The sequence below is a fragment of the Dromiciops gliroides genome, chromosome 5 (genome assembly GCF_019393635.1).
Source record: "Dromiciops gliroides isolate mDroGli1 chromosome 5, mDroGli1.pri, whole genome shotgun sequence".
In the NCBI taxonomy this organism is placed as follows: domain Eukaryota; kingdom Metazoa; phylum Chordata; class Mammalia; order Microbiotheria; family Microbiotheriidae; genus Dromiciops; species Dromiciops gliroides.
Genome location: NC_057865.1, coordinates 253617639 through 253905996, shown reverse-complemented (window position 1 = coordinate 253905996; position 288358 = coordinate 253617639). Strand labels below are relative to the sequence as shown.

The 288358-nt window shown below is 39.4% G+C and overlaps 1 protein-coding gene across 1 annotated transcript; it reads left to right on the top strand.

Annotated features, from left to right (window-relative positions):
• The first annotated feature begins 57858 nt into the window (after positions 1-57858).
• On the top strand, positions 57859-210131 carry PAWR (pro-apoptotic WT1 regulator). The gene is made up of 6 exons (XM_043968902.1): positions 57859-58552; positions 159474-159602; positions 182471-182505; positions 203864-203999; positions 205446-205550; positions 207960-210131. Exons 1-6 carry the CDS (start codon positions 57905-57907, stop codon positions 208044-208046), a joined length of 1140 nt encoding a protein of 379 aa, XP_043824837.1. The 5' UTR covers positions 57859-57904; the 3' UTR covers positions 208047-210131.
• The last annotated feature ends 78227 nt before the right edge of the window (positions 210132-288358 follow it).

Below are 288358 nucleotides of genomic sequence, written 5' to 3'. Positions count from 1 at the left end.
AATTCTCTGAAAAGTGCCATTTTGAAAAATATTCAAAATTCAAATATTCAAAAATACTTTCTTTGAAAAAATGTATTGCAAGGGCAGCTAGGTGGAGCAGTGGATAAAGCATGGGTCCTGGATTCAGAAAGACCTGAGTTCAAATCTGGCCTCAGACACTTGACACTTACTAGCTGTATGACCCTGGGCAAGTCATTTAGCTCTCATTGCCCTGCAAAAAAAAAAAAAGTATTGCTATTTTTGTTTTATTTTAGATCTCTTCTTCTTCTTCTTCTTCTTCTTCTTCTTCTTCTTCTTCTTCTTCTTTGTGTATGTGTGTGTGTGTGTGTGTGTGTGAGGCAATTGGGGTTATGTGACTTGCCCAGGGTCACACAGCTAGTAAGTGTCAAGCATCTGAGGCCAGATTTGACTCCAGGGCCGGTGCTTTATCTGCTGCTCCACCTAGCTGCCCCTTTTGTTTTACTTTAGAACACTTCCTTTCCTCACTCTCTCCCAGGGAGCCATCTCTTATAACAAAAAGACTAAAAAGAAAAAAAAAAGTTAGTTCAGTCAAACTAACCAATATAATAATATACAACAAGAAACTATGTTAGTCTCTCACCTGTGTGCAAATAGGAATAAGTACTTGAAACTAACAGCACTGCCATTATTCTGTGACTCGGTCAAGTACGAGAATATAGGAAAATGTGTAACACCTAGAATGCCTCAGTTGATTAATGTGTGTGTATATATGTGTGTGTGTGTGTATACACATGTATATACATATATACATGCACGTGTACATATGTGTATATGTATACACATATATAACATAAAAATATAAATAATAAGTTCTAAGTCCCTATTTGTCCTATGCATCCCTTTTGAAATCTTGGCCACCAGCTCCTCACTTTCCTTTTGGATGGAACATTGCAACAGAAAAAAAGGTTGTCTTAATTTCTCTCTGTTTGCTCCAGCTTTTGAAATCCAAGCATCCTCTACCTACTGAATCCTGGGCTCTCTGCTTTTAGAAACAGCCCTGCTCCACCCAGGCTTGGCTCATCTTGGCTCCCTGTGTCTCCCTCACCCCCAATGGGCTTTTGCATGGTCTCTTTCACCAGGTCAGTCCCTGCCCTGACTTCTCCTCCTCCTCTTCCCCATTCCTCAAGCTTCTTCTCACCCCAAGATTCTCTGTGGTATCTAGACCTGAATCTCTGACTCAGCAGAAATCACTGTTTTGTGTGCAATGTCTGGATCTTCAGACCTCACCTTCCATCCCACGGACCTGCTCTTCTCCGCTGCCTGACCTGTTGAGCAGCACCTTTTGCATTAATAATACTCTTTAAATGCAATAATAACATTGAGCAACAGAGAACCCAGTCATGATCTTAGTTCTTCAGAAACTAATGAGTATTTCCCCCTCTGTTATTTATTCAGCTTTTGAAAGAAACCAGCCCAAGGCAAAGTTGAAGTTTGGGAAATTGTTCAAAGTGGTTTTTCTCCTTTCGACATTATTCAATTAACAATGTATTTGATGCCCACGGGGTACCTGGCTGTGTGGGAGGTGGTACAAAGTACAAAATGCAGAAAGGTATCTCCCTGCCCATGCACGGCTTGCAATCTAGCCTGTCTGTGTTCTACTTTGGAAGCTTTGGCCATGCCTCTTCTGTTTTGTTTTCTGTTACTACCTGTAGACAGGTCTAGGGCACTCTACCAGTTTTGGGTAGATGTTGTAGATAGATAAACTCAAATGAATTTCTTGTTTGTTTGTTTTAAGTTGATGATCAGGCAGGTACAGTGAAAAAGGCCCTGACTTTGAAATCAAGGGACCTGGGTTAAGATCTACCCTCTGACACTTACTGGCTACCTATATGATCTTGTTTAACAAGGATTGGCTCACATGTGATAGCCTCCACAAGTAAGAGGATGGGAACCTGCTTCTGGTAGACTCATGATAACTGTGTAATATTTGTGCCTTGGAAAGCCATTGGCCATAGTCCGTGACTGGTTCTGTTCTGCTGACCACATGGTGAATGGCCACCCCTTTGATTGACTGCAATTTTAGAATCAGAAAGGGGATGGGGAGGAGGAGTTTTGCAAAAAACCCTTAGGCAACAAGATGGCAGGTTAAAGGTAAACACTTAGCTGAGCTCTCCTGAATTCCCCTCCAAACAACTTTGGAATAATACCTAGCCATTGATGGCAATGGGCAAATAACATATAGAAATCTCTGTTACCCTATGGGGAAGTGGAAAGGGGAAAGATAAAAGAAGAAGGGAGACTGATAGAAGGAAGGGACAATTAGGGGAGGTGGTAGTCAGAGGCAAAACTTGCTTTTTTTTCTGTTTTTTTTAAATCTTAAAAGTATTTTATTATTTTTCAGTTACATGTAAAGATAGTTTCCAACATTTCTTTTTATAAGATTTTGAGTTCCAAATTTTTCTCCCTCCCTTCCTTCCCTCCCTCCTCCCCCAGGCAGAAAACAAACTGATATAGGTTATATACGTACAATCACATTAAACATATTTCTGCATTAGTCATGTTGTGAAACATGAACAAAAGGGGAAAACCTCAAAAAGGAAAAAAAAAGTACAAACAGTATGGATCAATCTAAATTCAGATTCCACAGTTCTTTTTTCTGGATGTGGAGAGCATTTTCTGTCATGAGCTCTTTGGAATTTGGATCATTGTATTGCTGAGAATAGCTAAGTCTATCACAGCTGATCATCCCACAATGTTGCTGTTACTGTGTACAATGTTCTCCTGGTTCTGCTCACTTCACTCAGCATCAGTCCACTTAAGTCTTTCCAGGCTTTTCTGAAATCTGCCTGTTCATCATTTCTTACAGCACTATACTATTCCATTACATTCATATACCACAACTTGTTCTGCCATTCCCCTATTGATGGGCATTCCCTCAATTTCCAATGCTTTGCCACCACAAAGAGAGCTGCTAAAAATACTTTTGCACATGTGGGTCCTTTTCCCTTTTTTATGATCTCTTTGGGAAACAGATCTAGAAGTGGTACTACTGGGTCAAAGGGTATGCACAGCCCCATAGCCCTTTGGGCATAGTTCCAAATTGTTCTCCAGAATGGTTGGATCAGTTTATAACTCCACCAACAATGCATTAGTATTCCAATTTTCCCCCAGATTCTCCAACATGTATTATTTTCCTTTTTTGTCATATTACCAATCTGATAGGTGTGAGGTGGTACCTCAGAGTTTTAATTTGCATTTCTCTAGTCAATAGTGATTGAATGGGAGCAGCTAGGTGGTACAGTGCATAAAGCACTGGCCCTGGATTCAGGGAGGACCTGAATTCAAATCTAGTCTCAGACATGTGACATTTACTAGCTGTGTGACCCTGGCAAGTCACTTAACCCTAATCGCCCCACAAAAATAAATAAATAAATGAATGAATAAATGAATAAATGAATAAATAAATAAATAAATAAATAAATAAATAAATAAATAGATTGAAAAAATAGTGATTGAAAACATTTCTTTCATATGGCAATGAATAGCTTTGATTTCTTCATTTGAAAAGGAGGCAGAACTTTTGAGGAGGGAGAGGGTGAAAGGAGAGAAAAAGACTAAACAGTAGAAAAATAGAGTGGAAGGAAATATATAGTTAGTAATCATAACTGTGAAAAAAATGTATAATGCTTCTCTGATAAAGGCCTAATTTTTCAAATATATAGAGAATTGAGTCAAATTTTTAGAAATACAAGTGATTTCCCAATTGAGAAATGGTCAAAGTATATGAACAGGCAGTTTTTAGATGAAGAAATCAAAACTACCTAGAGTCATAGAAATAGATGCTACAAGAAAGTATTGATTAGAGACATGCAGATTTTAAAGATACCCTGAGGTACCACTTCACACCTCTCCTGGAGGACAGCAGCACCTGGTTGTTGTGCTGTACTTAGAAGAGCCTTACAATACAACATAACAAATACTTATTAAATACCCTCAGTGTGTAGCTTACCATGCTAGGTAGTGGCAAACATACAAAATTCAGTAAGATATAATTCCCTGTCTTCATGGAGCTCCAGTCTAGTATGGAAATGAACCACCAGAGTAGTTATCTATAATATAATTATTAGAATATTGCATTCATGGTTTATGAAGCCAAATATTATGGGAGGTCTGAAGGGGGGTGTAATTATAAAGAGAGGAGCAATCAGGGAAGTTCTTGACTTCAGCTTTCTCTGTCCAAACTCTGATAACAGATAGATACTATAAAGTCACCACTTTGTCACCAAAATTAAATGCTATTTTGTTTCACTGAAGAGGGGGAAATGCCTAGCCTAATATTCTGTCTGTGGTTCAAGAGTCATTTGTGTGAGCTCCCATTGCTGAGTAAGGATGAAACATTTCAGATTTCAGCTCTACTCTCTCCTTAGCCCAAGGATAATTCAACAGGTTGGCAAGGTATCAACTGGCAAAGATGTCAGGAAAGAGGACAATAAGTTCAAGGGATGGTTGAAAAGAAAAGAAAAAGAAAAAGATCTAGAATTACACTGTCAGAAATGTTAAGGCACTTTTCAAGCTAGTGAAATGCTTAGCTAAATCGCTAGATCTTTCAGAATTACTAAATCCCTAGTAGAAATAATGCGAAAAGGAGGAAATAATCATACTTTGGGGTTCTAGAATTTAAATTCTAGAACAGGCAATTTAAGCGATGGTTGGTCAACATCTAGTAAAAGATATACTGGTTACAAAGAACCGTCAAGAACAGGTCATGCCAGACTAACTTCATTACATTTGTATTGACAAGACCACTTAATAGGCGAGGGGACATAGCTTTGGGTACAGTTTCCTTAGATTTTCAGCAAAGATTTTTTTCTTTCTTTCTTTTTTTTTCTTTTCTTTTTCTTTCTTTCTTTTTTTTTTTTGTGGGGCATTGAGGATTAAGTGACTTGCCCAGGGTCACAGAGCTAGTTAAGTGTCAAGTGTCTGAAGCTGGATTTGAACTCAGGTCCTCCTGAATCCAGGGCTGGTGCTTTATCCACTACACTACCTAGCTGCCCCCAGCAAAGCTTTTATGACTACTCATATATAACTTATTTTTAATTGCTTGAGTTCTTGTGGGTGGGGGGTGGGACTGGAGGGAGGAAGAGAAGTTGGAACACAAAGTTTTTAAAAATTGATGTTAAAATTGGTTTTTACATATATTTTGGAAAATAAAATTCTATTCAATTTTTTTAAAAAAGGGGAGAGCTAGGTGGCATAGTGGATAAAGTACTGGGCCTTGGATTCAGGAGGACCTGAGTTCAAATCCAGCTTCAGACACTTGACACTTAACTAGCTGTGTGACCCCTGGGCAAGTCACTTAACCCTCATTGCCCTGAAAAAAAAAAAAGCAAACAAACAAAAATAAATAAATAATCTCATTCTATTCTTGGAAAGAAAATATACAGATGCAGATTAAGTTATGTTAATATTAGATTCAAAACTGGTTGGATAGCCAGTATCAATGGTTCCAATTATTTTTTAAAATTTTACTTTTATTTTATTTTCAATGATTCAATGCCAACATAGGATTATAGGGTCATAGATTTAGAGCTGAAAAGGACCTTAGAGATCATCACGTCCAATGCTGTCACTTGACAGATGAAGAAATTAAAGCATAGATAGGTTAAGTGACTTGCCTAGTACGTAACTGAGGCAGAATGTGAAGCCTTGTCTTCCTGATTCTAAGCAAAGCATTCTATCCATTACACCATGCTCCAGTGGAATGGGTCCTGGACTGTTTTGCATTTTTATTGCACTTGGATAAAGGCATGCTTATCAAATTTTGAGTATGAAACAAAGCTAGGAGGGAAAAGCTAACATGCTGGATGATCCAAAAGAGATCTTGACAGCCTAGAGCTTCCCATGGACTCCTTCCTGTTCCCAGGCAGAAACCTCTCACAACAAATAAGAGAGTTGGGTTGGTTTTTTACTTTTTTCTTTTGGTGTGTACAAAGAATTTATTTGCAAAGTACTCATATGGAACCTCAGACATGACTTAGTTGCTATTCAGCCCTGTGCCAGTCACTTCAATTCTAAATGCCTCAGATCAAGCAAACAAATCAACGTATTTGTTATTTCAGAAAGTTTGTACTTCATTCCACAGCTCTAGTCTTCTATCTCTTTGCCAGAAGGTGGGGGCACACTTCACCATCTCTTCTGAAGTCATTTGTTTACTGTATTGATCAGACTTTCTGGGGTCTTTTGAAGTTATCTTGCTTTATATTAATTGGTGATCATTTTAAATGTTATCTTGGTTAAGAGATCCAAAAGGAGAGAAAGGACAAAAATATTTATAGCAGCTCTTTTTGTAGGGACAAAGAATTGGAAATTGGGGGGGAGCCCATCAATTGGGGAATGGTTGAACAAGTTATTGAATATGATTGTGATGAAATACTATTGTGCTATAAGAAATGACAAGTAGGATGCTCTTAGAAAAAACTTGGAAAGATTTACATGAACTGATGCAAAGTGGAGCAAGCAGAACCAGGAGAACATTGTATAAATACTGTACAATGATCAACTGTGAATGACTTAACTATTCTCAGTGATACTGATCCAAGACAATTCCAAAAGGCCTCATGATGAAAAATGCTGTCCACCTCCAGAGAAAGAACTTATGGAGTCTGAATGCAGATCAAAGCATAATATTTTTCACTTTCTGTATTTTTTCATGTTTTCTCCCCCTTGGGGTATGTTCTTTTTTTTGCAACATGACTAATTTGCAAATAATCTTTGCATGATTTAACATGTATAACCCATATCAATTGGCTTATTGTCTCAGCAAGGGGAGAGGTAAGAAAGGGAGGAAGAAAATGTGGAACTCAGCATTTTTTTAAAATGAGTGTTAAAAATTTTCCTGAAATGCAACTGGGGAAAAAGAAAATTTTTTTAAAACAAATATTATCTTGATTCTGCTTACTTTCCTATGCATCAATTCATACAAGTCTTCCCCATTTTCTCTGAATTCTTCATAATTATAATTTCTTACACCCAAAAATATTCAATCATATTCCTATGCCAGAGGAAATAGGGAATAATGGATAGAAAACTATCCTTGAAGTCAGGAATTCCTATATTGGCTTTGTGACCCTGGGCATGTCACTTAAACTCCGTGCTAAAGACAACTCTCTAAGACTATCATTTGGATATACCAACTTATATCTATTTCTTCACCTTGAAGTTTCTATACCCATAAAATCACAAGGGCAGTCTTTATCCCTGTTTGTATACCACAATTTGGTTAACCACTGCCCACTTTGCAACTAGTTCTTCACTGTTACAAAATGTGCTGCTATAAATATTTTTGCAAAAATGAAAACTTTCCTTCTGTCTTTGACCTTCTTTTGGGTATATTCCTACCAGTGGTATTGCTGGGTCAAATGCTAAGGGCAGCTTAATAATTGTACTATGTTTATGATAAGGGTTTTATTTTTCATTTTTCTTGTCTAATTAGAAGGGGCAGCAGGAGGGACAGATTATTATTGCATGTAAACATAAACCAACGACTGAATAATAAAAATAGATAAATGAATGAATGGATGGGTGAATGAATAAATAAATTTAATTTAAAATTTTTAAAAGTTGCTCTAAAATGGTCAAAGGACATGAACAGGAAGTTTTCTGATGAAGAAGTCAAAGCTATCTATTGCCATATGAAAAAATGCTCTAAATCACTATTGATTAGAGAAATGCAAATTAAAACAACTTTGAGGTACCATCTCACAACTATCAGATTGGCTACTATGTCAAAAATGGAAAATAACAAATGTTGGAGAAGCTATGGAAAAGTTGGAACACTAATGCATTGTTGGTGGAGCTATGAAGTGATCCAACCATTCTGGAGAACAATTTGGAACTATGCCCAAAAGGCCATGGGACTGTTCATACCCTTTGACCCAGTGGTACCACTGCTAGGTCTGTATCCCAAAGAGACCATAGAAAAGGGAAAAGGACCCACATGTACAAAAATATTTATAGCAGCTCTCTTTGTGGTGGCAAAGAATTGGAAATTGAGGGAATGCCCATCAATAGGGGAATGGCTAAACAAATTATGGTATACGAATGTAATGGAATACTATTGTGCTGTAAGAAACAATGAGCAGGAGGAGTTCAGAGAAACCTAGAAGGACTTATATGAATTGATGCTGGCTGAGAGGAGCAGAACCAGGAGAACATTGTACACAGTAACAGCAACATTGTGTGATGAACAATGGGGATAGACTTGGCTCTTCTCAGCAGTGCAATAATCCAAAACAGTTTCAAAGAACTTGTGATAGAAAATATTCTCAACATCCAGAAAAAAGAACTGTGAATTATGAATGCAGATTAAATCATACTGTTTCTACTTTTGGACTGGATTTTTTTTTGTTTGAGGTTTTTCCTTTGTGCTCTGATTGTTCTTTCACAAGATGACTAATGTAGAAATATGTTTGATATGACTGTACATATACAACCTATATCAGATTGCTCTCCGTCTTGGGGAGGAGGGAAGGAAGGGGGGGGGGAGAAAAGAAAAAATTAGAACTAAAAACCCAGTGTAAACAAATGTTGAAAACTATCCTTATATGTAATATGTAACTGGAAATTAATAAAATAAAATTTAAAAAATGTCATCTCCCCATGGCTAACCTGGTAATGACTCTCTCTTAAGTTAACCAGGCTGGTGCTTGGATGAAAGACACGATTCACCACCAGTATTTTCTAAATTGGTAGGACCTATGAGAACCTACTTTCTACTGGTCCACCCTTTGAGGAAGCCAGGGCAATATCTAAATGAAATAATTGAATTCATGATATTTATTCATTATGAAGGAAAAAAATCTAACAAAGTACAAAAGAATAATGCCACAAGCCTACATGCCACGTGCAGGCCAATGATTGTTCTTTGAAAACTACTGCTCTCCCTGGAATTCAATAAGACCAAAATAAATTTACTTTATCTCAACTCAGTTTCCTCATCTCTTAAGTGAGGGGGCTAAACTTAATTTCAAAGATTGTGTCCAGCTCTGAATGTTTACAATAGCTTCCATAAGTTGCTGAAAACATGGCATTTCTACTGGAGCTAATCCTTACCTGGTTGCCACCAATTAGCTATATGAGATAAAATTGTGCTTTCCTTACAGGGCTTTCATTTTTAATAACATTGAGAACTATTTTAAAGCCAGTTTTATTGATTTCTTTTGGCCTTTTTACATCATCGTCATTTCCTGATATGCCCTTCCCTGACACCTAGAAACCTCATTCATAATTAAGAAAAATAGTCACGCAAAATCAACCACTGAAAAAAATGGTACCTTGGTACCTTGTCCTTCCTTTTTCTTTTGTTTTTTGGGTTTTTTTGGTGAGGCAATTGGGGTTAAGTGACTTGCCTAGGGTCACACAGCTAGTAAGTGTAAGTGACTGAATCCGGATTTGAACTCAGGTCCTCCTGACTCCACGGCCGGTGCTCTATCCACTGTGCCACCTAGCTGCCCCTGTCCTTCCTTTTTCTAATGGGGAGAGGGAAGGAAAGAAAGAAGAAAAGAAGGAAGGAAGCATTTATCAAGTACCTACTATATTCCAGGCACTGTGCTAAGCATTTTACAAATTTCTTACTTGGCTCTCATAACAATCGACTATTATCTCTACTTTACAGTTGAGGAAAGTGAGGCAGATAGAAGTTAAGTGACTTTCCTAAGGTTACATAAGAATGTTTCACCATCTGTCTTATGGAATCAATGTTGCATTATAATTCATTTGAGTTCAACTACCTTTTAATAACATAACACAGGCATACTTTTTTTTTCAGGCAGCTAGGTCATGCAGTGGATAAAGCACCAGCCCTGGATTCAGGAGGACCTGAGTTCAAATCTGTCCTCAGACACTTGACACTTACTAGCTGTGTGACCCTGGGCAAGTCACTTAACACCAATTGCCTCACCAATAATAAATAAATAACTTTAATTTTTATATCACTTTCATTTCCAAATATATTCCTGCCCTCTTTCAAAATGTAACCTATTCTCCAGTGAGACATATCTTCCAAGGAGTAATTTTTTTTTAAGAGGAGGAAAAACGAGTTGAACAAACCAAAGCAACAGATTAACCATGCCTGGCATTACATAAATATTTCACACTGTATCCCCCATCTCTATGAAGAAAAGAGGAGGTGTATTTTACCAACTTCTCTCCAGGACAAAGCTTATTAGACACAATATCATTGTAGTCATTATGTATGTGGTTTTCCTGGGTTTATTTTTTTTTCTGCATCAATTCATCTAAGTTTTCCCAGTTTCCTTTGAATTCATTATAATCATTATTTCTACTTAAGTTATGTAAGCCAGAAAGGGGACATGGGCATCTATTTTATTTCCAATTCTTTGCTAACACAAAAAGTGTTTTCCCTGACTTTTAGTCTTTTTATTTATGTTACTGTGGACACTGTACATATTGTTCTCCTGGTTCTGCTTTCTTTAATCTGTATCAGTTCATATACATCTTTCCATGTTTCTCTGAATTTTTCTTAACCAACATTCTTTATAAGGCAACAATATTTGATTATATTCACATATCACAATTTATTCAATCATTGCCCAATCAATAGGCATCTACTCTTTCTGGTTTTTTGCTGCATAAAGTGTTGTAGTTTATTTTTCTCTTTTTAATAATATTTTAGTTTTCCCAATTACATGTAATGACAACTTTTAACATTCTTTTTTTTTTTTCAGGGCAATGGGGGTTAAGTGACTTGCCCAGAGTCACACAGCTAGTAAGTGTTAAGTGTCTGAGGCTGGATTTGAACTCGGGTACTCCTGACTCCAGGGCCAGTGCTTTATCCACTGTGCCACCTAGCCGCCCCAACATTCATTTTTTTAAAATATCTGAATTCCAGATTTTCTCTTTTCCTCCCTCACATCCCCCCTCCCTAAGATAGAAAGCAATTTGATATAGGTTATATATGCACTATCACGTAAGACACTTCCATATTATTTATGTTGTGAAAGACAACAGAGCAAAAAAATGAAAAAAATAAAGTGAAAAAGAGTATGCTTTGATCTGCATTCAGACTTCCATCAGTCCTTTCTCTGGACATGGATAGCATTTTTCATCATGAATCCTTTGGAATTGTCTTGGATCATTATATTGTTGAGAATAGCTAAGTCATTGACAGTCGATCACTGTACAGTATTGCTATTAGTGTGCATGATGTTCTGTTTCTGCTTACCTCACTTTGCATCAGTTCATGTAAATCCAGGTTTTTCTGAGAGCATCCACTTATCATTTCTTATAGTACAGTAGTATTCCATCACAATCACTTACCAAAACTTGTTCAACTATTCCCCAGTTGATGAGCATCCCCTCAATTTCCAATTCTTTGCCACCAGAAAAAGAGCAGCTATAAGTATTTTGGTATATATTGGTCCTTTTCTCTTTTTTAAAAAAAAATATTTTTGGGATACAGACCTAGTAGTGGTATTGTTGGATCACAGTTTGATTGCCCTTTGGGCATACTTCCGAATTAGAGCTTATTTTTCTTAAGATAATTCAGAAGATAAATGATAGTATTTACTTGCATATTATTTGCTATATTTTTATATTGAAGAAAGAAATGGCAAACCACTCCAGTATCTTTGTTAAGAAACCCCACCTAAACACTACAGTCCATGGAGTCATGAAGAGTTGGACATGAATGAATGACCGAAAAATGACAAATTTAATTATATAGTAGGAGAAGCAGATTGGTATAATGTACAGAGAGCTCCCCTCCAAATCTGGATGACTAGTATTCAAATCCTGTTTCTGATACATATTGGCTATGGAACCCTGCCTCTCAAGAGTGCCCCCAGGCAACTCTCCAGGACTATAAGTTGTAGAGCAGTTACCACTTTTCTTTGGTAGAAGGAACTTCTTTACTAAGTGTGAGTGAAACAATCTTCTCAGTCGTTCTCAGTAACTCAGCAGTGATGTGACAAAGGCTCTTTTATTTCCTTCTCGTGAGGAGGAACCCTAGTGTGCAGCTGGTGGGTGCCAAGAAAGGGAACTAGCAGGCCCTGTTTTAAACCCTAGTCCCTATCAAGAAGGACCCTCCCCTTTTTCATCATTGGTCCGATTATTCAAGGGTTACAATCTACGCACAAAAACTAGCTAATCGGAACACAGTATTCCCATCCCTCTTCCTTATATGTGCATAATTCAGGAGTAGACATTATTCTTCCTTATATGGACACAACTCTGGAGCAAACCTTATTGAAACCAGGGCTCCTTGGACCATGTGATTTTGTTAGCCAGAGGAGGAGGAGGAGGGGATCTGAGACCTTTGTCCTAAAAACATTTTAGGAGTATGATTGACTGTTATATCCTCATTGAGAGGATACAACTACCCATTTTCTCACACTAAGGAATTACCTACAGTGGTGAAAGCACAAGTCCAAATAAATCTATCTGTCTGTCTAGCTATCTACACACATATGTATATATTATTTTAAATAAAATTTTATTATAAATGTTTCCTTACAACTAAATACAGTATACGTTCCCTGAGGGAAGAGACTATCTAGCTTTGAGGTTTTGTAATAGTAGTAGGAGGAGGGGCAGGAAGAGGAAGAGGTGGAGGAGGAAGAAGAAGAGGAAGAGTAATGATGATAATAATAATAAAAATAATCACTTATTAAGGGCCAGGCACTGTGTTAAGTACTTGACAAATATATAATACTAATAATGGCAATAATGATAATGATAATATTTAGCATTTGTAGGCGGCTAAAATTGCCCTCCAACAGAGCCGCCCCTCCCCCTCTGTTTCAGCTGCAGGGGCCTCGGCAAAAACCCTGGGCTCTGGCCTCAACCCGTGCAGAGTCCCTGGGCACACATGGGGGTGGGGGAGGCAGGGCACAGCCCCCGTGAGCCCTGGGTGTGGTATGAAGGGCTCCCTGGGCATGGTACGCATGGCTCCCTGGAGCTGCCTCTGCCCTGGGGTAGCCAGAAAATTAGCTAGGTCTTCAGGTCGGTAGTGAAAGCAGTGAAAGGAAAGGATGGAGAAAGAAGTTAGACTGTGAAGGGTACACTGCAGAGGGTCGCTACAGAGAGGGAGTGACCGAGAGTTCATGGCAGCGGGCAAGAGACACAAAGGGGGATAGGCAGCACCAGAGTTTGTTGGCCCAGGTTCAAGTTGTATATCTTACTTTCCTGTATTCTTATTTCTAAATTGGTTCTCATAAATAAACTGTTTTGCTTTAATAGAAAAGGTTTTTAATCTTTTCCTTATCTGGCTGGGAGAGGCAGTGGGGGAGAGGGGGAGCCTCCCGATTCGTTCTTCCCATATTAAATTAAAAGCAGTCAGATAGCCAGCCAGGAGTTCACAGATTAGGGCCCAGTTAAAATAATTTTTACATTGAATGGTGACCCAGAGGAGACTTATGGGCCAGTTATAATTTTTCAGCTACAATTATAATTTTTCAGATAAGCCTACGGTTATAATTTTTAGTTATAGTTATAAATTTACAGATTAGATAGCAGTTATAATTTTTTCAGATTAGATAAACAGAGTTAATATTTTTTCGCACATTTATTACATGTGTTAACTTACTTGATCCTTGCAACAACCTTGTGACTTATTATCCCTGTTTTATAGATGAGAAAACTGAGGATGAGAAACTGAGGCTGTTTTAGTAACTTGCCTGTGTTTACAGTGGGGCAAGGATTCAAAATGAGCTATGACTGAAAGTGGAGTACTCACTCCATTGTGCCACCTAGTGGTCTTAACAAACACAGCAGCAGCAGCAACTCACATTTATATTGATTTACATAGCACTTTTAAGGTATGCAATGGTGCTTTATAGGCATTTGTATCTGTGGCACCTAGCACAATGCCTGGCACATGGGAGGTGTGTCAGACAGGCCTGACGGTTTAGGTTTGGTATTAGAATGAAGTGAAACTCTCATAGACCATCTAACATTCAACAAAAGGAAGTTTGTTTAGCCATAGTATGGAAGGATATTCACCAGGGATACCACATTGATTCAGCTTGGCACAGCTGCCCATGTATTTGCTTTCCTGACTCATCATGTCCTGGCTTTTGTACTTGGGCCCCTGAAAAGTGACTTCAGTGACTGTAGCCTTAACCCCTTGCACTAATTGAGTCTCAAGGATGGTTTCAACACTTTTTCAGGAAAAACCAGCCCAGCCTGCACAGGGATAGATGTTGCTCTTGTGACCGTAGGCATTTGATAGAAATGCTTATTGTGAATTTAATTGGATTGGAATCAGATCACTGAAAAGTAGACTATTATCCCACTTCAATTCACTTCATTCTCCCTCTCCTCCTTGTTTCTGAGCCCAGCTCATTGTCTATCTTCAAGTTCTGTCCAAGATATATGAATGGATGGACCAGGTCTATGGATTGTTCATCCAACTGCATATCATTCTTCATTCACCTTGTTTTCCCTGTGTGAATAGTTAGGCCAAGATCTTTTGAGAGGGGTAGGCTTCCAGTTAATATGGCAGTGTGAAAAATCATACAGGAGCCCAACTTTCTCACTTTTACTCTACCAGTGATCTAGAAAGAGGTATTCATGATTATAGTATATAGATAGGACTCAGCATATTATATACATGGAACCAGAGTATATACATGTGTATTCATATACACATGTGTACCCATATACACACATGCACATGTGTACAATGTATGTGTGTGCTTATATAAATACATACATATGCGTATATACGTATATAAAAGTTGTGTTTTTAAAAAGAATTGCTTTTGATATATACAACTGTTTTGGCTGTGAGCATATTATTATTTTATTAATATTATAATACCAGTAAAGGATTGACTGTGTGTCTCCCTAACTTCTCATGGTCTCAGGCTGTGTGGTAGAGAAAGCAGGGAGAGAGCCTAAGCATACCAATTAGCATGAGCAGGAGAAAAGCCCTAGCAGACCCATGCTGTCTCCTGGAGACACAAGAGAGTTCAGAAGACCTACAAGCCAGAGAGCCAACAGAGCACCAAGAGTGAGAGCTGAGAGCTCATGACCTTTTCCAAGAATTTTCATCCTTTTTCAATAGAGGTGGGTCATTATACATTGATCAAAGCTAATTGGTTAACATCATTCAATTCCATTGGTTGACAGGACTTGAGGGTAGTCTATATTAAAATGAACTCTACAAATGACATTAGGGAGAAGAAGGTAAAAGATCCCCACTGAAAGTGCTCAAGGCAAAGTCCATTATCTCCATGTGGTTTGATCCCATCAGTCCTTCACTGAGCTGGACAAAAGAATCATTCTCCATTTCTTTTGTTGCCTTGGGTTTTTCCAGAAGAGACCTGAACTTTCTGGAGTGGGGGGGGGGGAGGGAGAAAGCACTGAGAAGCTGATCTCTGGGTCCCCCAAGAAATCCATCATTAATAATTATTTTCTCACAAAGTATATAATAATATATAGAGTACATATACATAAGTGTATATATATATATATATTTTTAATGTATAAGGTATTTTTTTTCCGTTACATGTAAAGATAGTTCTCAACTTTTGTTTATACAAGCTTTACAATTTCAGATTTTTCTCCCTCCCTCCCCTCCCTCCCCCCTCCCCTAGACAGCAGGTAATCTGATATAGGTTATGGTATATATATATATATTTAGAGAGTATGTATCTATAGTGTGTGTGTGTATACACACAGAATATATAGCAATGCTTCTTTTTTGGGGGAGGTGAGGTAATTAGGGTTAAGAGACTTGCCCAGGGTCACATAGCTAGTAAGTGTCAAGTGTCTGAGGCTGGATTTGAACTCAGGTACTCCTGACTCCAGAGTCAGTACTCTATCCACTGAGCCACCTAGTTGCCCCAGCAAAACTTCTTAAATTGTGGGATGCAACCCCATATGGGGTCACATAACTGAATGTGGGGGTCATGAAAAATTTGACAGTAAATGTTTGATTTGTATACCTATATACCTGGGGTTGCATAATACTTTCTTGGGAGAAAAAGGGTCACAAGTGGAAAAAGTTTAATGGACTCAGGAAGACAGGTCCAAGTCTAACTCTAATTCATACTATGTGACTTCATGTAAATCACTTTAGACCCTCAGTGAACTAGGTAACTCTCGAGAATTGCAGAGAAGGTACCAACCTGCATTGAAAAAGGGAATCTCTTTACCTTGGCGTTCCCTCAAGCAAAGAAATCATAGGTCCAGTCTCTATCCCTAATGATCCAGAAAGAGCACCATGTGAAGCCCAGTGCTTGGCACATATTAATAAACGTTTATTGATTGGTTGATTAAAATGTAACGATGATGGGGCAGCTAGGTGGCACAGTGGATAAAGCAAAGGCCCTGGATTCAGGAGGACCTGAGTTCAAAGCTGGCCTCAGACACTTGGCACTTACTAGCTGTGTGACCCTGGGCAAGTCACTTAACTCTCATTGCCCCACCAAAAAAAATAAATAAATAAAAATTAACAATGACCAAGAAATCCAAAGAGAAACAGTAGTGAACTCCTTTATCCAGCCAAGGATTGTACAAAAAGAATAAGCTGAAATCTATGGACAGCGGTAGAAAGGTCATGCTAAACAAGCCAACTGGAGTACATATAAACAGAACAAAACTGGAGTACATATAAACAGAACAAAAACAGTTGACAGCCTGCCTAAGAGGAAGCCTGAGGCAATACTCCGACCAAGGAAGCCCCAGGGATGATAGAACATCACCCAGCAAACTGATAGGGGAAGGACATGGGGCAACAGATTAGCCAGCACCTGACACAGGAAGTTCCAGGTCAGGTGGACTGGAAATCTTGACCATAGATAGTCAACTCTAGAGCTGTTTGGGGATACTAAAGTCTAACAGTATTCTGAAAGCAGATATAGCAGGAGAAGTGGAAGCCAGCATCTGGGGACCCAGGAAAGTGAGGTCACACCAAATAAAAGTGCAGGAGGGAGAGCCTGGCCCCATCATAAAGTCCTAAATCAGGAAGTGAAGCTAAAAGATGAGGAAACAGAAGAAGACGCTGGAATCTTTAGCAAATTTGATCGCCATTTAGGAGACTGTAGAGGTACTTTCCCAGCTCCTCTTGAAACAAGGACTGATATTTTTAATGATAATATTTTCCTAATAGAGGCACATGACTGCAAAGAATAGAATATCGTAGTCTTGGAAGAATTAAAGTTGCAAGCTTAAATAAGACTGACTTTTGGTGGGTATGTGTTGGAGGTGGAAGAAAGAAACAAGCATTTATTGAGTGTCTTCTATGTGCCAACCACTGTACTAAAGGCTTTATAAATCTACTAATTAATTTGATCCTCACAACAACCCTAGGTGGTAGGTGCTATTAATATCCTCATTTTACAACTGAGGAAACTGAAATAGACATATGTTAAGAGACTCATCCAGCATCAAAATAGCTAGTAAGGGTCTGAAGCTAGAACTTCCTGAATCCAGGACCAACATTCTATCCACTGAACCATGAAGCTAACTTTAAATAGGCTGCAGGATATTACCAATGAAAAACTGTAGAGAACAAATGGCATCAAAGACATTATCAAAGACATTGATAACAAACAAACAAACAAACAAAAAGGTGGACCAGTCATGTATTGAAATAAAGGGACAATCAATGGATAACTTGTCTCTTCCACTGGTATCCATACATTGTCTTTCTTTCTTTCTTTTTTTTTTTTTGGTGAGGTTAAGTGACTTGCCCAGGGTCACACAGCTAGTAATTGTTAAGTGTCTGAGGCCAGATTTGAACTCAGGTACTCCTGAATCCAGGGCCGGTGCTCTATCCGCTACGCTATCTAGCTGCCCCGGTATCCATACATTATCAGCAGAGCTAGGCTCTCAACACATCGGGTGGTCCCATTGAGGAGAATTTAAGAGATACTATGGATGAGAATTGCACAAAAGTTCTTATGAGGATAGGAAGAGATGTGAAAAACAATTCATTTCGACCCCTACTCTATTCCAATCAGTATTAATCAGTTTGATATGGTTCCCTATGAGAAGTGATTATAAATTCTGTAAATTGGGCCCCAGAGCTGTGAGTTGCAGATTGTAACTTCACTTACTTAATCATAGGAAGCTAATTAGAGGCTCTCCACCCCACCCTTGTTTTTCCTTTTCATGGTGACTAAGCCCAGTGTGGCAGAACAGAGGTGACTCAATTACATGGAAAGTCCTCCAACTTATTTTTGTACCTCTGGACCTCCATTTTTTGTCATATTAGTCAATCTGATAGGTGTGAGATGGTACCATAGAGGTATTTTATTTTGCATTTCTCTAATCAATAGTGATTTAGAGCATTTTTTCATATGGTAATAGAAAGATTTGATTTCTTCATCTGAAAACTGCTATTCATATCCTTTGACCATTTCTCAATTGGGGAATGACTTGTATTCTTATAAATTTGATTTAGTTCCCTATATATTTTAGAAATGAGGTCTTCATCAGAAACACTGGCTGTAAAAATTGTTTCCCAGTTTTCTGCTTCCCTTCTAATTTTGGCTGTATTGCTTTTGTATGTACAAAACCTTTTTAAATTTAATGTAATCAAAATCATCCATTTTGCATTTCATAATATTCTCTAACTCTTGTTTGGTCATGAATTCTTCTCCTCTCTATAGATCTGAGTGTGATAATCTTCTCTTTTTGTGTTCATTTGAAGCATTAGTTAACCAAACCAAAATTTTTCCTTTATTTAAATGACATTTCAGCATCTCCCTTCAAAGCCAGCATTCATTCATTCAGCATTTATTGAACCCCTTCTGCAAATACAAAAATAGTGTGATGTAGCAGATAGAGTGGTGGTTTTGAAACATGTGATAAAATAATGGGGTTCTATGAGACCCAGAGAGCCTTGCCTGATCTCTTTTTTTTTTTTTTAGTGAGGCAATTGGGGTTAAGTGACTTGCCCAGGGTCACACAGCTAGTAAGTGTCAAGTGTCTGAGGTGGGATTTGAACTCAGGTACTCCCCACTCCAGGGCCAGTGCTCTATCCACTGTGCCATCTAGCTGCCCTTGCCTGATCTTTCTTAAGGCCAGCCCAAAGTCAGTAGAATTTCAAAGGAAGTTAACTCACCTTTAAGACCACCCTTAACTTGAATGTTACTGACCTATTAGCTTGGATCAAGGTGGAGTGACACACCTCTACCTGAGACAGGTTAAAAACGCTAGAGAAGGATCTTTCACTCTCTTTTTGCATGCTCTTGCCTCTCCCATACTGCTCTCTGGATCTTGCTCTCTATCCTAGGTATGTTGGGTTTCTAACCATGTGCTCTCACTTTCTCTAACATTTAGTCTGCTTTAATAAATGCTTAATGCCCCAAACTGGTGCAGTAGTCTCTAATTTCTAAGTAACAATATATTAGAAACTCCAGTTAAATTCCCTAAAACTTGGGAAAGAGATAAGAACTCTCATAAATTGTTTTAATGACATAAACAGAAGACCTGGGTTTAAATAATAACTCTAACATATACTAACATGTGACCCCAGGTGAGTCACTTAATTTTTCAATGTTCTAAGCAACCCTCTAAAACTACATTTTGAAGAAAAGGAACTGACTTGCATTGGTAAAAGAATTTTCTTGACCTAGGACTCCCCTATACTAGTGGTTCTCAAACTTTTTGGTCTTGTCATCCCTTTTCATTCTTAAAAATTATTTAGAATCCCCCAAAGTGCTCTTGCTTACATGGGTTAGATCTATGGGTATTTACTATATTACAAATTAAAACATCTTAGTATTATTGTGAAAATAATTTTGACTTCATGGACTCCCTGAAAGGGTCTTAAAGGGATCCATCAAGAGCCTTAGGATTGCTTCTCTATACCAACGATGTCACAGATCTCGTCTCTACCCTTCTATTTGTAAAACTGAATATTTTGTGACTGGTGGAAGGGCGATTAGAAAGTAAATAATTGCAGCTAGGTGGATAGAGCACCGGCCCTGGAGTCAGGAGTGCCTGAGTTCAAATCCAGCCTCAGACACTTAACACTTACTAGCTGTGTGACCCTGGGCAAGTTGCTTGACCCCAATTGCCTCACTAAAAAAAAAAAAAAAAAGAAAGTAAATAAGATATTCACAATTTAGCTCCATATTGCCCTAAGATAAGTTTTATTCAAAGTTGGCTGTTCTGGAGCAAGATTCTTAGAACTAGAGTTGGAAAAAACCATAGGGGTCACCTAATCCAACACCCTCATTTTAAGGATGGAGGAAATGAAGACACAAAGGGATTAATTGAGTGACTTGCCCAAAGTCATTCAGTAGAAGAGCTGGAATTTACATTCAAGAAGAGTATACAGGGTGGGGCAGCTAGTTGGCACTGTGGATAGAGCACCAGCCCTGGAGTCAGGAGGACCTGAGTTCAAATCCAGCCTCAGACACTTGACACTTACTAGCTGTGTGACCCCGGGCAAGTCACTTAACCCCCATTGCCCTGCAAAAAAGAAAGAAAGGAAGGAAGGAAGGAAGGAAGGAAGGAAGGAAGGAAGGAAGGAAGGAAGAAAGAAAGGAAGGAAGGAAGGAAGAAAGAAAGAAAGGAAGGAAGGAAGGAAGGAAGGAAAAGAAGAGTATGCAGCATGGCCCTTAGTCTGCAGGGAGCTAAATAAAAGGAATACTCTCTGAATCACAAAGGACCTGTGGGTGTGATGGCTGTTGGGTGGTGATTTCATGGTCCCTTGGGTTGATTTCACCATCCACTGCTGCCTGCACGAAAAGTATGGATCAGCCATCCCATCTTTTGGGGGCCTTTTAAATCTGAGCATCCTCATTCGGGTCTGTTTAGACAATGAGAGAATCATAGAATCTTAAAAATTGAAAGAGCTTTAGAAGTTACCTACTCCAAACCTTTACCTAATTCACACTACAACTTTGGTTTGTGGTCTTCAGGTCTCCGATTGAACACTTACAATAACAAGGAACTCCCTACCCCAGAAGACTGCATTCAGCCCATTTCAACAGCTTCAAGTTTTAGGAATTCTTTCATCATGCAATGCCCCCTTTCCAGGCAAAACAATTCCAAAATGCACAGCAATGGATGTTTTAGAAGGAGAAAAAAAATCCAGGGCTGTGCGTGGGTGGTCATGATTAGGAATGATATTTAAAGAATATGGTGCCAACATCTTGCAACACAATGCCTTCTGTCCATTGTTCCTTCTTTTGCCTGCTGTAGTAGGTGATACAGTGGAAAGAGCATTGAGCTTGATATCAGAGGAATCAGGTGTGAATATCAACTCTGTCTACTTACTACCTGTATAACCTTGGGCTAGTCTTTTGACCTTTCTGGGCCTCAGTTTCCTTATGTGTAAAATGAAGGGATCAGACTAGATGGCTTCTAAAGTTCCTTCCAGCTCTAAACCTGTGCTTCTATGATACCTTTGAGTATTCTCAGAGAGAGCTATCCTATCTTTTTTTTTTTTTAAGAATTTCATCTGGGCTAATAAGCTCCAGTTTCTCCAATCATTCTTCCTATGTTAAAACTTCAAATCCAGGGGGCAGCTAAGTGGCACAGTGGATAAAGCACTGGCCCTGGATTCAGGAGGACCTGAGTTCAAATCCGGCCTCAGACACTTGACACTTACTAGCTGTATGACCCTGGGCAAGTCACTTAACCCCCATTGCCCTGCAAAAAAAAAAGAAAAGAAAAAAGAAAACTTCAAATCCTCTTGCTTTTCCATATTGCCCTCCTCTGAATAATAGCCTAATTGGCTGATTTCTCTTCTAAAATGTGACTTCATCAGTTGGGCTGGCTCACTATGGCTGCTTTTGAACAAAATAGTCAGTCTAATTAGAATCATTAGAATTACTGCACATTCTGATGCTGTTGTGTGAAACTTTCATTTCATTCACTTAGGAATCCCTCTTTTATTTTTTTTTTTGGGGGGGGCATGGGGCAATGAGGGTTAAGTGACTTGCCCAGGGTCACACAGCTAATAAGGCTGGATTTGAACTCAGGTTCTCCTGACTCTGGGGCCGGTGCTTTATCCACTGCATCACCTAGCTGCCCCAGAATCACTCAATACCAAGGCAGTCTTGGTGCTGCTGGTGGCTCATCTGTCACGCCGGTGCAATGGCTTCCTACATTAGCTAATTCTTTGTTCATTATGCTCAGGCAAAGGTACTACCCATCCAACCTTTTGTGGCTCAGCCCCCATTGGTGTGTCACTTCTCTTATTCCTGCATCAGCATGTGACATCCAGTGACTAGTCTGCTCCAGCCAGCAGGCTGACAGATTCAATAACTCACATTATATAATACTTTCAGTTTTACAAAGGGTTTGCCTCACAACAACTCTAGGATGTGAGTACTACAGTATTATTATCCTGACTTTACAACTGAGGAAACTGAAGCTCTGAGAAGTTAATTGATTTGATTATGGTCACATGGCTAGTTAAGGGCCTGAAGTATGACTGGTTTTGTTTTTTTAACTTTTTTGGTTAATTTTAAACTTAACCATTGTGTAATTTAAGATTCTAAATGTGGATTCTAATCTGTTCCCCCAGTTTTGGGGGAAACTGACTAAAAATCACTGATAAAACGAGTTTAGGTTTTTAAGGGTTTATTGGAAAATAAAAAGAAAAAGATTGAGAACAGAATTCCAACAGCCTGGCATTCCTATCTTTCCTCAAATTTCCTGTGAAGTCCTCTGCCGCCACCACCATCAAGTCAGGAAGCCAAAAAGCCCCAGCGTTTTCTGCGCAGGCTCCCTTTCCTCCTCCCTGTCTCCTCCCAGACCATAGGAGGCTCCTCAAGTTGATTGGCTGGTAGCCTTGATAGACAGCACCCATGAGCAAATGTCATTTCCTGACGCCAAGGAAAAGTCACAATGCCTCTGAGGCATTTTCCTCATGGTGGAGCTTTCCCACAGCAAGTCTCCAGTAGGTGGCATCATTCCAATCATTACACCATAAAAGGGGCATTTCTATATACATAGCAGGACACAAAAAGAGAGCTGTATATGAAGTCATAAGTTTCAATTTCATACCATTTATGTTTTGTTGTTGTTTTTTTTTTTTTGCAGGGCAATGGGGGTTAAGTGATTTGCCCAGGGTCACATAGCCATTTACTTTTTTTTTTTTAGTGAGGCAATTGGGGTTAAGTGACTTGCTCAGGGTCACACAGCTAGTAAGTGTTAAGTGTCTGAGGTCGGATTTGAACTCAGGTACTCCTGACTCCAGGGCTGGTGCTTTATCCACTGCGCCACCTAGCTGCCCCACCGTTTATTTTTTAAATTATTTTTTCTAAAATTATCAAGCATTCATTTTTCTCTCCTGCTTCCCTCTCCTACTAGGGAAAAAACATCCTGTTACCAAATTAAGTAAAACAAAATCCTGTATTGGACATGACAAAAAATGTGCCTCAGTTTGCATATGTAGTCTATCACCTTTCTGTCAAGAGGTGAGTGACATGTTTCCTTATCTATCCTCTGAAATCTTGGATGATCATTGCATTGATTAGAGTTTTTAAATCTTTCAAAATTGTTCATTTTTATCATGTTGTTTTTATTGTATAAACTGTTGTCCTGGTTCTGCTCGTTTCACTCTGTATCAATTCATCCAAGTCTTCCCAAGTTTCTCTGTAACCATTGCATTATATTTTATAACACAATTATTATTCTATTACATTTTGTTATTGTTTTTCAGTTGTTCAGTCATGTCTGACTTTGTGACTCTGTGGATCATACTGACCATGGGGTTTTCTTGGCAGAGATCCTGGAATAGTTTACCATTTCTTTCTCCAGTGGATTAAAGCAAACAGAGGTTGAGTGCCTTACCCAGGGTCACACATCTAGTAAGTGTCTAAGGTTGAATTTGAACTCAGGTCTTCCTGACTTCAGTCCCAATGCTCTATCCATTGAGCCACCCAGCTGCCTCCTAGGCAAACAGAGATTAAGTGACTTGCCAAAGTTCACACATCTAGTAAGTATCTGAGGAAAGATTTGAAATCAGGCCTTTCTGGCTCCAGGACTAGTGCTCTATCCACTGAGCCTTCTAACTGACTCTTTCTATTATATTAGTCATCATAATTTCTTCTGCTATTCCCCAATTCATGGGTACCCCTTAAGTTTCCTGTTATTTGTCATTCCAAAAAGAGTTGCTACCACTTGTTTTTTTAAAATAAAAAAATATATATACATATATATAATTCATTCAATATTTTTTTAAAAACTGTCATCTTTTTCCTTATGAACTTAGATCTTTTCTGTGCATTAAAAAAAAGTTTCAGTAAACCTCATTTTGTGTGTATGGCATCAATACTGGTGACCTTCCCTCTTCCCAAATTCCCTCCTCCCTTTAGAAACAGGGTGTCAGTAGGGCAGGGGAGGGGGCCACCTTATAACAAAAAAGCATAATCATGCAAAACAAATCTGGATAGTGGCCATGTTCAAAAATCAATCTCTCTCTCTCTGTGTCTCTGTGTCTCTGTCTCTGTGTCTCTGTGTCTCTCTCTCTTTCTATCTCTCTCAGTGTCTCTGTGTCTCTCTCTGTCTCTCTGTCTCTCTCTCTATATATATCAATATCATATTGAGTCCATTATCTCTCTCTCAGAAGATGAGTGACATACTCCATCTTAAGCTCATGGAAATCATGGTTAGTCATTGTTATTCATAGATCAGAATTCTTAAGTCTTCCAGGTTTTTTTTTTTAATTACAATGCTGTTGTTATATAAATTGTCTTTCTGATTTTCCTTACTTCATTATGAATCAGTTCAGAATTCCTAGGATACTCTGAAAAATGTCTTTCCCCTAATTTCTCATAGAACAATCCCCAGTTGTCCTGATACATATCTTGCTACTGGACCCAGATGGCTCTAGAAGAGAGAGCGAGGTTGGTGAACTTGCATAGCCCTGCCTCACTTAAATCCAATTCAGTGCAAGTCATGACATCACCTTCCTACATCATGGTCCTTTTCGAGAACTATGGACAAACAACAAAGAACAATAATGTTCCATTACATTCATATATCACCACTTGCTCAGCCATTCCTCTCTTAATAAGCACCCTTTTAGATGCCAGGGTTTTTTTTTCCCTTTTCTTTCTTTTCTTTTCTTTCTTTCTTTTTTTTTTTTTTTGTGGGGCAATGGGGGTTAAGTGACTTGCCCAGCATCACACAGCTAGTAAGTGTCAAGTGTCTGAGGCCGGATTTGAACTCAGGTACTCCTGAATCCAGGACCGGTGCTTTATCCACTGCGCCACCTAGCTGCCCCCTTTTATTTCTTTTCAATCTCCCTTCCAAATTCAGAAACTTTTCATTGTGATTATTCCCTCCCTGGTATTATGTTCGACATTAATATCCTCTCTCCATATCCTCACTTTTTCTGTTGAGTTTGATGTATTTCTAAACAAAACTCTGTGTGTGTGTGTGTGTGTGTGTGTGTGTGTGTGTGTGTGTGTTTTCAGTTCTTTGTCAGGTTCAGATAAGAGTGAGGTTGCTCTAATTCCTACTTCTCCCACCCATTTATCCATGTTTGTTTGTTCTTTTCACTCACTCCACTTTTTAAAAATTAAATTTTATCTTCAGTTCCAAATTCTCTTCATTTTTCCTTCCCTTCCCCACCCATTAACAAGGCAAGAAAATGAAAACCTATTACAAATATGTATAGAAGTGTAAAAAGAATTTCTGCCACCCCCCCAAAAAAAAACAAGAAGAAAAAGAAATAGAAAAAAATATGTTTCTGTCTACACTCTGAGTTCATCATAGCATGCTTTATCTTCCTTACTTCACTGATTAGTTCATAATTCCAAGGATTCTCTGAAAATGTCTTTTCCCTCATTTCTTATACCTTTGGAATTGTGGTTACTCACTGTGTTGATCAGATTTTCTAAGTCTTTCAAAGTTTGTCAATACGATATTATGGGGGCAGCTAGATGGTGTAGTGGATAAAGCACTGGCCCTGGATTCAAGAGGGCCTGAGTTCAAATCTGGCCTCAGACACTTGACACTTACTAGCTGTGTGACCTTGGGTAAGTCATTTAACACTAATTTCCCTGCCCCCCCCAATACAATATTATGATTCCTGTATTGTGGTCCTGATTCTACTCCATTTTGCATCAGTTCATATAATTCTGAAACCATCCCCTTCATCATTTCTTAAAGCACAATAGTCATAAGATTCATATACTCTGACTTGTTTAGCCTTTCCTCTATTGATTCTCTGCTACCACAAAAAGAGCTGCTATAAATATTTTTGTACCTTTATCCCTTTTCCTCTTTGATTTCTTTGTGGTGTTAGGGCCAAATTTAATATATGGAGAGTTAATTGAGTGGCTCACCGTAATACTGGGGTTCCAATAGTTCCAAAGCTCCCTCCCTTCTGAACTGCCTTTTTAGATATTTTTCCCAGGCCAATAAGATAGGAGCCTTACAGCCTCTTTTCCACAAATGGATCAGATTTTATTAATTGGGAATAAAATAAACAGCAAAGGTGAAATTAATAAAAATCAAAGATAAGGGAATAGGGAAAAAGAAATACAGATAATCCTCCTAGTTCTAACCTAAGTCTATACAATCCCCAACTTGCTTCCAGTTAAGCTAATTCAAAAGAAAGCAGGGCTTTTATGTTAACTCACCACCTGAAGCATCTACTCCTGCTGCTCACACCACCAGAAAGAAGGAAACTCCGGAAGAGTCCAAGACTCCCCTCAGCCAGTGTTTAATCTTCCTCCCCCAAAAGGAGAGGTCCTTCAAAAACTGCCTATGGAGAGAGGTTTTCTCCTTCTGACATCAGTAGGATATGTCACTTCAGGGCAGACCAGGTGTGGCCCCTCCCAATGAGAAAACAGCCAAATTCCAATAATCTTACCACAGTGGTATAGACCTAGTGTTGCTGGGTCAAAGGATATATATATATAGTTTAATAGCTTTTTAGGTACAGTTTTCTTTTTTTCTTTCATTCATTCATTCATTCTTTCTTTCTTTCTTTCTTCCTTCCTTCCTTTCTTTCTTTCTTTCACGTGGCAATGAGGATTAAGTAACTTGCCCAGGGTCACCCAGCTAGTAAGTGTCAAGTGTCTGAGGCTAGATTTGAACTCAGGTCATCCTGACTCCAGGGCCAGTGCTTTATCCACTGTGCTACTTAACTGCTCCCCTTTTTTTCTTTTTGGTGGGGCAATGAGGGTTAAGTGATGTGTCCAGGGTCACACAGCTAGTAAGTGTCAAGTGTCTGAGGTTGGATTTGAACTCAGGTCCTCCTGAATGCAGGGCCAGTGCTTTATCCACTGCGCCACCTAGCTTCCCCTTTAGGTATAGTTTTAAATTGCTTTCCAGATGGTTAGACTAGTTCATAGCTCCATCAACTGTGCACTGGTTACCTATTTTCCCTTATTCCCTCCAGTATTTGTCACTTTCTTTTTCTGTCACCTTAGCCAATCTGATGAGTAGTACCTTGGAGCTGATTTATTTATATATCTCTAATTATTAGTGATTTAAAATACTTTTTAATATGACTATTGATAGGTTTTATATCTTCCTCTGAAAACTATTCATATCCCTTGAACATTTATCAACTTTTATTCTTATAAGTTTGACTCAATTCTCTATGTATTTTAGAAATAAGCTCTTTATCAGAGAAACTTTCTGCAAAAATTCCTCCACATCCCTGGTTTCCTGCTTTTCTTCTAATTTTAACCTCATTGGTTTTGTTTATGCAAAACCTTTTTAACTTTATGTCATCAAAATTATATGTCTTATTGGTTTGTCAAGAACTCCTCCTCTGAAAGGCAATTTTGTCCATGATCCATTAATTTCCTTATATCACTCTATATGTCTAAATCATGTATCCATTTTGAGAAAATTTTGGCATTTAGTATGAGATGCTGGTCAATGCCTAGTTTCTGCCAGACTATTTTCCAGATTTGCCAACAGTTTTTGTCAAATGGCAAATTCATGGTCCAATAGCTGGGATCTTTGGGTTTATCAAGCCCTGTTACTATGCTCATTTGCTTCTCTTAATTGTTTATCTATTCTATTCCACTGAACAACCTTTCTATTTCTTATCCAGTACCATATTGTTTTGACAATTACAGCTTTGTTGTATAGTTTGATATCTGGTATTGCTAAATCACCTTCATTCCTATTGGGTTTTTTTCCTTTTTTTCATTGATTCCCTTAATATTCTTGATTTTATGTTCCTCCAGATGAATTGTCCTATCATTTTTTCTAGTTCTATAAAATAATTCTTTGGTCATTTGATTGGCATGGCAGTGAATAAGTGAATTAATTTGGACAGTATTGTTGTTTTTGTTATATTGGCTTGCCATACTCATGAACAATTAATATTTCTCCAGTTATTTTGCTCTGTATTTGTGTAAAGAGGGTTTTCCTATGTGTGTTTTGGAAGGCAGACTCCCAAGTTTTTTAAACTGTCTGTAGTAATTTTAAATGGAATTTCTCTTTCCTGCTGGGTTTTGTTGGTAATATACAGAAATGCTGATGATTTGTGTGGGTTTATTTCATGTCCTACAACTTTCCTGAATTATTATTTTGATTAGTTTATCTGGCTCAATAGGGTTCCCTAAGTAAATCATTATATCATCTGCAAAAAAAAAAAAGTGATAGCTTTGTTTTCTCATGACCTATACTTATTCATTCAATTTTTTATCTTCTTTTGTGATCTAGCTGCCATTTCTAGCACAATGTTGGAAAATAATGGTGATAATAGACATCCCTAACTTTTATGCGCCTCACTTTCTTCTTCTGTTATGAGTAAGTTAGACTAAAGTTCCTTTCAACTCTAAAGCCTATGTGTGGCAGATGTGCCCCCAAGTATTTAATAAAAGTATTAAATAAGACATTACTGAACCCCATATTTTTGTTTTTAATTCTTACTGTTTTATTTGGTGTTAAATTAAATGTGTATTTTATTAAAGGCCTTTATCTAGATTTCTACTTATCAGTATTTTTGTACCTCCTTTTTTTTTTTTTTGGTCAGGCAATAAGGGTTAAGTGACTTGCCCAGGGTCACACAGCTAGTAAGTGTCAAGTGTCTGAGGCTGGATTTGAACTCAGATACTCATGAATCCAAGGCTGGTGTTTTATCCACTGCACCACCTAGCTGCCCCAAAGTCTTCTGTTTTTGGGAGGTTTTTTTGGTGAGGCAATTGGGGTTAAGTGACTTGCCCAGGGTCACACAGCTGGTAAGTGTTAAGTCTCTGAGGTTAGATTTGAACTCAGGTCCTCCTAAATCCAGGGCCAGTGCTCTATCCACTGTGCCACCCAGCTGCCCCTGTATCTTCTTACTTTTGAACATGTTGTAGTCTCATAGTGGTATGTCAGCTACTTGAGGGAAAGAATATTTTTACTTTTTCATTTATATCCCCATTGCCTTCCATAATGAGTTGGTATATAATAGAGAGTAAATAAATACTTGTCAGTTGACTAACTTGGTTATTTACTTATGAATTCACTTAACTGTATTATTATTCTACAACACATTTTCCATCTTGTGCACAAGGCTACTATGAGAAACTTTATTAAATGCTTTGTTGAACTATATTTAGTATATTATTTCTATAGTATTTCTCTGATCTTGTTGTTTACTTGTTTCAGTCATGTCCAACTCTTAGTGACTCTATTTGAGGTTTTCTTGGCAAGAATAATGGAATGGTTTGCTATTTCCTTCTCCAGCTCATTTTATAGATGAGAAACTAAGACAAACAGGGTTAAGTGACTTGCCTAGAGTTACACAGCTAATAAGTGTCTGAGGCCATATTTTTTTTGGGGGGGGGGAGGGCCCGGGGCAAATGAGGGTTAAGTGACTTGCCCAGGGTCAGACAGCTAGTTAGTGTCAAGTGTCTGAGGCAGGATTTGAACTCAGGTCCTCCTGAATCCAAGGCTGGTGCTTTTATCCACTGCACTACCCAGCTACCACCCAGCTGCCCCCCTGAGGCCATATTTGAATTCAGGAAGATGAGTCTTCTTGACTTCAGCCTAGTACTCTCTCCACTGTGTCACCTAGCCACTCTTTGATCTCATAAGTCTAGTAATTGTCAAAAAGTTAGGATCATAATTATTGTTCCTGACTCCTTTCTAGAATGTAGTTCTTAAGGTATTTGTGCTAAATTCCAGTCATTACCACCTCCCCTTTACTTTCTCACCAACCATTTATTTATTAGTCTCTTCCAAAATTTGTTTTCTGAGAGGAAGTCAAAATTAAGCTTACTTGCTTGTAATTTCTGGAACATAGGCTCCAGAGTTAGAGAACCTCATCTCATATCCCACCAGAATTCTGATAAACTAGAGAATGTGCAGAAGAAAGTGTGAGAAATATCACTAAAAAATTTCTGGGACTGAGGTTTCCAAAAAAGCTTTATTTTTCATCTTGAGAATGGGCCATTCCCCTTAGTAGAATGCGTGCACAAGGGAGGTCTGTGAGTCTTTTTATCCCCTTAATTCGATTGGCCCCGCCCTTCTTCCCCAGTTACAATCTGCATGCCAAATACTGGAGCCAAAAAGTAGCCAATCAGAATACAGTATATCCAATGGGGGAGGTGACACAGGGACAGTCCCTCAAACTCCTCCCCCACATGACCAGCCCAAGGCCTCCCTCATCACATGATTCTGTTTGATGGGGGAGGGTGGGGAGAAATGCACACCCTTCCTAAACTGGGAGGAGCCCAACCACCATTTGTGGATATTTAGCATTTTGAGGGCCCGCCTCTATTCCCAGCTGAACCTGAGTCCATTTCCCAGACATTAAATCGCCTGTAATTGTTCCCCAGACAACTCCAATCAACTTTGGGGGGGGGAGGGGCACATTTCCCACAGAAAGGAACCAGAGTGATGAAAAGTCCTGAGCCATGAAATATGAGAATCAGTGGAGGCAACTGGTCACATTTAGCCTAGAGAAGAATATATTCAGGAAAGATATGATAGTTATCTCCAGATATTACTGATGTAGGAGGCAAAAAGGGGTTAACAGAGTAACCTAAGGTCCAAGCTCTAATTCAGATATGAGCCCTAAAAAGGATTCAGATACCAGTTAATGGATAACTTACAAGTCAGGATCCTAGGTTCTCTTTTTTTTTTCTTTTCTTTTTTTTTTTCTTTTTGGTGAGGCAATTGGGGTTAAGTGACTTGCCCAGGGTTACACAGCTAGTAAGTGTCAAGTGTCTGAAGCTGGATTTGAACTCACATCCTCCTCACTCCAGGGCTGGTGCTCTATCCACTGCACCATCTAGCTGCAGTACTCACAGTAATCAGTACCCATAATGGGAACAGAGGGAGAGAGACCATGAAGACCTGAGACTATAGCAATGAAAAAGATGACAGGCTATAAAAACTTAGACTAGAAGAAAAATGAAGATATTTTGAAACTAGTCATGGGAAACAGAAAGAGACATGCACAGGAAAGGCCAAATTTGTTCCCAGATTCACTTTTTGACCTGTAAACCCCCAAAACACACTTCCACTGAAAAACATACTGCCTCAGGGGTTGGTTTAGGACCCCAGGAACTCCAGATTAGGATAAACCCTCTCTTGTAACACCCCTAGGTGGAGATTATTATAATGAGCAGGACAGGCCCTCCCCTGTACCTCCCTAAAGTGGAGATTATTATAATGAAACTGATAATCAATTTATCCATACTATAAACTGTCTTTTCTTTCACTATTCAAGAGATACCTTTCCACTTTTCTGGTTCTCTCCCTGTGTTCACTCACAGTATTACAATAAAACTTGGGAAACTGAGTCACTGAGTCTTGTAATTCTTTTGGGATGACCCTAATTCCATCCCACATCATCTGGTGCCCCGTGTGAGGATTGAACTTACAACCTTCAGATTATGAGACTTTTTTTGCCTCCTACATCATTATCAGTCATCCAGTTGAAATGAAATAACTTTTACAAAATAGATTTGCTGAGAAGGTATAACAAGAACACTATTTCATGTTAAACTATGTTATTTAAATTCAACTTACTAAAACTCAACTTCTTAAATAAAAACTATCCCCATTACTGAGAGAAGGGGTGGGTGGGTGGGGTAACACTCTTCTCTAACTCACATATGGTAGCTGGGAAAATTAGCACAAACTAAAATGGTAGCAAGCAACATGTGTAGAGAACAAAGGCTGTGGAAGTCTTTTTGTCCCTCTGTGTAGTCCTTATCAACTTAGATGTAGCTCTTTACTGGGATCCAAGGATCAGTGCCTTGCTATGTTCTATAGCCAGCACTTTTCTCTATCTTCAGGGCATGTGATCCATGAAGCCACTGCCACCCTTAAGTGACTACCTTTATGTAGTCACTTCTTTTGTTGGCCACTACCACACTGCCAGCCACACCTATGTCCTGTGGTGGTCTCTGCTAGAGACCCCTTACTGCCAGCAAGATCTCTAATGGCTTTCCCAAATTCACATGGTCACCTGGGCACTCCCTTATCAGAATACTCGTTCATCTTGGATCAGGAAAGAATAGACAATCAGTCAAGTAGTATTTATTAAGTACAAAAGAAACAGAGGAATCGTATGTTCTTAGACCCAAATGAGAGCAGGTATATGAAACCACATCTGCCTTTCCTCCTCCTCCTCTCAGCCTCCAACTCCTCAGATCATAGCAGTTCTTGCCTCAGGAAGGAAAAAAGGATGAGAGATCAAAGGGTCATTCCTTTGTCTTCACCTCCAGTTCTTCTGCCAATCAGAAGATTCTTCATCATCTCAGTATCAGATCCTTAGTCGTTTATGGCTAGAAAGAGACTCCCCTTAGCTCTCCATCCAGTTACTTGGAATGGAACCAGGCAGGGAATATCATTTTATGCTCCAAGTAACCCACCAAGAAGGCAAAATCTAAGTATGCTCTAAGGACTAAGCCTTCACTGGCCACTCTCCCGCCCCCACCCCTATTACGCTAACAATTAGGGCTATCCAAAAATGGAATGAGTTTCCTGGAAAGATGGTGGCTTCCCTCTCCTTTGAAGTCTTCAAGTAGAGGCTAGGAGAACAATTATTAGGTATATTATGGTTGGGATTCCATTTGGTCCTTCCCAGCTCTTCTGTCTCTGACATATACTACCATGTGACCTTGGGTAAATTACATAATCTTCCTAGTCCCCACTTTTAAAAAAGAAGGTTAGATTATTTGGTGTACAAAAAAATACTACATAAAAAAAAAAGATTAGACAACCTCTCAGGTTTCTTTCAAGGTGTCTGTGGCCTTAGGATCCCATTTTCTTCAATTTGGGGGAGAGTTAGGTAATTGGGGTTAAGTGACTTGCCCAAGGTCACACAGCTAGTTAAGTGTCAAGTGTCTGAGGCCAGATTTGAACTTAAGTCCTCCTGAATCCAAGACTGGTGTTTTATCCACTGTGCCACCTAGCTGCCTCTTTCTTCAATTTCTAAAAAATTACCAACCTCACTTAAATGACCACATCTTTGAATTGCCTTGGGGGTGTAAGCATGAATATACTAGAACTAGTTAAATTGTTAAAATTTCAGCCTGAGAAAATCTTCAAAAGGCTACAAATTAGGGTTTGATTTCTTGTTTTGTTTTGTTTTTGTTTTGCAGGGCAATGAGGGTTAAGTGACTTGCCCAGGGTCACACAGCTACTGTCAAGTGTCTGAGGCCAGATTTGAACTCAGGTCCTCCTGAATCCAGGGCCAGTGTTTTATCCACTGAGCCATCTAGCTGCCCCTGATTTGTTGTTTTGTTCATGGTCTAGACTTGAGAAAATGATGGAGAAAAGGTCAATAATGAAGATTAAACTGAAAAGTGTACCTTACTTTTCAGCACACCTTGGTGTAACTGTCATTTATCCTAATCAGGAGAGGGGCTTACATAGAGAGAGGTGGCAGATAGAAAGTGAATCTTGGACTCAGGAAGATCTGAATTTGAATCCTGCCTCAGTTACTTCCTACTAGTGACTCTGGGCAAGTTGCTTAAAAAAAAATCTCTGTATTTCAGTTTTCTCATCTGTAAAATGGGGATAATAAATGGTACTTACCTCACAGGCTTGATGTGAAGATAAAATGAGTTCATGTAAATGCTAGCTATTGTTATTAGTGTAGTTATTCCAGCTTCTTGTATTGATAATCCTTATATCTTCATCTTCATCTTCTCTCTAGCTATGTGCCTCCTTTTCTAGTCTGGAGATTATTTTTTCAGAGCAAATAGAAGAAAATGAGGAATTCAGTCAATCAACAATCAACACCTTTTGTGTGCCAGGAATTGTGTTAAACATGGAGGATACAAAGAAAGGTGGTGTGGTGGTAGTGGCAGTGATGATGGTGGTGGTGATGGTGATAAGAAGGAGGAGGAAGAGGATGATGATGATAAGAGGTTCCTGTCTTCCAGGAGTTTGACTGGTTACTGGTACATTGGATGATAATGGAGAAACTGGGAAGAAGGGAGAGCCTTCGAGGAAAGTTTACAAGTTCTGTCTTGGATATGTTAATATGAGCTGCCCAATAGTGAGGCAATGATGCAGAACCTGAACTCAGGAGAGAAGCTAGACCTGGATATATTGATCTGGGTATCATCTACATAGAGATGATAATTGAAGCTGTGGGAGCTTTTGAATTCAACAAGTGAGATACTTGTTTTGTTTTTGTTTTTGATTTTTCGGGACAATGAGGGTTAAGTGACTTGCCCAAGATCACACAGCTAGTAAGTGTCAAGTGTCTGAGGCCAGATATGAACTCAGGTCCTCCTGAATCCAGGGCCAGTGCTTTATCCACTGTGTCACCTAGCCACCCCCTTCAAGTAATATACTTGGAAAAGGAAAAGGGAAGAGGGGCTCAGAGCAGAGTGTAGAGGACATTCACAATCAATATGCGTAATATGGGAAAGGATCCAACAAAGGAGACTGAGACAGGGCAGTCTGAGAAGTAGGAAAAGAATCAGGAGAGAAAAATACCATGTAAAGTTAGAGAGTAGAAAGTATACAAAAGAAGAGGGCGATTAGCAGTGTCAAAGACATTTATTATTTTTTCAGTTATTTTGCAGTCATATCTGATTGTTCATGACTCCATTTGGGGTTTTCTTGGCAAAGAAACCAGAGTGGTTTATCATTTCCTTCTCTAGGTCATATTACAGATGACAAAACTGAGGCAAACAGGGTTAAGTGACTTGCCCAGGGTCACACAACTAGTGTCTAGTCCAGATTTGAACTCAGGAAGATGAATCTTCCTGTCTTCAGGTCTAGTGCTCTGTCTACTGCATCAAAGGCAGCAGGGCAGTAAAGAAGGATGAGGATTGAGAAAAAGCCATTAGACTTGGCCACTAAGACACTATCGGCAACTTTGAAGAGAGCAATTTCAGTTGAATGGTGAGGGCATACGCCATCTTACAGAGGGTTTAGAAGAGTGGAAGGAGAGAAAGTGGAGGCACAGATTGTGATGGCTATCTCAACATTAGCCACAAAAGGAAGGAGAGATGTAGCCTAACAACCAGTGGGACAGTTGGATAAAGTAAGGATTTTTCAAAGATGAGGAAACCACGGACATGATAGCAGGGAAGCATCTATAGAAAGAAAGAGAATGAAGATTAATGAGAGAACAGGGATAACAGAAGGCACAATTTTCCAGAGAAGGTGGATGCCTTGGGATTAATGATGCATGTAGTATATTGCCTTGGCAGAGGGAAGCAGCCATCTTTTCAAGTAGGTCGAGAGTGAAGTGGTAGATGATCAATGAAAGTATTTGAATGATGTGTGACAAGGAGGGGAGAAAGAGGATTTCTCATGGAATGGTTTCAATTCTTCTCAGTGAATTATGAGGCAAGATCCTTAGGTGAGAGAGGGTAGGGAGGAAATGCCAAGAGAGATAGAGGAGGGATGAGAAGATTTCAAATAACCATTGTGCTGACAGTGCAGGCAGTGTAAAAGGAAACATTACTGCATATGTTCTTCTGTTAATATTATATTATTTGCACTAAGCATCTTGTCTACATCTTCCTCTTGGTAGGAGTGATTTCTTAAGATCCCACCCCTTTCAGGACAGGTTAGTTTTTCCTTAAAAGGTATTAAAACTGGGACAGCTAGGTGGCGCAGTGGATAGAGCACCAGTCCTGGATTCAGGAGGACCTGAGTTCAAATCCAGCTTCAGACCTTTGACACTTAACTGGCTGTGTTACTCTGGGCAAGTCACTTAACCCCAATTGCCTCACCAAAAAAATTAAACAAACAAACAGATAGATAAATAAATAAATAGTATTAAAACTGTCCTCAAGACTTAATTAGCTCAGAAATATAAAGGCTTGGGATGTTGACAATACCTTCCTAGTGGCCTAAATTCAAAACCAAATTACTGGGTTCCTCTCTCAGGCTTTTGAATACAGACTATCATGGGCAACACAGAGGCAGGGAAACTACATGTACGCTATCAATGCTATATCTTCACTGAATATCCTTTCCCTGCTTAAAGTGCCTTCCTCAGCTATGGCTAAATAAACATCCTTTGTCAAGTATCACTTGTTTCATGAGAGTCTCACTCAGTAACCAGGCTGGCCTGAAAGAGTCTAAACTATTAAACACAGACTGTGGCTTAAGAGCCCTTTATGGTTATTGTTGTCCTCATCATTTTGGGGAAATCCCAGACCACTGTGATTTTCCCCAACACAATCTGTACAGGTATAGGGTACTATTTTGTATTTATTTTTGGTTACCTGTTTCTGTTTTCATCTTTTACATGGTCTTTCAAAATCTTAACTGATTAGAGAGTTTCCATGCAGCCACATCTATCTCTTTGGCTGCCTCCTTTTTTGCCTCATTGGGATCATTCACAATTGCTGTGAGAACCTCCCATTAAATCTGAGCCCAGTTCCTTGTTAGAATCTCAGGCCTTTGGATCATACTTAACATATCTTTGAACTTTGTGAAATTTGCTTTTTTTTAGTTTAAGTCACACATCTTACTATGGTCTTCCTTGCTTTGTATATGTTTGCTTGTTGTCTCTTCCATTAGTTTGTTAGCTCTTTGAGGGCAGAGACTGACTTTTTCCTCTGTGTCAAGATAATGGAATGTGATAGATGAGATTTAGCAGATACTCAAGGGCCCACCTGGAGACTGATTTAAACTGATTGAATTGGATAAGGTGACTGACTGCTGACTGGTTTACTGGCTTACTTCCAGTTACCTAGATTGTAAGCACATCTAGCTGGTACTTAAGAGGGTACTTAAGAAGGTATTGTTCTCAGATGCTAAAAACTTTGAGCTTTACATCATCGAGACCACCTTTGGGTCCAGAGAACCAATGAATTTGAATGACGCTAGCCAATCAGCTTGAATAACCTCCCATTTCTGGGAGGGGAACAGGAAAGAGGAAGCAGACGCTGGCGAGAGAGTTATTCCTCTTTTGGTGTGAGACTTCAGCGTGGTGGGAGAGGACTTCAGAAGTGAGAGGTTTAGGAAGGCGAGGATTTCCAGGCTATAAGAAATCTGTTCTCAAATCTCCCCCTCTCAGAATTAGATAAATCTAGCCAAAAAATAAATAAGAAAGAAGTGAAAGAGGTGAATAGATTACTAGAAAAGTTAGACATGATAGATGTCTGGAGAAAACTGAATGGGGATAGAAAGGAATATACATTTTTCTCAGCAGTACATGGCACATTTTCAAAAATTGACCATGTATTAGGGCACAAAAACATCACAGTCAAATGTAGAAAGGCAGAAATAGTAAATGCATCCTTCTCAGATCATGATGCAATAAAAATTCCATGTAAGAAAGAGCCAGGGAAAAGTAGAATGAAAATCAATTGGAAACTAAATAATTTCATTCTAAAGAATGAATGGGCCAAACAAGAAATCATAGAAACAATCAATAACTTTATCCAAGAGAATGACAATAATGAGACAATATACCAAAATCTATGGGATGCAGCCAAAGCAGTGCTTAGGGGAAAATTTATAGCTCTAAATGCTTACATGAATAAGAAAGAGAAAGAGGAGATTAATGAATTGGGCATGCAACTTAAAAAGCTAGAAAAAGAACAAATTAGAAATCCCCAATTAGACACTAAATTAGAGATCCTGAAAATTAAAGGAGAAATTAATAAGATTGAAAGCAAAAAAACTATAGCATTAATCAATAAAACTAAGAGCTGGTTTTATGAAAAAACCAATAAAATAGATAAAATGTTGGTTAATTTGATTAAAAAAAAGAAAGAAGAAAATCAAATTACCAGTATCAAAAATGAAAAGGGTAATGTTACCACCAATGAAGTGGAAATTAAAGCAATAATTAGGAAATATTTTGCCTAACTGTATGCCAATAAATTTGACAATCTAAATGAAATGGATGAATATTTACAAAAATACAAACTGCCCAGGTTAACTGAAGAGGAAATAAAATCCTTAAATAAACCCATATTAGAAAAAGAAATTGAACAAGCTATTAATGAACTCCCTAAGAAAAAATCCCCAGGGCCAGATGGGTTTACGGGTGAATTTTACCAAACATTTAAAGAACAATTAATTCCAATATTATACAAATTATTTGGAAAAATAGGTGAAGAAGGAGTTCTACCAAATTCGTTTTATGACACAAATATGGTGGTGATACCAAAACCAGGCAAAGCAAAAACAGAGAAAGAAAATTATAGACCAATTTCCCTAATGAATATTGATGCTAAAATCTTAAATAAGATATTAGCAAGGAGATTACAGCAAGTGATCACCAGGATAATACACTATGACCAGGTGGGATTTATACCAGGAATGCAGGGCTGGTTCAACATTAGGAAAACTATTAACATAATCAACCACATCAATAAGAAAACCAACCAAAATCATATGATTATCTCAATAGATGCAGAGAAAGCTTTTGACAAAGTACAGCACCAATTCCTAATAAAAACACTAGAGAGTTTAGGAATAGGGGGAGCTTTCCTTAGAATAATAAACAGTATCTACCTAAAGCCATCAGCAAGTATTATATGCAATGGAGATAAATTAGAGGCCTTCCCAATAAGATCAGGGGTGAAACAGGGATGTCCATTATCACCCCTATTATTTAATATTGTCCTAGAAATGTTAGCTTTAGCAATCAGAGAAGAGAAAGGAATTAAAGGAATTAGAATAGGCAAGGAGGAAACAAAACTATCACTCTTTGCAGATGATATGATGGTATACTTAAGGAATCCTCGAGAATCAAGTCAAAAATTACTTGAAATAATTAACAACTTTAGCAAAGTAGCAGGATATAAAATAAATCCACATAAATCATCAGCATTTCTATACATGACCAACAAAGTCCAGCAGCAAGAGATAGAAAGAGAAATTCCATTTAAAGTAACGGTAGATAATATAAAATACTTGGGAGTCTACTTGCCAAGACAAACCCAGGAACTCTATGAACACAACTACCAAACACTCTTCACACAGATCAAATCAGATCTAAATAATTGGAAAGATATCAATTGCTCATGGATAGGCAGAGCTAATATAGTAAAAATGACAACACTGCCTAAATTAATTTACTTATTCAGTGCCATACCAATCAGACTACCTAAAAATTATTTTATACAGCTAGAAAAAATAATAACAAAATTCATCTGGAAAAACAAAAAATCAAGAATATCCAGGGAAATAATGAAAAAAAATTCACAGGAAGGTGGGTTAGCGGTACCAAACCTGGAGCTTTACTATAAAGCAGCAGTCATCAAAACTATCTGGTACTGGCTAAAAAATAGAGTGGTAGATCAATGGAATAGGCTAGGCTCAGGAAATGCAGTAGTAAATGACACTAGTAATGTAGTGTTTGACAAACCCAAAGACTCCAGCTTCTGGGATAGGAACTCAGTATTTGACAAAAACTGCTGGGAAAACTGGAAGATAGTATGGCAGAAATTAGGCATAGACCAACATCTTACACCTTATACTAAAATAAGGTCAAAATGGATACATGATTTAGACATAAGAGGTGATACCATAGGTAAATTAGGAGAGAAAAGAATAGTGTACCTATCAGATCTTTGGAAAGGAGAACAGTTTTTGACCAAACAAGAGATAGAGTATATTATAAAATGCAAAATGGATGATTTTGATTATATTAAATTAAAAAAATTTTGTACAAACAGAAGCAATGCATCCAAAATTGGAAGGGAGGCAGAAAACTGGGAAACAATTTTTGAGGCCAGTGCTTCTGATAAAGGCCTCATCTCTAAAATATATAGGGAATTAAATCAAATTTATAAGAATCCAAGTCATTCCCCAATTGAGAAATGGTCAAAGGATATGAACAGGCAGTTTTCTGATGAAGAAACCAAAGCTATCTATTCCCATATGAAAAAATGCTCTAAATCTCTAATGATTAGAGAGATGCAAATTAAAACAACTCTGAGGTACCACCTGACACCTATCAGATTGGCTAAAATGATGAAAAAGGAAGATAATAAATGTTGGAGAGGCTGTGGGAAAATTGGAACACTAATGCATTGTTGGTGGAGCTGTGAGCTGATCCAACCATTCTGAAGAGCAATTTGGAATTATGCCCAAAGGGCAATAAAGCTGTGCATACCCTTTGACCCAGCAATTCCACTTTTAGGTCTTTTGCCCAAAGAAATCATGGAAGGGGGAAAGGGACCCACGTGTACAAAAATATTTATAGCTGTTCTTTACGTGGTAGCAAGGAATTGGAAGTTGAGGGGGTGCCCATCAATTGGGGAATGGCTGGACAAGCTGTGGTATATGAATACAATGGAATACTATTGTGCTGTAAGAAATGATGAGCAGGAAGAGTTCAGAGAAACCTGGAGGGTCTTACGTGAGCTGATGATGAGTGAGATGAGCAGAACCAGAAGAACATTGTACACAGTATCATCAACATTGAGTGTTGACCTACTGTGATGGACTATATTCTTCTCACCAATGCAATGGTACAGAAGAGTTCCAGGGAACTCATGATAGAAGAGAATCTTCAAATCCAAGAAAAAAAAAGAAAGAAAGAACTGTGGAGTATAGATGCTGATTGAACCATATTATTTCTTTTGTTTTGGGTGCTGTTGTTTTTTTTTTTTTCTATTTTGAGGTTTTGCATCACTGCTCTGATTTTTTCTCTTGTAACAGGATTAATGCAGAAATAGGATTAATGTTATTATGTGTATATATATGTGTGTGTATATATCTATATCTATATGTATATGTATAGAGATATATAGATATAACCTATATCAGATTACCTGCTGTCTAGGGGAGGGGGGAGGGAGGGGAGGGAGGGAGAAAAATCTGAAATTGTAAAGCTTGTATAAACAAAAGTTGAGAACTATCTTTACATGTAACGGAAAAAATAAAATACCTTATACATTAAAAAAAAAAAAGAAATCTGTTCTCAATCTTTCTCTTTCTTTTACTATCTTTCAATAAACCTTTAAAAACCTAAACTCATTTTTCAGTGATTTTAGTCAATTTCCCACCAAAACTGTGGGGACAGATTAGAACCCACATTTAGAATTTTCAATTATATACCTCTGTTTGTATCCCCATTGCTTGGTACAGTCACTGGCACATAGTAGGTGTTTAATAAATATTTAGTGATTGATTCATCTTCCTTTAGGTATCACAGACACAGAGATAACATGATTGCTTTTCCCCAATATATGCAATGGAAAAAGCATTCAATTTGGAATTGTCACTACCTATGGGACCTTGAGTGATTCATTGAACTTTTCTGAGACTCAAGTCCATCTATGTAAAATAAATGGGTTGGATTTAGGGGTCTTTAAAGTCCCTTCCTCTCTCCTGGATCACTGCCTTGTAGCTGACAGGCTTGTGTAGTTCAATAAAACTATGAGCTATGCCATGAAGGGTTACCCAAGATGGATAGGTCACAGTGGAGAGTTATGACAAAAGGTGATCCACTGGATAAGGAAATGGCAAACCACTCCAGTGTCTTTGCCAAGAAAATGCCATGCTATGGTCCTTGGCCTCAAGAAGAGTCAGACACAACTAAATAACAAAAACAAAGTCCCTTCCTGCTCTAAATATATGGTCCAATGCTATTAAGGCTTGTGTCCCTCTCATTTTACAATCAAAATATTAAATCCAGAGGAGCAGCTCTGAATTTTTCTTTACCTTATCCAGAAGTGAAATCATCAGAAAATCAGGTCAAGAATCTGTCAGAAGCTATGCTTTCTGTACTGTGTCTTGTACCAAATAGTCACTTATATGTTTGTTGAATCGAAATGGAAATTAAGCATCTGGATGGTTGAAGTCCTCCATCACTACTTTCTCTTGCCTTGGTCGCCAGTTTTGTGATCTGCATAACTACATCATCCTCCCATTTCCTCCATTGACCCCAACAGCTTATAGGATCCCCCTACACTAATCTAATTTCTGTTTTTCTCTCCTTGCATCTGTTTTTGGTTTTTGGGGGGCAGTGGGGGTTAAGTGACTTGCCCAGGGTCACACAACCTGTAAGTGTCAAGTGTCTGAGGCCAGATTTGAACTCAGGCCCTTCCGAATCCAGGTCCAGTGCTCTATCCACTGGACCACCTAGCTACCCCCTCTCCTTGCATCTGTACCTAAATATTCTTTCTTATTATTTCACTACTCAGGCAAATGGATTTTCAGGAGGAAAATCTTCTTGCCATGATATATAACACTATTTTGCCACTACTTCTATTAGTTATGTCTTTTGTAATCCATTTGTGAGTCCTCTCTTACCAATCTTAGGGATAGCTGTGAGATTATCAATCTCCTTTCATTAAAATCTCAAATCTCTTTTTTTGTTCATTACCCATGTTATTGTACATTCACATAAGAAAATCTGAGGCCATGAATATTGTTCCTGACCCTATCCCAGTTACTTTTTTAATGAAGTGCTAGGCAATTCCTTGATTATTATTTTTCTTTCTATGCCATATCATCCAGATTTATCATTTTATCTGGGTCTTTTCCTCTCTTGGTCTGTATTTTCAGTTTAAAGCTCTCCATCAAATGTACAAGTGTCCTGACAAAAGCATTCAGTAATCATAAGATACATGTCATCTCTAGCCAAGAGCTCATAGTTTTGTTTTATTTTATTTTTAATTTTTTTGCTGGGCGATGAGGGTTAAGTGACTTGCCCAGGGTCACACAGCTAGTAAGTGTCAAGTGTCTGAGGCCAGATCTGAACTCAGGTCCTCCTGAATCCAGGGCTGGTGCTTTATCCACTGTGCTACCTACCTGCCCCCAAGAGCTCATAGTTTAAAAAATATATAACTTTAACTATACTACAGAAAATAAAATCCCATTCTTGGACACTATTCTTTTTTTTTGTTTGTTTTTGTTTTTTATTTTAGTGAGGCAATTGGGATTAAGTGACTTGCCCAGGGTCACATAGTTAGGAAGTATTAAGTGTCTGAGGCTGGATTTGAACTCAGGTACTCTGGACTCCAAGGTTGGTACTCTATCCACTGCGCCACCTAGCTGCCCCTTGGACAGTATTCTTACAGAAAATTGTTTATTTTGCATATCCTTCATTCTCTTCCACAGTTCTTTCCTTCATCTAGATAAAGAAACCATGGGTCAAAGTCCGTCAAGATCAGGCTTTCAGTGACTATATATTGTTTCTAAATGTCTTCTGTTAGTTCATTAGTTTCTACATGAGTCAGCAGAAGTAGGAAGCAGCCATCAGATTTGATGAGTCTTGGCAGGTTTGATGAGTCACCAGGCCCAGATGAACTACATTGTACAATGCTGTGAAAGGAAGAGCAGATGTGTTTGCTGAGCTGTCGTTAGTGAACTTTGAAAGATAATGGAGAATGGAAGAGGGATTGCAGAATTGGGAAAGGGAAGATATTGGTCAGATTGCCAAAAGAAAAAAAAAGGAAAGAGAATGGAGTCTACAAACATCAGGCCAGTGATTTTGACTGGTAATATTCTTGAATGTATTATTGAAGAACAGTCAGGAAAGGCATTAGTGACCACGGAGAGTCAGCTTAACTTCATATTAGGTCTACTCTCAATTTCTATTTTAATAAGATTACACTATTTGATTGGATCCTATTTGATAAGATTGGACTAGCTGATCATAGAATTCATGTAGATATTTAAAATTTTTATTTTATTTTTAATTTATGGAATAAAATAAATGTTTCTATAACAGTATAATTTTAAAAAGATGATTGTATATGGAACTGAAAATCTACTATGTACAACTTGCTATTCCTTTAAAATATATAATAAAATTATGATGTAAGTTGCTTTTTTTGTCTTTTTTCCCTCCCCCTAAGATAGTTACCATTAGACACAAAGGGGGGGTGTGTATTTACATATGTACATATATATGTATATATGTATCTATATAATTTATGTATATGTAAAATTATTCTATACATATTTCTACTCATCTAGATTTTGGCAAAGCCTTTGACAAAGCCTCTCAGGGTATTCTTACTGAAAAGATGGAGAGATGTAATAAAAGCAGTATAGTTCAAGTAAGTATATTTGAGACTGGTCTAATAACCCCTTTTGCCTGGAACTGATCGATGCAAAAAGGCATCATTCATGTTTCAAAAGAATGTTGGAAGGAAGTTTCCAGTGGACTGCCTCCAAAATCTTAGCTTGAACCTATAAACTTTAAGCTTTTAGTCAATTATTTGGATAAAAGCTTAGATTGCAAATTTATCAAATTGGTGGATGACACAAAGATGGGATGATAAATAACATAATTGCTGCTAAAGCCACCATCTGAAAAGACCTTAATAGGTTAAATTGTTGGATTTAGTGGTTTTTTTTTTTTTAAGTCAGCTCCATAAGATTTGAGGAAAGTGTCAGGGCATGACTACATAACAAACCATCTGGAAAAAAAGAATCTTGGGGTTTAGCGACTCACAAATGAGTCAATAATGTGATCTGGCCACCAAAAAAGCTAATGCAGCTTTAGGCTGCCTTAAGGGAGCAGGAAGGAAGGGAGAAGGGAACAATTAATCAATCAATTAATTAATCAAGCATCTATTAAGAATACCACGTGGGAGAGGCAGCTAGGTGGCACAGTGGATAAAATACCAGTCTTGGATTCAGGAGGACCTGAGTTCAAATCTGACCTCAGACACTTGACACTTACTAGCTGTGTGACCCTGGGCAAGTCACTTAACCCCAATTGCCTCACCAAAACAAAAAACAAAAACAACAACAAAAAAAGAATACCATGTGCCAGATAGTATGCTGAGTGCTTTACAAATATTATCTCAATGTCATTATCTAGGGCAAAGCTTCTTAAACTGTGGGTTACAACCCGATATGGGGTCATGTAACTGAATGTGGGGGTTTTGAAAAATTTAGCAGCAGTAACAGTTTATGTATACCTATTTATATACCTACATACCTAGGGTCATGTAAAAATTTATTGGATAAAAAGGGATTGTGAGTGGAAAAAGTTTAAGAAGTCCTCTTCTAGGGAAATGATAGCCCTGCTTTACTAACCTACTCACATTTGGAATGCTAAGTTCCTAGTGCCCTATTTAATGTAAGGGTGAATTGGTGGATCGGGTCAATTAATTAATCAATCAATCATGCTATCTCACTTAGCCCTGATACCTTTATCAGGTGAGAACAGAGCTTGATTCAGTGAAAGGTGTGAACTAGGTATGGATTCAATATTGCAACTATCATTCAAAGACATTTCTGAGTGTGCCAAGAAGTTTGTTCAGTTTGATTAAAGGACTTGGTCACCCCTTTGGTAGGGCTTGTATAAAACCAGCAAGTTTGAAATTTGGGATAGGGATTTCAGAGTCAGGAAGTTTAAGTGGTAGAATCATCCCATTTGCTTATTTGGGGAGTGGGTGTAAGAAGGGGAAGAGTATAGGTTTTGGTCTACTTTTCTCTCTCCCCTACCTCTTGGCCAGAGAAAGACTATATGAACTTCAGAGGACTAGAAGATGTGGAATTTTTCATGGGTATCCCAGCAATATCCCTGACATGGTAACAGCTGATGTAGTGTCTGTGTAGGGAGCTAAGAAAAGACTAGACTCAGTGAGAAAGGCAGATTCAAGGCTATATAAGGAGACCAATAGAAAAGCTATGCCACACCATCTCAAGGATTTGAGAAGGACTTCAAGATTTGTGAGTTACTCTTTTGCCAAACATGTTCTCTAATCTTGAGCCCACTTTCCCTGGACTCTGTATGAACTGGTGGGTGAATTTGTCAAACCCCTTTTAGAGGGGTGTTTTGTACTAACTGTTCTTACTATATTACTTTAGTAATACCCTTTTCACAGATTTCCTCTAATTGATATCAACTGATTATCATGAGTGTAAGCTCATCAGTGTGGATTCATGGGTTATATAGCATTAGAAAGACCCTTCATTGGGGCAGCTAGGTGGCGCAGTGGATAGAGCACTGGCCCTGGATTCAGGAGGACCTGAGTTCAAATCCAGCCTCAGACACTTAACATTTACTAGCTGTGTGACCCTGGGCAAGTCACTTAACCCCAATTGCCTCACCAAAAAAAAAAGAAAGAAAGAAAGAAAGGAAGAAAGAAAGACCCCTCAGGCCTTCAGGGCTACCCCCTGAAGCCCTGACAGGATTTAGTAGCTACCCTCTGTGGGCCAGACTTGTAGTGGGAGTTGAGATAAGTAGCCTCTGCTACATTAGGTTGGACAATGATAACTCTTCCAGAGAGAATCAATAGGAAGCAAATCAAGATGGCAAACGGTTACAAAGTCATCCCATCTATCCAACTTGATTGTGGCTTTTTGAGACTTAGAGGATTTTTACAAAAGAATAGCTAATGATGTGAAAAATGATAAGCTTTTATTGCAGTTGCATCTTATCTCCCTCAGGAAGATGTAAGGCTTAAATTTAGTTACCCAAGGATGTGATATAACAGGGGCAAGGGAAGAGGGGGTCAGGGTAAAGGAAAAAAACAACAACCAGAGTTCAGTTATTGGAGGGACATTATTGAATCTCAGGTACAATGATCATCAGGCTATATCAGGAAAAGGAAGGGTGGTTCTTTGAGGCTGCTCTTTGGCCAAAGAACATCTGTGTTAGGCCAAGATCCCATCACTCCTTCAGTATGGGGATGCTTGCAATCTCTCCTTTATACCAGAGCAACTTAGTGATGCAAATGAGGATTTTATAGGGAGTAGGGCAGGGTATCAGTCACACCTGATTCCCCCCACCCCCTTCCTCTAATGGTATCGACAGGGGAGGATGTCAGGGATGAACTAGTAGACCTGGCTGAGTGCAGAGTAGAGCATAGAAGTTCCCAGCATGAAGGTTTCAGAAAAGGGAGAGGATACTAGGCAGAAGGAGGTGGCCTTTCTAGAGCACAGGCAATCTGTCATATACCAGACAATTCAAGAGGTTCTGATCTAACTGGAGGAACTTGAACTGTCATGTACATGTCCCTGAGGCACTTAATACCCTGGACAAGTCATTTAAACTTCCTAGACCTCAGTTTCCTCATCTGTAAAATAAGTGGGTTAGACTAAATGCCTTCTGAGTCCTTTTAAGTTCTAACTATTTCATCCTTTGTCCCTTCTCTGCAGAGAAAGAGAGAGAGAGAGAGAGAGAGAGAGAGAGAGACACACGGAGGAAATTCTCCCCCATCTATGATACCTAACACCAAAAGGGGACACATCTGCTGATCCTCTCATTTGATGTAAATGACCTTGATGCCTCTGACCCCTCAAGGGATCGGGTCCCTCAATTGCAAGCTTGCCACTATAGAGAAGACTTTCATTATAGGCTCCACTAGACTGTAATAACAAGCTTGACACAGACAAACCTGCCACCTCTGCCTGTCAGTCAGAGGCAGCTGGGTGATCAGTTTCAGGAGGCAGCTGAGTCATCATTTCCAAGGGAACAGAGGGGAAGGTACAGAGTTAGGAAGATTCCAATCTACTGTAAATGGTAGAGAAGTTGGAGGAAGGGGGAAAGTTGGGAAATTGACCTACTGTAGCCAAAGAGGTTGCACATGTCTTTTTTCTTTCTTTCCTCCTCTCTTTCTTTCTTCTTTCCTTCCTTCCTTCCTTCCTTCTTTCTTTTTTTCTTTCTTAGGAAAATGGTGTTATCTGCTCTTGGTGTCTTCTCTGGTTTTGCTCACCATAGGGTTCTTGCTTCAGCAGAAAGAGTATACCTGTGGAATCAGAATGTGACTTTGAGTTCAAATTCAAACTTTGCCACTTCCTACCTATGTAATCTTTTTTTTTTTTTTGCAGGGCAATGGGGGTTAAGTGACTTGCCCAGAGTCACACAGCTAGTAAGTGTCAAGTATCTGAGGTTGGATTTGAACTCAGGTACTCCTGAATCCAGGGCCAGCGCTTTATCCACTGTGCCACCTAGCTGCCCCCTCCTACCTATGTAATCTTAAGCTTCAATATCTTCAACTGTAAAATGTGTTTGAACTAGATGGATTCTTGATACTTCCTCCTAGCTCTGAATCTATGACCCTACAGGATAATAATAAAAGCATTATTTTTGTGAAGAAAGAGTCTCTAGATTGTAGGTTCCTAACTTGAGACTACAGACAGATTTCATGGGGTCTGTGAACCTGGACAGAACAAAATATTTTAATAACTGTATTTCAATAAAAATTGGTTTCCTTTGTGATCCTATATATTTAATTTATGCATTTAAAAACATTTTTTCTGGAAATAGGTCATAGATTTCACCAGACCACCAAAGGGGCACAGGACTAACAAAAAAGTTAAGAATCCTGCCTTAGATTAAAGATGATAGGTATGTTTGCAGTGTGAAACATACCCCCAAATGGTACTGGAGCTGAGATACTCATAGTAGCTGCTTAATAAGTATTTACTGATTGGACAGAACCTCATCTGAGGTGATAATAAAGATTGAATTGAGAGACACCAAGAAGTAGGGAAAAATAGTTTGAGAATCTCATAATACTCTTCTTTCATAATATCTCTGAGTTGCAAAGGACCTCCAGGGACAGCTAGTCCAGCATGTACCAAGAAAAGAATCCCTTCAATGAATGTTCTTGACAAATGGTCAAGCTGGGCGCTAGGTGGCTCAATGGATAGAGCAAAGGCCCTGGAGTTAGGAGGATCTGAGTTCAAATATGACCAAAGACACTTGACTCTTATTAGCTCTGTGACCCTGGGCAAGTCACTTAACCCCAACTGCCTCCCCCTCCCAAATGGTTAAGCAGCCCTTTGTTTAAAGACCAAGAGTGACAGGAAAGCCATTAGATTTTGGGACAGGAGGTAGCCCATTAGATTTTGGGACAGCTCTGATCGTTAGCAAGTTTTTTTCCTTACAGAGCACAAATCTGTCCCCAGGAGCCAGGTTGAACAAGTATAATTCCATTTTCCAAATGCCAGCTCATTTTCCCCCTAAATACTCGGCTCTCCAGGCTAAATATCTACAGCTCCTTCAACCAATTCTTCTTCAGGATGGTCTCTGGTCCCCTTACCAAGCTGGTCATTTTTCTCTGGATGTATTCAAGCTCTGTTAAATCTGGAAGGGCCTTAGAGATCATCCACATCAGGGGCTCTTAACCTGGGAATCCCTCTCCCCAGAGGTCTGTGGAAAGATTTCAGGGGGTCCATTAACTTGGGTGAAAAAAAAATACATTTTTTCACTAACTTCAAAATGGAATTTGACATTTCCTTCAATTATTTGATTCTGAGACTGAGTCCATAGGCTTTGTCAGACTGCCAAAAGCGTCCATGACACAGAAAAGGTTAGAACTCCTAATCTAATACAACCTTTTCATTTCACAGATGAGAAAGCTGAGGCTGAAAGAGATGAATTATTTTCCCTAAGGCCATGAAGCTACTGTGTGGCATGTTGGTATTCAAACAAGTGGTACACTGGTAAATGTTTAAAAATTGGCTTCACACCCCTTCCCCCCCAACAAATGGATTCACAACAAACCTTTCTTAAGCAATCAAGGTTAAGTGACTGGCACAGGGTCATACAGCTAGTAAATATCTGAGGCCCTATTTGAACTCAGGTCCTCTTGACTCCAGGATGGGTGCTCTATCCACTGTGCTGTCTAGCTGCCCTATAATATATGTTTAATCTGCATTATTAGCAATTTCTCCATCACTTTCCTGAGTCTAAACAATCAGCAAAACAATAAATCAAACCTTGATTTGTAACATTTACCAATTTCTGAAGTATCACACAGAAATTTTTTTTGGGGGGGGGCAATGGGGGTTAAGTGACTTGCCCAGGGTCACACAGCTAGTAAGTGTCAAGTGTCTGAGGTTGGATTTGAACTCAGGTATTCCTGAATCCAGGGCTGGTACTTTATCCACTGCGCCACCTAGCTGCCCCCAACACAGAAAATGTAATAATTACTCCCCCCAGGGGGATAGCACACTCCTGATTCAAATGCACATTTTGATTCATAGTTCTGTGTTCTTTTCCCTATGTGCTACAGTTGTAGCAAGAGAACTATAGTATACATACCTCGATGTACTTACCAGGTATCATGTAGTATTCATTCTTATTTCTCAGTGCAAAAACAATTTTTAAAAAATTCTAATGTAACATAAAAACTAAACAAAAGTATATGATACAATTTTGATATTATTTAGTTAGTATTGCAGCACCCCTTTTCCAGATGTATTTTGGGAAGTGCTTAGGAACCATTTCATTCACTTACTCATTCATTTCACAAATATTTCTTTAGTATTTCCTCTGTGAAAGGTGATGTGTAAGGCACTATGGGGAATATGAAGGATGAATAAGAATTGCATCTTTGCCTCCTATGAGCTTACAAAGTGACCATTTAAAAAATCCAAAGCAGCTACTCATGAAAAGTTAATGGAATGGATGACATTTTATGATACACTCTTTTTTTTAGTATTCCTATATTTAGTTAGAAGAAACAATAATGGAGAATGTAAATGACTCAAGTCCAATTTCTTCTAAATACAGTGGAATGTTTTTCCTTTTGGTTGTTGTCAACTTAACAATTAACTTTCCCTAGGGGGAAAAAAAACCCAAGGTATCATTTTTGATTGTAAAAGTTAATCCCATTGAATTTTAAAATTGATCAACTTCTTTATCCAGTGACCACATGGTTGATAAACTCAATGATGACATCAATATAAGAATTATTTTAAGCAACATCCTCCTACAGAAAAGATAAAATGTTCATCAGTTTGCTTTAAAAAGAGATTCTAATATTCTATTAAGATTTATGTTTTGTTTTATTATAGTTAAGTAAAATGAGCATGAAATCCTTTAGGAATGATCATGCTATGATAAAAATGAATACAATTTTTAAAATGTTGTATATCTTGGAAGTTTATTTTTGATGTCAAGGTTTCCTTGAGGGATATTCTAATTTTACAGTAAGTGGACATTAAAATATTTTTGCCAGGCATTTCATTTAAATATAGAATCTTAATAGTCAGGACTAAAAATAAAATAGAAAATTATTTACTCCAGACACAATGGCATTTCCCCAAACAATTGTAATTATTTTGAATTATGCACATTATGGTTGGTTCTTTCATTAGAAAACATATATAAAAAAAGAAAACATAAAATAAAATATTTAGTATTTCCCTAAAGAAAGATATTATGTGCATTCATAAAATTCAGTGTTCCTTATGCTTCATGCACTATACGTATCAATTTCTTTTCCTTACAATTAGATAAACCATTGGAGATTAATTAGTTAAAATAATCTAGTCTCTGAATTGATGAAGTTTATTTTAACAGGAACCTGTAGTTTAAAGTAACTTCAAAAATAGATGGATCCGGGGCAGCTAGGTGGCACAGTGGATAGAGTACCGGCCCTGGAATCAGGAGGACCTGAGTTCAAATCCTGCCTTAGATACTTAACACTTACTAGCTGTGTGACCCTGGGCAAGTCACTTAACCCCAATTGCCTCACCAAAAAACCCAAAACAAAACAGATGGATCCAAGACCTTACTGATAGAGGCACTTCCTCCATCAGATATTTCCTCCATCCATATTTTTTAATCATGTGTAATTAATTGTCCATGTCTTTCCATAAATTCTCCAGAGAAGAGTTACCCCAAATGGTAGAAGCCTGTTTCCTTTAATAATTCATGCATAGTAATGCAAGGCAAAGGCTATCTATTGCTTATTCTAAAATCTTGCTCCACAACTTATCAGCCTACCTTTTGTGGTCATACATGGCTCTGCAGATGAAGATGAAGAGGATCAAAGAATTCTTCCTTAGTACAGTATAACCTTGTATCCAATATTCAGGTGTTATACATCAAGATTTTAGGCTATGTGAACATCTTACTATTTTCAGATTTACTTGGCAAAACAACCAAGTGCAAAACTGAAAGAAATCTTAGTATAGATGTAAATGTGTATATATATATATATGTATATATATATATATATATACACACACACACACACATATATTTGAGAATAATAGTAAAGTATAGGCATCATTATTATAATAAACAATAATAATATAAATAATGCTTTGTGTATCAGCAATTCCTTTCATCTAAGAAGCCTGGGGCAATTTAAGGGCTGATAATAGCTACTTTAGTATGTTTATATAGTACCTATTATCTAAGGACCTCATCAACTCTAATACTAGATAGCATTATCCCTTTTTCATACTCAAGTAAGTTGAGGCACAGTTAAGCAATGTGCCTGAGGCTACATAAATCAATTGTTTCCAACATTCCAGACTCAGAGCCTACTAACTATTAGATTAAAATGTTCATTGAAAAGTGTATGAAGGGTAAAGGTCATCTTATTTTATATTTATTTTTTTCATGTTTGTAAATTTTTAGGTACCCCCTCAATTCTTCTCCTGCCCATACTTTATCAGGCATTCTTCATGTTGAGCATTCTACTATAAAGTAGAAATAATCTGATAATTCACTGGCATCTTAAATTAATTAAGTAAATTATCTCACTTAGATTTTAAAAGAAGACTTTAAAGATGGGAAACTGGAATGATGAATCTCTAATGCTGAAATTTTAAGTGGGTGGGAGAGACATTTTTGGGAAGGAATATTACTCAAATGAAGTGTGACACTTATGGGCTGCACATGACATGTCGTGGATACCTCATGTGACACTTAGGCACTGCAGTAGTGCAAGCAACTCTTGTTAGCTATTATGTACTACCTACTTCAGGATCACAGAAAGACAGTATGTCACTATAATAATCATCCAAATAGGGAGTGCAATATTTTATGTGTCCATCAGATGGAACTATATTCAAGTTACCACCCAAGTGGACTCCTCTGCCACCTGGGTAGAATAGCCTTTCTTAGAAACTGCAGTATTTTCACTGGCCACTAGAGGGACATTAGTCAGCAAACCCAGATGACTCCCCTTAGTACACCCACTGGATGAGGAATTTCTAGTGGTGGTATTGACAAGGAGTTGAATTTAAACTAGGACATGAAAAAAGAATATTACTAAAAATATTAATAATCTTCACATTCATAGAATACAGTCACTCAATTTACCATGGTCTTATAGTTTATTGAACACAGAAGAAAATGGAAAAGGAATAGACCAGGGGCTTCTGCCTGGAGCATCCATTCATTCATCTCCTGAATTTCTTCCAGAGCTTTTAGGTCTTGGAAAGTGAAGAAAGGGAGAGAGTGGTCTTTAGAAATGTTTGTGTGTTTAGGATTTAGTTTTGGATCCACACTGTATGAAGAGAAATCAGTGGAAATTCAGTAGGAGGGGAAACTTTCTTTCTTTCCATTTTATTAACTGATAGGAATCTTAAAAACTGCTTTTTCTGATCATTGATTGGAATTAAATTCACCATACTGATCATTAATCTTCTTGCCACATGCACTGGCCCCCAATTTTGATAAGATCAATATCTACTAGAGTTCTCTCCACTACCCTTACAACTCACTAATATAGGTTAGGCTAGATTTCCCCTAGAAGGCAACAAAATCAGGACTTGATTGTCTGGGGGTGTGGCAAGGCTCAAGCTGTCCTTTCCTTGATGCAGTTTCCTGTTGGCTATATATAGGCCTTGTTGATGTGGCTTCCTGGTCACCTGGGGGCATATATGGCCACACTTAGTTGGGTTGGTGCCCCTCCAATATGGTGGATATGACTTTGGGCACTATAGTGTAAGAAACTCTTATTAGCTAATGTGCTACCTACTTTAGGTCCACTGAAAGGCAATATGTTACTATAATAACTATCCACTGAAGTGACCATCACTGATCAGACTTGTTTCCATGTGGAGGGGGGTGGTATATATAGAAGCCACTATTGTACATGCTTGCTATGTAGGGCTAAGTGAACCTCCTTTTGTTAGTTGCCTTATTTTGTCCCAGCATTAAACTGAAGCTCACAGGGTACTGACATCAGGTCCAGCCCTAACACCAATCATCTCACCCTCCTGTCTTGGCTTGCTTTTATGCATTGCTTTAGATCACTAAAGATGGAGGTATGGACTGCTGAGTCTTACTCCCAAAGTCTGTTACCATTATGTGGTAGTCGGGAACCCTCATTCTGACTTCCCTGTTCCTAGTGTGTCCAAATGGGTAGCCAGGAAGAGTTTTTTCAAGGACAATGGAATAAATAAAATCCGTGAGTCCAAGTATAGATTTTGCCATTTCCTAGTTTTCACCAATCTGTTCTTCTGATGAGGACTTCCAGGGGTCCCTTCCTCCTAGCCACTATAGTACTATTTGCTGTGGTGCTTTGTTATATCTATCAGTCAGTCACAATCATTAGCTCATTTTAAGATGGGGTCAATATAAGGTGCACTAAAATCCATTTGGTTCCCTCTTTTTTTTTAGCTTCAGGGAGTTCTATTTTAGATGAAAAATTCTAAGTTCTGTAACAACATAGCTCTGAGCCCCCAGTTAAGAAAATTCTTCTTACCTAAACAGAGGTTGAACTCTCTGCCTAACCTTACATTGATATCTATCCTTAGTTAATCCCTGGCCTCCTTTCACTTGGGGCAAAATTCAGTTTACTGTATTACAAAGAGATTATGTTTTATATATAAGGCAGCTAGGTGTGGTTAGTGTGCTTGTCCCAAGTCAGGAAGACTCCTCTTCCTGAATTCAAATATGGCCTCAGACATTTAAGAACTGTGTGACCCTGGGCAAGTCACTTAACCCTGTTTGCCTCACTTTTCTCATATATAAAATGATCTTGAGAAGGAAATGGCAAACCACTCCAGTATCTTTGCCAAGAAAACCCCAAATGCGGTCAGGAAGAGTAGGACATGACTGACTAACTTCAATTGAATTATAGTGTCTGGGGACAGAGAGATGCCAGGAGGGAATGTTGGGAGGATTTCCCTCAACTTGTGTTCTCTCCTCTGAGATGCCAATAGAGCTGATGACTCTTATCAAAATCTCCCTCCTCTGTGACAACTAAGTCTTTCCTTTGCCCCTCAAAGTTGGGCTGAAAATGCAGATTGCTCTTATCTCTCCAATCCATTACTGCAGAATCTTTCCCTAATGGTTTGGAGACAGCTTCTTCCTTTTATATAAACTGCTTAAGTCATTGAATATAAACCCTTTTTATCCTCAGATAGTTTGATTCAATTAAAAAATGTGTTTGCGTAATTAAGGTATTAACTCTACAATGCGGTAGCTTTGCCCTAAATATTGATCATTCTCTTTTTAATCTCTCTCTGTCTCTGTCTCTGTCTCTCTCCTCCTCACAGAGATATTTCAAAACATTCTTTTTAAACCTTTTTCACTATACTTTTCCTTTCTCTTCACCAGTATTGTCAGCAGACAATTTGAAATAGTGGAAAAACTGCTGAATTTGCAATCTGAGAACCTATGGCCTTGGCCAAGACACTTCCTTTCCCCACGCTTTGGTTCCCACATCTATAAAAAGTGAGGATGATTTTGGGCATGGCCAATGTGGTAATTTGTTTTGCTGGACTATGTATCATTATGATGAGGCTTTCCCCGCTATTTGTCTATTTTTGGAGGTGTCTATGATAGGGTGGCAGGATAGATTATAAATACATGTAAAATGAATTTTTTTAAAGAGGAATGTGTAAGGTTATCTTTAAGTCCCTTCTAGTCCTAAAATCTAGGATTCTAAAACCAGTTTAGGAATAGGTACACTGGTTTCTGATTCAGTCCTTTCAACCTACCATCCATTTCGAACAGTGTAAACAGCTAAGGATCTAGATAACTTTTGACACTGGTTATTCGATCCCGAATAATCAGGAATTGATTTTAGTTAATCCTCCCCAGTTTGGGAGGATAAATTCCTTTATAGGAAAAGAAGAGTTTGATGCAAAGAGTTGAAAGGTGCCGGCATGTACGTGGGGGTGGTATGAGGTGGTGGGAGTGGTGGTGAGGGATGATCCAAGAAGATTTCAGACCTGCGAGAGGGAGGAGGTGGAAGGGAGTGTCCACTCTGCGGCCAGGGATGAGTTCTGCTTTTCTTTGTAACCTTAGTGCTTGGCCCAGTAGCTAGCTGGCACAGAGTAAGCGCTTGTTGATTGAGCTAAAGAGCCCATATTCACTCTCAGAAAGGGCCAGGCGCTGACCCATCTGTACTCGGGTCAGGCAACCTTATCTCGACGACCAGGGAAGGGCAGGAGGTTAGCTTGTCACATTCCCTGCGGTATCGGGGACAAGAGAGGTGTGTCCCCTACCCGCTGCAGCACCGCCTCCGTCCCTCTCCCAAAGTTTGTAGTGCTTGGAGAAAAGGGCAGAGGAGACTGCAGGGCGGAGACACCGAGGGAAGTAAGGAGGGAAACACCTAGGTCCCGAGAGCCTCGCACCTGAGCCCCACCGGCGGGGGAGGAGCCGGGAGGGCTGGCCAGAGGGCGGGGCCCGCTCCGCAGACCAATCAGCTCAGCCGAGGCATCCTCCCTCCGACTCCGGCCCCCACCCCACCTCGGCTCTCCCTCCCCCTCTCTCCAGCGAGATCCGCCTCGGTCCTTTCCGCTGGCGCTTCGGCTTCCCTCGGCTCTCTCCCTCGAGAGAACTGGGAACTCGGAAAAAAGAGTTTGCCGCTGCTCCTTCCGGGACTGGGAGGCAGGCGGGCCGGCGGGCGGGCGGGCAGCGAGGGGCGAGGCGAGCGGAGCCGCAGCCGCACGCAGCTGTCGGGGCTGCGGCGCTCACCTGGGGCTGCGAGGTCGGGGCCAGCGCCGGTTGCGTACTCTCGAGTGGTAAGTGGGCTCCGGCGCCTGACACTTTTACCCGGGGGCTGAGAAGGAAAGTGGGAGGGGGGGTGCGCCCCGTCCTATCCCTTCGTGCTGTAGGACCCAGGCGTTCCTGTGCCTGGACAGGTTCCCGCCTCTCGCTGGGAAAGGCGTGGACAGGGCTCTGAGCCCCCATCCCCAGCTGGGGTGGGAGGTACCCTCGGTAGGGTATTATTTATTTACTTTTGGGGGGGTTTCGGCAGGGGAGGGAAGTGTGGTCGGTTGGCAGGTGGAGGTCTATTTCTTCTCCCCACTCACCTCTCTCCTCCAGCGAGTTTGCAGATTTGAGTGGAGGTGAAATAGCCCCGGGCTTGGGGGCAGACTAGGGGTTGAGCACATCGGGAGGGAAAGGCTAAGCTAATCCCCCCCCCCAACCCCCATTCCTCAGGTCCAACTCCCCGTAAAATCTTAGTAAGTTAATTATGACGCCCTCTAGAGTACGTCCCCTCCCCATTTTTCAGAACGCGCCCCATATGATCGCTGAAAGTGGTGGGAGGTAGAGAGGGGCTCGAACTTGTATTTGGAGATGGGGTGGTTATCCCCTCTGGGGTGTGTGTGTGGGGGGGAGCTAGCCCCAGTGGTCAGCCGTGGGACTGGCGTGTGCCAGGATGGGGAGGAGGAGTGTGCTTAGAGGGCGGGGAAGTGTTAGGGGCCCGGCTCTCCCTTTCTCACCTCTTGCCCCCCCTTCTCGCCCCCTCTCCTTTTGTGTTTCTTCCTGCAGGGGGAGTGTCGCGGTCGCCCCCGCCTGGGGGTCGTCCCCTCTAGTTCTCCCCGGACCTGGTTGGCGCTCTGAGCCACTACCGCGGGAAGGAGGGGAGTGCCGCTGCTGGGACTAGGAGGAGGAGGAGAAAAAAGAGGAGGAGGTGCAGTGAGGGGGACTGGGGGTGGGCTCTGGGGGGAGAGGGGCTCACCCGTCCCCTCTGGGAATATGGCGACTGGTGGCTACCGGACCAGCGGCAGCGGCAGCAGTGGCGGCGGCGGCACCAGTGCCACCACCACGGACTTCCTGGAGGAATGGAAGGCAAAGAGGGAGAAGATGCGAGCCAAGCAAAATCCCCAGGGCCTGATTATTGCCCCTGTAGTCATGGGGGGAGTAGGAGGAGTGGGTAGCGACGGGGTCGGCAAGCTCCCAGCTGGAGGGCTGGGGGCTCCCACCTCCTCCCCTTCGTCTGCCACACTGGCCAACGAGCTCAACAACAACCACCCCCCCAGCGCGCTGGCACCTGCTGCCCCCGCCCCCGGGGGCGTCAATTACACCCTCACCTCCACTTCTGGCTCGGCCGCGGCCCGAGCCCCCCCGGACTCCCGGAAACCCGAGGAAGAGCTTCCCAGCACTTCAAGTGCTGGGGTCGCTCCGGCGGCACCCTCCTCGTCCCAGGGCACCCCATCGGGGACCCGAACCACCTCAGATGCCGGGGTACAGTCCGCCTTGGGCGACAGGGAGGACCGGGACAGTGCCAAAGAGAAAGGGAAGAGCACGGGCCCCAGTGCCAGGAAAGGCAAGGGGCAGATCGAGAAGAGGAAGCTTCGGGAGAAGAGGCGATCCACTGGAGTCGTGAATATTCCGGCTGCAGAGGTGAGCCAGGGTGAAAAGGAAGCGTCCCCGGCTTCCTCAGGTTTCAGCGGGCTCCTTCACTCCCTCCCTCCCTCCCTCTATCTTCTTTCCTCCCTCCCTCTTGGGAGCTCTCGAGCCCAACGTTTTGTTCCTTTTTCCTCCCCTTTCCCTCCTCTCCACCTTCGTCGTCGGTGAGGATCGAAGGATTGGGGAGCGAGGGGGTAGGGTTCACCCGGGAGTAAATGGCCTCTCTGAATTGTTTTAAGTTTTCAGAAACTTTGAAACACGTGTTTGGGGGGCATTCACTAGATAATCTGTCCGACCCAGGATCTTTCTGCACGTTGCTAGAAACCAAAGCTCTTTCCCTGCTTTGGCTTGGCTGTTTTGCCTGCTGCTGTCGAGAGAAGTTTTTGAAGTTTTGTTTGGATTTTTCTAGTCTCTGTCTTTCCCCTCCCTCCTCCCCAATCCCTGTCTAAGGCCATCTGTAAGCATATCTGTGACTTGAGTAGAATCGAAGACAATCATTTTGCTTTGAAGTCAGAGGAAGGGGGTGGTTCAACTGCCCCATCTTTTACAAACTTATTATAGATGTGCCTTCTCTTGAGTTGGTGCACACACACATTACACATTCCTCCCTCCCCCTTTAGAATAAAATGTTTTAGATATTAATAAAACTGCAGCACTCAGGTTTTGTTAACTAAGAAGGTGCCTTTTTAAATACAGTAATTAAAAAAGTGTGACTGACTACCCTGGAAAATCTTCATGGTGGTTTCAGGGCAAATATTTGAAGGTTGTGTTTTATTTTCTTCCCAAATAATTTTCAGGGACAATTCAGACACACAGGAAACATCAGGCACCTTCCTATTGGAGAAGGGGGAGAAAAAGTTTTATATGGTATTTGTCACCATTCTCCACCCTTGGTCCTCTCCCTTTTGGGACCAGGGGTGAATTTAAACTTGTTGGGTTTTTAATTCACCCTTATGAATTTCATCTTCTATCATTATCTCTTTGATCATACTTTCCATTGTTTATTCCTGCCCCTTTATGGCATTTTGTTCATTTAACTTTGATAAATAAAAAGCTATGTTAAGGATTTAGTGTCTTTTAAAATTGCACTTTGTTCATACCATTTGTGGTAAATGAAGGTGTAGGTCTCAGTTTTGAATCTCACAGGAATTCCTGAAGTAGAAAAATGCAGCAGTTCTCTGTGTATTTAAGAGGGAGAAAGATATTTTTATCAGTCAACAAAACTGTCCTCTGTGGTTTGCTACTTGCACAAAAAGATCTGGTATTCATTAAATTACTTTAAAAGGAATTCATAAGAATGGTAATCAAATTTCTAGAGAGTTTTTTTTTTTTGAGTTAAAAATATAAAGATTGTTGGGAAACTGAAGACAAAAGGCTTGAGGAAAACTACATTCCTCAACTTTATTTTTAAAAAGGAGAGTTAGTTGATGATTCAAATGAAAATGGCCTGCTTCTTTTTCAGACTTCATCTTTCTGAAAGTTGAGCCAAACTACTGTATCTTGGCTAATATTAACATTTTTTTGTTTTGTTTTGTTTCTTCTGAAATAATTTCCTCAAGCACCATTCTTTTTAGATGAAGAGCAATGTTTAGTGGGGGAAATCAATAGGGTGTATCACGTGAGATCTTGAGAAACATCTTTTGTTAATACCCATGCCCTTAGCTGGAGAATGTAGTGCTGGGAATGTAGATGACTCCCAAGTCCAGTTGAGTCTAAATGCTGTGGAATGTTTTCCGTTTGGGTGTTGCTAACTCCCAAATTTAATCTTCCTCCAAAAACAAACAACCCAGGGTACCATTTTTGTCTGTGGAATTTGATCCTGTTTTATTGAAGAAGGAATTGAAGCCTGCCTTCTTTCAGTGGTAACCATGGGCCCTGTCTTTTACATATAGTATGGTCCAGCAACTCCAACACTAATGTTTTTTTAACAGTATCTAATTTGCAAGCTCAGGGCTTGAGCACTCCCAAGATCTGTAGTGATTGGCTTTTTAGAAATAACTTTTTTTTTCCCCCCCTCCTGTTAAATCATTGAGAGTTCAAAAATAGGAGCCTGAGTATTTGGATAGAATTGGGTTGTTGCTCTTGGAAGATGTGTTGCCTTTCTTCATTAGAGAGGTCTGCCTTGTTACCTTTTAGTAATGAGGATTCCATTGGACTTGTAAAGAGTTTCTTGAGTTTTGTTCTCTAGGCACTAAAATGTCTGTGCCCATACCTTGACTTTGAAGTTGAAACTTTATAAATCTGAAAAATCAGTTACTTATGTTAAGATTCAAAAATAGACTTTGTTATGTATCAGGCGAAGACCAACTTCTTACGTATGAGTGCTTGACTAAATCAGCAAGTAGTTTGGGCCCGTTTGGTGACACGTTATGATGAAGCCTTCTGTCTACTACTAGAAATTCCTTCTACTATCAAATATCTGAATACAACTGTAAGGTTGAAGGCAAATGAAGATAATTAATTGAGCAAACGTCTATTAAGCACCTATTATGGGGAAAACATGTCAAACTGATGAATCAGAAAGTAATATTACCTGGTGATTATTAAGACAAAGGTCTGTAGGATGGAAGACTACCCTTTTTGTTGTTAATCTGTTTTTTTAATAATGTTATAAATCACCACCTTCCAACTTGTTTATGAATGAGGTGTGCTCTTGAGTGTGTGTGTATGTATGCTTATGTATATATGTAGGGATGTACCCTGGAAAGAGGCATTGGGTTGTAGGTAATAAGAAGCTGCCTGAAGAGTCAAGAAGACTTGGGTACATGTCCTGGTTGTGTGACCAAAGTCACTTAGTCTCTTTATGCCCCCAGGCAACTCTAGACTGGAGTTTCAGAGCTGCTGTGCTTTGCTGGAAGGACTTTTCCTACTGGGAGTTTCCTATACCAATGAATCACAGATCTAGTCTCTTCCCACTCCCCGCCAAAAACCACTAGATTTCTTTATCTCATTTTCTTTCCTTCCTTTCTTCTCTCCTTCCTTCCTTCCATTCTTCCTTCCTTCCCTCTTTCCCTCCTTCCTTCTTAACATTCAATTTATTTATTTATTTATTTATTTTGGTGAGGCAGTTGGGGTTAAGTGACTTGCCCAGGGTCACATAGCTAGTAAGTGTTAAGTGTCCGAGGCTGGATTTGAACGCAGGTCTTCCTGAATCCAGGGCTGGTACTCTATCCACTGTGCCACATAGCTGCCCCCCTCCTTCCTTTTTTTTTCTGGAATTGGCCTAGAGAGATAATCTACATGTCTTTTGGGTCTCCCCCTTCTTCCCATTTACACATGAACAATATTGAACTGTTGTTAATGCTTCCTTATTAAATCATTCTTTAATCACTTCCTCCCATTCCCTATACTGTGCAGGGTTTTGGAAGCCAAGTGATTTAGGTGAGAGAACTGTAAGGAACAGTGGACTTCTCTAGGGTCCTAACTTTTGGGGTTGTAGGAGGTAGTAGACAATGAATAAACTTAGGAAAAAGCTGGATACTAATACAAAGAAGTGTCACAGCGTAGTACATATTATTTTGCCAAATGAGTGATAGAAACCCTGTATATGCTGTGAGTTATGAGGTGGGAGAGATTATATTGGGCTGCAAGGGATTTATGGAGAAAGGCTTTTTTATGTTTGAAAGAAAAAAGGACTTAAAAAAAACAAACCCCAGGCAAACTGCTTAGTAGCTATTTGAAATACAGCTGTTACCATGTTAGGCATCAGAAGAGGAGAAAGACAAGTTCAATGGAATCTTAGTTTTAAAAGGAGAAAGACACCCATCCCCCTTATTTTGCAGATAAGGAAACTGAGGGCCAATGAGTTTTTTGTTTGCCTAGTGTCACCGATATTAAGTGGAAAGCTGGTATTTGAACTGGTTCTTGACGTAATCATGTAACCTGTAACATTACTTCTTTTCACAATTATATTACAGACTCTGGAGGGTTCTAAAACTTTGGTCCTTAGAGTTTAAAGTCAGTTTTAGAGGTCATTGAATTGAATTCATTTTCTACATGAGGGTACTGAATTCCAAAGAGATGTGTGACTTATCCAGTGTCAAATTGATCATGGTAGAACAGAGAGACTAGAACCCAGTCTTCCTGACTCTGAGGCTACTTGTAGAGAAGGTAAAGCCAGCTCCCAGGTATGAAGAGAAATAGATTAGACTTCCTTGCTATCTTGGCATCTTTTTAGTTTCAAAGCTGCTTCCTTTTGACTCTTAAGATTTTGATCAGAAGTAATCTTTGGGGTATAGATCAACTTAGATAGTTTTCTATATCACTGCCCACATGGTCTATTCCAGACATTCTTTTACCTCCACCTCCCTCCTCTCTCACCTAAGAACCCTTGCTTCTTACTCTAACTGAAAAAAAAAATAACATTTGATGTGAGCTCTTTCTTTTCTTATTCTTACCGCAAGACCCCTTAAAATCAACTCCTCTTTTCTGTCAATTTTAACAAAAAGGTATGCCCTTCTTATTAATGCCTACTTGATCCCATCCTCTCCCATCTTCATTGACAGATTTCATCCTTAATCAGCCTCTACCGCCTTCCTCCCCAGATATCTGGAATCTTCAGTCTTTCCATCAACTGGTTCCTTCAGAGCATCTTCAAACATTCCTGTATCCCCCCATCTTTAAAAAACCTTCACTAGACCCTATCATCCCTTCAACCCATCATTCTCTATTTCTCCTCTCTTTTTCAACTAAACACCTTGGAAAAAGTTGTCTGAACTCATCATCTCTATTTCCTTCCATCTCAGTCTCCAACCCTTTGCAGTGTCTTTGGACCCCATCGCTTAATTGGACTTGCTTTCCCCGTAATCTCTTATTTTGTCAAATTTTCTCAGTCCTAATCCCTTTTCACCCTTCTGTTCCATTTGACATTATTGTTCACCTCTTCCTAGATCCACTCTCCTCTCTGGGTTTTGATGACATTCCCCTCTTCTCCATTTCCTTCTTTTCTGACTCTTCTTTCCCTGTCAACTTTGCTTTCCCCATCATGCTCTTCTTAATTGTTGGGAGGGTTCCCCAAAGTTCTGGCTTGGATCTTCTCTGTGTTCTCTCTGTAACCATAACAGCTCCCTTGATTTAACTATTATCTCTTTACAGATGGTCCCGAGATCTAAATCTATATATCCAGCTCCAGTTTCTTCCCAGAGCTCCCATCTCACTCTAGTCTTAATTGTCTCCTGGTTATTTCAAACTGGATGGCCAAGAAATATCTTAAACTCTAATGTTTAAAATCATATTCTCCCCTACATATCCAGTTGGTTGCTAAAGCTTGTCATTTCTACCATCACAGCATCCTCTTTTCTCACTCTCACACTGACCACCTTAGGTCAGGTCTTCATCATTTTAACCCTGATTTCTTGTAAGTTTCCTAATTGGCCTCATCTTGAGTCTCCCCACTTCTCTTCCATCTTACATTCTTCTGTCAAAATAATTTTCCTGAAAGCAGAGATATCCCCATTTGTCTCCCCTCTTCAGCCAATTCTAGTGGCTTCTTACTATTGTCTAAATGAAAAATAAACTCCCATGTTTGGCTTTTAAGGTTCTTTACAGGCTGGCCTCAACCTAGCCTTCCAGCTTTGTTGGACATTATATTCCCCACCTCGTGATCCAGCCAAGATTCCCTGGCTTTCTGTCTTTTTCTCACAGAGTACATTCTGCTTTCTGTTTCTGTGCCTTTGTATTCGCCATCCCCCTCCTCCCCACTTCTGGAATGCACTCCTACCTTCACCTTTTGCCTCCTTAGAATCCCTCTCTTTAAGATGTAGCTTGGGGATTATCTTCAGCATGAAGCCTTTCATGACTCCCCTCACCCCCTGCTGCTGTTAGTACCCTTCTTCAGAGACTCTCTAGTTTATGACCATTATGTATATATTTGTATTTATTAACTTTATGCATATAGTTTGATTTTTTCCTTAATTTTTTTAAATTAAAAAATTTCTTTTAATTTTCCTTACTTTATTGATTTTGTTAAATATTTCCCAATTACATTTTAAAAATTTAACATTCATCTTTTTCAAGAGATTGAGTTCCAAATCTTTTCCCTCTCTCCTGACCCTCCCCAACCTCCTTGAGAAGGCAAGCAATATGTAATGATTATTATTATTTTATATATGTCTTTGTTATCTCCATACCATTAGAAGGTAAGCTCTTTGGTGGGCAGGGATAGTTTGATTCTTTTTATTTAGTACTTGGTACATTCTTTGTATTCCCAGGGCCTAACACAGTCCTTCCCACCCTGCAGTTGTTTAATAAATACTTGTTTATTGATTGTAAACAGCTGTATGAGAAAAAAAGAAAAGAACAGTGAAGCTAGAGAATGGAGCAGTAATTAATAAATTAGACTACAGACCAAATCATATCTAGACAGCTTGGCTTAGTGGTTGAGTCCACACATATGCTGGCTGTGTGACACCTGAGCAAGGTGATTGATCTATCAGTGTGCCAAACAACTTTTTAAGATTATAATTGTATAGAAGGGAATTTCCTCACTTGGGAGTTCCTGAGAGCTTCGGTTTTCAAAGTATGATCCTTGAACCCCTGAAGGTCTCCAATATCCTTTCATGGGTCTTTGAGGTCAAAGTTATTTTCATAATAATTCTAAGATTTTCTTTTCCTATTCAAATTCTCCTCCCTTTTCCAGCCACATATCTATGAGAGGGCGAATTTTCTTTGGATATTTCAACCAAATCAACATATTGCAACTGATTGAATGCAGAAGCAGATGAGAGTCCAAAGCCAGACATTAGAGATTAGCAAAAACGTGTAAAACAATGCCATTCTTCTCACTTACTTTAAAAAAAGTTATTTTTTCATAAAAATGTTATTTATGGTAATATGTCATGAGTTTATTTTTAATTGAATTACTAAATACATAATGGTAAAAACTTACTACTTTTAATTTCTGATATGGTAAATTATGTCATTCAGTCATGTCCGACTCTTCATGACCCTATTTAGGGTTCTCTTGGCAAAGATGCTGGAGTGGATTGCCTTTTCCTTTTCCAGTTCATTTCACAGTTGAGGAAACTGAGGCAAGCAGGGATAAGTGACTTGCTGAGGCTCACTTTGCTGGTAAGTAGCTGAGGCCAGATTTGAACTCAGGAAGAGTTTCTTGACTTCCCAACCCAGCTACTGTGCCACCTAGTTGCCCCAAAGTACTTAGAGATGGTAATAATTCAGTTGATATTTCTCAGGCAGTTATAGCATCAGTACTACTTTAGGTAGGCCCTATAAATTCAAATAGATTAAGAAAAAAACACCCACAGCACCTTTGGGTATGGTCATTATTTTCCAGACTGTCTACCTTTCTTTGTGATGAGTCAGGAGAGAAACTATTAATGACTCAGAGCTGGAGAAAATTGGACCTGTGAACAGGACAGTTAGGATCCAGACACTAAGGTTATTGTGCTACAAGAGTGAAATCAGCCTCAAGTTCCCTCAGTTTTTTCTTTTGATGTTGTAGGTTCATTTTCAATGGGTTGCCTTAGTGCCTTTTCCCATAAAAGTATATATAGATTACATAAAGTAATGGTACAAAGTGCCAAGAGAACACAGGTTATTTTCCTGGTAATAGACAGTGAAACTTACAGCTACAACGTTACCAGAATTAAGAAGAGAAAAACTAAGGATTGGTTGGGGCATTGGGATAAATTCACCAAGGTGAGGCATAGGCACTGTTGATCAGATAGATTGTATTCCTTCATTGGATTAATCATACTATACTTTCTCTACCTTATCTTGGAGGTATTACACTGCTTATTAGCAGTGGGCCTAAGGTGGACCAGGAAATAGATTGATGCTACATGCTAAAGGATTTTTTGGGGGAAGGAAGTTTGGTATTATTGTAAAAACAAAAGTTGGAGATTTTTCACTTTGCCCCATCTCTTCTCTCTTTTATCATAAATGTGAATCACATCTGCCAATATTTAATTGGCGTTGTTTGGAATCTGCAGTTGGGCAGGCAGTTTGTAAATAGTTATTTACAGGCTGGGCTATTTTTACAAATGGTGCCTAGGAACTTCGGCAGTTCTAACTTAGTCATTCTCCTTTGATGGATGAAATGCAGCCTTCTTTGAGGGTCTTGCCCAAGGTATTCTTTATGGGAATCTCCTTTTCAGAGGAGAGAGGGGTATATAAGCAAGCTTGTCACATGCTACTTAGAGTTTTGAATGGCCAGTTGTCTAGAAAGGACCCTGGGAGTGGCCAAGCAGTTATGTAATGGTATTGTCATCTTTACCCTTTCCCTCCCTTCCCCACCCCCATTGTTGATTTCAGTGTTAGACTCGTAGGGGTCATTTTCCTGACCTTAGTGCCCCATCCTCGTAGCTACCATTCCTCTAAACAGACCATTTTGCATATTTTTACTAGAGCACTTAAATGATTTACTGGTTTGTTTTCTTGGGAAGAAAACCAAACACCAAAGACCCAAATGACCTCATTTCCAAAGGGGAGAGTTAGTAATCCTTAAAGAAACTGAAAGGGAAAAAGCCCCATTGATCAAATGTTGGTCTTCCTGTGGTCTTAAAATTGATTTGTTGGTATATATTTTAAGAATTTATTTTTAGTCAGAATAACAATTGTAATGTCAGTAAAATGATAGTTGGAAAAAGCCTTGACTTTGGCGTCAATGGACCTCATATTCTGTATGACTTTGGGCCTGTCACTTAACAGGAATTGGTTTCATCATCTGTAAAATGAGTTGGACCACATGGACTTCTAGCTTTAATCTATGATTCAGTGAACTCTTTCCCAAGGACAGAATAATGGAATTTCAGACTTGGAAGGGACATCCAAGTCCCATTTAGTATAGAAACTAAACCTTCACCCAAATCCCAAGTACAACAAGGTGGGCAAGTGGTCTTCTGATCTAGTCACAGTGAAATGGCTCAGTAGATAGAGCCCGAGGCCTGGAGTTAGGCAGACCTGAGTTCAAATCAGGCCTCAGACACTTACTAGCTATATGACTTTGGACAAGTCACTAAACCTCTTTCAGCCTTAGTTTCTTTAACTGTAAAACAAGATAATAGTAGTGCCTACCTCCCATGATTGTTATAAGGATCAAATGAGATAATGTTTGTAAAGCACTTAGCACAGTGCCAGGCCCATAGTAGATACTTATTAAATGCTTGTTTCCTTCCTTCTTGCTTTTGTTTCAGTACCTTCAATATTGGGTGAACACAAATATTTTGAGCATTTCCGTTTTACATAAATTAAGCTTTAGGAAATGCTAACTTTGGGAAAGCTGTCATTTAAATTTCAGTTCATCAAGCGTTTATTTAGCTTCTGTGTGCAAGTCATGGTATTAGAAGTTGTGTGTGTGTGTATGTATATATGTATGTGTATATAATGATATATATTAGAAGTATATATAATGATATGTATATTAGAAGTATATATAATGATATATATTAGAAGTATATATTTATATTGACATATATTTCTAATACCATGCCTTGTACACATAGGAGCTAAATACACACACACACACACACACACACACACACACACACACAACAGCCTTTACCCTCATGAAGTTTATTTTGTGCTAGTTACCTATGCTTTGTACTTAACAACAATTTGAAGTTACTTTAAATAAGGAAAAAACTTATTAGAAAGTAACTCCCCCCCCCCCCATCCCTCTACCCTCATCACCTTCTTGGAACTTCTGATATAAACTGTTCCAGTATATTGAACTGTTGAGAAATGCAGTATGGCTTCTGTTCATATTGGTGAATGTTTAAGCTCTGATTTCTGTGGCCATTAGTAGATATTGGGAAAGAAGACACCATGGCACATGACACAAGTGGGCATCAGTTCCCCTTTATGCCACTTTCAGGACAACCGAGAAAAAGAATTCACTCTTGGGCTTGATAGAATGTCTTGTGCATGCTATCAAGCCATTTCACCCTAGGTGATGGCCATTTATTTTCCTTTCCCTTTTCAGTTCTTTTCCTCAGGCCACTCAAAGTGATTTTGATCCTTTGACCTGAGTGGAAAGGATATCCCTATATTACAAATAGTATAGGAAGAGGAGAACTGAGAAGACCACACATTTTCGAGGCTTTCAATAAGTGTCTTTGAGGGACTTACTTAAAAAACCCCAACAACACTAGCTTTGTGACCCTGGGCAAGTCACTTAACCCCAATTGCCTCACCAAAACCAAAAAACAACAACAACAATAAAACCTTTTTATTGATCCCTTATGTTTTTAGATCATAACCATCTCTGGATCTATTACTAAAACTCCCTCCTTACCATTCTGCCTTGGAACCAAATAGCAGAAACAAAGATTTAGAAAGACTAGAAACTTGGTGACTCAAAAGTATTCCAAGGTAGTCCTTTGAAGTTCCCAAGTATTAAGATAAGTTTATGGGTCACATTATCTTTTGTTTGTTTATAATCCATCTTGAAGGTATAATTAGTAACAATTCAACTACCTATGTCTCATTTTCAGGTTGTTGCTTGATAGCACTTTGGCAATTTTGTTCAATTTATGTCTTGATAACAATGTAGACATTGATATTTGAGTTTGTAGTTGTGCAGTAGCTGAATCACCTACTTTATAGACTCAACATGTAGATTTTAGGGGGTAAGGATGCATTTTGAAGAACCAGACGGAGCCCGGGTCTGGTCCTCTTTGGGATTGTAGAAGGAGAGCCAGAAAGAGCTTTGGAGAACATTTGATCCCAAATCATCATTGTACAGATGAGGAAACTGAGGGCCAAGACTTTAAGTCCCCCCGAGTCTCAAGTACATCAGTAAAGTATCACAGGCAGGCTTTCTGACTGACTGTCTGAGATGTTTCAGTTTTTCAATCTGCAAAATAGCTCTCCTGGACTAGATAAAGGGACTAAAGTCCTATGAAATAACTGAAGAGCCAAGATTTGTCTAAATTGAAGGAAGGGGAAGGGCAACGGTATAGAATGTAAGTAAAGTGGGGCAGCTAGGTGGCACAGTGGATAGAGCACTGGCCCTGAAGTCGGGAGTACCTGAGTTCAAATCCGGCCTCAGACACTTAACACACTTACTAGCTGTGTGACCCTGGGCAAGTCACTTAACCCCAATTGCCTCACTTAACAAAACAAAACAAAAAAACAAAACAAACAAACAAAAAGAATGTAAGTAAAGCATATAAAGATGGATCAATGATAACTTGAGTTGACCAGGTTGAAGCTGAAAAAACCCTTTAAGGAAGTAATGAGAGAAAAGTTGGAATAGTTAGGTTAAAGGCTATACATGCTGCAGTATCAGGAATGCCAAACCAAGTAATTTTCAGTTTTATATGATGGGATCCTGGGGAGTCATGGCAAGTTGTTTTTTTTGGGGGGGGGCAATGAGAGAGGATCCTTGCAGAGTCTTTTGAATATTATTAATCAGATGCCCTGAGGAGGATGGAGTACCCAGTGAGGAGAGATCTTAGATGACTAATAGATCAGACATGAGATAATTAAGTCTAGAAGGGAAATGATAAATATGAGAAGCATATCTATGTTAGAATCACAGAAACCTACAGTTTTAATATTCTAAGGTTTTAGAAAAGTTCTTTAGAGATTTAGTTCATATTTTATAGATGAGGAAACCCAGAGAGGAAAAAAAAACGCATGATGGTCAAATAGTAAGTGGCAGAAACATGACTAGCAGCTGGGTCTTCTTACTCCCAGAATCCTCCACAATGAGCTGGTAAGCTTCTGTTTCCTCAGTGTCTTCCATGGTATCTGTTATCACTCTACATACAATGATTATTCTCTAAATGTTATATAACCAAAAAGAGGTGAAAATTCAGCTATCCCTTGCTTTAATACTTTAAGAAGTATTCTCTAGAGAAAATTTCATAATGAAATATTTTGTTCCATTTTAATACTAAAAGAAAACTAGATGCTTGTCCATGACTCATGGTGTTAGACACTTGCCTGGGGGGACTGAGAGGTTGTGATTTAGGGGGGATGCTTGAATTTAGGTCCTAACTCCAAGGCCATTCTTTTATTCTCATTACACCACACTTCCTCTTCTAAGTTCTCACAAATTGAATGCAAAATTTAGTTATCAGTTTCCCTCAATTCTTCAGATATATATATATCTAAATTTTGCAATATATATATATATATACATATATACATATATATATATATATATATATATATATATATATATTGCAAAATTTAGTTATCAGTTTTCCTCAATTCTTCAGAGATATTGGGCAAATAATTGAACCCCTTGGGGTAGATTAGATGTATTCTGAGCTTCCTTCCATCTCTAGACCTATGAATCTTTGATCTTTTCTCTGATGCTTATTACAAAGTGAAATGGTACAGTAGATAGAATATTGGACCTGGAGTCAGGAAGACCTGAGTTTGAATCCTACCTTAGACATTAGCTGTATGACCCTGGGCAAGTCACTTAACCAATATCTGTCTCAGTTTCCTCATCTGTAACATGGCTGTTATGAAGGTACAAGGAGATATTTGTAAAGCACTTTGTAAACTTTAAAATGCTAGATAAATGTTAGTTATTGTTATTACTTATGTGACTTTTACCTTTCTGGGTCTTATTTTCCTTAAATAACACAGGAGATAAGATGAGGCAGCAACTGTATAAGAGACCCCTTATAAGAGATGGTACTGGTGTTATCAGAATACATCCAGAAGCCAAAAACCAGGAATATAGTCTCCTGATAATATGTAATCTAAGTTTATTTATATACTATATTGGAAACTGTTACATGTTTGTTAAGGGAAAGTAAAATTGCAGGTGTTTTACTACTGATAAAAAATACTTTTAAAAAAGGGGGTAGGGGGGCAGCTAGGTGGGGCGGTGGACGGAGCCACCTGCCCTGGATTCAGGAGGATATGAGTTCAAGTCTGACCTCAGACACTTGGCACTTACCAGCTATGTGACCCTGGGCAAGTCACTTAACCCTCATTGCCCCAAGGCTCCCCCACCCAAAAGGAGAGGGGGGGGGTTGAAGATTTAGAATTAGCCAGTATTTCCTAGTTCTGTCCAAGAAAGAGGGAAGAGAGAGATGGTATGTTTTTTCTTTTTCTTTCTTTTTTTTTTTGGTATGATTTTTCAACAATGAAAAATCAGTTTTTTAAACAGAAACTTCTAGAGTGCAGAAATTAATTCATTAATCTACTAGAGCTTAATGGAAATAACCCTTAAGGACATCTGATTCCCTTTGTTCTAATTCTAAGCTTACTAAGAAATCTGCTTATTTTGATATTTTGGTCTCCTGAGCAGACTTTATCTACCATGAGGCAGTGTCCTGTGCTGATAATCACCCCTGTGAGACTACTTCTCAGGCCAGTTCTTTCTCCTGTTTTAAATTAATAAGCACATACAGTCTTAAAAATCAGTCTCTCATGAATTTGCTTAGCTTGAACAAACTGGGAAACTGATTTTTAAAAAAAATCCAATATCTGAAACTGAACTTGGATTCATGATTCCAACCCCCAAACCCTCCTCCACCAAGTGGTTTTGCCTTAAAACTCAGCCAGCAGGCAGGCTCTTAGACTTTGTACCATCCTTCAGGGGCAATAAACAAGTAATCACACACTGTCTTTTATTGCTTTCTAGTGGTTTATTACAAGCCGGACCTGTCTCCTCAGTTAGATTCAGGCCTTTTAGGGCAGGAGCAAGCCTTTATACTTTCATATCCATCCCCTACAGTGCTGAGAGCACAATAGATTCTCAACACTTTTCATAACATAATAACATGAGCTAACATCTATTTAACTCTGAGCTTACAAAGGCGCTTTGTACCTGTGCAGTTTTAGTGTGTTCTCATTTTATTTTCACTATAAACCTTTAAGGTAGGTGCTCTTATTGGAATTTTTTTTTTCCTGATCAGGAAACAGAGGCAGATAGGTTAAATGACTTGCCTAGGGTCACACAGTTGGTATGTGGCTGAGGCTGGGATTTGAACTCAGTCTTCCTGACTACAGATCCAGTGTTCTCTCCACTGGCATCTAACTGCCAAGATTCATAGATTTACAGAGGAAAGGAGGCTCAGGTAGCCTTACCCCCTTTGACTTGCAGACTCGTGAAACCAAAGCTCAGAAACAATCATAGTATCATAGATCTAAAGCTGGAAGGAACCTTAGAAACTATTTAAGAAGCTAACCTTCTTAATCATTTTATAGATGGGGAAACTGAGGCTCAGAAAGTTCATAAGATCATAGATCTGGAGATAGAAAGAACCTCAGAGGTCATCAGTATCCTCATTACACAGATGAGAAAAATGATAGAAATAGAGAGATGGAATAAGGCTCGCTTAGTTTATCAGAGTTCTCCAAATAATATATACATATGTGTGTTTATATATATGCATATGTGTGTATCTCTATCATCTATTTATCTCTCTATCTGTATCTAGTTATACACACACATATGTAGACAACTGTAGACCCCAATACTGGTTGATTGTCTAAGTACTTGCTTCATTACAATAATAACCTTAGTGACTGCCAGTAACCCCTTTTGATTATTTATCATCCAAAGGGGGTTGGAATTATATCCTTTCTACATAGTAGCTGATGGTGCACTCACCCGGACGGTTAATACTGCAGAGCAACAAGCAATTCTATACAGGTGCATCAGGGAGCCTTCATTTATGCTGACCATCACCTGATAATTAATTTACATGTAACTCATGGAGCCCTAACAGATCTTTATAACTAAGGCACATGTTCTTCTTTTATTATTGTTCTTTTCCCCAAGTTTCTATATTGACAAATGAGCCCAGTTTGGTTTGTCCTTCTAGTGTCTGTGTGTACTATAAAAGGACTGGCATCACAGGATTGTAGAATTTAGAGCTGTAAGACACTTTAGAGTTCATATGATCTGCCTCTATCTTCATTTTACAAATGGGGAAACTGAGACTGAGAGACTTGGGTTTTGGTCGATGTTACCCAGGGAATAATTGAACTGGCCTGGCTTCAGTTGGTTTTCAGCTGATCAGGGATTCTCAAAGTGTCATCTGGTTGCCCCATGGGATCCTTGAGACCTTTTCCGAGGTCAAAGCTATTTTTACAGTAATACTAAGACATTTTCATTTATAATACAGTAAATATCAGTAAGTTATAGCCCATATAAACAAAAGCTTTTTGGCAGGGGGTCCTCAGGTTTTTTTTGTTTTTTTGTGTCTTTTTTTTTTTTTTTTTTGGTGAGGCAACGTCAAGTGTCTGAGGTCATATTTGAACTCAGATCCTCCTGAATCCAGGGCCGGTGCTCTATCCACTGCACCACCTACCTGCCCCCTTAGTTTTTAAGAGTATAAAGTTCTGAGACCAAAAAGTTCCAGACCCATTGATGTGTAGTGTCTAGACTTGTGTTGAAATCCTACCTCTAACAAATGCCGGCTGTGTGATCATGGACAAATAACTCTTAGTGTGCCTCAGTGTCCTCATCTGTAAAATGAGGTAGTTAGACCAGGTGGCCTTTTAAGGTACTTTCCAACTCTAAAATCTGATCCTCAGATATATGATCCCACGGACTACACTGTCCCTATTAGTAGCACTCCCTGACTCTTGCATTGGAGTCAGAACTGATATCTTATCAGTTTGATTGTTTTACCCCATGTTAAAATAAATTAATTTGTCTTGAAGGTACTGAGTGTAAAATAGACACATAGACAGTAACTAAAAATTGGGCTGAGGGTGGTGGAAAGCCCCTTACCCGTTTCTAGTAAACAACAAGCATCCAGTTGGATAAAATTAGCACTTCGTTTTACAGCAGCCAGAGGATCCGAGTTATTGATGAGGGGAGCTTCAGTTCTGCCACTTGAGAGAGCTGATTCCTACAGGTGATTTGCAACTTCATGCATTCCTTAGTCTGAAATTCATGAAATTAATTTCTGTTATTTGCATGAGGAATGACAACTTTTCTTGAGAGATGGATATTGCAAATAACTGAGGCTGGATGAATCTGCCAAGGGTGGTCTCTATTTTTTTTTTTAAGAATAGATTTTTGATAATCATTTGTTTTTACATCACCAAGATTTCCCCATTTGTTGTTCCCCTTACCTACCCTAAGAGAGCCATCCTTTATAACAAAGAATTATTCTTGGCCTTTTTATGCTGTGACCCTAAATGAGACATCAGGGAGGTTTTGTAACCTCCAAATGTACATTTGGTACCTTAAGTACAATCTGCAGCTATACTGGTCTTTCTTTTTCTCCTATTAACTGCAGACGACAGGCCCTCCTTGTCTCTTCCTGGTCAGTTCTTCTCAGTGTTTTTCTATGAATCTTCCATGGAAGAGCAGACACCCACTAGAGGCCCTGCTTTTACTGGGGGTGCCAGAGTACTGTTTGTCTAAAATTACTTTCATAAAGCATTTATTAAGCACCTACTGTGTCTAAAATTAATTTCATAAAGCATTATTAAGCTATGTGTACGGAACTGTGCTAGCTCCTTGGGAGACAAAGGAAATAATCTCCCCCCCCCCCCCCCGCCCCAGTTTTTATTTTGATGAGGGGATAGGACATGTACACAAGTAAATAAATTATGAGCATTTACCAAGTAAATATAAAGTGATTGTAGTGGGAAAGGGATGAAACAGGGAGAGCACTACCAAGAACCGGGATTCCCGAGGACGGAGGGGAAGAGGCAGAAGATCCCCAATATAGGGGACAACACAACTGTACTGTCTGAAAGGTACAGCTGAATGGTAATTGCAGCATGCAGTGCCTGTTGAAACAAAAAAATCTGTTGCAATTCACCTACAACTGATGATTTCGATAACATTGAATACAGAATATTTGCAAAATAAAACTAGGTGCTGATTATCTCATCACACCTGAAAAAAGGGACTCTAGATTTCCCACCGGCAGGTCAAAGTCAACATATCCCAAATCCAAACTTATTATCTGCCCTCTTCAAAGCATCCCTCCTGACCTCTCTTGTTTCTTTTAAGAGCAGCCGATTCTTCTTAGTTACTCAAGTTTGTAAACAAGGAATCATCTGGTCTCCTGACTCTTTCCCCACCCCTGTCTCCACCCTCTACATCCAATCAATTGCAAGACTTGTAGATTCCATTTGCAAGCACGCTATCTCTTGTATCTACCCCCTTTTCTCCACCCCCACCCCAGCCACCTTGGTTCAGGTCCTTATCACCTCTGGCCCTCCCTCTTACTGTAGCCTTCCCGTTCTTCCTGTATCAGACTTTTTCCTCTGTAGTCTGTCCTCCACCAGCTGCCAAAGTGATACTTCCAAAGCCCAAGTCTGACTATTGCCTTCACCTTGTCCAGGAAGCTTTAGAGTTGCCTTGTTGTCTCTAGAACCAAATATGGTGGTTTTCTTTAGCGTTTAAAACTTTTCTTATCTTCAACTTATCTTTCCACAGTTTTCTCATTGCTCCCCCTTGCATACCCTTTTATAATCCAAATAAATAAATAAATGAATGAACAATAAATAAATAAATGAATAAATAAAAGAGAAAGTGCCACTATAAATATTTTAGCATATATGGAGACTTTCTTATGAATGATCTCCTTGGGGTATAAACCTAGTAGTGGAAGCTCTGTGGCAAAAGGTATGGACATTTTAATAATTTTATTTACATAATTCCAAATTGTTTTCAGAAATGGCTGTACTGATTAGCATTCTCTATTTGTATGGATTTTGTTTTTATTTCTTTGTGGAGAATGTAAGGTACTTGAGGCTAGAAACTTTTGTAGCTCAGGACCCTACCTAGCCCAGTACCTGGCTCATAGTAGTTCCTTAAACAACACTTGGTGATGCGAGAAAATTATTAATAATGGGGGTGTTTTGGGGACTCAGAGGAGCCGCCTTCCCCCCCCCCCCCCAAACACATACACACTGTAACTCTGGCTGTTTTTGCTGGACCAGCCCAGAGTAGGAGAATTTAAAAGGAAATGTAGGTTGACCTCCCACCCCCACCTCCCATTATGGCCTCTTCTTATAATGGAGTAAAATGACTAGAGAAAACCACCATTTCTCTTAGCTTCTGTGACATCCTGTATCCATGGTCCTCCCACCTACCTACCAAGAGGATAGATATCAATGTCATCTTTTCTCCTGAATTGCGGTTTTATATTGCTGTTAATCTGAATCTAGTTGCCTTTTGGTCTTATTGTTGTAGTTTTTGGTGTATGTTGTGGTTCTGCATCCTATTTCTTATATTGTAAGAGACCACTTATAATTTCTTCTCTGTGTAACATCATTCAGGACACCATAGTTTTTCTTTGTCCAGGAGAATGCTTTTTTTTTTTTAATGTGATCACGCATTCGAGTCTTCCCATAAGTTTACTCCTGAGGGTCCACCCAAGGTTCTTCATTTTCTCTTGACATAATTAAGGAACTGGTAGAGGATTCAGCCTAACTACCTAACATACTTTGCCAGTAGACCAGTGCATCCTTTTCTTCCAATTGTATGAGATCATTCCTGTTTTTGCTAGAAGTTCCTTGTTGGTTATTTATTGTGGCCTACTCACACTTACTATGTGCTTCCACTGATTTCTGTGTGATATTCTTTAAAATTTGGAAACTGTTGGCCCATATCTTGAAGCCCCAATACCAGTAGAATACTGTTATTTTTAAAGTTTATCCTGGGGCAACTAGGTGGCACAATGGATAAAGCACTGGCCCTGGAGTCAGGAGGACCTGAGTTCAAATTCGGCCTCGGACACTTGACACTTACTAGCTGTGTGACCCTGGGCAAGTCACTTAACCCTCATTGCCCCCCCCCCCCAAAAAAAAAAGGTTTATCCTTTATTTCTTGGAGAAACTTGGGGACATTTTACAATTTCTTGAAGTCAGTCCAGTCTAATTTCCCTTTCCTACTTAATTCTGGGCCCAATTCATGGTCCATTTACTTTGTGCTATATACCTACTAATTGATAAACCTACTGATTGGCAAACTTAATAGATTGTCCATCCAGTTTAATGTTGTAAAGTGGGCAATAGATAGTCTTCATCCATTTGGTCTTTCCAGAGTGATTTTAATAAATCTTAGATTTCATAGCATTCCATCCATTCATTCATTCACTTATTTATTTATATGTGAATGATCGGAATTATTGATAAAGGGATTTGAGGGCATTTTTACCATCTGGCTTCCATGTACCGGGTGAGCTTACTCTGTTAGTACATTCAAAGACACAATCATGGATGCAATTACCCACCCCCTTTGGGTTCTTCTGCTACAGGAAAACAGCAAACCTGAGTCTCTTGTCCCGTTATGATTCTTTCCATATAATTCTCTGACCAAATGGGAAAGGCTAAAAGGACACAATATAACTCCTAAAAAAAGGACGAATACATTTTGTTATAATGTGAGATACTTTCCAACAAATAATCAAAACAAATTGCTTCCCAAAGTTCATTCTCCTAGAAAACAGTTGGATGTTCTGTTGTTAACTGAAAGAAGGAGATGTAATAATGTATTGACCAGAGTTTTGTTGCTTTTCCCTTTCATTTATAGTCGTTTTAATGTAAATACTAGAACTCCAGACCTGTGCCCCGGTATCCCAAATGGATTTCCTCTAGGGATGAGTCCCATCTTAAATGTAGGATGCCTTTATAGATGTGAAGTCACTCCAACTAGCATATGCTTCAATATATGGAACTTTTTCTTTCACTTGTGGGAATAATACTGTCTTCTAAGAAAAGTTATCTTCTTTTTAAAAATTATTTTGGTGATACTGTCTGAAATGCCTTGCTTCATCTGGAAAGAAAATGATGTTCCAAAGAAAATTCCTCAAAGACTTACTTTTAACGTTTACAAGCAATATTTTTTTTCCCAAGGTTGTTATGGTTTAAGTGGGAAAAGTGTAGGTGGATAATTATTTCCTATGTTTTACAACATCACAGGAAATCTTTCATTAGAACTGAATCTGCTCTAAAGGCTATAACTTCTGTTGTGTCCAAAACTGTGATCCAGGGTATGGTTCGTGAAAGTACTTGGTTGTCCATCAAAGATTGTTTTGTATTGAATTTGAGAGTCACTTGTACATAAACAAGTTTTAAGATTGCTAAAAATAAGTTGAAGCAGAATATTTCTTCATTTTCTGAATCTGGACACAAAAGAAGTTTGCAAATCAAAAATTCTTAACAGAAGGGGAATATTCCATGAGAAGCAAATTAGTCCATTCATTACTGTAAGAACTTTTAGACAAAGTGCAGGAAAGTATTTCAAATCTACCCTTGAATGAAGCCCCAAAATGGTGAGTTTAGACCCTGCCTTTGTTTTTTTTTGGTGTTTTTTTGTTTTGTTTTGTTTTTGCTGGGGCAATGAGAGTTAAGTGACTTGCCCAGGGTCACACAGCTAGTAAGTGTCAAGTGGCCAAGTCGGATTTGAACTTGGGTCCTCCTGAATCCAGAGCTGGTGCTTTATCCACTGCTCCACCTAGCTGCCCCCTAGACCCTGTCTTTGTTACTTACTCTCTGTAATTCTAAGCTAGGCACTTCAATTCAGTCTACTAGGCTACTCTAAGATGTAATTATAAAGGAAATAAGATAAATAAATGCCATTGGTAGTGGGAAATTCTTCATCTGGGAGTTGCCTATACCAGTGGAATTGCAGATCGAGCCTTATCACAATTTACAGGATAATGATTCTGAAAGTCATTCATTCATTTATTCATTTATTTATTTGTTTGTTTGTTTTATTTATGCAAAGTGGATAGAGCACTGTGCTTGGAATCTGGAAGACTCTTCTTCCTGAGTTCAAATCTGGCCTTGGACACTAGCCATGTGACCCTGGGCAAGTCACTTATCTGTGCCTCAGTTTCCTCCTCTGTAAAATGATCTGGGGAAGGAAATGGCAAACCACTCCATTGCCTTTGTCAAGAAAACCCAGGATGGGGTCATAAAGAGTCAGATACCACTGAAAAAAGACTGAACAACAACATAATTTATTCATCCAAATGGGTCTTGTCTTTCCAAGTAGTCACCTTGGGTGGCTCAACACTTGTTTTAATGATGTTGCTATTGCTCAAGATATTTTTGGAACTCCTCTTTTGGAATTTATTTCAAGCATAATTGATGAGCCACGCGAGAAACATAGTCTCGTTACTTTATATGACCACATCTCTTTTTTTTTTGACCAGAAATGGTATTGCCCAGATTAATCACTTCTCTTTTCAATTCAAGTTACTTTTTTGGTAGCTTCAAAAAGTGAGGCAGTTGCAAAATAGATGTTCCAGGAATGTTTTGAGCACTGATAGGAACACTTGATAGGAGTTTCCCAAGGTGACTACTTGGAAAGGGAGTATTTGCATGTCGAAGTAATACATACTTACTAAATAACAAAATCTGTCCTATGGCATAATTGGTAAATGCCATGCTACCTCAGCAATGATAACAATTTTAAGAATACTATTACTGCTACTAATAGCTAATAATTTCTGATATTAATAACATTTTCATATATCATAAGTAAACAGTTTGACCTTATTTAGTGCTGTATAATTAATTATTCTTTTAATGATTTCTTCATATTTCTTGTGGATCTTTCATATCAAATTTTCCATTGAGTTAGGTATTTGTGTACCTAAAAGTCAGTTCATCAAACAGCCATAATATTACGGAAATGCTTGTTTTATTCCATAAATTAAAAATAAAACTTTTAAAAATGTCATGACCCCACTTGTTAGAAATAGCATGTAGTTTTCTTTCTATCTCTTTCCAAAGAAATCAAGATTCTGTTTATTATTACCGAGATACTTCCTTGATTTCCAAGAGATCCTTCTAGCCTGGATAGTTCTTTATTTTTCATCACCCAGTGAAGTAGCAGAAAAGTCAATAATAAAAAGCCTGGGTGCTTTCTCTGGGTTTGGCTTTATACCTGAATGTGGCAAGGCAGTTGATTTCAGAGAAGCAATTTCCACCTTAGGTACATAGAGATCAGTACGTTTGTGCTTGTATTGGGTGTTGCTCTAGTGTCTTGATAATTTTCTTTTCTAAATATAAAACTGAGTCACACTCTATTTAGAAAGATGATTCCTATAGGGAAGGGATTAACTCTTGTTGATGTGTTTTCAATGGCACATTTTCCAAGGAAGAAAGGGACCTTCTCTTCCTCTGTTTCCCTGCCAATGTATCTTACTTAAATTCTTGGTTTTGTCAAGTCTTTCAGAAATTGAAAGCCAAACATAGGCCTTTGAAGTAACTTCATTTATTAAGGTGGGACAGTGCCAGGCCTAGAATCAGGAAGACTGATCTTCCTGAGTTCAAATCCAGCCTCAGACACTTACTAGCTGTGTGAGCCTAAGCAAGTCACTTAACTCCGTTTGCCTCAGTTTCCTCATCTGTAAAATGAACTGGGGAAAGAAATGGCAAACCACTCCAGTATCAAGAAAACCTCAAATGGGATCACAAAGAGTTGGAATGACTGAAAAACAACAACAATAAACTATTAAGTCCTGACATAAATTGCTACCCCTAGTTTTTAATTTAGGGAAGTCTGTATTTTTCTCACAATTTGCCTGAAGTACAATCTTTTCTTGAAGAGAATGGGAAAATTGCCCCTGGATTTGTTAGATGAGAAAATGTGGATTTATTTTTTAAAAATAGTGTTTTCTCCCTAGATGCTTGCTTAAAAATAGTTAAATCTTGAAGTAAGATTGAGAGTCCAAGTATAGTACTTTAAGTGGTACTAACTGTAGTTATCTTAAGTGATAACATTAATTATTCCTTATAGTCTTCCAGTCTTTTAGACATTAAAAATTCAAAAGGAAGACTGGTGCCTAAAATTATATATGAAGGACAAGAAAGTGTTAATTGGTGTTTATCATGATACTTCAAATCACTTACATTTACACAACCTTCCATGCCTGGAAGGGTCTATCACAATCATCCAACCTTTCATTTTGTGTAGGAAACTGGAGCCTGAAAGAGGTGACTTGTCCATGGTCATTCACCTCATTAGTGGCGGGGCCACATCTTGTAAATCTCCTTCCCTTGCTCATTCCTTTACTAGGTGTGGCTTCTCTTTGTAAAGTTGGGCTGTACCCGTCTTTTGTGGTGTGTTTTTTCTTATGTAAAGTGGAGTTAATTTTATGTAATTAACTCCTGGAAATGAATTTGGGTATTCAGAATGCTTTGATTTCCTGTGTGGGGATCCCTGCTCATGTTAATACCAGAGCCAAATGGAGTCAATGTAGTCTTTCTCATCCTCCTTGTGCAAGTCTGAGTATTTCTCCTCCAATAAATTCTCTACAGAGAATCTCCTCAATATACTCAAGTATAGTCAATATACTTCTGTATTTCTTAGTGTAAAATTATTGTGAAACTCTCAAGGTGCGATCTCACACCATGTCCTCAGTGCAGAATCTATCCATTTCCTTGGTTGGTCCCATCTGTCCTTCGTGATACTCATTACTATTTGGCAATGAAGTGGAGCCCACTCAATATATACCCTGCCGAAATTTCTTGAAACCCATGAGGTATTTAATATACATGCTCATGCATACATACATACATAAATACATATCTACATACAAACAACACTCATGGCCAGTTTGTTAGACACAACATGGAGAGAGAGATCCCAAGAAAGAGAGCAACTTTTAGATTCAGTCATGAATAAGTAAATTCAAATCCAGTTTCTGGCACCTCCTGGCTATGTGGCCCTAGTCAAGTCACTTAATATATCAATGCCTCTGACAACTCTCAGACTATAAGTTGAAGAATTGGGGAGTTGTCTCTATCCATTTAATTACAGGTGGCCCATTGTTTATAGTGTTGGGCCTGTAGTCAAGAAAACCTAGGTTTCCATCTGGCCTCAGACACTGGCTATATGACCCTGGGCAAGTCACTTAACCTCTGTTTATCTCTTTCTCTCTTTTTTTTTTCTGGGGCAGTGGGAGTTAAGTGACTTGCCCAGGGTCACATAGCTAGTAAGGGTCAAGTGTCTGAGCTTAGATTTGAACTCAGGTCCTCCTGAATACAAGGCGGTGGCTTTATCCACTGCGCCACCTAGCTGTCACAACCTCTGTTCATCTTAACAGTAAAAGGGGAATCATTTTAATATTTTTCTAACATCCAAATCCCAGTTGTTGGTTTGAGGGACAAATAATATTTGTAAAGGAGATTAGCACAGTGTCTGGCACATAGTAGGTGCTTAATCAGTCCTGTTCTCCCCATCAGTGGTATAGTGCTATAAAACTCAAATAGAAATGCGGATCACTGAACTGCATAAGGATCCCTGTGGATGCATACTAACTCAGAAATCCACATGAATATTATATTTTTATTTATTTTGTTAAGTATTTCCCAATTACATTTGAATGGCATTTTCAGCCACATTCTGGAGTATTTTCACCACATGCTGTGGTGATTGACACCCTTGGTGTATGTAGTTTTATTTGGAGGTGACTGTTCTTTAGTTAAAGAAAGAAATGGGTTGGTTTGGCCTTTCTCTTAAGTAGAAAACAGTACCCAAGACAACCATAGGAAGAAATGATATTTTGATATTGTCTTACCCAAGTTTCCTTATATAGTCATCCTAGTATTTGGAGGGTGGGAGGGGAGGGGAGGAGGGAGGGAGGGAGGGAGGGAGGGAGGGAGAGAGAGAGAGAGAGAGGGAATATGAATGTGTTAGTTACAAGAATTTATTTGGTGTCCAGGAGGATCTGCCCCTAACTCTCCCTAATTCATTTTCTAATATGATAAAAGCTACAAAAAATGATTTAGGTGCATATGAAATGGTAATATTGATACTTGAGATATATAACATGGGAGTATCTGACAATAAAATGAGTCATGGTTTGGCAAATGAACTCTGGGAAGCTGAGGAAGGGGTTGGTGTGGGGAGAGAGAGAGAGAGGGAGAGAGAGAGAGAGAGAGAGAGAGAGAGAGAGAGAGAGAGAGAGAGAGAGAGAGAGTGTGTGTGTGTGTGTGTGTGTGTGTGTGTGTGTGTGTGTGTGTGTGTGTGTGTGTGTGTTCTAATCAGGAATCCCTTCCTCCAGCCCTGAGGATGCTTTTAAAACTATGCCTACAATTTGTGGAACTGGGCTTGATGGGTGGGAGTGATTGCTTGTAGGAACCAGGAATGTTTCACTTGGAAGAGAGAAGGCTTGGGTGGGTGGGGGAGGGGAGAGCACATTTGGTAGTAGTCCTGAAACATTTGCAGGGCCGTTTTGCAGAAGAGGGCCCATACTTGTTTTTCTTGACCTCAAAGGACAGAACTAGGGGCAGTGAGTGGAAAAGAGGCTTTTCTTCCAAATAAAAGTGAGGGGAAAAATACTCAAACTTAATTAGAATGGTTGAGAAATAAAATAGGCTGTCTCTGTAGAGGGTAGTGAGTTTCTCATCGCTGGAATGACCACTTTGCCGGGTTAATAATAATAACTGACATTTCTATATTTATCTAAGGTTGGCAAAGCAATTTATATGCATTCATCTCATTCGATCCTCTATAACAGCCATGTAAGGTGAGTAGTACATTTGTTGTACAGAGTAGGAAAGGGTTAAGTGGCTTGCTTGTGGCCATAGAGCTAAGGGAGTGTGTGTGAGCTGAGATTTGAAGCTAGGTTTCCACTGACTTTGAAGTCTAGCACTTGACAGATACATCATACTACTTCTATTTATTGTAAAGGAGATTTTCTGTCCAGGAAGGGATCCCATGACCAGAAGACTTTCCAACTCTGAGATTCTATAAGTAGCTTTTATATGCCAGCAGATATATGCCTTGAGGAAAAAATGCTTTCCGAATGTTTCAGCCAAACTTAATGAGGCATCACCTCTGCTTTGTGGGAATCATTCTATCTGAACAGAAATGTCAACCATACTCAAGCTTGAACCAAGGCCCAGCGGACCCCAGTAGAACTTTGGGCTCTGCTGGCAAGGACGGTCTATACTGAAGCCATCTGCTAAATATAAAGACATAGAAATGTTTAGTTTAATTCCTGTTGCTAGAATGTAAACGATTTCCTGTAGAAAACTGTCAAGGTACAATCTTAATGTAGCATTTCAAAGATTTGAAGATCAGTGAATGCAACAGTCTTTTTGTTGTTGCTTAATCATTTCAGTTGTGTCTGACTCTCTGTGACCCCACTTGGAGTTTTCTTGGCAAAGATATTAGAGCAGTTTGCAATATTCTTCTCCAGCTCATCTTAGAGATGAGGAAACTGAGGCCAACAAGATTAAATGACTTGCCCATGGTCACACAGCTGGTAAGTATCCACTTAGTCAGCCACTAGGCTGACTCAAATAAGAGTGTTGCCTCTGATCTTTTATCAGCGTCTGTGGTCACTTACAGGAGCAGTGTTTAGATTATGATTGAATAAGACCTATGTCAAAATCAATATGAGAAATACTGAAATATCGAATAATTATTTTAAATACAGTAATGAAGTGCAATGATCAGTGATGATTGTAACTAATATTCATTTCATATGAGCAATCAAATCTCTCCTCTTCCCACCCTTACCCCCCTTTTCTCTTGTTGGTAAATTATTTCCCTCTCTGTTCATTTTCATCGTCACTACACACACTGAAGCTCAGAGTTATTAAAAGACAAAGGTCTTGGATCAGGCTTCCAAAAAGCTAGAGTTTTTTATTATCTCTTCCATTTCTTGTTCTCATTCCCTCTTTTTAGTCTCACTCTTCCTCCCCAGCAGGGCCCCACCTTGAATACTGACAGGCTCTAGAGGCAGGAACCTTGGGAGGGAAAATCTTCTTTGCCTTGTCTGAAAGGCAGAGGCAGAGAGAGGCAGTGTGTGAATGGACTGTGGATTTGGCCTGGGGCTATGGCTCAAAACTGGGAGTTGGGGACTAGCAGACTCAAGGTCCTTTGTCCCTAGAAGTTCTTGGGAATAGGGTTTGTAGCAGTCCGGGATCTGAAATGAATTCACACTCCAGTGTCAAATAACCAGCCTGTCTTTGATCTCCTAGATGCAGATACTGGGCTGAGAGCATCAAAGGAAACAGACTTCTAGGAAGGCTAGGAGACAAAGCCTCTTACATTCCCCCCCTCCCCTTCAAAATAATAGTTATTGCTAAGTCTCCCTCCCCTATCCTCCTATTCTGTCCCAACTTAGGGCTGCCTATATGTTATTGCTGAATATTGTCAGAAAGTGTTGGGGGAGGGAGGTATATGGGGATGTTTGTCCAGGGTTCTTCAAACCTACCCCAGTAGAATAACAGCAGCACCAATAGGCAGATCTGCTTGGTTTTGATGAGTGAAGATACAGCTGGGAGTAGTTGGCAGCTGCTTAACTACACTAATATAATTACCCGAACTTGTACTATTGATCATCAGAGAATCTTAGATTTAGCCCTATAAAGAACTCTGTTGTTGTTCAGTCACTTCAGACTCTTTGTGACCCTGCAGACCCTATTGTCCATGGGGTTTTCTTGATAAAATTCTACGGTGGTTTGCCATTTACTTCTCCAGCTCGTTTTGTAGATGAGAAAACTGAGGCAAACAGGGTGAAGTGAATTGCCCAGGGTCACACAGCTGGTAAGTGTCTGAGGATGCATTTGAACTCAGGTTTTCCTGACCACTGAACCACCTAGCTGCCTCCTATAAAGTACCTAGGAAATAATCTAATCTATGTTCCCCCCACCCCATATTACATCTGAGGAAACTGAGGCTCAGAAGGGTGAAATAATTTTCACAGTTTTACACAGTTGAGTTAGTTGCTGAACCCAAATTTAACCCCTCTAGGTTCTCTGACCCCAAATGCAGTGCCCTTTCTTTTGATCATCACACTGTACACAAAGATGTTTCCGCCCGCCCCCCCCCCAACCCCCCTCTCCAAGAGCTGGCCAGAGGAACCTCCCATTCCCTTAGATCTGTCTTTATTCAGCTCTTAGGCCCTCATTATTTGCAAGGAAGAGAATCTGACAGGAATTGGGGTGCCTGTGAATGACCCTTCCCATCCATGGAGGTGTCCCAGCATATCCCTGAATGTTAACCCCTAAGGAAAGGCTGCTTCCTTTTTCGTTCTTTCACATGTCCTCTCCTAGTTCTATGCAAGAGCATCAGTGTGGACCCACTTTCCAGTCTCATCCTTTGTATCTGGAATCCTCTTCCTTTCTTCTCTCCCAATAAACAGTGCTGAAGGTTGGGATCACCTTTTAACTTATTTATCTCTATGGTATGGAGCATACTGGGTGCTCTTCATCTCTTGGGAGGTGAGGTTCATGAGAGAGAGGCAGAGAGACAGAACTGGGAAAACCAGCTGGTATGGTACAATGAAATCAGGACTCCTACAGCATCAGAGGGCCTGTGCCACTTCTCTACCTGTGCCTGTGTGGCCTTGGGGAAGTCACTTAACCTTTCTGGATCTTACTTTACTCATTTGTGTAGTTTGTGTTGGCATAAATGATCTTCTAGGTCCAAGTCTGTGGTCCTATAAAACTCCCATTTTTAAGGTCATTTCTATCTACTTTCTTTTTGTTTTGTTTTGGGTGGGGCAATGAGGGTTAAGTGACCTGCCCAAGGTCACACAGCTAGGAAGTGTCAAGTGTCGGAGGCCAGATTTGAACTCAGGTCCTCCTGAATCCAGGGCCGGTGCTTTATCCACTGCATCACATCATTTCCCCCACTGCTATCTACTTTCAACTCTGTGTGGATAAAAGAAAACTATGCATAGGGTTGGTTGGCTTGTTTTTTGGCTATACCCTGGCTACTCTTGCCTTCCTACTGCTCAACAGGAATTTGCTTTTTAAGTACCTACTATGTTTCAGACAATATGCTAGGCGCTGGGATTGTAAATACTAGTCTTTGCTCTAAATTCTACTAAACAAACACATTTTTAGATGATGCGGTAATATGGAAAGAACACTGGAAAGCAGAGATGGGTTCAATTCTTAGCCTTAAAACTTAAGAAGTGTTTGCACAAGTCAATTCTATCATGAGCCTTAGCTTCCTGACCTGTAAAGTGTACATGATACTTGCACTTCTTACCTCAAGAGAAAGTTGTTCGGTAAGCCGCTTAATAATCTCTATTAAAGATTTCCTTCTAACCCTCACATTTCCCCCCCTTCCACCTCTCAAGAATAATCTTTCCATTGTTATTTATGTAGCAGCTGTTAAATAATTTTGAAAAATTTATGAAATAACACCAGGTAAAATAATTATAATTTCTTAATGCCCATTTGGGCATTAAGAAATGAATGTTTTAGCAGTTGAGATTTCCAAATTGGCGAGAGTGAGTTATGCTAGAGCATCAGCTTTCCAGGTGTGTTCACTAATCCGAATCACCTCTCCAAAGAGCAGGGAGGCTTTTGGCAATAGAGTTGTGCCAACTCTATCACAGGCATGTTGATTATTTTAATAATGGGAAGTGTGTATCAAGTGGCATAATATCACCCATACCCAAATGGCTTGGGTAGATGCAGAAGAGTTTGGAGGCCTTCCCATTGCTATAATGCTATCACCTACCTGTCTCCTCCTTCTTAGGAATGCTGTGAACTTTAACGAGATAATGCCTGTAAATACTTTGGGCTTCTTTGATCAAACTTGTGAGATAAATGACTCTTAACTCTATATAAGGAAAACATTGGGATCTTCTGTCACAGACAGTGAGGTGTGCCAAGGTTAGGTTTAGATGACTCACTTGTCTCCTCTCATTTCAGCGTTGCTTCCAGAATTCTAGTGCCCTTGAAACAGAACAGGGAGTTGTAAGCTGTCATTAGTGATAAAACCCAGAAGTTGAGACTTGGAATGGAGTGTGAAGAAGTCACTCCGTGATGGGTACTTTATGCAGTGGATTAATTGGACATAATAAAATTTCAATTCCTGTTCTCAAAGACAAATGAAAGGGGGAGGCCCTTTTAATTCTTTAGACTTGTATATACTTGAGATAAAATGCAAAATTAATTTTCCTATACTTTCCAATTTTAAGAAAGTGCTTCCTGGCATTTATACAGTATAATGGAAATATGTTGAGACAAGTTTGAGTCAACTATCTATAGATCTTAAAATATTTGGCAGTTTTAATAGTTAGTTAATGTGAGCTAGAAGTGGGAAGGATATGAACTGAGAGATAGAAGGAAGCTGTCCAATTAGAGTAAATACTCAGCAGAATAAATCTTTACCCATTATATATAATCTCTTGTTGTTTTTGGACTTGATGAAAATGGTTTTGTAGATTAAAAATATCGTACTGTAATAGTTTTTTGACCTCCATCTTAGCCTTATATTTGTTAACTATATGAATATTAGTTTATATCTATAGTGTCTTTAATCTCAGCTAGGAAGCAATCTATTCTTAATTCCTTGTTTTATAATGGCTCTTAAAGGTTGCTTGTAAATGATCAGTTTCTTTTTTTGAGTAGTTCTCTACCTTCTTATTCTCATTCACACCTCAGTAAAATCTTTATGTTGTTAGAAAATAAAAATCCTAAAACCTCCAGATATTGTTAAATATGTGATAAAATTTCAAGGAACCTCCCTCAAACTTCTCTAACATATAAGGTGGACTTAACACACAGTGAAATCCTATAACTGGAATACACACTTTTCTCTGGGTCCAGTGCATTTTATCCTCAGTTTACTTAGAGAAGCTATCTTGAAATATAAATGCATGATTTATAGTTTAACAAGTTTTCAACATTTTAGAAGGGCAAATATTTAGTTTTAAAACTAACTCATCCCACTTGGGGGGCATAAGAAATATATATGTATATATATGTACATATTTATTTATTTATTCATAGATTCATTTATTCATCTATCTATCTATTTATTTTGTGGGGCAATGAGGGTTAAATGACTTGCGTAGGACCACACTGCTTAGTAATTTTTTTTTTTAGAAAGCTTCTAGAGAAATATGGAAAAGTTCTAGTTAATTTAGGCTTTCACAGTTGAGGTTTTGCTAGATATGTCTATTTTCCCAAAGTGCGGATGATGTAGGGAACCAGAGAGTTCAGTCCTTCCTTCACTCCCCACTTTTGTAACTATTTACCAAGAGACTCTTGGAGAAAGAATTTAAGCTGAGTTGCTTTTAAACATTATTAGCAGAAGACCCTTTTCTCTAAGGTAGTATGGTATAATGGAAAAAAACACTGGATTTGTGTCATTTAGAAGGGCAGCTATATGGCACAGTGGATAGAGTGGCAGGCCTAGAATCAGGAAAACATCTTCCTGAGTTAAAATCTGGTCTCAGACACTTAACTAGGTGTGTGATGCTGGGCAAGTCATGTAACCCAGTTTGCCTCAGTCTCCTTATCTGTCAAATGAGCTGGAGAAGGAAATGGCAAACCACTCCAGTATCTCTGCCAGAAAACCCCAAATTGTCAAAACTGAAACAACCGAACAAAAAAAAAAATGTGTCATTAGACTTGTCTTCAGAATGCAATGCTGTCTCCTGCTATGTCACCCTGAAAAAATCATTTTCATTTGCCCCTCTAGTCAGTCCTCAGCTTCCACTCACCCAGGTTAGCAGCCTCAGTGTCCACTCTCACCTCTGACTGATGCTACCTAGCCAGTCCTTTGTTCCTAGTTCCATGTCATCTCTTCAGTCTGTCCCTTTATCTTTCCTGACACAGACAATACTCTAGTTCAGGCCCCCATAACATTTTGCCTAAAAGATTTCCGTAATCTACTAATTGGTTTCCCTATCTGAAGTCTCTCCGTGCTCCAATCCATCCTCCACACAGCTGCCAAAGTCATTTTCCTAAATAACAGATCCGACCATGTTATTCCTCTTCTCATTAAACACCAGGGCTTTTCATTTTATTTGGCATGGAAAACCCTTCCCAGCCTCATTTTTTATATTACTCCTCTTCATGATATTGCTAATGTTCCCCATACATAGCACTATACATCTCATAGTATGCTCATTTCTGGGCCTCAAATGAATTATTTCTTTTCCTCTTCTTGGAGAATCCCTAGGTTTCTTCATTGCTCAGCTCAAGTATCACATTCTATGTGGAGTCTGTTTTGATCTCCACTCCTAATGCCTTTTCACTGCGTCCCTACTCCCTCGAAATTATCTAAAAGCTGTTTGCTATCTATGTGTCTCCATTGAAAGATAGTAAACTCCTTGAGGGCAGGAACTGTTTCACTTTTGCCTGGCTTACTAAATGCTTGTTGATTTGGGTTGTAAAAAGGGAATAATAATATGACCACTATCTTCCCCCAGCTCCCAGTTTGTTGGGAAGAAGTTGCTTTATAAAGAACTTTATAAATGTGAGCTATTGTGAAAGGAAGTTTGATTACTGTTTCACACTCTGTAATTATATTTGTTGTGCAGTCATTTCCAGTCGTGTCTAACACTTCAAGACCCCATTTGGAATTTTCTTGGCAAAGATACTGGAGTGGTTTGCCATTTCCTTCTCCAACTCATTTTACAGATGAGGAAATTGAGGCAGACAGAGTTATATGACTTGCCCAGGATCACACATGTAGTAAGTGTCTGATGCCAGATTTGAACTCAGGAAGATGAGTCTTCCCTGATTCCAGGCCTGACACTCTATTCACTGTGCCACCCAGCTGGGCCTCTAATTGTATAATTCCTTAAGAAAAAGGAAAAAAAATTCTCAAGGACTATATACTTTTCCTTTCCCCTGAAGACAAGGACATTAATTTAATTCACTACAATACTTATTAATTAGTACTTGGCCTCTAAGTATAAAAGCTGATGGCCACTCAGAGAGCAATGGAGGGGAGTGTAGGGTGTCAGCTGGCTACAACTACTACCATTCAGAAATTGGACAAGAGGAGTGAAATTAAGAATTTTTCATCGGAGATGTTTAATGGGAAGAAATGGACTGATCTTGTAGTGAGGGTAAGAAATAATGGAGAGTGGAGAGCTTTTACGCTCTCATTGGTTTTCAAATAATGTTGGGATCTAAAGGAACGCCCCAGGCACATTGGGTGGGCTCTCTGCTGGGTTTACAGGAAGACAGATTAAGGTGGTGCAGAAAGAGACCGTGGGTGAACTGTGATCTTTGGAGGAAGCACACACATTGGTGAAGGTCACATATCCTTCAAAGTATCAGAAATGTCCAGGAAGGTGTGTTTATTGGGTATATAGAGGCCGTCCTTTTTTTTTTTTTTTTGAGGCAGTGTTTAGAGTCAGAGTATATTAGCCACGTGTTTTCTTTTTTTCTTTGTTTTGTTTTTGTTTGTTTGTTTGTTTGGTGGGGCAATTGGGGTTAAGTGACTTGTCCAAGGTCACACAGCTAGTAGGTGTCAAGTGCCTGAGGCTGGATTTGAACTCAGGTCCTCCTGGCTCCAGGGCCAGTGCTCAATCCACTGTGCTACCTAGCTGCCCCAACACGTGTTTTCTAGTTAGGTTTCTGGGATGCATTTGCCGTACCTCTAATATAACAGGCTTGCTCTGTGTTCAAATTATATCATTTACCAGTTTACCAGTGGCTATATCCTAACTGGCCCAAGCTTATTAAACTTGTCTCTGGTTTGTTTTGGTTGAGACCGCCTTTAAAAATACCCCACTTTTGTTCAGATTTCTTGGAATTATTATTGTAAACTTCTTAGGTATGTTGAATGTGAAGATAGATTATTTTAAAAATAAGCTGTTGTGAAAATGTTTTTAGAAATGGAGGACATTAATCATAGTTAAGAAAATAAAGCCGGGAACAGTGGAATTTATACTATCAGATTTTTATGTGTGTTGTGATTTATCTGCCTCTATACACATTTTCCAGTATATATTACATTATAAAACTACAACTTTCAAAGACAGCGAGTTAGTTACAAAACACACAGAGGTCTAGTCCATAAAGCTTAGCATCTGGCTACTTTTTAAGAACTGATTGTACACTGACTTGGCGTTTTGTGGTTTATCCTGTTTAACAAATACCCATAGCCTGGTTTTCTGCCCTGTGGATTACAGGCCAGGGCTCTCTAATCCTCTGACTGGAAGCCCTCCATACGTTTACAAGAGGATAGGAGATTTGGGATTATGCCCAAGGTGCTGAGTGAACTGTTTCATATTCTCTACTGTTCTAATTGGAGTTTTCCAGTGTTATCTATTGTGATATTTAATGAGCTCTTGGACTTCAACTTAGACATAAGAAAATTGAAGAGCTTTCATTTTTAGCCTAATTTTACTAAATAGTGTAAAGAGTTTAGAGTATTAATGACATTTTGGTCATTGACTGCTATAGTTATTTCTAAAGGGGGGGAGTGTTTCAGAAGGCTGACGTTGACCAGGGAAAACCTAGAGGTATGCTTGTGATCTAGATTTCTGCATTATGAACAACGTAAATATTTTACACAGAATATAAAACTATCCAAGAAATTCTGATTGTGCTATTAGACATTCATTGTGCCTCATCTGAAAATACACAGCACTGTACCTAGACTGTTCAATATTAGTAGTGTTGAGAAAAACTTGGTAATTGGTGACTCTTTAGGTCTTTGGCCCTTAAATTTCAGATGACATGTGAATCCTTGGTATTAGGTTGTTTTCCTACCTTCTTTTCCTTTCACAAGTTTATTTCATCATGAATAGATACCATCCTAATAAAGTAGAGAAATTTCTTCAGAGTGTTAATTCTGCCTTAGAATAAATGATGGCAAAGATAGAGAAATGGGATGCCTTAGTAGCTAGAGAGATGGTGACTTTGGATCCAGGAAGACTCATGACTCTGACATATGTGGATTGTGTCACCTGAGGCAAATCACTTAATCTTTCAGTGTTTTAGGCAATTCTTTTTTTTTTTTTTTTTTTTTGTGGGGCAATGAGGGTTAAGTGACTTGCCCAGGGCCACACAGCTAGTAAGTGTCAAGTGTCTGAGGCTGGATTTGAACTCAGGTCCTCCTGAATCCAGGGCCACTGCTTTATCCACTGCACCACCTAGCTGCCCCTCTAGGCAATTCTTTATGTCTCTAAGGCTTCTCAAATTGCCAAGAGGTGCTGCCTTGCATTGGTAAAGTAAGTTCCTTACCAAGATCTCGGCATCAGTGAAATCACCTGTCTAGTCTCTCTTTATGTATCTTCCAGGTTAAAGAGAATCAAATGGGAATTGATTTTCAGATGACTTGTCAATTTTATAATCATCATTCAATCGTTCTAGTATGTCTGTACTTTGTGAGTTATGTTTAATTCCATATTTTATTTTAATCTATATTTTAAAATTAAATTATATTTAAAATCCATATTTTGTTTTAATTTATTTTAATTTCACATTCACCTAGCATCTGGTCCACCTGCCTCATTTGTTTAGACTATTTGTGTATAAGCAATGCACATTCAATTAAATGCTAGCCACAGTTGGACTGAATTAGGAGTATGAATCTACTGATGCTGCTAGTAAGATGGAAGCTCTTGCTAGCCATTATAAAACCAAGTAGAATATTATTTTGAGGGGAGAAATAGGTCCATAATTTTTATTTTATTAACTATGTTGCTATCACTAAATGACCTTATTTTAGGTCTTCGATAGCTTTTGAAATAGATTACTGTATAAATAGCAAATACTTTGTAAAAGAATAGATGATTGGGGCCTCTAGGTGGCGCAATGGATAAAACACCAGCCCTGGATTCAGGAGGATCTGAGTTCAAATGTGGCTTCAGACACTTGACACTAGCTGTGTGACCCTGGGCAAGTCACTTAGCCCTCATTGCCCCCCCCCCCATATATATATAATGCTTTCTTTTCATTATGCATTTGACAAATGTAAATGTTTCTATAGAAGAAGACCTAAAGAGAGGTTTGTTTATAGAACCAGGTATTTCTTTTTATGTATACATTTTTAAAAGCATATATTAAATTTAATATGGTGTTCTGACATCCCTTCTGAATTCCTTATCTTTTATGTATTTTTATAAATTAAAATATTTTTCCAATTAAAAAGCATTTCTTTCACTCTTGCCTTCCCCTATGTATTTTTTTTTGTGGGGCAATGGGGGTTAAGTGACTTGCCCAGGGTCACACAGCTAGTAAGTGTCAAGTGTTGGATTTGAACTCAGGTACTCCTGAATTCAGGGCTGGTACTTTATCCACTGCGCCACCTAGCTGCCCCCTCCCCTATCTATTTTAAATGTTTCATTGCTACACTTCTTTTCTTTTCTTTTTTGAATTACTATCACTACCCTCTCACACCATCCAACTCTAACTTCCTCCCTCCCGCAAATAAAGGCTCTGTCTCATGACAAATATAATCAAGCAAAACATTCACATGTTCTTATTCCTTATTCTATACCTTTAGTTTGATACTTATCTACTTAAGGTGAAAGAATCTGTTGGAGTCGTGATTAGTTGTATTAATTAGCATTCTTAAGTCTTTCAAAGTTTCTCTCTGTAACAATATTATAGTCATTATACAAATTTTTTTTTTACTGGTTCTGCTCATTTCACTATGTTCATACAAGTTATCTCAGTTTTCCCTGAATCTGTGTTGATTTCAAAACTTTCCATTTTATCTCATGATACTTTTCTCCTTGTTTAGTCAAACTTTCTCTTCCACCCATGTTTGTAAAGGGTCTCCTTCCCTTCTCTTCTTTGCTAATGAGAGGACTTTTTTCTTGTCTGTGCTATATATTCATTTGGATCTTATTGTGATACATGGTATGAGATATTGGGCTAAGCCTATTCTCTCCCAGACTGTTTTCCAATGTTCTCATCAGGTTCTTTTTTTTTTTTAATCAAATAGAAAGTATTCATCAAAGTAATTGGTGTCCTTGAGTTTACCGAACAGTTTCACTGTTTCTGGATCTTATGTACCTAATCTATTATGCTGATCAACTTTTTTCCCCCCTACTACATTTTATTGATTTAGATTTAAAAAACACACATTACAAACATTTACAGATTACTCCTACTTCATGAGACGTCTCTTCTAACAAACATTTAAGTAAAACTAATAATACAGTGACCTCTTCTGAAAGTCCATCATTTCTCTGTAAGGATAGCATCTTTCGTTACCTGATCCTCTGGAATCATGAATGGTCATTGCATTGATCATAGTTCTTACAAAGTTGGTTTTTACAATGTTACTTTTATTGCAAAAATTCTTTTCCTTGTTCTACTCATTTCCTTCACTTTATTAGCTTCTTTAAAATGTCATAATATTGATGTTATAATATAAAATTTCTCCTCATTCTGCTTACTTCATTCTGCATCATTTCATATAATTCCGTCTTTTAAAATCACCTACTTCCTCATTTCTTACACCACAGTAGTTGTCTTTTACATTCGTATACCATAACTTTTTTTAATTATGAAAGTATTTTTTTATTTTCCAGTTACATGTAGAGATCTTTTTCAACATTTGTTTTTATAAGATACCTAGTTTCAAATTTTTTTCCCTCCCTCACCTCCCTCCTTCCCTCCTCCCCAAGACAGCAAGTAATCTGATATAGGTTATTTTTGTACAATAACATTAAACCTATTTCTGCAATAGTCATGTTATAAGAGAAGAATCAGAACAAAAAGGAAAAACCTCAAAAAAGAAAAACAGCAGCACCAAAAACAAAATAAATAGTATGGTTCAGTCTGCATGCTGATCAACTTTCTATCTTTTAACCAGGACTAAATTATTTTGATGATTATTGCTTTGTAATAATATGATTTGAGTGCTAGTACTGTTAGGTCTCCTTCCTTTCCACTTTTTTTTTTTTTACATAACTTTCTTGGTATTCTTGACCTTTTGTTCCTCCAGATAATTTTGTTATTACTTTGTCAAGCTCTATAAAGTAATCCTTTGCTGATTTTTTTTTATGGTGCTGAATTTGTAAATCAATTTAGGTATTATTGTCATTTTTATTACATTAGCACTGCCCAATGGACAAAATATCTCTCCAATTATGTCCTTGTCATTTTGTGGGTATAATTCCGATTCATGTCTTGGTGAGTGGATTTCTTGATCCCAATATGGAGATAATCCTCTCTTGGAACTCAGCTAGGCTGGTCCTTGGACAATGAACAATAGACACGATGTCCTTTTTTTTTTTTTTTTGAGCTTGGAGGGACTTGGGAGAGCTTGCAGTCCACTACCATAAATAGCCTTTGGATCACCATGCCACAATGAAGGTTCCGAGAAAACATTTATTTTAGTTATTGTTTTTTTTTATTAATGCCATGTGTTGTTACATCACCTTAGTTTCTGAATATGCCCCCTTCCCTCCCTGAGATGTCCTGCCTCATAACAAAGATTTTAAAAGAGGGGGAAAAATCAGTTCAACAAAATCAATCAACACATGAAGTGCATCCAACAGTATATGTGGTATTTAAAACCAAGGGTTTTTTTTTTTTTTAACCTTTTTGTGAACTCCCTAGGCAGGCTGGTATAAGTGACGGACCTTCTCAGAGTAATGTTTTTAAATGCATCAAATGAAATACATGTGATTGCAAAAGAAACCAATTATATTGAAATAGTTGTCAGCACATTAAAAAAACACAAATTTATAATGCAGTAACTTTGTTAACACATTAAATCACAATTCAATTTATTTTAAAATGAGGCAAGTTAAATTTCATTTTTTTAAAGACACCAGTCTGAAGGCTGGTTCTCACTTTGACTAAGAACATTCCAGCTGTGGGGGTGTTCCTTAACAAAACAGTAGCCTTGATATGTTGGACAGCTAATCAGTTTTCAGCTGTAATTTGATATGAACATATCTGTAATGTGTCTTGTTGACCAAGTCACAGATAATGCTGGTACTACTGTAGTTTGTGGTCTACATTCATAAAAGAAGGATAAGGGGGCAGCTAGGTGGTGCAGTGGATAAAGCACGGACCTTGGATTCAGGAGTACCTGAGTTCAAATCCAACACTTGACACTTACTAGCTGTGTGACCCTGGGCAAGTCACTTAACCCTCATTGCTCTGCAAAAAAAGAAACAAACAAACAAAAAAAAGAAGAAGGATAGGGGGCAGCTAGGTGGCACAGTGGATAAAGTGCTGGCCCTGGAGTCAGGAGGACCCGAGTTCAAATGTGGCCTCAGACACTTAACACGTACTAGCTGTGTCACCCTGGGCAAGTCACTTAACCCCAATTGCTTCACCCCCCAAAAAATAAATAAATAAAAATCAGTATATATAAATTCTTCATAGTTGTTTCTTACAATGAAAAAAATTCCAAAATATCATGTCACAATATTTTATTCAGCTATTCTCAATAATTGGGTACTTAATTTATAGTTCTTTGCTACTGCAAAAAGGGTACTGGTGAATATTTTGGTATATGTGGGATCTTGTTTTCTCTTGACCTTTTTTAAGTGTGTGTATAAGAGTAGAATCTCAGGCTGGAAGGCCATGAAGTTCTTATTCTCAAAAGTGTAATTAAAAATCGCTTTCCATAGTGAGCAGACCGATTCAAGTCAAGTCACAAACAGTGATCAGGCAGCCTTTATGTCCCAGCCACTCTTCTAGAGTCGCAGTGTCTGCTGTTAAAGAGCTCCCAGTCTAATGGGGGGAGACAACATGCAGACAATTATGTACAAACAAGATATATACAGGATAAATTGGAGCTAATCTCAGAGGGAAGACACTGGCATTAAGGGGAATTAGGAAAGGCTTCTTGCTGAAGGTATAGCTGAGTCTTAAAGGAAGCCAGATGATGGAGATGAAGAGGGAGAGAATTTCAGGTATGAGGGGCAACCAGTGTTACTGTATTATAGAGTGCACTGCCGGGAAGTACGTAGCCCTTGCCGGTTTATGAAGGTTTGAAAAGCCAAACAGGATTTTACATTTGATCCTGGAAGTAATAGAAAAGCCCCTGGAGTTTATTGAGGCTAGAGGCAGGGATATGGTCAGACACGTGCTTTAGGAAGATCTTTTTGACCTCTGAGCATACGATAGTGTGGAAGGAGTGGGGGGTGAGAAATGAGGCAGGGGAACCAAACTGAAGGCTGTTCTAATAGTCTAAGTGTTTGGTGATGAGAGGCTGTACCCACAAGGTGGCATTGCCAGAGGAGAGAAGGGAGTGTATATGAGAAATATTGGGAGGACAAAAGCAACAGTGCTTGGCCTATGGGGAGGGTTAAATAAAGAGAATGAGGAGTGGAGGATGATGGTACCTTTGACAGTAATAGGGAAGTTAGGAAAAAGGGAGAATTTGAGGGGGAGAGATTATGAGCTAAATTTGGGACACATTGGGTTTAAGCTGTGTATAGGACAGCCAGTTTGAGATGTCCGATAGATAGAAATGGGAAACTCAGCAGAGGTCAGGGTTGGATAAATAGAACATAGGATCATCTACAAAGAGCTGAGAATTGAATCCATGGAAGCTGATGCAATCACCAAGCACAGTAGTAGTTTAGAGGAAGAAATAAGAGAGCTTAGGACAGACCTTGGGAGACTGGCATGATTCACAAATTGATGAACTTCAGTTGACAGTTTCTTCTCTTTTGCCTGTGCAGAGACCGCTCCCTTCTGTATTGTGTCCTGATAGTTGAGTTTATAGTAAAAAAAGAACTTTAGGGGCAGCTAGGTGGTACAGTGAATAGAGCACCGGTCCTGGAGTCAGGAGTACCTGAGTTCAAATCCGACCTCAGACACTTAACACTTACTAGCTGTGTGACCCTGAGCAAGTCACTTAACCCCAATTGCCTCACTAAAAAATAAATAAATAAAAAATAAAAAGTAGACTAGAAGGAAATATCTTTTAAAATAAAAAAGAACTTTAGGTAAGTGGCTAAGTGATTGGTGACTTTTTTTTGTTCAATGATCTGTCTATAACTTATTTGACACACCATATCAAAGAGTCGTGCTTGTGTTTCTTTTCTTCTTCTTCTTTTTTTTTTTTTGCAGGCCATGGGGGTTGTGACTTGCCCAGGTTCACTCAGCTAGTAAGTGTCAAGTGTCTGAGGTCGGATTTGAACTCAGGTACTCCTGAATCCAGGGCCGGTGCTTTATCCACTGCGCCACCTAGCTGGCCCCTCGTGCTTGTGTTTCAAAAAGAATATGGTGAGCAGACAGTATTTAGAATACTAAGACTTAAGTTTAAATTTCTAGTAGCAGTTGTGGGGTGTGGAGGGTGTGGACATCAATTAAAAATTATTGTTAGAATTTGTTTTTACATGTAATTTGGGGAAATAGAATTCTAAGTAAAGAAAAAGAAAAATTCTAGTAGCAGTAATAGAGGACTGCAGGAGTAGTTGCCCTGGAGAGTAATTGGAATCTTATTTTTAAAGAAATAAACTTTGTACTTTTCATTAAAACAAATAACCCTGGCAAATTAAATGGCATGCCAGATGCGTCATTGCACAAAGAAAAATATTAGAATTACACATAGTTCATCCCGAGTCTTTGAAGAATAAAGGCTTAGGGGCAGCTAGGTGGCACAGTGGATAAAGCACCAGCCCTGGATTCAGGACAACCTGAGTTCAAATCCAGCCTCAGACACTTGCCACATACTAGCTGTGTGACCCTGGGCAAGTCACTTAACCCCCCATAGCCCAGAAAAAAAAAAGGCTCCATGTTGGTGGAACCGTTAGTATGCTATTACCGAAAATGGTGGGTATCCCTCGTCATTTTCCTTCTCTACTCATTTACCAAATAATATAAAGCTTTTCCTGGAAGAAGGCATAAAAACCTGCTGACTTGGTCCTCTTGCTAAAAATTTCTTTTCTCTGAGCTGGGGGTGGGGAAGTGGTGTTTCCCATATGCATGGCAATGTCTGACTCCCAATAGCTTTCCATGACCTTTTTTTTTTTATCAACCACTCAACTTTTTTTTTTTTTCTTAATCACCCCTTCTTTATTTGCAGGCAAACATGTTTTACTGAAGAGTAGTAAATTTCTTCACACCCAAACCTCTGTGGTTTCATCCATTTTTCTCTCATCCCTCCTATGCCTATTTTGATGACCTTGGGGGCAAGCTATTGATCCCCTTTGTTCCTCGGTTTCCTTATCTGTAAAATGAAAGGGTTAGGCTAGATCAGGGCTTCTTAAACTTTTCCCACTTGTGACCCCTTTTCACCCAAGACAATTTTCCTCAACCCTGGGTATACAGGTATATAAAATAGGTATACATTACCTTTTACTATTCCCCAAATTTTCACCACCCCCACATTCAGACCTGCAGTTTAAGAAGTTTTGGACTAGATGACTCCTAAGATTCCCTCCAGCTCTCAGTTCATGATCATGGGATCCTTTCTGTATTGTTTTATACTCCAAACCACTCCTTCTTTTTTGATATTTTCTCCAGCCTTGACTTCTGTAATACAGCTCTCTCTTTACCTCTCTGACTTATCCATACCATCCTCTTTTATTGGTTCCTCTTTCTCCTGCTCCCTAAATGTGAGTGTTCCCCAAGGCCTTAGTTTTCTCTTTAATCTTTCCCATAACTTATCCAGGGTCAATTGCCACTTCCAATCAAAACCTTCCCTGTTACATGCCCTTCCATTAGTGATTTCCTCCTAGAACCTCCATTTGGGGAATGGGCTTTAATGGCCCTGCTTCATTCCCTTACTTCAGACTCCCTGGACTTTCCTGTTCAGCTTTTTTTCCTCTACCCCTCCCCCCTTTCCACATCCCTTTTGCGTATTGTTCCCTCCCCCAAGTGAGAATGAGCTTCTTGAGGGTGAGGCCCATCTTTCTTTTTGCTTATATTTGTATTCCCAGCACTTAGCACAGTGCCTGGGACATGTCCTCCACTTACTTGCTAACTCCAGCTTATCCCCTGAACTCCTTTTCCACATTTTTACCTGTATATTGGACTTCTTCAGCTGTAAATCTGCCTTTCATTGTAGCTGCTTTATTTCTACTAGAGTACTGCTGTCTTCTCAGTTACCTAGGCTTGGGAACTCTCTTGAACTCTTTCCTTTTCCTCAGTACTGTTCATATCCAGTCAGTTGCCAAGTTCTATTGTTTCTCTTCTTCGTGATCCCCCTCGTATATGGCCTTTTCTTGCCAATCCTACTGTAGTTGTATTTGCTCTGGTCTTTGTAATATCTCACCAAGGTGCCTATAATGGTTTTCCTAATGGATCTTCCTGCCTCAGCCTATACCCAGTAAATCAATTTATCATTCTGTAGGCCAAATAATCTTTTTCACCACATGTCTCTATGATCTTGTTATTCCAGTGCTTAAGAGTTCTGTGGTTCCTTATTAATATATCTTCTGGCATTCAAAATACTTTATACCCTGGATCTGATCTACTTGTCCAGTCTTGTGTCATACCATTTTCTTGGAGCTATTCTATTTTCTAACCAAACTGGGCTACTTGCTTAATTCCCCAACTGTATGTGAAGTACTTGATGTATACAAAGTACTGTGCCAGGAGTTAGGGATACAAAGGGGGAAAAAAAATGATCCCTGGTCTTTACAAGCTTACATTGGTTTCTTCTCATCTTGTCCTCCCCTATCTCAGCACCTTTGCTTATTTACCACCTCCCTAACCAAAGCCTGGAATGGTCTGCCTTTTACCTCCATATCTGTCACTGAAGTCCCTCCCTTTGGCCAAGGTCCAACTCAGAAATTACCTTCTCAATGAAGACTTCGGTAGACCTCCAAGCTTCATCCACTTAAAAAAAAAAAGAGGAAAAAAAGAGATTTCGCCATTCTCAAATTTCTCTTTCAATAGCACTTTCCTGGGATATCCCTCCTTTGAATTTCAGAGTTGTATCATAGTTCTTTGTGTACATTTCCTCCTCTCTCCCCAATCAGACTATAAGTTCCACAAAAGTAGGACTTGTCACATTCATCTTGGTATCCCTAATGCTTCACACACAGCAGATGCTTTATATTTGTTTAATTGAATTAGTTGACATGAACTAGAATTGACTGACCTCATCAGTGTTGAGAACAGCTGGGTACCATAAAATTGGGAACAAATAACACTCAGGAGGTGATACATTCCAACATTATATTCTAGACTCGAATTTGAAATGTAGGAAGTACCTACAAATGGGTTCTTTCAGAAGTTCATTTGTAAATTGGTTGTTTGAAACCTTAAAGATAATTTCCCCATAGAAAGAAACACTATTGTAATGTAATGTAATGACCAGCCAACAAAAGTTATAAGTATTTGATAAAATAACAGGATCATTGATTTAGGGCTAGAAGGGACCTTAGAAGCCATTAAGTCCAACTCTTCTTCTCCCCCCCACCTCACCCCAATCATAAAATGCAGGCACAAAGAGGTTGATTGACTAGGCATGGGCTATCCAGCTAGTGAGTATTTGAGGTGAGATGTGAGCCAAGGTCTTTCTACTTCCTAGTCAAGCATCCCAGTCACTACACAGTATGGCATGTTTACCCATAATTTTTTCATATATAGAATTCACAATTCTCTGATCTGTTTAGAAATATATACGAAAGGCAGAAAGAAGAACATATGTTCAAAGATGAATACCCGAGAGTGACACTAACTTTTGAGAGCAGTGTCAGGAATGCTAAAGTCCTGAATGAATTGCAAGTTATCAGGAAAAATAGAACATGAAAAAAAATATTATGACAAAAAAACCCCTTTTTTTTTTAAAAAGTTACTTTCAGAGCTAGAATAAGAAGGAAGATATTAGCTTATTATTTGAAACAGATGGTGTCATGTTAACAGATGAAAGAAAAATTGCAATATTGTTTCCCTGACTAAAATATAAGCTTCTTGAGGAAAGAACTGCTTAATATTGGTATCCTCACCACCTAGTATATAGTGCAATACCTAGTTCTTATTAGGTATTTAATAAAATCTTCCTTGGTTTCAAATACTATTTTGCTTCCTATTCTTTATCAAGGAAAAGGATCTTAATTGTTTATCACAAACATGATTAAGAGGAAAGGTAAGTACTATGGGAAGAATTTCATTCTTAGGCTACTGAAAAGACTTGCAGATATGATATCAAAACCATTGTTAATAATCTTTGAATAGGAGAGATGCCAGAAGAATGAGCTAGTCAAATATTGCACTTTCCAAAAGAGGAAGGTAATTTCTGGAAACTAACAAACATATAAGCTTGATGTTGATTTTGGCAAAATTGTAGAATACATTATTTAATAATTGGCCTGTGAACATTTAGAAAGAAAAATAGTAATGAAGCAACATAGGTAGAGTCAGTTGGCATGCCAAATTTACTCACTTCCATTTGTGTGAGGGTTATTAGTGTAAAAATACCCCTGCTTTTAAGGGGGCAGCTAGGTGGCGCAGTGGATAAGAGCACTGGCCCTGGAGTCAGGAGTACCTGGGTTCAAATCTGGCCTCAGACACTCAACACTTACTAGCTGTGTGACCCTGGGCAAGTCACTTAACCCCAATTGCCTCACTAAAATAAAAAAAAAAGCTTAAAAAAATACCCCTGCTTTTTAAAATGGTGTTTCTTATTTCTCTACAACATTATAATCTCGAGAAAAAGATGAAGTCTCTCATGAACCTCTTGTGAAAAAGATGGAGAAAATCATACAGGGTAGATAGTTATCAAGTTAGGAGATTTGTTGGTAGCTAAAATTTATTTGCACAGAAAGAATGCTGATTAATGTATGGGTATGAGTCTGGAGGAATGTCTCTTATTTTTTCCTCTCTTGGGTTTTTCATTTTATTTCTTCTTATCCATTTGTACTACCATTTCTAATTGGGAGATTTATTTTCCTACATAGAAAGCATGGAAAAAAAACCAAGAATGAAATAATTTTGCTTTCTGTCTGGCTTCTGAGCATTCTACTCTCTGACCCCTTGGTATGCCTCAGGATTCTGTATTTGCCATTAAAAAAATTTTTTTATCAACTAGTTGGATGGGTTATAAGAGGCAGATTTATCAGTTTGTCTGTGACATGAAGTTGGAGGATAGAATCAAGATTCAAAAAAATCTCAAGAAAGTGGTATTTGGGCCAAAACTAACATAATGAACAATGGAATTTAGTGTAACTATCATGAGATTGAAAAGCTTTTGCATCAACAGAATTAATACAAGTAAGCTAAGAATAGAAGCTGTCAACTGGGAAAAACTTTTTTATAGATATTTTTGATATTTGATAGCCAAGATATAAAAGCAAATAACAGAAACACATTAGACCAAAATCTATTCCCCAATGCCTAAATAGTAAGAAAAAAAGGAGGAAATATTTTCCAAAAGAATTATGAATTCTTGATGAGCATTCACCAAGTCACAAGTGATAAAAAAAATGCTAAACAAAAGAACTATTGTTTTTTAAAAAAAACATCATAGTCAGCAAATTGGCAGATATGATTAAAGATAAGTGGTAAAAATTGGAGAGTTTGTGGCATGAATGGCACTAATGCATTGTTGGCGGAGCTGTGAATTAGTCCCAGCTATTCTGGGAGATGTAAGCCAAGGAACTGGAAACAAAGTAAATGCCCAATGGTTGGGGAATTGCCATATTAGTTGTGGTGCATGAATTAAATGTGTAGTTATTAAATCCTTTTTATTAATTAGTAGAAATACATGTTTAGGACAAGAGAGGTAAATGTGTTCATTATTGACTGCATTCAAAGGAATTCCAGACCATTGACAATCTGTACTGTCTCCAGGGAGTGGAAATCTTGTCATGAAGAACTGGTGAAGGAACTCTTTCACCAAGAAAAGAGAAGTCTTAGTGAGGACATGAGCTATTGGATGGGTTGAGGGATTAGTCCTTTCCTAGGGATCTTCAGGTCAGAAGTAGGGTCATTGCATGGAAATAAAAAGGAAGCCAAATATACCACATTTGACTGGCTATAATGAAGACCTTTCCAGCACAGCTATTTCAAAATGCAATAGGATCCCACTGTTAAAGAAGAACGCTCCCCATCACTAAAAGTATTGAAGCAGAGCTTAAATAAGTAGCATGTATATTTTGTAGGAGAGTTATGGAGTGAACTTGGGGTGTTTACTCTTTACAAGGAGATTGTATTCTGACATTGCGGTTGTATAGTTGAGTCTATATATTGAGTTTGTGTCTGCTCAGGTGTTTATAAATCAGGGGCTACAGGTTTATGCTAATATTCTTATGAAGATTTTACAAAGTCACTGAATAAGCCCCTGACTTAATCTCCTTTGTATCTCTTACGATGCCCATCAGAGTTCTGCTCCAAGTGTAGGCATTTCCTATATGTTGTAAATGCTCATTGAGTGAGTATGAAATAATCTGACTTTGTTGTGCTTTTGCTGCTTCCTTTTTGGGGAATAATAAGAACAGCCATGTGTATGGTCATTTAAAATTTGCAAATGGTCATATGAGTAAGGTTTTTGGTACTTATTTATGGCCCAGCTTAATTTGTGTTTCAGAGATGGTTTATTATATTATCTTATGTGGAAAAATGGTTTTTGCTGCATAATCATATAAGAAATTTATTTGGAATCGTCAGGTGGTCATTACTGAAACACAAATGTCCCCCCCCAAAAAAAAAACTCACCACAGACTAACAAATATGAAAAACTTTTAATTTGGGTTTATTTCCTAGATTCCTTAAAATAATTTTTTTAAAAAATACATTTTGTTCCTTTGTCAACAGTCATTTCTGTCCCACTCCCAGATCATTCTATCAGAATTTTAAGGATGGAAAGTGACTCAAAGGTCATCTAGACCAACCTTTTGATTATGACAATGTAATCAATGCCCTGGTGGTCCTCTACTCCTCCACAGTGTGTCATTATCTGGTCTTCATTGCTGGTACGTACAGTGGCTAGAGTGCTAGATCTGCAGTCAGGAAGATCTGATCAATTAATTAATTAATTAATAAGGTCAGCAACAGAGCAGAATCCAAAATTAATCTCCCCAAATCAATAGCATTTCTATTTATTACCAACAAAACCTAGTAAGAAGACAGAGAAAGAATTTCCATTCAAAATAAATATAAAAAGACAAGAACAAAGAAGATCTGAGGTCAAATCATGGCTCAGACATTTATTAGGTGAGTCAGTTAACCTATGCCTGCCTCAGTTTCCTCATCTGTAAAATGAGGATAATAATAACATGGATTTTTTTTCCAGGGTCGTTGTGAAGATCAGATGAGATAATATTTATAAAGCATGTTGAAATCTTATATAAATCTTATATAAATGCCAGCTTTTAATTTTGTTACTCACTGAGTTTTTACTTACTGGAGGATTGGACTTTATTTCAACATTTTTACTTACTCTGTTAAAGTCATTGGTCATTCTCCTTTTGTTCTGCTTGTTTCTTTCTACCTTTGTTCCTACAAATCTTCTTGCTTTGAATTCCTCATTTAATCGTGGGGGTGGAGGGTTGTTGGTACCCATGATTTCACTTGTGTCAGCTACTTTTTTAAAAATAGAATTTTATTTTCCAAAACATATGTAAAAACAAAATTTTAACATCAATTTTTAAAAAGTTTGTGTTCCACCTTCTCTTCCCCCCTCCATTGCCATCCCCCCCCCCCCCACAAGAACTCAAGCAATTCAAAATAAGGAGCTACTTTTGAGGAAAAAATGGTTTGTGCCAATGCAACTCAACAACTGTTCTCCAGCATCTTCTTAGTATTGCTGGGGTACCTGGTCAGAGCATGGATTTGATCCCCAAGTATTTCTAACCCAGAATTTAATTCTCTTTCTGCAATGTGTGATGTTTAAAATTTAATGTGTGGGGCAGCTAGGTGGCTCAGTGGATAGAGCACCGGCCCTGGATTCAGGAGGACCTGAGTTCAAATCCGGCCTCAGACACTTTACACACTTACTAGCTGTGTGACCCTGGGCAAGTCACTTAACCCCAATTGCCTCACCAAAAAAAAAAATAAAATTTAATGTGTGGTCGCTTTATTCCTTTCCCAAGTCATATTGCCTCTCTTGTCATTTTCTTACTGCAAAATAATATTTCATTGAGTTTATGCTACCATACTTTTCCCAACCATTCATTCTTTCTTGCTCGGTCCTGAATCAGTAGATAAAAATTCTAAAAGATGATATGTTATATTGATTTTATGATATGAAGTGATTTTGCCAGTTTGGCCTCGCCAAGCAAGCATATTTTAAAGCGGTTGATTTCTAGGCCATATTTAATTGGTGGCTCTTTTCATCTCTCTTAAACAAGTGAGCTCCAATTTATTGTGTAATATTCCTTTCTTTGGGCTGATAAACATTCTCTGTTGACTTTTTGTTCAAGCAGGGAAAAAATATGATGAAAGAAGGTAACTGGTTAATGTTCTTAGAGCCTCCACTTGGAGTCTGTCTACCCAACCTGGCATTATGTTATTATTCACCCCAGTGGATAATGATTAAGAGGCTGTTAGTGTGATAGGATGTTAATTCTCCCACCGGAAACAGTGCTGGGATCATTACTATGTTCAAGGGAGACAGTCTGGTGTTGTAGAAGGCGCTTCAGAATATCCGCTCTTGGACTGTTATAATCCTGGATTAGTTACTTTGGGCCTCGGTTACCCTGATCTGTTAAATAAGAAGGCTCGGGGCAGCTAGGTGGCGCAGTGGATAGAGCACTGGCCCTGGATTCAAGAGGACCTGAGTTCAAATTTGGCCTCAGACACTTAACACTTACTAGCTCTGTGACCCTGGGCAAGTCACTTAACCCCAATTGCCTCATCAAAAAAAAAAAAGAAGAAGGAGGCTCAACTAGATGAACCCTTCCAAGGTCTGAACTCTGTTCCCATTATTTCTTTTTTTTTTTTTTCCCTTTTTTTGGGCACGGCAATGAGGGTTAAATGACTTGCTCAGGGTCACACAGCTAGTAAGTGGCAAGTGTCTGAGGCTGATTTGAACTCAGGTCCTCCTGAATCCAGGGCCGGTGCTCTATCCACTGTGCCACCAGCTGTCTCCTGTTCCCATTATTTCTATAGGACTTGGGGTTTACAAATAATTTCCCCCTCACATCGACTGTCATATATGTAGAATAGAAGTACTGTAATGGCCATTTTACAGATGAGGATATTAAGGTTCACTTGAACTTTTGATTTGAAGTCCCTCTGCTCCAAGTGAAACCCTCTCTCCACTGAGTTTAGTATGTTTCTTGTAGCATGAGGATCATTCTTCTGGGAGTGAAGAAAGTTGAATTCCTATCACTGCTGTGTGAGTCAGTCAACAAACATTTACTCAGTACATTATGTGTCAAACACTGGTAAGTTCTGGCAAAAGGCAAACTCATTGTTCCTGCCCTCAAGGAGTTCACTAATGGGAAACAACACATGAATACCTTTTACACAATTTATAGACTTAGATAGAAGGTGACCTCAGAGGGAATGGCCCCCAAAGAGACAGGAATTGGGAGCAAGCTGTGGAAGATGGGATTTGAGTTGAGTCTTGAAGGAAAGCCAGGAAACTAAAAGATGGAGGTGAAAAGAGGGTCAGTTCTCCATGTGTAATAAGCAGTACAAAAGCTTAGAAATGGGTGATGGAGGGAGGGTCTTGTGAGAGGAATGACAAGGAAGCCAGTGGAGCCGGAGCCTAGAGCATGTGCAAGGGAGATCAAGTATAAAAAGAATGGAAAGTTTGTCCTGGTTGTGAAGGGCTTTAAATGCCTAAGAGTAGACTTTGTCAGTGCTCTTAGAGGTCAGAAGGGGACACTGGAGTTTGTGTAGGAAGGTAACCCAGTCCAGTCTGTTTTGTCTTTCCGCTATTATGTGAATTCTTTGAAAGCAGGGGCTTTCTTATTTTTTTTCCCTCTTTGTTGCCCTAGCACTTGACACAATGACTTGTATGTAATAAATATGTACAGGTGCTTTTTCATTCATTTATTCTATCCTCTGAGATCAGAGGTTCTTAACACCCAGATTTTTTTTTTTTAATTTTTAAAATTTTTTAAACTTTTTAGTGAGGCAGTGGGGGTTAAGTGACTTGCCCAGGGTCACACAGCTAGTAAGTGTCAAGTGTCTGAGGCTGGATTTAAACTCAGGTCGTCCTGAATCCAGGGCCAGTGCTTTATCCCACTGTGCCATCTAGCTGCCCCATCCAAATAATTTTTTTTTTTTTTTAGTGAGGCAGTTGGGGTTAAGTGACTTGCCCAGGGTCACACAGCTAGTAAGGGGCAGCTAGGTGGCACAGTGGATAGAGCACCGGCCCTGGAGTCAGGAGTACCTGAGTTCAAATCAGGCCTCAGACACTTGACACTTACTAGCTGTGTGACCCTGGGCAAGTCACTTAACCCCCACTGCCCCGCAAAAAAAACTATTTGGATAACTATATAGTTATGTATATGTTGAATATATATTTATATCATCATGAACATATAAATATATAATACAAATAGCATAATAACTGTAAATAATATATGAATAACATAAGTATATAAACAAGGTATAGGTATCACAACAAAATATAAATATGTAACAAATTATATGATGTACAATATAATAAATTTGTGTGTAAATATAGAAATAATATATGTATATATAATATAGAATATATAAATACGTTTTTATATTTCAATTATATATTTATTCAAATGTGTTTAGTTTCTTTTGTAATCCTGTGTACCTTATGCATTTAAAAGCATTATTATGAGAAGGAATGTGTAGGCTTTATCAGATTACTAAAAGATGGACAAAAGGTCAAAAGCCATTGTTCTAGACAAGCCTTCTCATTTTACAGATAAGGAAACCGAGGGCCAGAACAAGTTAAGTAATTTACCCAAGGCTACATAGTAAGAGTTCATCCTCCCACTGCATCATCCTTTTCTTGCTCTTGTTCATTCACTAATCAAAGATTCCTGCCCCCCACCCCCCAGTAATTTCTAGTTTCTCATAATAACCTGTTAAGAGTCTATTACATATTATCCACATATCTATCTAAAATGGTCTTAAAACTCTTTCTGTTTCAGCCTTCAGTCTCCTTTGGGGCTTATTTTCCAGACAGGAATCATGGGCCCTCACATGACAGTCTCTCCATTCACTTAATCATTTTCTTTCTCTGAACCTGTTTCTGCTCAGTTTAGTAAGGTTTGCCACCCAGGACTGTACACAGTATTCTAGATGTGGCTGTATCCATTTTTTGTACAAACATAAGATCATACATTTATATCTGGAAAGGATCTTAGAGGCCATCAACTCCAACTCCCTCATTCTACAGAGGAAACTGAGGTATATAGAGGTGAAGGAGATTAGTACAGGGTCACACAGCTAATAAGTGTCTGAAGTGGAATTGAGTGAATTGAGATCTTCCTGATTCCAAGTCCAGTATTCTATCCACTGCCATACCCTGTCCTTAAGAAGCAAGGATAGGGGCAGCTAGGTGACACAGTGGATAGAGCACTGGCCCTGGAGTCAGGAGGACCTGAGTTCAAATCCAGCCTCAGACACTTGACACTTACTAGCTCTGTGACCCTGGGCAAGTCACTTAACCCCAATTGCCTCACTTAAAAAAAAGAAGCAAGGATAGTAGGTACAAGATTTGAACCCTTATCTAAATCTTTCCCCAATGAGATTTTTAAGAGCCTGGAGACCAGAGACCAAGTCTTAGGTTGTCTATTGTACTTCACAGATTATTGAGAATATAGTAGATGCTGGATAAATATTTGCTTTGTTAAGGTATTTCCTCTTTCCCCAGGTTGTGCTCTAGTAAATGTATAGCTATCACTTTATTGATGGTTTTGCCCAGTAAGGCATTGGGTGGTGTCTCTAGGAAAATGGGCAGATTAAACCTAGCTTTCTTTTCTTTTTTCTTTTTTTTTGGTAGGGAGTAACTGATAGTTCAGAGACCATTATCCCAGGTGTGTAAGGTGAGTCATTTCCCCTAAGTCGGCCCACATCAAAACCTGGCTGCCATTATTTGAGTCATTGACAGGGCTTTAAGAGACCTCTTTGAAATTTTTCTCAGTCATCTGCATACCTGGCAGAGCCTAATGTTATCAGCAGCATATTAAAAGTAACATTTCACAACCATTGCATATGTGTGTGTGTACTTATGTTTGTATATATGTGTATATGATATAGATAGATCATCAGCAGACAGACAGACATCATTGTGAGGTTTCTAAAGTGCTTTGCCAATATCTCATTTTATCCTCACAACAATCCTGAGAGGTAAGTGTTATTATCCCCATTTTACAGATAAGAAAACTGAGGCAAACAGGTTAAGTGACTCACCCATGGTCACACAGCTAGTTAAGTGTCTGAAAATGAATTTGAACTCAGTTCTTCCTCACTCCAGGACCAATGCTCTATTATTTATGTTTAAAATGCCACCTCGTGGCCTTGCTTTTATTGGTAATGTGTTGGATCGCCAGGGTAAGAATTATTCCAGTTGCTCTCCTGGTGTTTGCAATACTATCATAGCTCCTGCACTTTGCCCTTCCTTATAGAGGAAGGGAAGAGTTAGTCCACTGTTTTTTCGTCCTCTGCCTCCTACCCTCCTCCTGAGGTTTCTAGATCTTCAGGTACAGGTCCCCAGATGTAGTTATGTTGCTTTATTCCACTCAGTATCACTGACTCAAATGGATGCCATTTTATGGGTTGCCACTGTGCTTCTTGACATCATGCAGGGCATCCTGGAATCGGTGTCAATAGACATGGATTCAAATGTCCTTGCACACACTTCCTAATTCTGTGATGGAGAGTAAGTCACAGTGCTTTTGAACTTCAATTTCCTCATTTCCAGAATGGGGAGATAACATCTGTATTACCTACCTCAGAATGTCACTATGCAGATAGGACTTGAAATATTTAAACATTAAAGGCTTTACATTAACACATTACATGGGAAATGAGAGTAAAGAATTTTCAGAAGCCTTAAAGCAACAGATGACACTTTTCCAATAATAGAATCTCCATCTCCTCTTCCAAAGCAAACCAAAACTCAGTTCCTTAGAAAGTAAATGTAATTTGGAACTCAAAACTTAAAAAAAAAAAAGTTAAAGAATTGTTTTGACATGTAATAGGGGAAGTATATAATATGTTAAAAAAATAAAACTATATGTTAAAAAGAGAAAATAAATGTAATTATAGATTTTAATGGGGAAGAGAATGAGCTAGGGAGTTTTATTTCAAAAGGCTTAATGATGTGATGTCAAGGGAATACATTTTATTTAAATAAACCAGATTCACATTCCAGGTTTTATTTTAATAAAGCTCTCTACTTTTGCTATTGTGATATATTTTGTTAAACGAACTATTAAGTTTATGTGGAATTATAATTGATAAATTTAACAAATAAATGTCATAGCTCAGTAAAATAAAATGAGGCGCATTAAAATTTATAGTGTCTTAGGCTTCGGAGATGGAAGAGTTCAATAAACTTTCAGTTTATTAGAGATTTGCAAGCATTTTGGAATACATTACATCATTATGTAGCTGATTAGAAATTGAGTACTTAGCTGATATGCTTCTTTGTAATTCTTGCTCAGTGCATAATTAAAAGTCCTTTTCAAGTCTGATATTGGATAAAGAACAGGCACATTTAGAGAGATCACTTGAATGGGTAAAAGGGGAGATGCTTGATTTTTATGACCCTTATTCCCCCCCCCCCCCAACACCATTGCTAATGAGTGTGATAGAAGGCATTGTGGTACAGAGGAAAGAGCTAAATATGTAGTTAGTGTGTCTCTGCTGTTTCTGCTACTTAGTATACCTATGTGATTTTGGACAATCCTTAATTTAACCATTCTGGGTTGAGTGATCATGAGCGGGGCGGTTAGGTGGTGCAGTGGATAAGGCACCAGTCCTGGATTCAGGAGTACCTGAGTTCAAATCCGTCCTCAGACACTTGACATTTACTAGCTGTGTGACCCTGGGCAAGTCACTTAACCCCCATTGCCCCACCAAAAAAAAAAAAGTGATCATGGATTAGTGGGGTAGAGTGCTGGACTCATGTGGCTTAAAATCCTATCTCACCTTCTTAGTAGTTGTGTGACCTTGGGCAAGCTACTTAAGTTCTCTGGGCCTCAGTTTCTTTATCTATAAAATGAATGGGTTGGGCTGGGTAGCCTGCTAGGTATGTCCTAATACTCTTTTTTCACCCCTGGGTAATTTTATCATTTTTATTAATAAGGCTGACAGGTTATTAATAAAAGGATGGTCAATGGATGTCTCTCTGTGACCAAAGCCATCATAGTACTCTTAGCTGTAAAATAACAAGGTTGAACCAGATGATCTTGAAAGTCTCTCATTCCTTCATATAAGATGATTTCTTAATAGGTTACCAAAATGGCTATATGCTAACATTTGTATCAATTTAGGGAGCACTCCCCCCCAAAAACCACCCAAATTAATCTAAGTGTATTTTTGAATATGACTTTATTTCTTTAGCATTAATGAATTCCTCCACTTTGAAGCCTTCTGTTCAGCCTTATGCTCCTCTATTCCCTGTTGCTCTTTTTATCGGGTCTCTCATTCTGCTATCTGGTTCTTTATAGACCTTATTTATTCATCACTGTTCCTGAGTCTTTTTCTCCCTCAGCTGTTAAGCCTACCATGAAACTTTCCCTGACAGTTCTAGTCCACACTGATCTCTCCCCTCCCTGAGCCTTTTCTTATTTTGATCTTTACTGCACGTTTTAGGCCTTGGGAGTCTCATAAGTAACAAAAAAAATTCATCTTTATAGCTCTCCCTTTTCCATGTCTTTTTCACTTCTAATTAATATCATGAGAAAGCTTCAAATAGAAGCTCTTTAAAAAAAAAAGTTATTACCTTATGAGCCACCACTAATGTGGTAGAGATGTCCCTGAGTTCTTTTTTGTTGTTGTTCCTGAGTTCTTAAAGGCTATGCATGCTATTGAAGCATAAGTTTCATTAATTTGATAAGAATTATAAGCACAGACATGGCAATGGACTGGTTCTCTTGTTTGAGGACCAGCCTTGCTTGGTCTAGGAAGATCATCATGAGTTTGGCTACAGGATAGTGAATTTTCTTGGCCATTGTGACTCATAGAGAGCTTTCCAATGGTTATGGACATTGGCTGAGAGAGTGCCCATAAATTACAAATACTTGAAATATTGGTTTCCAACTGACTAATCTATCACTCTAAGTAATCAATCATGGATCCTTGAAGTATTGGTTTCTGATAGCTTCCAACCACAGATGTCTAGTAATCAATTTTAACAATGTCTCAGGCTCTGGGAATTCTCATAGAGCCAAAGCCACTGAAAGTTGTCCCAGAAATTCTCGGAGCCCAGGGCATTGGAACCTGTAAATAGATGGATTATCTTGGACACATTAACTACTACAAGGGCTTCCTGTGTTATTCTTCTATCATTTCATGTGTCTAACTCTTGTCTCACTAACAAGATTATGAGGACATTAACGAATAGTCAGTGCAGGTCATTTCACCTGCCAAAGGATCACTTGACTCATATTCTATAAGTATTTTCCAAGAAAGCAAGACAGACTACTTTTAGACAGGCAGAGAAAGTATGAGACATATTCATTGCCTTTCACTACAAACAGAAAGCATAAGCTGACTCAAAGCCTAATCAGTAGGCATTGTAGTAGAAAGAGCAGCCGATTGGCTTTGCAGCCAGCTCCCTACTAGTGTGCCCTTGGGTGCGAATCAGTGAGCTTCTCTGGGCCTCAGTTTCCTCATCTATAATGTGAGGGGTGTAGATTAGGAAATCTCTTAGCTCTCTTGCCAGCTCTGAACTCATGATCCTATAAAGTTGTGGTTCTCGACATTAGGCAGTGCAGGGAGTCCTCAGCATAATGGTTTTAAATGCCTAAAAGGTAACAGTTATATTAAAATATACTGACTTGTTTGTTTGTTTGTTTTAAACAGGCTCAGGGGGCAGCTAGGTGGCACAGTGGATAAAGTACCGGCCCTGGATTCAGGAGGCCCTGAGTTCAAATCTGGCCTCACACATTTGACATGTACTAGCTGTGTGACCCTGGGCAAGTCATTTAACCCTCATTGCCTTGCCAAAATAAAACAAAACACAAACAAAAAAACAAACAGGCTCAGAGATCCCAAGTTAAGAACTCTTTCTCTCATCTTTTATCATGTTAATGTAGCCTTATTTATAAAATGAAGATAGTATTTTACCTGCTTCCCTCACAAGGTTGTTGTGAGGAAAGCATTTTGTAAAACTGCAATGCACTATGTCCTAGGGAACAATTTTCATGGGGTTGCTAAAAATGCACATTCATTGGGCTTGCTCCCATCTCGATTTTTCTTGTCCATTTGTCTGCTGTGATTGAATTAAAGGGGGGGGCGGGGGACTAATGTAATTGCCTCTGAATTGTTTTCTCTGTTTTAAGTGGACATGAATATTAAGAGTTTGCAGGCTTACCTACTGTGTTCTGTATGCTAGGGTGTGGACCTCTATTTAGCATAGAGGAGAAGGGAAATCAGAAAAGAAAAGAAGAGAAAAGTCACAGTTTAATTCTTTTTGATATAATACATTGTTAGTGAATGGTTGATGGAGAATGGAGAAATAGGGTCTGTAGGGGGAAAGTCTGAAATGTGATGGATAGAGTCAGTGAGCAAGCATTTATTAAGCGCCTACTGTATGCCAGTTGTTGTTCAGTCGTTTCACTTGTGTCTGACTCTCTGACCCCATTCGGAGTTTTCTTGGCAAAGGTATTGGAATGGTTTACTATTTCCTGATCCAACTGTTTTTACAGATGAAACTGAGACCAAAAGGGTGGTGAAGTGACCTGTCCAGGGTCAGACAGATAGTAAATGTCTGAGGTGAGATTTGAACTCAGGAAGATGTCTTCCTGACTTCAGGCCCAGTGCTCTATCCACTGCATTACTTATCTGCCTACTATATGCCAGGCACTGTGCTAAATTCTCAATATAAAGAAAGGCAAAACAACCCCCAAAATGAAATGGTCTCTGCTCATAGTCTAATAGGAAGAATGTAGTAATGTAAAGAAACTTGGGCTGTGCATAGCTAAAGATTCTGCCTTACCTATTACTGGATTCTGAAAGTGGCTTGGTTCAGAGGATCTTCGGTATAAAATACATGGGTGGTCTCTGCCCTGTTCTATAAACAAAAGCTAGAATAATGGGTGGAAGTCAAAAGGGGGCTGATTTCCACAGTACGTGTGGAAAACAAACAAAAAACTTACTAAAAATGATAGCTGTCTAAAAGTACAAGTGGGCTGTCTTGGGAAGGTAGTAAGCTGCCCATCATGGGAGGTCTTCCAGGGAAAGCTGAATGGCTACTTAAGGAAAATAACACCTTGCAAAATATGTTATATACATTCTTTTCATGTTGCTAAAATCATCATATTGCTAACAATTTAGTGAGCTAATGAAATGCGGGAGATCTTGGAAAATATAATCTTCATTTTCATATGAAGTAAAGCCTTTTATAATTGTTCTATTCTGTTTTTAACTTTTCATTTACAAAAAGTCTAATCTTTACCCGGTTTCTGGTCACCCCTTTAAAACTTTTTTCTTAGTGGTCATCTTCCTAATGACTGTATGGGCCTGGTGCTATGGTGATTGGGGGGAGGTAGATGAGGGGGGAGAAGGCAAGCATCCCTCTACTCAGCTTTTTCTTCTTAGATTTCACTATCACTACAGTAAAATAGTTAAGCCAAGTGAGTTTTTCTTTTACATCCTTTTTACTTCCTTTCTCACCCCTTATGTTGTTCTAATCACTCATTTGTTTCCCCCTTTAAAAAAAATCACAGAGTAACTGTATATTTTATAGGTACTCTTCTCCTCTGTCATTCATTCCAACCCTTTCATTTAACAGATAAGGAAACTGAGGCCAAGAGTGTTGAAGTGGTTTTCTAAAGGATATACAATTGGTTAGTGGTTGGATGACCTGGGACTAAAAACCTTGATTTGATTCCTCCCCATGCAGTGTTGTGTCCACCACATCGTGAAAAATGCGGGCTCTGCCCACCTCCCTGGCTAAAAAAAGATTCTTCATTAGGAAGAGCATTTTTACATAAATAACTTCAGTTCTCATAGAAAACTGGAGCATTTTCAAATATTTAATTCCTTATTACATTGAGATGAGAAGCTAGCCTTCCAAGTTGGACTTTTCCTTTTCTTCAATGACCTTTTTCTGGACTCTGTTTTTCTTTTCCTTTAAAAATATAAATAACTCCTGTTGCTTAAATAAATATGTCCAGCAGAACAGGAAGGTGCAAATGCCAGATGTGGCACTCAGTTGTCATCTAGGATTCGTTATTTCAGGCTTTCTAGCTTTTATTTGTACAAGCTCATTAACTCACCAAGATTTCCTAGACGAGCCAACCTCTGCCCACAACAAAAATTTTTACTAAGTCTTGGAACTGTGGCTACCAAATTGAAAGAAGACACTCAGGGGCAGTTAGGTGGTGCAGTGGATAAAGCACTGGCCTTTGATTCAGGAGGACCTGAGTTCAAATCCAGCCCCAGACACTTGACACTAGCTGTGTGGCCCTGGGCAAGTCACTTAACCCTCATTGCCCCTGCAAAAAAAAAAAAGAAAGAAAGAAGACACGCTCTGTGCTCTACAGAACTTTACAATCAAGGGAGGAGAGGGAAGATGGGAGGACCTAAAGACATGCACTTCCAATGGGATTCTGAGGGCACGAGTGAAGTCCAAAGAAAACTAGAAAGCTCGTGTTCTTTTGAAGCTTCCTATTTTGGGTGGTTGATTATAGGAAATCACATGGAGTAGTCCATGCAAAAAAAAAAAAAAAAGAGGACTACATTCCTGCTTGGGTATCATAGAGAGAAGTAAAAATTTGATGAGCAATTGGCTACCCCTAGGAGCCATCACACTGTCCCAGCCTGTCACTTCACTGGCTTTAAATCCCCAGAGGACCTTGGGAATATGAATTCTATTCAGTGCCTTGGAATAAAAGACAATAAGATAGAGCTGCAACAAAGCTTGGTCTGCAGGCTTTGTGTTAGAATAAAAAGACCTTGATGTGATGAGTCAAGAGGCTTGGGCCTGCCTGCTATGTTTTAAAATTTAAATTGTCTTATTTATTTTGAACTCAACCCAAAAGATGAGAGAATCTCAATCTATGTAGAACATAAAAAGAAGGTTGTTTGTGAAACCAGTTCTTTTCTCTCTGTCGTGCCATTCTGATCATTGTCTAACCACCTCTGTATCACTACAGTTACCCCTAACCCTCTTGTAGAAACCTTTCTTTTTTTTTTCTCCTTTAAAATTACCTGTGTGGGGGCAGTTAGGTGGTGCAGTAGATAAAAGCACAGGCCCTGGATTCAGGAGGACCTGAGGTCAAATCTGGCCTCAGACACTTGACACTTACTAGCTGTGTGATCCTGGGAAAGTCACTTAACCCTCATTACCCCACCCCCTTCCCCCAAAATAATAGCTAGCGTTTATGTTAAAAAACAAATTACTTGTGTGACATTAGGTAAGTCACTCAACGTCTCTGGGCCTAGTTTCTTCACCTGTAAGTGATCTTCCTAATGTCCCTACCAGCTCTAAATCCCATATTTCTTTAAAAAAACAAAAAGAAAACTACAGTCATACCTCGTTTTATTGCTCTTTGAGGATAGTTCATTTTTTACAAATTGAAGGTCTCTGGCAACCGAGCATTGAGCAAGTCCACCAGTGCCATTTTTCCAACAGCATATATTCAGTTTGTGTCTCTGTGACACATTTTGGTAATTCTTGCAGTATTTCAGACTTTTTCATTATCTCTCTTATGGTGATCTATGATCAGTGATCTTTGATGTCACTATTGCAATTGTTTTAGGGCACCATGAATAGCGTCCATGCCCACATAAGACAGGCAAATATAAATCTAAATGTTCTATGTGTTCTGCCTGCTCCACAGACAGACTGTTCCTCACTTTTCTCTCTCTCCTTGGAGCTCCCTATTACCCTAGATGCAACAGTATTGAAATCAGACCAATTAATAACCCTACAATGGCCTCTAAGTGTTCAAGCCAAAGGAAATCTGATGTGGCACACTTCATTGTTGTCTTATTTTAAGAAATTTCCTTCAGTACCACCCTGAGAGTCAGCCATCAACAAGACAAGACCCTTCACCAGCAAAACGATCACAACTCACTGAAGGCTCAGATGATGGTTAGCATTTTTAGCAATAAAGTATTTTTAATTAAGGTATGTACGGTGTTTTTATGAACATGATACTATTACACAGTTAACTGACTGTGATATAGTATGAATATAACTTATATGTACTGGGAAACCAAAAAATATATGACTTGCTTTATTGCGATATTTATTTTATTGTGGTGGTCTGGAATTGAAGCCACAGTATCTCTGAGTTATGCACCTGTATATCCTTTTTTTCTTTCCCTCTGCATCTACCTCCCATCAGATTAGTAGGACAGCTTCATCAATAGCAGATAAGTTGTCAGTTGATTTTGGAAGAGGCCACCACATATTATCATCATCATTGCTAGCATTTATATAGAACTTTAAAGCTTTTGAAATGCTTTACAAATTTTTTTTTTGGGGGGGTGAGGCAATTGGGGTCAAGTGACTTGCCCAGGGTCACACAGCTAGTAAGTGTCAAGTGTCTGAGGCCAGATTTGAACTCACGTCCTCCTCACTCCAGGGCCAGTGCTCTATCCATTGAGCCACCTAGCTGCCCCTATGCTTTAAAAATTTTAACTTATTTCATCCAACAACTCTTGGAGGTGGGTACTATTTATTAACACCTTCTTTTCACAGATGAGGAAACTGAGGCAGATAGGTTAAGTGACTTGACCAGGGTCACCCAGCTAAGTGTCTGGTATCTGATTTGAAGTAATGTCCCCTGACTCAGACACAACTGCCTCATAAAATAGGTGTAGAGGGTGAATCAATGACATAGAAGATACATATGGACCTTTTGATTGTCAATTGCTGACTTGTCCTTCCTCCTCTTCTTCACCCCCCCTTTTTTTTTTTGCCTCTTTATTTGGATGGCATTTTTAATTAAGGTAAGTCTTAGGAGGTGCCACCTTCAACAAAACATGTTATTTATGTTAATTGAATCATGGTTGCCTTTAGGCTACTCTGGGTAGGCTTTCCTCCATTATTCTAATAGTCACATGTGTATGCTCCAAAAGAATAGGGTTTCTGAGTCACTCTACAGAGAACATTCTACCAATCAAGTGTGATTATCAGGGTGGTTGAGCTTCCCCCTCACCACACCCACCGGTCCTTCCTCAACCGGCTCCTTGTTTCACTGTTTCTGTTCTTTCATCGTATTTTTCCAGTTTTTGTGGCAGCCTATCTTAACGTGTTAGACTTATATATTTTCTTTTTAAACGGAGACGATTTGTGATCATTGAAAGATTTCAGGTCATTCAGATCATAGTCTGGTTAAGCAGCTTTCCTATAATGACCACTATGCCATCTTTAAGTGAAATTGGCACTTGACTGACTACTTGATCATATTCAAGATTTAGGTGGTTATCTTCTTTTTTTTGTTTGTTTTTGATTTTTTTTTAGGTGAGGCAATTGGGGTTAAGTGACTTGCCCAGGGTCTCACAGCTAGTAAGTGTTAAGTGTCTGAGGCCGGTTTTGAACCCAGGTACTCCTGACTCCAGGGCCGGTGCTCTATCCACTGCGCCACCTAGCTGACCCATAGGTAGTTATCTTAAGTCTAATTATAGGAATTGGTCCAGTAGATAGATTACTGTATTTGGAGTCAGGAGGACCTGAGTGAGAATCCTGCCTCAGATATTTAATGTGTTGAGATGCATAACACCTACCCACTGGGGTTGCTGTTAGGGCCAAATGAAAAGTGCTTGGTGAATCTTAAGTTGCTATATAAGTGCTATAAATTAGCATTATATTTTATATGCTATATTACAACATTATTATATCATGGGCAACTATGTGGTGCAGTGGATAGAGTGCCAGGCCTGAAGGCAGGAAGATCTGGCTTCCTGAGTTCAAATCCAGCCTCAGACACTTACCTGTGTGACCCTAAGCAAATCACATAACCCTGCCTCAGTTTCCTCATCTGTAAAATGAGTTGGAAAAGGAAATGACAAGCCACTCTAGTATCTTTGATTAAGAAAACCCCAACTATGGCCGTGAAGGGTCAGATATGACTGAAATGACTGAACAACAACACGAATATTTACATATTACATGAATATTATAAATTATAATGAACAATTTGTTTCTCATAGGAGCACAGATTTAGCACTATAAGGGACTTTGGAAGTCATTATGGAATAAAGCCAAACTTTATTCCGTATTGAGCCCAACTCTCCCCCCCCCCCCCATTTTCCAGATGAAGAAGTTGAGAGTCAAAGGACTTGGCTGCATTTCTGAGTAGGTCTTGAACTCAGGTCTTAATGATTTTGGGGTTTTTTTGGTGGGGCAATGAGGGTTAAGTGACTTGCCTAGGGTCACACAGCTAGTGTATCAAGTGTCTGAGGCTGAATTTGAACTCAGGTCCCCCTGAATCCAGGGCTGGTGCTCTATCCACTGCACCACCTAGCTGCCCCCAGGTCTTTTTTTTTTTTTTTTTTTGTGGGGCAATGGGGGTTAAGTGACTTGCCCAGGGTCACACAGCTAGTAAGTGTCAAGTGTCTGAAGCCGGATTTGAACCCAGGTACTCCTGGATCCAGGGCCGGTGCTTTATCCACTGTGCCACCTAGCTGGCCCCCCTCCCCCCAGGTCTTAATGATTTTTAATCCAGCACTCTATCCATTGTGTCTTGCTATTAAGAATTCCTGTGGGGGGGAAAAATTAAGAAAGCATGTATTTTGGAACTAACATGCTAAAATTTTTAGCTCTAACTTTATGAAAAAACTTGAAATTGGAAAGTTGTGTTAAGTAGGCACTGAAAAAGTTTGAAATAAAAAATGCTTAGGGAAATTTGCATTATTAAAGTGGACCTCCTCCCTATATATAAAGAACTGTAAATGTTCAGTCCCTTATATGCTTTTTAAATGATGCCTATTAACCAAAGGTTCAGCTTCAGCCGGATTTTTAAATTCTCAGCCCTTGTGTAGAGAATGAGAATGTTTTGAACTACCTTGTTAATGGCTATTTTTTTAATGAGATGGAGTTAAAATAAGGAGAAAACCATCTGATTGTCGATATTGCTGAAACTGACATTTCATGTTCTTTGGCATCCTCAATCATGATGGGCAGGATAAGTGTGGAAAACTCATGATAGGAAATTTAAGTGTTTCTGAAAAGTAAATCTTTTTGAAAAATCTAAGTCCAATTCTTTGCACATGAACCAGGTTTCAGTCCTCCACACTTATTTAAATCCTCCCAGGAATGTGCCCAGTCTCCCCCTGCCAAAGGTTTGCACATGGTGATTGATGAAAAAATTTGCTTCAGAATATGCATTCTTTGCAAGTACATGACAGTGAAAGGTTTTTCTTTAAGCAGTAGAAGCCCAATGTTATTTTCTTCCCTGTGACTAAGATTATTTACAAATATCTTCTAAAATGAAGCATTCTGTCTTAGCCTGCAGAGTCTTTATTTAAGGCTCCAATTAGTGTGTGGCCCTGCACCAGTGGAAGTCAAACTAGTGAAAAAGATGGATGAAAAAAAAAGAAAAATCTTACCTTTCTGACATTTGTTGAATCAGTTCTAATTCTTACATATTGTTTAACAGATCATGGGATAGGATCCATCACACAGGCTTTGCTTAATGAACACCTTAAAATTTCCTATCTGGGTTCAAATTGTTTAAGGTTTTCATTCTTTGTTAATGGCAGCTTTTAAATGTAGACTTGCAATTGGCAAAGGCCTTAGACATTTACTTAGCTCTCTGAGAAGGGCAAGTCACTAAAACTCTACATTAGTGTCCTCACCTGTAAAATGGAAGTGTTAATTATAGCACCCAACTCACAGGGTTGTTTTAAGGATCAAATGGAATAATATTTGTAAAGAGCTTTGCAAATCCTAAAGTACTGTGTAGGGGGCAGATAAATCATGCAGTGGATAAAGCTCTGGCCTTGGATTCAAGAGGACCTGAATTCAAATCCAGCCGCAGACACTTGACACTTACTAGCTGTGTGACCTTGGGCAAGTCACTTTAACCCTCATTGCCCCACCAAAAAAAAAAAAAGAATAGGCCTAAAGTACTATGTAAATGCTAGCTATTTGTTATTATTATCATCCTTGTGATTATTAATTGCAGTTTTATGTCTTATTTTTTACCCTTGCCTATCTATGACTCAAACTTTGGCTACAGGATAATCTTATGGCAAGATTCAGAGAAGGAACTGACTGCACCTGGACAGGGCCTTTCCTGGGTAATATACAGGGTTGGGTCTAGTGGCTGGCTGCCTTTTTCTTTGTTTACTTAGTCTCCTTCCCTGTGTGGTCATGTAGGCAAGCCACTTCACTGCCTGCTCTCAGCATCCTCCTTTTGTCAGATCGAGGTGGTGGGTAGAAGGGAAGGGAATAAATATAATGTCCACTGTGTGCCAGGCACTTTGCAAATAGTATTTCATTTGATCCTCACAACAACCCTGTGGGGTAGGTGCTCTTGTTAACCCATTTTACAGTTGGGCAAACTGGGGCAAAAAGAGGCTAAGTGGCTTGCCCAGGGTAGTAAGTGAGACTTCCATCTAGTTTTAAATTCCTGTGATCCTATGGAGAGTAAGAACCCCATACTTCTGGGTAGTCTGAGTTGATGCTAGTGGGATGAAGGAGTAGCTATGATTCTAATGATCCTTCAGTTAAAAGCAGCCCCCTTTCTCTCATGGAATGGTAAGACTCAGGCACTCAGAGAAATTATCCATGTTACTGAACTCCCCCCTCCCCTCAATATTTTTACTGTCTTTTTTTTTCCATTGCTGTTATTTCATAATGATACCCTCCCACAAATAGAACCTTTTTTATTTGAAAAAAAAAAGTCTTTTTGTGGACTGCTATTGTTTGTTTTATTTCTTACGTTCTGATTTTAGTAAAGACTTCATGCCAAAAACATTTATATATACAGAGTAGTACAGAAAAGGAAGATTATAGGTCAAAACATATCTCTTTGTAGTTTGTTTTTCAGTATCCATATCTAGATACAGAAAATTATGTAATTTAACATTATTTTCAAAACTGTTCCAGTTGACTGCTCCCTCCCTCTCCCCACCCCCTTTCTCTCTGTCTGTCTCTGCATTTAAAAATCCTTCCATGATTCTTTTTTTGTTTGTTTGAGAATCAAAGAGCTGGATACAACTGTACCAAAAAAAAAATCACTAGCTGCCTCCCCAACCCCGATCTTCCCAATTGCAAATGAAGAAAAAAACACAAAGGAAAAAGAAAAATACAATCCTTGTAGCAAATGAGTACATTGTCAAACAAAAGAAATCCTCACATTTGCCCTGCCCATAAACATACATGAATGTTTTCAGAAAATGGGTATTTGCTGTCCTTAATCATTGTTCCTCTGGAGTCATATCTGGTCAGTACAGCGATCAGAACTCTTAACTTCAAAGTAGTTTTCCTTTATGACCTCATTGTTTTTTGTTTTTGTTTTTGTTTTTTTTTGCGGGGCAATGGGGGTTAAGTGACTTGCCCAGGGTCACACAGCTAGTAAGTGTTAAATGTCTGAGGTCGGATTTGAACTCAGGTCCTCCTGAATTCAGGGCTGGTGTTCTATCCACTGCGCCACCTAGCTGCCCCAATGACCTCATTGTTACTGTATAAAATAGTTTGGTTCTTCTCATTTTACCCTACATCAGTTCATGCAGGTCTTACAGGGTTTCTCTGAATTTATTTGTCATTTCTTGAAACACAGTAATATCCCATTACATTCATATATCCTGATTTGTTTAGTTATTCCTCATTTGATTCCCGCTTTCTTTGTTTCCATTTTTTTTTTTTGGCTACAACCAAAAGAGCTGCTATAAATATTTTTGTCCATGTATTTCCTTTTCCTTTTGCTTCGACCTCTTTGAAATCACTATTTGGTCTTGGTCACCAGGAATAGGCCTGATAGTGATATTGCTGGGTCAAAGGGAATGTGCAGTTTAATGGCATTTTGGTCATAGTTCCAAATTGATTTCTAGAATGGCTGGACCAATTTATAACTCCACTAAAGTATTCTGGTATTCATTGTCTTCTTTCCCATCCTTCCCACAATCATCATTTTTGCTAATCTGATTAATTGTGAGATAGAACCTCAGAGTTGCTTTAATATGCATTTTTTTTCTAAATATTAGGAATCAGTGCTTCGGAATCAAAGTAAAAACACTAGGCACTTTCATAGTTCTACCTTACATACATTATCTCATTTTATCTTTGCAATTAAAAAAATATTATTCTATGAAATGATGGTGTAGGGATTCAAACACAGGTCATTGTAATATGTTCCTCCTTTTTTTTTTTATTTTTGGAATCATAGAACTTTGGAATTGGAAGCAGCCTTTGAGGTTATCTTATTTAACTCTCTGAGGCCCTGAAATGAAACTGATCCAAAGTCATAGAGCCATTAAGTGATTGAGCTGGAATTGAATCTTAACATTTCTGTCTTCAGAATGAGGGATCTTTCACTACATTGTATCTCCTTCCCATCTTGAAACAAATTATAGCTAATGGTGTATTTTATATTTAGTAACCTATGATAAATATTAACCACATTGCAAGAAATACATTTAATAAATGTAATTCTGTTTAATTTTTTTTTTTTAAAGAAAATTGAGTTCTTGTCTGAGTTGAGTATTGGCTTTGAGTAATTGTCATAGATTTCCCAAGTGTCTGTTTCTCTTCCCAAAGTCCCAGGTATAATTGGCCCTAGCAATTTTAACACTTATACTACAGTAGCAACTTTGAGTTTTACCACTTTATCCCCACCTAGAGTATCACTTGAAGCATGAAAACTTTTTTCCATATTGACAGTGATTCCTGGTTGTAGATTAATAATTGTAGTATGCATTGGTGTTTACTCTTCCCACCAGGTTGGCTCTATTCACATTGCTCTGCTATGTGTGATCTATTTGGGGACCTGCTTTAATACGAATACTGATCTCACTTCTGATTGCCCAATCAGCAGTCTCTAAATGAAGGAATGTGGTTTTAAAATTTGTTGTTCAGAGAAGGTGAACTGGAGGGTAGATGTCTGAGCCTGCAGGCTGGCTCAGCTGATTCTTACATCCATTATATAGTTCAAAATAGTGATTAAAAAGGGGAAGAAGCACACCAAGACATTCTTATTCATGTTGGTAAGTGTTGAAAGTATTGTTTGCTACCCTTGCGTCTTATGTGCAGGTGTAATTGAGATCAATAGATGCCCTCTTCACCCTGTGTAACAAGGGAATTTTTTTTCTTAAATCATGATTAGTTTCCATTTAAGGAAGAATGTTCTGCTAGAGCCAGTGGTATTTACTAACTGCGCCTGTGAAAACATTCCTTTTCACCCTCAGATGCTCACTCAGCCTTCTGTTTTCCAAGTGACATTATTATAGGCTTTAGCAGTAGTCTGAGAAATTAAAAGCACATTTTAAAAGCATGAGTAGCAGAATCTTCCTTCAGTTGCACACAAGGATTACTTTTTTATGATAGATGCAGTTGTGGGAGGATTTATGAAAGTTTGGAGAATGTAATTTTAAGTACTAAGTAGTATGGCATCTTGAAGATCTAAATCATAGACATATTAAAGCAAGCATCAAACAAGGACTACATATAAAAAGCACTTTGTGAACTTTAAAAGCATGGTGGTGCAAAATTCTTAGTGCAGTTTTAAGCTATTTATTGAGGCTTAAAACGGCACTGAGACTTATGGGACAATCTGTATAAATGTTTACCATTATCATGACGATTCTTAGTGAGGGAAGCGGTTGGTCTGTTTTAGTTCCTAATAGGAGAAGGAAAATGGTAAACTGAGTTCAGTGTTTAGCATACTGTTGATATATAGTAGGATAGGGAGAGGAACTTGATCCGTGATTTCTTTAGTGTGTAGGGAACTACCAATAAAGATAGGCTCCTAGAGCAGTGGATAATACAATATGGACCACTGCCATTCATTGCCTATTGACTTAGAAAACCCACAAATTGGGGCAGCTATGTGGCACAGTAGATAAAACACCGGCCCTGGATTCAGGAGTACCTGAGTTAAATCCGGCCTCAGACACTTGACACTTACTAGCTGTGTGACCCTGGACAAGTCACTGAACCCCCATTGCCCCGCAAAAAAACCCAAACAAACAAAAAAAAAACCCCACAAAAAGAAAACCTACAAATTAACATTATTATGCTTTATTGTATTTATTTTGTAAAAAATTTCCCAATTATATTTTAATCTGGTTCCATATTAGGAATTTTGCTGGGCTCCCTTGACTTGGACATCTCTGATCTGTAACACTGAGCTGCTAAGAGACCTGCTCTTAAGGTCACCCAATTGATGTTTCAGGGGCAGGACTTAAGCCCAGGTTTTCTAGTTCTGAGCCCAGCTCTCTCTCTCTCTCTCTCTCTCTCTCTCTCTCTCTCTCTCTCTCTCTCTCTCTCTCTCTCTCTCTCTCTCTCTCTTTCTCTCTCTCTCTTTTTTTAGTGTGGCAATTGGGGTTAAGTGACTTGCCCAGGGTCACACAGCTAGTAAGTGTTAAGTGTCTGAGGCTGGATTTGAGCTCAGGTACTCCTGACTCCAGGGCCGGTGCTCTATCCACTGTGCCACCTAGCTGCCCCCCCCCCAACCCCCCAGCTCTCTTTTGACATAGAGTAAGTGGTCAGTAAATAGTGTACTCCCTGAACTGGATAATGATAAAGAGCCAAGAGTATTTTCCTATAATACAGGTCATTCCCAGGCAGGGGCAGGCACTGTCTTTTGGAATGAATGGAAGCAAGAATGTGGCCAAAACCCGGTAGCAGATAATGACCAGCAAATTAAAGGCTACCCTAAGCATAATGCTGATATAATTTAATCGGGCTGGAGCCAACCTGTATGCCATAGGCTGCTGACCCAAAGAATGCTGTTTCTTCACATCTCATCAGGAGTCTGTTGGGAAAGAAGCAATCTAAGTCTAATGGCAATAGTGTTTGCCTCAGCCAATTGAGACCTGAGAATGAAGCCCATCTTGGTGCTTGATTTGTGGTCACGGGCAAGTCACAGAAACTCTCTTAGTCCATTTCCTTATTTGTCAAATGATGAGGTTGAGCTAGACGTTCTTGAAGATTCCTTCTAAGCTCAGAGTCTGTAATCACATAATCAGCTGTCCATCTGAGCCTCCATTTACTCATCTGAAAAAGGGGAACAATAATTCTTTGTCTCTTTCACTTGGTGGTTGTGAAAATTGAATGTGAAAAGCACATTTTCAATATAAAAGTACCTGGTGACCAATGTGTGCAGTATTATCTAATCAGATTCTTTTATCTTTTTCTAAATTAATTTTTAAATTGAATGTCACATTTTTTTTGTCTAATAGCATCTCATTTTGTTAGCCCTTTTCTTCTTTAATCTCCCTTCAATTACCTCTTTCCTTTTTTTCTTCATTTTTTAGCCCATTATGGAACTCCCAAAAGGAGTGTGGTTGGGCATCAGCTCCAATACTGTGAAGACTGATTCTCTCAGGAAAGGAAACTTTACACTTATACTCAAGCTTCAGCCATGAGCCTCAGTCCCAAACCACACTAATTTTTCAGAAATATAATATCATCAATACATTAAAAAACATTTTTTCGGTTATATTTTGCCAGATATTTTCTTAGCTAACTTTGAGCAGAACCCCAGTGGACCATTCAGGTGGTTTGACTGTCATCAGATCTGGTTGCTTGTATAGTGAAAATATAATCATTTAGAAATCACAGTCACCAGCAGCTGGATCTAGAAATGAAGTGGCCTACCCCTGGTGTATTTATTTAGCTAGCAGGGGGAAATAAGTGGCTTTGTATTGCTGGGGACCTGAGAAGTCTTCGTGCTATTTTACCCCGATCCTTCCTGTCCCTCTCCCCCCTCCCCTGTTTTTTAATTCTCTTAGCAGCGTTTGCATCCTTTTGTATAGGGTTTTGGTGGGTGATTTAGGGGCTGAGTCTGAACAAAGACATCTGTGGTCCTTGGGCAGGGATTGAAAATTTTCCCTTGTGTGTTCCTGCCCAAGGGCCTCTTGGGGCCCTGAAAGACATTCCACTTGACTCATCACAAAATAAATACCCTTCAACTTTGAAGATCAGGGTTTTTTGGCTTTAAAAACACATGCATTTAAAAAAATTCATTTAAAAAAGTACTCAAGGGTTACCTATATGCTATAGTCTGTCCTCAGGTTTTTGGTTGAATTCTTTTTTTGGGGGGGGGAGGGTGGGGTATTGATGTTGCTTAGTTGTAAGGAGCAGAATTGAAATTTAATTGAGAGTCAAGTGCCTATTTAAAAAAAACAGCACACAATTCACAATTTATTTCTTCATAACAGTGTATGTTTTGGAGACTAGATAGGAGTGCTTGTTATGCTGGAGTATTCTCTGTGTAGAATTACCTGTTTCTACATCAGTAAAATACCCATCTCAGTGGGTCTTATTGATATATGGCCCCCCCAAAATTACATATACATTCCCTAGTCTATTTACTTATTTATAAATTACATGTTCAATTACTAAACATTTTATATATGTGTGTTTGTGTGTGTGTATGTGTGTGTGTGTGTGTACTTAAACAAAAATAGAAACTCAAAAAGTAAGATAGATGAAATAATGTTGGAACTAAAAATCAGTAGGGAGCCACTGAGGTTTGTTGAGTAGGAGAGTGACATAGTCAGATCTTCCTTGTAGGAAAAAAATATTTTGGCAGCTGTGTGGAGGGTATGATATGAGTGGTGAGAGGCTCTAGTTAACCTTCTTACTCTTTTATCACTTGATAGCATGCTCACTGGGGTCAAGCCATGGCATCCAGAGGGGCCACATCTCCCATTTTGGAGAATATCGACATAAAATGGGAGGTCTTAACATTTTTTGTGTCATGGACCCCTTTGACAATGTGGTAGAACCTCTGGACCCCTTCTCAGAATAAAGTTTTAGAATAATTGAAGGTAATGCTATATTTAAAGGTTAGGAAAAAATAAAGATGTGGTTTTTCTCCCATCAAGATTCATGCACCTTGGCTTAAGAACAAATGTAAAGGGAGGTGAGAATAATATAGTTTAATAAAGATTAAATATATATAAAGATTAGATAATGTAGATATTAATTAGATAATAAAATAGATAATATAGAATTATGTATAATGTATTATAGATTGTAATATGATATGATGTATAATATAACATATCCAGATAATAAAAAGAGATAGATGTTAAACATTAACATATAGTGTTTCACAATATAGAATGTGTTTTGGAGTCTCACCAAAATACTAAGATGTACCTGTGTAATATACATACTTTTATTTCCATTTTACAAATGAAGAAACTGAGGTCATGAAAAGGTGTGATGATTTATGTAGGGACACACAGTCAGGATGAGTCAGAGCTAGGATTTGAACCCAGCTGAACTAGAAGCCTCCAGCTTCCTATCCATTTTAGCAATTGAGGGTATTTCTTTTTTTAATGTTTTAAATTTTTAATTAAAAAAATTTTTGATGGTATTTCTGACAAGAAGCTATCAATTATCACAGGATTCTAAATTTAGAGCTGAACCTTAGAGGACATCCTGTCAAGCCTCCGCACCCCCTATTGTGTGGCCCTCATTGGGAATTAATGACATTTCCAAGATTTGAATCCAGGTCCTTGACTCCAATTCCACGGTTCTTTATATACTTTGCTATGCTGTCATCTTCTGATATCTTCTACAAATGCTCCATATGATCGTCTTTAGTTGCCTCTGAGATAAAGGTCTCTGTGTAAGTTTGTTTTCCTTTCAAATGCTAGATAATAGGGGGCAGCTAGGTGGCACAGTGGATAGAGCACTAGCCCTGGATTCAGGAGGACCTGAGTTCAAATCTGGCCTCAGACACTTGACACTTACTAGCTGTGTGACCCTGGGCAAGTCACTTAGCCCTTATTGCCCTGCCCCCCCCCCCAAAAAAAAAAACCCACACCAAAGGCTAGATAATAGTAATTATGTCCAGTTGAAACAGCTGACCAGTAACGAACTATTTCATTCCTCTGGTATTGATGAGGGGCAGAGAACTTCTTTCTTAGTGGGATTTCTGTATGCACTGTGGAAGTTGAGGCCTGGGTTAAAGTTCATGTGGTTGATTTGGTGGCAACTGGGTCAGTCTTGTATAGTCTTTTCTTTTTTCTCATATATAAAATGAAGGTCATTAAAAATAAAATAATTTCTCTGTCTGCCTCATAGAGACTGCTTTTAAGTTTATTTTATTCTTAAAACAGTAGTTTGGTGGTACAGTGGATGGGGCACCCAGCCTGGAGTTAGGAAGACTCATCTTCATGAGTTCAAATCTGTCCTCAGACACTTGACATTTATTAGCTGTGTGACCCTGGGCAAGTCACTTTTTTGGGGGGGGGACAATGAGGGTTAAGTGACTTGCCCAGGGTCACACAGCTAGTAAGTGTCAAGTGTCTGAGGACAGATTTGAGGACAGATTTGAACTCAGGTCCTCCTGAATCCAGGGCCAGTGCTTTATCTACTGCGACACCTAGCTGTCCTGGGCAAGTTACTTTTAACCCTGTTTGCCTCATTTCCTCATCTGTAAAATGAGCCGGAAAAGAAAATGGCAAGCCACTCTTGTATCTTTGTTAAGAAAACCTCAGGGGAGGCTAGGTGGCACAATGGATAGAGCACCGGCCCTGGAGTCAGGAGTACCTGAGTTCAAATCCGGCCTCAGACACTTAATATACACTTACTAGCTGTGTGACCCTGGGCAAGTCACTTAACCCTAATTGCCTCACGAAAAAAAAAAAGAAAACCTCAAATGGGAGTCACGAAGAGTTGGATGTGACTGAAATGCCTAAAGAGCAAAATTTTTAAAAATATTTTTTTAGAGCAAAATTTTTAAAACAAGTTTTATTGATGCCTTTTGGTTTTAGACCCAGTCATTTCTGTATGTCCTCCCTTCCCTACCACCCACTGAACATTGCTTGGTTTTAATTTTTTATAAATTTGATTATTAATTATTAAAATTAATATCCTAATTTTTCTCTAACTAAACTGCATTGGAAAGAAAAAAGAAAAATGAAATCCTTGAAAAAAAAATATGCAGAGGCAAGCAAAACATATTTTCCACTTTGGCCCTGTTGAAAAATATGATATGTCTCATTCTGCATCTTAAGTCCCTCACCCCCATATCAGGAATTGGATGGCTTGCTTCATCACCCTTCTTCTGGAATTGTGGGTTGGTTGGTCAAAATTGTTTGTCTTTAGTTGTTAATATATAAATTGTTCTGGCTCTGCTCACTTCACTCTGCATCCATTTATTCACATCTTCCCAGGTTTCCTTCAAACCATCTCTCTTGTGGTTTCTTACCACACAGTAGTATTTATTCCATTACATTCATAAAGCAGACTTTCTTCAGCAATTCTCCAAGGTATGTGATAGGCCTTCCATCGTAACAAAGAGAAAACAGTTAAACAAAGCCAATCCATAGAATGACCCTAGCCTTAGAGGTATAGTTTCCCCCTTCTGGTCCATCTCCTGTCCTACTTAAAGGGAGGCCAATGCATCTTCATCCTTTTCCAGAGCCGAGATTGATCATTCATTAGCTGCTCAGTATTTAATATATTTTAGTGTTCTTTCGTTCATATTACTGGGGACTGCTTTTATTTTGGAGTTGAGAAATGAGGTCCTCTCAGTAACATCCTAGCCTTAAACTCCTCAAAAGGAAGGAATTCTCTAATTATAAAGGGGAATAAGAAGTTATTTGCAGAGTGAAAAAGGGAAAAAAGTGTCCTACTTAAGCATCTCACATTAGTGACAGTTAACAGCATTATTGAGGGGCTATGGGTTGAACACTGAGGGGAAGGTATGTAAATGGATACTTCATGGTTGTAATTGGGAGGCATATAATTTGATCTCAATTGTGTAATGGGGAAAACATATTATTATCATTCTTTAGAAGACTCTGGTCCTAAATGGTAAAACATGTCCTATAAAAACATTTCTCAATAAATGTCAGAATTACAGCAGAAAGAACTCATCATAACCAGTAAATATCTTGTTCTCCCTCCCTCTCATTAACAAAGTCCTATCCAGCCACACTGAAATATGGAATCAAGAACTCTGCACTGTCTTTAAACTAAGGCTTTATATCTGAAATTTAAGGTAGTACAGAATTTGTCATTTACCAAGAACTCACATTTATAGCAATGGGAGTGTTTTCTTAACTAAATAGTTCTGCATCTTAATCATTCTGGCATGTTAAGTTGCTTCTGAGTAGGGGATTTTCAATCTGTGAAGAGGGGCCGAGTTTTGTAGATTTGCTTTTATGTGTGGTCAATTTTAAATTATATGCATTAATGGGACCCATTCAAACAGTAGAACATTTTTTAAAAATGGCTTCTGTTTGTCCTTGTAATCTGATGCCCTTGGAATGCCCACTGAGATGGTAATGTTTAGGTCCCCGAGCAAATACACGAGAAAGTGCTTCAAGTGTAAAATAAATACATATATAATATACTTGTTGATATTTTCTGTCTACTTTTGGAGCCAGAAAAAGGGTTTTAAGGAGTGATTGGTTCTTTTGACCTAGTTTCTTTTTCATCCACTTTCCCTATGTATACTCAAACCATCAGGGCAATTAACTCTTTTTTTTTTTGTTTGTTTTTTTTGTTGTTTTGTTTTTTGTTTTTTATTTTTGTGGGGCAATGAAGGTTAAGTGACTTGCCCAGGGTCACACAGCTAGTGTGTCAAGTGTCTGAGGTCGGATTTGAACTCAGGTACTCCTGAATCCAGGGCCGGTGCTTTATCCACTGCCACCTAGCTGCCCCCAGGGCAATTAACTCTTAACTGACTAATTGTAGTTGGGGCTTGTATAGTATATCATTATTCTTTCATCGATATACTTTCATGTTCTTTAAATATAAATATATAATATATATTTAATTCTAAACTTAATAAAGAGTATCCTAACCATACATTAATAAAAATATGTACAATTGGATAATTTTTATTATTTACACTTTTAGAATATACACATTAATTTTTGAAAGGTTGGAACAATTATCTTTATGTCTTTGTGAACTTTTCTATACCCTCCCAAACCAATTTTTTTGCTACTGTTTATGCAGTTGCATTTAGCAAGTATGTGTGTATGTATGTGTATATATATGCATTTATGTGCATATACACACATCATATATACATGTACATGATTATATTAAATATATACTTGTGGGCATGTGTGTAACATACACATGCATATACAGGGTGTGCCAAAAGTTACAATGCTTTAATAACTTTGTGAAAAGTATTTTTCTTTTTTTTCACCGTTTTCAAGATTTGAATTTTTACATGTAATGTAAATTCATTTCCTATACATACTGTATTTGATGCTGTGATTTTATAAATTAAAAACACAAAAGGAGTTATTAAATTTTGAAACCCCTTCATGACTTTTGGCCCATCCTGTATATGTATACGCATATACTATGTTCTGCTTTCTGTTCTGACCCCTCCTATAACTCCCTATTTCTTTGTATTCCTCATATTTCTTATGACAAATACTGTCATGTTATAGGCCTATACTGCAGTTTTTTCAGCCATTCCTTAATCACTGGGACATTTGGATTATTTCCAGCTATTCAAATAATGTCGCCAGGAATGTTGTTGTTGTTGTTTTAAGATTGGTCTTTTTTCCTCCCCACTGTCAAAAACATCCTTCAAGTATAGTTCTAGTAGTGAGATCAGTGACTGAAACATAGGAATAATTTTGCAGGTCTTTTGTATAATTCCATGTTGCTTCCTAAAAAAGATTTCTCTGATTCCCAGCTCCATCAGCAACATAAGAATGTGCCTGTTTACATACAGACTCTTTGAATCCAAGTCATTCCCCAATTGAGAAATGGTCAAAGGATATGAACAGGCAGTTTTCTGATGAAGAAACCAAAGCTATCTATTCCCATATGAAAAAATGCTCTAAATCTCTAATGATTAGAGAGATGCAAATTAAAACAACTCTGAGGTACCACCTGACACCTATCAGATTGGCTAAAATGACAAAAAAGGAAGATAATAAATGTTGGAGAGGCTATGGGAAAATTGGAACACTAATGCATTGTTGGTGGAGCTGTGAGGTGATCCAACCATTCTAGAGAGCAATTTGGAATTATGCCCAAAGGGCGATTGCATACCCTTTGACCCAGCAATCCCACTTTTAGGTCTTTTGCCCAAGAAATCATGGGAAGGGGGAAAGGGACCCACATGTACAAAAAATATTTATAGCTGCTCTTTACGTGGTAGCAAGGAATTGGAAGATGAGGGGGTGCCCATCAATTGGGGAATGGCTGGACAAGTTGTGGTATATGAATACAATGGAATATTATTGTGCTGTAAGAAATGATGAGCAGGAAGAGTTCAGAGAAACCTGGAGAGTCTTACGTGAGCTGATGATGAGTGAGATGAGCAGAACCAGAAGAACATTGTACACAGTATCATCAACATTGAGTGTTGACCTACTGTGATGAACTATAATTCTTCTCACCAATGCAATGGTACAGAAGAGTTCCAGGGAACTCATGATAGAAGAGGATCTCCAAATCCAAGGAAAAAAAAAAGAAAGAAAGAACTGTGGAGTATATATATATCTATATGTATATGTATAGAGATTACCTGCTGTCTAGGGGAGGGGGGAGGGAGGGGTGGGAGGGAGAAAAATCTGAAATTGTAAAGCATGTATAAACAAAAGTTGAGAACTATCTTTACATGTAATGGAAAAAATAAAATACCTCATACATAAAAAAAAACAAAAAAAAACCATACAGACTCTTTGGCACTAAATTTTATTTTTAACCATCTTTACCAATTTTAAAAATTATTGATTTAAAAAAAATATATCACCTCTTAGACCTCCTCCATATCCTTCCTTCTTCCTCACTTAAAACAATTTAAAAAAAGAAAGAAAGAAAAATATCCTTTTATACTGATTAACATAAAAAACCACTGATATTTAATGCAGTAGTTCTCACTTGTAGCCCAAGACCCCTTGTAAAGGCCAAGGGGGAATCGTCTTTTCATAGCTTTTCTTTGGGACCAAATTTGTTTTTTGTCATTTCTCAAGTCCAATTTTAATTGTCAAGTGGTTCTTTCCATTTACATTGGTGAAATCATTGTGTATGTTCTTAGCTCTTTTTCATTTTGTGTCATTGGTTCTCTATTCATTGTACTCACAATTTAACAGTTATATTCCATTATATTTCAGGTACCACAATTTGTATAGTCACTCCCCAGTTAGTGGGATCTACTGTTTTTAGTTTTTGCTACCAAAGAAGGTTCCACTATAATATTTTGGTCTATCTACAGCCTTTCTTTTTTGTCATTGATCTATTTTTTTATGTCAATTTAAGAAGTATTAAATAACATTTAATTTGTATTTCTCTGATTTTGGGGTAGTTTGAACACTTTTCTGCATTATTCATCATTTGTGTTTCAAGACCTACCTATTTGTAACCTCTTGACTGCTTACCTGCTGTAGAATGTAGAATTCCTATATTTGTGTCAATTACTTAGAGATGTTGAATGTCAGATTTTTTTTCTCCAGAAAGGCATTTTTGAATTATATAGAAATAAAAGATTTTGTACAACAAGAATATATTCGTCTGGAATAAAAAGGAAAGAAATAGACTGGGGAGAAAAATCTTTACCAAAATTATTTCTGGTAAGTCTGATATCCAAAATCTTATAAAGGCCTTACATAACTTTTATATGAGTCAAGCGCATTCTGTAGTAGATAAGTGGACAAAGGACATGAACAAGCAGTTTAATAACCTTTTTTAATTATCCTTTGTTGAATCATAGGCTGACTGCAACAGCTGGCTACTGTGATTTCCTGGACTTTTTTCTTTATGGAGCATGAGTCTTAAAAAAGAATTGTTTAGGCATCAGATAGGTCCACGCTTAAAATAATATTTGAATCAATACTCACAAGTAACTGGAAAGTTATTCTCCCTCCTCTTTCTCAGAATTTTCCCCTACCTTCTACTTTTATGAGTCTGAGAATGGGGGTTGAAAAACCAACTTAAGAATGGCTATATAGTAAGCTTCCTTAGTTTATTTGGAGATATTTTCTGGATTAGGGACATTAATTGGATTACCCATGGTTACCCAACCATGGGGAAAACTAAAAATAAATAAGAAAAAGTTAAAGTCAGTGTATGAATTTATAACCCACTGTGCTTAATTGGGCCAATAGGCTTTGAAAGTTAGTTTTGCCTTAGTAATTATAAATATGGAAATTGGTTATACTGTTTTTGGTTCTTGCTATATTCTTGGACCACAGATAACTCTGAAACCAAATGTGGACAATCTCAAAAAAGTAGTATATTGTGGTTTTTTTTTTTTAAATAAAAAGCATCGATACTCTTAAAAATTGTCTTTGTATTGAACTCCATGAGTTTGATAAATACACCGATGTTATATACTTTATATTACTGAAACAGGGATTTAAATGAGATTACATAGTATATGACAAGTATATGACTAGGCCTGAATTATGCTTACCACAATCATGATGAGAACACAGTTTATTTTTAAATTAAATTTCACTTTCCATTAACAAAAATCTGTTTTATGTCCTGCTACCTTCCCCTCTACTTGGCCCCAAATTGCAGGGGCCTAAGGGGGCCAACTTTTGTAATAAATATGCAAAGTCGAGCAAACTCTGTTCTTTTTGGAATCATGGTCCTTGCTGAGAACCTAATTTCTAAATACTTCAAATTGGTAGATTCCACGGACCCTGACAACAAGTCTCATGAAGGCAGGATTCTGATTAATGCTAATTTTTTTTCTTGAAGTATAACATATTAATCGGTATGGGGAAGTTTTTTTTTCCCCAGTAAATACTCCTTTATTTAAAATTTTGAGTTCCAAGTTTTTCTCTCTCCTTCCCTCCCTTCCTTTTCCCCTCAGATATAGGTTATACATGTGCAATTATGTAAAATATTCCCATATTAGTCATTTTGTACAAGAAAACTTGAATAAAAGGAAAAAAATGAAAGTGAAAAATAGCATGCTCTAGTCTATGCTCAATCAATATGAACTCTTTCTTTGGAGGTGGATAGTATGCTTCATCATTAGTCCTTTGGGATTGTCTTGGATCATTGTATTGCTGAGAATAGTTGTCATTGACAGTTCTTCATCAAACAATATTTCTGTCTCTGTGCACAATATTCTCTTGGTTCTGCTCACTTCACTATACTTCAGTTCATACAAGCCTTTCTGAAATCATCCTGCTTCTCATTTCTTATAGCACAGTATTATTCCATCACCATTATATACCATAGCTTATTTAGCCATTCCCCAGTTGATGGGCATTCCTTTGATTTACAATTCTTGGCCACTACAAAAAGAGCTGCTATAAATATTTTTGGATAAATAGGTCTTTTCCTCTTTTGGGCGATGTCTTTGGGATATAAACCTAGCAGTGATATTGCTGGATCAAAGGGTATGGATACTTATAGTTGAATATAGTTATTGCAATGTGACCAGTCAATGATATGTATGATATTTCTTTTTCCTTTTTAGTGAGGCCTTTGTGTCTTAATAAATGGTTAATTTTTGTGATGACTCTTTCTTTTTTTAAGATGTTCCCCCCTTGGATGGGGATTGGATCATGACCTCAGAGGTGATTGTATTATTCTATGCCAGGAGAAAGATCTTCTAGGCCTTTGTGGTCTGGTCATTTCTTTTCTCTGTATGTGTTTTTATGTGTTTTTTTTTTTTCCACAGGGCAATGAGGGTTAAGTGACTTGCCCAGGGTCACACAGCTAGTAAGTAAGTGTCAAGTGTCTGAGGCTGGATTTGAACTCAGGTTTTCCTGAATCCAGGGCCAGTGCTTTATCCACTGCACCACCTAGCTGCCCCTAAGAACCCTGGATTTGGAGTCAATTTCTGGAACTGCTACTTGTGTGACATTAGGCAAGTTAACTTCTCTGGACCTCCTTTCCTTGACTGTCAAATGAGGAGGTTGGACTAGAATCTGGATTACTCAATATTTTTTGTGTCACGACCGTTATGGTGGTCCAGGGTCTTAGATGATGTGCATAAAATAAAACGATAGGATTATGAAAGAAACCAATTATATTAAGATAATTAACAAACTATTAAAAAAAAGCCCACGGGGGGGGGGGGCAGCTAGGTGGTGCAGTGGATAGAGCACCAGCCCTGGATTCAGGAGTACCTGAGTTCAAATCTGGCCTCGGGCACTTAACACTTACTAACTGTGTGACCCTGGGCAAGTCACTTAACCCCAATTGCCTCACACAAAAAAATAATAATAATAATAATAAAAAGCCCACAGGCCTCAGCTTAAGAACCCATTGACTAGGCCGTATCTTAGTGTCCTCTCCAGCTACATACATACACACACACACACACACATATATATATATATATATAAATTTTTTTTAATGCAGTGGTTGCTAGGTTTATATCCCAAAGACATCTCCCAAAAGAGAAAAAGACCTATTTGTGCAAAAATATTTCTAGCAACTCTTTTTGTGATGGCTAAGAAGTGGAAAGCAAAGGAATGCTCCTCAGTTGAGGAATGGCTAAACAAGCTGTGGTATATGATGGTGATGGAACATTATTGCTATAAGAAATGACAAGCAGGATAATTTCAGAAAAACCTCTAAAGACTTATATGAACTGATGTATAGTGAAGTGAGCAGAACCAGGAGAAGAATGTTGTATACGGTGACAGCAATATTGTTCAATGAAGAACTAATGAATGACTTAACTAATCTCAGCAATACGATGATCCAAGACAATTCCAAAGGACTAATGATGAATCATACTATCCACCTTCAAAGAAAGAATTGATATAGATTGAAGACCGACTGAAGTATGCTATTTTCATTTGCTTTCTTTTTCTTTTTGAGTTTTCATATACAAAATGACTAATATGGAAATGTTTTATATAATTGCACATGTATAACCTGTATCTGATTGCTTACCACCTCAGAGAGGGAGGGAAGGAGGAATAGAATTTGGAACTCAAAACTTTAAATTAAAATGTTTATTAAAATTTTTAAAATGCAGTGTCACCCTCCCTTTTTTGTGTCAGGAAAAGTGGCAAATATCTAAGCACCGTATTAAGTTTTCATTACATTGAACACACTTTATGAGCAGACAACACTGATTCATAATCAACGAGCTAAGGAGACTGAACAGACACATGTAGAGAGTTTACTGGTGTAATCCAATAAAACTTGAAACAAAGTTAATCTGATACATACTTAATGGTACACATAATCATTATTGTGCTTACATGCTAATGAGGCATAAATGGGAAGCAGTTCCCATAAATGACTGTAATTAGCATAACTTCGACACAGCCAAACCAAAAAAAGAGTTTTTCTCTTTTTACTTTTACTTCTCCAGTATCTGTAGCCAGGCCAGTGCCAACAGTTTCCCCTGAGGTCATGTTTTATTTATATGATCTCCATCTTTACTCCCATTCCCTCCCTCATTCCCTCCTCCCTTCCCATATTTTCCCCAAAGCGGACATCCCTTCCTCTTCTTTCTCTTTTCACCTACCTATCCAAGTCCTTTTCTAGCATAAGGGTATCGTTGGGTTAGCAAACATTTTCAAATTTAGAAAGCTGGAAGCTGGGGAGAGGGTGGGAATGGAAAGAAAATACAGGTGAGAATGTGTTTGGGGCTCTTAATTTCTCCACACTTTCAATTTGGGTACATGGGGCAGTGAGGGATTCAATTGATAGAAGCTGGGTCTAGTCTTAGAAGAATTCTTTCAATTTTTATGGAACCTCATGATATGGACCACAGAGATGATTCTTAGTTCTATTTATCTAGCCCTGATTTTTTGTCTTGCATATCCAACTTGCTATCAACAGACATCTCAAATTGAATGTCCCTTAGGTATCTTGAATGCAACATGTCTATTGCAGAATTTTTTTTTTTTTTTTTGGGCAGGGCAATGGGGTTTAAGTGACTTGCCCAGGGCCACACAGCTAGTAAATGTCAAGTGTTTGAGGCCGGATTTGAACTCAGGTCCTCCTGACTCCAGGGGCGGTGCTTAATCCACTGTGCCACCTAGCTGCCCCAGAACTCTTTATCCTTCCTGACAAACCCTCCCCTCATCCCAAATCTCCTGTTACTCTCAAGGATACCACAATCTTTCCAGTCAGATAGGGCTGACAATCAAGGTGTCATCTTCCACTCCTCCCTCCTAGTGACCCCACATATCATATTGGCCTTTCTCCTTTCATGGTATCCATCACCCTGGTGTAGGCTCTCATTACCTCAAACCTATTTCAGTAACTCCACCAGAGTGATCCTCCTGGAACCAAGGTCTGACCATACCACAACCCCATTACTTAACAGACTATCTGACAACATAGTAAGCACTTTTTAAAAAATAAAAGTATTTTATTATTTTCCAGTAGAGATATAGTAAGCACTTAATAAATGTTTGTGGATTGACTACCTTCTCTCCTTCCCTCCATGTATGTTTTTTTAGTAGCAAGAAGTATCATCCTTTTTAAGATTCTTCTCTCCTCCAAAAAAACCCCAAAACAAACCAACCACCCTCTTCTGCTTAAGAGGACTGAAATGCTTTTAAGGGAAATAGAACCTTTCATTCCAGGGGCAGAAGTATAATTCCTAAAAATGTGAGAGACTTAAACCCCAGTGGTTCCATCTGCTAATGATACGGTTTTTCTGTGATTGGAGGAAGAGGGATAGAGATCAGGAAACTTGGCTACTTGAAGTGATCAGAAGGGATCCCACTGAGAAGTCAAAGGGAGCCAAAGTGGAACTAGGGGTCCAGGCAACATAAAAAGGCTGAATATTTGAAAAATTGAAGTTACTTTCATCCTTGGTCAAAGAAATATGTGCATAAGTACTTTCAGTAACTTAGTAGAATCTGCAGGCTGGCACTTGTAGCTGACCAAGAATCCAGTGCATATTATAGTCATCCCTCCAGCTTCAGTTTAAAGACCTCGTGATGAGGGGCAGCTCTTCACTTCTGGAGGCAATCCATTCCATTCTGGTATTGCAGTAATGTTAGGAAGGTTTTGTGTACATGGAGTTAAATTTTGCCTCTTTGCAACTTCTATGGCTCCTATTTCTGACCTATAGGGCCAACTAGCACAAATACACACACACACACACACACACACACACACGCACACACACGCACACACACGCACATACACACTTTATATGTATGTATATTATATATGTTTATATGTGTGTATGTATATATTGGGGGGGTAGGGCAATGAGGATTAAGTGACTTACCTAGGGTCACACAGCTAGTATGTGTCAATTGTCTGAGACCAGATTTGAACTCAGGTCCACCTGAATCCAGGGCCAGTATACTGCACCACCTAGCTGCCCCAACAAGTATATTCTTTTTATACCACTTTAGTATATCAGATACTTGGAGAGAGCTATCATATCTCCCTGAGTCTTGTGTTCTCCAGGCTCAATATTTTAAGTTCCCACATTTGTTCTTTGTATCATACAAACCTTGAATGCATGACTGAGCTGGTTGATTTCTTGAATACTCCATGGTTTATCAATGCCCATCCTAAAATTCCTTGATGCCCCTATTTCAGTATCATTCAGATACTTGTGATTTCACTGATGAAGGGGAACTCCCAGAGAGGAAACATTCTGAACAAAAGCAGACTTGCTCTTCAATTTCTTGTCTCTAGAGAGTTTCCTGGGAAGACTGGAGGAGTTAACTGGTTTGTGCAAGCTAACACTGACCAGTATGTGTCAGAGGCAGGACTTTTGAACCCTGGTCTTCCTGACTGAGGCCAGTTTTGTAGTGCTATGTTGCCTCTCATGATTGGGAAAAGCATGGAAAATCCCAGGCACAGATGGATACTTCAGCTCTCTTGGAAAATTTGGAAGAGTTGTGTTTTTTTGGCAGGGTGGGGGGAATAATTGCTTAACTCCACATGATTTAATACTACCATATAAACTGTTCAAATATGTATACAAATCATTCTGTCCTTTTTCCTATTAAAATATGTATGAATTTGGAGAAGCCAGTGTTCAAGGCTGCCCCACTATCTATACCTTGATAATATTGCCAGCTCTAACTCCCAGTGATCAAATGTCCGTTTATAGAAAATACTACCAAGCACTCCCCCAAGTACAAGGCCTAGAAAAACCAAGCAAGAGAGCATTAGAATTTAGTACAGTGCTTTCAGAAACCTTGTTGCCATACTTTACATCCAATTTGATTTATTTCTGCCTTCTGCATATGATAGCGACTTATTTTCTCCTTTAGGTTGTCATTCATTCATTCATTTGAGGGATAGTGAGGGTTAAGTGACTTGCCCAGGGTCACACAGCTAGTAAATGTCAAGTGTCTGAGGCCGGATTTGAACTCAGGTCCTCCTGAATCCAGGGCTGGTGCTTTATCCACTGTACCACCCAGATGCCCCCATTTTCTCCTTTATGGTGGGAGGTAAAACATTCCAAGTGAGAGAAATGCAAAAGTTCTGCTACTTAAGTGATGTAGGAGCCATTCTGGGTAGGTCTTTTGTACCAGGGGAGTGTTTCCCTACAATGGATTTTTCTTCTTATATCATAGGTAGCTCATATAGCATAGATTCATAGGATTTAGAATTTGTAAGCACCTTAGAGTCCATTGATCTAATGCAGACCTCTCATTTTATTTTATAGATAAGGAGATGAGGTTATAAGTGACTTGCCCAAAGTCATAGAGCTAGCGACTGGGGACACTTGAATCCCCAGATCTTCCTAATACCAAATCCAGCACTTTCTTTATTAGACCATGTTGCCTCTCACAGGGTCTTTGGGTACCTCAAAATAGAAGCTTCAACCCCAGAAGTCAGGCCCAAGAGAGATGATTAATGAAAAAGCCAGTATGTCCGGCACTCAGCTTAACCCCAAGGATACAATTGTAAAAAGAGAGGTAGCCCTTCCGCTTATGGATCCAGCATCCAAAGAGGGGAAGATGGCATATATAGGATAGTGGAAGCCAGGAAGAAGATGGCATATATTGGGTAGTGGAGGCCAGGGGGAAGATGGCATATATTGGGTAGTGGTGTCCAGGTATTGAGTAGTAGTGGCCAGGGAGGAGAGCTATGATATGGGGAGAAAACTGGGTTGTTTTGCAGTTGTATAGAGCAGTCATTTGACATTTGACATGCCTTTTCAAGAAACAAAGGTCCTGTTCACTTCATTACTCTAGCAGGAATAAGAGGTGGCGTGGCCAAGGGTGTAAAAGAGTCAGAGGGGCACAGCAGCAGGCACATTGCCAAGATTACATAGATGGCATGTAAAGGTGAAGAATGGTTTGTTGTCTAAGGCCAGCTAGCAGATAAAGCTAAATAGGCTGGTCACTCAGCCATAGGGAGAGTTCCAAAGATGAGTGGTTTAGCCTTTGATGGGGATGGATTCTTGACAAATCAATAAAGCAGTAGGTAGAAGTTACAAAGAGGAAAAAATAAAACTGAGATATAGAGGAAAACGTCCTCATTATTAGCACTATGCTAAAGTAAAATGGGCTGCTCTGGAAGTAGTGGTTTTCCTCTTCAATATGGATGTCTCCAGTCAGTTTAAATCATATTTTTAAAAAAATTTTTTCCAATTACATATAAGGATAGTTTTCAACATTCATTTTTGTAAGATTTTGAATTCCAAATTTTTCTCTCTCCCTCCTTCCCTTCCATCCCCACCTCTCCAAGACAGCAAGCAATCTGATCTAGGTTATATAGTACAATCGTGTTAAACATATTTCCACATTAGTCATGTTGTGAGAGAAGAATCAGAACAAAAGGGGGAAACCACAAGAAAGAAGAAACAAATAAATGAAACAACCAAAAAGGGAAAATAGTATGCTTCAATCTGACTTATTCTTTTTCCAGATGAGGAGAGCATTTTCCATCATGAGTCTTTTGGCATAGTCTTGGATCATTGTATTGCTGAGAAGAGCTAAGTCTATCACAGTTGATCATCACACAACCTTGCTGTTACCATGTACAATAAGTCAGTTTTTAAATATTTGTTGATGTTCTAGGCACATTACTATGGGTCAGGCACTATGCTAAGAGCTTTCGGGCTAATGGAAGTGACAACACATAAACAACTATGTACAAGCAAGATATATACAAGATAAATTGGAAATAATCAATAGAGGGAAGCTACGAGGAATGAGGGGGATAGGGGAAGACTTTCCATAGAAGGCGGGCTTTTAGCTGGGATTTCAAAGGAAGTCAGGACGGCCCGGAGGCAAAGATGAGGAGGGCACTGAAGAGTAAGGGAGAGTACGTGTGTGTGTGTGTGTGTGTGTGTGAGAGAGAGAGAGAGAGAGAGAGAGAGAGAGAGAGAGAGGGAAAGGGAGAGGGAGAGGGAGGGAGGGAGAGAAAGGGAAGGGGGAAGGAAGGGAGGGAGGGAGAGAAGAGGGTTTTGATTGCCAAATAGCTGGATGGCAGAGCATGTGTTGAATGTTATGGAAGAAATTCTTCAAGAAATGGTTTGGTCTGGATGGCTACTGAAGATCCTTTCTGTGATTTCCATGAATATTTGTTATGTGGTGCTCTGTGGAAGATAGAAAGATAAGTGAAGAGCTTATATACTAGCAGGAGAAAGAAGGTGAAGGCAAATAACTAAAACAAAGCAGAATGTGAAAAATGCTCAAGGAAAGTTATATAGACAGCACACCGAGAAAGTCGAGATTCCTATCTAGCTATTTCAGAAAATTGATGTTCAGAGGAGTCCTGACAGCTAAGTACTAAGCAAGACGACCTGTATCTGAAGCCCAGGCCTTATCATGCGGGTTCTAAATGTTAGTTGAACAAGTGTAGACTTTGTTTTAATAGAATGTGATTGGAAATCAAATTGGGATTTGAAAACTGTTGAATTAATTTGTAGGTACAATTATATCGAGTGTGTGAATATTAAATTCATGCTTTGGACCTGGAACTGGTAAGGAACAAGGAGGGGTACAAAAGGTAGAAGCAAAATAATCCCCTGGCCTACTTTGGTATGTGATAGCAACTACTGGAGACCACTCTGGTCTGGGTGATGGTGTAGACTGTAGAAGAATGGAGAGTGTAAGGCTATTTATTGCATTTTCCATTTATCAGAGAACGTGTTCTGGAGGAGGTGGCTTTTAAGTAGGGATTTGAAGGAGACTAATTTTTTGATGACCATTTAAGGAAAGGCGAGTGCATTCTGAATGGTGCCGCCTGTAGGGGAGGAAGAGGGGGGCTTACTGATGAAGAGAAGATTAGATGGCTAAATAAAGGGAGACCTTCTTGGAATACATCCCCCATCCCATCACAGAAAGACACTGGCTTTAGAACTTTCCAAAGAAAACAAGTATTCTACTGGGAGAAGAGGAGCACTAATATTGGTGAGACAATGATGCTTTATTCTGGATCATAACATAAAAAAGTTTGATGCAACATTTGTACTCCTGCTTGCCCATTAGATGTTTGGCTTGTCAGGACTTGCTTGTGAGTCAACAGTTTGTGGGTTTGGTTTTTAACAACCATGTGGAATGATTCCCTCTGCCATTCATTCCAAGTGTAATGGAATAGCTTGGTGAAAATGTTGGCTTATTAAGTTTTCTGAGTGGAGTTGGGTGTAGGGCAATAGTAAGCTTAAATTTTTTTTTAAGCCTTTGAAAGTAGAGAATTAATAATTGATAGGAAAGTGTGATGTTTGTTCCTTTTAAATTTGCTTAAATAAATAAAAAACAAGCATCAACAATAATGCTGTATTTGAACCATGGCCCACAGATAATGACCCAGAAGGGAAAGCCAACAAATGAGGAAAAAGAAACACAGCTACTGCTCTGACTCAGTGTGAAAATTAAAGCATGATAAAGATGAAATGGCAAAATATCCAAATGGATCTGTTCCAAAGTTATGATATTATACGTTGGCGGTGATGTCAACCAAGAAGTGAATTCTTGTTGTCTCTGTGCCATAAGGATTTGATACCACTAGCTAAAGCTGAAAATTGGCTAATCTCCGACTTAATTAAAATGAGCAGCTAAGAAATGATATTTACTTTGTTAGATTAGCTTTCAAGTATTGGTGCACTGGAAAGAAGACTGGATTTGGGTCTAGATTCCAGTAAGAACTTTGCTAATTATTTTGTGGGTGGCCTTCATCAGGTTTACCTTCCTGAGCGACAGTTTTCTCATCTCTCAAATGAAAGGATTTGACTACTTTAGGGATTGTTCATCTGGAATCTGGGAAATGTATTTTGACATGGTTGTTTTCCATTGTAATCCTTTTATTTCATATGTATAAAAGTATTACTCTGATAAGGCCTCCTCCATTGAGTTCACCAGACTGCAAAAGGGTTCGTGATCCCCAAAAGGTTAAGAATCCCTGGATAGAAGATCCTCAAAGTCCCTTCTAGTTCTTAATCCTTTTATTCCCATAATCCCATTTTCACCTGTAGGCTTAATGCTAGGGATCCAAATGTGAAAGTCTCTATCCATCGAGGAGTTTATAATGCATCTAATTTGTCGTTCAGTCTGGCTCTTGATGACCCCATTTGGAGTTTTCTTGGCAGAAATAATGGAACAGTTTGCCATTTCCTTCTCCAGTTCATTTCACAGATAAGGAAATTGAGGCAAACAGGGTGAAGTGACTTGCCCAGAGTCACACAAGGTATTGTCCAATACCAGATTTGTAACTCAGGAAGATGAGTCTTCTTAACTATAGGCCCAGAGCTCTATCCACTGTGTCATCTAGCTCCCCTAATGCATCTAGTAGGATAGATAAAATTGGACCACAAATGCCATAATTACAGGTACAGTAGAAGTAACATTAGAGATGCCAGTTTCTTCATCATTTGTCCTTTGGGGTTGTCTTGGATCATTGTATCGTTGAGAGTAGTAGTTAAGTCATTCACAATTGCTCATAGAGTGATAATGCTGTCACTGTGCACAATGTCCTCTTGGTTCTACTCACTTCACTATACATCAGTTCATATGAGTCTTTCCAGGTTTTTCTGAAATCATCTTATTTGTCATTTCTTATAGCACAATAATATTCCATTACAATCATATACCACAGCTTGTATAGTCATTCCCCAATTGATGGACATTCCTTCAACCTCCAATTCTTAGCCACTGTAAAGAGTTGCCATAAATATTTTTTGTACAATTTTTTTTCCTTTTCTCTTTTTCACAGTTACTATTGTTAACAGTTTCTCTCCATCCTATTCCCCTCCCCATGATATTTACTCTTTTCTATCTTCTTTCACCCTATCCCTCCTCAAAAGGGATTAGCTTCTGACTGCCCCCTCCCCCAATCTGCCTTCCCTTCTTTTACCCCTCCCTCCTTATCCCCTTCCCCTCCTACTTTCTATGAGGGATAACAATAAGGGATTTGTTTTATGTTGAAGTTGGTGAAGATTTAAAGAATAAATAATTGAATTATAATAATTGAATTTAACGCTTCTTTTTTTTGGGGGGGGAGGGACAATGAGGGTTAAGTGACTTGCCCAGGGTTACACAGCTAGTAAGTGTCAAATGTCTGGGGCCAGATTAAATTTAACACTTCTTATGTGATTGTTTGAGTTTTAATATCACACAGAAAACACCTGTCATTGGAATGCAGGATTTGCCCAGCCTTTCCACATTAGTATTTTACTTGCCCTAACCACCCCCCAGCCCCACCCCACCACTTTCTACATCTTAAACTAAATAGAGATGAAAATTCAGAAAGGATTTAAGTCTTTTTGCCTAAAAAGTCTGTGATCTCTTTAATGGCTTCGTAGACTGAAACTTGACTGGGCTTCTGTAGTTAAGGAGTGCTCCGGAGTGCCTTGGGAGGTTTTTGGAATATCTGCTCAATCAGTGGAAGGACCTTCCCTTCCTCCATCACACATATTGCTGTTTAGGGAATCTGATACTGCTTAGTGCAAAGATCTGATGGAATCATGGAGGAAGAAGGGGGTATGGTTGGATATAATGCATGATTAAACTCCTATCAGATAGGAATGGGGTAATGTCGATGTGGAGACTTTCTGCATTTTTAAAGGTTCAGATCCTTTAACTGTTCTTACTTACCCTCTAAGTTTGGAGATCGTTATCCAGGTGAAGGTTACATTTCAGGATCTTTAAAAATTAGATAGGACCTTTTTAAAAAAAAATCTTGAAATGCTTAGTTTTTGTGTTCTCACCAGTTCCTTAAAAATAAATTTTGTAAAATGAAGATAATGTATCATAAAAGGTAGTTTTAAGGATTAATTAATACCAGGGAAGCTAGGTGGTACAGTGGATAGAGCACCAGTCCTGGATTCAGGAGCATCTGAGTTCAAATCCATTCTCAGACTCTCAATACTTACTAGCTCTGTGACTCTGCGCAAGTCACTTAACCCCCATTGCCTCACCAAAAAAAAAAGATTAAGTAATGCCTTGGAGTAGCATATCTGTTGTTTTGCCTGATAAAAATCCTGCAGCAGGTTTCTTAATGAATCACTGATATATGGTGATGAATCCCAGTGCTATGTCTTGGGGGGGGGGGGGTCGGGCAATGAGGGTTAAGTGACTTGGCCAGGGTCACACAGCTAGTAATAGTAATTGTCAAGTGTCTGAGGCTGGATTTGAACTCAGGTCTTCCTGAATCCAGGGCCAGTGCTTTATCCACTGCACCACCTAGCTGCCCCATTCACTCAATATATATGTTTGTTTTGGTTTGGTTTTGTGGGGCAGTGAGGGTTAAGTGACTTGCCCAGAGTCACACAGCTAGTAAGTGTCAAGTGTCTGAGGCCAGATTTGAACTCAGGTCCTCCTGAATCCTGTGCTAAAGTCTACTTTTTCTATCCAAATTATAATTCCTCATATTCTTGAAGATTGCCATCATCTCTCCCTCAATTTTTTTTTTCTTCTGTAAGATAGAAACCAATCATTTTATGGAGTGTTCTGGAGTCTTGCCTCCTTCCTGGTCACCCTCTTATGCATTCACTCTAGCCTGTGTAAGTTGTTCCTAAAACTTATGATGTAATTGGTTTAAGGCAGAGTATTGGGAAACAATAGTTTCTTTGTTCTGGATACTATCTTTTTTTTTTTTAATGTAACCTAGCAAAACATTAGCGGTTGGGGTTTTTTTGTTTTTTGTTTTTTTTACTGCAGTGTCACACCATTGACTCATTGAGTTTGTAATCTATTATGCTCCGGAAATCTTTTTCTGGAGAATGTGCTGATGCGGTGGATGAAGCACCGAGCTTGGAGTCAGCAGCCTCCAAATCGAGCCTCAGATGATTTGTGTTCCTCGCTGTCATTTAACCAGTGCCTGCCTCAGTTTACTCATCTGTAAAATGGGGCTAATGATACTAACACCTACCTCCCAGAGTTATTGTAAGGATTAAAGGAGATAGTATCGAGGTGATACTTGTCAAGCATTAAACTGTGTCTAGCACATTGTAAGAGTTAATCCAATGCCAGCTATGATGAGCTGTTATTATTTGTTGATGTCTGCTATGTGCACACTGTATTTGTGAAGTGACTTGATCAAATTTCTAATATATAAATTCATAGTAACCTTTATGATGTCTAATTTTGCTCATTTCTTAAAATCTTTTTGGCCTCTCAAGATCTTTTTAGATCTCTATTTAATATACCACAAATTTGACAAATATGCCATCTATGCCTTCCAGGTCCACTGATGAATCTCATGGGGCAAGAGGCCAGAGGCAGATGGGTCCCTGGGACACTAGACAATAGATCTCTTAAATGACAGCTCATTAATGGCAACTCATTATGTCCAGTCATTCAACTAGTTTCAAATCCACTTAAGTACTATCTCATCTAGCCTCAAGCTCTCAATTTTGTCCATAAGGATATTAAGAATAACAAGAATCTTTCAAGTACTTTGCTAACATCTAAGTAATTATAGCTGCAGTATTCACATGTTCTACCACTGGGATTACCCTAACAAAGGAAATGAGGTTAGACTGACATGTTTTATTCTTGATGAAACCAGTTGACTTTTTTTTTTTTTTTGACGGGGCAATGGGGTTAAGTGATTTGCCCAGGGTCATATAGCTAGTAAGTGTCAAGTGTCTGAGGCCAGATTTGAACTCAGGTACTCCTGAATCCAGGGGCTGGTGCTTTTTCCACTGTACCACCTAGCTGCCCCCACTCCCCCCAACTTGACTTTTTTTTTTTTAAGTGAGGCAATTGAGGTTAAGTGACTTGCCCAGGGTCACACAGCTAGTAAGTGTTGTGTCTGAGGCTGGATTTGAACTCAGGTACTCCTGACTACAGGGCCGGTGCTCTATCCACTTCGCCACCTAGCTGCCGCCCCCCCCCCAGTTGACTTTTAATGATCATTTCCCTTTCTAATTGCTAATAGACCAACCCATTGTTGATGGGTTGTTTTTGTTTTTAATTTTGTAAAGGATAGAAGTGAAGTTCATTAGGTTTCAGTTTACAGTTTACCTTTTCTTTTTTCTTTAATGGAAACCAGGACAGGTTTTTCCTTCTCCATTTCTGCAGACCTTTCACCTTTTCTAAGATCTTTCAAAGATCAAGAGAACAGCTGAGCAAATCCAGTTGCCAGTTCATTCTGGTGTCCTAGGATTTGGAGTTGAGAGATTCGAGCTCATAGAGGACAGCTTGGTCTGTCTGACTTCTCTTCTTACTCACCTTGGGTTTTCAGTCCTTTCTGATTATTTTTGTCCTTCCAAGTTCAAACATTATTCTCCTTAGAAAATAAAACAGAAGCAAACTTTGTTCAGTTTTTCTCAGAGGTACCTCTTTTGAAGATTATAAGATTCTTAAGAATTATTCTTTCTTTCTTTTTTTCTTTTTGCGGGGCAATGACAGTTAAGTGACTTGCCCAGGGTCACACAGTCAAGTTTCTGAGGCTGGATTTGAATTCAGGTCCTCCTGAATGCAGGGCCAGTGCTTTATCCACTGTGCCACCTACCTGCCCCCAAGAGACTCTTAAGTTTTGTCTGTACCCCCATGTCTAGCATAGAGTTGGCACCTAATAAATAGTTCTTGAAAGATTGATCACCCCAGCCTCCCCACGAAAGATGAATGGGAATTTTTACCTAAATTTTCATTATAATACCATTTGGTTCTGTAGTCAAATAGTTTGGCTTTGTTTTTCAGAGGTTATTCATAGTCTGGCTTTCTAGAAGCCAAGATGTGTTACACTTGATTGTAATGACTTGTATATGCATCTGTAATCTGAAACTAGTTAATTTCAAAATCAATCAAAATAAACAGCAAAGAACCACAATAATATAGAGGAGAGCACTATAATTCTAACCCCCAGTCCTAAGTCAACAAGTGACCAAGTTTCTAAACACATGTGAACATTATCCAAAATATTTTTACATGAAGATTAGATGAGTGAAATTGAGGTTAGGTTGTTCTCAGAAAACACAGTATATACCTTCTGTCAACATGAAGTTTCAAAGCATATTCAGTACCTTAAAGGGCCAGTTCATGAGTTAAGGTGGATTTTCCTCAGACATCTGTGCGTAAATTATATTTTGGGTAAGTTTTTGTCCATAGATGATGAGGAAGGACCATTAGAAGTAGTTATTCTTGTTCTTTGGAGTAGTTAGGAATTTATAAAGAATATACCTCTATACTTAAAGTATCCATGGTTTAATCACTTTTTCCAAAAACACTTTATGTATTGGAATAAATTATTATGTTGGTGTAAATGAATATCAAGATGGCAGCTCTTTGCGTCCAGTCAAAGGAAATGAGCTTAGTCTGACCTGTGGGGTTTTTTTTTGTTTGTTTGTTTGTTTTAATGAAGGGTATACTTTGGTATACACCTTGGTAGATGATATTCAGGAGCTGCTGTAACTGAAAATTCATTATTCTTAAATTGACCAGGTGGTAAAACTCTCTGACTTTAATTAACTAGGCTGATCCTTGAATGATAGATGTGAAATGAATTGAATGAATCACTTCTCCATTTAAGTAGTAGGATCTTCTCTTTTGAAAATGCAAGATTACAGCCAAAGTATAATGAGGAAGAAGATGGTGGATGCTGCTGATTTTGGGGGAAAAATGTATCCTTCTAGCCAGTCTGGTGAAATATTATATGTAAAATGGGAATATGACTGATAGAATGAAGTAATTCTGATTCTGTCTCATTCCCTATTGACCCTAGGATAAACTGCAATCTCTTCTGTTTCATCATTGGCTCCCATCCCATCTTTTTAGGCTTTATTACTCATGATTCCCCTATATCTATATATCTATCCCATCTATCTATTCATCCATCCATCCATCCATCCATCCATCCATCCATCCATCCATCCATCCATCCATCCATCCATCCATCTATCCGTCTATCCATCCATCTGTCTAGTGAAACTAGATAATGTGTACTTGTCATCTCTGTGCCTGAAGTGTTGTCTTTTCTCACCCATGGGCTGCTTCTTGGAGCCCCCACTTCCCTGCTTATCCTGTGCTTGGCACTTGACTCTTCTCACCCTCCTCCCATTAAGTGCTTTCTATTTCTTTTGGGTGAGAACATGCTCCTTCCTCTCTACATAATGAAACCCTCCAAAAGAATGCAAGCCCCTTGAGAGCAGGAACGGTCTCATTTTCCTTTATATCCCCAACACAAAACACACTGACAGCGTACAGGAGGTGCTTATGATATCTGTATTGAATTAAAGCATGAGAAGGAGTAATTCTGAAATTTATATAAGAGGCTTTTCTCGCCCCTCTGTGTTTCAGTCTTTACTTTGAATGAGCCACATACATAGGCTACAAAATAGTTGTTTCTGAAATATCTTCCTTTATTGTGTTGCAGTTAAGAGTTTCTCATGTTACCTAACTAGAAGTCACTTTCCCCTCCCTCTCCTTGATTCATGCATCTCCCCCTCCTCCAATCATCTTGTCTTTGTTATCTTGTACTTGTTGTATGCCACCAGTGGAATAGAAATCCTTTGAGGACAAAAACCCCAAGCACCAAGCACAGTGTTTTGTATGTAAGAGCATTTAATAGATGTTTATTGGACTGAATTATAATCCTTGACTTGAACCTGGCAAATTGTAGGCAAGGTTTGTGCATTATTTAATTGCCATTCTCCCTATAAGGATTGTCTTAATAAGTTGGTACCTTGTTTGACCCACTAAATTTCTGAATGATATTCCTGGCTAATGAAGACAAGCAGATGGGTCATAAATGGAGCTGTTAGCTGTGAACAACCAAGAAGGTGGTGGTGAACTTCAGCTAGAGTGTTAGTAGTGGAGAGTGAAGGGGTGAAAGAGAAAGAGACCCTGATCTGGTGAATAAAGAACTGGATGGAAGATCTGTGTTTGAATCCTGCTTGTAACTGTGGAATCATGGATAAAATTACTTGAATTTCTTAGCATCCTCAGGCAACACTTTTAAAGTTGTAAGTTATAGATAAATTGTTGCTATGCTTTCATGGAACAAGTGGCAGGCATGAAATCACAGTTCCAGACACTGCATAACTCTTGCCTCCTTCCCCCCACAAAATTAAGAGTGATTTTTTTTTAAGTTGGAAAGAGAAGAGGAAATACTGATAATATTTTAGAGAGGAAACTGAAATGTATACTGCCAAGGAGGTAGGCACCTCAGAATGTCTTCAGTGCTCTCCATGGTGACTGTAATCTCCAATTGGAGAGGCATGGTGACCATTTATTTACTAACTCAGAATCACAATTGGTAATTATTTTACCACATGCCACATAATTTTTACTTACATATTCTATCCCTTTTCCTGTAAAGTTTCAGAAGTCTCTGTCAAAATAAAATGGGTCATTAATAATTCTAAGGCCTCTCCACTCAGTTTTCTCCCCTTATAGGGATTTATATCTCCTGACCTTTTTTTTTTCTGTTGCTATTATAATTAGTAGTGGTGAGGCTGATGGTGTTCCATCACTGTGATTCACATAAAAATTCCGGCCCTATTTTCCATGGTGGGGCGGAGGGCTATAGGAACATGTTCATTCTTTAGCCTCAAATGTTTGAGAAGCTAGAAAACCTAAGGAATTTCTGTGGATTCCTTATATTAAGATCAGATGTGCAAATGTCGCACAGAATGTCTTCCATATTTGGGTAAAAGTGGGTTTAGATGGAAAATACTTGAGATTTCTGAATTGCCACACATCTAGGAGCAAAATTTGAACAAGAATTGTATGGGGTTGGTATCACTTCCTTGGTTGTACGGGATTAGCAATCTAGTGTCTATTAAGAGGGGATTCAATTGTGTCTGTTATGTCTCTGTCACTATAAAATATTTTATGAAGCATACCAAACCAGGCTAATGAAGCCACTGGAATGCAGAGCATCAACATGACTGATTGAAATTATCTGAGGCTTGATATCATCAGTTAGAGGACAGTAATTAAACCATTTACCAAATCTTCATTTTAAATGGACACTGAGATGGAATGCATGCCCAAGGACCAACCTAGCCATGTTCAAAAGTGACACATCTTCCTCAAAGGGTCAGGTTATAAGTTGTCCTGTTAGACTCTAAATTGCTTGAAGATAAGGACCATAGTGATAGGTGCTTACTTTATTGTTCTTCACTCATGTCCAACTCTTCATGACCCCATTTGGGGTTTTCTTGGCAAAGATACTGGAGTGGTTTGCCATTTCCTTCTCCTGCTCATTTACAGATGAGGAGACTGAGGGTTAATTGACTTGCCCCCAGGGCAACACAGCTTAGACACGGCAGGTCTGATTTGAACTCAAGAAGCTAAGTCTTCCTAGCTCCAAACCTGGTGTTCTGTCCACTGTACCACCTAGCTGCCCCAGGTACTATACTGTGTACTTCATATATAGTTGCAGATTCATTGCTCAAACAATCCTCTTATTTGCTTTTACCATTTCTTTTCTTTTCTTTTTTTTTTTAGTGAGGCAATTGGGGTTAAGTGACTTGTCCAGGGTCACATAGCTAGTAAGTGTTAAGTGTCTGAGGCCGGATTTGAACTCAGGTACTCCTGACTCCAGGGCCACTGTACCACCTAGCTGCCCCCATTTCTAATTCATCTAACTTATCATTTGACTTTAGCAAGAGTTAGAATTCTTTGGCACCTTTGCTATGTTTAACTACTTTTTCTATGTATGTATGTATGTATGTATGTATGTATGTATGTATGATACACTTACATTTATTCCCACCCCCACCCCCTTTGACCGTATGCTTCTTCTGAGTAGAGATCATTATTTTGTTTTTTGTTTATATTTGTCTCCCAGCACCTTGCATAGTGCCTGGTGCCTGGTAGGAGCTTGATAGAGGTTGTTTGTTGTTTGATTGATGCAATCTCTTGTTCTATTTGATCTTACTTTATTTCAGCAGTTTGGATTCTTCTGAACAAATACATTCAGGGCAGAATTTTCTTTTGTCTTGATTAAATTGGCATTTGTTTGAAGTCACACATAGTTTTCATTTTCTTAGGTTACTTTTTTATAACTTGGTCACATCTGTAACAGGAGTCTCAATCACAATGTTTTCATATTTTTGAACAACATGTATTCCCTTATTTGAGAAACTTTGGAGGTCAGTAGTTCTATTAGTTGGAATCTTTATTTTGTTAGCATTGAAAACCAGTGGTTTCTTTTTTAACTTCCTTTTTGGTTCAGTTATTTTACTTTCCAAAATATTATTTATCATCCTTCCAGACTTCATCTGAGATGCGAGATGCAGGCCATGCCTCTGAGGCAGAAAAACTACGTCATGGGGATATTATTTAATTTAATGGAGGGAGGACTTCGGCACATTTTGTGATTGTATGCTATATAAAAACCTGACTTGCTTCCTAATTGGATTGAGAACAATTTGAACTTGAATTCGTTGGTACCTCTTTCCCATATTTCTGGTCCATGAAGTTGAAAGTAAGGAATGTTGGTCAGGCAGAATAACAAACATCTTTCCTTATATGAAGAAGGGCACAGCTTCTGTTGAGGACCAGCATTACCTTTCTTCCTTCTTCTCTTTCTTTCTTTCTTTCTTTGTTTCTTTCTTTCTCTCCCTTCCTTCCTTCCCTCTATCTCTCTTTTTCTTTCTTTCCTTCCATTTTTATTTAAAGCTTTGAGTTCCGAATTCTATCCCTCCTTTCCCTCCCCCTTCCCTGAGATAGTAAGCAATCAGATATAGGCTATATATGTGCAACTATGTAAAACATTTCCATATTAGTCATTTTGTATAAGAAGATTCAAAGAAAAGAAAAAAATGAAAGAAAGTGAAAAAATAGCATGCTTCAGTTTGTATTTAAACCATATCAGTTCTTTCCCTGGAGGTAGATAACATGCTTCATTATTAGTCCTTTGGGATTGTCTTGGATCACTGTATTGCTGAGAATAGCTAAGTCCTTCACAGTTCTTCATTGTACAATGTTGCTGTTACTCTGTACAACGTTCTTCTGGTTCTGTTCACTTTGCTGTGTTTGTTCATGTAAGTCTTTCCAAGTTTTTCTGAAATCATCCTGCTTGTCTCTATAGCACAATAATATTCCATTACAATCATATACCATAGCTTGTTTAGCCATTCCCCAGTTGATGGGCATTCCTTTTATTTCTGATTCTTAGCCACCACCAGAAGAGCTGCTATGAATATTTTTCTACAAATAGATCCCCTTTTCCCCTTTTTTGGATGTCTTTGACTCCCCTTCTTTTAAGTATCCTCATTTCTGGAAAGGAATCTTTATTTTATGTCATTTGCCTCTTCTGTTTGAGTCTCAGGCTTTTATCCCATTCAAAAAGAGATTTTTTTTCCCCAATTTTTCCTTGTCATGTCACCTCTTCTCTATTCCCCACAGAAATAGCATAGGACCTTTAACTCTGATTCAAAAATCTTTTAATGTTAGAGCTGAGAAGTACCTTCGAGATCATCTAGTTCAATTTCCTTTTACACCTGAAAAAACTGACGTCTGGAAAATGGATGTAGCAATAAGAAATGGCTAGATGGGTACAGGAGAGGTATTATTTTTCTCCTTTTCTTGATCTCTTGGTCATATGAGAAAGTCTACTTTTCTTCTAACAATGTATTAAAGAAAATCAAAGTTGAGTGAAGGAAAAATTTTATTTATAGATAGGCCTTGTTTAAAATGCTTCTCATTAGAAAAACAATGTTTTGCCGGTTGGATAGCAATGTACAAATCAAGAGAATGCAACTGATGCTGAGGGAGAAGGTATGCTGTTGTCCTAGTCGCCTGGGGCTAGGAGAGGGGGATCTCTGGAAAGATAGGAAGTGCACATTTCTGGAGTAAGCTATGGTCCCTCTGTTTTGATTATGACTCTGAGAGAGACCTGTGGGACAGATCTGGAGGTAAAAGGTAGTTAGTTCTTAAAGGTGTAAGGATGGGAGAATAAACTTGGTTTGGTGACTAGAGGAGCAAAGTGGCCAAGGACTCTGGAAATGCTGAGGAACAGTGACAGAAAAAAAAGGGAAATTTTCATTCTCTCTCCCATTCTATGAAGGGGCACCTTGGAGGGCATTTATTCCAAAACTTGTGTTCTGTAGATGAGGAAACTGGGACCCAGAGAGTTTAAGTGACTTGGCTATGATCAAACAATAATTGGCTGACCCTGCTCCAGTACTCTTAATTCAGTACCACACTGTGTCCTCAAAAGTTGTAAGGCTCCATGTGTCATGGCTGGTAAATGTTGACCTCAGGCCAGGGCCTGTGGAGAACAACTTCAGTGTCGCTGTCCATGATGCTCATGGCTAATGTTAGAGAACTGACATTCTTTTTTGAGGAGGCAAAGGAGGAAGAATATACAAAATGTAAGTTGTATACAAAATCATTTTAGCTTGAAGGAGAGAGGAAAACACTAGTAATGGGGGGACTTCAGGGAAGACTTCAATGGAGTTAAGCTTTGTAGAAAGTTTGAGGATTATAGGAGGTGACTTGAGGAGGGAATGCTCTTCAGGCATGGGGGAGGGGTGGATGTCTTGTGCCTAGAATGTCCTGGAGGAAGAACTTCAAGTAGGTCAATTTAGGTTATTAGCATTGCAAAAGAATCCTAAAATTTGGAGCTAGAATAGAATTTAGATCATTTAGATCAATCCCCTCATTTTACTGGTGAGGAAATCGAGGCTCAAGAAGATTTCATTTACCTGCCCAAGGATCTTTGGTTTTCCCTTTGTTTGATGGAAGGGTTCACTATTGGGAACTGGTTCACTGTCTGCAACCATGTTGGTTGCATTTTAAAAGTGGCTTAATTTATTAAAATTAACTTGAAATTCAATTCTTCAAGAACCCATCTGATAGGTTTGCATGCTAACAGTGGGCAAATGTTACTAATAACTTCATGTAAATATTGTAACCTACCACCAGAGTCTTCTATCAGTTGCAAATAGCAATAAGTCTTTTTTTTTTTTTTAAGTGTCTAGATGAATATGAAGATGATGAAGCAGGCCAAAAAGAAAGGAAAAGAGAAGATGCTATCACACAACAGAATACTTTACAGAATGAAGCTGCAACGTCAGACCCTGGTGGTTCATCCCTATTGCAGGTAAGGATTTTAAAATTATGAACATATCAACAGATCTAACTTTAGTCACTTCCCAAATTTCCAAGTCGGCAGTGAGGTGGCACATTGACCAGCACAGACAAACAAACAAAAATGACAAAAAACAAATTTCCATTAATCTCTTAGGAATTCTGCTGTCAGATTTGATCTAACATCACCTATTCATTTTATTTTATTAAAAAAAATATTTTGGGGGGGGGCGGACAATGAGGGTTAAATGACTTGCCCAGGGTCACACAGGTAGTAAGTATCAAGCATCTGAGGCCAGATTTGAACTCAGGTCCCCCTGAATCCAAGGCCAGTGCTTTATGCACTGCGCCACCTCACTGCCCTACCTATTCTATTAAGCAATTTTAGAACCACCCAAACATAGTTTTTCATCTTAGTTGATTCTTGCCCGTGGGGGAACCACTCAGTATGCTGGTGACCTTCTGCTAGAGTTCTTGACAAGGCAGGGACACGTATGGGGATTCTGTCCATTGCTTATCCTTTGTTCCCAGTACATGACTCATTAACCTCCTTTTCTACTCTCCCTCCCTATATCCTTTTTTTTTTTTTTTTAGTGAGGCAATTGGGGTTAAGTGACTTGCCCAGGGTCACACAGCTAGTAAGTGTTAAGTGTCTGAGGTCGGATTTCAACTCAGGTACTCCTGACTCCAGGGCCGGTGCTCTAGCCACTGTGCCATCTCACGGGGCCCTGCCCCCCCGCCCCGCCCCCGCCCAATATCCTTTTTACTGCTTTACATTTAATAGTTCCAAATCATGCTCACCAGGCTCCTTACTGTTGCCCATTGGTTGGGACCTACAATCTTGAATCTTTGGTGACGTGTTCCACTAGTGTTTTTCTAGAAGATTTACAAAAAAGTAAGCAGGGCCTTTGTTTCATGAAGAAGCTTGGGCTGATGGGTTTTACCCTTTCATAAATTCATTCTAGTGCACAGTTCATCAAAACTTTTAGATTTAAAAAACAAAACATTAATTGCCACCTAGCTGAATTGTTGGCTGTCTGGTGCTTTAAAACAACAACACTCCACTATGTTCAAAACTTTACATCTAAATGGTTAATAAAAGTCACATAGAACAGGGGCAGCAGTGGAGCCTTGAACATATAATTAATTTTTAAAAATTTAATGAAATTTTCATTCTATCATTGCTTTTATCCACATATATTTGAAAAATAATGAATTTGTGCAGGAGATATTATTCATTGTAAAGAAGATAAGCTTGACACTTTTATATAGTCACATGCTCACTTTGTCACTGCTAAATAAAAAATAAAGATCAAAATAACAACCATATAACCCTCAGTTTGGGAAGCACTGCTTGGGGAAAGCACTGAATCAGTTCATACAAGTCTTCCAAAGTTTCTCTGAAAATCTTCCCTTTTATATATAGTATTTATATGGTATTCAATTGTATATTCATATGACATAATTTGTTCAGCTGTTCCCCAATTGATGGGCATTTCCTTACTTTTCAGTTCTTTGCCACTACACAAAGAGGTGCTATAAATAATTTTGTACATATAGGAACTTGTTGTTGTTGTTCATAGGAACTTTTCAGTGTCTTAAGGATATAAGCTTCATAGTCTTATCACCTGGCTTGATCTTAATAAAGTTGTTCTTTTAATAACCACTTGTAGAATTATGTTGTGTATTGATGTAAAACTGTGACCTTTATCTTATGAAATCTTTAAAAAAAATAAGGACTTTGCTTACATGTAACATCTCTACAATTCTCCCCCATTCCTCACTTGCAAAAGCCAGTTCTTCCTGTAACTTTAGGATCCTCCTTCCCTTGGGCTAGATGCCTTGAATTCTTTTAAGACAATAAGGTAATCTCTGTGTTCCCCTTAACTTGGGTTTCGGTTTCTTCTTAACCTCTTAAATTCTGTGCTTTTTATCTGGATGGAGAATTCAAATCAGTTCAATGATCATTTATCAATCACTTCCTTTATTCTGAGACCTATGCTAGGTATATTGGGAGATTAAAAAAATATATCATCAAGGCTTGAGCCTGGATCTCATGGAAGTGGCTATAACCTGTTTGCAAATAACTAATACAGAACAGATCATCATTGCATGAGAGAAGTATTAATTGAATAGAAGTGGTGAGCTTCTACAAGCTCCATAAAATTTCCAAGACACATTTGAATACATCACGCAAGTTCTGTAATAATGACCTACCTCAGTGCCCGTTGAAGGCTGTGTTTTTCATCTTGATTATTAAATATACTTTATATAAATAGTTTGATTCATCAGACACAACAAACAGGCAAATTATTCCACCTGAATACTTCCCCCCCCCCCAACCTGGGACACTTCTGAACCCAGAGGGAAGAGAATGGGGGGATGGGACAAATTTAGAGAATATTTTCTTTTTCATCTTTAAAGCCAGTTTATTTTTACTGGTCATTATTTGCCCTGCTCTTTTGTGTCTGAAGCAGGATTTGAACTCAGCTTTTCCTGACTCCAGGTCCGGGGCTTTGGTGATTTATCCACTGTGCTACCTAGCTGCCACTGTTTTTTTTTGTTGTTGTTGTTTTGTTTTGTTTTTGCTTTTTTGCTCATTTGCTTTCTTGAAAAAACGTGGCATTTGGGATGGGAAGAATCACCAGAAGAATTGGTATTGGCTGTTTAGAATTTGTCCTGGATAATACTGGAGAGATGTCTCACTTACCTTTCCAGTCTTACTTCATACTCTTGTTCTTCACACAAATTCATACCTGTTGTCACTTTGTCCTCTCTGTTTTCTGTACATGACCTTTCATTGCCTAACCCTGGACCTTTGAGTAAGGGCCCCCCACCTCCATGTGTAGAACTCACTTCTGCCTTATAGAATCCTTAGAACCTATCCCAGGTGCCACCTCTTCCCTGAAGCCATGCCTGATCCCTCTGATAGAGCTCTCTCTCCTAGGAAATTGCTTAAGTACTTTGTGCTTAACAGATTTGTATCCTTTCTCATAGAAGGAGAGAGTTCCTGTCTTGTTTTTTTGTCTCCTGGTCCCCACCTACCACTGTGCATAAGGGAATTCTTAGATCTTAGCATGAACCTGTCATAAAATCACTTCTACACAAGCATACAATTTCCAAGAATAAGATAAATCTTATATTACAATTGAAACCTACATTTTCCTTAAGCTTATACTCATGGTTGCTTAGAGTCAGTCAATAAGCATTTATTAAGCACCTACTATATCCCAGGCACCTCGTTAAGCACTGGGGATATAGAAAGAAACAAAAACCAGTGCCTGCCTTCAAGGAGCTTAGAATCTAACAGTGGAAACAACAAGCAAACATATGTATAAACAAGCTATATACGGGAAAAAGAGGAAATGATTCAAAGAGGGAAGGCAGTGATCAGAAGTTTTCTGTAGAAAATGGGATTGTAGTTGGAACTTGGAAGGGAGCCAGTAGGTGATGAAGAGGCTTGGGGGACAGATGAAAAATGCCTGCAGTCTAGAGAAGAAACAGCATGGGGGGGTCAGTGTCACTGGATGGAAGATTACATGACAAGCAAGGAATTTGCTAATATCCTCATTGGAAAGATGAGAATGGAGATCTAGAGATGTCAAGTGACTTCATCAATCAAGGTCACTGTCTAAAATATCTAATGAGTGGTTGCCAATAAATTATAAGCTTTAGCCAGAGTTTATACTTTTAAGCATTTATTAAGGAGAATAAGAATTTGGTGAAGAGAGAGAAAGAGGCCAAGATGCCTACATCTATCTATCTCAGGGAGCACTCATTTTAGCTCTGCTCTCTGAGAGAGAGAGAGAAAGAGAGAGAGATAGTGTGATAGCGCGAGCCTCGCCCCTTCTTCATCCCACAAGCCTCCTGTGGAACCAGAACATCCCATCCACACGCACACAGCTCCAAGCTAATTGACTAGTAGCTTTGATAGACAGTACCCACAAGCAAACGTCACTTCCTGACACCAAGGACCTGACCTTCTAGGCCGCATGGTTTGCCCTCAGATGCCTTCTCCTCATGGTGGAGCTTTCCTACAGTAACTCTCCAGCAGGTGGCGTCATTCCAATCATTATGTCACAAGTCATAAATAGGAGAGATGGGCTTCATATCTAATTCACCGAACTGAAATCCTTTACCTGTTAGCCAGAGAACCTGGTTGAGGGGTTTGACTAAACTCTTAGTTATTTCTACAAAAGTCCTGCCTGTTTTTTGTGGGGAGATTTTATAATGAGCTGCTATTACTATACCAGTTTGGGGTAGGCATGTTTTAATTTATTGATATTATATGCCATTAAAGGATTGACTGGGTGTCTCCCTAACTTCTCATGGTTTCAGGCTGCCATCCCTACCCTGTCCTAAGAGGGAGAACCCAGAGCCAAGAGCACTTGCCAAAAGAGAGCTTTTCCAAGAGTTTTTATCCTTTTTCCATCGAGGCAGGTTATTATACATTGAGTAAAGCTAATTGGTGGGGGCAGCTAGGTGGCACAGCAGATAAAGCACTGGCCCTAGATTCAGGAGGACCTGAGTTCAAATGCAGCCTCAGACACTTGATACTTACTGGTTGTGTGAACCTGTGCAAGTCATTTAACCCTCATTGCCCTGCACCCCCCCCCCCAAAAAAAAGCTAATTGGTTAGCATCATTCAATCTTATTGTTTTACTGGACTTAAAAGTGGTCTACATTAAAATGCACTTTACAGGTGACATAAGGGAGAAGAATATAAAAGACCCTAGATGAAGGGCTAAGGCTAAGTATATTATTTAGGTGTGGTTTGATCCCATCAGTCCTGCCCTGAGCTAGACAAAAGAGTCTAGCTCCATTTCTTTTGTTCCCTTGGGTTTGTCCCAGATCAAGGAGAACTGGACTTTCTGGAGGGTAGTGGAAAAAGGACTAAGAAACTGATCCCTGGGTCCCCCAAGAAATTGATTATTAATAATTATTTTCTTAATGTTAGCATTTTTTTTAAAAAAGAAGGATCTCATGTTAATACTAAGAACTTATGTTGTATAAGATTTTCAATTTTCCAAAGCATTCATCTGTCACCACCACAACCCTGTGAGATAGGTGTGATGCAAATATCTGTATCCCCATTCTACAGATGAAAGTGACTTCTATGGTCTCCTCACTAGGAAATAGTATATACATATACATATATATATATAGTATATACATATACGTGTGTGTATGTGTGTGTGTGTGTGTATATATATATATATATATATATGAGACTTCCCTCTTGGTCAGTTTCACTAAGCACCCAGTGGATAAAGCACTGGCCCCTGATTCAGAAGGACCTGAGATCAAATCCAGCCTCAGACACTTGACACTTACTAGCTGTGTGACCTTGGGCAAATCACTTAACTCTTATTGCCCTGCAAAAAAAGAAAAGAAAAAGAAAGAAAGGAGATATACCAAGTGGAGTTCAGAACCAAGTGTGCTGCTTGCCCCATCCATTCTGCTCCCCTGCCCCTGCTTCTTTTAGGCATTGCCCAAAGGGAGTGTTGTATTTGGAAATAGTAGTGGGATTATAGAAGCTGTGCCTTCTTTTAACACACTAATTGATCTCCCTTAAACCTTGCTTAGTTTTTAATCCTTGTCACTCATGCGTCTAGATTGCCTACTGTTATGGCATAGTTCTGTTCTCATGACTTTTAAAAGGACATTTGAGTAGCAAGGATATTTTTTTAGTTTTGACATGGGGGTTGGAACTATTAAAGTTTAAAGCAGCCTACTAGCTAAAGGACTGACACACCTAAGAAGTAAGGGAGATAAGCCCATTAAACATGGCTGCTGCCAAGGGACAAGGATAACTCCAGAAGTCAGGACCACCACCCCTCACTCAAGCTTTCCCCACCCTCAAAGGGAACTTCCCATAGTCAGGTGGTCACCCCATTCATCCTCCCTCCTCCCCCCACCCCCCAACGCCTCCATCCACTATAAAGGCTTTGGCTTCCTTCCTGATCAACGAGAAAGTCTGACTTTCCTCTTGGTCACTTTCGCTAAGCACCCAAATAAGACTATTTCATTCTAATTAGATTGTATGTGAGAGGGTGTAATTCTTTAAAGAGGAATACCTAAGGACCCCCACCACCTATTTCCCTGTGACAGTTTCTTCTGAGAGGGGAATTCTTCCTATTCCTACATTCACTTTGGGATTTTACTCTTTTCAGGACAGAATAAAGTAAAAACTGGCATTTAACCCCCTCACAGGCAGCCTCTAACCTGCTTGCTTAGGTTGTTTGCCTGTTATGCCCTCTCCCTTCCCCGTTCCCAATTGCTCCATGCTTGCAGTTCCCACTATTCTGAAACTTATCTCCAGCCCCTGTACCTTTCTTTTTACAGGCTGCCTTCCATCTCAGGAATCAGATCCGTGCAATAGAACCCCCTTGTCTCCTTTCTAGGCTCAGAAGCCTTCCCTGATTCTATGATTAATGACCCACCCACCAAATCCCTTTGCATTTCTCTGTATGTGTCCTCCTGATACTTATTTGTGCACATTTTGTTTCCATCAGTAGGATTATAGGATAACAAATTTAGAGCTGGAAGGGAGATGATCAAGTCAAATACTTGGCCTGTTTCGGTGGCGAGATGGGAACCCAGGTCTCTTTAACTGCCAGTCTAGCGTTCTTCCCATCATGCCACACTGCCTGCTGATGGAAGCTCCTTGAGGTCAGGAACTTATATCTTCATGTCCCTAGCACCTAGCACTGGGCCCGGTGCAGAGCAGGTGCTTGATGTTAATAATAATAATAATAATAATAATAATAATAATAATAATAATAATAATAATAATAATAGGGGGCAGCTAGGTGGTGCAGTAGATAAAGCACCAGCCCTGGATTCAGGAGTACCTGAGTTCAAATCTGGCCTCAGACACTTGACACTTACTAGCTGTGTGACCCTGGACAAGTCACTTAACCCCCATTGCCCTGCAAAAACAAACAAACAAACACAATAATAATCATCATCATTATCATTAATGATTAATAATAATATTAATTAATGCTAATCAACTATTTTAGTGAAACATATCATCCCTGGTTGTAGGGGTTGTATTTAAAAGTGGAAGTTGCTAGGGGGAAGGTTATGATTTGATATGGAGTAGGACCCAATTTGTGGCATAAGTAGCTATTTTATTTGTTTGTTTTTTTGAGGGGCAGTGAGGGTTAAGTGACTTGCCCAGGGTCATACAGCTAGTAAGCGCCAAGTGTCTGAGGCTGGATTTGAACTCAGGTCCTCCTGAATCCAGGGCCAGTGCTTTTTCCACTGCGCCACCTAGCTACCCCAAGTAGCTATTTTATAACGTGGTCTATAATGGGAGTCAGTAGAGCATAAGATTCACTGGTATGAAAGTGTTAAGTAACACAACACAGCACAATATAATACAGTACAATACAAAACAACACAATATATTAGGTGAAGTGCCAGCTATTTGCAGAGCATTTTGCTAGAGTGAAGAAACTCAAAGCAGGCAAAGAGTAAGTAGCACAGACCCTCTTTCTTGATGAACTTTAGTAAAATGGGGAGAGAAATAGTGCAGCAACATATTGCTGTGTATAAAATATGGTCAAGGCCATTAGGATGTGACTGAGATCTTGCAGGGAAGGTTGGTGCCAGCCAGGGGAGAATCAAGGAATACTTTCCAGAGGAAGGGAGATTTGAGTTGATTAGTAAAGAATAAAGTGGAACGTAACCCTTCAGGATAGAAGAGGAGGAAGGGAATTTCTAAACAAAGGCATAGAGGTGTGACAATGTGTGCTGGAGGGTTGGCTGGAGCATTGAGCATGTTAAAGATGTAATACGAGTTAATGCTGTAGAGGTAGAGTATCACGAATACAGTTCAAAACTAAGTTGTGTTGAACACCAGGTAGAGAGGATCCATGTATTTGTTGCAAATACTTAGGGAAGATGAATATTTTTCATTGGCCTTGTTCATATATCTGCAAGAGAGAATTCATAAATTTTTAGTGATGTTACTATGATTTACATGGAGCTGTTAGCATAGAACTTATTTGGCACAATTCTGTGTTATTTCCCATTGCATTCTACTGGATTTATATTTGTCTGATCCTATTACAGGTGTGGTTTTGTATTTGTTTGCACTTTACAGACTGTGAGCTGCCAATGCACCTGTAAAGACAATATCTGAAGGATTTTCCTCCTTGACCATTTCTAAGCTGTGATGAAGTAGAATGATCTTTTTACACATATACAAAGCAGAATGGGCTTGGAGAGCATTTTCTCAGCTCGCCATACCTTGCCTCCCTTCCTGCACCCTTTGCTCTGAAACATACACCATCCCATTCATTGCAAGGGAAGGTTTCATTAAGGAAAATTATATCTTAAAAGCAATTGTGTAACACTTTGGCTTACTGCACTGGAAGGTTTTATTTCTTCTTTTTTTTTTTTTTTCTGAATCTTTGTTTAAAAAGAGTTTTACTGATGCCTTTTTGGGGGAGAGGTTTTACATTAGTCCTTTCCTACCTCCTTCCTCCACCCAAGAATGAACCTTTCCTTGTGACAATTAAAAATGATGAAGTGAATCAAGTCAATGAGTATTTTTAAAGCACCTACTGTGTGTAAAACTGCATTTATACCATATGACCCATATGACATTGGCCAAGTCAACTTTGAAGCACACCCATCATCTCTCTCATCACGCTCAGTTCACAGTGGCTGCTTACTGTAAGTCAGGTGGCAGTAATGAAGTTGGTAGCTATGGCAATACATGGAAACCATCTCCTGAAGCAAGAAGTAGTAGTAGTACTGTCTCTGTGCCTGTGGTGACCTGTGGTATGGGTGCCCTCACCAAATCTAGAGGACCAATAATTTTCAAGTGTGACTTTTTAATTTATCTTAATGGAGTCCTTTAAGAATTATGATGCTGGTGAGTGGGTTACACTTAGTTTATCATTTTTTTCTTCAATTGTTTTATATAAACAATTTTATTTATTTATTTATTCTTTATATAAAAGACCTTCCTTAAAAGATAAAGTTTATCTTTAAAAATTAAATTATGAATTTTCATTTCTTTAGTCAAGAATGTTTTTTAGTAGATGCTGTAATTGTCACTGACAGTTAAGCACTAACTGTATGCCAGACACTGCTAAGTGCTAAAGATGCAAAGAAAGGGAGAGACATGGTCCTTGCCTTCTTAGGGTTCATATTCTAATAGGGGAGACAACATGCAAACAGCTTTGTATAGGCAAGATTCTACTGGATTTATATTTGTCTGATCCTATTACAGGTGTGGTTTTGTATTTGTGTAACCAGAAGGTCATCTCAAAGGGAAGACACTGGGGGTAGGCAGTGGGGGGACCAGCAAAGACCTCTTAATAAAGCTTTTTTTTTTTTTTTTTTTTTTTTGCGGGGCAATGGGCGTTAAGTGACTTGCCCAGGGTCACACAGCTAGTAAGTGTCAAGTGTCTGAGGCCGGATACTCCTGAATCCAGGGCCGGTGCTTTATCCATTGTGCCACCTAGCCGCCCCAGCAAAGACCTCTTATCTTTAAGCCAATAAAACTGTGGCAATTAAAAAAGTTCAAGAGACATAGTTTCTTGTTAATTAAATCATTTTATTAATATGGCCAGCAGGTTATTAATAAAAGGATGGGCATCAGCCATTTCTTTCAGACCATGGCAGGCTCACAGTTTACATATCCTTCAAAGAGTAGGTGTTCCTGAGGGGTGACAATTAACTCTGATTGGATAACCCAGTAGGAGATAAGCTATATTACAATGAGGGGCTGAGAGTGACATCATGTCACCCTTGAACAGAGAAACTGTCTCTATAGTCAGACCACCCCCAGCCTTGGGCTGTCTAGACAAAAGTATCTATCTCCACCCAAGTCAAGAAGCTTTTAGTACAAAAAGTCAGAGGACCTGGGATTTAATCCTGGCTCAGCTATACCTTTGAGCATGTTATTTAAACTCTTTGTGTTTATATTGATTAAGGGAGAACAGGCAAGGCTGCCTTCAGAGGAGATGTCATTTGACCCAAACAGTTTAACAAGCATCTATTAAGTGCCTTCTCAATGCCAGGCATTCTCTTAGGCACTGAGGCTACAATGACAAAAGAAAAGGAAATTATTCTTGCCCTCAGGTAGCTAACATTATCTTGGGTAAAACTCAGATGGATATAAAGTAATATTACTTTACTAATATCAAGTAATTTGGGGGAGGAGCACTAGCAACTGGTGGCATCAGGACAGACTTCCTGTTGAAGGTGGTATTTAAATGATTCTTTGAAGGAAGACAGAGATTATGAAGTGAAGATGAAGAAGGAATATGTCCTGGCATGGTGGAGAAATCGCTGCAAGCATATGGAGATGGGAGATGGAATGTGCTATATGGAAAGCTACAAGTCAGTCAGCTTTGCTAAACTGTGAAGTGCATAGAGGAGAATAATGCAGGAAACCTGAGCTACAGCCACATATTAAAGGACTATAGAAGTCAAAATGATGAGTGTATATTTGTGCTTAGTGGATGGGGAGGAATGTAGCAGGTAGAGAGGGGAAGGGAAGACATTCACAGCATCAGATAACAGTCTCAGCAAGGGCACCAAGGCAGGTAAACACAGTACAAACTCAGAAGACAGATAATAATAATAATGTCCAGTTTGGCTGAACCCTGGAGTGTGGAGAGAGAAGGCATAGAGAGATAAGGCTAGAAAGGTGGTGTGGTACCAGCCAGCGGAGGACCTTTGAGACTCTGAGCTAGCTAAAACAAACAAATGCCTTACTTTATCAATTCTGGTGAGTTAAAATATTAATATACTGAAGCAGTATTTTAGAGGATCACTTACTCAAAAGGTACAGAATGCAATCCTGTGGTGGTTTTTGTGAGTTGTGGCCAAATACACACACACACACACACACACACACACACACACACACACACACATACATACATATCACCTGGTGGCTAGCCTTCTGGTAAAAGCCAGCTGGCCTGGTCCTTTGCCAAGACAGGAGTTGAATTCTTTCCAGCTTTGATATAGGACATGTCTTCACTTATGTTCTGCTGAATGCAAAGACATCAACACATAATGAAAGGCCATCTGAGGAGGATGCCACTGGAAAATCTAGAACTCATGCTACATAGTATAATTTTTTTTTTTTTTGGTGAGGCAATTGGGGTTAAGTGACTTGCCCAGGGTCACACAGGTAGTAAATGTTAAGTGTCTGAGGTCAGATTTGAACTCAGGTCCTCCTGACTCCAGGGCCGGTGCTCTATCCACTGTACTACCTCGTTGCCCCCTACGTAGTATAATTTTATGGACATGATTATTTTTAGCTTCTATATCCAAAATATTATAGATAGAATGCATTCTAAAAATACACCAAAAGCAATAGAGTCAGAATATTTAAACTGGCTTTTGAATTAATCCAACATTATAACATTTTAAAATGCCCCCAGAGTTTAAACACGAGCCTTATTCAGAGTGGCGCCATTGTCCCAATTTTTAGAACCCTCCACTGTTCAATATGTAATTTGATTCACTAGAATTACAGTGAAATCGTATAGCGTTTCTTCACAGAATTTTTCTTATGTAAGAAAAAGAATGTATCCTAATACATAAACAAAGAACAAGCCTTAGAGTGTTCAAATTAGCATCTAAACTATTAGGATAAGTCAGTAATTCAGAACTGGAAATAGTAGCACCATTGTTTTCATCCTAATTGCTTAAACATTATGAAGCATAAACATTGTGATTTTACACTCAATGTCAGTTTTTTCTAAGGAACAATATCACTAATAACAGAATTCTTGAATGTATCAGATATGCCAAGCAAGCTATGTAGAAATACTTAAGACTTTCTTGTATTAAAGTTTCAAATGACTAATTGTTCAAAAAATTGCTAGGAATGCAGGAAATTGATGTATTACATGGTTTCCCATTAGCAAACTTAACTGGAGACCTTCCGAATACTGACCTCAAGAATGTGATGTTAGTTCATTTTTTTTTTTAAATGAGTATGATGCCTCCCTACTTTAGTGTTGGCAAAAACCAAAGTCTATCAGTATCTGGTTTATTTGTTAAAAGGCTAGTGGTAGATCTCTGTTAGTGAAGCTTTACCAAGTTAGGAAGTTTCATTAGTGAAGATACCCCACTTCCTGCTATTACAGCCTCAGAAATTTCTCTGTGGCTTTGGTTTTCATTCTTGGCCTGTTAATTACCCAGTTATTAATCCATGGTACCACTTGGTGCCAGTGTGGGCTGTTGCTATTTCGTTTATTGTATCTTGTTTACCTTTCAATCAGTGAGATTAGTGTGAACTAGTTTCAATTCCACACATTTATTAAGCACCTGCTGTGCACAAAGCACCATAAGACCTTTAGTATGCAAAGACAAAAAAAAAATGACGATTCTTGACCTCATGGAGTTTATCATCTATTGGAGAGTGGATGGTAAATTGGAGTGGGAAATTCAACACTTTCATTGCTGTTTGTCCTTTGTCCTTGAAGAGGACTATGACATTGGGTGATGTCATGACTTGCACTGAATTGGATTTAAGTGAGGGAGGGCTTTGCAAGGTCACCAACCCCACTCTTTTCCTCCAGAGTCATTTTGGTCCAGTGGCCAGATATCAGTCAGGATGACTGGAGGTGGTCCCAGCTGTTGGGGTTAAGTGACTTGTCCAGGGTCACACAGCTAGTAAGTATCAGGTGAGATTTAAACTCAGGTCCTCCCAACTTCAGGGCCAATGCTTTATCCACTGTGCCACCTAACTGCCCGTAACATGTTCATAGAGGTGCAGACAAAATAATTGGGGATTGAGGAAGAGAGAAAATGCTAGCAAGGGATGGAAGAAAAGAGAGCCAAGGAGATGACATTTAAGGTGAACTTAGAAGGAATAAAAGTATTTTGAGAAGATGAGGGATTTGTTGTTGTGTGTCCTTCATTCTCGAAGAGGATCAATGACATCATGAGGGTGATGACTTGCAAGTGAATTGGATATTAGTGGGACAAAACTGCACAAAGTCATCAGTCTTACTTTTCTCCTCCAGAGACATCGGGGAGTCCAGTGGCAAAACAAAGCTCAAGGCGACTGGCAGTGTCCCAGGGAGAATGCATTTCAGGAATGGGGGTTGACTTAGGCAAATACATAGCAGTAAAAGATGGAATAGAAAAGATTATTGTATAAAGACTGGAAAAGATAGGTGAAACCCATATTGTGTAGAGATTTTGAAGGATGGCGTAAAGACTAGTGCTAAGTTTTAGAACATTGAAAACATTTCTGCCATTGTAGTGGGGGTGTAAAATAGCCGATTTAGAGTAATAATAATAATAATAATAGCTTGCATTTATGTAATGCTTTAAATTTTGGAAAGTGCCTTATGTATATTATTTCATGGGATCCTCACAACCCTTTAAAGTGTAGGTAATATCATTGTTCCCATTTTACACATGTGTAAACTGATGCTGAGAAGTTAAGTGACTTGCCAAGAATCACTAATATTAGATGCAGAATTTGAACTCGTGTATTTCTGACTTCATATCTAATATCCTCTCCACCTAGCTGCCCCAGAATATGAGAAAGACAAAGTGGTTTTAGACCCTTACAATAATGGAGGCTGGCATTGTACTTAAACACTTCCAGTGGCAAGCTGTTTTAAGAATACAATTTACAGGGGGGCAGCTAGGTGGCTCAGTGGATAAAGCACTGGCCCTGAATTCAGGAGTACCTGAGTTCAAATCTGGCCTCAGACACTTGACACTTACTAGCTGTGTGATCCTGGGCAAGTCACTTAACCCCCATTGCCCTGCAAAAAAAAAAAAAAGAAGAATACAATTTACAGAAGGAGTTCTTAACTTCTTTTGTGTTGTGAATTCCTTGGGCAGTCATTCTAGTTAAAGCCTCTGGACCCATTTCTCTGAATAATGTTTTTAAATGTTTAAGTTAAAATACATAGGTTGCCAAGGAAACCAATTATATAGAAATATAGTTATTTATATTTGTTTACATAGGTGTGTTGTATTATGTGATGTATATGTGCTGTGCATTACCTCTCCCTGAAGTAAACAGGATCTTCCCCCCCTCCAACTAAAGGACCAGTTCATACAGATGTATGAGTACAGATTTTATAAATTTAGAACTTTTGGGTTGGTCACTAAAGTATCTGATAAGCACACTTCAGGAGGGGGGAAAAGCTTTTATAGGAAATAGCTCATGTGAAATATCACACGATTTCATCATCTGTGTTCAATAAAATGTACTTTTAGCACATAAACATTAAACTTCAGTTTTCTTTCCAGGGTTGCATCTAAATACCACTGGCTAAACATTTTCATTTACTCATTAAGCTTTTTAAAAAAATATAATTGAAAACTAGCTTTTCTGTATATGTGGAAGGTTTTTGGTAGTGGTTTACCACAAAAATGGCATTTGGATAACACTAGATCTGTTTTAAACATTTGGTATGCAAGATGTTCAGGCTCTTTCATCTTTAGCTCTGTTACTTGTACTAGACTATTTCTACAGTCTGAACTCTGCCTGAGGCTCTTTTTGTTAAATTTCATGGCTTCTACTTCTCATTGAACCTCGATGTAACCCAAATTTGAAGTATAAGCCAGTTCCCCAGTAGCAAGGATTTGAGTGATGCATGACAGGGTAGAGAAAGGTCAATCCCTAGATTTGGATTGGATCACCCCAAGGGACATTTGCCATTTACACAGTGGCTTTGGGAAAATATGCTGAATGTTTTGTACTTTTATAATCTGTGGGGAGTAACCTCCTTCTTCTTCTTCTTTTTTTTTTTTAGCACTTTCATATTTACAAAGCACCTTACCTCACAAGAAAGCTGTGAGGTACAAATATTTTTGTCTCTATTTTATAGGTGGGAAAACTGAGGCTCAGCTAGGTTGAGTGACTTGCCTGTGGTTGCACAGATTTAAGAAAGCATCGGAGGTTTTGTGAACTTAGATCTTCTGACTTAAAGACCAAGGCTGTTAACATTATACCACACTGCCCAAATGGGTGACAAGCAGTAGCTTGCTTCCCATACAAAATGTTCAGTGACCTGGAACATAGGAATTTATAGAGGTAGGCCAACCCTTCTGTAATTGTCTTAAATCTAACAATCTACCCAGTGTGATTCTTCTTCTCCTTGAGAAAGAAAAATGAAGCTCCTTGGGCTGCAGTTGGAATATGTGAAAAGTTATTGTCTCTTCTCTTTCCAGATGACTTCTATTTCTCTCCATCCAAATGAGGATATGGAAGAGTCAAGCTAAAATGCACTATGAAAGCCCTGGTAATTCTGCCCATGAGCTAGAAATCTCTTCCTTTTTTCAGAGCCTTTCCAGTCATACCCCCAGATCCACTTTCACCTTTTTTTTTCTGGGTGACATAAATACCTTACATTTGATCTCTTTGGTCTTAGGGGAAATACCCAATGAATGCAGGTGCTCAATTTTGGTTTTGTTGCATTAGAAATACTGCTAAATAAAATGAAATATAAATACTGCTGAATTTAGAGTATAGACCTGCATTCAAATCTAGCCTCTTCCACTTTACTACCTTTGAGACCTAGAGCAAGGCAATGAACCTTTCTGGGCCTCAGTTTCCTCTACAAAATGAGCAGGTTGTACTTAAATGACTTCCAACATCCTTTTTGGCTCTGACTTTGATCCCATATGAAGTTTAGATTTAGCATTTTGGAACTGGCTAAGGAGAAAAATTAGAGATCCAACTTCCATGACCGCTCCTTTAGAATTATATGTTTAAAGCAAACTGTTCTTTAAAAACTGCACAGCGTACATTTGATTTGGAAAAGGCAATCTTGAAATATTTTTTTCTTTCCTTTTTCTTTCTGAATTTTCTATTAAGAGCATACTCACTACCAGTAGGAGCTTAGATTGAGAGAGACTGTTTATTAAATGTTATGTGCACTAGCTGTGTGACCCTGGGCAAGTCACTTAACCCCAATTGCCCCGCTCCAAAAAAAAAAAAATGTTATGTGCGAGGCACTGTGCTAAGTACCAACAATACTGAAACAATCAGGTCCTTTCATTTCTAATAAAGGAAGACAAAAACTGAAGGAAAGCTGGAGGGGGTAAAGGGAAGGAGTATAGGTATTGTGAGAGCCAGGCAGCCAGTGCAGAAGTAGAGCTGACCAGAGGGTGAGCCAGCAAATACTTAAAAAAAAACACCTTGAGTGATTTCTGGTGTGTGTGTGTGTGTGTGTGTGTGTGTGTGTGTGTAAAAAACTTTATTTTTTTTTTTCCTTTTGGGGCAATGAGGGTTAAGTGTCTTGCCCAGGGTCACACAGCTAGTAAGTGTCAAGTGTCTGAAGCTGGATTTGAATTCAGGTCCTCCTGAATCCAAGGCTGGTGCTTTATCCACTGCGCCACCTAGCTGCCCCGGTATATTTTTTCTCTTTGGATTTTTATTTTGTTCTAAACTCACAAGACTAGCAACTCTTGAAGTTTTCTTTGGCTACTTATTTCTTCCCTCAAAATTGTCTTTTGTTCATGGCATCAAGGTTTAGATGCTATGCAGATAATTATAATGTAAGTAAGAAGAGATTTTTCATAGCCCAGTTTTTAAGAGTTGAAAGAAAGAAAATAAAAGTCAGGAAGTCAAATATCATACTCTACCTTTGTTAGCAGAGAGTCTGGTAGTTGACAGTTATTGATAGCATGTTTGGAGTTCTTAGGAGCATTTTTGGGAAGTCTAAAAGCTTGTAAGCATTATGGGATTCTAAAGGGAGAAGATATTCCATCTTCCAAGATAGTAATCATTACCAAAAGCCACCCTTTCCTACATCCTAGCTGAAGTCTCAGCAACTTCCCCATTTCTAAACCAGTAAATATTGGTTTGAGAGACACTTCTGCCCCTTTCCTTCTAGGTCCTTTTGTGGGGACCTAGAATTCTAGCAGAATCCCATTTCAGCTTTGAGTGAATGCAAACATCCTTCCCTAGGTCAGGTGTTGGGTTTTTTTTTTCTCTTGCTTATTTCTTCATGGTTCACTAAAGTCCTGCTTTGGTAGCTCCCTCTGTCATGCAGGTGAGCCTAGGCTGTCCAAGTGGAATGTAAGCTACAGCGGGGAATACCAGACTGCAATGGTTAATACATATCCCCTTGAGGACAGACTTAGTTGCCTATTGTCCCAAGGATCAACTTGGTTAGCCTACCTAAAAGGTGGGCTTGTCACCAAGTTGGCCCGTGAGTTTTTGTGGACTTTTTTGGCTTAGAAAAACTTCCTTTGCAAGTTATGGGTGGAGTGAGAGCTGCAGAAGCAGTTCTTTTCTTAGGGCACCAGGAAAGCCCAAATCTTCAATCTCATTCATTACTCAATGAAGATTACCTGGAGCTTGTTTCATTAAAGAAACCTTAGTAAAATTCTGATCATCAAAATGAACAAAGGAATGAACAAATGACTGAACGAATGACTGACTGACTGACTGAATAAATGAAGGAAGGAAGGAAGCTTGTTTGTTACAACACTTGGTTTTTTGCTATACTTAGTATAATCAGTAAGCATTTGTTAAGCACATACCACGTTCAGGAACTATTGCTAGGTTTTAGGGAGTATGAAGACCAAAGGAAACAGTTTTTGCTCAGAAGAAACTTCTGTTGATGGAATGGCAGTGGGAGGAAGGGGAGGCATTAGCTGCTGGGGGTTGGTGGTGGACACCAGGCTATCTAATACATTGTTTCTCAAATTCAGGCAATTCTCACAGTTCAAAAGAACTGTGGTCTTATTGATCTAGTATTTTCTTTATATTTTTAAAGGTTGCAGGAACCCTTATTTTAGCTTTTGATTTAGAAGATGTCATTAATAAATTTCTTTTGTGTTTTAGGATAGGCTATAAGCATCACTAAGATTTTTTAAAACTTTTTTTTTCTTCCTCAGTTTGGTTTAGTGCTTCTTTAAAATAGAAATTTTAGGGATCTTGATAGTGTTGCAACTGACTGGACTGTAAATTAAAGGAAAAATTACTAGACTTCCAAAAGAAAAACAAACTATAAAAATAATAGGCTAGCCCTGCTGAAATATTTGGATACCTTTAACACTACAGAAAGCAGGCGTGTTAATTGATGCCAACATTTTATAATTTTACTTTGAGGTAAATATTTTCATCTGATCTGTTTTCTTAACTATATGGATTTTAAAAAATGCATTGTATCTAAACTCGGTCCTTTGATATAGTCTTAAATTCCAGCCCTTCTAGTATTAATTCTTTAATAGCCAGCATTCCCAATTTGAATGTTTTTCCTAGTATCTTTAGTTGTCAGTACAATGTCTTGCCATACTTATGCCTGGTGTTTTTCTGTAGATAAAATTCATTCTTTCCTTATTTACAAATGAAAAATAACTGGTCTCTTATCTTTTTTTTTCTCTCTCTCTCTAAACATTCCATAGCAGTGAGTGTACCAGACAATGTGCAGTAGTGGAAAACATTTGGGCAGGGCTTGGTTCTGCTGTTTGTTTTGTTGACCTTGGGCAAGTCACTTGAACCCCTTAGAATTCTGAAGGTTAAGTGAGATATTAACAGGCATATGTAGATGTATATGTATATGTGTGTGTATATATGTATATACACACATTACAAACGATATAGTTATTATGCTTAAGGTTGACTTTCTATCCTCCCTTCTTTTTTTTTTTTTGCAGGGCAATGGGGGTTAAGTGACTTGCCCAGAGTCACACAGCTAGTAAGTGTCTAGCGTCTGAGGCCAGATTTGATCTCAGGTACTCCTGAATCCAGGGCCGGTGCTTTATCCACTGGGCCACCTAGCTGGCCCCTCCCTTCTTTTTTTTTTGTGGTGGGCCAATGAGGGTTAAGTGACTTGCCCAGGGTCACACAGCTAGTAAGTGTCAAGTGTCTGAGACTGGATTTAAATTCAGGTCCTCCTGAATCCAGGGCTGGTGCTTTATCCACTGCCCCACCTAGCTGCCCCTCTTCCCTTCTTTCTTTCCTCCTCCTCCTCCTCCCCTCTCACCCTTGCCAAAGTAGAACATGACTAGGTTTGTTTTGGTTTTTAGTATTTTTATTCCTCTTCCCTTCCCTCCTCCCTCAAATCTCTTACAGAGAAAAGCTATAGAAAAATTTGGAAAATATTTATTTTACTTGTTGAGGCCTAGTTCTCATTAGTATTTTTAGGAACCTCAGGACTAAAAGTTATATATTAATTGTTAATTAATTGGGGAGCTTTTTTTTTGTCTTTTCCTTTATAGCTGTGTGATGCCCAAGATTAAAACCCCATGGATTCTTATTAAGAAATAAGTAGGGGGCAGCTAGGTGGCGCAGTGGTAAAGCACCGGCTCTGGACTCAGGAGTACCTGAGTTCAAATCCGACCTCAGACACTTGACACTTATTAGCTGTGTGACTCTGGGAAAGTCACTTAACCCCCATTGCCCCACCAAAAAAAAAAAAAGTCTAAACTCTTGCTAAGGCTTATAATTTATTCACACAAAAAAGGGGGGGGGGGCAGCTAAATGGCGCAGTGGATAAGGCACCAGCCCTGGATTCAGGAGTACCTGAGTTCAAATCTGGCCTCAGATGCTTAACACTGTGTGACCCTGAGGCAAGTCACTTAACCCCAGTTGCCTCACCAAAAAAAAAAAAAAGAAAAGAAAAGAAAAGAAAGAAGTATATACAGATAAGATCACTTGCTCCCTAGAAAGGCTTCTACCCTTAATGATCCTGAGCCTGGGATCTTGGATTATCTGTCCTATTGTCCCAAACTTGTCCCCCTACAAAACTGGAATGGCTTCTGCCTCCAAAAGGTTCATTGAAACATTCAGGAATCTCCTATCTGTCTTCATTTTGGTAGCCTCCCCGGTGGACACAGATAAGAATTTGTTAAATGTTGAAATACTGGGTTTTAGTAGCTTTTCTGGATACAGGAACAGCTGATCACCCATTGAGTCTTAAAATATCTCAGCTCCAACTGTCAAAGCATAACCAAAGTCATCTTTGCCTTCCCAAGCAAGGCCTCCCCTTGTGGATGGGGGTCAAGACTTAGTCACCCACTTGTGTAGTTGGTCACACTCATGCAGCTATGCAGGACATGTTTTGTTTGCAAGCTAGATGGCATATCTGTCAGTCAGCTTGAGTTTATTGGGGGCCACTTTCTTCTACCATTGTTTTTCTAGGGTTTTGCATACATCCACAGAGGCTCTAGCTTCTCCTTATAAACTCCTTATAAAGACGTTCATAAATAAGAAATGGGCATTATGAAGAAGGGGTGAATGAGAGGACTCATATCTGTGAAGTGATGCCCAAAGTACTGGGACATAGAACAGCTCTTTAGGGCTTGTGAAATGACTACCTCTTAATAACCATAGGGAGATGGTACAAGTTATAATATTCCCATATTTTAGAGAAGTTAATTGAAACTTAGAATTGATGAGATAGGAGACTATGGGGTGGGCAAGTGGCTTCAATTCTCTGGGCCTCCGTTTCCTCTCTTGTCAACTGAGGAGAGGAAATTGATGCACTCTGAAGCCTTTTCTGAATAAATTCTGCTATCTGACCAAAAAATATTTTTACAACTCAATACTACTGTGCTATAAGAAATGATGAGCTCGTTGATTGTAGAAGAACATGGATAGACTTGCCCGAAATAATGAAGAGCTAAATGAGCAAAACCAAGAGGAAGTTATATGCAGTAACAGAAGTATTGTTTTGAAAACAAATTTAATTGGGCAACTAAGTATAAATACCCAAATGAACTACAAAGGACCTATGAAGGAAGACATTATCCAAATCCAGAAAAAAGAACTGATAAATAGAAGTATGTATAGAATGATTTTAAATATATGTATATATTCGTGTCTAATGGTAGACATCTCTAAGATGAGGGGGAGGGGAGAAAAAAGGGAAAAAAAGAAAGATACATGACAACTTTATATATTTAAAAGGAATAACAAGTTGTACATAATAGATTTGCAGTTTCATGTACAATCACCTTTTTTATCGCTACTCTGTTATGGAAATGCTTGTGTTATTTCATAAATTAAAAATAAAGTGGAAAAAACCCCTTCATTATAGAGTCATGCTTTGTTGAATCTTTGGTAAAGTTAATTAGAAACCTGTTGGGTAAGGATCACTCATGTATATATTTATATTAAATGCATAATATATGTATACATACACACATACTAATATAAATATGAACTTATGTTAAAACAGTAACAACAATAATAGTAATAATAATGATTATGATAGTAATTCTGTGCTCTATAATAACCCATTGGCTTTTTTATCCTTTTTGTTTTTTAATTGGAAGAGGGGGGTTTCCTTTGTGTGTGTGTGGGGGGGGCAATTGGGGTTAAGTGACTTGCCCAGGGTCACACAGCTAGTAAGTGTTAAGTGTCTGGGGATGGATTTGAACTCAGGTCCTCCTGAATCCAGGGCCAGTGCTCTATCCATTGCACCACCTAGCTGCCCCGACTTTTTTATCCTTAAGCTGATCTACCCATCTATTTATTTTTTATTAACCCAGATGGCAATCTTACTAGGGTTGTACACTATTCCTTTTAAAGTTTTAGTGATTATCTAGAATAAGGACATTTCAGAGTCAAATTGAAAAATAAACAGCCATTCTGTTGAGCAAAAATAAAGGACTGAGTGAGTTTGAGAGTTAGGACCAAGAAACCAAGGAATGACTAAGTTGGTCAGGTGGTAAATATGCTACCAGAATGTTGACTGATTTCTATTTGTTGAAGCTGTTTGGGTGGAGTGCGTCAGATTTAGGATTAACACAGTATAGTTATGGCAACAGGAAGTTGTTTCTTACCCATTTTATGAAGTTGACAGATGTGGATATATATAGGAAAGTTGGTGTGGTGCAGTGGGTACAAAGCCAACCTTGGGGTTAGGGAGGCCTCGGTTTCAGTCTAGTCTTAGGCACATATGGGCACAAAACAAGTCATTTAACCTCAAAGTGTGCCCTGTACCATTCTAGTGCTCTTTAGTTGGAAAGTATGTGCCTCTTTGCTTTAGTAGGAATTTGCTTACACAAACCCAGTCCCACCCATTTACTGCCTCCCCCCAAAAAGACATCTGCAAAATCATCTGCCCAGGGCGGATAGGTGGCGCAGTGGATAAAGCACTGGCCTTGGATTCAGGAGTACCTGAGTTCAAATCTGGCCTCAGACACTTGACACTTACTAGCTGTGTGACCCTGGGCAAGTCACTTAACCCCCATTGCCCCGCAAAAAAAAAAAATCATCTGCCCACATTATACAGTTTTCATTTTTAATTACAAAATTGAGCTTTCATTTGTGCTAATAATTCTGCTCAACTGAAGAATTCTTAGAAGCTTATTTACAAAGGGCATTGGGTGTTTTGGGTCTGGATTTTTTGTGTGTCTTCTAATTGCTTGGAGACATATAACATGATATTCCAAAGTTTACTTGTAGTGTTTATATGTCTAAATATAATGATTGGCTAATTGTGGTGGGATTCACCTTTAATCCCTTCTCCTGGGGGAGCTGAAGTAGGGGAAATCACTTGAACTTGAGAGTTTTGAACTTCAGTTCTGCTAAGCTGATCAGTCAGCTATTCTCTCTAAGTCTGACACCTGTGTGATGGGAGTCGGGGAGCAGGTTGACCAGGTCCCTTTAGAAGGGGTCAACTGGTCCAGGGCATAATCAAAAAAGTCAAAGCTTCTGTATTGATCAGCAGTGAAATCAAGGCTCTGAGTGGTCCTGGTACTTCTAGCCTAGTAAAAAAGGGAGACACACTCTCAAAATAAGTAAGTAAATAAAACAAAAGTAATGATCGATGTTATCAGATTTTCCATTTCAATATTAGATATTCCTCCCCAATTTATCTTTTCAATCTTATTGTATTGATATTTGCCAATTGTATATTGGAACAAAATTTCCTAAAATTTCTTATTCTTTTTTGTTTACAACAGGATACATCTAGGACTGTTTCAGGTAGATATAAAAGGTAAGAAGCTTTTCATATAATGTGATTTTATAATATATATTATATATGTATATATTCCCATCAATACTGGTCCAGTACCATGTTTTAGTTATTTAATTGCTGTCTCTACTATGCTATATTGTATTGATATGTCTGCTTTTCTTTTTTAAGCCTTCTCCCCACTCCCAATCCCCATTCCTCAGCATTATATTGAAATATAACATATTTGCCTGTGTCAACTCTCACAACAACTCACATTGATAGAACACTTCCAGGTTTAGAGATGTACTGCTGTGGGCTAATAACGATGTCTCCAGCTGACCTCTTTCAATGTGAATCAGGGAATCACAGCTAAGTCATTCCTGGGATGTGTGGTCTACATCTTTCATAGGAAGTATTTATTAGCATTACAACTCTGTTTGCCACTCAAGAGCAAAGTAGCTGAAAGGTCTGGGATGTGGGAGTTCATTTCGTATGTCTTTCAGTGGAATTATCTCCTTATAGTTATTCGTATGCTTCAAAAAAAAAAAAGATAGATCGATCCTGTTAGCCTTTGTCCTATGAGGAAGAGGAGACTAAAATAGTCGTTTGTGCTAATGACCTCATAGCGTTGTATTTACTGAGAATGTATGTGAAAGCACTTTATAACTGGAAAGTGCTATATAAATGGGAATTGTTAGGATTCCTGGCAGTAAAAGAGAGCCATGATAATTAAATTCAGCAAACATTTACCAAGTACCTACCATATGGAAGTGTCACGGTGCTAAGTCAGAGCAGGGGGTGGGGGAGAGTTTACCAAGATGAATATTCCTGCTCTTTAGTAGCCCACAGTCAGGTAGGAAAGATAAGTTATATAAACAGGTAACTTTAAAACTTCCATATGTGGAGGAGGATCTTGCAGATGCAAAGGATAACCCCTTCACATCTTAGATGGTCTTTGAGAGTTCCTGTGACTGAAAATTCATCATCCTGCAACTAGAGTGGTTCTGAGCCTCTCCAAAATTATCTGAACTAGTCCTTTCAAGACCAATGCTCAGTCTGTTTATGAGGCTGGTGTCAGAGCCTTTCCAACTTGGTAGAACCTGCCACAGCTTGTACCTTCATAACACACACAGCCTTTGACACCTACCATGATCACTTCCTAGCCAATATGGGGCATGAGAGTAGGAGTTGAGTAGAAATTTAAAACTGAAGTTATCTTGTTGTTTTTCTTTTGTTCTCAAAGAGATCCTTAACATGGGGTGGGTCATGATTTGCAACGAATTGAGTTTTAAGCAAGGGAGGGCTGTGCAAGGTCACCAGTCTCACTCTCTCCTCCAGAGCCATCTAGGTCCGGTGGCAAGATATATATGGATGACTGGAGATGTCCCTGGATGTTTAAGGCAATTGGGGTTAAGTGACTCTCCCAGGGTCACATAGCTAAGAAGTGTCTGAGGTGAGATTTGAACTCAAGGGCCACTGTGCCACCTAGCTATCCCCCCCAAAAACTGAAGTTATGGGGGCAACTAGGTGGCTCAGTAGATAAAGCACCAGCCCTGGATTCAGGAGGACCTGAGTTCAAATCCGACCTCAGACTCTTGACACTTATTAGCTGTGTGACCTTGGGCAAGTCACTTAACCCTTATTGCCCCACCAAAAAAAAAAACCCCAAACCTGAAGTTATAATTTTAAAAAGGAAGAAAGCAACTGCTATGATACCAAATAATGACTCCCATTTGTACAGTGCTTTTAGGCTTATAAAGCACTTGAACATAATAAGATGACTTCATTGGAAGTTTAAAACTATAACTAAGATAAACAGTAATATCAAAATAATAATGATGCACAGCCATATAGTGCTTCTAAGATTTGCAAAAGTTTTACATACGTTATTTTATTTGACCCCTCTAATAATAATCTTATAGTTGCTTTTTATTAACGCCATTTTACAGATAAGGAAACAGAGACCCAGAAAGATTAAATGTCTTGCCCAGTGTCTTACAACCAGTAAGTGTCTGAGGCCAGATTCAGTGGGAGAGAGATACTGACAAAACGCTATTGTTACTTAGTCATTCAAGTTGACAGACATTTGCTAAAAGCACTGTGACTACACTGGGGAAAGAAAAGGTTTAGATAAGACAAAATCCCTGCCCTAATGGTACTTACCCTATAGTTGTTAGATCTGATGCACACAACTAGATTATCTCAAAATAACTGAGAATTCACCGTAATGACATTAGCGATTCTTTTACCACATTTGGATTTAAGCTACCAAATTCAAGGACTTTTTTCCTTTCCTTTCCTTTTTCCTTTTCCTTTTTTTTTTTTTTTTTGCTGGGCAATGAGGGTTAAGTGACTTGTCCAGGGGTTCACACAGCTAGTAAGTGTCAAGTGTTTGAGGCCAGATTTGAACTCAGGTCCTCCTGAATCCAGGGCTGGTGCTTTATCTACTGTGCCACCTAGCTGCCTGAGGACTTTTTTTTTTTAATCAAATAGCAAAACAAATTATCTTTACATTACTTCTTTTCATCTCAATTGTTCTTGGGTGAGTATTCTTTTTTTTTTTTTTTTTTGCACAGTAATGGGGGTTAAGTGACTTGCCCAGGGTCACACAGCTAGTGTCAAGTGTCTAAAGCCGGATTTGAACTCAGGTCCTCCTGAATCCAAGGCCATTGCTTTATCCACTGCGCCACCTAGCTGCCCCTTGGGTGGATATTAACTTCAGTTACTGAGTCTGCTAATCTTATATGTTCTATAGCTGTGGCCATCGCTCGGTTACAACCTTTTCAGAAGTGACAGATGCAATTTATGATTAATTGAATTCTCTATTTCTTCTCTCCAGAAACAATTTTTACCATAATGTTATGCTTCTTTAATTGAGAAAATGCTTTCACTCTGCCACTTTATGTTTTTTTATGTTTTCTGAGCTGTTTTTATTTGTGTTTTTTTTTTTTAATTCTTGTCATTTTGTGAGCTGGGACATAAAATTGGTCATCATTCATTTTCTGTTTTCCCCACCTTCAATTTTTCTTCTCCTTTTTTATCCTTTTGCTATTAAAAAATAATTTTTCCCCACTGAATTTGAATGGAACCTAATAATGTTAACAATGGTGGGGGGAATCTTATGATCTCATTTTAATGATTCCTTCTCTTTTAAGTATTAGGAATTGTTGATCTGTTGAAATTTCTTGCTTTGCCATGTTTTAGCAAGTTGTAAAGTTAACTTGGGAAGACATGTTTTTTGAAAAGGGTGTCAGATAAACTCAGGGAATAGGCTAAAGGGTAAAAGGTATGTGAAAGGGGATAGCTAGGTGGCACAGTGGATAAAGCAACAGCTGTGGATTCAGGAGGACCTGAGTTCAAATCTGGATTCAGACACTTGACACTTACTAGCTGTATGACCCTGGGCATGTCACTTAACCCTCATTGCCCCACTAAAAAAAAAGGTACATAAAAACTGTACAGTTGAAAATGTCTACAGAAAATCAAGGCTCTTGTGGCAGATATCTAGAAATAACTTTTGTAAAGGTATGAGTGTTTTGTTATTTGTCCAAAAGTCAGGTGGTCTTAAATGAGATTTTTAATGTGATAGTTCTAATTTAGGCAGAGAACTAACAGGCAGATGATTCAGTCTTTTTTTTTTCAGTCTTTGACCCTCTTCTTTCTTGTTGTTTAGTCATTTTAATTGTGTCCAACTATTTGTGACTCTACCTGGGGTTTTCTTGGCAGAGATAATGGAGTGGTTTGCCATTCCCTTCTCCAGTTCATTTTACAGATGAGGAAACTGAGGCAGAATCAAGGGATTTGCCTAGGGTCACATTGCTACTAAGTATCTGAGGCCAGATTTGAACTCATGAAATTGAGCCTCTCTGACTCCAACCTTGTGTGCTCTATTCACTATGCCACTTAGCCTGGCAGATCATACTAATCTACAAAGATCTAGGGCTTTACTGCCTGCCAGTCACATAAGGAATCAGGGAAGATTGTTACTAGGAGCTGGCTATCATTTTTATGGAGGTGTCAGATTCTAATCCTATGGCAGAGAAGCCCCAGTGTACTTTAGTGACAATAGGAATTGTTCCTGTGAACAGTACACCTTAACTCTGGCCAAAATGTACTAGTTCTGTGACCTTATACAAGTAACTTGACCTCTCTAAGCTTGAGTAAAATGTCGGTAATCATACTTGGCTGTTGATGTCACAGAATTCGGAGCAAAGTGCTTTGTGAATCTTAGTGCATTTCAGAAATATGGGCCGCTTTGACCATTATGAAGTATTAACAAAAGATTTTAGACAAGTCAAGATTTGGGGGGGGGCAGGACAATGGGGGTTAAGTGACTTGCCCAGGGTCACACAGCTAGTAAGTGTCAAGTGTCTGAGGTTGGATTTGAACTCAGGTCCTCCTGAATCCAGGGACAGTGCTTTATCCACTGTGCCACCTAGCTTCCCCCCATGACTTCTTTTTGAACATCATAGTAGTTAATTGAAACCAGTGATTCCCAAAGGGTGGGATGTGTCATTGCTGTGTTCTATGAGTTTTGTTAGATAAACTATACAATTTTGGACAAAGGAAAATTTGTAAATAATTTTGCTTATTTATCTTGGGGATGTGGCTGAACATTATATGTGTGTATTTTTGTGCATATATATACATATAATGTCAGATTTTATCAGCATGTTAATAAGTTTTACTGATTTATTCTCCACCCCTTTTTGTTCTTTGTCATAAAAAATTATTATCTGGTGGGGTGCAAGAAGGAAGGCTATGTAAAGCTATAACAAACAAAGATATCAGGGCAGCTAGGTGGCACAGTGAATAAAGCACTGACCCTGGATTCAGGAAGATCTGAGTTCAAATCCAGTCTCAGACACTTGACACTTACTAGCTGTGTGACCCTAGGCAAGTCACTGAACCCTCATTGCCTTGCAAAAAAAGAGAAAAACAAAAAAGAAAAACAAGGATATCAACAAAATAGGTCAAAAAAATCTATATATATTTTAGTTATCTAGAACATGTAGTAGGGTACTGTGGTACTTGAAAAATCAAACTAGCCTCAAAACAGGTGAGACTTGCAAGAACAACCGAAATATAGCAACTTTCATGGAAGGGAAACTGAACATTCATGAATCTCCCAGATATCTTAGAGTGAATATTAACAACCTAAATGGCTCGATGGGCTATGATTCCTCGTAAGCTATTGGATCAAGAGCAAAAAGTTTGAGAACCACTCATGTAAATATTCATAATCGTCATATGTGAATCAGACATATAAAGCTGGAACATCAAATAATTCCATATTCAAGATTTTACACTTTCCCCCTCAAACCTTCAATGACTTTTAAAAAGTTTAAGATGGAGTAAACATTCAACAATGTTTGATACAGTTAGTTTTTTTTTTTAATGTATGTGCAATTTTCCTAACCAAATGGTTACTTAACCATATTTATGATACTTAGGCTTAAAAGAAGACACAAAGTTTTTCTTAATATTTGAATTTGGAATTGAATGTATAATTTAACTTTGTGGTATAAGTAATTCCACATCTGTTTCAGCATAGCTGCAAGTACAAACAATCCCCCAGCCTCCAAAAAAAGCCCACAACAGGTTGTCAGAAATTTAGGTTTGTTTTATAACGTAATCAGGAGTTTCCTTAATTGTCTTCAGTTAATTTTTAAAAATTAATTAAATTTAATTTAAATATAACTTTAAAATTAAAAGATTTTTTAAAATCATGGCAAGTACATTTCAGTAAAGAACAGCAAGTATTCCATTTGTGAATTAAAAAAATTACTAGAGGCAATTTACTACAGTATGTATTTGGAAGAAGGAGATCAGTATTTGAAGAAGAAAAATTCAAAAGGGTAGGTACAAACACTTTGAAGGAAAGAATTGTACATAATAGAAGTTCATAATTTCATAATGGTCTTTTTTTCTTTGTATATAGGAATATTTGCTATAATAAGTTTGTAATAAAAAACCTGCTAGAGCATTAAATAAAAAGCCAATGTAGAGTATAATCTGGTAATCATACCTTTTTGGAAGGCTGTATTCTTTCTGTATTTGTACCAGGCTGGTCTGATACCTTAAGTTCAAGCTTAGAAAGAAAAGGACACTCTTGTAGAAGATCAAACCATTAACAAAGGAGATTTATTTAGCCACAACAGAGGATAGGTAATTCAGTGAGGATTCAGTTATGATTCAGTTGAGCACAGCTTCCCTGTCTTCCTATGTTGCCCATGAAGACTCACATCACTCAAGCCTGAGGGAGCAGATCAGTAAGTCATAGTCAGAGCCTTTAGTAGTTGAGCTACTTGCCTCAAGGATAATTTCATTACTCTTTAAAGAAAAGAACTACCCTAGCCTACTTGACTAGGACCTTGGTAGATAATCCTCCTGCCATACCCTTCATTACAGTTCTGTGTTTGGTCTGTCAGGTTGGATACCAAAGACAATAGGTCCTAATACCCAATGTTTATGTTCTGTTCAGACAACTAGAATTGTGGCATAATTCTTTTTTTTTTTTAAGTGAGGTTAAGTGACTTGCCCAGGGTCACACACACAGCTAGTAAGTGTCAAGTGTCTGAGGCCAGATTTGAACTCAGAACCTCCTGAATCCAGGGCCAATGCTTTATCCACTGTGCCATCTAGCCACCCCCAACTGTGGCATAATTCTAACTTTCCTACTACCAGAAGCTGGAGGGTCATGTTAATGCCTTCTTAGCTCTTTCCCAATAATCCCTATAAATGTTGCTATCCCTGATCTAGTTAATTAGTAGGCTGTCCAGAATAGGGAGCAAGTTAATTGCATAGTTATATGGCTCTTAGTTAAAAAGAAAGGTAATTTTCCTTCTGCTAACAATGTTTTTTTTTTAATAATAAACATTTTTATTTAAAGTTTTGAATTCCAAATTTTATCCCTCCTTCCCACCCCCCTCTTCCCCCTCCCTGAGGCAGTAAGCAATCAGATATAGGTTATACATGCACCAACAGTGTTTTAAAGAAGACATCTTGATACTCTCAAGACTGAGGAAGGACCTTTAGCTTGCTGATTGTCAGCTGGCCCTGGCTTGACATGGCATACATCTGTTTCAGGCAATGCATCTGACAGTGCTAGGAGTGTTATGTGGCTTTCCTTGAACATCACACAATGGATAGAGTATATAATGCCAGGCAACAGGTTCTGTCCCCAGTGGGAAGAGGGAGGAGAGTTGGTTCTACTCAGGTTTAGGACTTAGCAGTTCTTTATGATAGAAGAGTGGCTAGAATATTTTAGACATATAATAAATGTTGAATCCAATTGAATTTGTAATTCCCAATCAAAAAGTAATAGCTATTATTAGGGAATGTAGTTTTCTTTCTTTCTTTCTTTCTTTCTTTCTTTCTTTCTTTCTTTCTTTCTTTCTCTCTTTCTCTCTTTCTTTCTTTCTCTCTTTCTTTCTCTCTTTCTTTCTCTCTTTCTTTCTCTCTTTCTTTCTCTCTCTCTTTCTCTCTTTCTTTCTCTCTTTCTTTCTCTCTTTCTTTCTCTCTCTCTTTCTTTCTCTCTTTCTTTCTCTCTTTCTTTCTCTCTTTCTTTCTTTCTTTCTTTCTTTCTTTCTTTCTTTCTTTCTTTCTTTCTTTCTTTCTTTCTTTCTTTCTTTCTTTCTTTCTTTCTTTCGAGCTATGAGAGTTAAGTGACTTGCCCAGGGTCACACAGCTAGCAAGTGTCAAGTGTCTGAGGCTGCATTTGAACTCAGGTCCTCCTGAATCCAGGGAAGGTGCTTTATCTACTGTGCCATCCAGCTGCCCCCTGCAAGGTAGTTTTCTTAAACAGGTACAGGGCACGCATTTTTGCTGGATGTGGACAGTCTTTAAAATTAATGGAGGTTCACAAGTGTGCCAAAGCTGTGTCTGCTGATAACCCAGAAGCTTAAAAGTGTTATTTTGCTGGTCAGAAAGAGGTAATGCTGTGCAGTGGACTATGGTAGAGGTAAGCTGTGTGAATTTGGTCAAGCAAATTCACTGAAGTAATGGGCATAAGTAAAGAGACGTGGCAGGTTCCCTGACCAAGAGAGTATTACATTCTGCTCCCTCATGTGAGCCACATTCCCTCTTGTTATGAGACTTAACTCATTTGGGCTAACAGTTTCTTTATAGTTGAAGATTTTACTGTTTAGTAGTCCATTCTGTCAGAGAACCAAAAAGGCTTGAAAAATGAGTGAACTAGAAACAGATTATAATCAGTGGCTAAGGAGTAAAATTAAGTAAAGATTAACCTAAGGAATAAAACTTTGAATTTAGAAGAAAATTGGGAAATTTGGTTGGCAACAGTGCTGTCAGATTAGACTTTTGAAGATGGGATATCATTTCCAATTGGTTGTGAGCTCAGCTGGGAGAGAGAGATGGGGGGGGGGTGTGGAAACGGAGGGAGGGAGAGATGGATGGACATAAACGAGAGATCAATTGAGAACTTTGGACATTAGGCAATGTTAAATGTGAGGGAGGATCTCAAGTATTCCCAACTTAGACTGTTGTTTGTTCTTGTAGATCAATTTAGAAAATCCTTGTTAACTGGCTTATACCAAGAAACTCCTTCTGAAAGGGCTAAGAACCTGGTCTAGTTATTTAATCTGATCAAGATAAATTTGGCGTGTTTTCTAAGTTTTGGTGTCATTGGGTTTTGGAAAGAAAGGGGACAGGAAGTGGATCCCATTTGTCCAACTGCCTTAAAGACGAAAATGAGTGGGTTTTTTTTTTTTAAATGTAAAGATTAAGACATTGCTTCACCACTATGATAATTTTCCCCCCTAAGGGAAGTATCTTTACAACTATTGTTTAAAAAACCAGTCATACTTGTTGGGTTACACATTGTGTTTGGAGAATCACTCAAAAATCTTTCAGGTTTTGTCAATCAGAACCAAGCCTTGGAAATTACCAGAATTCTTCAGAGATGAGAAGTCCAAGCCAAAACAGGTCTGCCAATTGGTGAGGCAATGTAAATCTAATATTCTCAAGACCATGCTTCTTGAGCCCTTTTTTTAGCTATTTTATGGGCAAGTTAATAACTATTTTCGAATGAAGGAATGACACCATCAGATCTGTGACTAAAGGAAAATTATTTTGGTTGCTTATGGGCGACCTTCTGGAAGCCTCCTAGAGGAATCTATGTCATAGGTGAGAAGGGCCGAAGTTAGGGTGGTAGCAGTACAACTGGGGAGGATGAGATGTGGGGGAGGTATTAGGAAATTCAAATTTATGGGATTTGGGTTTTGAGGGGTGGAACAGAAGAAAAGGGGATCCCTTCTTACACGTTGCTCATTTTCACTGGAACTCAGACTGAGTGATCTGTCTTCTTGTTGCTTCTCATATCACTCTATCTTCTGCCTCTATGGCTACCACCGTGTCTGCATTCCCTAGTTTCTTTAAAACCTCAGCTCACCTACCATGTTCTCCACGAGGCTTTTTATCATCTCTCCCCCTACGGTTGCAAATATATTTCCCCTCAAATCACCTTTTGTGATTGTTTAGTCATTTTTCAGTGGTGTCTGACTTTTAATGGTTCTATTTGAGGTTTCCTTGACCAAGATAATGCCATTTCCTTCTCTAGCTCATTTTACAGGTGAGGAAACTGAGGCAAATAGGGTTAAGAGATTTGCCCAAGGTCACACAGTAAGTGTCCAAGGCTGGATTTGAACTCAGGTCTTCCTGACCCAGGCCTGGTATGCTATATAGTGTGTCACCAGCTGCTCCCCAAACGTCACTTATTTATCTTAAATATATTTTATTTTTATATACACACATGCAAATATGTATATTTCTTTCTTTCTTTTGCGAGGCAATGAGGGTCAGGTGACTTGTCCAGGGTCACACAGCTGGTAAGTGTCAAGTGTCTGAGGTCAGATTTGTACTCAGGTTTTCCTGAATCTAGGGCTGGTGCCTTATCCATTGTGCCACCTAGCTGCCTTCACACATACATTTCTTCTTGTTTTCCCCAACTAAACTGTAAGTTCCTTGAGTGTAGGGACTATTTTCACCTTGTTTTTGAATCTCCATTGCTTATTGAGGTGCCAGAGATATATAGATATGTGTGTATATGTGTATGTATACATATATACATATACAGATTCATATGGATAGACATGGATATATTGATAGAGATATGTAGATAGATAGATAGATAGATAGATAGATAGATAGATAGATAGATAGATAGATAGATAGCTATAGAGTTATATCCTGTATGTAGTAGGTACTTAATAAATAGCATAGTCCATAGATATCTTTCACACAGTAGGCACTTACATGCTTATTGATTGATTGAGAATCAGTGATAACACTCAGGTCTTTTTTCTTTGATAATAGGCAAGAAAGTAAGGTTGTATAATCAATGGAAATCACAAAGTAAGGGAGAAATAGCTGGGAATTTAGCAAGTTAAACCAATGTCTACCATATCACTTGGAAAGCTAAATATGCTATTTAATTTGGAAGCTTTAAATTATATGAAATACAGTAGATTCTTTTACCTTTTTCCAAACAACCAGAAATCTCAACCAACTTGATTTTTTTTTCCTGAGGGGGAAAAATTTATTGAGTTGGAAACATAGACAAACAAGCTAATCTATTGAAATAAAAGCAATTCTTGTGCAAGTCTTAGTATCTATACAGATTGTACTCTATTTACTGCTTCCTCCAAAAAGTATTTTTGAATTTCCCCAGTCTCCAATGACTTTTCTCCATTTGGATCTCTTAGCACTTTACCACCCTCCCCCCCCTTTTTTTTAACCTCATATCTCATAGCTCTTTACCATCTTATATCCAAGTACTAAGTTATAATTTCTATGTGTTGGGATCCTATGTTATAGAAACTTTAAATATTTTCTGGAACCTAGCACATGGTCCTTACACATAGTAGGTGCTTAGTAACCAGTTTGTTGAACATTAAATAAGTAATTTGACTCTGGTACTTGAAAATAAGCAGTAATTATAATAATGACCACAGGATATTAAGATACTTCTGACAGCTCAGAGCAAGATTAAATTATGTAATTATGTTCAGTATAAGTTTACCATTGACCCTTGGTTCTCAGAATCTGTTCCAGCAGACTGCAAGTCTTGTCAGGTTCTATCATGCTGGAAAGACTTAGAATACAATCCTTGGTTCAGCTTGTGGCTGCTTTCCAAGAACCAGCCTAGCTAAGCATGGGGAAGCTCATTATCAGGAGATGATGAATTCTTTGGCGGTGACAACCCATAAAACAAAAATATAAAATGATCTTTAGCATTGTGTCTTCTAATTCTACATTGGCAGTGATAGGTGTGTGTGTGTGTGTGTGTGTGTGCGTGTGTGCATTGCGTGTTCATACACATATGCTATTTGTTTTCCCCCAGCTAGACTATAAATTACTTGATTGAAGGGGCTGGGGATAAGGGGTGCTAGCAAGTGCACAATTTTTAGCCCATGGAAAGATGAAAATGGTACCCCAATCTGAGATCCTTGTTCAATCCCAATAAGTTATAGTCTTAGAATAATATTAAATCAGAAGACAGAAAATTGCTATTAGATGGAAGAAGGCTGGTCTACAAGTTTTCCTTGAATGGGCAGATAAAGAAGTTGGTTTTATTGTATATTCAAAGGCAACAAGAAACCTTTCATGGGATACTCAGTCATCTTGCTTTGCATTATTTAGACTGACAACAAGCAAAAAGATTACCAGGAAGATATTTTGCAGCCTGGTCACCAGCATCTGTTGGAGAGGATGAGGAACAAGAGCAGTTTCTATGAAAAATGTTAGCAAGACCCTCCAAGTGAAATCAACATAGGCTTCATTGCTTAATGGTTGTAGTGCAAGAGTGGGCAAGAGAAGATGAGCAATGGAAAAAATGCACTGCAAGAACTAGCTCAGGCATAAGAAATGAAAGAGGCTAAAGGCTTATAGGCAGTCTAGAAGTTTCACTCCTGTATCTTGAGCAGTTGCTTTAAGAGTCGTTTGGAGGAGGGGCAATTAGGTGGAGCAGTGGATAAAGCACCAGCTTTGGAATCAGAAGAACCTAAGTTCAAAACTGGCCTCAGACTCTTGACATTTACTAGCTGTATGACCCTGGAGAAGTCACTTAACCCTGATTGTGCGAGTCGACACCACCCGCCCCGCCACACACACATACACACACAGAATAGTTTGGAGGAAACAAACATGGCAGAAGCCAAATTTCCTCATGTAAAGTGAAACTGACCAGATTTTAATAGGAAACAACTGGATCGGACCATCAGTTTTCTAGAAACTAAGGTTAACATCAACACCAAAATAGGAGAAAATGAACCAGGCCTCTTCACATGAAATGTTGAATCCAAAACATGGGAAATATTTGAAGAAAATACCCCAAAGTTGCCCAGAATAATTTCCTGTTGATGCTGAATTAATGTAAATCGCTACGATGAGGATGTTAAAAAGAACTGAAAAACCAATTTATTTATTCAAAATTCAAGTTCCTTGCCAAGAAAAGAAAGAGATAGCATTCAAGGCCATTACCAATTTAGAACATCTTAACAGGATAATGTTAGAAGATTATGTGTAGCTTCTCAAATAATAGAAGCAGTGGAGGGAAAATGAATTTATTAGAATGCTTACTAAGAAAACAAACTTTTCACCATCATTGACTAACAAAGACACTATATTTGGGTTCCAACATCTTCATCTTTATTGTGCTGCATTGATGAAGTACAAGAGGGATCTAAGAAAATAACAGACAGGTGGACCTGACCAAGTATATTTAGAGAGAAGGTCTGTGCTCAAGGCAATATGATTTATTTGTTTGTTTTTTTTTTGCAGGGCAATGAGGGTTAAGTGACTTGCCCAGGGTCATACAGCTAGTAAGTGTCAAGTGTCTGAGGCCAGATTGGAACTCAGGTCCTCCCGAATCTAGCAGTGCTTTATCCACTGTGCCACTTAGCTGCCCTGGCAATATGATTTTTAAAGATATTAAGAGATTGTTTCTCAGTCTTGGGTGAAGGGCAGGGATAACAGTACTTAGAAATAATCATAGAATTGTTTCATGTTGCTCACTGATATGACTGAAAAGAGACAGTGCAAAAACCAAAACAACCCAACAATAACTACCAACCGATATATCTTATCACCCCAACTCTGTGAAATCATGGAGAATACTATTCACCTCTATCAAGGGCACGTTTGAAGGTTTGAGAAAAGACTTGACAGACTTTTGTGAACAATAATCTGTAGACGAGGAGCAGATCAATAAGATATTGCCTTACGGTCCCCCCCACCCCCAGTGGTATATGTGTGTGTCTGTCTGTGTGTCTGTCTTTGAAGAGATTAATATCAAGTAAGGCACAAAACTGAGGTGAATGATCAAAACAGGTGTTTTCCAGTCATAGAGGGTATATAGTGCAGGCTCCCAATTGAAAAGGGGTTCCTTTTGGTGATGAGATACTCTGGGTGCTTCTTTTTGTGGTTGATCTTGTGGGTAGGTAGATAGGTAGGCAGAGATGCACACAAAGTGATATACACAGAGAAACAGAGGGGAGAATTTTTCTTAGATATTTTGTATATGCCATGCATTGTGCTAAGTGCTGGATATACAAATACAGAAGAGCAAGACATTCCCCATTTATCTAGGGTAGGGATTGGGGAGGAGAACAAGTAAATAAAGACCACCTATTATACAGATTATAAAATATTTGGGGCTAAAAAATCCATAATAGGGGCGGCTAGGTGGCGCAGTGGATAAACACCAGCCCTGGAGTCAGGAGGACCGGAGTTCAAATCCGGCCTCAGACACTTGACACTTACTAGCTGTGTGACCCTGGGCAAGTCACTTAACCCCCATTGCCCTGCCAAAAAACAAACAAACAAAAAAATCCATAATGCTCCTTAGTACATATATTTTAGAAACAGCAGATGGGAAGTGAACTGAGTAGGAAGAAGAGTAGGCTGGATTACATTTGGGAAATTGGACAGATGACATTTTGCCTAAAACAGAAACTTGATTTTTTAAGCACAATCTCCATTGCTGCCACATGGGTGCAAATTATGCATGAAACCTTTCCTAATCCCCCCAAGTCTTAGTGTCTGCCCTCCCCAACTACCTTGTACTTTACTACTTTGTATACATTTGTATTTATTAGTTGTTTATTGTATATCTCTCTAAACATGTGTACTTGTTATTTCTCCTATTATAATGTAAACTCATTGGAAACAGGAATTGTTTCACTCTTTGTACTTGCATCCCTAGCATTTAGCATCCAACAGGTACTTGATGAATAATTGATAGATTGATTTGAATATCACAATTTCTTAGGATTCACAAAATGGAAATATGCATGGTGGGGGTAAGCAAGCTGGCAATGTACACAAAAAGCATAGCAATAAATATCATTGGAGAAAAGGAGGTGGACTGGTTATGTCCACCTCCAAGACAAAAGAAGAGCTGAATAGTCTGCATGCTACATTGATTTGCCAGAATCTGCATGTAAACAGGACATATTCCATTCATCATCCATCCATTCTGCACCTGTAGTTTGCATTGTTTTAAAGAAAGTATATGGTATCTTTGTTAGGTAAAAGGAAATGCTATCTTTAGTAAGGTAATAGGTAAATGATTTTCTTTTTTGTATTATAACTCTTTAGTTCTTTAAACTGGCATTTCTATTTCAACTAGATTTGCTCAGAGAAATAACAAATTTATTTATGTAGTATAATTAACCTCAGCTAGTGGGGTGGTATGAGGCAGCTAGGTGACTTAATGAATGGATAGAGGGCTGGACTTGGAATCAGGAAGATCTGAATTCAAATCCCTTCTCAGACACTTCCTAATTGTGTGACCAATGTAAGAAATTAATTGTGATTTGGGGTTTCCATCACCCCATCTTTGCTTCATTATGATCAGACTGAAAGGATATAATCTTGAAAAAGCCTAAGAGAAGATGGGTGTGTACTTGAAGGGATTATAGAAAAGAACAACTAAGTATCTAAGCCTCCTCTAGTAGTTCCCCATGCCCACATGGGCCTGGCCAAATTATAATGGGGACAGCCCAGGGGGTATGTTGAACCAATTGGAGACTCAGCATGGCTAAGAACCTCCCTTCCTGTGGGAGAGGAACAAAGCGGGGAGAGAGGAGCTGTGTGAGTGAGCTTCAGAGCATATTGGAGAGGGACTTTACAGCTGACTCTCATTGAAACTATGGACCCCAGGGGGTGGTGAGTGGAAGCAAGGCTAGCTCTTCAAGCTAGCTGAGCTGGAAGCAAGTTTGGGGTTTGAGTCAGTCTTTGCTAGAGCCGGGGACCTTATTCATTTTCTCTTCCCCTATTCCCTTTCTCATTATCCCTGGCTTTATTAACTTCACCTTTGTTGTAAATTTTGTTCCCATTAATAAAACCTGGTTTGTTTGTGGAAAAGAGGCTGTTAATCTTCTTTCTTATTAGTCTGGGAGAAATAACTAAAAAAGGCAGTTTAGAAGGGAGGAAACTTTGGACCTAGAGGTCTCTCATTATTTTCTGAACCCCAGTATTACAGTGGGCCACCCAGTTAACTCTCCCCATAATAAATTTGGCCCTTACAGATTGGTGAGCCAGCATCTGTAAAGTTGCTATCTGTAATGGGCTAAAATTCTAGCTAGGCTGTCTAAAAATCTAATGAGTGGTTGCCATAAGTTATAAGCTTTAGCAAGAGTTTAGACTTTTAAGTATTTGTTAAGGAGCATAAGAATTTGGTGAGGAGAGAGAAAGAGGCCAAGATTCCTTCATCTATCTATCTCAGGGAACCAGTATCACAGCTCCACCCAAACTGAGGTCCTGGGTGAAAAAGAGCTTGCTCACTCCTTCCTCTCCCAGAAAACCTCCTCTCCAACTGGAAATGGGGCTGTCCACCCACACATAGCTCCAAGCTAATTGGCTGGTAGCTCTGATTGACAAGTCCCACAGGTGGTTCTATAGATATTACTTCTGGACACTAAAGTCACATGGTCTCTAAATCACATACTTTCTCCTTATGGCGGAGCTTCCCTACAGTATCTCTCCAGTAGGGGGTGCCAAACCAATTCTCACACCCGGGTAAGTCACTTCTCTGTGCCTGATATTCCTTATCTGTAAAATAAGTTTGGACTCCAAGATCTAGCTCTAAATCTATAATCTTATCATCTTCCCTAAGTTAGCAGAAGTCTATGTCAGGCAAAACAAAAAGACCTTAATAGATCAAAGGGCAGGGGCTTAATCAGACAAACATTTATGAGGAATTTAATATGTATTCAAGGCAGGTCCTCCTTGGAGGGAGGGAGGTATAAAATAGCCACCTGTCCTCAAGAAGCTTATATTCTATTGAAGGCAACTGTGTGTGTGTGTGTGTGTGTGTGTGTGTGTGTGTGTGTGTGTGTGTGTGTACGTACACAAAGAATATACAAAGTAATTCCAAGATGGAGACACTACCAACTGAGGAAGTGATGCTTAAGCTGATCTTTGAAGGAAACAGGGATTTTAAGAGATGAAACAGGATGAGGAAGGCAGCCATGTGGCGACATAGTGCATAGAGTGCTGGGCTTGGAGTTAGGAAGACTCATCTTCCTGAGTTCAAATCTGCCCTCAGACACTTATTAGCTTTGTGACCCAGGGCAAATCACTTCACCCTCTTAGTCTCAGTTTCCTCATCTGTAAAATGAGCTAGAAAAGGAAATGGCAAACAATTCCAGTATCTCTGCCAAGAAAACCCCAAATGGGGTCAGGAAGAGTCAAACACAACTGAAAAATGACTGAACAACAAAAAGGATGGGGAAGAACACATTGTAGTGCCTGTCTAAAGGCATGATAACATGAGACGAAATGCCACTTGTGAGGGTTGAGGCAGGAGAACCAAGTTGTATTGATATAACGATTGGCTAGGCATTTCATATTTTATCCAATTTTCCTTAGTTTTCAATGGCCACTTTCACGAACAAGGACTTTGTCCACAAGCTGTTATTGTTGGTAATAATCACATCCTACCAAATTTACATATAAGTGCTTTACCATTTGGGGAAGACTTTCCTTACAAAAGTCCCATGAGGCATTTACAGGTGGGAACACTCAAGGCTCCAAGGGGCAAAGTGACTCCCCCATGATCATGGTTAACAGTCGCCAGAGACAGGGTTTTGAACTTAGTTCTCCCAGATCCCAGGTCTTCATCTTACCACCAGTGTGTCTCTGAAAATGCTGAGCTTTCTTGTATTCTCCTTAGTGGAAAATTCCTCTCTCCGTGTCCTCATTTGAGCATCCTAGCTTGCTTTCTTCCAAACTTGATATTTTTTAAGATAACACTATTCCTCCATCCCTACAATAATACCTCCCCATAGCTGCTTAGATCTTTGCACAAAAGATGTGAAAGGTTCTCAGAGGAATAAAATTTCCAGCCAAAAGTGTTTTTCTTTGATGCCACTTGTTCTTTTTTTTTTTTTTTCCTTTTAACATTTTCTTAGCCAATGGCTTAAGGGGGGATTCCTTTTGGAATCTTATGGACATTGGTGATAAAGTCCTCTTAATCAAAACACGGCAAACTGTTGTAGAGTGAGTGGAACATCTTTTCATTCTCTTGTTTTGTATTATGCATATCCGGGTGGACAAATAAGCTGGAAAATGCTGCTATTTGTAGAACAAACACTGCTAGCCTTTAACAAGATCAAAGTACAGAATTCCTGCAATTATGTCAATAGTATCCTCCATAATTGTAGCACGCTCTGAAGAGGGACTGTGCTCAATTATCCTGCTTTTGATAGACACCATATTTATTAACACTTTAAGATTGGTAGGACCTTCTGTAAAGTTTTTAGTTTTTAACTAATTGCTTATTTATAATCCTTCCGCAAATGACAGAGCCATTCAGGGAGATCAGGGTTGGTTGGTTTGGGTTTTTTTCCTTTTCTTTTCTTTTTTGTTTGTTTGTTTTTTATGCTATTTTAAATTTAATACAGTGCTTTTTACCCATGAGTCCTTGTTAAAGAAGAATGGACTTTTTTATATTGAAAAATATTTTCTTGATATATATTTCTTAAATCATCTTAATTTTCAAATACATCTCTTCTACCCATAGAGGAGTTACCTTTTAATGAAAAAAAAAATGGGGGGAGGGGAGTGGGGAAGGAAAAACATTTTGGCAGATCTGACCAACACACCAATTGGTTATTGATAGTATTTGTATTTGGGGTTTTTTGTTTTGTTTTGTTTTGTTTGTGGGACAGTGAGGGTTAAGTGACTTGCCCAGGGTCACACAGCTAGTAAGTATCAGGTGTCTGAGGCCGGATTTAAACTCAGGTCCTCTTGAATTCAGGGCTGGTGCTTTATCCACTGTGCCACCTAGCTGCCCCCTCTTGATAGTATTTGTGATGTTCCACCCCCTTAGGTGTCATCTTCTCCCTGTCCTGTATCTCCCCTTCCCCTACCCCCACACTTGCACCCAGTATCTCTGCCAACCATGGAGGGGAGCAATGGTGTGCTAAGAGCAGCTAGGTGGCACAATGGAAAGAGCACTGGCCCTGGAGCCAGGAGAACCTGAGTTCAAGTTTGGCTTCAGACACTTACTAGCTGTGCCGCCCTGGGCAGGTCATTTAACCCTGTTTGCCTCAGTTTCCTATCTGTAAAATGAGCTGGAGAAGGAAATGGCAGACCACTCATTGTCTCCAAAACAAATAAACAGAGGCCAGTCATTGATTGTTAAATTTTCTATGGAAGGGTTTACACCTTAGAAATTGGCAGATCCTACTAATGGGGCTTGATTTATTGTTTTGTTGATGATTGACTTAAGAGAGTGATGAAGAAAATGTTAATAATGCAGTTTAGACTTAAAAGTGTGTCATGCCTACATTTGCCAGACACTCAGTTGTTACACGTTCCCCTGTACAGTCTTGGAGGGAAATATGGAAAATGGACTTTTTAGAAGCAGGGGAATATTCTTGAAATTTCCAACTCCACTTATCTGTTATTTACTAGGTCAAGCTCTTGAAGGAATGAATGAAAAAAGCATGTCTTAAATGCTTACCATGGTCAGAACACACTACTAAGAGCTGGGGATATAAATACAAAATTGGGGACAAGTCTTTGCTCACAAAGAACTCAACATTTTAATGGGGCGCATTGGGGAAGTTTTAACTGCAAATCTGATGTAAATTGGTTCTTAGGGTACAGCAGCAAAGCAGAGAGCAATGCATCTTTTCTAATTTATATTCACTGATAACAGCTGCTCAAGTTCCTTAACCACTGTGTGCCTCAGTTTCCCCATCTATTCAGTGGGGCTAATAATAGCACTTATGTCCAAGGTCTGTTGTGAAGATGAAGTGAGATATTTGTAAAGTGCTTAAAGCACTATATAAAAGCTAGCCATTATTATTAATGGTGATTCTTACTTGGTAGCTGTGTAGAGGTTGGTGGTAATGGTTCGACATGCTTCCTGTTTCTCCCTCTCTCAGAGTACCATGCTGCTTCACCACAGAAGACAAGTGGACAAGTGGTAGAAGGAAGTGAGGGAGTGAGTGAATGAGTGAGTGAGTAAGAGAAAGATGGAGGAGGAGGAGGAGGAAGAGAGAGAGACAGAGAAGAGAAAAGATATATAAAGCATTTCCATACAGTCCAACATTTTATTTTATTTTATTTTTGAGGCAATTGGGGTTAAGTGACTTGCCCAGGGTCACACAGCTAGTAAGTGTTAAGTCTCTGAGGCCAGATTTGAACTCAGGTCCTCCTGACTCCAGGGCCTGTGCTCTATCCACTGCACCACCTAGGTGCCCCTAAGTCCAACATTTTATTAAGCACCAGCTTTGTGCTAGGCAGTGAGCCCACCTGGATCCAGTGGCAGAAATGAAACCTTCCTTGCCAACAAAGAACTTACATTCTAATCATGACCTTCTTGGCCCTTTATTTCTTTAAGGAAGAGATCACTTTTCTTATTGAATAGACAATAGGAATATTAGCTTTCTTGTTCCCTCTCTAGCAGCTCCTTTGCACTTTTGTCTGCTGTTTACTCTTGGAAAAATCTTACTTTTGTCTAGAAGAATTATGGGAAGGAGAGAAAAAATGAGGTAGGGTCAGATTAAATATCTCGTGATGTGAACAAATAATGGCAACAGCAAAAGGAATTCTTTAAGTTTTGTTTTTTTTTTAAAAGCACTTTTCTGAGTGGCATTGATAAGTTTATAACACGGTGTACCTAGGAGTTTTCATGCTAAAGCTTTAAGCTTAAGTAGCTTAAAATGGCACAAAGAAATTTTGGGACACTCTTGTTGAAGAGTCCTTCAGCCCATTGCCTTCAAAACCAGAGAGAGAGAGAGAGAGAGAAGGAGAGGGAGAGGGAGAGGGAGAGGGAGAGGGAGAGGGAGAGGGAGAGGGAGAGGGAGAGGGAGGAGAACGAATGAGAACTTTGCCCATGAAGAGTCCTTCAGTATCTTGCTATGAATGGGTAGATTTACTTGCAGTTTCTTTGGCTTAATGAGATGCTTTCCCAACTAAATTAATAATGTCTAGGAACCCATTTCTTGATAAATCAGGATGACACGGAGGTCTTTGATATTAGAATAAAAGTAAATATGTGATAGATGTGGGAGAGTCTTAATTTCCGTGCGTGTGTGTGTGTGTGTGTGTGTGTGTGTGTGTGTGTACACTCATTTCATTCTTACAACAGCTCTGAGGAGGTAGGTGCTATTATTATCCCCATTTTATTGTTGAGGAAAGTGAATTAGAGATTCAGTGACTCACCCAGGGTCACACAGCTAGTAAAAGTCTGATGCTGGATTTGACCTCAGATCTTCCATATTCCAGATGCATTGCTCATTTCACTAGGGTCACTTAGCTATCTCTAATAATTTATAATAATGAGAGGAAGAAGATGATAATGAGAATAACTGAGGTAACTCCCCTGCCTAAGCTGCCTAGTAAAGACAAGGATAATGATTCATCTGAACTTAAATCTCTGCCTGCCATAGTGCTATACACATTTAATGCTTAAGAAATGGTTGTCGAGGGGCAGCTAGGTGGTGTAGTGGATAGAGCACCGGCCCTGGAATCAGGAGGACTTGAGTTCAAATCCGACTTCAGACACTTGACACTTAACTAGCTGTGTGACTCTGGGCAAGTCAATTAAGCCCAATTGCCTCTTCTCCCCCCCCCCCCCAAAAAAAAAGAATACAGAAATGGTTGTCAAATGTATATTAATGAATGAGCTCTTTATGCTCATTTTCTAGACTCTCTTTGTTTATATCCTATCATTATTTTCCTGTATAAATCCTGTTTCCCAACAATTGTGACATCTTCAGGACATATAAATGGCAATAGTCTTTATTGATAGCTGGGTTGTTGTTTTTTGTGTCTCTTGATTATTTTACTATGGCTAGAAATCGCTCTGTCTCTTTGCATTCAAGGTCTTCCTAAAGTTTATTATTGATTCACTCCACAGCCTAAGTATTACTCCTGAAGATGACGTCTCAGGTCGACAACCTCGAACAGACAGGACAGGGTCTAGGTACAGCAGGGATTCAGCTGCTTCTGCTAATTCAATCATATTGGAAAGGAAAATTGAAGATCTTGAAAAGGTATGCCCTCAAGATTATTTTAAATGGTCTAATATTTTAGCATGACCCTATCCTCTGCTCAGAAAACTAAAAGACATACTAAAAACCCAATAAATACCATAGGGGTTTTTGTCCTTTAAAAGAAAAACAGGAACTAAACCTTAGAGAGAATTGGGGATAAGAGGATGGGGTGGGGGGAAGTAGTTAGCAAAATTAGCTTTAACATTTGAACCCTCTTAGTCACTATAGTTAAGTCTCACTGTTGTCCTGTGGTTTTGTTAATTTGATATCTAGGTTTACGTAGCGACTAGGTTTTATTTTCTTGTTTCCTTCCCTTGTCACCCTCCTGTTGCTGATGAATTTTAGAAATGAAATCCATTATTTTTAGGGTAGATTCTGATTATAGTGTCCTTGAACTTGCCTGCATGGCAGGATGTATTGTTCACTAGTTGTATCTTGGATAGAGAGATAGAGAGAGCCCAACTCTGTCCTTCCCTATTATTTATATGTGTGTGTGTGTGTGTGTGTGTGTGTGTGTGTATTTATACACACATATATACATTATATATTGCACACACATAAATCTGTTAATTATAGTATTTGCACCCAGTGCTTAAGCAGATTTTGGTCTCTGCCTTCAGAAAACTTCCTACTAGAAAATTCTGTCTGGGCTTGAAGGGTCTCCAAAAACAGTTCAGAGATTTCTTTCATCACTGACAGGATCAAGTTTCCATTCCCATTCAACTGTTCAATTTGATCCTAGTGTCAATGTTGTTACCCATGTCCTTGAAAATAACTTTTCAACCAGTGGCCAAGCATATGAAATCTGTTCTAATCAGGGGAAACCAAATTTTCCCCTGTGGTACCAGAAGATTTGCCCAAATAGAAATTTAATTTTGGACTAGGGTAAAATTATTTTCATTTCAGAAGACTGTGATTTAATATGAAAGTAAATTCTCAAGCTTCGACAACTAGCATGTACTTGGAATTGTTATTTTCCAAGTTTCTTACAGTTTCAGTTTTTCCTAAATAATGATTTCCTTCCAAATGGAAATCCCATAGTAGACTTATAAAACAACTAGAGAGTGAGTAAAATGATTCTGGGGGCAATTAATAATGGAGATATCTAGGCTAGTAGGATAAAGAGAGTAAATACACTATTGAGAAATCGATTAGCATTTGTTAGAGACTTGGCTAAGCCTTGATTTAATCTTCCTTTTTAGCTTCTGCATTCCCCTCATTCTCATTTCCTCCTGTGGGTGAAATCTCTCACACACCTAACTTAATAAAAGGCAATTTTAAGTAAGCTACCTTGGGGGACCTCTAAATAGGAATGCTGAATATTTCTAAGTGACTTGAACAGATGTGACAAGTATGTGTTTTTTAAGAAGACCACAAACATTCTTTTAGTATGTAAATCCACTTTTGTCCAAATAATACTTGTTTTTTTATAACTGTGTCTACCAGGAGGTAATGAAAGAGAGACAAGAAAACTTAAAACTCCAGAAACTGATTCAGGAAAAAGAAGAAGTAATTGGACAACTCAAAGAAGAAATTGATTTATTAAATAGGGTAAGTACTGTAGACATCTCAGTTGTATAGTGTGTCCTTCTAATTATGAGAAAATACATGAAGACATAGATATAACTTTATTATATTAATGAGTTTATGTTTTGCTTATGGGGAAATCAGACCGCTGATGATTGCCATGTGACAACATATCTAATTTAATTTGCTGCTGACTCTGATTTCTGGGGTGGCAATGTGGCACAGTGGGAAGGGCCCTGAATTTGGAGTATCTCAGATTCTGCAGCTATCTACTTGTGTGATCTTGGGCAGGTCATTTAACCACTGCTGGGATGTATGTTGTTGTTGTTGTTGTTGTTGTTGTTGTTGTTGTTGTTGTTGTTATGTGGCATAGTGGAAAGAGTGCTGGATCTGGTGTTCCGAAATTCAAATCCCACCTCAGACACTAGCTATTTTTTTGTTTTTTAAATTTTTATTTAATGTATTTGTTTAGGCTGTGTGACCCTGGGAGAGTCATTTAACCCTGTTTGCCTCAGTTTCCTCATCTATACAATGAGCTGGAGAAGGAAATGGCAAACCACCCCTGTATCTTTGCCAAGAAAACCCCAAATAGTGTCACAGAGTCTGACACAACTACCACCACCATCAACAACACAGCCAGTAGGTGTCTGAGACGGGATCCGAACCAAGGTTTTAATATTTGAAAAATAACAATGGGATATTTTCTCATTTAATGATTGATCCAAATGACAGCGCTTGGTACTGTGTTGGATATGAGTGAGGACTGTGCCCTACCTCACCCCATCCCCCATCATGGTCTTTGGGAACCAGAGCTCAAAACTGCTATTCTGTGGGGCCTTGAGCAAATCATCTCACTTCTGTGGGCCTCAGTTTGCTCAGCTAAAATGAGGGGCATGGCAGATAACCTCAGATTCTTTCTTGTGCCATCCTTCTACTAAGTATACTCCCTGTACCCCCAACCCTCCCCTTTTAGTTTTCTTTTCATGCTTTAAAATGATTTGCTCGCCACCCCTACACCAGCCCAACCTCCTCCCTAGCTTTATGCTAATTCCCCACCTTTCAGCATACCTGGATCTTTCAGTTGTCCACAAGATTAAAATTCAGTCAATATTTTGAGGGGGCCTCCTCTGTGTCAGCAGCATGCTCAGTGCTGTGGGATATCAAAAAGTAAAATGATTAACCACCTGTCTTCAAGGACTTTACAATCCAGTCATGATGATTCCTGGAATGTATAATTTCATGATATGGTTAACTTACCAGCAAGTCATTTACTTATTCAGTAATTTGAATCTTGGGAAATAACCAATAGCAGTTGGGATTTTCGTGGCATTTTTGACTGCAAATCTAGCTACCAAAGTCTTACATTTTACATAATTTTAATGAGTGAAAGTCTGTGCAAAATGCCTTTAAAGTTTTTAAAAATTCTTTTGCACTGCTATCTCAACATTGTCCAAACTTCTTAGAATGCTGCTATCTTAAAAGATATATCTAACTCAAGATTATTGTATTTCCATTCTCACTGATTTAAACTGACAGATTAATCTATGCTTTTCCTTGTACCATTATTTATTAGGCTTTTTTTTTAATGAGGCAATTGGGGTTAAGTGACTTGCCCAGGGTCACACAGCTAGTCAGTGTCAAGGGTCTGCGGCCAAGTTTGAACTCAGGTCCTCCTGAATCCAGGGCCAGTGATCTATCCACTGTGCCACCTAGTTGCCCCCTTGTATGATTATTTAAATTGTTAATTTCTGTTGATGGTCCCCAATGGATTTTCTGGTATTTATAAGTGAGGGCTCTGTCTGAAATATTCAGCTGAAGAGAGTGGTAGGTTTTCTTACAGTGCTCATAATAATTCCCATTTATAAAGTATTGTAAGGTTTACAAAACACTTTACTCACAACCGCTCTATGAGGTAGTTAGTACAAGTATTATAATCCCCATTTTATAGAAGAAGAAACTAAGTCACAAAAAGTTTCTGTGACCTGATCAAGGTCATATAGGAGTAAGTGGCAGGGCCATAATCTGAACCTTATTTGGATCATATGTTCAGAGCTGGATGATGGCACCAGAATCCTAGTCTAACCCTCTCGTTTTATAGATGAGAAGATTTCAGCCAGATTGACCAAAGTCACACAGGTAATAGCTTCAGAAGCAGGATCTGAACCCAGACCCAATGTTTCCAAAGGTAGTGAGTGCTCTTTTCACTCTTCTACATTCTTCCTTATACCAAAAAGGGGTTGGGGGAGAAGAGATGAGATGAGATGAGACGTAGTATAAATGTTGTTTTTCTAGTGATGCTGGGGAGCCTTCTCTTCTCCCACAATATTATTTTGTCGTCAAACTGTTAAAATGCTAGTATCGCTTTAATAAAGGATCATCATCTCTTTCTCAGAGTCTCTTTAATTTGATAAATGTTTTCCTTTCTTCCCTAAGGACCTAGATGACACAGAAGATGAAAATGAACAACTAAAGCAGGAAAACAAAACCCTTTTGAAAGTGGTTGGGCAGCTGACAAGGTAGAAGATCCCAGCCTCAGTGAGGAGAGTGATTTATAAACTACTGATTGAATGTTGAGGTCAATGCTAGGGCAATATTTCCCATGCTGCAATACATTAAAATAACTAAGTGTGTATTTATTTCTTGGAAACTGATGGATGTTTATTTTCATAATATTTTTCTTTTTCAATATCAATAAAAAAAATAAGGTATCCACCTCATTTCATGAATAAGCAACATTTTTCAGTTATTGAAAGAGTTGATAAGGGGCTATGAAATTCTCTAGTTTTATATATTCAGATAATATATGTGGTCCAAAATGGCTAAGAGTATATCTTCACCTCTGGTGTTGCATCTCCCTCCCTCCCTTAAAAAAAGAAGGAAGGAAGGAAAGAAAGAAAAAGAAAAGCATAAATCTTTGTTTACATGAATCCAAATATATTTTGGGAGTCACTTGCTGTTTGAACAGCTGTAAAGTGCAGATGCCTTATTAGTGATGTATAACATTTTTGTGTATTGATGGTACACTCTGACAAAAATCTTGGTATACCATTGTTCATGGGGGTTTGTTTTTACTTATTCTAAGAGATTAGAATAATAGGCTAGCTCTGTTATGTATTGCAGTCATCTTTTTAAAGGAAAACTGTTAATGAAATTACAGTCAATCTCATGTCGTAGAGTTCAGCTAGATATAATTCTTTGTCTTTAGAAAAGTACTTGAATTGTGCTCCATAGTTAGTATAAATTTACCATCTTGGGTCTGTATATTGAGAATTTAAAGAAAACGCTTTAACTTCTGCAAAAACATACAAAGGTAATGTTTATGTAAATGTTCTGATGAAGTCTGTAGGTACTATTTTTTATTGTTTGGAGAAGGTTTATTAGAACATGTTTGTAAAGAGAAAGGTAAGAGAACGTGTTTGTAAAAAGAAAAAAAAGGAAGTTCATTGTTCAAGCCTATACACAATTTCAGTTTATAATAAAATGCATATTGTTAACATCTTTTTGCCTTAAAATAAAAATGAAAATGTTTATCTGAACTTAAAGAATTATGGTATTACATGAGCATAACTGTCACTAAGACTAATGTCAGTTTCATTCCATGTTGTCTATTACTTACAATTGAGATAAGATGCTTTATGGTGTATCTCTTGTCCTTCTTTAACTTGAGATTTCCCACCCCCAAATTTGAAGCACTTGTATTCGTTATTTTGGAATTTTAGGAACAAATAAGAATTTTTTTTCTTTTAAAGATTTACAAGTTGTGAATATACTGTTAACTTGAATTCTATAGTAGTAGAATGCTCTTTTACTCCAAATACACATTTTTGAACACTTTAGGAAGGGGTGTATTCTCATACTCTTTCGAAATAGCCTAAAATTTGGATCTCTTGGAACCTTTAGCATCAATACAGAAATTCTCTACTGATTTTTCTCAACATTTCTACCTTCTATAGATATATCCCAGAATGCACATTACAGGTCTAGACTGAGGTTCTGGCTACCTCATTTAAAGCCCATCCTCAATCTCCCACCTTTCCTATCCTTTGTACTAACAATAGAAGAAGGGATGGTTTTGAGGGAGGGAATATATGCTGATTGGTGTAGCTGATTTTCTTTTTACTTGTTTAGTTTCCCCTTAATCTTATTTCTAGGCTCTGTGCCTAGAAACTCAATATACAAAGACCAAACTGAAATGGTTCCTGCCCTCCAGGAGTTTTTCTTCTATTGAGTAGTAAATTAATACTGGATAATTCATAGATTAGAGGTTGTGATTTAGACCACTTACTAGCCAAAAGATTGGCTATTTCGAGCACATGTATCATAGTGTTGTAAATCAGGCTAAGCCACTAACTTCCAAAAGTCACCACTCACTGTCTTTGGCTTCCTGAATTCTTCCTCTGGCTACCCCAATTAGAGATGGCAAGAAAGCACAAATGCATACATAACCCACTCACCCACATCGTATGAATCCTCCATGACGGAGAAATACAGTATGAAATTAGCAGCAGCTTCAGGGTTTTGTTTTGGTTTTTAGTGGTGGTACTTGTGGTGGTTCTTTAAAGTTACAACTAATAAACTCACCTAAATAAATAAAATTTAACCAAGTTCCAGAGGCACATGTGATTCTTCCAGATTTTCCACTTGGTCCGTCCCTATGTTGGGTGAAATTTCGAAGCATGCAGTTTCATACTGCCTGGCTACTGGTATTTTAAAATTAATTGTTAAATATTCTACCAAATTTGCTATCTGAAATGTTTACAGTAATGACAGTGACTTGTCTACCAACATGATACACTGCCTGCCCTTCCAAGCTATTGGAGGGGGAGACAGGATCCATCTGTTTTCACAAACTAAGCCCATTCATCATTTTTTCCCATTATTTTTTCTCCATATAGGTTCTGCTTATAAGGAATAATCATAATTATAATAGTAAATTTTAAAAATTGAGCCAGCATATTTTATTAACTCAGGAGAGCGATGTCACTGGGGAGAAAAGAGAAGAGGACCAAGCAGCTGAATGGTCCATTTTGAGTAAAGCTTTTGAATTTTAGCAGCTGAGAGATTCTTCTCAAGTAATATTTTATATTAATGTTTTCTTTAGCCTGTTTGTAGAACTTAGAAATCTGCTTCTATCAAATATAGACACTGATTCCCTAGCAGAAAATAGGTATTAGTCATAGCACCAATGTAAAAAAAAAAAAAGTATCACCACAGTCAAAAATGACTGCTTCTCAAGAACGCGGATTCATTCCTCTGAGTGTGGTGTGTTCAAACAGGATTCAAAGCACCTACGTTCACATATACTTTTTAAGACTGCTCTGATAGCTAGCTCAGTGATCTTTCGAATTACCTACAACCTGACTTTCTAAGACCTGATCCCCATTTTCTTTTGAAAGGCATCAGTGCATAATTTTATGATGCAGGAACTGGACCACGGATTTCCTCATCTGTGAAACCCCAAGATAAGGAAACTCCCTTCCCCAATGCAAGTCAGCACCTTCATTCCGATTTACAAGCTGACAGGGTTGCTGGGAAACAGAGAGGTTGAATGACTTGGACAGGGTCCGAGAGATTTGCTTAGAACACTGACAAGTTGCATGAGAGCCAGTGTGTGCCAGAAGCAGGACATGAACCCAGGTCTCCATCCACTACCCCTTGATAAGTTTTAATTTTATGAGATGTTTGATCATCTTGTTGCCCTGGAATTATCTTTATAAGGGATGGGTTATAGATATAGATATAGATTTTAAAAGACTAATTGGTTATTAAACATTGACTCTTGTTAGCATTTTTTGGGGGGCGCGGGGCAATTGTTAGCATTTTTTAAACTAATCTGAATAAATTCATCCAAGTTTACTCAATACAATAAATAGCCAGTGCTGTCAAAGAGCCATACTCAGAAGCTGTTGAAAAAATATAGTGAGTTGAAGGACAACTCAAGCAAAATATTCACCTTTTTAGGGAAAACCTAACTCACTGGGGCAAGACTTTGACATCCAAATTAATCTGTATTTTTAATTTTTTGTGTGTGTGAGAGGCAATGGGGGTTAAGTGACTTACCCAGGGTCACACAGCTAGTAAGTGTCAAGTGTCTGAGGCTGGATTTGAACTCAGGTCCTCCTGAATCCAGGGCCAGTGCTCTATCCACTGACCCACCTAGCTGCCCCTTAATCTGTATTTTTGAGACGAAGCCATTTGGATTTACACTGTTTTGTTGTAAATGATGCAGTAAAATACCATGGAATCATCCATACTCATTACTCTGGAACAAATCAGTGGGCAAAGACCTTGCAGGTATAATGGACCATGTCAGCTGGGCTATTTTAAACAAATTTTTATTTTATTTTTGATTTATGGAATAAAACAAGCACTTTCCTCACACAGTATGGAGAATAAGCTGTCAATGATCATGGTCCTCTTGTATGTACTTGACACAAAGCATTTCAAAGTCAAGGCCTAGGATATTTGTGATCTTGTTTGATAGTGCGTCGATTTCATCAAGGGATATGTTCTTAGTGTCCCATTAGCAATGTTATCCAATAATGCAGAAGAGGACTAAATTTGAAAATGCCACATGGTGATACTTAGTCTAGTCCGTCAGTTTAAAAAATAGAATTTATTAATAGTGGAATTCATATGAGGACATAAAATCCCATCAAGTCAGGATCCACAATGCAAAATGTATAGGCATCTTAAACTTTTTTGTTGTTGTTGTTGTCGTTTGTTTTTTTCAGGACAATGAGGGTAAGTGACTTGCCCAGGGTCACACAGCTAGTAAGTGTCAAGTGTCTGAGGCCGGATTTGAACTCAGATCCTCCTGAATCCAGAGCCGGTCCTCTATCCACTGCGCTACTTAGCTGCCCCCCATCTTAAACTTTTAATAACATCCTAAACCTATGATTTCATTAGTATAGTGAACCTTGGTTAAGAACCTTTAACCAATGGGAATCGACAGCTGTTAAGCAACATAGTCCTTGAAAGCTGCTTGGAGTAAGGAGAGGTTGAGTTACTTGGTTAGTAGGTATGTATCAGGCTAGACAGTATGTATTAGAAGTAGGCTCTTCTTGAGCCCAAAGCTGCCCCTCTATGCACTATCCCAGGTGCTTTTGAATATCCCAATAATGTTATTGGTCACATATTTGATGAACATAGGTTTATTAACTTTCCTGGGTTATTTTGGAAATAAATTTGGATATGCTAAAATTATTTTAATTATACTTTTCTAAATGAGAAAATTTTACAATACAATTTTTTTTTTTAGGTTAAGTGGAATATTATTTCCCCAAAATTTATTCTTATGTCCTGGAAATGGATTTTGAAGTTTTACTGTTCTAGTTTATTACTTTGCCTACTTTAACAATTTGAATTATTCCTTAGTAGGAGTAATATTTGTCCCTTTTAGGGGGGGTACCATTGGAATTCCCGCCCCTTGATTGAGGAAGCAGACTCATGAAACTCAGGGTAAGAGCTAGTCAAATATTTGACTTTCTCCTTTCCATTAAGCTGGAAGCCACATACTTCCCGAATAGCCAATGACCAAGGTGTAGCTCAGGGAGAGAAGGAGGCAAATGAACAAAGGTTCACATTTCTCTTTCCCAGTGTCCCCACTGTGTGTGTTCCACTGAATTTTCCTCAGTCATATCTGAATTTGGAGACTTGAACTAAAACACAATGATTTTTTTAAAGCCTAAAAAATCCTGTGAGTTGTGGGAAACCATGATGAGAGACTCTTTGTCTTGGAGAAAATTTTTGGCCGGATTCTTCGGCATGTAGATTACTCCCCAGAGAACAAATTAGGCAGTTTTGCAGCATATCAACTCTTTGGGACTTGCATGGTGTCCAGTAAGGATTGAATGAGTGATCAGTTGTTAATAGCAGATAAGAAAAAAACCAAGTGACAGTATTACGGCCTATGAGAGAGAAAGATTTACTTGGTCAGAGATGTCATCTCCAAACAGAAAATGGAATGTTTGCATCCACTTGGCCAATCTGGCTGTTTGCACTGCCCAATCAAAACCATTTGGAATCCTGGGTAACCTAAATAATTCAGGTCATATGATAAGGTATGCAGGTGTTATTTGCTTCTTGCCCATATGTTTCTAAGCACCTCCAAAAGTATCTCAATTAGCCATAGAGAATAAGCAAAGACTTGGGATTTTACCAATTGAAGGATTCTTACTGAATCTAAATGATGTTAAGGTGGAACTACGTTGGGAGAAGAATCTTATAATTCTGATAATATAGTATACTTACTATTTGTCAGGCACCATGCTAAGTACTTGAAAATTATCTTGTTTGTTCCTCACAACAACCCTGGAAGGTGCTTTTATTATTTCTAGCATACAGATGAGGGATCTGAGGCAAATGAAGGTTTAGTGACTTGCCCATGGTGGCACAATTAGTTGTGTCCGCGGCTAGATTCGAACTCAGGTCTTTCTGATTCCAGGGCTGGCACTATCTCCACTGTGCCACAATTCTTGAGGGGGAGGGAAAGGGAAGAAAACTGTAACACTTGTCCAGTGAATGAAGCTGCAAGTGTGCTTCAAACTTGAAATAAATATCCTTTCTATCATGGACTTGCTCTCCTGTCAGTATTAATGCTGCACTCACGCATTTATATAGACCTACTATTCACAGTATATAAGAAACATGTAGAAAATATAATCTGGTAGTATCTGTGATGTTAAAATGATTGCTTTACAGTACCACAAAAGTTACATAACTACTGTTCTGAATACTCAATGGATTTTTAAAAAAAATAATCTCCTTTGCTTTCTTGAAAAATTTGGCTGCTCTATTCAGGATTCTGGTAATTGCATTATTCTACAAAATTTGAGCCAGAGGCTTCTGCTACTGATTATGTCTACATGAAGCCAAAAGCATCTTCCATGGGAAAAAAAAAAATCAGTCCATTCAGTATGTCCAGATGGTTGCTGTTGTGTAAAAACATCTGGATAATTATGTGGATGTGCTGGTGTTCTGTAGACATCTTCTTTGTCATTCTTACTGCATAAATCCATTCATCACTAGAGACTCATTAACTGTATCAAAGTTTGCTTTAAATATTATAATTTCATGCATGTAAAAAGTTGAAGTGTCATTCAAGAGCTAAATTTTCATTTTAGTTTCGAACACTGGTTAATTTCATTTCTTCCAGAAAGATCATGAAAACCCTTGCCATCAGGGGCTACTTTGTGAAATAAAAGGATAGTGTTAATATAATAAAATTTTATATATCTTGTACTGAAATTGTGGTGTGTGGCTTAGTTTTTTTTTCTTAAATTTATATGGGGCATGTTATGCTTGAGGAATTTTTTTTTAACCAAAAACATCCAGTTGATAAAAGCTGATTATATTCACAGCAGGACTTCTTGAATAAACCGGGAAGTCTACACATATGTTTCACTATGACACCGGCATTTTAGGGATTGCCTTGTTTACTTGTTAAGACTGTCTGAATAAGTTCTTAAAATTCACAGAGACCTACTGGGAAGGAAATTCTTCAATGTCATATTTTGGGAGAAACAAGTAGGGGTCTGGGAATGTAAGAATCCATTCTTTGTTTCCGGAGTGAACAGTTTATATAACCTTTTACCTAATTGTGTCAGTTCCTTTCATACACCTGCGCGGACTAATCAGCCTCCCTCACTTGCCAGAACTCAAATTAATCTTCTTAGTAATGCCATACATGTCTAACATGGGAACAAGCACCCTTCAGTCTATCTGTTGAGATAATGCCCAAGCCCCTTACATAAGAGCACACTCCCTTAGTGTACTCCTTAAGACATTCTTGCAAGATCCTACATTCTAAATTGTAACCCAACCCCTTTATCTTGGGCTTCCATCAAATTCTTCTTCCTCTCCCCCAGCCCTCAGTTTAACTTCTACAGTGTATAGATGCATATAAGTCTATTTTATTATCAGAAGCTATAAACTATCCCTATGTTTTCTTTGTCTCTTTCCTCTGGTCTCCCTTCTCTCTACCTCAGCAGAAGGTTATATTTTCCTGGTTAATTGCTTTCAAAAATATTATGTCATGTTGACCTTCCATATTGGAAAATGGAACTGGCCATGGTATCTTTGGAACGCATTCATTTTACTCCTTTGAATGACTCGGGTAAATAGAATCATCATTTAACAAATATTGTTTAAGGACCTACTATGTTCTGGGCACTGTGCTAAGCACTGGGAATACAAAAAAAAGTTAAAAGACAGTCCCTCCTTTCAAGGAGATCATAGTCTAATTGGGGACACAACACAGAAAACAACTATATACAAACAACATAGCTAGATGGTGCAGTGGATAGTGTCATCCTGGAGCCAGAAAGACCTGAGTTCAAATCTGGCCTCATACACTAGTTGTGGGACCCTGGGCAAGTCACTTAACCCTCTTTGCCTCAGTTTCTTCATCTGTGAATTAAGCTGTAGAAGGAAATGCCAAGTATCTTTTAACAAGAAAACCCCAAATGGAGTCACAAAGAGTTAGACACAAATGAACAACAGTAACAATGTATAAATAAGCTACATACAGGATAAATTGTAAATAATAAACAGAGGGGAGGCACTAACATTGAAGGATCAGAAAAAGCTTCCTGTAGAAAGTAAGCTTTTAGCTGGGACTTGAAGGAAGTCAACAGGTAGACATTAGGAGGGGGGGGGCATTCTATGCAAAGGGGAGTTGGGAGATAGTATCTTGTTCAAGGCACAGCAAAGAGGCAAGTGTCACAGTACCACAGTACACGGTGGGGAAACGGAGATGTCATAAGATGTGTAAGATAATCTATCATACAGGGTGGGGGGAGATGTCATGAAGATGTTATGAATCCGAACAGTGTTTTATATTTGATCCTGTGTGGGTAATAGCCACTGGATTATTATTTTTTTTTCAGTAGGGGAGATGACATGGTCAGAAAAAAAGAGGAATCTATGGTACCCCTTTTGAGTAACTGAGGTGAAGAATTAGGAAATTGGCAAAAACAACCAAATACAGTGCCCATATCTGCGAAAAGGTGAGAGGTATGATTCATTATCTCTGTAGCCCATTCATTCCATAAAGGGAAGAAGCTGAGGCCTACAGTGGGTTAAGAGATGTGCCCCAAATCACACAAGTTGTAAGTGGTTCGGTTGGAAGATAAATTCAGGTCCTCTGACTCCAGAATTAACTGTCCCCTCATTTACCATAATTGTAAAATGAGGCAGGCTTGAGCTAGGTAATATCAAAGGTACTCTCCAGGACTCATCCCTTTGATCCTATGAAATCTTAGCCAAGTCAAAAAGAAAATTTTAGCTCTACCTTATGCATCAAAGAAAATGCCATTTTAAAACATTAGCTAAAAACCACACATGAGTCAAGCAAAAAACATTTATTAAGCAACTACTATGTACCAGGCACTGTGGTATGCACTGGGTATACAAAGAAAAAAGTTGAAAGACAGTCTAAAGACTAGAGGAACTCACGATCTAATTGGGGAGATAATGTGCAAATAACTATATACAAACGGGTCACTAATTTAACAGCTTGGAGTTTGCATTATCCAGCCTGAGTTTTTTCCATATTAGAGTTTTCTTATTACATCGAACTATCTAAGCCTTCTTGAACCTTGTAAATCCAAGGATGACCAGTGTTGTCCCTCTTAAACAGTCTCATGGGACTTGAAATTCACAACTTTACCAAGTGTGCTGTCAGATTTTTCTCGGGTTCAGATAAATGTTTGCATTCCTAAAAAAAATGTAAACTTGACTGACATTAAACAGTGGTGGCCTGTCAACAGTGGGCACTTTAGCCTTTAATGAAGCAAATATTTATTAGACCCCAGATCTGCAGGGACTAAAATCCTTAAAAGGAACCAGTGTCCATTATTACTCTTCTGATAGAACAATTCCTCAAAGCCATTGGCTGTGTTTCTGTACATTTTTGTAAACTGCATTAAGAAGACTCCATTCATTCATTCATCTGTAGTGTGTAAAAGCTTTGATTGCCTTTTACAAGGGCATGACAAGATAAAAATGAACTTTCTGGTTGTAGCAGGTCCACAGCAGTAGATGGAAACTTTGGAGAAAAGATATTTTTGTCGGTAAGAAGTGGGAAGTATGTTTCATTATCCATCTTGGCATACAGTAAGCACTTAACAAATACTTGTTGAATGACTGTTCTCTGCAACCCCATTTGTTTTATAGTTGCATTCCCATTTTTACAGTGGATACCTATCATCTCAACTGCCTTTGACCTTTAAGAATGTTGCCAAGAACAGGCTTCTCAGGAGGGAGCAAGGGGTAGTTGATAGAATGCCAAACTTAAGTTGGTTTGGAAATGTGGGTTTGAATCCCACTTCCACCATTGAGTGACCATGGACATATAAATTCATCTCTCAGTGCTTGTTTTGTCAGGTAGAAGGTGAGGGAGCAGGCCAAATGATCACTCGGGTCCCAGCTCTAAACCTCAGCAAGATGAATCTGTCACATACATCACTGGACAGAAAGCTGTGTACAGAGCATGGTATCAATGCCTAAATTTAACTTAATATAACATTTAATATAATATATAATGTAAAATAATATAATTTAAGATATCTAATGTTTAAGTTGCTAGCTTAAATATATGCTTCATAAATAACAGTTACTGAATAAAGGAGAAACAAAATTGACTTTCTGATTTTATCCTTTGCAATAAGTAAAGTAAATGAGAACTCACGTGTATTTAATGCTCTAAGGTTTACACAATACTGTCTTCTTTTTCTTTTTCTTTTTTCTTGGGGGGTGGGATGGGGCAATGAGGCTTAAGTGACTTGCCCAGGGTCACACAGCTCATAAGTGTCAGGTGTTACATGATACTTTCAATTTCCACTGTGCCTGACACATAGTAGATCTTTAATAAATATTGAATTTTCTCACAGCAACCCCATGAGGTAGGTGCTGCAACTATTATTCTCCTGAGGCTGCTCCCCCCCCCATTACTAGAATCCTGGAATAGTTTCCCCTCCCTCTCTTGAAATCCCCAGCTCCCTTAAAAAAATTAGCTCAGGTGCCTTGTTCTATGTAAAACCAGATTCTTCTAGTTGTTAGAGTTCTCTCTATTTCCCCAAATTACTTGGTAATTTTTTTTGGTATTTACTTATCTGTATATATGCATTCTCTCCCTCTTTTTAAACTTTTTACTTTTTTTCAGTCAATAAGCGTTTTGTTTTTTTTCTCCCTCTCACCTCCACCATCCCTTTGGGAGAAAAAAAAGAAAAAGAAAAACCCTTTTAAAAAAATGCAGTGGATAAAGCACTGGCCCTGGATTCAGGAGGACCTGAGTTCAAATCCGGCCTCAGACACTTGACACTTACTAGCTGTGTGACCCTGGGCAAGTCACTTAACCCTCATTGCCCCATTAAAAAATACACACACACACACACAATCAAGCAAATTCCCACATTGTCCTTGTCCAAAAGCATATCTTATTTTTTATCTTGAATCCATCACTTCTCTGTCAGGAAACTGGCTTGCATGTCTTATCAATGGCCTTCTGGAATTGTGCTTGATCATTGTATTGATTAGAGCTCTTAGTCGTTCAAAGTTGTTTGTTTGTCTAATATTGTTGTTACTGCATTATTATAATCTTGGTATTATCCCAGACTCTTTACTCTCCCTCATCCCACATATCTTATCAGATGCCAATCCTTGCCAATAGTGCTTTCAAGTTCATTCAGGTCCTTAGCATCTCTTTCCTAGTTTATTGCAACAGCATACTAATTGGTCTCCTACCTCAAGTCTGTCACAACTTCAATCCATTGTGTACACTGTCAGCCAAGTCATTTTACCTTAAGCGTGTATCGGAGCATACAACTCCCCTACTCCACCAAATTCAGTGGCTTCCCATTGCCTCTGAAAAAATAATTTAGCCCTATACAGCCCGGCCCAAATCTATATTTTCAACCACTTAGGACATTGCTCCCACTCCTGTATTCTGTGATGGAAACAAACTGTCTTTCTCTCCATTACTCACTTGATATTTCATTTCCCATCTCCACACCTCTGCATTGGCCATCTCTTATGCCTGGAATCCACTCCCATCTTTCATAGAATCTGTTTCTTCCTTTAACATGTAACTCAGGCACTATCTTCTGCATGAAGGCTTTCCTGAACTCTGATCCTTGCATATCTTAGAAATTAGAACTTTATCAGAGAAACTTAATGCAAAAATCCACCCCCCCCAGTTGTTTCCTTCCTAATTGTATTGGTTTTGTTTCAAAAAATTAATTCTTAAAAAAAAACACAATGAAGTTTAAAAAAAATAATTCTATGTAATCACAATTGCTCATTTTACCTGAATTGGAATGTAATGGGGAAGATCCTACAGTCCCTTGGTTTCTTTCTTTCTTTCTTTTCTTTTTTTTTTTTGGTGAGGCAATTGGGGTTAAGTGACTTGCCTAGGGTCACACAGCTAGTAAGTGATAAGTGTCTGAGGCCAAATTTGAACTCAGGTCCTCCTGAATCCAGGGCCAGTGCTCATCAACTACGCCACCTAGCTGCCCCAGTCCCTCAGTTCTTATACTTTCTGGTGATGAGACAAGAGCTGCTGTGTGTTTCTGGGTGAGAGGCAGAGCAGCTGTCCTATTTCCCACCCAGCCACTGTGTCTATGAGTATGTGACATCATTGTATTTCCTGTGTTCAATCATTCCTGATCATAAGGGAATGAATGCCCCAAGATGGAATGGTCGAGGTGGTGGGTGACTTTTTAATTTCAGCAGATTCTAAGGTCCATAAAAAAGTCCCATCAGCAACCCAAGCTGGTAGCAGAGTTCAGAGAGGCAGTAATATCCACAACTGGAGCAGTAGTGGCCAATGACAGGGGTATGCTACTGCTAAGGGGAATTTCATGAGGACTCCATGAAGGAAGAGAAGAACTTCCAAACTCAGGAGTCAGGAGGAACCCATAAACTATTCTCTGCATATGTGTCTCATTACCTTTGTATTTTAAGTTTGAACCAACTTATAAGGAACCTGTGTGTACAAGAGAAGAATTGCCTCATTTTGAGGGGAATATTTTGTACAATATAAGGTATGATAATCTCATTACATCTTACTACTAGTTAATAACAGCTAGCATTTATATAGCACCTACTGTGTACCAGGTATTGTGCTAAGTGCTTTACAAAAATGATCTCATTTGACCCCCACAACAACTTTGGGAGGTGGGTATTATTATCACCCCCATTTTACAGAAGAGGAAATGGAGGTAAAAAGGAGTTACATGATTTGCTTAATGACAAGCAACCTCTACCACTGTAATATTAAGTTTGAATCCACTTTTCCCAGGGACTTTGTATGTGCAAGAGGACATGTCCCCATTAGTTTGGTGGAGGGGGAGGGGGATTTATTACTAACTGTTTAGATATGCCTTCTCAGTAAATTTCTTTTCTAAAAGTTAATGTGGTTCAACTGGTTGATAATGGAAAGCAAACTGGTGGGGGCTCATGATTGAAAGTAGTAGAAACATCATTCCCTCAGTTACCCTTAGAACTGTGAGGAATGAATTACCTGCCCTCTGGGGACCCAGCCAGCTGCTTCAAATATAGATATGGGGGAGCATGAGTCTATATGGTGGGCTACAAAGACATTTACAGTAATTAACATTTGGGGCATATTTTTAATCCTAATGTCATGTGTCATAAAAATATTCACTAATTATAAGTGGCATCTTCCATTTTTGCCTTTAACCACAATTCTTGCTTCTCTCCCTACCTCCACCCCCCATTAAGCATTATCTAAGAAGTAAAATGAAAATTTTTTAAAATTTGGCCTTTTCATTTCTTGCTTAAGTCGCACAAGATTACATCGGAGAATGGCTCAGCATGCACACTGGCATGCTGACACGGCCCCATTAGTTTAGTATTTATTATCTCTGGAACTCAGCTGGGGTTTGTGGTCCAAGAGTTGGTGGAATGAAATCTTTGTTTTTCTGCATTAAGAAGGTTTATCTCTGCTCTTGCCTAAAGGCTCTTGGTAACAATAATGAATTCAAGTCAATGTTTCAAACTTAACTGGAACCAACCAAGTGCATGCAATACATAACTATGCACTCCTTTCAAATGGAAGCATTGTGGGGAGGGGGAAAAAAAGAACCATTAAGTTCACCATGTGTGATCTCTCTAGTTAACTGGGACCATTCTCAAGCAATTCCACAAATGAGGGGGGAAAAAAAACCACAATTGGGTGTTCCAATGGGGAACCTCTTAATTTGAGATTGATCTACTTCTTTTTTCTTTCTTTTTTTTTTTTTTTGGTGAGGCAATTGGGGTTAAGTGACTTGCCTAGGGTCACACAGCTAGTAAGTGTCAAGTGTCTGAGGCTAGATTTGAACTGAGGTCCTCCTGAATCCAGGGCCTGTGCTCTATCCACTGCCCCACCTAGCTGCCCCATGAATTCCCATTCTTAATAAGGACAGTATACCAGAAGCTTTATGAAGAGCTTCCTTAACTAGAAGGGCAGAAGGACAAAGAAATAGGATTTTTAATTTATATTTTCTTGGTGTATTAAGAAAGTGTTAGAAGACTAATTGATTTATTTCCCTTATCACATCTGTCTTTGCTTCTAGTTTGAAGCTCTAAGATCATATAGATCTAGAGTTAAAAAAGGACCTTTAGAAGTCATTTAGATTAGCCCTTTCAATTTATAAGTGAGGAAACTGAGGCCCGTAGAAGTTTGAGAAGCTTATCCAAGGTCACAAAGAGGATAATGATAGAGGCTGGTTGAGAATTCAGGTGCTCTAGGGGCAGCTAGATGGCACAGTGGATAAAGCACCAGTCCTGGATTCAGGAGTACCTGAGTTCAAATCCAGCCTCAGACACTTGACACTTATTAGCTGTGTGACTCTGGGCAAGTCACTTAACCCCCATTGCCCTGCAACACCACCACCCCCCCAAAAAGAAAGAAAAAAAGAATTCAGGTACTCTGATTGCAAAGCCAAATTTCTTTTCACTGTGCTATATTGCCTCCATCTGGAGTCATTTATCAAGTGCCTACACTGTACCAAACACTGTCCTAGAGAGTAGAGATACAAAGAAAAAAATAAGAGTAGTCCATGCCTGCAAGAAGCATACATTCTAAGAGGGAAATATAATATGTGTACATACATAGACCTATATACATACATACATGCACATACACATATGCATTTGTGATTTGTGTATGCTTATACATAGTACATAATTTATATACATATATACAGATGTGTATATGTGATTTCTGTGTATCCATATACATACACACATGTATTGTGTGTGGATATGTAGACTTTATATAAAAATATACACATGTGTGAGTGTGTGTGTGTGTGTGTGTGTGTGTGTAGGAATTGTAGCCAGGGAAGAGAATTTGTTCTAAGCAATCATGGAAATAATAAGTAAAGTCATGGAGTTCATACCCTATGAATTGGTCATTCTGATTTGATTATTATTCCTAGAGCAAGAAAGTATAAAATTGAGTATGTTTGTGTGTGTGTTTGTATGTGTATGTGTGTGTGTGGTCTAATACTATAAGAGATCTCTGATTTCATTTGTGTAAGTGCTCACTCTGCTGACTCACACTGCAACCCTTCAGCTCCCTAGTAGATCGTCTTCTGGTAGCTGTGACCAAGGAATTTCTTCACCAGATGACCAATCTTCTGGTAATAAGCTCTGAATTTAGCCAAGCTAGACTCTGGACTTCAAGCACAGCATACATCTCTGGTGCCTGCAAACAACATCTTTTCAGTTCCTTGGGACCTCGTGAGCAGGTGCTTTCTCTGCTGCCACAGCCTTTAACCACAGGGCCTTTGTCACATGACATGGTATCACAATAAGATTTCAGTGGAAGCTTTGTTGTTTCAATTTTAAGCATCAAATTGGTGCAGTTTTCAACTTTCTATTATGGTTTACACCACCACCCCCTTCCTGAGTAGAAGGGGTTAAATAACCTCATTGGGTAGACTATGAAAGCCAAGAACTGGTAGGGTATTTAAAAGTAAATAGACTCAAATACTCTTAATACCAGAAGGAAACACGATGTCTTCAGCCTACTCAGGAGTTTTGGTCACCAAGAGCAGATAAATAATTTTTTGTGTCTTAACAGATATATTCTAGGAAGTTGCCTGAAGCAAAGAGTAGTTATGTGATTTACCAAAGGTCACACAACTAATAGGTGCCAGAGGAGAGATTTGTTGTTTTTTTGTTTTGTTTTGTTTTGTTTTGCAGGGCAATGAAGGTTAAGTGACCTGCCCAGGGTCACATAGCTAGTAAGTGTCAAGTGTCTGAGGCCCCAAGAGGAGAAATTTGAACCCAAGTCTTCCTTGACTCCAAGTCCAGCACTCTATTGGTTCAGCAAGGCGGCTTCAAAATGTGTGTTAAAAAATTGGCATATGGTGGGGCAGCTAGATGACATAGTAGATAAAGCACCAGCCCTGGATTCAGGAGGACCTGGGTTCAAATCCGGCCTCAAACAGAGTTTTAAGAGAGTTGCCCAGGAAAGATTTACATGAACTGATGTAAGGTGAAATGAACAGAATGAGGGGAACATCATATGTAGCAATAGCAACATTGTATGATGATCAACTTTGAATTCCTTAGCTCTGCTCAGCAATACAACAATCCAAGACAATTCCAAAGGACTCATGATAAAAAATGCTATATACATCTCCAGAGAAAGAACTGTCAGGAGTCTGAATGCAGATCAAAGCTACTATTATTCACTTTCTGTATTTTTGTGTGTGTGTTTTTCCCCCTTTGGGTCTATGTTTTATTTTACAACATGACTGATATAGTAATATGTTTTGTATGATTGAACATGTATAACCCATATCAAATTGCTTATCATTTCAGGGAGGGGGTGGTGAGGGACGGAGAGAGAAAATTTGAAACTCAGATTTTAAAAAAGTGAATGTTAAAATTGCCTTTATATATAACTGGAGAAAAATAAGAAATTACTGAGAGAGAGAAAACAGACACACACAAAGACAAATAAAAATAGAGGAGAGACAGAGACAGAGACAGAAACAGAGACAGACAGGAGAAACAGACAGAGAGAAGGGGGAGAGAGACGGGGAGGGAGAGAGAGAGAGAGAGAGAGAGAGAGAGAGAGAGAGAGAGAGAGAGAGAGAGAGAGAGATTCAAGCCCAGGGCACACAGAGGTTAATCAACCAGAGCAGGGTCACACAGCCGTCATGTATCAGAGTTGAGACTGGAGACCTTTCAACTCCTGCTCTACATCCATAATTCCTCTTTCTCTCTCAATGAATAAAGTTTATGTAAAATTAATAGGAATGGAAACTATTCATTGTTATAGGGAACTCTGAAGTAGAGAAACTCCCTTTACTATTGTAAGGGCTTAACATAGTGCTTGGCTCATAGTAGGTGCTTAATATATTTGATTGAATTCAATTGCAGAGATATCTACCTTCTCTGCAACCTCACTGTCTTAGAGAGTTACCTTAGAGGACTGAGAGGTTAAATAACTCCCTCAGAGTTACAAAGCTTCTATGTCAGGTGTCAGACTTGAGCCTGTGCCCCCTTGCCTCCAAGGCCTGCTCTCTGTCCACTAGAATATGTTATTGTATGCTTTTATTTTTTCCTGTTTAAGTTCATAATAAAAAAATTACATATATAGGTCACCCTAGGTTTTTTAGCCTATGGATTTTGTTTATACTCCATTCACATTGACATTCCAGCTTCACCATACTCTTACTCTCTTCCTACTGCACTCTCTTCTTCACCTCCAGCCAAGGCTTAGGCTCACCATGGCCCTGAACCAGATCTTAGTGGGTGTTGCCAGCTGGCCCCTGATTGCTGGTGAGTGAAACATTTAAAAGTGGATGTGGGAGCTGGGCTTGAGTCAAGACACAGGGAGTGGGTGTATGTGGGCTCAGTATCTGCTTGCTGCTACCACTCCTGATGGCCAACCAGCTCACTGTCATATAGTTGTTTAGCAGTTTACAATAGCATTTTCTCAGAACCACTCTACAAAGTATGTAGTTTCAGTTATCATTATCCTCACTTTACACATGCCAAGAAGGTTAAGTAAGTTATCCATGGTCACAGGGCAAATGACTTCCCACTTGTCCCCCTGCTGAGTAATTCAACAACATTTCACCCACCAAGGCCGGAAATAGGGTTAAGGCTGGATGATTTTTATGTTCAAAGGGAATTCAATTTAATTATTTAAGAAATCTCCTTTCGACTAATGATGAAACATACTATCCACCTCAAAAGAAAGAATTGATATTGATTGAACACAGATGAAAGTATGCTATTTTTCACTTTCTTTCATTCTATTTTTTTTTGTACAAAATGACTGATGTGGTAATGTTTTGCATAATTCCACATGTATAACCTATATCTGATTACGTACTGCCTTGAGGAGGGGGAGGGAAGGGAGGAAAGGAGGGATAAAATTTGGAACTCAAAACTATAAAAATGTTTATTATTTTAAAATTTTTAAAATAATTTTTTACAAAAATCTGCTTTCTCATTAAAATAAATGTCAACTTAAGCATTTTCTTTAAACCTTAGTCTAGGGGGCAGCTAAGTGGCACAGTGGATAAAGCACTGGCCTCGGATTCAGGAGGATGTGCGTTTCAAACCCAGCCTCAGACACTTGATACTTTCTAGCTGTGTGACCCTGGGCAAGTCACTTAACCCTCATTGCCCTGCAAAAAAACCAAAAAACCCAAACAAAAAAGAGTAAACCATAGTCTATATATTTATTCCCTTCTTTTCTTTCCTGAGAAGTTGTGTGGCTACTAGAAGTTGGTCCACACCCTCTTCTTGTTTCTCAAACCTGTTACCTGGCTTTTATCTTCAACGTTTGTTTCTTAATGATAATGTAAGAAACTTTCATGTACATTCTGATCAACTGAGGCACAATTTCTTCACAAGTTCTGGGATGAATTGTAGCCCATCAAGTCACTCCTGGGCCTAATAAATGCTTTTTTTTCCTCAGCTCCATGAATGAAGGAGAGCGAATGAATTGCTCACCAAGATGTGTGCATTATATATGGAGCTCATAGTTATGCCTAAAATCGATTGACTTCTGTTGAAAACAATCACCCATTCTTTTTTCTGTCCCCCACAAATTTGGACCATTTCCTTTTCTGTTATGCTTCCTTCCTTCCTTCCTTCCTTCCTTCCTTCCTTCCTTCCTTCCTTCCTTCCTTCCTTCCTTCCTTCCTTCCTTCCTTCCTTCCTTCCTTCCTTCCTTTCTTCCTTCCTTCCTTCCTTCCTTCCTTCCTTTCTTCCTTCCTCCCTTCCTTCCTTTCTTTTTCTTTCTTTCTTCCTTCCTTTCTTTTTTTTTCTGTCTAATGATTAATTTACTTTCCGAGGGATGTCCTTTTTTCATTTTAGAGGAATAATAAGAAATCACTGGATAATTAAGCACCAATTAAGGAATCAAACCTAAATTCGAGAATTTAGGGACTTATAAACCTGACTTAGAGTTCTGCATTTGAAGTGAGGAAAGCTGAGACTGATTCCCATCTCTTATATTTACTACTCTGGCAATTTGCTTAATTTGTTTAAGCCTAGTTTACTCATCTGCAAAATGGAAGTAATAATGACTCCAGTACCGTCCTCAATAAATAGGCTGTTGTGAGGCTCAAGTGACCTGGAGTTTATAAAGTATCTTGAAAACCTGGGATATAAATACTAGCTATTAACAGAGCTGTAATTAGTTGTTCGGGGTTAATGCAAAAGCACAGCTGAATGTGGAAGGAAGATCTGGTTCCTCAGGACCCAAGGCTTCATTGTGGGAAGGGAACCTGGGACTCTTCCCTGTATGGGTAAGTCAGGACCACCTGGGTCCTGTGAGTAGGAAACCTTGAGGCAACAAAAGGCTCTGCCTGGGTAGGGTAGCTAAGCCAAGGAGGAGTTTGCCTAGAAGGGTAGTCACTGCAGTAGGAAGGTAGAAGCATACATTCTGATATTATTAACTAATATTAACCAATATTAGTTATATTAATAATTAACCAATTATTAACTAATTTTACCTTCTTGTTTTAAGCATTTCTTGTTAGTCTTGCTAGCCAGGGGTCATACTCAACCCTTTCTATTTAATGAAGAAGTATAAGAGCTATCAATATCCTCTAAATTTTGGCACCCTGGGAAAAAGTCCCTGTCACCCTCTCTTAGTTGTTGCTCTATCATACACCCCAAATCATTTTTTTTCTGCCATTAGCAGCTTAAAAATGATTCCGTGTTTGGCTTCCTTTATGCTGACTCTTCTTTATATACTTGAAGGGTAGGTGTAATCTCTGTCTTTGAGAAAGCATGAGTCTTGGAGTCAAGAAGACGAGACTTTGAGTTCTGCCTCAGATACTTACTAGCTGGGTTACCATGGACAAGTCATTTAAGTCTGTTTGCCTCAGTTTCATCATCTGTAAAATGGGGATAATAATAGTGCCCACTTTTGTGGCTTTTGTGAGGATTAGGTGAGTTAAGATACGTAAAGTGATTTGCAAACTTTAAAGCACTATAGAAATCCTAGCTAACAATTATAATTAACAGACAGGGAAATAAGATAGGAGGTTATTTCCCTCAAGTGTTTGGGCCAGGTCCTGTTATCTCTCCTCCCACACCAAAATCCTGAAAGCTGGTGTTTCACCATTAATAATAAGATTAGTCTTAACCAGTAGGCTGCTCTTGGGTAAAGTTTGTGGTTATGAAATACTTCAGAGGTGTTAGATACAAAGGGCCAGACAGGTAAGTACAGTGGATGGAGTCTGGAAGACTCTTCTTCCTGAGTTCAAAACTGACCTCAGACTCTTACTAAGGGTATGACCATGGGCAACCCTGTTTGATTGTTTCCTTATCTGTTAAAATGAGCTGGAGAAGGAAATGCAAACTACTCCAGTATGTTTGCAAAGAAAGTCCCAAATGGGATCACGAAGAGTCAGATTTGACTGAACAACAGGGAAAGGGAATAGACATTTGATTACATTGGTATAGAGAATTCCCAGATAAGAAGACCAATGCCATTGGAAATTTTTCTGTAATTTAACAGCCTTCAAGTGTTGCCCAGATTATTGAGAAATTTTAGGATTTTCTCACTCTCGCACTTGAACATGAGTGTTTCTGATTCCAAGGTCAACTCTCTATCCACTATTGCACATTGCCTCTCTAGATAGCAGATTGTCCTAAATAATAATCATGTGAGGGGCAGAAAATCAAATTTTTCCTGCTCCTTTTTAAAAAATTTTTTCACAGGAGACTAGGAGACATATTAAATAATCCTTTTCTCTTGTTATCTTTACTTCACTTTTCCTTGCTACTTTTTAGAGTATGGATTGTAGAGAAAAAAAAAATCCAAAATTTAAATCCAGACTATTCTATGAGAAAATGTGAACTCTCTCAAGCCTAATGAGTCATGTTTGTTATTATATCTGTTTGCTGCTTTTCGGGACCGCTGTACACATCCATCCTTGGAAAATGAGGGCTTCCTAGTTTGGTCTGTTTCCCTTGACGGGAAGCTTCAGAGAACAGTAATGGACATCTTCCCTAAAGTTAGGGAAAGCAATTATCAGGAAGGATCTGGCTTTGTAATGAATCTCTTTCAGCTACCAGGAAATGTCTGGCTCAGTTACAAAAACTCCATGTTGTCATCTCCCTTTGCTTGTCCTGGAAACTTTTCTGTTCTTAGATGTCCAATTGAAATAAATCAGAGCTTTGGCAATCTTCCACTGAATGCAGTTAGGCAATAGATTTGGGTGTCAGTTGATGGTATATTGTAGATTTTGAAGTTGGATGTAATTTATGTGGTAGGGACCATATTGAGTGTCCTGGGTGGTTGGCCAGCCCACTGTAAATATTAAAAACCCAAACCAAACATATACCAATACAGAAGGGATAGTAGGTGGGAGGGAAAAAAGTCCTGAATTTAGAGCTCCAGAGATTTATTTGGGTTCAAACCCTGCCTCTGATATGTGACAGCAGAGTGAGTACCTTAATTTCTTTGAAGTCTCTGTTTTTGCATGTGTAAAAAGGTCACCATAATACTTAAATTAGTTGACCCCTAGGGCTGCTTTGAGGAAAGTATTTTGTAAGCCTTAAGAAACTATGTGAGTGGGGGCAGCTAGGTGGTGCAGTGGATAGAGCACCGGCCCTGGATTCAGGAGGACCTGAGTTCAAATCTGGCCACAGACACTTGACACTTACTAGCTGCATGACCCTGGGCAAGTCACTGAATCCCAATTGCCTCAGCAAAAAAAAAAAAAAAAAGAAACTATGTGAGCTCTTAATAACCACCACCACCACCACCATCAAACTTAATAATTAAGTGAGCTATTCTTTTTAAAAAAGAAATAGTCTGGGGGCGGCTCGGTGGCGCAGTGGATAAAGCACCGGCCCTGGATTCAGGAGTACCTGAGTTCAAATCCAGCCTCAGACACTTGACACTTACTAGCTGTGTGACCCTGGGCAAGTCACTTAACCCCCATTGCCCCACAAAAAAAAAAAAAAAAGAAATAGTCAAAGAATAATTATGAACAACCAAGTTATTTTGACTATTATAAATACTCAAATCAGCTACAAAGGATTTATGAAGGAAGATGCTATCCACTTCCAGAAAAAACTAATAAATAGAAGTATGCATAGTAGGGTTTTAAATATATTTATAAGTCTGCATCAAATGGTGGCCTGAATGTGGGGCAAGGAAGGGAGGGAGACCATTCAGAATTTAAAATGTAACAAAAGAAATAAACAGAATTAAATTTTTTAAAAGCCAGCTTAATTCTTTGCTTGCTTATCTTGCCATCTTTTACTTGACTTTTAACTCCCTCTTACAGTGGGGCCCTACTTCCAAGCTACACTGTCCCAAGCTTCAGATGGTCCCAGGTGTTTTGGTTTGAGGGAGGGCAGGTTTTTCTCTCACCTGGCCTGTTCTCTGGTTCGAAGATAACCTCAAGCCAACTATTAGATCTTCACAACAACCTTGTGATATAGGTTCTGTTATCTCCCTGTTATAGATGAAGAAGCTGAGGATGAGAAGGTAATAAAGTCAGTAAGTATATGGGGCAGCATGCTGATTTCAAGTTGAGCATTTTATATACTATGTCACATAGCTGCCAGTTTTCTTGTGTGAAACATAAGTTCTTTGAAAAAGAAATTGTTTCAGGGCAGCTAGGTGGCGCAGTGGATAAAGCACCAGACCTGGATTCAGGAGGACCTGAGTTCAAATCCAGTCTCAGACACATGACACTTACTAGCTGTGTGACCCTGGGCAAGTCACTTAACCCTCATTGCCCTGCAAAAAAAAAAAGAGAGAGAGAGAAAAATAAATTGTTTCAAGTTCAGGGGTGGATCCTAGACCTTGGAAATGCTTTACCAACTGCCTGGTTAGCAGGTCAGTTTCTCTCATCCAAAGGTACTGAGTCATTACTTCCTCTGAGCATGGCCAAAGATAGATTGTATTAACAAAAATAAATTCAGGAGACATGAATAGGCAGCCTTTTTAAACTACTATGTTAAATTTAATATGTTGTTGTTATTTGGTTCAGTTATTGCAGTCATGTCTGATTCTTTGTGAGTCCATTTGGTGTTTTCTTGGCAAAGTGTTCTGCCATTTCCTTCTACAGCTCATTTTACAGATGAGGAAACTGAGATTAACAGGGTTAAGGAACTTGCTCAGGGTCACACAGCTAATAATTGTCTGAGGCTGGATTTGACCTCAGGAAGATGAGTCTTCCTGATTCCAAGCCCAGTGTCACCTAGCTGCCCAAAACTTAATACACTTTAAAAAATAAAACCTGTATGCAATAAGGTCACAAGTTCACATGCAATATTATTTTTGTTCTTTATATATTGAAATGTTTTTGTTTGATGATTAAGTTCCTAATAAAAATGAAAATGAAAAAAAAACAGAAAAGACTCTTGAGTTGAGGCTTGTCTTCCTTTCCCTTCCATTCCTAGGATCAATAGAACGTCTGTTCTTTTCTTGAGATGTTCTGACCAGACTCCTGAACAAACATATTCTAGGGCAGTATCATTAACCAACCAGCCTGATATGGGAACTCAACCAACAGGGTGAATCAGCTCCAATTCATGCCTCTTGGCAGCTCCTCCTTTTCTTTTCTCTAATTTCTCAGCTTGTTTTTTCAGGGTACCTGATTGTGGGTGGCGGTGTGTCCTGATATCAGAGAACAGGAAGCTTATCGGAGCAAGTGGCTGTTTGTTTGTCTCTTGGCCTGCTTCTGTGTATGGGGCCCTGCGGCTCTCTCTGATCCCTTGTTCTTGTACAGTAGAAGGCCAGGGGCCTCGGGATAGAGTCTAGAGGTCATGGTGCTCAAGAGAGATGATGATTTTTTTCTCTCACCCATAATGGCAGAAGGCCATTATGGAATCTGAAGGGACCCGGAAAAGAATGTTTTCCCTCCTGAATTACACAGGTATGAAGCTAAGATGTTGTTCTGTGACCTTTAAAAACAAAACCAAAAAACTGTCCAGAATGTGCAAAGCATGCTGGGCTTTGGAGGGTCTAGATCCTGCTTCTTCTGCTTTAGACTGATGTGACCTCTGGGCAAAACATTCACCTTCTTAGAGCTGGAAAGGACCCCTAAAGTCTATGCTTCTTCATCTGTAAAATGGGGACTGTCACTCTGTAGGTCTGAGCAAAGCTAGAAGAAGCAATTTTTTTTTTTTTGGCATTTGTCCCATGTGGCCACGGTTTGGGGGGAAGGATCACTTAGGAAGAAAAAATCCATATAGTTTCTGCACTGAAGGATTAACTCCTATTTGAGGAGTACCTGAAAGCTGGAAAAACCAGGATCAAGGTCTATCATCTTGATGGGGAGGAAAGGGGAAGGAAGGAAATTCTCACCAGGACAGAGCCATGGATGCTGCCTGGGTTCAGGTGGCCAGAGAAGGAAGCACTTCTGCTGGATCATCCTGGAACTTCCCTCAGGGCCTGGGGTCTCCTCAGTCTAGAAGAGCCTACTGTTCAGGAGGCCTGACCACCTCCAGAAGGCCCGTCCTGCTTTTCCCTTTGGTGAGTTTCTCCTGAACTCTCCATTTTGTGGAAAGACCCAAGCTGGCCCACCTTCATGCCCCTCCCAGGCCTGTTCTGACATTCTGAACTTCAAGATCATATCCCCCATCCTGGGAACTTTCATCCTCCTGGACTGTTAAAAGGTTGGACATCCTCCCTTCCTTCCCTACTCATTTTCAGCTCCATTTTGTGTGTTGTCTGCCATGTTGAATGCGAACTCCTCAAGAGCAGAGGCTCAATTTCTTTTTTTCTTTTTAAACAAGTAAATTTTGTCTGTTTGTTTGTATTTTTGGTGAGGCAATTGGGGTTAAGTGACTTGCCCAGGGTCACACAGCTAGTAAGTGTCAAGTGTCTGAGGCTGGATTTGAACTCAGGTCCTCCTGAATCCAGGGCCGGTGCTCTATCTACTGTGCCACCTAGCTGCCCCCTCAATTTCTTTTTGCTTGTGTATATATCCCCAGCATTTAGCACAGGACCTGACACATAATGAGTCCTCCCTCCCTCCCTCCTTTCCTTCCTCCCTCCCTCCCTCCCTCCCTTCCTTCCTTCCTTCCTTCCTTCCTTCCTTCCTTCCTTCCTTCCTTCCTTCCTTCCTTCCTTCCTTCCTTCCTTCCTTCCTTCTTTCCATTCCTTCCCATGCTTTCCTTCCATCCATCCCTTCCTATTTCCAGCCCTGGGGCAAAGCCCCATGTTCTCACCTTAGTTATGGCTCTAGTTATAACTCCATGGAACAAGATGTTCCTCCCAGGATAAACTCATCCATTCTAAACTTATCACCCTGTTGTTTACTCAAGCCTTAATGGAAATGACCTCCCTGAGCCTCCTCTTTCCTCTGTTTGGAGGGCTAGAGGGTGGAACATCAAGCTCCTACATGTGCCTTCCTTTATAGAGGGCAGCTCCATGATGCAGTAGGTGGAGTATGGAGGCCTAGACTCAGGAAAAACCTGAATTAGATCTGGCCTCAGCTACTCACTAGTTGTGTGACCCTGGGCAAGTCACTGGATGCTTTTTGTCTCAGTTTCCTCATCTGTAGAATGAGAAGGAAATGGCAAACCACTCCAGCGTCTTTGCCAAGAAAACCCCACAAGGGGTCATGAAGAGTTGGACACGACTGGAAATGCCAAGCCAAACATAGAAGGCAGAGACTAGCCCCTCAGCTCATTCCCCTTTGCAACTGCTGCTCTGCCTGGTTTCAACTCCATGAAATGATGCCTTACTGGCCATTTTGGAAGTACCACTCTTTATCCGGGCTACACACTATTCAACCAAATCCTCAGGCATGGGGATGATGTCCACGTGTAAGTGGAAAGCAAGGAAGACAAAATTTTGTAAGGTTTGAATGACCATTATGACTCATAGGTTTGTTCTCTCCAAGGGTTAATGACATGAACTAAGAGAGAAGTACAGGAGATAATCAACCAAGGGACTATTTTGGGAGTTTTGTTTCTAAAGGGTGGCAGTTACTTAATCTGATATGGATTTTAGCAAGTTGCTAGATTTCCTTAAGAATAAACATGTAACAGACTAAATCCATTAAAAGTTCTTCTACAGATTGCAGCAAGAAGGCCATGCCCTTTTAATGGATTATCCAACTTTTTAACATGTCCCAATATTCAAAATGGTTTTTCCAGATATAGCCAACATCCTCTTTCTTAAGTGAAGGAGATAGGGATAAGAGAGACATTCCTCATGCCCCTGTGAGCCTAAGGCGGAGAGAATCTTCCCTTTTACTTGGCCATTGGGTTTGTGTAGGGGTTTGGGGAGGATTCTCAAGTGTAGATTTATGATGGGATCCAAAGAATGCATGGGAGCAAACTTGGCGTTTTCTCTCTCTCTCTCTCTGATATTTAAATGTATTTTCCCTCTGTGGTACCTTAGGCAAGTCACTTAACATTCTTGGGGCTCAGTTTCCTCATTGTACAATGTCCTTCTTTTTTTTGGTGAGGTAATTGGGGTTAAGTGACTTGCCCAGGGTCACACAGCTAGTAAGTGTCAAGTGTCTGAGGCTGGATTTGAACTCAGGTCCTCCTGAATCCAGGGCCTGTGCTCTATTCACTGTGCCACCTAGCTGCCCCTGTACAATGTCCTTCTAATCCTCCTTTTCCAATACTATCTTGTGACTATTACCTTTCACTTTATTTACATTCCAGCCAAACTATACTAATCTCCATCTCCTGTTCAGATCCCGCCATTTCTGAATTTTTGCTTATGGTATTAGACTGATGCCTGGAATGGACTTTTTACTCTGTCCCATCTTCATCTGTTCAGGATGGAGGCCAATTCATAAGTATTTCCAGGCCTCCCCAATTAAAGTCATAAGGTTGTGGATTTAGAGCTGGCTGCCCCTCCCCCCATTTTACACATAAGGAAACTGAGGCTGGGAAAGATTAAGTGACTTGTCCTAGGTCATAAAGCTGGTCAGGGTCTGAGGCAGGATTGGAATATGTCTTCCTGATTCCAAGATCAGTACACTATTCATTTTACCACCTAGCTTCCTTGAGCCATTTTTCATGGCTTTACCCAATATCTCCTTTGTACACATATCTTTCTTTTACACATATCTTCTTTCTTGTATTCTCCTTTTTATCATGGTTATTTGTGTACGTGTTCATTGCCCATCTATTAGATTTTTAGCTCTTTGAGAACAGTGTCTATATAATTTCTATTAATGTATCTCCAGAAACTAGCCCATTGAGTCAGTGGATAAATGTTTGCTGAATTGAATTAAATTGAATTGCTATGGATCTATGGATGGAGAGCAACTAGGAGTCAGGAAGACTCATCTTTCTGAGTTCAAATCTGGCTTCAGACTCTTTTTTTTGCGGGGCAAATGAGGGTTAAATGACTTGCCCAGGCTCACACAGCTAGTAAGTGTCAAGTGTCTGAGGCTGGATTTGAACTCAGGTAGGTCCTCCTGAATCCAGGGCCAATGCTTGATCCACTGCACCACCCAGCTGCCCCCTTGACTCTTGCTAGCTGTGTGACGCTGGGCAAATCACTTCATCCTGTTTGCCTCAGTTTCCTTATCTGTAAAATGAGCTGGAGAAGGAAGTGGCAAACCACTCCAGTATCTTTGCCAAGAAAACCCCAAATGAGGTCACAAAGAGTTGGATGTGGCTGAATAAGAAAAATAGATGGAGGAAGGAAAAGAAGGGGCAGGTGAAATCAGTTTTGCTACCTATTAGAGGTAACCATTTAAAGACAATCATTGGAAAGCACATATATAACCCATATCAAATTGTCTACCATTTTTAGAAGAGGGAAGGGGAGGGCAAAAAGTTTCGAACTCAAAATCTTGTAAAAATGAATGCTAAAATTGTCTTGACGTGTAATTGGGAAAAATAATCTTTAAAAAAAATAAGGACAATTGTTGGAGGAAGAGTTTGAAGCTAATGACAAGTCAAGGCTCATATGACCTTCTTGCTTATATTTGGGCAAGAGGGGAGTAATTAGTGAATGGCCTAATGGGCCAGGCATCTTTAGGATATTGGAGGACTTGACCCTTGACCCTCTGACTGGACTTGCTGGGTCACTTGAGCAAAGTTACCTCATCTGAGTCTTGGGTAGGAAAAAAGCTTCTATCATTTGGGATCCTTGGCCTAAAGGGATAACTGAGCAGAAGGAATCCAAGGAATTCATTGAATGTGAACTCAGCATGCTAGGTGTTGAACAAGACCCTACAGAATAATGGGTCTGGTCGGCTGAGCTATTGCATAAGAAGAAACTTGAAACTCACTGTTATCTTCCTTTTCAGAATCCTGATACCATAGGGCCGAATTCTTTAGTTAGTATGTAAGGCACTTTAAAATCGTTTCATTAATTTTTTTGGCTGGTAAAAATTCCTATTTCTGTCCTCATTTGACAGGGCCAAAAATCGAGAAACTTCACCTCTTTCTGGGCACAACGCAGCAAAAGCAGGTCTCCCCACTTCCTGATCAGCCAAATGAAATATTCTATGGAGACTAAGCAAAATTTATTTTGGGTCTATTTACAGAAGCCTCATTTAGCTCCTTTTCTTATTCATGTGTTGGACTTTCCCCTTCAAAGTGCCTGGGGCAGATGGCATACATATTGCAAGCAACACAAGATGAGCTGGAAATATTCTGAAGCATATGAATTTAAAAAACAACACCCCCACTATCCAAGCCTAGTCCAGGGTATAAAACAGATGAGAGAAAGGGTGTTTTAAGTTAGTTTTACTGGAAAGAAAGGAGGTTAAAAGTTAAATTCATAGGGGGCAGCTAGGTAGCACAGTGGATAAAGCACTGACCCTGGATTCAGGAGGACCTGAGTTCAAATCCAGCCTCAGACACTTGACACTTACTAGCTGTGTGACCCTGGGCAAGTCACTTAACCCTCATTGCCCCCCCCCCACAAAAAAGTTAAATTCATGAATCGTTACCTCAGAAGTCATCTAATCCAGTGCTCTCATTGTATAGATGAGGAAATTGAGGTGCACAGAAGTCAGTTGCTATGTCCAAGGTTGCACTCCTTAACCTGACATTTGTTTGGTTGTTTCAGTCATGCCTGACTCTTCATGGTCCCATTTCGGTTGGTTTATATTGGTTTTGGTTTTTTGGTTTTGTTTTTTTTGGGTTTTTTGTGGGGCAATGGGGGTTAAGTGACTTGCCCAAGGTCACACAGCTACTAAGTGTCAAGTGTCTGAGGCCAGATTTGAACTCAGGTCCTCCTGAATCCAGGGCCGGTGCTCTATCCACTGCGCCACCTAACTGCCCCTGGGTTGTTTTCTGTTTGTTTTTTGTTGTGGGTTTTTTTTGGCAAAGATACTGGAGTGGTTTACCATTTCCTTCTCTAGCTTATTTTACAGATGAGGATACTGAGGGAAACAGGGTTATGTGATTTGCCCAGGGTCACACAGCTACTAAGTGTCTGAGGCCAGATTTGAACTCATGAAGATGAGTCTTCCTGACTCTAGGCCTGGCGCTCTGTCCCCTGTGCCACCTAACTGCCATTAATAGTACTGTGCTGGGAATGAGGATGCAAAAAATAATGAAGATCTGGGTACTTGGCCAGAAGGAATATAGTGGCTCCCTGCCCCTCCAGCAGCCTGCTCAAAATCACCACCTGGATATCTTTTTGTTTGTTTGTTTGTTTTTTGTTTGTTTTGTTTTGTTTTTGCAGGGCAATGAGGGTTAAGTGACTTGCCCAGGGTCACACAGCTAGTAAGTGTCAAGTGTCTGAGGCCAGCTTTGAACTCAGGTCCTCTTGAATCCAGGGCCAGTGCTTTATGCACTGCACTACCTAGCTGCCCCGATATCTTTTCTCATACTCCTCATGATCAAGTATAACATTCAACTCCTCATCGCCCCAGTTGTAAACCTACCCCTTTCTCCCAACTATCCTGTTTCTTTCCATAGCCCCAACACCTCCCAGAGAGGACCAAGTTCAAACTCCAGTCACATTTGACTTTTCCTTTTTCTCTTCTGCCTAATATCTGATCATGGCATGTGCAGATGGAAAGAACCTTAGAGATAAACCCTCCTCTTATAGGTGAAGAAACTGAAGCTGAGAGAAATTGGAGCTCTAACTCCACAGGTAACAGGTGACAGAGCCAAGATTCAAACCCAGAGTCTCTCATTCTAAATTTCTATTTCTGCTCCATCATACTCTCCTCTCATTTTCCTAACTATGGAGTCTACCTTTGTAATATTTCTCTTTCTTTTTTCAAATGCAGGACATTCTATTTGACATGACAAAATCCCAAAGACTCATTCCTAACCCCGTAAGAAGACAGCATAATTCTTCACTCTCTGGTAGACCATCACTTTCTAAGGACCTATAGAAATTGCCCTGGGGGGGGCAGCTAGGTGGCTCAATGGATAGAGCACTGGCCCTGGTTTCAGGAGGACCTCAGTTCAAATCCAACCTCAGACTCTTGACACTTACTAGCTGTATGACCCTGGGCAAGTCACTTAAGCCTCATTGCCCTGCAAAAAAGACAAAACAAAACAAAAAACAAAAACAAAAAAAGAAATTGTCCTTGACAATATTTCTCATCTTGAATTATTACCACCTGATTCCGTTCTTTAACATGTTAGACCCTTGCCAGACTTTCCAGTATATCCCTACCTCCCCACAAACTCTGTGATCCAGTACCACTGGGGTCTGTAACGATTGGAATGACGCCACCTGCTGGATACTTACTGTAGAAGAGTTCTGCCCATGAAGCGAAGGTCTTTGAGGGCAAGACCAGGAGTCTTTTCTTTGGCGGGAGGAAGTGACGCGGACTAGTGGGAGGAGGAAGGAAGAGACTGGCGCTGACTCTGGGGCTCTTTCCTGAGGACGCTGGCAGAGAAGGGAGCTAGAAATTCGCTCTCCCTTTAATAGATAGGAATCTAGGCCTTTCTCTCTCTCTTTACCAAATTCTTATTCTCCTTAATAAATGCTTAAAAGTCTAACTCTTGCTAAAGCTTGTAATTGATTGGTGACCACTCATTAGATATTTTAGACAGTTTAGCCCTTAACAGGTCTTTGCTGTTTCTTTCACCAGACACTTCATTCTTAGATTTTGTGTGTGTGTGTGTGTGGGGCAATAAGGGTTAAGTTACTTGCCCAGGGTCACACAGCTAGTAAGTGTCAAGTGTCTGAGGCCAGATTTGAACTCATGTCCTCCTGAATCCAGGGTGCCACTTAACTGTCCCCATCCTTAGATTCTAGACATTTTCATTGGCTGGTCCCTGTGCTTGGAATGCTATCCCCCTTCATCTCCCCATCCTGGTTTCCCTGGCTTCCTTCAAGTCCCAACTAAAATTCCTTCTTCTACAGGAAGTCTTTCACTATCTCTCTTCAATTTTGCATGTCCCCTTTGCTGATTATTTCCAATTTATCCTGTAAATAGTTGCTTTTGCATGCTTAGCACAGTGCCTGGTACACAGTTGGTGCTTAATAAATGTCTATTGATGGACAAATTGATCTTCTTGGCTTCAGTTTCCCCCTTCCCCCTTCCAGTCCATCCTTCGCATAGCTGCTAAAATAACCTTTGTATAGCTTTTCTGGGCCAAGGCTGTCAGGCCGGTCTGGTGATTCAGGCTTCACATCAGAGGGAGATGAGATACTCATGAACCATAAAATATTTAACAAAGAGAAGTTTACTCAGCCATAAAGGAGTTCTGTGGGGATACAACACTGATTCAAGTAAACGAGGCCTCAGTCTGTCTCTACATCCATCAGGGAGGCAACGCCCAATCGGAAAGATACATTCACTCTTATGGCACTAGAAATTCCAAGAGGCTTGAGTATCACTGATTCTTCATAGGCTTGGTATAAGTAACTAGGTAGCTGTGCCAATCAAGTCCTAAGGACTTTGAAGAGAAACCAGTCCAACCTATCTAAGATGGATGCCACTCTTATCACAGATGCCCACAGGAGACCATGCCTCTACTTGGGAATCTTTGATATCTCCTTCTTGATTATAGTATCATCTAGAACAATCTTTAATAGACTTCTGCAGCCTGACTCCCACTTACTTTTCTTTCTTTTTTTTTTTTTTGTGAGGCAATGGGGGTTAAGTGACTTGCCCAGGGTCACACAGCTAAGTGTCTGAGGCCAAATTTGAAACTAGGTTTTCCCTACTATAGGCCCAAGCTCTATCCACTGTGCCATCCAGCTGCTTCAAAAGAAAAAACATGACCCCAAAGAGAAGATATGCAAAGATTTCCGCTTGGAAAAAGTAGGTCTTGTCCACTCATGTGGAACATTGCATGTGTTTTCAGAATTTTTTGATGTATTGATCATCTTTTGATGAGCTTTTCCTCTTCTACCTCTTTTTCTTTTTTCTTTAAAAAATTGGGATGGCCCTCTGAGAGGCATAAGGCAGAAATCGGCAATATAAGAAACAAAGATATCAATTTTTTAAAAAAAGGAAGTAATCTCTCCCTCCTCGATTTTTCTTAGGCCACTTGGTCTGGATATCTCTGTTCCCCCTCATCACAGTGTGTCTTATAGTTTACATATTTATGTACATAATGCATTCCCTTATTAGAACGTAAATTTCTTGGAGGCAAGGATTGTGTTGCTTTTCTTCTTTGACTCTCTAGAATAGACACATAATTACTCTTGGGGGATTGAATGAAACTGGATTTAAAACAAGAAAAAAATGATTTCACGTTGAGAACTTACTTTGATACCTTATGGCTTGCAAATAACCCCCTAAGATCCTTTTGAGGGTCAGTTGTCCTGACTTTTATCTTGCTACTGGATGCCAATGACTGGAGGAGAGAGTGAGACTGATGACTGTGCAGCTCTGCCTCACTTCAATTCACTCCAATTGCAAGACATCACCCTCATGATGTTCTTGGCTCTCTTTGAGATGAACAACATCAACAACAAAATCCTTTTCATTTGTGGAGCTCAAAAAAAAATATCATTTGCTCAAAGTAGGAGTTTTTCAGTGAACTATCAGCCAAGCAAAAGAGAAAAGCACAAGACCCCTCTCCCAGTGATTCTTGTCCACTGAATTCCTAACTTAGAGAAAGGGCTCCGATGTCATTTTCAAGCAAAGGAAAATCAGGTGAAGGGCTAGGATACAGAAAGGCAAACATTCTAGCGGCCTGGATGTGTGTGATATCAACTTCTCCCTTTGTTGTCTTTCCCAACTGGGAGATTCGATCTTTTGGCAGCCAAATTTCACATGAAACATAGTTTTTGACCAAGGGTCTGTCTCTGAGCTGATCTGTTTTCCATCTGACTTGTGCTCTTTCCCATTCTCTTTTTGGCCTACAGGCTGCTTCTCTGACCCTTTTCATGAATTCTAGTAGATCGTTCATTTGGGGATCATGGATGTTAGTAATTTAAAGCTGATTTGGCATGGAACAGAGAGGGTGTGTGGCTTGGATTAGAATCAAATTGGTTTGGGATAATCCCATTTTGGCTCCATCCATGTGAAAAAAGAAAGGAAGAAGGAAAAAACAACAAGAAGGGGAAATATCTTAGCATCAAACAGCTTCTGTGAGGAATGGGTTTCAGTGCCAAAATGTACACTATTTGTTTTATTAGAAATTTGGGGGGAGAAATGGCTGTTAGAATACTTGACATTGATTTTTGTGTGTGTGTGTGTGTGTGTGTGTGTGTGTGTGTGTGTGTGTGTATCTTTTAGCACAAGAGTTTTAGCTGATCCCAAGTGAGGTCCATAACAGTTGATTTTTAGTCATTCTAGAAGAAAAGTAAGTACTAGATATGTTAAATCCAGAGGAAGTTTTATATTCAACTTGTGTGTGACAGAGGATTGGCCAATGAGAACCCAGTGTTTATGAGCATTTGCTTTATTGTGTTGTTATGATCCTCAATGGAAACTCCAGAGTATTCTTAGATATTCTCTTTCCTGTCTACTTCCTTTGTGGGACTTTTGATTGGCTACTTAGTTGGAACTTGATGGAAATACCAAAGACACTAACTAACCCAATTGACTTGTCTCTCCCTGGTTATGTTTGAGCAAGGAGGACCAAATGCTGTAAGTTTCTGGGTGATATGAGAGGTCTTGGGTCTTGGGTCCCTCATCCAGGTTGCTACGATATTTCCCTGAGTTGATGTCCCTGCTTTTGCTGCAATCCCAGTTGTATCCATTCTTTCCTGAACTTAGGAGGAGTATTAAAACAGGTTTGGCTGTGACCTTGTGAGCTAGGAAGTAGCAGAATTTTCTGGTAGCTGAGCCTGGTAAGGTTCTAGGATGGCTCACCCAGTATAACAAGTAATGGAATGAGGAGTTGAGACTGTTTTTTGCAAGCAATGGAGTTACTTTATCCATCAGCTCTGATACATTCAGAGGTGAACTTTGTGGGCTGAAGGCTTTGTAGAGGTGACTTTAAAACTGAACTCAGTCTGAACAGGGAAAATGCCTCATTTCGGGGGTGGTGAGAGTGGGGCAGGAAAATGTTTGCAATTCTGTTCTTGTAATATCTTCTTAATATCTATTCCATTGTAAAAGCTAAATGATGCTAATTGATTAAGTTGATGGTAGCAGGTTAATCACTGGGTAAACAGTATAGGGTAGTTGCTTACTGTAATTGGCGATTGAAATTGAGGGAAAACACATCAGAATGGGGTTTGGAACCAATAGCAGTAAAAGACATTCGAACCCTTGGTGTTACTCTTAGAATAATAAGTGGGGAAATGAAGCTGCCTTCTGGGAACCCAACTTGTCAGAACGAGTGGGAGCTGGGAGAGGACCCCTGAGAGTCTTGCTATAGATACAATAAAAAGTTCAGGGGCAGCTAGGTGGCGCAGTAGATAGAGCACCAACCCTGGATTCAGGAGGACCTGAGTTCAAATGCGGCCTCAGACACTTAACACTTACTAGCTGTGTGACCCTGGGCAAGTCACTTAACCCCAACTGCCTCACCAAAAAAAGAAGAACGAGAAGGAGGAAGAGAAGGAGAAGGAGGAGGAGGAGAAGAACATCATAGGATGTTTGGAAACATCATTTGGTACAGAGTTAAAAGGGACCTTAGTGGTCATCTAGCCCAACCAAATTCATGTTATAAATCAGTGTAGAATTATCATGGTAAATAGAGTCAGAGTGGTATGGTAGATAAAGTAATGGATTAGGAATCAGGTATAGTGGATTGAATGTCGGATTTGGAGTCAGAAGGCCTGGATCCAAAATTCTGACTCTGCTACTTACTACCAGTGTAACTCAGTCATTTATCCTTTCTGAGTCATGGTCTCCTCAATTATAAAATGATAGGGGGATATAAAATATATGCATGATCAATATAAAATGATAAATTATCTTATCTCTAAACCAATTACCCTATGACCCTAGAACCTGGATTCAATTATCACCCCCTTGTACTACTTGTGTGACCGTGAGCAAGGGGCTTCACTTCTGTTTGCCTTAAGCAGTTCTGTAGGACTTAGTAAGTTATAGGCGAGTTGCAATCTGCATCAGTGGAGGGGGGTTCTCATACCAGGATCTCCTCATGCTGATAAAAATCCACAGATCCTTTGCATTCTATATTTAGACTGTGGTGCCCAGTTGGAGTGTGAAAGCTGGACAAACTGGTATGAAGTAATGGGCAGAGACTCAAGATGCAAAATGAGACATATATTTTTTGGACATGGCCAGTGTGGGAATTTGTTCTGTCTGACTACTCATGTTTGTTTCAAAAGTTTTCTTTTTCTTTTTCTTTTCTTTTCTTCTTTCCCACAAGGGAGAAGGTAAGAAGGGAGAGAACGTTGAGGCTTTTTTATTCAAGTAAAATAAAATAAAAAAATAATTTTTTATTAATTTTTTTTAGTGAGGCAATTGGGGTGAAGTGACTTGCCCAGGGTCACGCAGCTAGTAAGTGTCAAGTGTCTGAGGAGGATTTGAACTCAGGTCCTCCTGACTCCAGGGCTGGTGCTCTATCCACTGTGCCACCTAGCTGCCCCAAATAAAAATATTTTTAAAAAGAAAGTACTGGTTTCAGGAGGACCTGAGTTCAAATTCTAGCTGTGTGACCTGGACAAGTCACTTAACTTGATTGCCTTCAAAAAAATATTTTTTAAAGTACTGGGAAAAATAACACTAACTCTGCTTTTATATTTCAGGAAGCATTCTGTTATAGAGTAGAGGACCTGGATTCAAATCATGCCTGTGATGCTAGTTATCTGTGTGGTCTTGGGCAAGGGCGAGTCACATCAAGTACGTGGGCCTCAGTTTCCTTGTCTGTAAAATGAACTGGGTTTGACAGGATAGCTTCCTGATCCTATGGCTTTCATTGAACATTAAAGAGCCCTCCTCACATTAATCCTGTGAAGTAGTTGGGCTCAGTATTATCAAACCCATTTCACAGGTAAAAAACTGAAGGCCATAGAAACAGACTTCTCACACAGCAATGTCATATCTAAACTGAGATCACACCCAAGTCTTCAGATGCTAGGTCCAAGGCAGCTTTTGGAAATCACCTTCCACTAAGACATTCCACTGATATACTTCAGCTGCCTCTCTATGCATAACAGCAACTCTGAACCTGTTGGATAGCTCGGGATTTAACCTTGGCTTACAGAACCCTGGAAATCCCCTTTCTGAAAACTGGCTGAAAGCATTTGGGCAAATGGGAAACTTTATCAAAGGCAACGAGGAGGGGCTCTGAGCATGCCTGCTTCTGAGGAAAGAAACCCACGAGGGGCAGACAAAACCACTAACGTGTGTTTTTGGATTTAGCCTTCCTTTGATTCAGAGCTCATTTCGAGATCGGGAGGCATCTGAAGCAGAGGTCTTCATGGATTCAGATGCCCCAGAAAACAGGAGCGAAGATGGTTACCTACGACTGCTCTATAAAGAAGACAGACCAAAGACTAGTCGTGCATGCGGTTCTGGAATGTAAGGGCACATTTGTGTCTAATAAATTGCATTCACTTCCTCTTAGGCAGTCACTATTTGCTCTTTTAATGTAGCCAAATGAGCTTTCATAGGAAATGGAAAAACAAAAGGCAACAAAACCATTCTATAAGAGGCAGCTTGCTACAGTAGATAGAGTGCTAGGCTTTGGTGTCAGGAAGGTTGGGTCTGAATCTGTTGTCAGGTACTTCCTACCTGGATGACCCTGGACAAGTCACTGGACCCCGAGGTCTTACCTGTAAAATGAGAAGGTTGGAATTGATGAGCTCTCTAGGTCTATTCCAGCTGTAAATCTATGATGCTGTGATTATGTTTAGGGATTAATGTTGTTATAGTGACCAGAACTATACCAATAGTGGGGCACTAGAGGTACTGGCTTTGCATTCTTAGGTTAATAACTTAGCATCTTTTCAATCAATCAATCAAATGCATTTATTAATTACCTACTATGTACCAGTCACCATGTTAGGAATTGGGGGATACAAAGACTTTATAAGTGAAATAACCTCTGCCCTCAAGGGACTTACATTCTGTTTCGGGGGATCACACACACACACACACACACAATCTGCCAAATAAAATGTAAATTATATATATATCTATGTGTATGTATGCATGGAAGTATGTATGTATACATGCATATAAAACCTCTCTAACCAGAATGTATGTATGTGTGCGTATATGTGTGTGTGTGTGTATACACACACGCACAGACACAATCTCCCTAGACTGTGAGTTCTATATATGTATGTATATATGTGGTTCTATATATGTATATATAAAAGTTCTATGCACATACATATATGTGAAAAGACAATAATAATGGTGCTTAAAGGTTTGCAAAGTGCTTTATAAATATTATTTCACTTGATTCTCACAACAACCCTGGGAGGTAGATGCTATTATTATTATTCCTATTTTTTAGAAGAGAAAATTGGCAGACAGGGTTAAGTGATGTGCCCAAGATCACACAGCTAGAGAGTGTCTGAAGCAGGATTTGAACTCAGATCTTTTGGACTACCAGCCCAACAGGACTACCTGCCTTTATACCAAATAAACAAAAGGTAATGGGATGAGGTTGGGAGGGGACTAATAGTTGGAGGAAACCATGATAGACCCTTCTTAGCCTCAGTTTCTTGGGTAAATTAAAGAACTAAGGAGATTAGACTAGATAATCTCTAAGGTCCTTTCTAAGTATAATTTTTATTTATTTATTTATTTTCCCTTTCCCTTTTCCTTTTTTCTTTTGGGGGGGGAGGGCAGGGCAATGAGGGTTAAGTGACTTGCCCAAAGTCACACAGCTAGTAAGTGTCTAGTGTCTGAGGGCAGATTTGAACTCAGGTCCTCCTGAATCCAGGGCTGGTCCTCTATCCACTGCACTGCCTAGCTGTCCTCTCTAAGTATTATTTAAATGTGAATTATTCTCATTAACTGTGTCTATACAGCTAGGTGGCACAGTGAATTGAGTGCTAGGCTGGAGTCAGAAAGACACCTTGAGTTCAGATCCAGCCTCAGACACTTACTAATTTGTGACCTTGGGCAAGTCACTTAGTTTCCACATCTGTAAAATGAGCTGGAGAAAGAAATGTCAAAACCACTCCAGTATCTTTGCCAAGAAAACCCCAAATGGGGACATGACTGAAACGAATGAACAAGCACAACAGGACCTCCAGAGCAAAACATCTGCAACATTTAATCTGTGTCAACCCTGCACATCAGAGAGTGTTCTCTCCTCCCTTCTCTCTCCCAGAAGCCCCTGTCTCACAGGAAACCGGGCCTTCCACACACACACAGTCCCTAGCTAATTGGATGGCAGCCCTGATTGACAAAATTAACAGATGGCTCTACAAATGCCAGCCACCCAGCTTCTGGATGCCAGGAATCACTTGACTGCCCTCAACAGGCTTCTAGTCATGGCAGGGCCTCCCCCATTATAATTTGGCCAGGCCCATGCAGGTGCAGGGGTGTCCACTGTGAGGCTAGCATGCACATGCATATGTTGGAGCCTCCAATCCCAGCCAAAGATGGGGTCACAGAAACCCCAAATCACAACCAATCCCTTACACCCTCATAGGATTCTTGTGAATATCAAGTGAGATAATATAAAGATAATATATATACATTTTTATATAATATAATAATATAAAAGCTCTTTGATATGACATGATATGTAATAATAGCTACCATTTTTATAGCACCTAAAAATTTACAAAGCACTATACAGATATTATCCTTTTTGGTCCTTATAACAATCCTTTGATGTAGGTGCTATTATCATTATTTCCATTTTACAGATGAAGAAACTGGAGAAGACTGAAGTTAAATGACTTGTCCAGGCTCACACAGCTAGTAAGTGTCAGTCTAGATTTGAACTCAGGTCTTCTCGACTCCCAGGCTAGAGCTCTTAGCTACTGCACCACTTCAGACCTAAAATGTAATTACTGGCAAGCTTATGAAAGTAAAAGAGATGTGGCTGATGGATAACAAATGATGCCCCTTTTCATCAAATGGATAAAATGCTTAGAATCATGCCTAAGGATTACAGTGGTTGGTGAGGTCCTACTTTTTCAATCTTCCTTTAAGAATAGCCAACCATGCTCACTTCCAAGCCCTCACACTCAGAAGGCTGCTTTTTGAACACAAGCCTAGGTTTTAGAGAAACCAGTAAGTCAGACTGGGAAGTGGCTAGAACAGCTTCTAATAGGACTCGATTGCTGAATTTAGTCCCTAGTGAAATTCCCTTTGCTGGAGAAACTGGTTAGAGATGAATTTATAGTCTGTTTCTGCCACCTTGTGAAGGCTAAAACCCATTGCATGCCTGTCTCTGTACCCTGCTCTATGGCTACCAGGGTAGTTTCAACCCTGGAGAGAGATGCTTTCAGGAAGAATGTTTATTGTAGGTATTTCATTGGTAGGAAAAATGACTTTATGAAAAGACACCAAGCCATATAAGTCGAGGGGAGTGAAATTCTGTAAGGACTCCAAATGTGTGCAATCAATGCCCATATTGTAGAATATTGTCTCCACAACAAGGCAGTGTGATTCAGTGGAAGCAGACTGGTCATCAGAGGACCCAGGTTCAAATCCCATTTCCATCCCTTACTACTCATGGGACTTTGGGAGAGTCTCATCCTCTCTGCACCTCATTTTTTTTTCACCTGCAAAGGGAAGGAAGTAAGTTGGAGTAGATGCCCTCTGAGGTCCCTTATGGTTCAAAATCTAGGGTTTTATAAACCTATGAAATCACAATATTCATGCTATTTTAAGTCTTCATTTGGAAAGAGATGACCCAGCACAGTGTTGGATGGTCTTCCCAATGTAGAAAGTCTTCATGTATCAGCTAACCATGGATTTCAATTCAATTCAGAGAACATTTATTAAGTGCTACTATGTGCCAGCCACTGCGCTGAGCAGATGGAATCCTGCCCTCAAGGAGTTTATAACTGAATGGGGAAGGATAATACACAAAAGGAAGCTAAAAAAAGGTGTCTTCCAACAGCACAACTCCAGCACTGGGGCATTGGATTGTGTGGAGATGAAGCCAAATAGGGCTAGGGCTGCTGGGGTTTAAAAAAAAAAAAGGAGTTAAATGAAAGGTTGTGAGCCCTTTCTACAAAGGAAAGTGTTTGGGACGAATTTAATGCTCTACCCATCAGCCCTCAGAGGGAGAGAGGCTACAGAGAGTAAGCTGAGAAGGGGTTGAGTAGCAAAACCTGAGTCAATCTGCTTAATGAAGAGATCTCAGGTGATCAGTTTATCCTGGGGTGGGGAGTGAGGGGGCAGGTGGTAGGGAAGGGGCATGATATTCACGGGGAGTCAAAGCCAAGCAGAGCTGCTTATGGAAGAAGGAGTTACTTGGAAAGTTGTGAGTCCTCTACAAAGGAAGGAGTCTAACAGTCAGCCCACTAAGCCCTCTAGTCAGAGGGAGAGAAGCCACTGAGGGTGAGTTGAGAAGGTGCAGAGAAGCCTTACCTTGAGTCGCAATGAGATTTCAGGTGATCAGTGTATTTTAGGGGAGGGAAGGTGAGAGGCAAGGTGTTTCAAAGCCAAGGATGATTGCTGATGGAGAAAGGAGCGCAACCACGTATCTAGGATTGTAGGGCCACATTGAGTGAATTCTGAAGCCCTCATTACAAACAGATTGGTCGCTAGGTGCTGAATTTTTTGAATATCCCTGCCATGAAATCCCCAGATTTTTTGGAGTATATATAGCCTTACCTACAATTTCCCTTATGAATATTCAGGGATTTGCATCGTATTTGAGGCATGAAAGGAATTTTTCCCTCCTGAAGTGTGTAAAACACAAGGAAGATAAGTAATCACTAGCAGCACGGTACAGTGGGAAGGGGATTAGATTTGGAGTGGAGGGACCTAGGTTCATTCCCCAGCTCTCCCACTTACTGCTTGTGTGACCTTGAGCAAGTCACCAAAACTCTGGACCTTTGCTTCTTCCTTTAGGAAACTAGGGGTCATCTGGGAGAGATGGCCTCTAAAGTCCCTTAAAGCTCTAAACATCTATGATCTTATAATTTTATGACCTCTCAGGAGGTCTAAGGTAATCTTTTGTCAGAATTTCCTTTCAGCCTGGCGGCTGTGCATATCTTGGCAAAGGATCAGCCTCATGGCTGAGATTTTAGTGGTTGACAAATCTTAAGTAACATTTAATGTTAATTTCATTACTTTTCAGTCTTGTCTCCCCCCTCTTTTTTTTTTTTTTTAAACTTAGTCATATTCCTTCCCTAAGCAACTTGAACCAGATGCCCATACCTAGAAACCACTAGGTGGCTATCTAAATGTGTTTCTTTAAATTAAATGGTCCCGCTGTGTTTATTCGAAGTGTATTCCATTTCCCCATTATCATTCCAGACAGCATTCCATTCATTCAGAGTCTCAAATTGTTTACATGGTCTGCTGCCTGGGAGTTATGCTGAACTCTAGAAAAGAAATATTTTACCTGGAACTTTGGACTCAGTCACTGAACCCCAACAATGAGATCTGATGAATTGTCTGGGGAATGGCTCAGATTCAGAAGTTTGGGATTGCATTTAAATAATTCGACTTTTAAATGGTGCCTAAGACACCGTGAATGCAAAACCGACTTCATTTGTCAGCTGGGCAGACACCTACTCTTAGAAGGATTAGGAACATATAAATGTCCTACTCTTGATGATAGGCTGACGTGGCCAGCAGCCCATTGTGCACAGGAATGGATAGACAGATAGACAGATAGATAAAAAGTGCTTACTATTCTCCAGGCTTGGTGCTAATCTCTCGGAGTATACATAGAAGAAAGCTGGAGAGTCCCAGATCTTGAAAAGTTTACATTCTTTCCTTGTGCATACCCCCGCCCCCCAAATCAAACAATCAACAAATATTTATTAAGCCCCCACACCGTGCCTCTGCTGGTGATGCTGTTACAGAGAAGAAAATGATCCTTATTCCCAGTGAACTTGCATTCTAACATCCTGATGGGAGAGGCAGAAGATAAGTACATATTAAAATAAATATAAGATTAATAACCATATATATGTATGTATATACATGCACAGGTACACTTTGTCACACCACGTCGTCGATATGAATAGCTTATTTTAAGCCTGGGGGCAATATAATGTTTCCTAAGATGCTCTTGGTTCCTTTCTTTTTGCCTTCAGGGAAGTCATTTTAAGTGAAAAAGTTCTGATTTTAGGGACAGCTAGGTGGTACAGTGGATATAGAGTCGTGGCCCTGGAGTCAGGAGGATTTGAGTTCCAATTTGAACCAAGACACTTACTAGCTGTGTGACCCTGGGCAAGTCACTTAGCCTCATTGACAGAGAGAGCGCGAGAGAGAAAGAGAGAGCGCGAGAGAGAAAGAGAGAGCGCGAGAGAGAAAGAGAGAGCGCGAGAGAGAAAGAGAGAGCGCGAGAGAGAAAGAGAGAGCGCGAGAGAGAAAGAGAGAGCGCGAGAGAGAAAGAGAGAGCGCGAGAGAGAAAGAGAGAGCGCGAGAGAGAAAGAGAGAGCGCGAGAGAGAAAGAGAGAGCGGCGAGAGAGAGAGAGAGAGCGCGAGAGAGAAAGAGAGAGCGCGAGAGAGAAAGAGAGAGCGCGAGAGAGAAAGAGAGAGCGCGAGAGAGAAAGAGAGAGCGCGAGAGAGAAAGAGAGAGCGCGAGAGAGAAAGAGAGAGCGCGAGAGAGAAAGAGAGAGAGCGCGAGAGAGAAAGAGAGAGCGCGAGAGAGAAAGAGAGAGAGAGAGAGAGAAAGAGAGAGAGAAAGAGAGAAAGAGAGAAAGAGAGAAAGAGAAAGAGAGAAAGAGAGAGAGACAGACAGACAGCACACACACACACACACACACACACACACACACACGGGGGAGGGGGGAGGAGGGAGACACACAGAGACACAGACACACAGAGAGACTTTCTGAGTTTAGTTACAATCACTTCAAGCCCCCCAATTAGAAAAGAAAGTTATTTATTCCCCAGTAGAGGACAGTTTTAGAAGAATCATATGTCTCCTGCCCTTGCTGAGACTTAGGGAGAATTCCTAAGAGGGGACTTTCCCAGCCCAAGATATAGCATCAGTTTGTTGTTTTTTGTCCTTCATTCTCCAGGAAGACCATAACATCAAGGTGATGTCATAACTTTCACTGAATTGGATTTAAGTGAGACAGGGCTGTGAAAGGTCATCAGCCTCCCTTTCTCCCCCAGAGCCATCTGGGTCCCTCGGCATGATAAACGTCAGGAGGACTAGAGATGGCCCCCGATATTTGAGGCAATTGGGATTAAGTGACTTGCCCAGGGTCACACAGCTAGGAAGTGTCTGAGGTGAGCCCTTCTGACTTCAGGGCCAGTGCTCTATCCCCTGTGACACCTAGCTGACCCTGGCATCAGCCTAGGCTGTCATAGAGTACCAAGAATGCCTAAAGAAGCACAAAGCTCAGGGAAGAGAATGGCAATGTCATTCCAGAACCCCTTCCTCTTAGAAGAAGATAGGTTTCCTAGTTAGTATGGTGATAGACTTGACCCCCTGCTTAAAGAAGGGGGATATCTTAGGCAGGAGATATCTCAGAGTTCTAAGTGATCCGAAGTTTAGGAGCCTGGAAATCTCGATGTCTAGAGAGAGAAGAGGAATTCTTGAGTAGAGATGCTTTATTGAGAGGGAAGAGGATTGTCCAAATAGATCATAAGAGGATTAAGAAGGGACTAAAGATGTGGTGTGGGAATGCAGGACAGTACTCCTTGTCATTCTGAGTTATTAGAAGAGTGCCCATCTAATAGGAAGGGATCTCCTAACAGGTCCCAAATTATATTTGCCTTTTTTGGGGGGGGGGGGCAATGAGGGTTAAGTGACTTGCCCAGGGTCACACAGCTAGTAAGTGTCAAATATCTGAGGTTGGATTTGAACTCAGGTTATATATGCTTTCTGATGATAGTCATAACTACAGGGTAGAACTGTCTCTGTCTCCTCATCTATGTGTGTGTGTGTGTATTACATATGTATATGTGTTTTCATATATTTGTTTATACACATACATATACACATACAACACACATAGCTATGTAATCTATGGGAGAACTAAGAATTCACTGTAATGTCATGTTGTCACACTCACAATCTTGAATTTAGTTCCTAGCTGAAAGAAAGGAGTCCAAACCATAGGTCTTAACTGATTTGGAAGAATGCTATGTCCCTTGTGGAAAAGTAGTGTTAAGGGCTAAAATTCTAGCTAAACTGTCTAAACTATTTAATGAGTGGTTGCCAATAAATTATAAGCTTTAGCAAGAGTTAGACTTTTAAGCATTTATTAAGGAGAATAAGAATGTGGTAAAGAGAGAGAAAGGCCTACATTCATCTATCTATTAAAGGGAGAGCACATTTCTAGCCCCACTCTCCACCAGCGTCCAAAGGAAAGAGAGCGAGACTGAGCCCCAGTCTCTTCCTTCCTCCTCCCACTAGCCCGCGTCACTTCCTGACACCAAAGAAAAGACTTGCCCTCAAAGACCTTCGCTTCATGGGTGAAACTATTCTACAGTAAGTCTCCAGCAGGTGGCGTCATTCCAATCGTTACAGTAGGGCCGGGTGAATAAAAGCAAATTGTTTTTGATTGCATATGGGCTATTGTGAGTGCTTTATGCATTTTATTATTCATCTATGGACTCCTTGAGAGTTTTGTACCTTTTCCATTTTCTGTGGGCTGAAATGAAGGCTGTCTTATACCTGATAGGCATTTGTTTTCTTGTGTAATTATACAGAATCTAAGAATCTTTGTTGTATATTTCAAAGAAATAGCAAGTTGTGCATACTAGATTTGCAGTTTCATGTGCAGTCATCTTTTTTATTTTACTGTTATGGAAAGGCTTGTTTTATTCCATGAATTAAAAATAAAATAAAGAAAAACTAAAAAAAAGAATCTTATTACTCACCATGGTCCACGGCCTTCTGGGTTCCCAGGGATGAATGATGCAGAGGAATGGAGGAAGATGAGTCTTGGTAGCTATCATGCTGGCAATAGTGGCTGCTTACTCTTTCATTCCTCCTGTGGGATTAATGAGTAAACTCACACTTACCACTCAGCCAGGAGAAGCCACTTCACAGATGTTCTGTGTCCTAAAGAGAACTGTACTTTGGAGATGAACAGAGTCAACTGTATTTTAAGCCCACCACATGTGTTGTTCCTGAGCCATCTAGTCTGGCACAGTTCATCTTCAAAGCATCATAGAGTGATTGAAAATTATTTATTGCTCAGTTGAGGAGGACAGTTTCAGAAGAAACACGTGCCTTGTACTTGCGGAGGCCTGGTGTCTTTGTTTTGCTACTAATCTTCACTTAATTGCCTTGGGAAAATCCTACTGAAAGAAAAGTGAGTGTGTGTGTGTGTGTGTGGGGGGGGGGGGAGCTCGGCCGGCCGGCCTCAGGGTAAGGGACTACCATTGGCAATGGGATGTCTAGCAGATGTAGTCCTAGTTTTGAGTCAGCTTTAGTGCAAATAGGACACCCTTGTAGCTTGCTAAATTAAAAAGAATAGTTTTTATCTCTTGGACATTATTGTGAGATTTGTGTATGAATGGGCAAAGAACTCTTTGGCTTCTAACGGATTTTATTTTTGGAAATAAAAATGTAGCTATAATTGCATATGGACATAACCAGCCAGTTGGGTGGGTGGCATGAGGGGACCCCAAAAGTGAGGGTTGCAAATTAAGACAGATCTCTGGAATTTTAGAATTGCTTAACAATTGTGCTGAAGGAAGTATTCAAGATTTTAAAAAACTGGCATTAGAGAGACCGAAAGCAATGGTGCCACATTGACTTTGTTGTAATTCTTTCTTTCTTTTTTTTTTTTTTTTTGGTAGGGCAATGGGAGTTAAGTGACTTGCCCAGGGTCACACAGCTAGTAAGTATTAAGTGTCTGAGGCTGGATTTGAACTCAGGTACTACTGAATCCAGAGCCAGTGCTTTATCCGTAATTGTTTCTTTAGTCATTAGAGAAGGCACTAGGAAGGGTGATGTTTGATTCTCCTCAGGAGTTCAGAGATCTTTATGAAACTGGGGATATGGAAAAAGGTATCAGTTGTACTTCCAGTTGACTTGTTGACGTCAGGGGTTCTTGCATAAATTTATACCTTTTTTTTGGTTTTGTCTTTGTGGGGCAATGAGGGTTAAGTGACTTGCCCAGGTCACACTACTAGTAAGTATCAAGTGTCTGAATCCAGATTTGAACTCAGGTCCTCCTGAATCCAGGGTCAGTGCTTTATCCACTGCACCACCCAGCTGCCCCTGCTTGCATCAATTTAAAAAGAAAGATAGCTAGCTCCTGTCTTCTGAAACTTTGAACTCTGTTTCTCCCTCTCTGCCTTCTTCTCCTTCCTCTCCCTCTGACCTTCCATCTCTTTCCTTACTCCTTTCTGTCTCTCTTTTTCTCTTCCTATCTGCTATTTTTTCCTTCATTTGGAAGTTTCTGAGCCATCCTGTGTGGCAATTCCTCACTTGAATAACTATGTGGCCCAGAAAAGGACAGTGACATGATAACCCGAATCACCCAGTCAGGTACAGCAGAGCAGTGTCCTTTCCTGGCATACGGGAGGAAGATTGAGGCCTCAGAATGAGGAAGGGGTGGAGCTCCACCCTCGTAAAGGAGTCAGGCCACATAGTGGCAGGTGCTTTGCCCCACCACTGGGGGAGATAACAAGACCCATGACAATGCTCAGGCCATGGCACAGGTATGTGGCACTTGATTCAGGTAGAGTGGACAGTGGGACTGATACCCACTGCAGCAGCCACTGGAGTGGGGAATGAGAGGTCTTAGTGGCAGAGGGCAATAGGTAGCTATCTCACTGGAAAAACAGTTAACCTGGAAAACAGATTGAGGAGAGATAATTTAAGAATTACTAGACTACCTGAAAACCATGATTAAAGAAAAAAAGAGCCTAGACATCATTTCCCTGCCCCCCCTCCCCATTCTTTTGACTTTGTCTTAGAGGAGTCAGTCTTAAAGTTATTTAAGTAATAGTCCTCTAGAAGACCTTAAGGCCCTTGTCACCTGGGAGTGGGATGTGTTGGAAGCAATATCCGAGGCATCACCCTTTCTTCCCACCCACCCCCACATGCAAGTTAGGCTAGATTTCCTTATATGGCATTGGAACAGTTCTCGAGATTTGGCTGGCTCAGGCCATTGACATAGCCTCCTGCTCCCTTGGGCACAAACCAGCCAGGACCAGGATGTGAGGCCCTGACCTGAGGTTTTAGATCACAGATCAGCAGCATAAACAAGACTGGGAACTTGTACTCCACCGAGGCAATGATTTATCCTTTCCTGCCCTGAACGGCCTTCCCCATCTATGGCTAGGTAAACCTCCTTTTGTTAGATTACAAGCATTTTATTTCATTCCAGTTTCAGATCCCTAGCCTGAGTTAGGCTCAGCCTGACAGGTAGGCTCTCCTGGGTTCCTTTATCTCCAGCATCTAAGCCTGTATGAGAACTTCACCCAATATACCATCAGTGTGGTTAAAAAAAAAAAAAAAAGATGCACATGCTCCCTTTCCCACCCTACTTGCATTTACCCGAGAGGCACTAAGCTGTCGTGAATGAACAACTAAGGTTCAATTTCTGTTTTTGATATACTTTTGCTGTGTTATCCTGGGTAAATGACTTAAATTCTTAGTGCTATAGGCATCTAAGACTATAAGTTTCAGGGAAAAAAAAGCACCTATCTACACTGGTAAAGGGAGTTTCCTCACCTTGGAGGTCCCTATACCAATGAAATTCAGGGTCTACTTCCTATCCTTGTGTTTACTTACCTCTGTGTATGGAACTTCTTCCCTCCCATCCCAATTCCCCAAATAGACTATAAATTCTTTTAGGGTAATGACCATTTGCTTGGTGTCTATATCCTTAAGACCAAAGAATGAATACAGGAGGTATTAATAAATGTTTATTGAATCGAAATAAACTTGTTCCCTTTCCTCCCCAAACTTTGGATAATGAACAAGAGGCCCTGTGTTCTAGCATCTGTTGGCTTTGAGGTCAACCAAACCCTGGCTAAAATCCAGCTTTCCTAGCCTGAAGAAGCCATGCCCAGTAGGAAAGGATGTTAGAAGAGAGCTTGGAAGCCTGGCTTTCTGACCTTTAAATTACCCCTCTTGGGACATCAGCAAACTAGGGAGGTTTCCTTGTCTGTGGTGACTTCTGTAAATTCCCATCCATCAGTGCTGGGGAGATGGGAACGAATCTCATGTCTCCTGGCTGCTGGCCTCCTGTTTCAGTCAACAGCTTGCTGCAGGTTTTTAAATATACACACTAAATAGATGGCACCATGCTTTTAAATGGTCTTACCTGAGAGGTTCCCTGCCCAGACAGCTGCATGAGGCCTCATTTAGCCAACTCAGAGTGGTGGAGCACATCCTCAGCTCTGCTGGCATTTTAATCTGTGAGGCTGGGGAGTCTATATATTCCAAACACATTTTCAGGGGCCATGTGAACATTGCCTAATGAGAAAGCCTTTCAAGAAAAAGAAAGAAAAAAAAAAGCTCCCTTCCCTGAAAACAGTCAGTACATCAATTATGCATTCGGAAGGACTCTGATTGAAAGCAACCTGCCATATTAGAAAACAACTTAATTCAAAAAAGTAACAAGAAGCTACCATCTTGGCTTTTTTTCCCCCTAGTTCCCTCTCCCTCTCCCTCTCCCTCTCCCTCTCCCTCTCCCTCTCCCTCTCCCTCTCCCTCTCCCTCTCCCTCTCCCTCTCCCTCTCCCTCTCCCTCTCCCTCTCCCTCTCCCTCTCCCTCTCCCTCTCCCTCTCCCTCTCCCTCTCCCTCTCCCTCTCCCTCTCCCTCTCCCTCTCCCTCTCCCTCTCCCTCTCCCTCTCCCTCTCCCTCTCCCTCTCCCTCTCCCTCTCCCTCTCCCTCTCCCTCTCCCTCTCCCTCTCCCTCTCCCTCTCCCTCTCCCTCTCCCTCTCCCTCTCCCTCTCCCTCTCCCTCTCCCTCTCCCTCTCCCTCTCCCTCTCCCTCTCCTCCTTCTCCCTTCCCCTTCTGAATGCTTTCAAAATCATGAAAATCTAGGCTATGTTATAACCTACTAACATTAGAAGGTGCAATTTTTTTGAGGGGGAGGGTGGGGGAAATCAAAGGAGCTAGAAAGGGTTGTCACAGGGTTGGGGTAGGGGGAATTGTGGTGGTTCTTATGTATTCCTCGAAAAAGAATTACACTCTGGCACACGACTTAAGGAATCAAACCTCAAAGGGAGAATTTAGGGACTTATAAACCTGGTTTAGAAATTCCAGTTAGAATTAAAATGGTCTTTTATTTGGCACTAGGAAAGTGACTGAGTGGAAAGTCAAAGACGTCCTCTGGGAGGAGGGCTTAGAAACATTCTCCTCCCACAACAGAGGGAAGGCAAAAATAAAGGATCGATGGGGTAGCCACTTGAAAACTTGGAAGTTCTCTTTTGGGGTCGGGTGGGGAAAGCTTGGATGCTTGTCATATCCTTGAGAGTTGAGGGGGATTTTTTTGAAATGATGGTCCTGACCTCTGGGGTTATCTTTGTTTCTTAGCTCCAGTCAGGTTGTAGCCTAACTGACTTTCCTGCTGTAAAATCTTATCTCCCCTTACTTCTTAGGTGTATTTGACCTGATATCTAGTTGGCCAATCTAAACTTTAATAGTTCCTTGATTCCTCAATATGTCGGTCCTATTTATCTGGTCATCTTTAGTTTGGTTTCTTACTGGAGAAACTTCTGATTTATCCTGAGCCCCATGTTAGGGTCTTTAAGATCTTATTGTTCAGACCCCTCTATTTTTCAGATCAATTAATCACTAAGCCTTTATTAAGTGAGTATACCACTTGCTATGTGAGGTGCCAGGGATACAAATAAAAAGAGTGGGGGGGAAAATCTCTCTCATCAAGGAGCCTACATGCTATTTTTGGAGGGGAGGGAAAGATAAGTATTAGATAGTTTTATAAAAATAAATATGAAAAGAATGAATTCAGATATATACAAGGTAAAGTTTCCTATTAATTCTAGTAGCTACTTGAGTTGTTCTTTATAATCTGTTTTGATTATTGGTTAAAATAGTTTGGCAGGGAGGGCACTAGCATGAGGAATCAGGAAAGACTTCTAGAAGGTAATGTTTCAGATTTGTCTTGAAGGAAGAGGGGGATTTCTTTCTTTCTTTTTTTTAAACACTTTTTTGTTTGTTTTTCCAGGGCAATGAGGGTTAAGTGACTTGCCCAGGGTCACACAGCTAGTAAGTGTCAAGTGTCTGAGGTTGCATTTGAACTCAGGTACTCCTGAATCCAAGGCCAGTGTTTTATGCACTGCGCCACCTAGCTGCGGGGGGTTTCTTTTAAGGTGGAAGGGAGGAGGACATGTATTCTGTGTGTGGGTGATGGTCACAGCAAAGACATGAAGATAGGAGATGAAGTGTCCAGTGTGAGAAACAGAGAGGCCAGTTTGGAGGGATAAAGGGGGACAAAGGTTGAAATGAGGCTAGAAAGATAGGTTGGAGTCCATTGTTAGGGACTTTATTTATTTTTTTGGTGGGGCCATGGCAGTTAAGTGACTTGCCCAGGGTCACACAGCTAGTAAGTGTCAAGTGTCTGATGTCGGATTTGAACTCAGGTCCTCCTGAATCCAGGGCCGGTGCTTTATCCACTGTGCTACCTAGCTGCCCCCTTGACTTTAAAAGCCAAATGGTGGTGTTTTTATTTGAATTCTGGAGGCAATAGGGAACCATTGGGTATTATTAATTAAGGGGAGAGACAAGGTTGATCTCATGCTTAAAGAAAATTCATTTTGTGACTAATATGGAAATGTTTGACATGATTGCACATATATAACCCATATCTGATTGCTTACCATCTCAGAGAGGGGAGAGGGATAGAATTTAGAACTCAAAACTTTTTTTAAAATGTTAAAAATTGTTTTAATATATATTTAGGAAAAAAAAGAAAACAATGTACTTTTAAGAATAAAATTCAGGGGCAGCTAGGTGGCGCAGTGGATAGAGCACCGGCCCTGGATTTAGGAGGACCTGAGTTCAAATCCCACCTCAAACACTTAACACTTACTAGCTGTGTGACTCTGGGCAAGTCACTTAACCCCAATTGCCTCAAAAAAAAAAAAGATTAAAATGCAAGGGGCAGCTAAGTGGCATAGTGGATAGACCACCAGCCTTGGATTCAGGAGTACCTGAGTTCAAATCCAGCCTCAGATAATTGACACTTACTAGCTGTGGGCAAGTCACTTAGCCCCAATTGCTTCACCAAAAAAAAAAAAGAATAAAATTCAAAAGGTGGAAAAAAAAGAAAAATTAATTTTGATAATTACTTGAAAGATGAGAAAACTGAGGCCTAGAGAGGTTAAGTGATTTGCCCAAGGTCACACCAGGACTAAGTGGTAGAATTCAAGCCGTTGTCTCCAACCGTAGACACAGACCGTGATGCCTCTTGTAAGAATGACGTCGGGATGATGGGTGCAAAAGAAACCAAAGTTCAATAAGTAGGGGGCTAAGCCTTGCTTGTCTGCTAGGGCATTGCTTCATCTCTTCCGGCCTCTGCAGCCCCTTTCCCCCAGTCAGGTTATTTTCCAATCAATAGTAAAGATTTCAATTCTGGAGAAAACAAAACATTTTCCCCCTCTCTACACTTCTCCCTGACACTCTACCCTTCCACCCTTGTTTGTTTTTCTGCCCTTTTTTTCCCCTCCCTTCACCTGCTGGGAAACACAAAACGCTACATGTTGGCCTATCCCTGGGATCGTTCAGTTTAAATGTAATCTTTCATCCTCAGGAGTATGTCTGTCCCTTCATCAAAATGCCCCAATCTGACTTTCAGAATCAGTCACAAGGCCCCACCTGGTGTTTTGGGAGAAGGCTTTCCTGTATGTTTTTTGGTTTTTTTTTTCTCCAAACACAGAACTGGCTCCTGACCCTTAGTGGAGAGAAGGCAGGAAAGAGGAACAGGAGAGACCTTTGGGACGATCTTACGTCAGTAGCAGTGACCCTGAGAGATGGGTGTGAATGTTATTCTATCCCAGTGAAAGTACTGAAATCTCCAACAGCAATCATTGTTCAAATAAGGTTCCTGTGACCTGTATGCAGATGGTCATGTGTTTGATATCTCAGTGGTGCGGAGAGAGTCCAAAAAAACCCTCTCTCCAGCCCCGCCCCCGAGGAATCACAACATACCAGTAAGGAACCTGCTGGCATCCCTAATGTGGAAGTAACAGTGGTTGAGACCGGTTAATTTTGATCTTCGCAAAAATTTCCATTTGTGCACAACCTGGTTTCTCTGGTGTTGGGCCCAATTTCATTTGAGAACTCTGCCAAACTGCTCCATGCCAGTTGTTATTGTTTGTTTGAGGGGTTGTCCCGAAAATAACTCAGAAATAAGGACTGCAAAGTCGTCAGATGGACAAGACACAAAGTCTAGGAGGAAGATGGCCTAAAAGTCTGGGTTGTAAGAATGGCAGCAACGCTTGAAGGAGAAGAATAATTCCATGTGGGCAAGATAGGTAGTGGCTTATTGGGATGTTACCTTCCCAGTGTGGAACCAAGAAACTTAGAGAGGCAGTGTGGTATAATGGGTAGGGCACTGAACTTGAGGGGAAGTGTTAAGTGTCTTCTCAAACACCTGATAGTTATATAACCACTCTCTGTCCTCAGTTTCCTGATCCGAAAATGTGGGAAGGTGGGGCTGGACTTCAATGTCTCTTCTAGCTGTAAATCTATGATCTTATGACTTGGATTTGAATCCTCTCTTTGCCACTTAATGCTTATTTGACTAATCCAAAAAAGCATTTTTTAAGTGCTAGGGACACAAATTTAGCCTCTGTTACTAGACTTTATTTGTAGTTTGTATATCTCCTTGGTAGGAGGAGCTATAGGGCAGGTAGATGACACAGTGGATAGAATGCCAGAACTGGAGTCAGAAAGACGCATCTTCCTGAGTTCATATCTGACCTCAGACATTAACTGTCACCCTGGGCAAATCACTTCACCCTGTTTACCTCAGTTTCCTCATCTGTAAAATGATCTGGAGCAGGAAGTGGCAAACTACTCCAGTATCTTTGCCAAGAAAACCTCAAACAGGGTCCCAAAGAGGTGGAAATGACTGAACAACAACAGAATAGGAGTTATACGAACAAAACAAAAAAACCCAAACAAACAAAAACCATTCCTTACTCTCAGGAAGCTTATACTCTACAGGGAGAAGTACAGCATATACAAGAATTAATGTAATCTGAGGAGGGAAAGGGAGGACAATGAGCAATAGCAAGAAATCCTTGTAGAAAGGGGGTAGTGCCTTGACCTTTGAAGGCTTCCTAAGGTGAGATGGGAAGGGAGCCTTTCCTTCTGTGCCTAGGGGTGGAGGTGGGCAGAGGGCAGTCTGTGCAAAGACAAGTTGATGGAACGAAGTGTGGGAGGTGTAGCAAGCAGGTCAGTTTGGCTGGACTATAGACGGTCAGCTAATACTTATTAAGCTTCTCATATAATGGGAGCGATACAGACAGAGGACGGCAAAAAGTGGGAAACCAAAGCAAACCCCAGTCCCTGCTGAATGCTTGAAGGGAACTGGGGTGGTAGATCATTAAATTGGAGCAGGAAATTGCTTTAGAGATCATCAAATAAAGCCCTGAGAGGGGAAATGATTTGGCCAAGACTACATTAGTAAGTGTTAAATTCAGGATTCAAACCCAGGCCCACTTATTCCCAATCCAGTGCCCCTTTCCACTATGCCTGTCTGTCTCTGAATCATCTGGTTTGCTCTACTTTCCTCTTCTCTTACCCTTCCAATAGTCAGTCCCAAATTCTTCGGATCCCAAGGACTATGACTTTTGGCTAAATATCAGAAAACCCAGTTTGGTTTTTGTTGTTGGTGGTGGTGGTGCTTTCTTAATCGGTCAAATGGGTGATGGGGTGGGGAGACAGGATGGCTTCGGAGTCTCTTCTAGCTCTGATCTAAGATTCTAGGATCTCAAGTATGTGGAAGTTCTGAATTCCAAATTATAGGCTTCTTTTCTCAGGTCCACGTCTTCCCCTCCAGCCCCACCCTCCCACTCCAAAGTCTTAAGCCCTGTGGCTTTGGCACCATTGCCGAGGATCCCTGCCTTCAATAAAATCTGAAGCTCCTTAATTTCCCAGGGCACAGGTCTGGTGGTGTCACTCCCTTGCTCAGAAGTAACTTAATATCTCAGATAAAATAACACAATCCTTGGCCTGGAGAAGAAGATCTGACATCGAAATACCTTCAACAATCTGGCTTCTATCTAGACTTCTTTCATATTGTTCCTTTTCTTTCTTTTTCTTTTTAAAATTTTTATTTTGGAGCTAATCAAGGTTAAGTGACTTGTCCAGGGTCACACAGCTAGTGTCAGAGGCTGGAGCTGAACTCGAGTTCTCTTGACTCCGAGGCCAGTACTCTATCCACTGGGCCACCTAAGCTGCCCCAGATTAAATCTAAAAGTGTATATAAATCTGGCTGTCTACCTCTCATCTATCTCTATTTGGAGAGTGAGTTGGTTGTCAAACATTTACCAGCACACCCCTCTCCCCATAGATTATAAGTTCCTTAAGGGTTTCATTTTCATTTTTTAAAAATTTCTTCAGTCCCTGTTGAGTTAGGTCCTTACATAGAAGTGAGGGGAAATAGGTAGCTGTACAGATTGGATGCTTTCCCTTTTCTTTCAGATTTAATGCTTTCCTGTTTCCTTTAGAGACTGTGGCTCATAAGAGCCCCAGAGACCCCTTTTGAAATCACATCGCCAACATGCAAAGATAAGCATTTATTTTTGATGTTTGCTGGTCTATAAAATGAGGGAGTTGGACTAGGTGACCTCTGAGATTCTTTCCAGTTCTAAAGTTTAAAAAAAATTTATTTTTGAGGCATTTAGGGTTAAATGACTTGCTCAGGGTCACACAGCTAGTAAGTATCTGAGGCTGTATTTGAATGCAGGTCATCCTGACTCCAGGGTCAGTGCTCTATCCACTGTGCCACCTAGCTGCCCCCATTTTTTTTTAAATAAAAAAAATTCTATTTACTTAGAAGCATTCAGAATGTCAACAAAACAGCTGCCAACTTTTTTTTTTTTATCACAGAGTGGTATTCAGTTAACAGAACAACAATCATTTCATATGCTTCATCAAAGACAACTGAAGATGAAAATAAACCATCTCCATATACAACTAATTAGTGCTGTTCACTGTGTTTGTCTTATGTTTGTTAGAGGGGGACGAGGCAACTAGGTTGGAAAGAGGCACAAGGTTCAGTGACTAGAGAGACCTGGGTCAGGAATCACAAAGACTAGAGTTGAAAGCTGGCCTCAGTCACTGGCTTGTCTGACCCTGCGCAAGTCACTGCTATCTGCCTCAATTTTCTTATTAGTAAAATGGGGGTAATAATAGCACCTACCTCATGGGGAGGGTTGTTATGAGGATAAAATGGGATAATATCAGGAAAGCATTTTTGTAAACCTTTAAGCACTTGTGTAAGTGCTAGCTATTTTTTTTTTTTTGGGTTTTTTTTGGTAGGGCAATGAGGGTTAAGTGACTTGCCCAAGGTCACACAGCTAGTAAGTGTGAAGTGTCTGAGGCTGGATTTGAACTCAGGTCCTCCTGAATCCAAGGCCAGTGCTTTATCCACTGTGCCACCTAGCCGCCCCCAAGTGCCAGCTATTAAAAGACCTGAGTTTAAATCCTGCTTCTGACATTTACTAGTTATGTAACTGTGAGCAAGTCACTTAACCTTGAGAGGTTTCAGATTCTTTAAACGACTTGGGGATTGGATTCGGGGGACCTCTAAGGCCCCTTTCAGCTCTTAAATCTATGATCTTGTGTCCTCATGGCTTTGTATGTCAGTTTCAAAATGGAGACTTTGGCCAGTGGAATTCAGACCCTTGGCTGGTGTGGTTCTGCGGCCAGCATCCTGGTTTATTCAGCCTGATTGTCTGTATTTACATTCACGATGAAATAATTTGTCCAGAAACATCCTGTTCCAGGATGTGTGTGTATGTGCTTTGGTCCAGGCTTAATTTCTGTGCCAAAAGTTGAAAGTTAGGCTCTCTCAAGTAACTGGGGTTACACTGCCCTCTAGTGGTTCATCTGGAAGGTGAGCCAGAAGCATCAAGTAGCTAGGTCTCTTTTAGTTCATTTATTCTATCTGATGTTTTTCTCTGAGTTTCATACAGATTGTGTTGGTAAGCCAGCCACTTAAATGACAAGGAATAGGGGAGGGAGGGAAGACGGAGAAGAGAAAAAGAAGGGAAAGATACAGGAGAAAGAAAGAGAGGAGATAAAAAAAAGAGGCGAGAAGGGAGAGTGAGAAAGAGACCCTGAGAGTTATAGAGAGGAAGGAGGAGAAAAGAAAAGAGAAAAGGGAGGAGGGAGACACAGGAGATAGAAAGGGAGGTGATAAAAAGATAGGTGAGAAGGAAGGAGGAGACACAGAAAGAGGAGGAGAGGAAGGAGGAGAAAAGAGAGGAAGAGAGAGTTGGAGAGACAGGAGAAGAGGGAAAAAGAGGTAGAGAAAGGAGGGAGAATGGAGAAAGAAAAGAGAGAGAGAGAGGAGACTTGAGAAGGGAAGGGGGAAGTGTGATTAGGGAGGGAAGGGGCCAACAGAAAGGGAGAAAAAGGTAGCCCTATTCTCTTTAAAAGCACCTGAATTGGTGGCTCCTGTCAGGGCTGGATCCTTTCACCTCAATGACCCTGAAGGTCTGAAGGCCACAGTCTCAGTTCCTGCCCACATTCCATTCCCAGGGATCTCACCAGCCTAGGCAGGCTGGATCACTGCAGCTGCTTGTGCTGTGCATCTGCCTGCTGGGACTGACTGTAGGCAGCATTTGGGCGTAGGCAAGGTTCAACTTAAGGACTTCTCAGCTTCTTCCTCTCCACCTTTTAGGCACCCACATCCATTCCTCCTGTGACCCCCTCCTGGCCCTTGACCGACCACAGTTTCTGCTGTGAATTCCCACTGGTCCTGGAGATTGTCCCATGCTTTGGGAATCCCTCCTCACCTCCCCAGATAATGTCATCTGGGGACTTGCTCTCTGACATTTCCTTATTAGTACCTTTGCGATCATTTTGTCACTTCTAGGATCACTGGTGTCAATACTGAAAATTTCTGGTATTTTTTTTTTACGAAGATATTTTTCTTTTCTTTTCTTTTTTTGGTGAGGCAATTGGGGTTAAGTGACTTGCCCAGGGTCACACAGCTAGTGTTAAGGGTCTGAGGCCGGATTCGAACTCAAATACTCCTGAATCCAGGGCTGGTGCTCTATCCACTGTGCCATCTAGCTGCCCTGAAGATATTTTTCTTAATGCCTGTTAGAGCTCCCTCACTCCCTAATGGCCTCATATTTTTCCCACCTTATTTCTTCCCTGCTTTACTAGTTTGTGGCCTCCTGAAGGCTATTATTTCTCCTGAATATCAGAGCCTTTGGAAAAAACACAAAGAATTGTGTGTAGCATTTTGGGGCTTGTTATCCAAATGATTACTTTATGCAAAAGAAATTTGGCCTTGGACTTGAAATCTCCTCTGTATATTATCTCTGCTTATTAGATAGAATGCAAGTTCTTTGAGAGTAGGTGCTGTCTTTTGATGTTGTTGTTATTCTGAACTTAAGAAATAAAACAAGCATTTCTTAACATGTGAAAATAGAAAAAAGATGTCTGCACACAAAACTACAAATCTATTATGTACAACTTGCTATTCCTTTTAAATATATAATAAAGTTATCACGTCTTTCTTTTGTTTCTTTATTTTCTCCCTCATACCTTCCCTGCCCTAGAGATGGCTACCATTAGACACAAATATGTATATATGCATACATACATGTACATGCATGTATACATATATACATAAGTGTGAAAATCATTCTATACATGCTTCTATTTATCAGTTCTTTGGACACAGACAGGTACTATCTTACTGTTATATCTGTGACTGCAATACTTAGCAGGGTGGCCCGTTACACGTGCTCTTGATCCCATTCCCTTCTGACTTCTCCAGCAGATTGTTCCCAACGTCAGCCCCGCTTCTGTTTTGCCTTCAATCCCTCTCTCTCTGCAGACTGCTTCCCTGATCCAGCATCCGTGCTAGCTATCTGTGTGCCCCAGCTTAGCTCAGCTCCTTGTGTGATCCATTCACAGTGAGTGTCTCCACTCTGCTTCCTCTAACTGTCTTCTAAAAGCTCTTCAGTCTGACTTCTGACCTCATCATTCAATGGAAAATGTTCTCTCCTAGGTTACCAAGGCTTTCTTTATTGTTGATCCTAATGACATTTTTTTTTTCCCCAGGCCTCCTATTTCTTGACCTCTTTGCAGCGTTCGATACTGTTGATCGCCTCCTCCTTGACAGTCTGGCCTCTCTAGATCGTCGTGATACTCCTCTCTCCTGGTTCTCCTATCACTTGTTCAATGAGGCTGATTTTTTTCATCCATGTTTATCAGGGCTGACCTTCCCTCCTCCCCACTCTGCTGAATCTTTCCAGTCACAGGCTGCCTGATACCCTGGGACAACTCTATCTGAGGGTGAACTCCTGTGGATAACAATCACCTACCTTGTACTCTTTCCTCAATGATTAACATAGTTCTACTCTATCATACCCAACCCTTCCTAGTGATTCTGAATGCCCAGTTGCCATTGTTTATACTTAGTACTCCATTCTCTACCTATCGTTATTCCTATCACTCTCCAGTCAACCTCTCCTCTCTCCAACCTCCCATTCTTTTTTTTTTTTTTTTTTGGTGAGGCAATTGGGGTTAAGTGACTTACCCAGGGTCACACAGCTAGTAAGTGTCAAGGGTCCAAGGCTGGATTTAAACTCAGGTCCTCCTGAATCCAGGGCCTGTGCTCTCTCTATCCATTGTGCTGCCTAGCTGCCCCTGCAACCTTTCATTCTAAAGCTGTGTTCCATGTAATGTAGGCATCCTACATAACAAGCTAGAATTCATCTTAAACCTTTTCCCTTCTCACTCCTTCCTGATGACACAAATTACCTGGCTACCCTTTCCAGCACTGATTGCATTTTCACTCATTCACCTAGACTAGATGTGATGGAGTAGTTGAATCTCAAAAGAGATAATTACAAGAACATTTGAGGAACGTGGCACATATTTACCTATCAGGCTTGTGGATAGGTGAGCAATTTATGAATAAACAAAAGAGACAGAGACAGACAGGGAGAGACAGGGAGATGGAGAGAGACAGAGAGAGATGGAGAGAGACAGAGAGAGATGGAGAGAGACGGGGAGACACGGGGAGACATGGGGAGACGGGGAGTGACAGTAGAAATAATGGTGGTGGTGGTGGTAGCAGCAGCAGCAGCAGCAGCAGCAGTAGTAGGGTAGTGGTAGTAATAGTAGTGGTAGCAGTAGTGGTGGCAGTAGACGTAGTAGAAGTGGTGGTGGTGGTGGTGGTGGTGGTGGTGGTAGTAGCACAGAATTAGTAGTGGTAGTAGTTTTGGTAGTTATAGTGTAGCAATGTTGGTAGTGGTGGTGGTAATAAAAAGAAGCTATCTTTCACTGGCTCAAGGCATTGGCCTCTTGAAGCTCTTCAAGAAAAGCTAAATGGCATGGTAGATAGAGCACTGGAGTTAGGAAAATATGAGTTCAATTAATGTGTGCCCCATGGCAAGTCATTTAACCTCTGTTTGCATTCGTTTCCTCATCTTTAAAATGAACATAAGGACAAATGAGATAATATTGATAAAGAGCTTAGCATTCGGGGCAGCTAGGTAGCTCAGTGGATAGAGCACCAGCCCTGGATTCAGGAGAACCTGAGTTCAAATCCTGCCTCAGACACTTGATACTAGCTGTGTGACCCTGGGAAAGTCACTTAACCCCAATTGCCTCAAAAAAAAAGAACTTAACACTGTGCCTGGCACACAGTAGTGATATATCAATGTTAGCCATTATCATTATTTATTAAGATTAGAAGATCATAGATTTAGAACTCAAAGGGATCCTCTGTAATGCCTCCATTTCACAGATGAGAAACCTGAAGTTCAGGAAGCAGAGTGACCTGCCCAACATCACATAGCTCCTAAGTACCTTGAGGTGGAAATTCTACCTAATTCTTCCTGATGCTGTTTAGAATTCTCTATTCTAGACTTACTCTAGTCACTGCACCATGGAGTACATCTCTCTAGTGAATAACTGGCTTACTTTTTGACCTCAGTGCATTGAAAAGTGCCCCTCTAGACCATTAGAAAGCTCCCAACTTAATGAAAATGTTTATCCAACCCATAATTTGGGGAGAATGTCTGTTAGACAGCTAAAGAAAGGGGTACGGAGATTCCTCAGTGACTAGCATTTCAACATGCAGGCCAAGGGCATCCTGACGTTGCCAGAGGTGGAAGGGTATTTTTCATCATTTGCAAGGGCAGCAAAGCTGCCTGTATTTCTAATTGGCCTGACACATCTGTTGGCCAAGTAAAGGCTGGTCTGAGCAAGTAGGGTTGTTGGCAGACATTTGGAGAACTGTGCCCAGACTGTGGGATTTCCTGAATTTCAGCGGGAGCGATCTTTAGATGTGGTCTTACATCAAGGAGGTGAAGAATAGAGTTGATTTCTCCAAGACAACCACACGTCAGGGAGATGGCCCTCAGCAGCCAGGGAAGATTTTGAGAATCCAGTGGGGGTGCTGAAGTTTTTGTCTGTTTCATAAGCAAGAGAGGTTTTTAACTCTTGAAAGGAAAAAAAGGCAACCATTTTGTTCAAGCCTCTCTGACATCATTTGAGCTTGTGAATGTGCCTTTGCTATGCTTTCTGGAAGCTGTTAAATCCTTGATTCTTACCTTTAAGCTCCCCAAAACTTGGCCAAAGACTAAAGGAATATTGTACTATGCTGTTGTTCTTGTTGTGTCATTTTTTCAGTCATGTTTGACTCTTCATGACCCCATTTGGGGTTTTCTTGGCAAAGATATTGGATGGTTTGTCATTTCCTTCTCCAGCTCATTTTATACATGAGGAAACTGAGGCAAGCAGGGTTAAATGACTTGCCCAGGGTCACACAGCTAGTAAGTGTTAAGTGTCTGAGGCCGGATTTGAACTCAGGTACTCCTGACTCCATGACTGGTGCTCTATCTACTGTGCCACCTAGCTGCCCCTCTCCCTCATTTTATGCATGAGGAAACTGAGGCAAGCAGGGTTAAGTGACTTGCCCAAGGTCACTACACTACAAAAGGTCAGATGTAACCAAAACCAATATTACTGGTAATAATCAGCTGCAAACCTTAGCTATGACTATCAAGCAACAAGGAGTAATAGCAAGTACATTGGACTTGGAGTAGGAAGACCTGGGTTTGAGTCCTACTTGTGACACTTACTAGCTGTGTGACCCCAGGCAAATCATCTAACTTCTCTGTGTTTGGTTTAATTCATCTGTAAAAGGAATAGGTTGGATTCAATGGCTTCTAAAGTTCCTTTCCTGCTTTTAATTTATGATCCTATGATCTTATAAGCTGTAGAGAAGGAAATAATTGAAGAAATGAAGTGATATGGAGGGAAAGTATACAATGGAAGGAATGCTAGGTCTGGGGTCAGAGAAACTGGGTTTTGAGTCCTGGCTTTCCCACTTACTACTTCCATGACCTTAGGCAAGTCATTTTCCTTCTCTGGGCCTCAGTTTCCTCATCTGTCTAGTGAGGAAGGACCAGCTCTAAGACCTATAATCCAAATAGATTCTAGCAATACCCAGAAGGAGCAAGTGCAAACTCTTCTGTTGGACACTTTGCACCCTTCACCACCTGGCTCCAACCCACCTGTGAAGGCTTTTTCCTCCCTTCCAAACACTAAAATGTCTTGCCAAACTGGTCTATTTCTTCTTCCTCCTATAGGACATCTTTCTGCCTTTTGCCTTTACACTTTGCCTCTTCCCCAAGCCTGGAAAGTTCCCCCTTCTTTTCTCTTTCTCTTAGAATCTGACATTTGGGGGCAACTAGGTGGTGCAGTGGATAGAGCACTGGCCCTGGATTAAGGAGGAGCTGAGTTCAAATCTGACCTCAGATCCTTGACACTTACTAGCTGTGTGACCCTGGGCAAGTCACTTAACCCCAACTGCCTCACCAAAAAAAAACCCCAAAAAACCAAAACTGTAGTTTCCATCAAAGCTCATCTTACCCATCACTTTCTACACAAAATCTTTACTAATTCCCCACAGCTACTAATGCCTCTCCCTCAAAATTACCTTATTCGTTTTGTCTATGCTTATTTTGTTAATGTCTTAAAATTTTTTTATTTTATTTTTAATTTGTGAAATAAGCATTTCCTTAACATAGTAGACTCTTGTTGTTGTTGTTGTTGTTTGTGGGGCAATGAGGCTTAATTGACTTGCCCAGGGTCACACAGCTAGTAAGTGTCAAGTGTTTGAGACTAGATTTGAACTCAGGTCCTCCTGAATCCAGGGCTGGTGCTTTATCCATTATGCCACCTAGCTGCCCCCCATATTAGATTTTTTTTGTCTTTGTCTTTGTTTTTTTTTTTTTTTTATTTTTCCCTTGCAGGGAAATGGGGGTTATGTGACTTGCCCAGGGGCACACAGCCAGTAAGTGTCAAGTGTCTGAGGTTGGATTTGAACTCAGATCCTCCTGAATCCAGGGCCAGTGCTTTATCTACTGTGCCACCTAGCTGCCCCCCATAGTAGACTTTTTAACAAAGATGATTGCATGTAAAACTTCAAATCGATTATTTGCAACTTGTTATTCCTTTTAAATATATAATAAAGTTATCATGTAAATTTATTTTTATATTTCCTCTCCCCCCCCCCCCGCCCTAGTGATGGCTACCATTATATGTATAAAATCATTCTTTCCATTCTTCTGTTTATCAGTTCTTTCTCTGGATGCAGATAGCATCTTCCTTCATATGTCCTTTGTCCTTAAAATATTTATAATAGTCAAAACGAGTTAGTTACTCAAAGTTGTTCTTAAAATGATATTGCTGTTACTGTATACAATGTTCTTTTGGTTCTGCTCATTTTACTCTATGCAATCTTCCCCCTCTCTCAGCAGAATATAATCTTCTTGAGGACAGGAATCTTTTTTTCATTTTTGTCTTTATGTTCCCAGGGCCTGTCACATCATAGGGAAAGAAGCATTCTTTTTTTTAAATTTAAATTTAATTTTAAATTTTTTTAAAAGAAGCATTCTTAATGAATGCTTGTCAATCACTTGTTTGATGATGCCACAAGTGTACCTCTTGCCTAAAAGATCTTTTGTGTATTTCTTTCTATAAATTGTGTGCAGAATATTTTAATGAAATTTTCTTCAGGTAGTATAGCTACATAAAAATTATAAGTGGTGCATAGTGGTCTTGTCTCCAGTGAGCCAAACGTTTACACATTCTACTGCTATGGATTCCTTTTCTTCACTATGGCTTACGAACACTGTTTTCAGTGTCTATGTGGTATTCACAATGATCATTCAATCTAAAAGCATTTATGGGGCACCTAGGTGGCGCAGTGGATAAAGCACTGGCCCTGGATTCAGGAGTACCTGAGTTCAAATCCAGCCTCAGACACTTGACACTTACTAGCTGTGTGACCCTGGGCAAGTCACTTAACCCTCGTTGCCCCACAAAAAAACAACAAAACAAAACAAAACAAAAGTAAAGGGAGAGATCATTCCAGGCACAAGGAAAGAATAGCCAGTGCAAAGGAATTCAGACAAGGAGTGGAACATGATGTGTGTAGAACTGAGTAGGTCCATGTGACCCTGGGAAGCTCACTTAACTACTGTCAGCCTCAGTTTCCCTATCTATAAAATGGAAGGAATAATAGTAACTACTTCTTAGGGGTTGTAGTGACGATCAAATGAGATAACTTGTAATATTGGTTTTACAAACCTTAAAGTGCCAAATGACCATTGGCTATTTTGGCTGGATTGTAGAGAGTAGGGAAGGGAATTATTTATAAATAGACAGGAAATATAGGAAAGGGAGAAATTATAAAGAGCTTGAAATGGCATTGTATCCAAGAGGTAATAGGAAGCCATTGAAGTTTGTTGATCTGGGAGGTGACCTCCCTAGGGAACATTCAGTTTGAAACATCTAATGGTTGGCTGTATCTGAACCTCAGGAAAAAGGCTGGGGTGCTAGCTACATAGATTGTAATCAGATGTATATGGATAAGTCATTCTCAGAGTGAGGGAAAATAAGGAGAGATTAGAAGAGGGTCAGGCCAGCCAGGTATTGCCATTGTGCACAAAGTGTTGGTCCTGGAATTGGGAAGACTCATATTTCTGAATTAAAATCTGGTCTCAGTCACTTCCTAGCTGTGTGACCCTGGGCAAGTCATTTAACCCTGTTTGTTTCAGTTTCCCCATCTGTCAAATGAGCTGGAGAAGGACATGGCAAATCACTCCAGTATGTCTGCCAAGAAAACCCCAAATGGGGTGACTGAAATGACTGAACAGCAACAAAGAAGAGATTCAAAGGGACTCCCATAGTTAGTGGTCATGATATGGATGAAGATCCAGCAAAAGAGACAGGAGGAATGGTTAAATAATGGGAAAGAGAAGTAAGAGGTGTGTGTGTGTGTGTGTGTGTGTGTGTGTGTGTGTGTGTGTGTATAAAATTTAGGAGAGAATAACCAAGATGAAAGGTGATTAGTTTGATCAGATGCTGCAGAGAAGCAAAGGATAAAAATTTTCTAAAGATCATTTGATTTGGCAATTAAGAGACCATTGGGGCAGCTAGGTGGCACAGTGGATAAAGCACTGGCCCTGGATTCAGGAGGACCTTTGTTCAAATCCAGCCTCAGACACTTGACACTTACTAGCTGTGTGACCCTGGGCAAGTCACTTAACCCTCATTACCCTGCACCCCCCCCCCAGAAAGAAGTCTATAGTGAAGGGAAGTTTGTATTATAACATTACATTTCTGTTATTACTGTATTTAATTTAAGAATTATTTATTAAGTACCTGCCATGTTCCAATCACCATCAGTGAATCAGCGAATACTTTTTCCGTATCTTTTCTTTTCCAGGCACTATTCTAGGCACTGGAGACACAAAGGACAAGATGAAACAGTGGGTGGCCTTGACCAGAAGCTGGAGGGAATACCAAATTTAGGTAAGATTTGGTCCTGTCCCTCATGGATTTTACTGTTCTGTCTTGTTATTCCTCTTTCCAATTGCCATTTGACCTCCTTGATGTTTATGTCTCATGTCCTGAGCTAGATAGCAAGCTTTTTTAGAGCAGGGGCTGTTTATTGATTAGAGATTGAGGTTAAATCTAAAATGTTTTCCAGCTAAAGAGCATGACTCGTCACCATTTGCTTTTTTTTACCCCGTGGATAGGAAAACTACTAAAACAATTCGGCTCCTAACATTATGCTTCTGAGTCTTGGAGGTTCAGCATCCCACTGCAACAGATATATTAATAACTATGAAAATATTTGTTGTCTGTCTCCGAGAGAGATCATTAACTCATTTCTGTATCATCCACCTGGTCCCCTGGAAGCCAAGGCCAGGGGACGTTGATTGGCTTTTGATGCTATGTTACAGATAGCTATTGGCAGCTCTGCCAAAGATCTTTCTCCCTGAACAAGGGTCAAGGGACTTTAGTTAATGATAAATATTCCTTCCCTTTTCAGAGCAGGCCATGTGGAGCCCTGGGTAGTTTTCATGGCTATGCTTGTAGGTGTCTAGATATAGGAAATCATTTGCTTTTAATCTCCTCATTTCTGTGTGTAACCAAAAGGAACTGTGTGTTGTGTATTTGTGATGATGGCATGGTAGCTTCTAAAAAGGACCCATGATTAAAGGCAGAATGTATAAATAGTGATGTCTGATATAAACAATAAATATTTACATAAATATATATTTTTGGAAGAGGTATAGGCAAAAAAAGAGTAGTAAACGAACATTTACTTCGTTCTAATTCTTCCTTTCTTCCTGCATTCAAAACAATATCTACCTGTCCGATCCTTCCAACAATAACAAGGAGTTCTTCCTACCCCCTCAACTCCCCCACTTTTGTAGCCTGGGAGACTGGAATCCCATAAATGCTCACAGAGGTAAGGCAGGTAACACACCTATTATAAGCTGCCATCTTCCTGGGTTTTCCACAATGTGGAGCTATAACTGCACCGTGCTGGAGCAGACAGAATTCTAGAAATGGAAGCTTGAGTAAAAGGCCAGATAATGAGAAGTAACCAGAAGTTGCTGCTTGTCAACTGACTAGAAATGAGAAATCACTCATGGGACCCAGCTAGGAAATCTCAGGGCACTGAAATCGGCCTTCAGATCTAAATCCAGCCCGAGTGAGAGATGACCTGCCTAAGGAGCTTGCTCATGACAAATCACTTTTTTTTTTTTAACCTTAGGATACAAATCTTATCTTAAGGTAGTTTAATGTATTTCTTTCAAAGAAGTGAGTTTTTCTTGTTTCTCTTAAAATTAGCATCCTCCAGTTTTCTCCTGTAAGAGAAGTGCCTTTGGGGCAGCTAGTGGATAAAGCACCAGCCCTGGATTCAGGAGTACCCGAGTTCAAATCCGGCCTCAGACACTTTACACTTACTAGCTGTGTGACCCTGGGCAAGTCACTTAACCCCCATGGCCCTGCCCCCCCAAAAACAAAAAAAAAACATAAGAGAAGTGACTTAGTATGGATATGTGTGTGTGTTTGCACACGTGTGTGTGCGCATGCACTATAGCAATTAAATTAAGTAATTGTTCAACACATTGGTGTTAGGTGACAAAAATGCTGGGTTTGGAATCAAGGGATGTATGTTCAAATTTCAACTGTGTTGCAATGTGACATTGGACAAATCATGTAACTTCCCTAGGCCTCAGTTTACTAATTTGTAAAATGAGGAAGTCAGGCTCAGTGAAGTGAACGGTCTCTTTCAGCTCTGTATCATCTACGCTCCTATGATTTGTTTTCTGTTTTTTGGACTGTGCTTTCTCCAACAATAGAAATGAACCGAAAGAATCTGCTATAGAGACCTAGGGCTGACATTTTACAATCTGGAAGTAGCTTTGTCACTGGGATGATATGAGTTCTTAAATGGAAATTTCTCAGATTAACATGGTGTGGGGCTCAATGCTAATGCCATATATAGCATGCTTCATTCCTGGCCAATGTCCATCAGCAGTTCCTAGATCCCTCCACGGCTGTGTAGTTATTTTTGTTTCCAACCAAATGGTTTATTTAATTAAGGGTCTTCATTAGGGGCTGCTAGCTTGTTAAATGAATGTTAAAAATTAGCTTTGGGGACAAAAAATGAATGCAAGCCAGCTAATCGTTTGGTTACATTCAATACGGAAGACTGAAGGGACATTTTAAATTCCTCTTTCCATTTGCCTGAAATCGATCATATTTTCCTGGAAGATAAAACTAGTAGAAACCTTAAGGATGGTGAATTAAGAAAATTTGTTATAGTTTATAGGAGTAATGTTACTCTTATACTTTATTATTTTCTATCCTACTTTTTATATGTACAATTCTCATCTATCATTTTAATTTATCTTTGAAAAAAAGTGTTTTATTGACCCTTTGAAAAACAATGCCATTTCCCAATACCACCTCTCATTGTAAAGAAGTACAGCTAAGCAAAGCAAACTGACATATTGATCACTTCTGGTGGTGCCTACCTCATTCTACACCTGTATTCCCCCCGCCACTCTACAAACAGAAAGAAGGGATTTAAAACATTGATCATTGTCAAGAGTAGGCTCACTGAGTTTGTCTGACTTCTGATGCTTTTCAGTATTACTTTCCTTTATGTTATTGTGGTGATTTTATATATTCTGTTGGTTCTGCTTATTTGTGGTATCCATTTATAAAAATTTCTCCAGGTTCTTCATATTTATAATTTCTTATGATACAATTATATTCCTTCATATTCTTTTACCATGACATGTCCAATAATTTCACAATTTCACATTTTTTTTTGCTAGCACAAAGTGCCACCTTGAATATTTAGTTATAATGTAAGATTTTTTTTTCTCGTTGACCTCCTTCAGTTATGTATTTAGCAGTGGATCTCCCAGTCAAATAATATGAGCAAATTATTTACATTTTTCATATAATTCCAAGTTGGTTTCCAGATGGGTCAGATCAATTTATAACTCTGTGTGTTTGCATTTTTTTTTTTTTTAAGTGAGGCAATTGGGGTTAAGTGACTTGCCACAGCTAGTAAGTGTTAAGTGTCTGAGGCCGGATTTGAACTCAGGTACTCCTGAATCCAGGGCCGGTGCTCTATCCACTGCACCATCTAGCTACCCCCAATTTATAACTCTAACATTATCTTAGTGTGCTTGTTTCCCCACAATTCTAGCAGCACTTATTAAATCTATTTTTATAAAATCTTTATTTATATGATAGGTAGGAGATGAGACCTCAGAGCTGTTTTAGTTTTTCTTTCTTTATTATTAAGAACTTGGAGCAATCTCTTATACGGTAGCTGATCATTAATAATTCTTCTTTTGAAAAGTTTTTTTTTTTGTTTCATTTGACCCTTTCTCTATTAGAAAATATATTAATTCTTGAACAATGAATGAAATGAAAAATCTTTTTTTTTTTTCAGGGCAATGGGGGTTAAATGACTTGCCCAGGGTCACACAGCTAGTAAGTGTCAAGTGTCTGAGGCTGGATTTGAACTCGGGTACTCTTGAATCCAGGGCTGGTGCTTTATCCACTGCGCCACCTAGCTGCCCTGAAATGAAAAATCTTAATAAATGATTTGATTTGTGATAGATATGCCCACGGTAACCATCTTGGTGAAAAAATAAAAATGCTTACCAGACTATCCAACTTGCCTCTCCTTATTTGCCATGACCTCTAAAATGGCGGCACTCCCTCCCTCCCAGAGTTTTCATTATTTCTCTTTCAGCCACCACTTTTCTTTACAAGGCACAATAGAGTGCAGAATAGAAGTTCCCCTCCAAATGATTTCTGCCTTTTGAAAAGTAAAATCGTCAGTAAGATAAGAAAGAGTATCTATCTCTCTGCCTTGTTTTTCTTGGCACAGGACCTTCCAAAAATGTCTGAGTGGTCAAGTCTCCCAACACCACCATTCTCTTCCTTAGGGCCTGCTTTGCAATCTCTATATCACATCCACATCACATCTTTGTTTGAACTGGTGAGGCTGGCTGGATTGGATAATTTTTTTTTCTCAAACAAGTCAAGCCTGTTACTGATAAAAATGCACTATCCTTGTTATTATCTAGTATGGTATTTTTCCTTTGCCAATCCTCTTAAGCTTCTGTTCAGTGAGCTTTGGAACAGGGTCTAAGATACATTTTAGATAAAGATACCTTTACCTAACTGACACTGGAAATCTGTTGACTACTAATTTAGTGATTGATAAGCTTAGTAGTAGTGGGTAGCAGAGCCTTCCAATAAGGACTAGACCAGTGAGGCACTTGCCACACGGGTGCAAAACTGAGAAGGACGGAAAAAGAATATAAATATGCATCTAGTATCCCAAGTACCTCAGGTCATTAGGATAGAGGAGAGGGGAGCACCATTTTGTATTTCTATCTTGAGTGCAAAATATACAAGTTGTGGTAATGGTCAGGAGGTCTTTACTTCTTAATATCCTTGATTTGCATACTCATCTTTTCTTATTCTACTAATTTTCTTGCTGGGTTAGTTAAAAATGGCTACTATTATAATAGGTAACTTCTGTGGTGCCATCAAATATATCATTCATTCTTTAAAAAAAGATTTGAGAGCCTATTCTTTTTTTTTTCTTTTTTTTGGTAGGGTAATTGGGGTTAAGTGACTTGCCCAGGGTCACACAGCTAGCAAGTGTCAAGTGTCTGAGGTAGGATTTGAACTCAGGTTCTCCTGAATACAAGGCCAGTACTTTGTCCACTGTGCCACCTAGGTGCCCCTGAGAGCCTGTTCTTTGCAAAATGTTATTTATATCTTCAAAGAAACATGCTATCTAATAAGAGAGATGACAGACACATAAATTAGGAGAGAGGAAGAGAGAAGGAGAGAGTGAGAGGGACAGAGAGAGGCGAGTTCCAAGGACAAAATCTTCAAGATCCCCATGGTTGTTGGAAGGGGCATGGGGAAGCAGGATAGGCAAGAAAAAGAAGGAAAGAAGACTGAAAAAGAGTGGCCAGCCAGATGGGAAGAGAAATGAGCAATGTGACAAAAAAAAACAAAAAACAAAAAACAAAAAAAACAAAACCAAAAACCCTGAAGGGAGAGATTATCCAAGAGGAAAAGGTAGTTAACAGTATCAAATGTCACAGAGATCAGCCAACTGAAAAAGGTCACTGGCTTTGGCGATTGAGATGTCACCTGTAACTTGGAAGAGAGCAATGTTAATTGAGTGTTGAGGTTGGAAGCCATATAGAAAAGGGGTTTGAGGTGTTAGAGCAGAGGAAATGGCAGTAATGAGTGGTCAGCCTTTTTTTTTTTTTTTTAAAGGAGTGAACAAATATTTATTAAATATCTATAGCATGTAAAGAAAGGGGGAAAATCTGCTCTCAAGGGGCTCACAATCTAATGGGGGAGGATTACCAACAACTATGTACAAAGAAGAATATATGGGTTACAGTGAAGAAAATCTTAGAGGGAGGGCACTTACATTAAGGGAGATGGAGAAACAAAATTCTAGCTGTGAAAATTGGAAAGAGATATAGAATAACACATTAAGGGGAGAGTTACATTAAGATATAGGACAATACATAGGAAAGAGATATAGAATAATGCATTAAGGGGAGAGAATAATATAGTACCTATTCTGTGCTAAAAGCTTTACAAATATCACCTCATTTGGTCCTCATAAAAACCTTTCAAGGTAGATGTTTTTATTATCCCCATTTCACAGTTGAAAAAAGTGAGGCAAAAAAGTTAAAAGACTTGTCCAAGGTTATACAGCTATTAAGTCATTGAGGCTGGATTTGAACTTGGTTCTTACTGTCTCTATCCACTATACCAACCAACTTTCTCTAAGTTTGAGGAGTTTGAATGGTCAAATGAGTGTTTTTTTTTATTTGTTTTTGTGGGGCAGTGAGGGTTAAGTGACTTGCCCAGGGTCACACAGCTAGTAAGTGTCAAGTGTTTGAGAAAGGATTTGAATTCCGGTCCTCCTGAACCCAGGGCTGGTGCTTTTATCCACTGTGCCACCTAGCTGCCCGCCCCGTGCTGCCCCCCCCCCCACCAAGTGAGTGTTTTTTAAAGTAGACGTTATTATCTCCATTTTACAGGTGAGGGAACTAATACTGAGACTTCCTGAGGGTAACACAGATATTAGATAATGAAGACTGGATTCAAACTCAGGACTTCCTGATTCCAAGTACAGAACTCTAGTCTGTGCTCAAAGCTACCAACCAAAAGGTATAAGGAACTGTAAGAAAGCTGAGGAAGGAAATATAATGTGTGACTAGAAAGATCAGTCAAGGCTTCTTAGAGGGAGTAGTATGTGGTGGGACTATTATTGGATGCTCAGAATTCAACAGGTGGAAATGATGGTGGAAAGAGTTCCAGATATAGGAAACATCATGGAAAAGGCATGGGAAAGCATGGGATAAATTAAGGAATGACAAATAATCTTGTCCAACTAGAACATAGAGTACAAGGGGTAGCTAGGTGGCACAATGGATAAAGTACCAGCCCTGGATTCACGAGGACCTGAGTTCAAATCCAGCCTCAGACATTTGACACTCACTAGGTGTGTGACCCTGGGCAAGTCACTTAACCCTCATTGCCCTGCAAAATAAATAAACAAACAGATAAATAAATAAAGGGAAAACCATCAAGATTCTGAACAATACACTTACACCAATCTTGAGTGAAGGAGATTGATAGTGAAACCTTCCTCCTTCCCCTTGGTAGAAAAGTTGTAGACCATGGGTACTGAATGAGGCATGTGCTGTCAGATACGGCCAATGTCTTGTTTTTGTTGTTGTTGTTTTTGTTGTTTTTTTAAAAGAGGGAGAGAGTTAGGGTTAGTTACAAGGGAGGGTTCTTTGGTAGGAAGAAGGGTCCTGGGGAAGTTACTGTGATGTTTTAAAAAGCATTTATTTTTTTAAGAAGAATGAGCATGGATGAAAAGTACAATAAAATGCAGTATCTACAAAGCACAACAAAGCAAAGCAAAGCACAATAAAATCAAATATGCCTGTATATACTGTAACAAGACTGGAAGACACATTAGTTCAAAGGAAAAGATTCAATTGAATAGTCTAGCAACTTAATTTTTTTTTTTGGGTGGGGCAATGAGGATTAAGTGACTTGCCCAGGGTCACACAGCTAGTGTTAGGTGCCTGAGGCTGGATTTGAATTCAGGTCCTCCTGAATCCAAGGCCAGTACTTTATCCACTGCGCCACCTAGCTGCCCCGTAACTTAATTTTTAAACCATTTTATTTTTCTTTTGGTCATCCAAGATCCACCTTCTCACCCTCCTGTCCCCAACTGAGAACATCAGGAAAACAAAACTCAACACATGTGTATAGTCAATCAAAGCAAATTTCCACTTTGGCCATGTCCAAAAAAATTTGTCTCGTTTTGCCTTCTGGGTCCTTTGCTTCTCTATCAGGAGGTGGCTAGCATATTTCATCATTAGATTTCTGAAATCCTCGATGGTCATTATGCTGATACACATTCAACACAATAATATTCAATTATATTTGTATACCATAACTTGTTCATCCATTCCCCAATTTATGGGCACCCTCTCTGATTTCCATTCTTCGCCACTTCAAAAAGAGCTAAGAGTAAATATTTTTGTACATCCTTAGAGTTTGTTTTGCTTGGAATTGTCATGTCTTAATCTACCATCACCTGAATTCCTTGTCCTCACTTCTCCCCTTTTCCTCCTATTTCCCTTTTGAGTAAAATGTATTTTTGTACTTAACTTTATGCGTGTGTATGCATATATATACATGTATATGTATAATTATATATATATGTATATGTGTGTGTATGCCTGTATATATTCTTTTTTCTGACCAGCTCATATGAGAGTGAGGTTCAAGTGTCAGCCATTCCCCTTCCTCCAACCCCATTTGTATCGATGTCAACTTATAAACCTTGATTATGTAAAATAATTTTCCTTTCCCTGCTTCCCTCTCCCTGCCTCTTCCCATTTTTCTTCCCCTCTCTATTTTCTTTTAAATAAAAAAGACCCATTTTTATTTAAAGTATGAAGTCCCAAATTCTATCCCTCCCTCCCTCCCTCCCTTCCCCCCTCCCTGAGACAGCAAGCAATCAGGTATAGGTTATCCATGTGCCTGAAGGTGGATAGTATGCTTCATCATTAGTTCTTTGGGATTGTCTTGGATTATTGTATTGCTGAGAATAGCTAAATCATTCACAATTCTTTATCAAACAACATTGCTGTTACTATATACAACATTCTCCTGGTTCTGCTCACTTCACTATACATCAGTTCATGTAAATGTTTCCAGGCCTTTCTGAAATCATCCTGCTTGTCATTTCTCTTCCCTTCCCTCTTCCCTTCCCTCTTCCCTTCCCTCTTCCCTTCCCTCTTCCCTTCCCTCTTCCCTTCCCTCTTCCCTTCCCTCTTCCCTTCCCTCTTCCCTTCCCTCTTCCCTTCCCTCTTCCCTTCCCTCTTCCCTTCCCTCTTCCCTTCCCTCTTCCCTTCCCTTCCCTTCCCTTCCCTTCCCTTCCCTTCCCTTCCCTTCCCTTCCCTTCCCTTCCCTTCCCTTCCCTTCCCTTCCCTTCCCTTCCCTTCCCTTCCCTTCCCTTCCCTTCCCTTCCCTTCCCTTCCCTTCCCTTCCCTTCCCTTCCCTTCCCTTCCCTTCCCTTTCTTTTTCTTGGTGAGGCAATTGGAATTAAGTGACTTGCCCAGAGTCACACAGGTACTAAGTGTCAAAGCTCTGAGGTCGGATTTGAACTCAGGTCCTCCTGACTCCAGGGCCGATGCTCTATCCACTGTGTCACCTAGCTGCCCTGATTTTTTTTTGGGGGGGTTGGCAATGGGGGTTAAGTGACTTGCCCAGGGTCACACAGCTGGTAAGTGTCAAGTGTCTGAGGCCAGATTTGAACTCAGGTACTCATGAATCCAGTGCTGATGCTTAAATCACTGCACCACCTAGCCGCCCCCTGTCATTTCTTATAGCACAATAATATTCCATTACACCACAGCTTGTTTAGCCATTCCCCAGTTGATGGGCATCCCTTTGATTTCCAATTCTTAGCCACCACAAAAAGAACTACTATAAATATTTTTGTACAAATAGGTCTCTCTCTCTCTCTCTCTCTCTCTCTCTCTGGATATCTTTGGGATATAAACCTAGCAGGGTATCCATGGTTCTGTAGCCCTTTGGGCATAGTTCCAGATTGCTCTACAGAATGGTTGGATCAGTTCTATGTGTTCTTAAGATCATCAAGACATAATAGAACCACTTCCAGGAACTGTTTAATTGGACCCCTTCTAAGAACCCAGATGATGATTGATTTCAGAGGGAACACATAAATTCTCTCCCTATTTTTGAAAATAAGTAGTTCATCTTTGTTTAGTCCTTTAGTTCATTTGCATTTACCTTTTTGTGTTTCTCTTCAGTCCTGTGTTTGCACTTCAGAGTTTCTCCACAACTCTGATCTTTTCATCATAAATACTTGAAGGGTCTCTATTTCATTAAGGATCCACTCCCCCCCCCCAATCTGGTATTATACTCAATTTTGCTGGGTAAATTATTCTTGGCTAAAAGCCCATATCCTTTGCCTTATGGAATATTCTATTCCTAGTTCACTTTTCCTTTATAGTGCTGACTGTTAAATAATCATATGTGAACCTCACTGTGCCTTCTTGGTACTTGAATTCTTCCTTTCTGGCTGCTTGCAGTATTTTTTCTTTGACCAGAAGGTTTTGGATTATGGCTATGACATTCCTGGTGGTTTTCATCCTGGACTTTCCTTCAGGAGATGACTAATGAATTGTTTTATTTCCACTTTGTCTTCTGGTTCTAAGAAATCTGGACAGTTTTCTTTTAAAATTGTTTGAAATATGTCTAGACTTTTTTTTGTTTGTTTATAGCCTTCAGATATTCCAATGATTCTTAAATTTTTTTTTCTCCTTGTTCTGTTTTCCAAGTCAGTTGATTTTGTTAGGAGACTTTACTTTTGTTTCTATTTTTTCAGCCTTTTGACTTTGTTTTAATATTTTTTGTTGTCTCATAAGGTCATTGGTCATTTGGTTCATTATGTCAGTTTTCTATTTCTTCCATCGTTTTTACTTCTTTTATATTTTTTCTCTCATGTTCTTTTTACATTTATAAAAATGTTTTTAAAAAAATTAAACACTTATTTCACTTCTTCCAAGACTCTACTTGAGTTTGAGCCCAAGTTGTGTTTTTCTTTTAGGCATTGCTTGTAGATGTTTTGGAGTTACACCCCTCTTCTGCATTTGTAACTTGAGCATCTTTGCCACCATAATAGCTCATTGTGGTGTTTTTTTTTTGTTTGTCCATTTTCTGCCCTTTTTTGCACTGTGCCACCCAGCTGCCCACCTTAAATATGTTTGTATTGATCACTACTTTTTTTTGGTGAGGCAATGAGGGTTAAGTGACTTGCCCAGGTTCACACAGCTAGTAAGTGTCAAGTGTCTGAGGCCATTTGAACTCGGGTCTTCCTGGATCCAGGGCTGATGCTTTATCTACTGCACCACCTAGCTGCCCCATTTTCTGTCTTACTTTGGACTTGATGGTAGTGCTGAGTTCTGGCACACTTCTGGAGGAAAGGTTGGGTCTGGTCCTGTTGCTACTTTCTTGGGTTATTTTATGTTACATTGTCTCAGGATCTCAGGAACAGGTTGGGACCTGCAAGTTTTCAGTGGTCCCAAAGTGGTCTGATCCAGGCAAAGTCTATTTGCTGCTCCCCTCCCCTTCAAAACCAGGCCAACCTCCCCCCCTCCCCCGCCCCCACCAGCCTGAGCTCTGCAAGTTTCTGATGTGGGCTTGGGTCTAAGCAAAAGTAGATTGCTTCTGGACTTGGTTCCTATCAGCCAACTGGAAAGCTTTGATGGTAAAGTGTGACAGAATTATAGATTCCATTTTGGTCTGGGTGTCCTGCCTTTGTTATTCCTCTGCAGGCTGAACTAGATACTGGAAGTGAGATCCTGGTCTGAGCTTGGTATCTGAGCTACGCTGCTCACTGCTGGCTTCGGAACCTCCTCCTTTCTTCATACACAACCCAAGGCCTTCTTGCTTGGGAAGCTACTTCCCTGGACATGTCTCATTCTCAGTACCCCCAGATCTGTGACCTGGAACTGTGTAGTGAATGACAAAGCTGCCAGTTGGTACCTGTCCCTGCCATAATGGCCTAGTATGGGTCCTAATACATAACATCTTCCTTGGCATTACAGTGCTCCATGCATGGCATGTTCCTAGGCTTCGGGTAGGAAGTGGTACTTGAACTGACCTTTGAAGGAAATTAGGGATTATAAGAGGCCGAGGTGAGGAGGTACTGAATTCCAGGCCTGGAGGAGAGCCTTTGCAAAGGCATGGTGATAAAAAATAGAATGTTGCATGTAAAGTGAGCCAGTTAGGCTGGATTGTAAGTGGGTGTTGGAGAGTGATGTGTGATAAATAAGGAAATGCAGTCTGAGGCAACATTATAAAAGGCTTTCTATGCTAAAGAAAAGAACTTATATTTTGTCCTAGAGGTAAACTGGATCTCCTTAAGCAGGGGAATAACAAAGTCAGTTGTGCTTTAAAGATACCTCTAGCTTCTTTGTGAAGGAGAGATCAGAAACGGGAGAGATCTGAGAGAGAAGGACCAATTAGGTTATTGAAATAATTCAGATGAAAGGTGAATATTGTTGAGGGGCAACTAGGTGGCCTAGTGGATAGAGCACTGGGCTTAGAATCAGGAAGACTCATCTTTGAGTTCAAATCCAGCCTTAGACACTTAACTAGCTATGTGATCCTGGGCAAGTCACTTAATCCTGTTTGCCTCAGTTTCCTCATGTGTAGAATGAGCTGGAGAAGGAAAAAGCCAACCATTCTAGTATCTTTGCCATGAAAATCCCAAAATAGGATTGAAAAGGGTTGTTGAACAACAACAATTTGTTTGAATTAAGGTGGTAGCCACTTGAGTTTTGAGAAGGGAATTAGAATTTAACACAGTTTTTTAAACAAAATTTGACTACTGATTGGATTTGTAGGGTGACAGTGAGGAGTTAAGGATGCTCTTGAGGTCTTTTACCTGTGTGCCTGGAGGAATAGTGGTGCCCTGGACATTAATAGGGAAGTTTGGATAGGGATGAGTTGAGGGGGGGTGGTAGAGAGATGAGTTTGGTCTGGGGCATTTTGAGTTCAAGGCATCCACAGGACATCCAGATTGAAATATCTAGTTAGTGATGCAGGACTGGCACTCAGAAGAAAGACTGGGGTTGAGTATATACATTTGAGAATCATCTTTATAGATAATTGAACCCACAGGGAGCTAATATAGAGAAAAAGAAAAGAGGACCCAGAACAGAGTTTTGGGGGGTACTTCCATAGTTAACTAGTACAACTCAGCAAAAGGTAAAGAGGAGGAGACAGAGGCAAGAGATTTGTGTCATGAAAACCCAGAGAAGAAGGAGTCTTCAAGATGAAGTATATGAGGGGCAACTAGGTGGTGCAGTGGATAGAGCACCAACCCTGGATTCAGGAGGACCTGAGTTCAAATCTGACCTCAGACACTTGACACTTACTAGCTGGTGACCCTGGGCAAGTCACTTAACCCCAATTGCCTCACCAAAAAAACAAACAAACAAACAAAAAGATGAAGCAGTTGACTTTCTGAAGAGAGATCAAGAAAGATGGGGATTGAGAAAAGACCATTATGTTTGGCAATTAAGAGATCACTGGTAATATTTAAAAGAGCTATTTGGGTTGAAAGATAAAGTCAAGCCACATTGCAGAGGGTTTAGAAGAAAGTGAGAGGAGAAGAAGCAAAGGCATTGTTTGTAGATGGGTTTCATGAGGAATTTGGATAGAGGAAAATTACTGGCAGGGATGGATAGATTGAAGGAGGGCTTTTTAGGGATGGAGGAAACTCAGAAATATTTGTAGATGGTAGTGAAAGAATGAGTAGATAGGAATAGGTTGAGGGTGGAGGGGAATGATAGTGGGAGCAATATGATAGAGAAAATGGGAGGGCATAAGATCAAGAGTATTTGAAGGACTGGACTTGGTGAGAAGGTCTACCTCTTCATTAGGAGTAAAAGAGATAGTAGGGGGTGCAGCTAGGTGGCACAGTGGATAAAGCACTGGCCCTGGATTCAGGAGTACCCGAGTTCAAATCCGGCCTCAGACCCTTGACACTTACTAGCTGTGTGACCCTGGGCAAGTCACTTAACCCACATTGCCCCGCAAAACCAAACCAACAAACAACGCCCCCCCCCAAAAAAAACCCCACAACAACCAAAAAGAAAAACAAAAAGAGAGAGAGATAGTAGGGGATGTTATCAGAGGGAGATAAAGGAAAGCTCTTGTGGAATGGCCTGTTTGTTTCAGTTACACGTGAGGCAAGGTCCTCAATTGAGAGGATGTCTGGGTTGGGGGCCAAGAGAGACTTGATGAGAGATGTCAAAGTTTGGGTGAGAGCTCCAAGGTATTGTAGGGGCAAGTGAGAGTTTTATTTTTTAAAGAATGTAGATATCCCAGGAAGATTCTTAGAGAGTAAAGGAATCACTAGATAGGGAGAGATGAAAGATGAGAGTGAAGGAAGGAATGAGAAGACTCAAGGTTATAAGTAGAGGAATTGCTTTTGGACAGAAGGGTGACTTCTTTGTCAGAAACTACAGTAAAGGAAAGAGAGAACAGGGTATGATTTCAAGGAATTTTGAGATGTAGTGTAAGGGAAAGGGAAATCAGGTCAAATAGACTGTATTTTTTGAGTAAAATGTGAGGTGAGGTCTTCTCCTATTAAGTGGAGGAAGGGGTTATATGGTAGGAGGCTTGAGGAAGAGAAGTTTGGAAGAAATCCTGTGGGAAATTTGTTAGGAACACATTAGGGAAGAATAAAAAGGATTGCCTTGCAGCAGTGAAGGGCCACTTCTGATTAGTTATAATAAATTTTTAGTGAACTTCAGCCAGTTATTTAACTTTGTTTAATATCACTCAATAGCATTCACTGAAAAGGACTGAATGTTATAGGAAGATTTCACGGTTGGTATTTGGCAGTTTGTAAGTGAGTGTAGGATAAGGGGGCAAGGAACTTGAGACTAGGAGGTAATTTAAATTTGAAATGGTTAATAATAAGGTCATAGATTCAGAGCAGGAAGGTGCCTTAGAGACTATTAATTCTAACCTCATTTTACAGATGAGAGAAATGTGGCCCAGAGAGGTTAAGTGATTAAGTGATTTGTCCAAGGTCACACAGCTAATAGGCATCTGAGGTGAAGGTTGGGAATGGAGGTAAGTGAAGGGGTGATAGCTAAAGGAGAGCATCGAGAGATGGAGGGACCAGAGGTCACAGTGAAACTGAAGAATAGATTCAAGTAAGGTATTGTCCCTTTATGACATATGGAACAGTTTAGAGCTGAAAGTACTTTTGCATAAAAGAATTGACTGGTAAAAGATGTGATATGTTGCCTCCTTTTTAGACAAATATTTGGTGCCTAAAAGGAATAGGAGAAGAAAGTTGGCTTAATAAAAACTGCTAAAATGTGTGAATATAGAAATAGAATTTTTAAGTGGAATTTGACCAGTTTAGGATAGAAAATGAACTGTGGCATAAAAATTGAGACTTAAATCATCTTGCAAATAATATTAAGGTGTGATGCCTGGTTTGTAGCTGAAGAGTTTAAGGGTTTAAAGGGAGCAGAGAAAACTTTTGTTAAAAACATATAATATGCAAGAAAGAAATATTTGTAAGGATCAGAGAATCAGTTTATATGATGGACAATCATTTTGAGAAATAAGACCTGTAGGGCCCAAAGATCCCCTAATTAATTTTTTTCTTTTTTTTTTTTTTTGTGGGGCAATGGGGTTAAGTGACTTGCCCAGGGTCAAACAGCTGGTAAGTGTAAAGTGTCTGAGGCCAGATTTGAACTCAGGTCCTCCTGAATCCAGGGCTGGTGCTTTATCCACTGCACCACCTAGCCGCCCCCCCAACT

What these genes read in the sequence shown, in the direction of transcription:
- PAWR (XM_043968902.1), top strand. Translation starts at nt 57,905, where the DNA reads ATGGCGACTGGTGGCTACCGGACCAGCGGCAGCGGCAGCAGTGGCGGC. An exon ending in GTGGTTCATCCCTATTGCAG is followed by an intron (nt 159,603 to 182,470) that starts GTAAGGATTTTA and finishes TGTTTACAACAG; the next exon opens with GATACATCTAGGACTGTTTC. An exon ending in AAATTGATTTATTAAATAGG is followed by an intron (nt 205,551 to 207,959) that starts GTAAGTACTGTA and finishes TTCTTCCCTAAG; the next exon opens with GACCTAGATGACACAGAAGA.